At 37.9% G+C, this 288,358-nt stretch overlaps 2 protein-coding genes and 2 long non-coding RNA genes across 9 annotated transcripts in view; 1 reads left to right on the forward strand and 3 right to left on the reverse strand.

The window, feature by feature from the left end:
* The window catches only part of ISCA1 (iron-sulfur cluster assembly 1), a 15,937-nt gene extending 13,334 nt beyond the window's left edge, over nt 1-2,603 (reverse strand). Inside the window, exon 1 of the mRNA XM_020978911.2 lies at nt 2,390-2,603. Coding sequence (XP_020834570.1) covers nt 2,390-2,470 — 81 coding nt within the window. The 5' untranslated portion in view covers nt 2,471-2,603. The remainder of the gene's footprint in view (nt 1-2,389) is intronic.
* A 15,386-nt stretch (nt 2,604-17,989) lies between these two features.
* On the reverse strand, nt 17,990-102,735 carry TUT7 (terminal uridylyl transferase 7). The gene is given in 30 exon segments (XM_078153000.1): nt 17,990-18,990; nt 31,130-31,193; nt 32,302-32,375; nt 37,901-38,226; nt 43,460-43,575; nt 45,099-45,190; nt 45,274-45,321; nt 47,225-47,402; nt 48,058-48,135; nt 49,218-49,331; nt 49,984-50,073; nt 50,490-50,593; nt 58,040-58,097; nt 59,513-59,613; nt 60,283-60,369; nt 61,295-61,445; nt 61,812-62,920; nt 64,232-64,412; nt 67,074-67,208; nt 70,493-70,612; nt 72,980-73,106; nt 73,636-73,705; nt 76,380-76,431; nt 78,368-78,456; nt 84,047-84,224; nt 92,810-92,926; nt 93,238-93,416; nt 99,532-99,837; nt 99,840-100,072; nt 102,600-102,735. Coding segments are annotated over 29 exon segments (4,614 nt in total). The 5' UTR covers nt 100,042-100,072; nt 102,600-102,735; the 3' UTR covers nt 17,990-18,922.
* A 45-nt stretch (nt 102,736-102,780) lies between these two features.
* LOC110202664 (uncharacterized) lies at nt 102,781-151,688 on the forward strand. 5 transcript variants are annotated; one of them, XR_013486080.1, is made up of 4 exons: nt 102,781-103,198; nt 139,437-139,485; nt 148,273-148,440; nt 150,556-151,688. It is a non-coding gene; the product is annotated as an uncharacterized LOC110202664 (long non-coding RNA). The 5 variants fall into 5 exon arrangements; XR_013486079.1 differs by lacking the exons at nt 102,781-103,198; nt 139,437-139,485 and adding exons at nt 115,956-116,074; nt 116,181-116,388; XR_013486078.1 differs by lacking the exon at nt 139,437-139,485 and having other exon boundaries at nt 102,794-103,198.
* Nucleotides 151,689-223,097: 71,409 nt separating this feature from the next.
* On the reverse strand, nt 223,098-261,053 carry LOC110202668 (uncharacterized). 2 transcript variants are annotated; one of them, XR_013485675.1, is made up of 3 exons: nt 260,954-261,053; nt 258,830-259,122; nt 223,098-223,172 (listed from the first exon to the last, which is right to left on the reverse strand). It is a non-coding gene; the product is annotated as an uncharacterized LOC110202668 (long non-coding RNA). The 2 variants fall into 2 exon arrangements; XR_013485674.1 differs by lacking the exon at nt 223,098-223,172 and adding an exon at nt 231,013-232,671.
* Nucleotides 261,054-288,358: the final 27,305 nt, after the last annotated feature.

The following is a 288,358-nucleotide window of genomic DNA, read 5'->3' on the forward strand; positions in this document are numbered from 1 at the left end:
ATTTGATTCTCACAATAACCTTCTGAAATAAGTACTATTATTGTCTCTATTTTATAGATGAGGAAAGTGAAGCTGGAAGAGGTTAAGTAACTTGTCTAGGGTCACACAACTAGTAAGTATCCAAGGAAGGATTTGAACTCAGGTCTTTCTGCATACAAGGCCCCTCACCCTTCTCTATCCGCTATTCCATATAGCTGCCCCTATGCCTTTTAAGGTTTATGGTCTATGGAATGGTCAATCACATCTCCAGAAGACTGATAATGACTCACGTGTTCTACCTCTTAACAGAGAGGTAATGGAGTAGAGATGTAGAATGAGAAATATATTTTCAGACATCTGTGGATTTGTTTTCCATGACTATATTTGTTTGTTAAACGGCAAAGTTTTTATTTGGGCAGGAAGGATGTGTTGTAAGGGAGAACTGGGAAAGGAGTACAGGATATTCATAGTGATACTAAAAAAAGAAAGAAAATGTCAATGAATCATTTTAAAATATGAACAGAAGAGAGCATAAGGAAGTTTAGAAAGGGACAGACACAAGCAGAACACTGTTATATCTACCACTAAATCTGAAATATAAGCAAAAACATCTCTCAAGCTGCGTATAATGGAAATTCGTGGCTTCATCAAATCTTTTCCTGTTCATGGTCAGAGAAATGTTCATGTTTGTTAATATTTGTCATGTTCATGATAAAAGGAAAATTGGCAATAAAATTAAATTAAATTAAAAGCAGGCAGAGCCTCAGTAGAGAGTGGTGGAACACAGACGTAGAATGAAGTATACATTTTTGGATGAGCCACTATGTTGATTTGTTTTGCTAGTATATACTTACTTATTACAAAACAGAAGAGTCTTTAGGATGTACTAATAATGTGGAGGGAAAAGCAAGAATCAATAATACATTAAAAAAAAAAGAAAATTAGGACTGAATTCAGAGAACACTGGACTGAGAGTTGAGAAATCTAAGTTCCTGTCTTGGGGGTCAGACAGGAGCAAGTGCCTTACCTTGTCTATGATGTCTCAAAGGTCCTTTCCAGCTCTAAATTTATGATACTATAATGGGAGGGAGCTGGGAAGGAAATTAGTATTTATATAGTGCCTAGTATGTGCCAAGCCCTGTGTTAGGTTTTTTACAAATATTATCTCATTTGATCTTTAAAATTCCTTTCAATTCTAACATTTTAACAAATTCAGTTCTTTATCTTTCTTTAGAGTCACTTATTTCCAGAGTTAGAAGTATTGGTATCAAAAGAGCAGAGTCTACAGGAAGATCTCTCTTTACCTAAGGGGAAAATGTCAAAAAAGAATGCTTAAAAATAGTAATGTGTTTCCTAGTGAAATCACCATCTCCCAAAGTCACAAATATTGGATGTTTGAGATACCACGTGTTTAGGCGCCTATATTTGATGTTTGTGTGTTTCTGCTGTGTGTCCTCTTACTCATTTTCACGTGTTTTTCAAGACACCAATAAAACACAGGTTTCTTCCCTAAGGGAGCTTACAATCCAGTCCTTTGTTAATTCTCTGTCAGAGTCTACATCCAGTAGGAGGAAGCTAGCTGTAGTTGAATTAATGACGGATGGTCTTGAGGTTAGAAGTCTGGATCTCCAGCTTTCTATCTGTGAGGTCAGTTGCATGGCCCCTTCATCTCCTAGACCTCTTTTCCTTTTCTGTAGGGATCAGGCATTGGGCTAGAAGATGATCTCTACAGTCCCTTACAGCTCCGTGGGATCTGCAAGATGTGGACCCTCCAGGAACCGCAAGGGGAGAGAGGGGTAGGGAATGACCCATGTGATAACATCGGGTCCTTTCTTTGTGCCTTTAACTAGTCTGTACACCTGTTTAATACATTTTTCAGACATGGTCAAAGTAATTTGTTTTAATTGACTATACTTATTATTTATACAAAGAAGTGTTCCATGGGAGTGGGTGGCAATTAACGTCAATGACAATATTTTAAAAGAGCATCAATAAAATACAAAACAACAACAACAAAAACTCTGCTCCACACACTCCTCCCAACAGGGCTCTCTATCTCTCAAGCACAGCTTCGAGGCCCCGCCCCTGCCCGCCTGGGCTCAGGGGGTCTGAGGGTGCGCGGGTTGCTGGGAAATGTAGTTCATCCTCAGAACCGCTTTAACCCTTAAAGATTCAGGACCCGACACTTGTTTATCTAGCTCGTTCGGAGATCCAAGAAATCCCAGTTGCTCCAGGTGGGAAGTTTTTCCCATCCCCAGCCCAGGGTACCCGACTGGCTCCGGAGCTGCTTCCCTCTGCTCTCCTCATCACCCAGACCTCTCGTATCACTAGGAGAAATGGAGGTGAAATCAATGTCAAGGGCCATTCGGAGCCCGAATGGCACCTGGCCACCGCGCACAACGCAACTCACCAGGGTGAGGGCTGCTCGGGTGGGCTGCAGCTTCCTCTTGCTCACCGCCCGGACTGTGGCTCGCACCAATGAAGCAGACATCTTTCCCTCTTTCCCTCCTTCGCCTCCTCCGCCTCCTCCCCCCTCCTTTCCCTTTCCAGGGAGGTCCTGCGGCAGCTCAGCGGCTCTCCATGGACACGGTCGACAGACGTGCTGACGCCACAAGCTGCCGCACGCGGCACGACGTGTCCCCCGCCCCTCCCCTCCTCCCCGCTGCTATTGGACAAAAGTCAGTGACTGACAGGAAAGGAAGGGCCTGTAAGGGGTGCAAGGGCGTGTCGAAAGACTCGGGCCGGCACTCAGTGTTTCCTCTGTGTGACGAAGGGCGTGACCGCGCAACGAAGTTAAGGTACTCTTGCGTCACGACGCTGGAAGGGAAGACGTCAGAGCGAAGCTCGGGGATTTTGGCGCGGGGGGAGGGGCGCCCGGGGTGGGGGTGTGGTGTTCCAGTTTGTGAAACTTTATCGGGGAACATGGTATTTCCCACTTCCTTGGATCCCGGCAGGCAGAATCAGATCTTATTGCTCACAAGTAGGGCAAAACCCCCGAGTTTAGCAATACTTATCAGAGGTATGCTGGTAAATATTTAACAACCGGCTTTCTGAGGGGAAAAATGTGTGCAGGACACACCTTTAAGTTTAATCTGCGTTATTAACATATTCTCTCCATCACTTTAAGGCTAGACAGTCAACAAAATATCAAGCCCTGACAGATTTCCAGTGGTGTAAATATAAGTATTTCTGCTGAAAATATAACAATCCAGTAGATTCAGCTGGCTCCAGCAGGCCCCTGATTATGGCACTACTCTGGGGCCTTATAGTTTATAAAATGCTTTCCCCACCACAATCCTATGTAGATCGTGCAAGTATTATTATGCCCATTTTACTGATCAAGAAGCTGAGGGGGATGGGGAAAGTGGGTAGTTGCCCGTGGTCACATGGTAGTGTGTGGTAGGGGCCATGCAATGAATGCCAGAGCTCTTTCTGTCATGCTGCTGCTGCTGAGCAGGAGGCCACACAATCGGCACTGTCCTAATGGATACCTGGCCGAATTAAATTTGTGTAATCAAAACAGCTCACGTTGATGTAGGGCTTGCTGGCCCAAATACTGCACCAAAGCAATGAGGTTTTGCTGTTGAAGTAAAGAATGGAAAAAGCGTCGTTGCTGCTCAGTGGTGTCTGAGCATGTCGCTGTTGAGTCGTTCAGTCCTGTCCCACCCTTCATTACCCCACAGGCCAGCTATCTATGGGGTTTTCTTGGCAAAGATACTGGAGTGGTTTGCCATTTCCTTCTCCGGCTCATTTTCCAAATGAGCAAACTGAGGCAAACAGGGTTAAGTGAGGTCACACACGTAATGTCTGAGGTCATATTTGAACTTGGGAAGATGAGTCTTCCCTGAGACCAGGCGTGAGTGAGGCCTGTCCACTGGACCACCTAACTGCCCCCAAAGTGTTTGTTAGGCACTTAACATGCAAAGCATCATGCTAAGGGCTGAAGATCCAAATGGAAAAGTGAGACCATCCCTGGTCTCAAAGAGCTCAGAACAATGAGGGACAGGACACATATAGGTTTCAGCTGCAAGTCAAATGGAATTGTCCTAGAGTGCTTAGACTCTAGCAGCAAAGCAAATATTAACGCCTCTTCTTTAATGTCTTTTCCACTAATAACATCATAGCAGTTCTGATGTTGAACCATTTGACAGTGCCAAAGACTTCAGTGATAAGAACTTTATTTTCTGAGTCTCCAGTAAGTGCGGCTGGAGCAGTTGCCAAGCTGCATTTCCTCAGGGCTGCTTCCCAGGGTGATGCCTGAAGGCACTTGGCTGGACGTATTATTATTCCCAAAGCTTTTGGGTTCAGAGTCCTGGGCTCACTCCATCAGGGTCTATGAGGAAATGGTGGTCAAGGCAGTGGTGGTGGCCTGACATTCCTGGCACATTCTGCCTCCTCTCTCTCTCCCAGGTCAATTTGCTGCTTTAGCAACAATTGGCTTGATACGGTAGTTTTTGAGAATGCTTGGCACCTTCACAGGAGTTGCCTGCTCAGATGATGGCTGGTTATACTAGGCTGGAAGCAGGACTGTTTCTCTGGGAGGTGCTGCCACTCCCAGGGATCCTATGCTTATCTGTCTGGGGATGCCAGTTGGCTACCTGTTGCTGGTGGTGATAAGGAAGGTGGGTCCCTTCTCCACAGTGATTTCTCCCCTCATTGTTGGCTGTGGGGCTGGGTTGGGAGCAGGTCTGATGGTTTGAGGGGACATTGCTATTCCCAAGGTTCTTGGGCTCTGGGTCCTGGGCTGTCTCCATCAGGGTCTGAAGGGACATGGAGGTCAGGGTGGTAGTTTGATTTGCAAAGCACACCATACTGCCTCCTCTCTCTCCAGCAGGGTGTCCTGCTGCTTCAACTATCTTGACAGCTACATATATACTAAAGATAGGGGTGGGTGGAGAACAGTGTCCTGGCCTTTTGTCCTGGCTCAAATTAATTTGCATTTTAGCCAGAGATGTTAGTAGAATATGCAAGAGTGATAAAAGGGATTAACAGTAAGCATTTATCTGAAATAGAAGACTCATTTTTTGGCTAAGATGTAGAAAAGGACATATCTAACCTTGGCCCAGGGAGCTGTCTGCCTGGCATTCATTACCTGTGTGGGCTTTTAGATCAAAGAGCTGTCTGTCTTCTGTTACCACTATACCACCAGAGGGGTGAAGGCTCAGAAAGGCAAAAAATCATTCCAGCAGACACCACAATACCCAGTGAGAAGCAGAGGCTGGGGAAAGTGGTGTAGAGATGCTACTGTGCCCGCTGAGCAGGCACAGACAAGATACCACTGTGCCCAGCAAGGAGCAAGCTTAACAAAGGACACCAACAATTTTGGCATGGAGCAGGTCCATTGAGGTCAGTGGAGCTACTGTTTCTTTCTTTCTTTTTTTTTTTTGAATTAGGCAGTGGAGTTAAGTGACTTGCTCAGGGTCACACAGCTAATGTGTGTTATGTGTCTGAGGCCGGATTTGAACTCAGGTATGCCTGAATCCAGGGCCGGTGCTCTATCCACTGCATCACCTAGCTACCCTAGAGCTACCATTTAAATGGAAATGTCATGCTCCGTGGGGAGCAGGCCTACTGTGGACAGTGGAATAACTGTCCCTAACCTAACATCATCCTTCAGTGAGTTGATACTCCACACATATTCCTCACCTGTGGACTTACCTCTCAAATGTGACTCCTATGCAGGAATGTGTGGGAGCCTGCTCTTATCAGTTTATCATATATTTAGTGTGAGCATTTACACCTCAGAAATCAAACACTACAAATCAGGATTTGATGTATTGTTTTATTGATTGTCTGGATTTAAGAAAGTGGTGGAGAAAATGTTAATGATGCAGATTAAACTTAAAATTGTGGGTGCATTTTTTTTCTTTCTGTAAGCCACGGTGTATCAATAATCCTCCCTGTAATGGAATGCTCCTGGCTGCCCTATCCCAAGTGTCCACAGAACTCTGTGTCTTCCTATGCAGACCTAGTCTAGCAAGATGACTCATGGTGACTTTTTCCTTGGATTTCCCTATCAGGCTTCAGTTTGGTGTGTTTTCTAGATCTCTTTGGAGGAATTTTGTTGGAGGGGAACTTGCTGTATTTCTTCCTGCTACTCTTCCATCATAACTCTGCCTCTGATCCAAAAGCATTTTGACTGGCTAGAGCATTGATTGAATCTAATAAGATCAAATTCAATAAGTACAAATGTGAAGCCTTGCACTTGGGTATAAAAAAGCAATTTCACAAGTATAGTGTGGGGGAGACATGATTAAACAGCAGCTGTTCTGAAAAGGATCCAGGGGTCTTAGTGCATTGCAAGGTACAATTGTAATTGCATTATAACATGGCAGCCAAAAAAAGGGAAAGTGATCTTGGACTGCATCAAGAAGTATAGAACTTTTAGGAATAAGAAAGGGATGGTCCCACTGTACTCTACTCCTGTCAAACTTCATCTGGTGTATTGCATTCATTTCAACATGGCAGCCAAAAAAGTGAAAGTGATCTTGGACTGCATCAAGAGGTGCAGAACTTTTAGGAATAAGGAAGGGATGGTCCCACTGTACTCTACTCCTGTCAAACTTCATCTGGTGTAATGCATTCATTTCTGGACACTACTAGGTTAAGGGCATTAATTAGCTGGAGAGTGTCCAAACAGTTTGGTTCCCTGTCTTGGCCCCAGAGAACAAATTGTTCTCATCCACCCATTCTGTCAGGATAAGTCTTCACATGTTTGGGGTAGAAATCCCCCTAAGTCACTGACAGGTTTGAGGTCTGTCAAGTTACCCTCCACCTGGTTTAGCCCATCTGTCAAGATGGCTTTGCTGGGGTGTGGCCGCCGCACAAGGTTATCCACTGCATACCAGGCCATTGCCATCATCTTGACTTTTGTCCTGTCACTGGACTTCAAAGATTCTGCAAGGGAGAGTGAGGCCGAGGACTTTGCTCAACTCTGCCTCAGTTAAATCTATTTCGTGTGCAAGTCAAGACACCCTTGTATTGGCATTGGTTCTCTTCAAAAACGAAGGACAAACAACAACATTTATGTGGCATTTTTGAAGTTTGAAAAATGCTTCACATTTGAACAGGGCAAATACATGTAGAAGGCAATGGGAAAGGAGAAAGCTAGAATAAATGGTACTAAGGAACAAAATAAGTCATTCTGTCAAGTTGAACACGTTACGATGAAGTATGTAACAGCTGGGAGCAAGTTACAAAGAGAGCAAGTTTCACATGGTGCTAGACATGAAGTAGAGCTCTGAAATATTTCTTAAAAGTGCAGTTATTCTCCTGTCCCCTAGGAATGCATTAGAAAGAAGGTTAATAAAGATAGTTGTCATTCTGCCTAAATACTAAGAAAATTACATTTATAATTTTAATTTACTCACTCAACAAACATTAAGTGTGGCCTATTTCCAAAGCATTTAGACGATTAAATGAAGCTTCTTTCCTTATAATCTACATTACCTGTCTGCCTTGCACATAGAAGAGAGAGCCACAAGGATGGTAATTGTCTAAAACTGCCTCATGTCCAGTTTTTTTCCTCCAACTACTGGTTATTATTTAAAAAATGGATACAATTTATTTTAAGTAGAATGTAAAAGTTACTCCCAAATGCTGTCAGAAGCATGTATATGATAAATCATAGTAACTATCTACCCATCCATCTATATTCATCCATATTTCTTTCTATATTTGGTGTGTAAATGAGGGTTCAAGCTTGGATCATTTGCGTAAGACTCTTCTTATCGATGGAGAAAGTGATTCTAAATGCTGCTTGCTTGTGTGAGGAATGGAGTTGTGGAGAAAGCTTGGGAGTAGAGAGATTTTCTTGGTTCTTGCTTCTCTCCAGGGTAAATCCTAAAGGGGAAAGGGAGCTGACTTGGGAAGGAGACATGTAGAAGAGCTGGTATTTCAACATGTCCCTGATTTACAACTTGCCTTTTTAAAGACTTCAGGGAATTTCATATATATCTATCTAGATCTATAAATATAGACATATAAATATCTATATATAGGTATAGAGAGAGAGATGTACATATATATACACACATACATACATACATATATACATACATACATACATATATACACATACACAGACTTGCTCCAGTGGGAAAGCTCATTTATTCTATATATTATACCTGATCTATTGTAATCTGTATAACTTCCCTGATTTCTGTTTGCTATCTTCTTGGATAAATGAGTTTTTTTGCTACTCACCGTGGTGATCTTTTGTATAACTAGCATTTTGTATGGGGTCAATCCTTAGGATATAAGCTTGGAATACTCCTTCCTCTTTAAGGAACAGTGACACAGGAAGGCAGCTTGAACTCAGGAACAAAAAAATTTTCTCCCAGACAATTTGGTTAGGTGAGTTTTCAGAGATATTTTCTCATGACTCCCTGTGAACCACATTTGGACAATTCACTCAAACAACATCACCTACATGAGTACCACATACACATTAAAGGTGCATTTAACATTCAGTGAGCTCTGTTTTGTATAGTAAATAGGTACTATCTAGTGTCAGTAACAAAAAACACTTGAGTGGTCACTTTTCCCCAGAGTTTCCATCATTTCTATTCCAGAAAGCTTGTTCTTCTCTATTAGTAAGAATCACCAGAAGAGAATTTCCACTTATTGGTTCCTCCACTTTCTGAAGGATGAAATTATCACTAAGGCAACCCAAGAAGTTATTAACTGTTCTGCTGTGGACAGAGGGAGGGCTCTGGCATATGTATTTTACCATAATCATACCTCTGTGTAAGGCTTTTGACCTGTTTCCCAAACTCAACTAGTTTCTCTTTCTGTCTAAGTGCCCTGTGTTTTACGCTAGTGACAAAATCACTTCCTGATCTCCCTACTCCACCCCTTTTACCTACCCTGTTTCTTTTGAATCCAGAGCCATGATCCAGTTATGAGTTTCATCCCACCAAGTATCAGTAGTTCCTCTTCTTGCATAAACTTTGGGCATTTGTATATAGACTTTGGAGGACATGGGTTTGATTACTAACTCTATCCTTGAATTTTGTCTCCTGTGAACTTCTGGGTGTCTCAGCTGCTATTCTTCCTTCTTTGTGGCTACGCTTTACAGAATCTAACTAGGAAGGTGTATGTAGGCTGTTCTCTTCATTCCTTTTTAGTTTATATCTGTTTTGGTTTTTGTATGGCATTTGACAAATGCATTTCTACCAGCCTTTGTTAGGTGTATTCCATCTTTGGCCAGGAATGTGTCATTTCTGTGTTGTAAGCCGTGGTCCAGAAATCCATATCCCATTCTCAGATACCACCTTCATAGCCAACTGTTCATTTCCCAAATTAGTTTTTCTTTTCTGCATCCCTTGCCTGCAATAGACAACGATGAGGAAAAAGAATCTATATCCCTAGTAGTTTTCCATTTCCTACTCAAGATTTCACAATTGCTGGCAATATTTTTTAGGTTGCTTGTGAAAATGTTATTTGTACTTACATGAATCACCAGAAGTGAGTAGTCGTCATCCATTTTTATAAGTCTTGGTAGGTTTTCTATTAAAAATCTTTAATACATGCCCAGATAAGACAGCAGACATCTCTTCTACTGTGATCAGACCAACAAATAACTGCCTCATTACCCCAGAGGAGGGAGTGACAGACCACTTCTGCTCTTCCTGTGACCCTTACTGGATGATCTCTACTTGAGAACTTCTTTGCTCCTATATCATTCTTTGGAGATAAGCAGCTTCTTTCTCCGTAGAGCATCCAACCCTTTCCTCTTTAAGAAAAGCGTCAATTCAGCTTTTAAGCTCTAATTGTGTAGCTGTATTTTCCTTTCCCCTTTCCCTCTGTTATACCCTTCATTTCCCTGACATCCTGATGATTCATCTTGGATCTTTATGGTCTAACTGAGCAACTCACAAGTTCAGGTCTTCTCGTGGTAGCTATCTTCTGTGACAAGTTGTCAGAGCAACTTGATGATAATGAAGAGGGGCTGGAGTGGGGAGATCAAGAAGTGATTTTGTCGTTAGAGTAAAATACGGGGCAACTAGACAAAAAGAGAAGCTAGTTGAGTTTGGGAAACAGGTCAAAAGCCTGACACAGAAGTATGATTATGGTAGTAATTGAGACTACAATTATTCATTCAAAGATATGCCAGATCCCTCTATCTGTCAAAAACACAACAGTTAACTTCTTTGGGTTGCCTTAGTGATAATGATAATGAAGAGCAACTAGAATCCAATTCAGTAACTTTCAACATCTTGAACTCATTAGATCGCTAATGGGGGTGGAAACATTTCTCAGGATTGCTATTTGGTGACCCTGAGCCCAGGTAAAGAAACTTAAAACAGAAGAGGTAGCCAGGTACTTGAGGTCCAGTGTCAAGCTCACCAAAGTAAGTATATGTTATGGCTGCCAAGTGCTCTTATCTGTCGTATCTGCTGGGGATGGGAAGAGAAACCTCCCCTACACTCCTTGCTGAAAGGCAGAGATATGTCCCAAACTTGGCAGGGTCCCAGAAGAGAGGGAGGTGGAGCTATTCTATAGCTCTTATAGCTTGCTAAGGAGGTGGCTGTTGCTGATAATTACCTTTGTTACAATCTACAGCCATGGGGAGGTGATTACCAACTAGGAGTCAGTGGTCTGGCCCTTAAGAGACCAAATCATAGGGTTCAGTACGAGGGGCCAGAGGATTTGCCCAATAGCATGGGAAGTGCCTCAGTCAGGCAAATCGGAGAGGGAGAGTATCCCCTGATTTACCCCATTACACAAAGAAAAATGTAAAATTGTCCTCATTCCTAGGAAGCCCCCATGTGCCTCTGAATGATGGTGACAGAATGGTGGGGCAGAGGATACTAAGAAATACAGAGGTTTCAGGCTGTCTAAAGACTTTAACTTGGCTTGTGGTACTCTAAATGTGAGATTCTTGTCCAGTGAATAATGAGAGGGCTTACTTTTGGAGCGCTTAATTATATCAATTTTTATATTCTCACTTTTAACAAAACCAAGAGAAAGGAAGTTGTAGCTAAATGAAAGGATGGCCTCTGGGGACTTTTTGGAGAGGCAAATAATAAAATTTGTGGAGTTGGTTTTATTGTGAATTCAAAGGCAAGAAATAACATCATTTCATGGGATGTTTTGTCATCTCATTTTTCAGTGCTCACCATAAGTATTCACAAAAAGACTACCATGAAATAATTGTAGCTTGTCTATTAACATATGTTGCAGAAGATGAAGTAGAGAAGATCTTTGGAGTTGATAACATCCAAAGTAAATCAATGTACACTTTTAATGCTTGGTGATTTCAATGCAAAAGTGGGAATAGTTCAGCAAGGTGAGAAATATATTAGAAGATATGGTCCAGGAATAAAGAATAGGACAGGCCAAGATCTTGTAGACTATCTAGAAACCTCATATACATCATGAATTCTTTCTTCAAGAAAAGAATTGGAAAGCAGTAGACCTGATGAATACCTAATAACATCACACACACACACACAAATGAAACTGATTTTACTTGAGTAGACAGACTTGTTACTGGGATGGGAGTCATTGCTGAATAGCTGTGTACAGTCATTCCACCAACTTATGGATTTTCACAGATCCAACAGTATAAAGCTGGAAGAAAGATAAATAAAAATGGGAAAGCTCTGGCATTTGATTGAAACAATTCAATCCTGACCTGTCCAAACAAATTATAATTAAAATGGATAATGGATGGAAGAAAGGATATCAATACCAATTATAATAATTTCACATAGACATTTAACTAACCCCTTCACCATCTGGTTCTAATCTTCCAGTCCCATTTACTCTATATGCCAATCACTCATTTATTAAATACCTACTACATATTAGGGATTAGGCACTATCCAAGGTACTATGGATAAAAAGACAAAAAGGAAACAGTCCTTCTCAAGGAGCTTGTATCCTATCAGGAAGACATGTACATATATAGTATGTATCAGAGGCAGGAGTTAAACCCAGGTCTTTCTGGCTCCTGGGTCAGCTTCTATTTGCTATATCACACTGCCATATCTATCTGTCTGTCTGTCTATCTATCTAGAAATAGATATAGATATATAACTAGATTGATATACATGTATACAAAATAAATATATAAATATAAGCTGCTTTTCATTTCACTTTCTCAATTAACAAGTATTTATTTCCTCTTGTTCCTCTCCCCCATCCCCAATGGGAAAACTCCCCACAAAATCATTGTGACAAATAAAACAAATTCCCGTCCTGGCCACGTCCACCAATATGTTTCCCATTCTGCATTTTGAGTCCAACACCCATCAGGATGGACTTGGTCGGTCACTGCATTGAGCCACGGTTCTTAAGTCTTTCAAATTGTTTGTCTTTACAATGTTACATTTGAGGGAAAAGGCACTAGGAGGTTGGGAAACTGGGAAAGGCCTCATGTAGAAGGTAATGTTGGATTTTGAAGGCAACTATGGATGCTAGGAAGTGGAGGTGGAGGAAGGAGTGCCTCCTAGGCATAGGGGAAATCCTTGAAAGGGCGTGGAGATGGGAGACAAAGTATTGTTGGTCAGGATCGGTGAGTCAGGATTTAGCTGGACAGCTGATATGAAGGGAAGTAATGTGTACTAAGGCTGGAAAGATAGGTTGGAACCAACATTAGCCTATTTGCCATTTCCCATTTGGGATATTCCATTTTTGACCTTATACCTTTCTGTACACTGTCCCCATCCACATCTGGAAACTCTTGCTCCTTTACTTTCGTTCCCTATGAGAGGACTTTTCTGATTGCCTCGTTTAAGTGGTCCATCCCCCTTCCCACCCGAAATTACTTTGTATTTTTTCTCTGTATGTAACAGTAACATTCTATATGTGACATTAACATGGATGTATTTTGTATTTCTCTTTAATGTATATGTGTTCCTTCCCTTTGGTAGAATGTAAGCTCTTTAAAGGCTAGTAGGGCCTAGTACAGGACCTGATGTACGTCAGGAGCTTAAATATGTAGTTGAAAAGGCTTTAACTGTGTGCTTGTCGAATGGAACAGCATCAGCTTTCTCTTAGTCTGCTTGGCTCAAAAGTTCAAATTGAAGGGATTTAGGAGTTTATTTAGTCACAGCTTGCTTCCCTGTACTCCTCCCCTAAACACTGCAAGTATTCCTGACAGGCGGTCATCTTGCATAGGTGGAACAATGGAAAGAGGGCTGGGCCTGTCGGTAGGAAGACCTGAGTTCAAATTTGTCCTCGGACACTTACTAGCTGTGTGACCCTGGGCAGGTCACTTAAAATTCTCTTTGCCTTAGTTTTGTCAACTATAAAATGGAAGATACTTATAATACTACTTATCTCCCAAGACTATTATGAGGATCAAATGAAATAATAATTTTAAAGTGCCTAGCACAGCACCTGGCATATAGTAAGCACTATATAAATGTTAGCTATTGTTATTGTTATTATATCTCCATTACTCTGGGACTGGGGTGGTACGTAGTGAAGAACACAGTGGAAAGAATACAACTCTGAAATCAAAGGACCCGAATCCAACCCTTTTTCTGAGATGTGCATGACTTTGGGCAAGTCACAGTCTGCCTGATCCTCAGTTTTCTCATCTATAAAATGATGGGGTTATAAAATGATTAAACTAGATGACTTCCGAGGTCCCTTCAGACTCTACGTCTGTGAATCTGTGACCTGCTCATAGATTCTTTGAAATTTAAAAAAAAATTTAATTTTAATTTTCTTTTAAATTCTTTTCCCTTCAATCCCAAGATCAGCCAGCAATTTATTTAGCCACTGATCAATTCTTTCTTTGAGCCAACTATTTCATCTACTATGTACTTCCTCTTCAGTGCCAAAGCTGTACGTTAGGCCCTGCTTAGTTTACGTTTTGAATGACTGCAGTTATCTAGCTTATTTCAGTTTCTTGCCTTTTGTTCTTGCATCTCATATAATATACTCGCAGCAAATTAATTACCATAAAAGTCTGCGTGCACCATGTCACTAACAAACATTAAACGGTTTGCTGTCATCCAAGAAATAAGATGTAGACATCTTGATCTGTCATTTAATCCCTGCCGTATCTGGCAACCTGTTATCCTCACAACCATATACAGACATGTCAATCGTGATTATTTCAGCTTTCATAATTTTTGCACCATTTGGAATGCCCTCTTGTGCTTTTCTCTTTCTCTTAATCTTACTCAACTTTCAAAGCCCAGTTTAAATTCCATCTTCCCCATCAAGCTTTATACTACCATTCCAGTCTACTTTGATCTCCACCCTTCTCTTTTAAAATTAAGTTTTCTTTTTTTTTAATATGTACTTAACATTTTCACAAACAGAAAAGGAGGATTGTATTGTCTTATAAATAGAAGGATTGTGAATCTTATATGCCTTGTTTAAAAATGTATGTATCATATATATTAACTTTAATATGAAGTACTAACATTATTCAGTTTGTGTCTCTGTCTGAACTTGTTTTGCTTTTGTTTCTTATTTTAAAAAAATGACTATTGCTGTATACCCACTCCCCACAACGCTCCCTTCCAAATAAAAATCCTTCCTTGTAATAATTGTGTATAGTCAAACAAAACAAATTCACATTTTTTTGTCTGAAAATGTGTTCTATTCTGCACCTCTGATGTTATGTGGGAAACACACTTCATCATTAGTCTTCTGAAGCTGGGACTGGTCATAGCAATTGATCAAAGTTGTTTTCCTTTACATTTTTGTACCTCTTTTTTTTTTTTTAAATTTCTTTAAGGTATTACAGCCTTTGCACCTCCCTCCCTTCCTCGCAACTGACATTTTCCTTTTTTTTGGTCATCTTTGCTACTTGTGAGGTAGAACCTCAGGGTCGCTTTAATTTGCCTTATTCTTTTTATTAGTAATTTGTATTTTTTATATGTTAATCATTTGCAAACTTCATTTGAAAATTGTGCACTTGAATCCTTTGGCCATTTATCTATTGGGAATAGCTCTTATTCTTATATGTTAATTTGCTATATATAGGATATTTGAACTATATCAGAGACATTGCTGTAGACTCCCCTCCCCCCCCAGTTAACTATATCTCTTCAAAATGATTGTTTGTGCAAAACCTTTCAATTTAACGTAATTAAAATTGTCCATTAAACTTTTGTGATCATCTGTATCTCTTTTTTTGTTAAATACTCCTATTTCCTTTCCTTCTCCTCTGATTTGTTTATGGTATAACCTTTTATGTCTAGGTCATGTATCTATTTAGGGCTAGTGTTACATGTTGTGAGATTATGATCTAAACCCAACTTCTGCCACATTTCTTCTCCACAAGCTTCCCTGTAGGGAGTTCAACTTGGTGTCCCTGAGTTTATTGAACACTATGGTACTATTTTTGATTGCTTCTGAGTATTATTACCTAATCTGTTCAGTTAATCAATGTTTCTATTTATTAACCACCAGAAAACTTTTGATCATTGCTGCTTTGTATCATAGTTAGAGATCTGGCATTTTTAGCCTGCCTCTTTCTTCCTTTTTTTCTACTATTTCCCTTGAGATGCTAGATCTTTTGTTATTCCAGATAAATTATTTTGTGTAGTTCTATAAAGTTACTCACTGATTGTGTGATTGGTATAGCATTGACTTTTAAATTTTATGAATGAGACCCAACCATGTGCAATTACTCTCCAATTATTCATTTTCATTAAGTACTGTTAAGCATTGCTGTGCAATTGTATTTGTGTAATTACTATAGCAAGTAATTATTGGCAAGTAGATACATACTGTAGGTATTTTCAGTGGAATTAATTTTTCTATTTTTTGAGTGATAAGCAGAAAGGTTGCTGATTTTGTGGGTTTATTTTATATCTTGTTGCTTTACTAGTTATTAAGTGCTTCAGTATACTTTTTAGTTGACTTATTCTTCCCTCTTCCTCATCTCACATCACTCTGATGCCTTCAGCCACTACCTCCTCCTTTACCCTTTTCATATAAAGAGTGGCCTTTTTTCTTGCCAGCATAAACTCTTCTACATGTACCCTGGATCCCCTTCCATCCTGTCCTCTCCAGCAGACTGACCCCTCTATCATCCCAGCTTTCACCTTCAGTCTCCCCCTTTACCAGTTGCTTCCTTTATTCCTACAAACACATACATGTCTTTCCCATCCTCAAAAAACTCTCCCTTGATTGGCCATCCTTGTTAGTTATTCCATCTCTCCTCGCTTTCTTGGCTAAACTCCCTGAGAACACATCTATTGTGTTTTTATTTCCTTTCCTCTTTTAACTTTGTAGTGTCTTCTGACCCTATGCTTCAAATGAAATTGCTCCCTCCAAAGTTACAAATTTGTCTCTTAAATGCCTAATCTATCTTAACCCTTACCTCTTTCTGACCACTTTGTAGACTTTGACACTGTTGGTCACCCTCTTCTTGATAGTCTCGAGGTTTTCTTGATGCTACTTTTTGGATTCTCCTCTTAACTGCTGCTTCTGAGTCTTCTTTGCTGGATCTTCATCCAAATTACATCAACTCACCATGGGTGTCCTCCAAGGCTCTGTCCTGGGCACACTTCTCTCCTCCTATATTTTTTCTGTTTGGTGATCTCATCGGCTCCCATGGATTCAAATACCTTTTTTTATGCAGATTATTTTTAGATTTGTTTAGCATTAACCTCTTTCCTCATCTCTAGCTTCAAATCTCCAACTGCCTATTGGACATCATAAACAATAAGTCCAAAACTGAACTCATTATGTTTCCCTGCCAGCTCTCTCCCTCTAACTTCCATATTACAATCAAGGGGTCCACCATTTTGCAGTCACTCAGGCTCAAAATCTAGGTGTCATCCTTAATTCTTCACTGTTTCTCCCCTCCCACATCCAATCAGTTGCTAAGTTTTATTGTTTCTACCCTTGTAATCTTTCTTAAAAATGCTCCCTTCTCTCTAAACATGGTACCTGGTACATCAAAGTGCTTGCCCACTGATCAATTATATTTAAAAATTTTTTTTATTTTCCTTTTATTTTTCAAGTCACTGGGGTGTATATGTCTTAGTGTGTACATACACACTATCTTGGATTGGAGCATCTTATTGAGTTCTTAGTAGAATGTCTCTTCATTCTTGGCAACAGATATCCATACATAACATACAATTATCTTCATTGTGGTCTTATGTTCATCATGAGAGCTCATGGGATGTGTACACTTTTGAGTTCATGAAGAAAACAAAACAACTCTATCAACTCCTTTATTTGCCTCTCCAAAGAGTACTCAAGAACCATCCTTCCACTTAGTTACAACTTATTGATTTCTAGTTTCATTTCTAGTGAGAATGATATTGCTCTTCTATTTGTATATTGACATGGTAACTGGGATAAAATTTCATTCAGAGTGAAACTCAGAATAAGACATTAATTTAAGTCAATATTTAGAAAATCTAAAAACTTTGATTCTTAGCACCTTTCCTCACTACTTCACTGCCACCATTACAGAAATGGAAAAGAGGACCATTTTTCTTTGTTTCACTGACTGCCGTGGTCTAAGAACTCATGATGTACATACTGTATCATAGGAACTTTACCTGATACTGTGAACCAAGCGTCACCAGTGTGTCATGGTGCAATTAAGGTTTCTGGTAAGTTACAGACTTAAAAATTAGGATCTGAAAAAGTACATTCAAGAATGTAAAAGACACAATTAAAGTGAACTTTGGAAAGTCTCATAGGATCATAAGATACTGAGCCAGAAGGAACCTTAGAGGTCATCTAGCCCAAACTCCCCAGAAGGAACCTTAGAGGTCATCTAGCCCAAACTCCTTATTTTAAACATAAGATTCAAACTTATGTTCATCAACATTTCCTTAGAATTTCCTGGTCCTTCTGTATTTAGTATCATGTATCTCTTCCTAGTATGTTGGAGAAACAACTGGCCATCCTGGGCTGAAGAACAATAAAGCTTAAAAATAACTAGAAAGTTGTATATGTGTTATATATAGTTTTCTTTTAAAAAGGAACCAAAAATATTATGGCTCACTTTTAAATTTATTTTGCCATGCTGTCAAGAAATTTAGAAACATTAGAAAAAATGTTAGAAAACTAAAGATTGAAAATTTGCTTTTTATTTCAAAGTCATAAATAATGGAAGCATAGTTCAGACCATTTACTAGACATATTATTTTTCAGTGACTTCTGATGTTAAAGATTTTATCTCTGAAGGTCTTTAAACAGCCCAAGATGATACTGAGATCTTGACTGGCAGGTATGGCCTCTTCAATTTGTACAGCATTAGAAATCCACAGTGAAAGAACATATTTCTCTGACATGTTTTACAGATAGTAGAAGTATATTTTTAGCAGCATCAAACAGGACAACTTGTTTCACATCTCCATTTTTACATAAATGCAGCAAGTATGTCAACTCATATTTAAAGAGAAGGGGAAAACAAAAGAAAAACCAAAACTCAATGGCACTCCTTGTCCATGGAAATTTTACATAAAAGTTTACTAATGTCCATGTTATCAAATTTTCTACAGATGTCTTTTAAATTATTTTTGAGACACAGTGTATGAAACACTTTTACACAAGGATTCAGTAAACAACAATAAATATCATTTTCCCTTTTCAAAACAAAAACTACATTTTTGGGGGAGGGAGTAGGGCTAATTTCTACACCATATTTTTAGTATGTTTTGAAAGGATTAAAAACCATGGGAAGTGTATTTATTACATACTAGGCCCTAACTACACATTTTTTAAATCTAGTTACCAAAGACAAACAAAATGGATTTCAATTAAATTGCTCAAATTTAGTGAGAGCAGGTGCCTGTGGCAGGTGGACAATATTAAAAGTTTCTTTAAAAAAATTAGCAATTTCATTAAATAAAAACCAAGAAAAACCAACTGCCATTTCTCTTAAATGTTAAGTTGAAGCCTGATATGTGCTGCCATGTCCTGTACACCCAAGCTGCTTTAGCTATAATAGCCTCATTTTCAGAGTGCATGTAAATGCCATTAATGGTGCTCTATTCCCTCATGAGTCTTGTTGGGTCCTCTTCTGTGAGGCTTTTCCCTGAGTCATGTATTTACTGGAAAGGCTGCCTACAGTGGAGAAAAACACAAACAAATCACGAATTATTCACTTTGCAATTAGCAAAATTACTTTCTACTTTTAATCATTTGCATCAGGGAGTTTGGCCTTCATTTCAAATCTTCACATGACTAGAATTATAAATGTTTCAAATATGAAAGGTTAGCTATAATGAAACTTCTTTAAAATGAAGTCTGGTTGTCACTAGCACAATTTTATTAAATTTACAATTAGCTATTATGTTGGTGTGGAGAGAGACATGAGTGAGCTCTAATGGCTAAGTACAAATAGATATGTACAGACTGGTATATAAGGAGAGAGAAAAGAAATCATCTTGTTTGAAATAAATATCCTGTACCAGTACTTTTCAGAAAAAGGTTAGAAGAACAGAGCTATGATGACAACTCACTGGGAAGCAGGTGGGAACAAAAGGAAAGATTTTGTTGCTTCCTCTGAATCTATAATGAGGATTCCTATTCTCATCCTTATAACACCATTGAAAAGGGAAGAGAAGCATAACACAGTAAGAATCTCAGCTGTGATATAAAAATTAAGAATTAATATAATATCCATCTGCAAGAAATCTTCAGTCTTTCTTGAATGAAGGCCTAATCAAATCTTCCTTAAATGGAACACTTACTCATATAGTACTTAGTTTCCCAGGGTATGAAGAAGGGTTGGACAGTACTTGCACATATCAAACACTTAATATATGCTTTTTGATTGATGGTAGATTGTTAGAGGTAGCTTATGGTGGTCAGAGTAAGAGTGGGAATATCTTTATGTTCATCAAACGAAGAGGTGTCCTTTTAATTTACTATTAACCAGCCTGAAAGTGGGAGGAGTCATTAGATGGAGTGGTTAGGTGAAAGCCACCTTCTCCAAGAGTACTGGCTCATAAACATTGGTCTTGGTATAGGAATTCTAAAACTCTTACTGAAACTATGTCTTTTTGTTCACCATTGCTGTACAGTTTCATCTTTTGTTTCACAATTTCTTTGTATGTCTCTCTATGTTTTCAGGTATCAACAGGAGTCTAGTAAGGTTGCCCTCTCTCTTCTACTATTACTTGATTTCTTTTCTTTTTTTTTGGACTGGACCAGCATTTCCTTGACCTGCTCTTTTTTTTTTTAATTTTTAGGCAACTGTGGTTAAGTGACTTGCCCAGGGTCACACAGCTAGTAAGTGTCAAGTGTCTGGTCTGAGACCGGATTTGAACTCAGGTCCTCCTGACTTCAGGGCCGGTACTCTATCCACTGTACCACCTAGCTGCCCCCTTGACTTGCTCTTATGAATGCCCTAAAATGCAGCACCCAAGTTCAGGTATCATCTGACCATGGTAAAGTAGAGTTGGAAATATCACATTCCTGTCAACTGTTAACACCTCTCTTTACACAGCCTAAGACCACATTAACTCTTTGGCCTGCTGTATCACACTGTGATTCTTTCATGAGGAATAAATGCAATATTCTTTTTGGACAGCAGAGAGGCATGGAAAAGGGTACTTTATTCAAAATCTGTTCCTTATGTGGATGAATTAAGTTATCCTTTCCTGGCTCTTTTACCCTTGCAAAAACTTCCTAGGCCCAACAAGAGTTCATGGCTCAAATGTAATTATGAATAAGATGCCCAGAATATTGTATTGCTACTTCAGTAAAACATATGGAGTAAGACTACAAATGATTTACTAATCACTTAAAAATCAATCTGCTCGTCTTATCTTGGTGAATTAGACTTTTAGAAGATGGTAGAATGAAAAGTTGCCAGGAAGCCAGTCTCCTCACATCTTCCTCAAAAACAACAAGCTATAAAAATATAAAACAGATAAACATGAAACAACATTCCAAACCAGAAGGTAGCAGATACAAAAAAGATGGGAAAAAACTCCATCTCACAAGATATCCCAAGAGATATCTTCAAATCAATGAATGATGTGCTTATAAAAATTTAATCAATAATTACCATTAGCAAGAATATCATACCAGGAAATAAAAGGACTTTGCAGAAATCAAAATGTCTCTGGAGGACCTAAAGGTAGAACAAAATGGTGCTAAAAATAATGGGAGTTAGGGAGAGAGAGAGAGAGAGAGAGAGAGAGAGAGAGAGAGAGAGAGAGATGACCAAATGAAGACTATAATAGGATCTGGAAAACATCAGAGAGAATGAAGAGCATGGAATCATAGATTTAGTGATGAAAGGGACATTAGAAGTGAGTCCAAGCACCACATTTTATGGATAAGAAAACTGAAGTCAGATGACTTGACTCAGGATCACACAGCTACTAAGTGTATGAGATGGAATTTGAGCCCAGTTTGTCTTGACTATAAATCCAGCATTCTATCCAGTAGAACAGAGGTGTCAAACATGTGGCCCAACAATCTTCCTAAATGTGGGCTGACCCGGAATAAAATGTAACTGGTAAATATTTAACAAAATAAAGATATAATAAAACATAGATATTATATTTCAAAACTAAATCAATATGCATCCTGCAGGGATTCTTATGTATAGGAGGCCCCTATTTCTAAATGAGGTTAACACCACTGCACTAGACCATAATGCAGGAAGCACATGATGAGTCTGGGAAATAGATGTCTTGGAAGCATGACATAGTACTGATTGAGGACTTAAATTAGCCAGATATCTACTATAGCACTCTTTCTCTCTCCAACTAATAATTTAACTAGCAGAGAAGGCTAATGCTTAACCCATCACCCACCTACCCACACCCACACACTCAGTACCTATTTCTTTGCAGCCACCATGAGCTGGCAGGGCTACATTAGCAGACCCATAGGCTTGCAACAGAACTCAACCTCTGCCCTTCTCAGGGTCTCCAGAAAATGAAAAGGCAGCAGTGCTCTGAGCTATAAGAGTATTCAGCTATAGAACTGAAGAAGAAAGGGAATTGAGACAGGGCACCAGTGTGTGTAGTATGTATGGTGCTCCCCTAAACTTGAGAAAAAGTAGAATGGCATTTAGTTGGGTCTTGTTCTGTCCCCCTAGAAGTTACTTGGAGCAGGCAGTGAGGTCAGTAAAATGCAATTGCCCAATGTGGGAGAAGGCTAAGATAGCTTTGAGGTCTAGCCCCAAGGGAAACTGCAAAAAAAAGGGGAAAGAGTCAGAAAGTGAGCAATAAGGAACTATAAAGAAAAAAAGACTGAAATTACCCAAGACCTGAGGAGGTAGAAACTCAGTTAAAGATGTTCTTCATCCTCCTTGATGTTTTACAGATTCTACTATATTCTTCATATTGCTCATCTCTCTCTCCCCCTCAATCCCATTATTTCCTCATTATTTTTAGCACCATTACATTCTACCTTTAGTTCCTCCAGATATATTTTGAATTCTGCAGGGTTCTTTTATTTCCTGGAATGATTTTCTTGCTAATGACAATTCTTGATTAAATTTTTATAAGCATAGCATTCACTGACTTGAATTCACTGACTCTTACAATATCTTGCAAGATGAAATGCTTTTTCCATCTGAACTTTAAATTTGAGCATAAGCAGATAAACCAACAGGAAAGATATGACAGAAGGTAATATGATTTCCAGATCAGCTAAGCAAATGTAAACATCTCTGAATAAATATTGTAAGACAAAGGAAAATGAATTAACATCTAATAATGAAGTAGAGGCCTCTGTGGATTCCCAAGACAGCATGGAATCACAGCAGGACATTTCCAAGTGGTATAAAAGAAAAATAAGAACTGTGAAAGCAGCAGTATAGGAAAAACCTGAAACCAGAGTGGCAAACTTCACCAAAGAAACAAAAGGAAGACAACTGATTGGGAATGCAAACACACAGCAGTGAAGGACAATCTGGAATTAGAGAAGCAAAAACCAATAACATTAAAAGACTATATGATCTGACTTCATATGTACTGTATTTCTTGCCTTCATACTAGGTAGCGGAGGGTACAGAGGGCGAGAATTTGGAACTGAAAAAATTAAAAGAATATATGATCTCTTTGCAAGCAAAGTATATTGATCTCAAAGATAAAACATACAGAAACAATTTTTTTTATTTTCAGTAATGTAATAAAATTAATTTTAATTAATTATAGGTCTCCCAGAAGAAAACACTGTAAGTTCAAAAACCTGAACATGGCAACATAAGAAATAATAAAACAAATCTATGCAAGATTTCTGAACACAGAAAACCCCACGTACCAATGGAAATAATCCACAGACTATCCACAGAAAAACAACAAGAACAATGCTGCAAACTCCAAGACACAGGATTAGATTTAACAATTCCACTCACAAAAAAGCAAATTCTCCAAGAGACTATGAAAAAACCTTTAAATATAAAGGAAATGAGCTTTTATTAACATAAGACTATTCTGAACCCACTAGAAAACATACAGGGGAATGGAATGCTATACTGGGATCTAAAGAGCAAAGGCGTTGAAGAAGCCACCCAAGGTGGCATACCCTGCAAATCTGAGCCATTGATTTAATTAATTTAAGAGGTGAACATTCCTACAAAGAAAACCACACATGGACAAACTATTTGCTTTTTAAACACCCTAGACAACAGAAATACAAGAAAGGAAAACAAATACAACTAAGGATGAGAAGAACAAAAAAAACCCCAGAGAGATAATCATTAAGCTTCTTTCTAAAATACACAAGGAGAAAAGGGTGAAAACAGAAGTCATATAGAAGATGAGATGGTTAGAGAAACAGACCTGAAACATCCTGGACTAAAATTTACAACAATGGACCTACAGCTGAATCAAAGATTTTTGTGGGACTAAACTGAAGAAAGGAAGAGTATGTAAAAAGGGAGAGGGGAAAAAGGAAAGAGAATTATGTTATGTACCCTAATCAAGTCAAAAGTTAATAATGAAGTGAAAATATATATGTATATATATATGTTCTGTAATCTCTCAGGAAGAAGAAACCCAGTAGAACAGGTGAAGAGATGAAGAGAAAAACTGAAACAGGGAAAAGACAGCAATATTGTTTCAATGGTAGGAGAAGGCCCACTAAAGAACATTCCTGTGGGGGAAGAGAGAGATTCTACAAATGGAGATGGAGACTTTATGTTGGCTATAACTATAGGGATTTGGTGCTTATATGCCTTCCTCATCCTGGGGGCAACTGACACCCACTAGAGTGACAGAGCATGAAGCCAGAGAGGATATTTCATAGTAAATGGGAAAAACACAATGATCACAGGGAGGTCAAAGGGTGGTAGTGAACTACACAATCAGGAAATATGAAAATTTCTATCATGGTGGAGAGTTCCAAATTCTCTATCACTTGTCTGAATTATGCTAAGAGTGAGATACAGTAGAAAGAGAGACTGTGTGGAGAACAAGCTCCATAAAGCAATAACCAAGAAACTGTCTAGAAGAAGGAACCCAAAGCAGATACACTAGAAATGTTAATTCCATGAAGAACAGAGATTAAAGAAGGGTTACAAATTAAGAATAAAAGTCTAGAATAGACAGAAAATGAAGATAAACAATGAAGAGAAAAACAGACATAAATTATTTTTTAGAAAAAGATGCAGAAAATGAAATTTAAAAACTAAATATCAAAACATTCTAAAGGAAAGGAGGGCGGGAGAAGGATGTTACTCAACTACTTAATTGAGAGGGAGAAAACAGAATTTGATAATAAGATATAAGGAAGAAAAGGAAGCTAATCAGGAAAACTCCAAAACTAGGAAGGGATAACAAATGGCCTGTATGTGTGTGTGTGTGTGTGTGTGTGTGTGTGTTTGGTTGAGCAAAAGAGAGCTGTTGGGAATAGGTTTGCCTTAAAGAACATTAAGCTAAAATGACCAAAGTAACAAAATTTACAGAAGGGTAAATAAGTGTAATTTGAAAGGAAAAAAAAAGTTAGAGACAAATGGAGGAAAATATAAGCTTAAGTCTCATCATTTTCAATGTAAAAAGATGAACAGTCCAATATAATGAAAAAGACTGACAGACTGGATTAAAACCCCCCCTTGCAATCTGTTCCTTATAAGAAACACAACTTAAAAACAAAGACATACACAGAATGGAAAAGAGAGACTAGAAAAAAATTTGCTTTGCATCACATGCATCCAAAAAAGCAGGAATAGCAGTCATACTATAGACAAAGCAAAAACAAACACTCAAAATATAAAAAGAGATAAATAAGGAAACTTTATTTTAATGAAAGGAATAAAAGACAACAAACCAACATCGGCATTAAACTTATATGCTTCAAATAACTTAGAATTTAAATCGATAAAAGAAAAATTGAATTACAAGAAGTCACAGATAGTGGCAAGACATTTTAACGTCCCTCTCTCAGTTTTGGACAAATCTAACAGAATGACGAGCAAAGGGGAAATAAAGAACTAAAAAACTGCTGGAGAAACTAGAGCTAAAAGATTTATAGTATCTTCTAAATGGGACAGATTAAACGATTTATATATTTTTCAGCATCACATGGAATTTTTACAAAAAACTGATCATGTATTATGGTACCGAGACATTTCAAATAAATGTAAAAAGGCAGAAATGTTAAATACATCTTTTACAAACCACAAGCCAATAAAAATAGTAATCTGTTTGGGGAGTTAAAACAAAAGACCCAGATATGAACAGAGATTTAACAATGAAATCTTAATTGAGTTGGCCAAAGAACAAATCATAAAAACAATTAACAGCTACGTGAAAGAAAATGATAATGAAGAAACAACGTACCAAAATTTCTAGAATGCAGCTAAAGCAGTCCTCAGGAAAAAAATCATATCCCTACAAAAATACATTAACAGAATAGAAAAGGAAAGGATTAATGAACTGAATATGCACTCTAAAAAAGAGAAAGCCAACAAATTAACCTAAAATAAGCCCAAAAGAAGATATTAGAATTAGAGGACAGACTGATAAAATGGAAATCAAAAAAGCTACAGAAATGATAAAACCTAAAGCTGGTTCTTTGTAAAGGCTAATAAAATTGATAAAACTTTAGCTAATCTGATTAAAAAGAGGGCAGAAAAATCTAAACAACAAAATAGCAAATGAACAAAGAGAAATTACTATGTACAGCAATATTCTAGCAAAACCGAGAACACAGGGGGCAGCTAGGTGGCGTACTGGATAGAGCGCTGGCCCTGAAGTCAGGGGGACCTGAGTTCAAATCTGGCTTCAGACCAAACACTTGACACTTACTAGCTGCGTGACCCTGGGTAAGTCACTTAACTTCAATTGCCTAAACAAAACAAAACACAAACCCCCAAAACAACCTGAGAACACAAAAGAAAACAGAGAAATACTTTCAAAATTATAAAATACCCATAAAGAAGATAAAATAGAATCTTAAATCTCAGAAAAAGAAATAGAACTAGCTGTAAAGGCACTATCAAAGAAAAACACACCCAGTCCTTATGGATTCACAGGAGAATTCTATTAAAGTTTTAAAGAATTAGTAGCAATACCACACAAATATTCTCAAAAGCTGAGAAAGAAACCCTATCCAATTCCTTTTACAAGATAAATAGAAGCCTAATTGTAAACCAGGGAGGGATAAAGCACAGGAGAACTATAGAGCAAAATCATTAATGAACATCTATTAAAAAATTGTCAGCAATAAAATTAACTATATTAAAAAGAAAAAAAATCCCAAACTAAATGATTACCTCAACAGATACATGAAAATCCTCTGAAAATGTACAACACACACTTACGCTAAAAACCCTGCAAAGTATAGGTATAACAGCATCTTGTTTTAATATCATAAAAAGTATCTACCTCAAACTAAAAGCAAGCATCATATACAATTGAGATCAAAGCAATATACTTTATAGAACTCAATAAACTAGCAATAAAAATCATTTGGAAAAATTAAACATATCAAGGGGAATGTTGAAAAGAGGCAGGTATGAAGAGAAAACATCACATCCAGACCTCCAGCTACGTTATAAAGTACCAGTCTTCAAAACTATTTGGTATTGGCTAAAAAGAAAAAAGACAAGTATAACAATGGAACACACAAGGCAGAATCAGAAACAATGGAATTCCATTACCTAGTACTTGATAAATTGGAAAGCATAAATTATTTGGGAAACAACTCCCTATTCGATAAAAGCTGCTGAGAAAATTGGAATGCAGTCTGATAGAAATTAGGCTTAAAAGCAACACTCCAAAAAATATTACACAGTATATTACATGGAGATATAACCTTAACATTAAAAAAATCGCATTACAGAAGAAATTAGAAGAAAAGTACTTCAAATACCTTTCATAACAACTATTGGTAGGAGATGTAGTCTTAACTAAATGAGGAATAGAGGCAATCACAAAAGATAAAACTGATAACTCTGATCACATGAAAATGAAAACCTTCTGCACAAACAGAATTAATGCACCTAGGAAAAGGAAAGTGGCTCAATGGGAAAAAAATCTTTTATCAAATTTCTGTGATAAGGGTTTTTTATACTTTCTCTCTATACACAAACACTCATATATATGTATATATAAATAATTAGTGCACATATATGTATATTACCAAAAGCCATTTTCCAATAGATAAGTAGTCAAAGGATATGAATAAAATTTGCAAAAGAAGAATTTCAAACTACTAGTACTCACATGAAAGAATGATTCAAATCATTAATATAAGAAATGAAAATCAAAACAATCCTGAGATTTTACCTTACACATTGCACACTGGCAAAATGATCAAAAGATAGTAATAGTCAATGTCGGAGGGGTTGTAGGAAAATAGGAACACTAATGCACTGGTGGTGGAACTGTGAATCAGTACGTGAAGAGACACTTTAAGATGAAGTACATCTTGTTACTGTTTCTGACTGTTAATTTTCTGACTGCAGTATAATTTTTACACGAGGGTAGGTTGTGATTACGGGTGTACAAGAACGCAGGCTCATGTATTTCTGCTATGGTTACACGTGAAACTATAAGAAGACTGTGAAGCCGTAGACTCATTATTTGTGTGTATTAGAGGTCAACCACGGATATGTATGAGTGAAGTTTTTTGTTTCTGTGCTGTAGGATAGGAATGAGAATGTGGGTATCGGCTGTGATCACCAGGTATGTTTGTTGTAGAAGAGATTGTTCTGGTATGGCTTGGACATCTAAGGTCCTTTCCAATGCTGAGATTCTGTGAAATTCTTAAAACACATAAAAACTTGTTGAGCTTCTTTCACAACCAGAGAGATAAAAAAAAAATCAAAACAACTTTTAAGATATACCAAACCGAAGTATAAAAAATGGCAAAATTAAAATATGGACGGAGTGGCAGGAATACAGGTGCTCTTATTACACTGCTGTTGGTAGACTAGTGTAAGTGCTTTGGATAAGAACCTGGCAATATAAGGTAAGTGACAAGTCATGAGCTGTACAAAACTATCTAAAACTCCTTTATTTCACTATGAAGCGAAAAACTCTTAACAATGACTGCAGAATGGCTATATGAATTACAGAATATTAATGTACATGAATATTACTGTGCCATAAAAATGATGAATGTAAAAGGAGAAAGAAAGACTTCTATGAAATAATACAATACAAGATCAGAAGAAAAAGAATGCTACACATACAGATTACAACCATATTTTCAAAAAACCCCAAGTTAGTGACCAGAAGTGATACAAATTTTGGAAAGTGGCAGAAGATAAACATTTTGTTACTTTCAGAGAGAATGTGGGTATATTGGAAGAAGTGATGGGAGAGTGGTCTTGGATCCTGATGCAGATACTTCACCACCCTGTGAAAATAGGGTGACTCGTGAGCTCTTAGAAACTCAATTTCTTCTTTAGCAAAATATGGATAACAAGGCCTGCACTGCCTACTATACAGAGTTGTTGGGAAGAAAGCATTCTGCAAATTTTAAGGAGTTATAGAAATGCCAGTTATTATAATTATATCATATTGTTTTAATTTAAACATAGTTTAATTTAACAATTCTATTTGTATTATTCAATGTTTAACAATTAAAAATTTTTTGGCATTTATACTAGTATTCAATTGTTAAATACATAATTAAAATTCTTTTCTCTTTCAGTTTTTACTGATTTAAAACCTAAAAACACAGGGAATTCCAAAATATAAAAGATGACAAATAACTATTTTTAGGTCTACAAACCCATGAAGGCACAATGAAGTATGAAATACAATGACATGCAGAGGGGATGCACTATTTATTTATCATGGAAAGCTTCTTATATTATCTCTACCAGCATCAAAAAGGTTGTATATGTTGATTTTAAGCTCTCCCTTTTAAAACATTCTGGATTTCTTGTACAAATTATCATGCTTCTACTTTTTATTCAAACTAATCTGCTTCTATTTGGCAGCTAGACCTGGTTAACAACGGATGCCTTTGCCCCAAAGTGACCTTAGTCCCCAAATAACAATTGTTACAATCTAAATGTTACAGAATTAGGAGAGTTTTTCTCTTGGTATATGTGGTATATGGTATAAGCATTAGCAATACTTGCTAATAATTAGTTTGGCCTATGACAAACATTTAAAAAACTTTGACAATGGGAATTTTAATTATGCAACTTTTCTGGAAAGTTTTTATATTGGTACATATGTAAAATAATTTATGAAGTAACCTTTTCGCATTTTCAATCCAGTAACAAATATATTCCATTGATCAGGCAGCCACACACAGGTTAAAATGAGATTTAATTTAACAATATCAGAGCAGTAAAGGACCTCAGAGTACATCTAGTTAAACCCAAATCTGAACAGGAATCATTCCTCTATTACATACATATCCCCATCAAATGATTATCTAGCCTGAAGACTTCTAACAAAAGGAAACCTAGTACCTCCCGAGGCAGTTCATTCTACTTCTGCATAGCTCTAATAAAGATATTTTTTACTTTAAACCTAAATTTACCCCTTTTTAAACTTCTATTCACTGCTCCTACTTCTGCATTCTAGGGTCAAGTAAAAAAATCCACTGCCTCTTCCAATGCTAGCCCTTCAAATGGGAAATGTTTATTAGGTGTACCAAAAGTATTCTCTTCTTCAACCTAATATTCCCAGTTCCTTCAACTGATCTTCATCGGGAAAAAACCCAAGACTCTTCCCCATCTTGGTTGCTTTCTTTTGGCCACTTACCAACTTCCTAAAACGTGGTACACAGAACTGAACACAATACTCCACAATGTGGCCAAATGTGGTCTAACTAGGGCAAGGCACAGCAGCATTATTACTTCTTGACTCTCGGACACCATGTGACTCTTAGTAATGTAGCCTAAGACTGCATTAAGTTTTTGGCAAATATTTCACACTACTGATTCATTTTGAGCATGCAGTCCACTAAAAGGCCCAGATGTTTTCAGATAAATTGACATGTACAAAGCTCAGTACCTTTTCAAGGATCCGTTATTCACTTGTAATATAAGTACCAAAATCTCACTGCTTCAAGAAAGTAGACAAATTTTAAGAATTTCTTTAAAAATATGCATTTAGATTTAAGAAATCAAAAGCTAGGCTGTAAATTTTAAATCAGATATTGACCATATGCTCTATTTGCTTGCAAAATTTTCCTCTTCCCTTTCATTTTATGAAGGTAGTGGGAAAGGAGATAATATAAGCACCTGATTTCTGGCTTGCTGCTAGTCTTTGTAATTTTTCTTAATCTTTGAGAGTCTCATCCACTGTTACTAAAAAAATAAAGGACAAAATTAATTGGAATTGATCCTGTGAGAATTCCTTCATTTCTTTTCAAGATCAAGCTTAGCATTTAAATTCAATATTAATATTTGAATAAAGGTTTAAATACCTTTGACTCTAATCAAAGAACTCTCATGGCAGCAGTTCCAGCTCCCAGCTGGCTTCCCCCCATGGTCTGCAGGGCCTAACATTCTTGAAGCTCATTCCAAGAGACTTAGCAGAAAGATAATAAGTAATTGAGCGTTAACTTCTATTTCTCTTTCTTTATAAAAGAAACCTAAAAAGTAAGCAACTACTTATTCCTTTAGGTTAAAATATTTGTCCTGGCAAGTATATATAATGTGGTGATGGCAATGGCAGCTGTTCTTTCAGAAGCAGGAGAAAAAAGTGGAGAAATAGTAGAATAGGAAAAAATGGGAGAGCAGAAGGTTTACTCAAAGAAAAAAAAATATCACGGTGTATGTCAGTATATGTTAAAATGAAATGAATTACAAAAATCCACATACCTGATTGGGGACTCAAAAATATTTTTGCTTTTTGTTTCTTTTTTTCTTCATGTAAATGAATTGCCTAAAAAATACATGCAAGGTGTATTGATCATATGCACAATGAAAGCTCATTGAAAGAACCAACATTTAAACTATATAAAAAAGTGGTCGAAATAGATTATTTGTGTCGAAGTTCTGTAACTTTTACTCACATAACTATTAACTTTAAAGTCCACCCTCCCTTCCCACCTGCCATTGTACAATCCCAGAGAAAATAAAGAAATATAAGCTATAATTTATACTTGGATGGCAAAACATAGGTATGTGAAATAAAAGAACACATTAAAGCAGTGATTTTTAAAGTATGTTCTGTAGAATCCTTTTAGGGGGGTCTGCAAGGTCAAAGGTATTTTCAAATTCTATTAAGATGTTACTTCAAGCAAAACAATATACAGCAACATGTTGCGTTATATAGATTTAGATTAAATGTAGAAACCTATGAGAATCCAGCGTTCTCCTATTAAGCTTGCCATTAAAGAAATCTGTAAAAATATGTAAAGCAATGCTACCCTTCTCACAAAGTATTTTTGTGTTGGAAAATTCAGCTATTTTTTCGTAAAAATATTATGTTAAAGTTTATTGTTGTTATTTTAAAATGAATTGAAAAATATTTGAAAGATTATCAGTTTTAGTTTTAATATGGCAAATATTAATACAGGCCACATAATCAAACACTCTTTGGGGTCGTCAGTATTTTTAAAGCATGTAACAGGATCTTGTGATCAAAACGTTTGAGAATTGCTGCCTTAAAGCATCATACCATCTTCTAAAGCCTCCCTCTCATTCTTCATCATGGCATGGAAGGGAAGCTTGGTCCTTGAGGGCCAGGACAATAGAGAACAAGCACTGCTATGCCCTACACTATACTGAAAAGTGTTTAGCATGAACCCTCTTAACCAGAGGAATAGTCTGGCTACTGTTGGGACCAACTTGTCTGGTAACAGTAACTCTTAGATCATCTCCTCAGTAATAAACGGCTTGTGACCTGCTTTAGGGCAAAAAACACCTACAGGAATGTAATTGTGTGTCCTTGTTTCACTGAAATATAAAGCTCCTGATAAGCAACTACAAAATGAAATGAAGTACTGAGGGGATACAGTGGCTTCTTGGGAATTCCGACCGATGTTTACCTGACTGAGTTTGCCGGTTTGTTTCAAGGGACCAGGGGAAGAAGACCCAAACACACCATCCGATTTAGACATACCTTTAAAACAAAGAGTATTTGATGATTCTACTTTAAATAAAAAGCAGTGTCTCTGTGTTAAAAATTGTACATAAAATTTTCTGTCAAAGCAAAATTATCTTTTTCCTTGGGTACATAAGTGATATTTGTAAAGAGAATATAATTTTTTGAAAAGCTAATTAATTACTTTAAAATCAAAACATTTTATTGATGCATTTTTTGTTACTTCATCACATTAGCTTCTGAATAAATCTTTTCTCCTCCTTCACTCAGTAAGCCCATACATGATAACAAAGACTTAAAAGAGAAAAAAATAAGTGGGTCAGCAAAACCAATTACCAGCCAACCATATCTACCACTATATGCAATATTGCCCATAATCCCTCACTTCTGCAAGGAAGAAAGGGAGGTGTGTTTTTCAACTCTTCTCTGACTTGATCATTATAATTAGTTTTTAGTTTTGTTATTTGTTTGATTTAAAACTAATTTTTAATGGATCCCCATGGAATTCTAATGACTCTCCCATTCTTCAACCCCCCCCCCCACTGCTTAAGTGGCAATTTAGTATTAGAGATGATTAACTGGCTTAATTTAAAATTAAGCAATTCATATGGACTATGTATGTTTTCCACTAGCTTTCATTAAACAAATCAGAAGACCTCTATAACACTGGATAGAGGATTTATGAAAAAACATGCAGAATAAGACTATGCTGAAAGGTTGTGTTCTGAACTGGTGTAGGTAGTATGTACAACAATAAGATAAGAAGCTTGTTTCTGAAAATGAATAGTCTAATCACAGCTTCTACATAGTTTGCATGCTCTTAGCCAATAATAAGGATAGGAAAGACGACAGTAGAAAAGCATCAAATGGATGAAAGATATTCTTTTCCACTTCTAATGTAGTTAAAATAGGAACATGTATTGAAATTGATTATTTCCACCTATACCTGGTTCCAAGAAAATTCAGTAAGTAAAATTGTTAACATACTGTACCAATGAGGTGAGCATTTATTTCTTTTGTATAACATAAAGTACCAGACTTTGGAATGTTTCCCAACTGTGCATTCTACTGATGTATTCTTTATTATTTTAAAAAGACTGTTTAAAATGTATATTACCATTATAAAAGCTGTTTGTCCTAAAAGTTTTTATAATTACTAAACAAACCCCCCCAAAAAAACCCCCACCCCTCTCTCCTCTTCTGTCTCTTAAATCTTTAATCTTCTTCCTTATTTACTGGCTCCTTTCCTGTTGCCTACAAACATGCTCTAGGCTCCATTATTACTTAAAATGAAATAAAAAATAAAAACAAAAAAACCCTCCTACTCTTTACTTGACTCTAATACCCCCTTTCTTAAGCTATTTTCCCATAGTTCTCCTCTCTTTGACAGCCAAATTCCTAATAAAAGTTGTACATCCTAGTTCCCTCTTCTTTTCTCACTCATTTAATATGTAATATCACTCATTTTAATAATGTAATATGATAACTCTATAATATTATTTCCAAACTCATCATTGGCCATAATTTACTTATTTGGCCTAATGGCTCAAGTTAAAGCAAATACCTGAGTTTGAGAATTTCTAGAAAATTTATATTCAGGACAATGATATAATCATGAGCTTTACTACTATGATGTGATGCAGCAAGCAGGCAAAGCATATAAACAAAAAAGAGGTTTGTACTCTCCTGCAGGAAATTTACCCAGCCTGAGGGTGAGGGACACATGCGAGGGGGAAGGAATACACACCCAAAGTTGGGGTTCAGTGGCAAGTTTATATACTCTAAGTAAGAATGGGCTTCGTAGAGGACATGTGATTGGTGCCAAATGTAGAAGGGTGCATTCTTAATTAGACTGAAGTGTGGTAGAAAAGTTCTTGGGAGTTCTTTATCGATATCAGACTTAGCTTAGGGAGGGGGAGGTGATGGAGGGAGAAAATTCAGAACTCAACATTTAAAAAAAAATGAATGTCAAAATTTGTCTTTACATATAACGGGAAAAAATTAATTCTATTAAGAAAATTTTTAAAAATCAGGCTTAGGTGAAGCACCGGTAAAACTGGGAGTTTCTTAACTATGTGGGGCAGCAGAAGGAGAATGACACAAGGCCCCTGCAGCAGGTCAAGAGTACACCCAATCAAAAAGCTGCAAGCCTTACCCGACTGACACAGAATTAACAATGGAAAAATACTGACATTGGTTTTGTCCAAATACTTCTATGGGCATTATGATCACTTAGCATAAGTTACTTCATACTGGGAGTCCTATTTTCATTAATTATAACATCAAACTTTAACTGTAACATCTAACAATAACATCAAATGACATAATGTTTACAATTATCACAGTATGATAATTTTTTTTCAAAACATTTTACACTATATTTCCCTTCTTACATATAAAATTAGAGAGAAGCAGGATATTGGAAAAAAAAATTTTTGGCAACTGAGTCAAATTTGTGAGAATAAAAACCATTTCTCAGTTGATAAATGATCAAATGAATGGGCAGTTTGCAGAGCAAGAAATCCAAGCTATCAATGGCCGTATGTAAAAATGCTCTATATAATTAGAGAAATGCAAATTAAAACAACTCTGGGGTCCATAGCTGTTTTGTTACATCTAAAAGGAGGACAATGGTGATTAGTTTTACTTCATATTAATGTGGCTCATGTAGCCTGTAAGTACAGGAGCACTTATTAAGTATCTACTATATGTCAGGCACTGTGCTAAATGCCTACAGAAAATTTAAGTCAAAATTTTCACATGAGTAAAATCACTTATTTTCATTTGTAGGAAAATCACATTAAGAAATAGGATACTTGTGTATATGTGTATACCCACCCTCCCTTATTTCTTCTTGGGCTGTTCCACAAAGGTCATTTTTCTAATGGCTCTAAGAAGTGTACAGAAAGGTGCAATGGAGAAAAAGGAAAGAAATACTGCATTATTTTTCTTTCCCTAGCATCCACTTTGATTGTGATTCTTTTCTTACTGGTCTTACAAAACAGACTAGAATTTGTCCCTTGAACAAGATGGTCATGATAGAGCTATGGATATCATAGTTACTTTTATTTTTATTTAGTAGTTACTTAAGTATTTTTTTATTTATTTTATAGTGGTTATTTTTATAATAATTGCTTTTATGTTAATGCTTAGGAAAATTCTCATTACCAACAATTTTTTCTGTAGTCCCTAAAAAAGTAGAATTATGACAGCAAGAAAGTGCCTTCTACTTCAGTCCAGAATCTTTATTCAGAAATAAAAAAGAATACTTTCAAGAGAGATGGCTTAGTTTCCTCCTTCTAAGTTTACCAAATGCCTTGGCATTTTTGGTAAAACTGAAAAGAACGATATTAAATACAGAAACTTGAGCCTCTAATGGAAATGATCAACCCACTTCAAATATGTCAGGTGGGAATAATTTGGGCTACTTAATTATCACCAACAACAGCTGTTGCCTGCCTCTCCTCCCCTTCCCCGCTGCATGCCCCCCTCCTTGACCTCCCCATCCCCAAGTAGATTCCAGGCAGCTATTTAAACTGCTGAGGATGTGTTCTAAGCAAGCCAGGTAAGGCCCCTCTAATACCAACGCTGGTCAACAAAACTACATTTCTAGGCATGACAGAATGACTGGGCAACTTGTTACACATGGCATCAAACTGATCTTCATAACACTTCTCCTCCAAAAAACTAAGAGAGATCCAATAGTCATAATAAGAGAAGATTAACTTGACTTTTTAAACCATGATGATTCTACTTTCTTCACTCAATCAACAAATATTCATTGCCTACTATATACCTTGTGCTGGCACGGAAAGACAAAAAACAAAAGACCTCACATACAAAGTGGCATGACAGCTGAGTTCGGAAGGAAACTAAGGCCTTTACAAGGTAGAGAAGAGGAAGGAGTGCATCCCGGGCATGGATGACAGTCTGTGCTAGGCAGCGGAGCAGGGAGTCCAGTTTGGTTAGATCACAGAATGCATGAAGGGGTATAATGAACAGTGAGTCTGAAAAGGTAGGCTGGGGCCAAGTTAGAAAACATTTTAAATGCCAAACAGAGAAATTTGTATTTTGTGTTAGAACTACTAGGCAACCACTGGAGGAGCCAGCTGGTCAGATCCATGCTTTAGGAATGTTACTTTGGCAGTTGTGTGGTAGAACTGGAGAGGAAAAGAGACTTGAGCAAAGCAGATAAAAGAAGCTGCCATAGTCAAAGTGGCGGTCATGAGAGTGGAGAGAATGGCATATGATTAATTATAAAGGGTGAAAAAGGATGAGGAGTTAAGGATGACTCCAAGGTTACAACCTGGGTGACTGAAAAAATAGTGGTGGTGCCCTCAACAGAAAAGATAATGAGCTTTGTTTTAGACATGTGGAGTTTGAGATGTTTCTAGGACATCCAGTTCAAATTAGCCAATAGGCAACTAGAGATGCAAGATTAGATCTCAAGAGACAGGTAGGAGAACCAAGAAAGCACAGTCATAAAACCCAGAGGACACAGTATCCAGGAAGAGAGGGTGGTTAATAGGAGAAACTCCTAACCTTTCTGCTGATATTCCTGTTTCAAGTCTCTCCCCAGTAAAGTCAATCCTCTGCTCAGCTGTCACTTTTAGGAAGTGATTTTTCTAAAGCACAAGTTTGTCTATATTATGTCTCTAGTCAATAAATTTCAGTAGCTCCCTATTACCTCCAGGATCAAACAGAAAATTCTTTATCTTTGGATCCTTACTAAGTCTCCAGTCTTCTTACACTTTACTCCCTTCATGTATTTACTGATTTACTGACACTGGCCCCCTTGCTGTTCCTTCCACAAGATATTTAATCTCTTTGACTCTGCTGTTTCTACTGGCTGTCCCTCATGTCTACAACTATCTTCTTCCTTATCTCCTTTTGGCTTCCTTGAAGTCTCAGCTAAAATTCCACCTTCTGTAAGAAGCCTTTCCCATTCCTTTTTTTTTTTTTGTTCAGTTGTCTGAATGATGTCTCCCCCATGAGAATGTGAACTCATTAAGGGCAGAGGTTTTTGGTTTTTATTGTATTTTAGCATGTACATGGTGCCTGACACTTAATAAATGCTTACTGAAGGATGAGAACTGAGAAAAAGCTTTAGACTTGGCAATTAAGAAGTCATTGAAGAGGATGGTTTTAGCTGGGAGGGATCAGAAGCCATACTGGACTGAAAAATAAGTAAAGAGAGGAGGAGAAGATAGCTCGGTCTAGAGGTTTAGCTTTGAATGAGAGAGCTATAGTTGCTTCAGGACCTGTAAGGATCAACTGAGAGTTTTTTTAAAGATGGCACGGGCATGTTTGTAGATAACAAAGAATAAAAGAATGAAAGAGATATGTGATGATTGTGGAGGCCTTCCACTAGAGGAGATTGGATGGGATAAGGGGTTAGCCTTGATAAGGAGAAGGATCAATTCTTATTTCTGGAACAAACATGTTTGTCCAACTAAGCAAATAAATAAAAATACTGAAGAATTCTTAAAATGGACATTTCCAAAATGTATCCTACAAATATTAAGTTGTTGTTATTACCATACCTGTAGCTCCTTTATACTGTGGGCAATCTTTTTTAATATGTCCTTCTCTTCCACAAATAAAACAACGTTTTTCTCTTAAGTCTTTGTCATCTTGTCGCTTCCATTTTTCTAAAGATTGCCTAGAAATTTTGTCTCTTCCCATTTCCAGTACTACCCCTCTTGCTTGTTTGATTTTCTGAGGTGTACACTGTAACTTTCCCTCTTTTACCAACATCTCTCTTTCTGTGTTCTTATTTTGAATTTCTTTGTCTTCTTTGTTTCTTTTTTCGTTGTTTTCAGGGTATCTTTGGTTTTTAATATCTTCATGATCGTGCCGGCGCCTCACTCTGTATAAAAGTATTACAACAGTATAAATTGTAGTTTGAAAAATCCTGGCATTAATCTAAAAAATACACAAGCTCTTTAGAGAAATAATGGACTTAGAGAAGACAGGGAAGATTAACATGAATGAGGTGGTGTGAACAGAACTAGGAGAACATCTTTATACATAACAATTTATATAATAACTACAACACTGAAAAGAACAGCAACCTTGAAAGACTTTAAGAACCCTGATCAATGTAATGACCAACCATAATTCCAGAGAACTAATGAGGAAGCCTGCTACTTACAAACAGTTTATGTGAATTACCAAAGCTGATATATGCCAGACACTGTTAAGCACTTTACAAATATTATCTTATTTAGGGGCAGCTAGATTGCGCAGCGGATAGAGCTCTGGCCTTGGAGTCAGGAGGACCTAAGTTCAAATTCTGTTTCAGACACAAAACACTTATAAGCTGTGTGACCTTGGGCAAGTCACTTAACCCCAACTGCCTCACCAAAAAGCAAAAAAACCCCCCAAGACCCCAACAAATATCTTATTTAATCTTAATTCTGTGAGGTAGATGTTAGTCCTATCCTCATTTTACCGCTGCGGAAACTGAGGCAGCCAGAGATTAAATGACTTGCTCAGGGTCACACAGTTAATGTCTAAGGCTGGTTTTGAACTCAGGATGTCCTGACTCCAGGTCCATTGCTCTACCTAACCATATCACCTAGCTGCCCACATATAACATATAAAAAAGTACAGGACCAATGGTCTTTCCAATAAGTCATTTCTTACTAGTATTTATATAGAAAACACACAATCACATTGGGCTCACAAATGATCAGCTACTGGGGGGCATTCTGCTGTGTTTCAGGGGAGAAAGACAGATTTCTTCAGTCTGCTCATCTGTCATTGGCCTCAACATCTCTGTATTTTGGTTAGCCAGAAGAAATAGGGTAAAGAAAGGCAAAATTTATGTCAAAAAGGGGAAAATACAGTTTTCAATCCAAATGGGATGACCAGTAATTAACAAATTCTTCTATTTAGTACCTAACAGGCAAGAATCAACCTAATCAAAATTTAATCAGACACTACTTTTCTCTATCCTTATATAATCTAGAAATTTAGCATAAGTGTGGTCAAACAGCACTTAATTTGTTCTTTAGGGAACTAAGAGGTACTATAGTCAGGGAATTAACTTAGCTAACATGAACTTACATTCCAGTTATTTGAAGCCTTTTATGGGCCAGATTACTTTTTAAAACCATTTTTAGGGAAGTTTTTTGAAAACACAATACACAATTTCCTGCCTTTTTAAATAGAGTTGGGGGAGGGGGGAAAAGGAGTTAGAACCCATAATTTGATCAGGGTAGGTTACTACTGGTGAGGGAAACCCATCTACTAATGCAACTGTCCTGTAATTTACAGTCTAAAAAAGAAATGCTTGGGACACATCAACAATGTCAGTATGTATGAGAATGAACACTTAAACCCAAGTCAGATTACGAGTCTGGTATTCAATCCGCTATACCTTTATATATGTAGATAATTTTCTCTTGATATCTCAGGAATGACTCCTGATTTACAGCAATTGACAGACAGGTATATATTCTATTTAGGTATGTCGAGTTCTTCACCCTTACACCAAAAAACCTTTCTAGCTTCTGAATTTGTATGCCTGACTTTTGTTTTCTTATAATCTTTTATAGGAAGACATTAACACTTCTTTTAACTTGCTTACTTGTATCTATTGCAGTCCGAGAAACCAGCTAACTATGATTTTTATGACTATACTACAAGATGTGATGAGAACTCTTTAGGTAAAATATATGAGCCTTACTTAATGCATATACTTTGTGACATCTCTTTTGGCTGCTCTTAAGGGTTTTTCTCCCCACTTGTTTTCTGGATCTTGGTTATATTAGCTATTATGGTTTACAAAGTGCTACTAACATCATTTGGGCTATGCAATGATTAGAAAACGCAAAGAATAAGCTATTTTCCTTGGTTTGAACACAGAAATAGAGGTTGCCAATTATATAGTGCTGTAAACTAATATATGCCAAAATCTTCCACTTAACTTTGAGGCCACCGTGTTACCTGGGTTCAATGTGGCTCAGAAACCAAAGAATCACTATCTGAAGCTGGAAGGAAGTGATCTAATCTAACCTCCTCACTTTAAAGATGAGGAAACTGAGGCTTATGGAAGATAAGGGACTTTAGGAAGCATCCGAGCTGAACCTTGGGGCTCTGGCTCCAGAGGCATTCAGTGCTTTTTCCATTGTACAATAGCAGCCAGTACAGTCAATTTTACATATAAGTCGAGGCAACTGGAAACCAAATAACAAAGCATTTAACTGAAAACACAAGCCGATGGCCTCTTCTGGTATCCTTGCTACTAGGGCAAACTCTTCATCCCCCTTAAAATATAAAGAGTTTTTAAAAAAGCACGGAGTAAATTTACACAGAAAAAGCTGCCTGCAAAACTACAACTTAACACAAATACAACTTAACTGTTCCTGAAAGAAAACTTCCTGTCTCTTATGGCTCAAAGTTACCTCAAACAGTCAGAAAGATCAGTTCTGTGTCTGGCTGCAAATACCCCTGATTTACTAAACCCAAGGTGGTGCCACTGGAATTCAAAACTCATAGAACCCACTGACACTGTGTAAGGAACCTCTTCTTCGTGGGACACCCTTTCTTAAATCACTGACATTCTTTGCCAGACCTGAACAATCTGAATTGTAAAGTACCTTTAGCCACAGATGGGAAGAGGCTATTATGTTAGCAGAAAATCAAAATTATTCTTTGCCCTATGTAATCAGTTAGAACTATTTGAGTCAAGGTTGAATAAATAAACTATCTGTCTTAGAACAGAACACTATGAATTCCAGGTGCTTGTTCCAAATATGTTGACCGGAAATGCAGAGTTTGCATGAAGCAAAAAACTTTGGCTTTAGTTAATATAAAAAATATGAATTATTTAACTTTTGATAATCCAGGTGAACAATGGAAAAGCTTTGGTTCATTTTAGCACAGATAACTAACCAAATGAGCTAAAATAAGGTCCATGAAAACCTGTTTTCTTAATAATACTAAGACATTATTTATACCCACACAAACTACTTCTTGTGGTCCTCAATAATTTTTAAGACTGTAAAACGTCCTGAGACCAAAAAATTTGAGAATTGCAAATATATTTAACCTTTAAAATGGATATTCCTATAAATGATCAAATAATTCCACACCCCCTGTGTAATAGGGTATGACTAAGGCAGCAAGGCTTCTTGGAAAAAGCTCTGTACTTAGGAGTGAGGAGACACGAGTTCAAATCCCACATTCACATTTACTAGTTGGTGACCATGGATAAGTTACTGAACCACCTTTACTCTGTTTCCTCTGCTGCAAAACTGAAACAAGAACACTGGCAATAGTTACTTCATACTGTTAGAACAGGATTAAAAAGGAGGATGTACTTAAAAAGCTTTTTTTGCAAATCTTAAAGTTCTAAATAAATGTCAGTTATTATTAAATATATACCTTGCATATTATAAATAAGAAACATACAAAACAAACTCTTACTCTTCCTATATAAAGAATGTGACATAATAGAAAAAGTGAATACAAGTTAAGTAATGAAGATCTGAATAGGGGTAAATTTGAGTTCTTTTTTTTTTTTCTTCTTCTTTTCTATCTCCCGATAATACTTAATAGAACTATGACTTACAATGGGGAAAGCTTCAGGCAAGGGGGTAAAAATAGGTGGCCTGGACTTTTTTCACCTGAATAATGAGAAATGACTGAATATTTTCAAGGAGTTATAATTTATCTGTTTTAACTAAGAATATAACTTTTAAGTATATCTTACTTTTTCCTAAATGTTAACATAATTTATACAACTAGGGCTTTTTCTAGTTCTCTTTTTTTTTTGGGGGGGAAATACTTATCAAAATATATTTTTTTCAATTAATAAGTATTTATTTCCACCCTCTCTCCCCTCATCTCTACACCTTGTAAAAATATGAATAATCAAAACAAATTCCTACACTGGCCATTTCTAAAAATATATTCCTCTTTTTATATCTTGTTGGAGTTCCTAAGTTTTTCAAGATTGTTTTTCTTTACAATATTGTACTTTACTGTATAAATTGTTCTTCTGGTTTTGCTTATTTCATTCTGTATCAGTTCACAGAAGACTTTCCAGGTTTATCTGAAATTATCCCTTTAACAATTTCTTACAGGGAAATAGTATTCTATTATATGCATATACCACCATTTGTTCACCCATACTCTAACTGATGGGCATCTTCACAGTTTATAGTTCTTTGCTGCTTCAAAAAGCATGTGTATGTACACACATACATATGTACACACGTGTGTATGCATACATATATATCACTACAAAAAGAACTTTTATGTATACACGTATATATACTCACATGTACATATTAATACTAAGACATGCAAAGTTTTGTTCTCATGGACCTTTTTAACTAATTTGGTCAATTATCTGTGCTAATGTGTGTGTGTAAGTTCTTTTTGTTGTGGCTAGCTATATATGTGTATCTATATTTGGACACATGGGTCCTTTTCATCTTTCTTTGATTTCTTTGTAGTATAGACCTAGTAACGTTATCACTGGGTCAAAGGGTATGAACAGTTTAATGACTTTTTGGGAATGGTTCCGTATGGAACTGCTGTGGCTCAATTCACAGCACTGCACACCAATAATGCATTAATATGCCCATTTCCCAGAAGCCCCTCTAACAACTGTCATTTTACCTTTTCTGGTCATCTTCACTAATCTGATAAGTGGAAGGTGGAACCCTGGAATTGTCTCAATTTGCATTTCTTTAATTATTAGTGACTTGTAGCATTTTTTCATGTGGCTATTGATGGGAAGCTAGGTGGTACAGTGGACAGGTCGCTGAGCCTGGAGTGAGGAAGACCTGAGTTCAAATCTAGCCTTAGACACTTACTCGCTGTGTGACCTTGAGCAAGTCACTTAACTGTGTTTACCTCAGTTTCCTCATCTATAAAATGCGCTAGAGAAGGAAATGACAAACCACTCCAGTGCCTTTGCCAAGAAAACCTCAAATGGAGTCATGAAGAGTTGGAAATGACTGAACAATAACAACTGATGGCCTGAATTTCTCATCTTGGGCATCTTAAGCTCATTTTTATAAAACCGAATAAAAGGAAAACAAAATACAAATAACAAAACCCCTCTTTTTAAAGTAATAACTTACTTTCTCCGCATGGGACAGTCTTTCATAAAGTGTCCAATTTTACCACAAATTCTGCAACATCTGTCATTTGGTGCCAATTCTCCTTCTGTTAATACTTCTGGATCAAAAAAATATTCCTAGAAGAATACAACTTAGTGAGATTCTGAATTAGGATCAATTTGGAAACTCAGGGGTCTTGCGTATTAGTCAGCAGCATTAATTTCTATTTTCAGTAGCAATAAGCATTCATTAAATACCTACTTTGTTGTAGGTACTATGCTAAGCACTAGGGATGAAAATACAAAGAAAACAATCTTAACTCTCAATGACCTTATAGTATATTGAGGAAGACACATGCATATGAATGTGATAAATATAAAGAGAACAAATACAAGTAAATATTAAGTATTTAAATATAAGATAGTTTGGGGTGGGGAGGAGATGAAGGGAATAAGCATTTATATAGCACCTACTATGTGCCAGGCATTGTGTGAATTTCTTTACAGATATATCATCTCATTTGATCCTTACAATAACCCTGAGAGGATGTGCTGTTATTCCCATTTTATAGTTGAGGGAACTGAGGCAAACAAAGAAGTGACTTGTCTGGAGTCACGTACCTATATACACATACACATACATACATAAAAATACTAAGACATTATGAAAAGTTTTGTTCTCATGGACCTCTTTAGCTAATTTGGTCAATTATCTGTGCTGTGTGTGTGTGTGTGTGTGTGTGTGTCTGTCTGTCTGTCTGGATTTGAAATGATTATCTACTAAAAGAAACCCCAGAAAAGTCCCAGGAACATCAAAGTCAAAATCCAGAGCTTCTATGTCAAAGAAAAATATTGCAAACATCTAAAAAATAGTAAGTGGTATGGGACAGATTCATGGTTCCATGTATAATTCTCTCTTTCTGTTCACACTGTATTTGGAGATGCAGAGTTAAGATCATAATAAAAAATAAAACAAATTTTTTAAGAATGCATAAGGAGAACATTTTTATTTCCTTTAACCACAAAGGTTATTATTTAGTAGAATTTAACATTAATGCATAGCACCCTTCTAAAGGGCACAGTTCTAAATCTCAAATAGCTGGTGAAAGACTAACAGATCATTTGCTTTGAATGAGTGACATTGCAACAATCATAATAGCGTTAAGAGGCTTAATTCTATCATAACTATGTGGGAAATGAAACTTTACTGGTCTATCCCCGTGCCTAAATAAACCTCTCCTCATCTTCCGGCATCATTTCCCCCATCACTACATGTAAAAAACCTGACATATTGGATCTGGCTAAGCTGAATATGAAAGGAAGAGCTGGAGGTATAGCATTGTGCCCAATCACCAATCTGGAAAAGGCGATACACGGTTAATGACCAACAGACTCAGATGCTGGTGACCATTTATTCACACCCTAAAATTTTGACTCCTGAGAACAAGCAATAATTACAGTTCACCCTCCCATTAATCATAAACAAATGGTACAAAAATAAAATTTCTCTGGGAATAAATTACTACTCTGAGCCTTAACTTGAATATAAAAATTAGATTTTCAGAGTATTCAACTATTATAATCAACACGAATTTAAAGAATATGCTTTTCAGAAACTTCTATTAATAGTTATTGACATTATTTCCAAAACTGATACTTACCATTTTTGAAGGATATTCTTTAGGGAATCCTTTTACTGGGATACCAAACACTCTTCTACCATTGATAAAAGCCTTCATTATAAAATTTGTCACTAAGAAGATGGAATAAGAAAAAAAGGTTAGACATATTAAAAGAAGAACAGAATTTAATACATTTCCAAACAAAATAACTTACTTTTTCTTGATAATCCAGCACCAAGATTATGATTCAAATCAAAGGGATCTAAGTGAAGAAAATTTTAAAAGGGACATATTGTAAAGATTAAGACTTTTACTTTATTAAAAAAAAATCTGTTTTCATTATCAGAGTTTATAATCTAAAAGAAAAAAACAGCTAAACAAATACAGAGAAGGGAAAAGAAGCAGTAGATGAAATATATCTACTCAATTCACAAGAAAACCATTAAGTATTTCCCTCCCTCTTCCTCATTTCATTTGCTACTTATAGTTAGAGAATATGCATAGGATCAATTTGCTTTCACCTTAATAACAAATAAAAGTATTCTCCCTCAGAAAAAAACCTCTCCTATAAAAATGTGTCTCTGCTATACAAATGATTTTAGTTTTGAAGTTCCTATTTTCCATATCAGATCTGTTATCAGAAGATTGAGAGAAATGAGAACTCAAATCTATTGTTCTATGTTATGAAAAACTAGAACATTATTAAAAATATTTATAACCTTTGTGGGCTAAATTCTACATTAAAATTTAACAGAACTGGGGGCTATTGTTATTTTAATTTTGGTACTAATTTTGAGAATACTGTACTATATTATATTAAAGAGAATCAATGATGGAAGGATGTTGTAAAAAACATGTGGGTCATGTGTCATCAATTCTTTTACTTTTTTCTTAAGCATGCTATATCAAACAAATCAAGGTTTCTGAGCAGAAAAATCTGTTCACATTACAAAATCCATGAAAAAAATTACATGTTACAAAATCCATGAACTATACATAAATTTGGGATTGAAGAACTCTCTTATAAATTCTATTTATTCTAATTTTAGACAAAATACTACCAAACTTTTTAAATTAACCTTTGTTTGATGATTCATGGTTATTAATATAAATGTCAATTATTATCAAAATTGGTAAATGAATAATATCCTCAATGTTTTATTTTTAGCATGTCAATTATATCCCTTAAAGATTTGTTTTTAATTTCACAAAAACCTGTTAGCTATCTGCTCTAAGAAATGGTCACTCATTTTAGTAAAAACAGGAAGCAACATACATTTTCCTGTTCCTTTCTGTTGCTAGTATAAAACCAACATATTAGATAATGTTGCTTAATGTTACAGATTCCAACTATGATCATGCCCTGGTTGTCTCAGCACCCTGCATTGTAAAATCAGTCACTATTACTGTTTATACTTCATGTTTAGAGGAATAAACAGCTTTACAATACAGCCTTAAGCCTTATACATAACATATCAACAATAAAACTGAGGTACTCAAAATAAGTCCTAACATAAAAACGTTGAAAGTGAAAAAACATATAGCACCAAGCCCTCTTGCTGTCTGATAACCTGTATTACCTATTACGCACATTACAGAAGAAGACTCTGGCAATCTGGCTAAAGTTCTTGTCAAACAAAAATGGTTTTTAATGCATCTAACTTTATAATTCAGGTCATTCTCTTGCATTTTTCTACATGTTCCCCATCTTTCCTCACATCTTTGCCTAGTAAAACTTGTACAGATCATTACTGTACACTTAAATGAGTTAAGAGTTGTAACATATAAAGCTAAGGACTTAAATGTTCCATTTTAAACAATGTTTGCTACTGACCCATTTCCATAGAATTAATGGAATGTTAGAAAAGGAACAGGCCTTAAAGAGAATCTAATCCAATTCTTAAAATTTTAGAAATGTGATACCAGACACAGGATAACAATGAACCTCTAAATTCTCTAAGTTTAAGGTATGCCATTTTTGAAAGCGAATTTGACACATGCAGCCCTTAAGCTTTCACCAAATATATATGAAAATAGATACTTATTTAGGTAAAATGTGTTAACAATCATCATTAAACCGATTTTTAACAATAATGTCCATAACATAATTTGTATTCTACATGTAGTATTCTGCAGTCAATTCTACACAGAGTTTTGATGTGTACCTTCAATAACAATGTATTTTGAGGTCCACTGCTTCTTGAAAGTTGTAAGCAGACTTTTTCTCCTGATACAAATAACATGTTCTTTAAAATCAAATTCTTCTGTATAGAATCGAAGAAGTCCCAACCATAGCTCCCCAACAGACTCTGTATTTTTTCCATGTTCTGGCCAAAAGGCTGGCTAGAAGTCACCAAGAGAAATATGTCATGTTCTTTCAAGGCATTAAAAACAAATAACTCATAACTTTATTCATATCTACTTAGTCCAAATCAGAAGACTGAATGGCTTTTCTTACATAATTTAATTAAAGCTTTTCTTTCATGTTTTAGAAGATAGTCTTCAATAATTTATTAATTTTTATACTATCCCTTTGAGGTATTAAAGAAAAATCCTCACTTTTAAAGACTATATCCCAGAACACACAGCTTACCAGTGAAAGAACCAGAAATACATTTCAAGAAATTTCATTTTTAGTCTATAAAATAGATCTCTGTGCTTCAAAGTAGGTCTCCTTAAACTCTGGTAAAAAATTATGAGACAACATGTTCATCGAATCTTCAGTCCATACAGAATGGCTTGGCTATAAATAGTTAGTATTAAAACAACTCTCTCTCTCTCTCTCATCTATCTTTAGTGTTCACTGAACCAGAATGAAAGAATTTTTTTTCCATTCCAACTTAAACAATACATTCTGGTAACTTTTAATTGTACGGTTAAGCTATGCTACCCAGTTTTAGATCATTTACCGAAATGATTAATTCATATTTTAAAATATTTACATTGATTTTATTATACTTGCAAATACAAGAAAAAGAATTACCCTGAAAATACCTACCAATTCACTTATTCGATCAAAAAAATAAGTGTTCCAACCATCGACAATTATTTCAGGTCTTTTCTCCTCTTCGTATATCTAAAATTGATTTTGGAAATATTCATTCAATTCAAACATTTATTAAGTACCTAAGGCATAATGCTAGGAGTTTGTAATCTAGGGAAGGGGAGACTATCACATGCACATAAATATAATACAAATTAAAGTATGATATATTCATAGGAGAAGCAAAATGGAGTATCATGAAAGATTAGAAGAACGTGAAATTGCTTTTGGTTAGGGGTAGGGAGAGGGAGATGTATGGTTAGGGAAGGTTCTATGGAGGAGATGCAGCCTGAACTGGGCCTTAAGGGAAGGGGGAAGGAGGGGGGGGGGAGAGAGAGAGAGAGAGAGAGAGAGAGAGAGAGAGAGAGAGAGAGAACGTTTGTGTGTGTTCACTACCAGCATGAAGGAACAGCACACACAAGTACAGTAACAGAGGAGGAGAGATGTAATCACAGAATAGCTAGTACTCCAATGAGGACATAAGAATGTGTGGAAGGGTTCTCAGAAAGGATCCCTCTACCGTCCCATATTACAGAGGGGGGAAGTAAAGCACAGAAGTCAGTAACCACCGAGCACTTTGAGGTTTTCACAGTACCAGGCATGTATGATCTCATTTGACTCTCACAACTATCATGAGAGGGTGGCACTATCATCCTTATTCTGCAGAGTAGGAAACTAAGATTCACAGAATTTCAGTGACTTGCTTATGGTCATGTATCTGCTAAGAGCATGAGGCAGGATTTGAACCTAGGTTTCTCCTGACTCTAATCCATGGCTTTCCACTACTTTCCCAATGGCAGAATGAAGGCAGATTATGGAAGGCTTGATATCCTTTATCTTTTATGCAACGGGGAGGCCCTGAAAATCTTGAACAAGGGGAAGAGACAGCATTAGATATGTACATTTAGAAGATGACTTGGGCAGTGGTGTTAAGGACAGATTACTGTTGTTTGTCCTTCGCTCTCAAAGAGGAAAAACCTCAATGAATTAAGTTCAAAATTTGAACAACGTCTTTCAGGAAAATTATATTAAAAGGCTAACTGAAGAACCATGGAATTTAAGAGTAAAAAGGGGATGCTGTGATTATACTGTTCATCAGTCCTTCCTTCCCCTACCTCTTGAAGAACAGGAATAATTGGTGGATTCCTTTGTTGTAGGAAGTAGAGCACCATAAGAGTATATGCATATGATGACAAGCTTCCTCTTGATGCATCGCCAATATCACACATCTACAGGGAATGGAAGAAGGAAAAATGGAATCAACAGCCTTTTTTTTTTTAAAAATTGAATTGACATGTATTTTTTCTGCATGAGAAGCCTGAGTATGATAGCTTTTATTTGGGGAACAAAATGAAAATAATATATCATTCCCAAAGCACTAGAATATAGAAAAGTTGGACAAAAACACATCTAATACAAAAACATATATTTAAATCATATGAAAATTCTAAAAAATCATAGTAGTTTGGATAGATGATAGACTTTAGATATCTTACTTCTGCACAGCAATTTACAGTTTACAAAATATTTTCACATATAGTATTATCTCATGTGAGTTTTGCAAAGCTATATGAGGTAAAAGGAGGTAAGCAGAGCATTATATTACCTTTATTTTACAAATGAGGGAATAGGCAAGTGATTTGCCCAAGGTTTTATAGCTAGCAAGTAAGTACTCAAGACCAGGTGATCTTAATCTAGTTCGGTTTTTCCCATGCAACCACCCTATAATAAGTTGTAGCTATTTAAAGGAAGGAGATAACACTGGTTCTAGCTTCTACTAAAATTTTTAAACAATTTATAGTGGTCACAGAAGTCATTTGAAAGAATAAGACAATTTTATTTCCTAATAATTCATAATGGACATTCTTTTATATTACTCACCTTTGTAAATACCTTCATAGTATAGCACAAATATTTCACTCTGAGATCAATGGTGGAATAAGCAGCTAAAAGCCTGGTATTATGAAGGGCCTGTTAAAAAGATCAGAAATTACACTGTAGGGCAATCATACATTTGAAGAAAAAGAGCTTCCAATATAGGAGGCAATGATCAATGAAATTTCATTTTAGAATTAAAACTTGTTCAATATACAAGATGAAATGTAAAAGAAAAATGGTCAAGAATTAGGGAAATGCCATAGTATATAGGCCTTAAAAGAGTGATGACTCTTTTATAACAGTTTGTTAATTTATTTTTATTTTAAACATATAATCTAAGATATGGGATGGCAGAATCAAAACACTTTTCCATTTAAACAGCAGAAATGCTTCAAGAAATGGCAATATTTAAATTAATGCTAATATGAACAACAACAAATTCTAAACGCCTGGGGAAATGAATTCTTGCTTCTCTACAAACTAAGGAAAATATTTGGAGAGAATCTTACCAATGTGTTATACAAACTGATATCCACTTCCAGACCACTTCTCACATGGAAGAACTTGACAATTGGTACTTTTGCTGTAGTAATGGGCAAGACATTTCTGAGCCCTAGGATGGAAAATTTAATTTAACACTATCATTTAATATGTTATCATTTAACATAATTTAATATAATAGCAACATTATTTGAACAGCCCACAGATAGAAATTCATCTTAATAAATTAGTATTGTTCTGCAATTAAACTTGACCCCATCCTATATCATTTCATTTACCTTGGTTAAACACAGAAAATGTGGAGCACAATAATTAGGAAAAGTCTTTTGTGTTTATTTTTGTTTATTTCCCCAATACAAAATTTTCTATCATATCAGACAAGTCTATTTTAAACACAGATTTAAGTTTTATTTGCTTATAAAAAAAGGATTAAAGACAGGAAAGAAAAGAAAAAGAAAGCCATTTGAAAACAAACGCAACTAATTATTTGGTGATACCTGGTTTCCCCCACCTAGAAAAGCAAACACAATGGATAAAGCAATTTCCCTGTTTGGGAACATTCATCTGTCTTTGAAGAATGTCAATGAAAATGCCAAATGTGATAATCTGTGGGCAAATTAGGGAACTGATTGAGAGCACCAATTCAATTCACTTGCTCCCACACTTTCCCCTTTCTCTTCTAGTATGTTTAATCCTTTCATTCCACTGACTCCATTTCCTTTTTAAATTTTCTGCCTTTAAATATACACAATTCTCCCCTATTTTGCTGAAAAAACAAACAAACAAACAAACAAACAAACAAACAAACAAAACCCTCCTCTTTGATCCTACTGCCCCTTCTGGCTATTAAAAGATTCTATTTTTTTACCTTCCTTTTATTGCCAAACTTCATGGAGTGGTCTGCGCTAACACCCTCCATTTCTTGACTCTTCTTCCTTAATTTTTCTACTATTTGGCCATCCCTGCCACTTTATAGAATTAACTCTCACAAGTTATTAATGACCTCTATAAGTGTTTTGCTTTTTCTCTGTCCTCACTATTTGTGACCAAAGATATGACATCGTTTCCTCCCTTTACTTTCATGACACTATATAAATCTGGCTCTTATCCACTTCTCTAATGCCTTAGTTTTTCTCCCTAACTGCTCTTCTTTTTCCTATCACAGGGAATGTTACTCCAGGCTCACTAAACATTTTTCTGTTTTGATATTCTTCAAGGCTCAACTATCATTCCTATTTAGATGAATTCTCTATCTTCAGCCCAAATAAATTCTAGTACCATGCCTCCAATTGTCTAGTGGAAATTTCCACATGGATGTTATATTTTCACCATGAACTCTTTCCCAAATTAGAGCCCTATTACAGCTTCCATATTTTGGTCAAAGCACCACCAGTTACACATTTATCACTTTGGGCACACCTTTTCTTTATCTCCTACAACTACAAACAATTTGTAGTCTTTAAGATCTACAACTCTAGTCATTGTACCTGTTAAGTCTTCTAAGGATCCCTGCACAGTCTTCTAACTGGGCTCTGTCAATCATCTGATTCATCCTGACTTCTGCAAGATGAATTTTCTTTAAACACTTACTCTGCTGTGCAAAAACTCTTCAATAACTACTACTCACATTCATACAGGGTTTTATACAACTACCCAGGACCTTAAGGATTAATTAAGTTCAAATTACTTAATCTGATCAGAGAATCTATAGTAATAATCAGAAGGGATCACGGAGGTGATTTAGACCAACTCTTACTTGAAATATATTTTTCCTAAATAACTTCATTCAGTCTCTTCAAAAAAGATCTTCAGTGATTGAGACTATTCTACCAGGTAGCTCATTTCACTTTTGAACAGCTCTAATTGTTATTAAATTCTTCCTTATACTGGGCCAAAATCTACTTCCCTGAAACTTCTATACACTAGTCCAAACATTCCCTCCTGGAGCCACACTGAATAAGTATAATCTCTCTTCCAAATAACAACTCTTCAAGTTATCTTCAAACAGTTAACTATGTCTTTTCAATCTTCTAGTTACCATGTCACTTCCATTTTCTTTAAGCTAAACACTACTACTTCGTTTAACTATTCCTTATATATTATTTTAAGTTTCCTCATTAGTCTGGTCAACCTTCTCAGGACATGCTCCAGTTTGCTAATGTTCCTCTTAAAAAATGTAGTTTTGGGGGCACCTAGGTGGTGCAGTGGACAGAGCACCAGCCCTGGATTCAGGAGGACCTGAGTTCAAATCCGGCCTCAGACACATAAAACTTACTAGCTGTGTGGCCCTGGGCAAGTCACTTAAGCCCACTGCCTAGCAAAAAAAAAAAAAAAGAAAGAAAGAAAAAGAAGGAAAAAAAATGTAATTTTTAAGACCTTTTCTCCCACTATTCTTCCAAATGAATCTTCTGCTACAGCCAGGTCAATCTTTTGGAACGCTCTTCCCTTCCCAATCTTAACCCCTTGGTGAACCAGTTTAGTTCTACATTATCTCCTATTCTTGAACCCCTTGCTCATTTGTCCTGTTACCAATTATGCCTTTCTAAAGCCTAACCCTATAATACTCTACTATCTGTCTCCTTCAACTCTTATTCATATGCTGCTGAATGGAGTAGTAGAAGTTGCTAAACTGCCAACTGAGTCCACTACAAATTTATATTATCTAATCTCAACTGGGCTTTCACTGTAGCAAGGCATTTCTTTACTCTAATTGATTTTCTTTACTGCTCATCACGGTAGCTGTTCCAACCTTCCTCATCTCTCTGTAAGCCTCCTACAGCACTCCAGTCTGCTCATCTTATTAACTATAAACACACATTTTACAAAAAAAAAATATTGAAGCCATTCACTGAGAGATCATTCTTTTCCCCTTTCCCTCATCTCACACCCCCTCTAACATTGTTCTCTCACATTTTTCTTCACTTTGTCTCTGAAGAGGCAGACCTACTCACTACGAAGGCCAACTCCTCTATATGCATCTTTGATCACTTCTCCTCTCATCCACTCAACAGACTGTCTCCACTGTCAACCCCACTCTCTCTCTCTAATCTTCAGTCTCTCCTCTACTGACTTTTTCTCTGCTGCCTAAAAACATGTCCACCTCCTGTTGAAATTTAAAAAACCCTTACTTGATCCTGCTAGCTATTATCTTATCATCTTTCCTCCTATTAGCTAAACTCTTTGAAAAAGCCTATGCTACATGCCTCTACTTCCTTTCCTCTCACTTTCATCTAAAGCTGCAATGTGATTTCCAGCCTAGTTATTCATTTCAAACTTACTCCAAAATTCCCAGGTATCATTTAATTGCAAAATCTAATGGTCTTTTCTTAATTCTCATCCGTTTTGACTTTTGCAGTATCTGACATTGATCACCTTCTCATGTCTGACTACTCTTTTATCCAGTCTCCTTTATGGGTTCTTCATCCATGTTATGCTCACTAACTGTGAGTGTACCCCAAGGCTCTAGGCTGGGTCCTCTTCTTTTTTCTCTTTATGCAATATAGTAATATATTATCATAATATATTATAGTAATATATGGTGGTCGCATAGCTTTCCTGGGTTCTACCATCATCTATATACAGATGAATCTCAGATTTATATATCCTAGATCTAGTTCCTCTTCTGAGCCACAGTCCCAAATGCTTATTGGACATTTTGAACTCAATGTCCTGTAGATATCTCAAACTCAACATTTCCAAAACAGAACTTAATATGTTTCAAACAAAACCACGCTGTTTTCTATTCTTTCCCATTATACTACTATCCAGGGCACAACCATCCTCCCAGTGGCACAGGTTTGCCATTCTAGTGTCATCTTCAACTCATTTGTCTATCTAATTATTTGTCAAATCTTGTCATTTTAACTTTCAACAATGTCTCTGGTATAAGTCCCCTTCTCTCTACTCACCACTCTAGTTCAGGCCCTCATCAACTCCTGCAAAAGCCTTGGTCAACCTGCCTCAAGGTTCTACTCCATCATTCACTCAGTTGCCAAAGTGATTATCTTAAAGCATAAATGTGACCATGTCATTCAACCCTATTCAATATACTTCAATCTATTACCTCCAGGATCAAATATTCTTTGCTTGATATTTAGAACTCTTTACAGCTTTGTTCCTTCTAACTTTCCAGTCTTCTGACACTTTTACTCCCCTTCTACAGACTCTATGATCCAGTTATATCACCCTACTTGCTGTTTCTCAAATATGACACTCCATTTCTTGCCTCCATGTCCCTGCAGTGGTTGTCTTGATGCCCAGAATTTTCTCTCTTCCTCTTAGAATCCCTGGTTTCCTTCAAAACTCACTTCAAATGCTACTTTTTTCCCCTTTTTAGGCAACTGGGGTTAAGTGACTTGCCCAAGGTCATACAGCTAGTAAGTGTCAAGTGTTTGGTTGAGGCTGAATTTGAACTCAGGTTCTCCTAACTTCAGGGCTGGTGCTCTATCCACTGCGCCACCTAGCTGCCCCAAATGCTTTTTATAGGAGACCTTTCCTAGTCCACCCAGTCACTACAACCTTTCCTTCTAAGGTTATGTTCCACCTACTCTGTATATGTCATAGGTACCTATTTATTTACACGTTGTCTCTCCTGTTACAATGTAAGCTCCTTGAAGGCTACAGACTATTTTTGCCTTTCTTCATATTCCCAAGGCCTAGCATATAATATTCAGTGTGTGCTGAGTAATTACTAAGGTTATCATTCTTGTTCCACTCACCCTGGAACACTCTCCTTTAACCTCTTTTCCATTTCAAGTTCTATTACTTTCATGACTATTCCAAGATCATGTGGTTTCATTCCATAACAATCCCCTCTTCTCTGAACACATCGACTGATGCTCATTTTTTTCATGTACCTCACTTCCTCAATGAGACTGTTAAGATGACCAAGGACCACAAGTAGGACCATGCCGCTATTTCTTTTGTAGTCCCCTATCCCTCCAGTGGTTATTATAGGGATTTATGTATAGTAGATGTTCAATAAATATTGCTGAATTGAATAAAAATAAATAGTTTCAAATCTATTTAGTTCCTTTGAGCCCATCCCTTCTTGAATCCTCCAAATCCTTGCTTGAATAACTTCATCTTTTTTTTTTTTGGCTAGGCAATGGGGTTAAGTGACTTGCCCAGGATCACACAGTGAGTGTTTTGTCTCTGAGGCTTGATTTGAACTCGGATCCTCCTGAGTCCGGGGCCAGTGCTCTATCCACTGCGCCACCTAGCTGCCCCCAAATAACTTAATCTTTGATCTCTCCCTTTTTCCAGGCTTCTTTACCTTTGTCTATAAGGACAAGTTTCTTTTCTTAAAGAAAACAAAAACCCATCCACTGTCACTTGATCATGTCAGCCCCATTCACATTAACATCTTATCTCCATTTCTATTACTCTTTCCCCCTAACTCCCCTTATTACTTAATTGCTAGAAAGGATAGTTTATATTCGCTGTCTCTTTTTCTTTACCACTAAATCACTCCTCAAACTCCTGCAATCTAGTTTCTGTTTCTACCACTCTACAATTATTTTTTCCTAAGGTTATCAGTGACCTCTTAATTGCCATATTCAATAACATTCTCAACCTTCATTCTTGATTTTTTTGTTCCATTTGATACTGCTAACCACTCCCTCCTTATTGACGTCTGTTACAATGCTCTGTTCTAGTTCCCTTCCTACCTGTCTGCTCCTTTTCAGTATTATTCACTAAATCATTTTCTTCTTCTTAATGGTTGAATTTGACAATATCATATTTCTGATCAAAAACTTTCAGTGGCTCTTCACTGCCTATATTTTAATATGATAGGAAGAGTCTGATCCTCTACAATCTATCTTTAATCTACCTTTTTCCCCATGGTTCACTCTACTCCACGTAAAAATCTAGCTAAAACAGACTATTAGCTATTCATTGCCCTCACTTGCCTTTTTTCCCTTTTCTCATTGGTACAAGCTGGCCTTCAAACCTGGAAAATCCTCTCTTCATCTGTCTACCTTTTGAAATTCTCTTCCTTCAAGGCCCATATAGCATGTTCTAATAGCATATTCTCCATAAAGCCTACCTTGACCATTGTAGCTAAAATGACTTTTCCTTTTCATATTTCTAGTAGCACCATTTGGATGACTCCTTTGCTCTTATTACACTCTGACTTACACTATATGTAGCTGTGTACATGTTATACCATCACTATTAGAACATAGTTCCTTAAAGAAAATAACTCTCCCATTTCAGATACTGACTAGCTGGGTAAGACTCTGTGCCTTAGTTGCCTTGGCTGTAAAATGAGAGGGCTTTGAGGTTTCTCCTAGCTCTAAATTTGTGATCCTATGATTATGTCTCTTTGCATATATTTCTAAGGCCTTTGCACATAGAAAGTGAATCATAATTATTTGTATTAAGAATGAATCTGTCTAAACTTGATCAATAGTAGGAAAAAATATATTTTTTTTGCCAGAATTCTGTAGCCATCATCATATTCCTGATTTACCCAATACTTTGTATATATCCTTAACTTTTAACATTAAATATTTGCATAAGAAATTCTTGGGTAAAGAAAGACTGATTGTAGGCTATGGTTCACATTAAATATTCAATGCGAAATTTGTTGAGTAATTTGCATACTCTCAGCCAGTTGCCTAGTCTAACTTTACAAATGCCATTCTTCAAGAGCTTTATCAATCTGGAAGAAGAAACTTTCTAGTTTGTTTCTCTGGGAAGGGGAAATTTTTATAATTTCATCAAATGTAGTTTTACTAGAAAGCATAACCCTATAGAATTCATACACACTATCTGGAAGTAAAAATATTCCCCCATTTGAAATAAATTCTCAGTTTCCCAATGATCAGACCTAATTATGTCTGTGTACATATATGAAAAACCAACTGACACTCACGCTAACTTTCAATTCCACTAGAAACATGGGGAGGAAAAGATTTAAGATTTGTCCAGTTACCCCAATGACAGGTAAAGTCTTTATTCAAACTCCTAGAAATAAAGAATACAAAGGAAAAAAAGACTTTAACTCTTATAGCAGTTGTATGCACTATGAATTTAAGCATTACAACCATGCCTGTCTTTAACTAAAAGTATGAAAAATAGTTCAATGTACTTTATGAAGGGAAAATAAGTTTACCAGTGTTGTTTATAACAATAGTGGTAACTTTAAACTGCTGCTAAATATTTAAGGACAAGTAGATGGCACTTTAAACTTATTTGAGATGAATAAATTCTATACTATGTTTAGCCCCAGGTAGGTAAAAGCATAAGCTGTTCCAAACTAACATGCCATGCCTCTCTGGTACCTGTCTTGTAATGAACTGAAACCCAAGTCACTGAAAGATGCACACAAAATATCACAGGCTCCTTGACGGTTTGTTTCCTTTTCTCTCTTAAAACAGGTCTAAACCATTTTTGCTTAATTACACGGAATATTTTTGCAAAAAAGCATCAAGATGGCAAATTTATAGTAATAAAAATATTTTTATTTAATCACAATGCTATGTGGCTGACATTTTAGGTAATTCAGAGGCTTATTAAAGAAAAGGCAAAATTCAATTAGCTTATAGAGTACCTGAATGTTTTTTGAGGACTCTTGATAGTTCTTCAATCATTCTAATGCAATCTAATCCCTGCAACAAAAGTAGCAAATCATTGTATCAAGATTAAAGAGCTTTTCTTAAAATGCCAGCATAAATACAAATTTCCATTACCTTTAGAAATTCCCAAATTCATTCCAGTTCAGAAGCAGTGTGGTTTTGTGGAGATAGGGATTTGGAGTCAGAAGACTAGAGTTTGAATGACAGAACCATGATAAAATATAAGCACCCTAAGGGCAGAGACTGTTTAATTTTTTCTTTGTATCCCCAGTACATAATAGGTGCTTAATACATGTTTTTGATTCAGTAAGATAAACAAAAATGAGGACTAAAAAAGTCAGTCTGAGTATTTTATATTCCTATAACATTGTTGTTGTTCTTTCTTCTTTCTTGAAGAAGATCAATGACATCATGAGGGTGATGTCTTGACTTGTGCATGAATTGTACTGAAGTAAGTCAAGGCTGTCCAAAGTTATCAGCCTCCCTTTCTCCTCCAGAGTCATCAAAGTCCAGTGGCAAGACAAAAGTCAAGATGACTGGCGAAGGCCTGGGACTTATATTTTGTAAGATATTTTGGGGTTTAGGGACTAGATTTTTTATTTTATTTTAATCATCCATCTATCCATTCATCCATCCATTCTCTTTCTTTCTATCTATCATTTAAAAAAAGCTGGGACAATTTGCTTTTTGCTCTGTGCAGTTTCCATTTATGATTTCTTGAAATATAAGCTCTGGAAAAACAGGCTTTTAGAAAGCCCATTGTGTTTCAAATGGAGTTAACTTGTTGTTCAGTCATTTCTGACTCTTTGTGACCCCACATTTGAGGTTTTCTTGGCAAGGATACTGGAGTGGTTTGCCATTTCCTTCTCTAGCACATTTTACATATGAGGAACTGAGGCAAACAGGGTTAAGGTTAAGTGCAGGGTCACACACCTACTAAGTGTCTGAGGCCAGATTTGAACTCAGGAAGGTGAGTTTTCCTGACTCCAGGTGCAGCATTTTATCTACTGCACCATCTAATAACTTGGTGCCTTTAATAATTCAAGGTGATTAAGCACCACCCAATTTTCAATTATCTGGGAAAATACCACACTGAAGTACAGTATTCTGTAGTTTTAAAAAATTTATTCACTCATATTACCAATAACAAATGTAAATTACACATGATCACTTTGGGACATGTAGCATAAGAGAAAAAATACTCAGGAGAGAACTGAATTTGAACCCTGGTTCTGATCATACTAGCTGTGTGAACTTGGGCAAACTTTGCCTCTGAGACTTCGTTTTCTCATCTATAAATTGGGAATGACAATCTTTTTCCTGCCTATCATGAAGGTTATCATGAGGGAAGTGTTCTGTAAGTCAAAAGATACTATATAATTGTGATTCCTTTATCATCATCATCATCATCATCATCATCATCATCATCATCATCATCAACACTCTACCTCAGCAGTTTCAAGTCCATCAATTGTCATACAGATGTCCAAGTCACTCTGTTTGAACCCAAATCCATTTTTGGAAGAACCAAATAAGCTCAATTTGGTGCCTGTCAGAAATATATTATAAACAGTAATTAATTTTTGAGGATGTTTTATTTTCAAACAGGCATTCTCAAGAATGAGCAATTGAGTCAGACACTTCTGGTAACAGAATATTAAATACCTTATTTTGTGTAAAAAAAGGCAAATTTATAGAAGTTAAGCTTTCAAAAGTATAAAATATACAAATTAAGGTCCCAACTCACTAATAATCTCAACGAAGACAAATATTGCTCTCTCAACTTCTGGCTTATTTTAGAATCTCATTTCTTGTTTACCTCAAAGTTTGTTTTTATTAAAGATAAACTATATAAAGCAAGAAAAATAGCCATTTGTGTTATTGTCAAAGTCTTAGCACAGATAAAGTTCAAGATAAAATCTATAACACCTCCTTATATCTACAATTATTAAATTTGCTACTTCTTTGAAAAAATTATTTTTGAAATGTGATTTTAAATTTTGATTAAAACTTCAAATGGAAAACAAAATATATGCGTGGCATTTGTTAACAAAAATAGTATTTCAATATTCAACCTACTGGTGCACTACAATTTTCTATATCAGCTACAACACCAATCATATCATTTATTTTTCTCTAAGTCAGTAAGTTTGGAACAAAATTACTGGTCTTCTAGAAATGTTAAGCTAAGAAAAAAATGTGATATAAATAACCTTACCTGGAAACTCTTGTCTTATGAAATTTTCCAGGTTTTGCCGAATATGTTCACGAGCCTGATCTTCTAAAGCAGTTGCAGAAAAATCCTCTATTTAAAATAAGTGGAAATAATTGTCAAAGAGCTTTCAAAAATTTGCCCCCAAACTAGAAGAACCAAGTTTTCATCAAAAAACAATTATCCCCATGTCCAAATTTCTAAGTATCTCCTATGTGAATAACACTATTGTAGAAGCAATGTGATCACAAAATAAAAACATAGCCCAACCTCAAGAAAGTCACAATAAATTACTAAGAATTACTGAAGCTTTACACACACACACACACGCATATATATATATAATTATTATTAAGAGGAACCACATTTGGTATTGTTAAAAATAAGGTGGCTCTGATAGATCAGCCTGAAGCTTTCCAAACATTATTTTGTTAAAATGGTCTGTTTGAACAGCTTTCCAAAACTTAAGAACTCTGAACAATCTTCTATCATTTCAGGGGATTGATGATGAAGAAGGCTACCCATTTCCTTTCAGAGAGGTGACTGGACTCAAGAGTACAACAGGATGAGACATACTTTTTGGGACATATCCAATGTGGGCATTTGTTTGCCTTGACTATTCATAGTTGTTACAAGGTTTTTGTTTGTTTGTTTCAGGACAGGTGGGGGGGGGAGGGCCAGGTGTGTGGTGGGATGAGAGGGAGGTAAAACAGATTTCTGTTAATTAAAAAATACTGGTAAAACAAAGAGACTGCTTTGACTAGTTGGATATCTACTTTTATTTATAATGTTTAAAGTGAAAATATTATCAAAAGTTTTTCTGTATTTTATTTCTCTCACTTGAAACTTGGAATCTTTATAATGAACACAATACCAGAACAGTTAGAAATTAAAATAAGTAAAGACTGATAAAACATATATTGTTATTTCTCATATCTTAAGCCATCTCCTAGTTTGGCAATTGTTTGAAGCCTACTTTAATGTTCCTAGAAATTAGTAAGAAATGTTGACAACTTACTGTAACACTGGATGCAAACTTGATCTAAGATATTTGAAAATCTGGGTGTTAATGGCGGCAAAGGATCCAGTTCTATTTTTTTGAAGTCTTCAGGGCAATCCTTCTTTAGATGGCCCTCTCGCTTGCACAAACTACATACTACAGTAGGAGGCTACATGAAAGGGAAAAGCATAAAGACTTAAATGCAGTTTCTTATTTGGGAGTTCCTAACTTTTCTAGCAAAACATTCTACTTTTTACTTCCTCAAAGTGACAGTATCATCAGGGGTGGAGTATGGTATGATAGAGCTGGAATATTTAGCAACTTTTAATACTTTTGGGCAGGAAACTGGGGGAGTGCTAAAACTTAGGAAGAAGCCTGGTTAATCAAGCTGGTCTTAAAGAGCAAATGAATAATTAATCACTGCTCATCATTTCAGTAAGCCTGTTCTGCCAAGTGAAAACCAAATTTATACATACAAAATTAAAAAACAAAACAAAACATCCAAGCTGTTTCTTTGGAAGTTAAATATTTTTACCTTGCCCTTGGTGAAGACAGGTTTACTAAATTCATAGAATAAATCCAAATGATCTACAGTTGAATCTTCCTCACATACATTTTCTTCCTTAAGAGGATGCTTTTCATTTAATTGCATTAGCAAGGGTTCATCTAAATTTTTTCTAACTTCTTTTAAATCTTCATATTTAACAGGAACAACTAATCCATCCTCTTCAGAGAGGGCATCCTCATCTCCATATCCAGTGTATGTGTCCAAATCGTTTTGTACAGTAACACTATCTCTTTCATTGATGGTATGCCTGGCTGCTTCTTCATCCTCTTCCTCATCATCTGAATTAGTGATTTCTGATGTCTGGCCCTGTACTGAATGTCCAACCTTGTTTGAGTCTTCTAATTCATCTGTACCTTCTGTGCTTTCCTCATCCATGTCAGCCTTGTCATCTACAGTAACAAAGTCATCCCTTTCAGTTATTGTAATGTTTTGGAAACTCTCTAAATCTGAAATGCTGTCAGTCTCCATATCAAGGTCATTGTTATGGGCAAGTAGTTCTCCATTTTCACTGTCATCATCTAATTCTTGATCCATAGTTGTTAAATTTTTCTCCCAGTCTTGTCTTACGTCAAGTTCTTCCTCCTCCTCCTCATCTTCATCATTTCCACTTTCTGTTTCCTCATAGTGTGGTTTGAAATCCTCGGAATCATCAAAAATTACTTCTTCAATGATACAATCGAAGTCTCCTTGGTTGATTCGAACTTGAACATCTCCTAATTCCTCTGTTGGGCTTTCAAAACCATCAAACATCTTTACAGTATTCCTCTGATGTGCCTGAAAGTTTTCTAATGTATCAGTAGCATCAATACAGTCACCCATAACCATGATTTTGTTATTTATTTCTTGTACCTCAGGGTCATGCTTTACGTCATCTTTTTTTACATCATCTTTTAGGTGTTCGGATGTTTGAAGTGCATCGACATTTATATTCAAAGGCTTTTTGGGGGTGGCCTTTGTTGCTTTTTTGTGTGGGATAGCGAAATACTTATATGTTGCTCTTAAACAATGAAGTATATATTCATAAACCAGTTGACTGTTTAAGGTTCTTGCCACATTCCTCTTAATGGAGTATGGATCTGTAACAACAAAAAATGTAACATCTTTATATTTTACCTTGAAAATAATCAATGTATTTTAGATTAAAAGCAACAATAAACCAGGCAAAATGAAACCTGTTTCTTAAGTGTGGCTATTTTCATTTGGGAGTCAAAATAGAGGGGAAAAAAATGTCATCCCTCATATGAAGAAATCTCTCACATGAAGAAACTCCTAATACCAAAATTCTCTCTCTTATGACCAACCCACTTTGCACAACACCAGTATCCCTTCCTTATCTGGTTATAGTATAGTGGCAGCGGAAAAGAAATTGTCAGTCTGGCTCTTAAGCCTTGAGGGGCTATTTCCTACACTGAAAGGCTCTGCTGAGTGTTCTGCCTCCCCCACTCAGCCAGTCACTTTGTAAAGCTTACCTCCACTCTTCCGCCCTGTGAAGCCCCATCACTGAACTGGCTGGACTGAATTCCAGGGGTGAGAGGGAGGCACGAGGAGGAGACACCACTTCTCACAATCTGCTCTCCTCCCCTAAAACTCCAGGAGGGTAGGCAATTGGCCAGAAGAGCTGAGCCAGAGAAACTGCAGGGGAGGGTTTAAAAATGTGAGATCCCCATGACTGCACACAGAATTTTATGCAAAATGCAAAAAACCCTCTTATGCAACATAAAGCTTGAAAAAAAAATCAAGCAAAAAGAAGGGAATTCCATATTGAAGGTTCCTTTAGCTACAATTATGAGGAAGTTCTTAAAAATGTTTTTAAAGGGGAAAAATTTAGGTTTTCTATATGAGCTTCAACTATGCAACAGCCTAACTTCTAAAAGTTGAAAATGGCTTAAGAGGCCAGCCCACTTTCTAATGCCTACTGAATATATCCGTGTGTTTCACTGCAATATAGATTTGGTTTAATGATCCCTATGCAAAAGAATATATGCATATTTTAAATATTACTGGAGGCTTTATAACACTACATCATGTCTGCAAACTGCTGGAGTCCATGAAATCAATTAATATAAAATGGGGTAAACTGAACCTAGAAGTAAAGATTTATAGTCAGGTTTTTTTTTAAACTTTAAGAAATCAATTACATTTAATGAATGTGTAATTAGAATAATGCCCATGCCACAGGTTTTAAAAATGGAGCTGTAAGCATGAGACTGTATTGAGCTACATGACATATAGAGCTCTAGTACAAGGAGGATCCTGACTGTTTACTTTACTGCTGGGTCCTGGTACACCTTGTATGAAGGTGATGAAAGAACACTGAAATAAAGTACATGCTGTTAGATCTGCATTTTTTTAGTTTTTTTTTTTTAAAACGTGAAAAATCTAGATACCTTCCACAGCAATGCGCTTTTTGGGCCAATCCTTTGCTTCACGAGATATAGCTTCTTTGGCACGTATACTGATGACCAAATCACCCAAATTAAATTCTAAAGCATAGAAACGAAGCAATTCCACCCAAAGCTGCCCAACTGGTACAGAACACTGGTTTTCTAAGTCAAATACCAATGGAACCTATTACCAGCAAAAAGAAGAAATTTCACATTACGTATGTCTAAACAATCAGATAAAACAAAATTATACAGATTCTGTTTTAACAAAATGAAACTTAAGGGAAGGTTATTAATGAAACTTAAGGGAATCCTTTCACAGGAAGCTTAAACTCAGTACAAAAAAATTAAGCTATGTATCAGTAATTGGTTTTTATTATACTTTAGATAGAACTGGGATCTTATCGAGATAGCATGGAGCAGTGGGAAGGTAATCAGAATTGGAGTTAGGAAAGATCTGTCTTGATAATCCTGCCTTTGATATTTACTTGTCTTGTGACCATGGGCAAATTCTCTCAGTCTCAATTTCCTAACTATAAAATGAGAATAATACTAATGATGGTACTCTTGCCTCACATGGTTGTTGTAAGCCAGGATTCAAAGAGAAATGTGAAGTAGGTGTAAAGTTCTTTGTAAACACTAAATTGCTAATATGTCAGCTATTGTGTGGGCTGTCTTTCAACAATACTTCCTCCTGTGTCACTCCTGGCATATTTTCCAAAAAGCAGTCACAGATACATCAGGCATATTTGCTACTTCCAATTTATGAAATGTAGTGAAGACAGCAAGGACTATATAAGAGGTGCTAACACATTCTCACTTCTGCCCCCTACCTAAGCTATCACTACCCCTCAAGTGGATACTGAAAAAAAGGAAAGAGAATAGGATCCTAGACTACTCAGATTTATAAGGATATTTTTTGTGACTGGATATTCAGTTTTGGTGCCAGTTAATTTGTGATATCAAAGGTTTGGATTTTAAAACATACATATATCTGGATGTATTAATTTAAAGAAAATACAAGCATTTTTTGTCATAGAATTTTAAAGTTACAAGGTATATTAGAAACTATTCCAGCTTTAGAGATGAAGAAACCAAGGCACAAAGATATAAAATGTCCAGAGCACAAGAAGCACACCCATTAACTTTCAATCCATTATCTTCATTATGTCAGGCAGTCTCAAGAACACAAAATTCTGTTTGTATATTAAGAAATAAAGCAATAATTCAGCATCCAATTTGTACATCCTCCCCCCATTCAAGTATTTATTGAGGTTTTTATTACTACTGTCTTTTTGCTTTTTTCAAATATTTGAAGGATCGTCCCCTTGGGAAGAACTAGGAACAACGGATGGAAGTTACAGGTAGGCAAATTTTGGTTCAATATAAAGAAAATTTCCTAAGAATCAGAACCACTTAGAAGTGGAATGGACTGCCTTATATAGTGACTTTCCTATCAATGGTGGTCTTCAAGCAGAGACTGAAAGACTACTTGATGCTGTAGGAGGGAATGGATCCTTCTAGTGTGCTTCAGATTAGATGATCTCGGGGTTCCTTTGCACTTAGAAACTCTCAGACTCTTCATGTAACAGTTCTGGGTGCTCTGGGTCAAGGTTTGTAATTTCATCAGTATAGGAATGCCTGACGCAGAAACTCTAACTATATACATCAGTAATTTATCTGTGACTACAGAATTGCCTTTAGCATTGACAAGTTATGTGACTTGGCCGTGTGGTTATACAGACATTATGTATTATCAGATGTGGGACTTGAATCCAAGTTTTTTATGATCCCAAGTTCATAGCCATTATAATTCACAGTATACTTTCTCTTTGTTTCTGTCTCTCCAAAGCTCATTTTGCTATACACTGTAACTTTAAACATGTCAAGAGGAACTATACTTTGATATTCAAAAAATATTACGGAAGACTTATTTCAAAATTGGGAGACCATTTTAGCAGGTGACAAAAGTAGAAGATAGAAAACTATATAAGCCACAAATATCATTCAATTAGGGATCTGAATAACCAGTAACATTTTGCTTGTTATTTTTCATCTCCTTTTGCACAAATCTTTTATTAAAGTTAAACACTAAGGCTGAAAGGAGTGATAAAGGAAGCTCTCAGGAAAGCTTTTTCAGTTGATGTGGGGGATTCTCTCTAAAAGTGAAGACCGGTAGTAGCTGCTCTGCACCTTAGTCTTCGAGCATTTTCTGGGTCACTAAGAGGTTTAAGTGACTTGTCCAGGGTAATATATCTAGTTTATGCCAGAGGCAATTTTTGAACAGAGGTCTTCCTAATTTTGAAATGGGGGGCTCTGTTCATTATGCCTTCTTCCTAAAAGGCTTCTTCAAAGGATGTTTATGCATTTCGTTGTTATTATGTATAGATTTTATTACTTCAGCCTAGAAGTCAAGAGTTGTGCCTTTAGGAACTCTCATTTCACTTCAGGAAAACTAAAGAGATTTAACTGAGTTAAAATTTGTAACCGAGCTGAGCCTGGAACCTGGATTTTCCCTGTGCTCTAGTTACTTGATGATCATCTTAGTCTTGGTTCTAAATCCAAATGACTGTTGGTATGTTAGCCATCACATTATAGGGGAAATGTAAGAAAAATAATCTTGAATTGCCTTGTGACATTTCTCTCATTGCTGTCTTAAGTGCACTGGTTTATTACTTGAATTTTACTTCTGTTTCTCATCCTCTATCAAAAATGCCAAGCAATGAGATAAACAAAAAGTGGGCAATAAAGAATGTTGTAGGAATCTGAAAAATCATCTCTTGGTTAATTAAAAACTGACAGTTTTTCAGTTTAATAATGAAAGTAGATAAAAATGAGTTCAGACCTTTCCTCTTTTAAAAGATGTTTCCTTAGATGATTCATCATCTCTCGTAGAAGTAGTCTGTTCCCAAACCACCAAATCATTTTCAACTTCTTTAAGGGTAAAATTTACTAGTTTGTTCAATGAGAATCCTTCAATCTAGGAAAATAGGACAAATACAATCTTAATCAGTTAAAAACAGTATTTACTGTTATATCAATGCTTATCAATCTTACACAAATAATTGCTGGAGCACATTCAACAGAAAAATCCCATTATAGAATACATTAAAGAGTATCCTAAGGAATCTTGGTGAGTTATCTATAAAGTTTTGTTTAGCACATGTGGAAAAAATAGTAGGTCTCAGTGTTCTGCTTTCTTACTTCAAGTATTTTTTTTAAAATAGGCACCAACTAGAAACATTAGTTATATAGAGGAGCCTCATAAAGACTCATTTTGCACAAACTTTTTATTAAAGTTAAAAACTAAGGCTGAAAGGACTAATAAAGTGAGAGTCATATAGATGTACAACTCTTTTTTTTCCTTCACTATGCCTAATATATGCTAGATGACACTTTTTAGAAAAAACTGAATCTGAAGTATAGAATTCCTTGTAAAAGTAAGAGTGGCATTTAGAAATGTCAAGATATAGTTTTTCTTCCACACTGCGACTTTCCCCACTGTGGTTTTGTTATATCATGGGTCAGTATGAGAAATTAAACAGGAATTATTTTGGAGTTTTGTGGAAGCCGCAGATGACAGTAGAAGGCCAGCAGATGACATAGAGCTTATGACCAAATAGCCCAAATTTACAATAAAGTGCTGTAAACACTTCATAAAAGAAAATGAAAAAATTCAGACTTCTTCTCTGGTATGAAGGGTGGGCCAAAAATTTTACCCAGGCTTTCCAGATGGAGGGGTGCTGCACCCTGAACCCCTGAAATGTTGAAGGGATAACTGTGCTAAACATTATATACTGTCTATTTTATTTCTTGGTAGACTAGTTAATCACTGGGGTACAAAGTGGAAGAACCAATTAGGAATTCATATAGGTTATGAAGATTTTCCCCCTCTTTAATGCAAATAGCTACTAGGATGTTTAAGATTATGAGTTATTCATAATTCACTATGATTTACTTTAATCAGTTAATCAAAATCTTGCTAAGAATAGTACTATTTGGGAAACGGGAGTCGTGACTAGGAAATGAATATTGAAGGAGAGTAGGGAACTTTGGATAGCAAGCAGAAAACAGGAGGGCACTAGAAATTTAGGGAGCAGGAGAAAAGGCAAGTGAAAAGATTTCTTTAAGAAATGCTTTTCTGCTTTGCAATTTATGTAAAACTGATGGGAACCTATGTGTCACTGAATATTATATACTAACCCAGGTATTAGGAATCTACCCTGCATTTTTAAAGCTCAGAGTAGACTGCTAGTACCAAAGATCTGATAAAGTCACAAAAGCTGGAAAAGACCCGAGAAAACTTCCAGTTGATTGCTCACAAGTCCGGTAACATATAGCTGGTGAGTTAACTTGGCATCTGGGATGAAAAAATAGGAATGCCTCTATCAAATCTAGTGTTTTTTACACTTATCCAAACTGAGTTCAAATGAGCAGGACTAGTTCTCAAAGACTGAAAACCTCAGAGCCTTTCCCAATGAAAGCTAATCCAGTCTGCTGCAAACCAACATTTCTAGTTCAGTTCATCTTTTCCTATTTTTCCACAACTCCCCAGTGGGAAGAGGAGATGAGAAAAAAGGAAGAAAAAGCTGGAATATGTGTGCATGTCCTCCTTTCCCTTTATGTGCAGAACAGTAAAGGGTTTTACTATTCCTAAGAGAATTCTACATATCCATAAAATGTGAAGGCACATGATGAAGACAGATAGAAAAAAATATTATTTTGTACAGAAGTAATATAGAAAGTATTTTCAGAATGGACAGAAGAAAGAGCACTGGATGTGGAATCAGAAGACCTGAGTTTGAAACAGGCTCTGTCAAGATAATTTTATCAGTGCCATCTCAGGAAAGTCACTGCACCATTCTGGATCTCAGTTTCCTCATTAATGAATGAATGAATGAATGAAAATGCTTATCACATATACTATGTGATAGTACTGTGAAGTATTGTGCCAAGCCTGGAAGACACAAAGAGAAAATTAGGTGATTACACTAGAATTTTTCTAAGGTCGTTTCCAGGTCTAAAATCATATGATCTTAAGACTTGATAAAGATAAATAACTTGGAAGTTAAGAACAGAAGATTCATGAGGATAATCAAAATACTATTTTCTGTAATTATTTATATTGCTGTATTATTGTTTTAGGATAGTTCAAATGGCAGGACTTAAGAATTTGCAAGTAAATTTAAGTAGTAAATTTGCATACTTATATGTATATTTTCTCTAGATTATGTGTATATGTATATTTAAGGTTGAGTGTACTTTACTCTCAACACACACACCCACACACACCCACCCCCCCCCCCCACTCCTGGCCCCAGTGATTTTATTCGTGCAGAGAACTCTTCCTGGTGAGGAGAAACTCCTTCTCCCAATTCATAAAGGCAACTGTTCGACAACCTACAGTCTTAAAGAGTTTCTGGGTGAGAGGCCAAATGATTGACCAGGCTCACACGGCCAAAATGTATTTGATGCAGGTCTGGACTCACAGGCCTTCTCTCTACCCACTGTGCTTTGCTCCAGTTTTCCATGTCTCATAAAATGAACGCTTTTGAATGCTTACATTTCTTTTCAGGTAAAAAAAGTCAGATACCTCAGAGATATACTACACAGAAAGTAACCAGCCAATCATCAAATGCTTAGTCTCTTAACAATTCTTCCTGCCTCTATTCTCTACCCAACTCCTTTAATCTATCTTTATGCATTCATCTAGTCATGTTACTCCTCTGCTCAAAAATATTTGGTGGCTCCCTATTGCCAACTATGTCAAGTTCAAACTGCTTTCATGGCATTCAAGGCCATTTACAATCTGGCATCTCTCAAACTTTTAAACCATAACTCCTATTACTCTCTAACATGTATGCTATTCTTCAGAAAAATTAGATTATTCTATTTCCTATTTCCTCCACCATGAGCTTACCCATTTCTGTGCTTTTGCTTATGTCATTTCCTATGCTCAGAATATCTTCTCTCCTTCTTTGTCAATTCTTACCCATCCTCTAAAGATCAACTCCAATGGCCTTCTTTTTTCCCCTCTCCCTGAAAGCCCAATCTCTAATGCACTTAGTTATTTTGTAAGGCTGTCTTGTTTAAATTTTGAATGTTCCTCTGTGCCTAAACGCATTTAAATGAATTGAATTAGCCTGGCTAGAAGGGAAATATGAATTCAATGATAAAATTGAGAAAACTACGCTCCAAAGCAAATGTATCTTTTACAAAAATGCAATTTCATAATTTTATAATTTTAAATAAAGTAAAACTTACCCATGATCCTAGATATACGGGCAGAACTGGTTCTTTTCTTTGTTGAAGAAAGAAAATGGCCATTAGGGCAAATACATAGGGTGGTAAGCCCCCTTCTTCAGGATGATCTGTACAGCAAAGCTAAAATAAAAGGAGGAAGAGTGTATGAGTCTATTTCCACTAAAATTTTCATTCTTCAAGATTGGCTATATATAGAAAATAATCTTCATCAATTTGAATCACCTGTTAACAAAAAAAAGTAAAGTATAAGCAACTTAGCACACTGGCTCCTAAAGACATAGTAACTGTTCAGTAAACTTGTTGATTTGATCTGCTTTAAAGTCCAAAGCTCAGGTGGTTACTGCACTAAAAGTCACTGGTTTAGATCCTTATTGTGGGCAAGGTTGGTTTGGCATTGTTATGTTTATGCATATGTTATAGCTAGCATTTATATCATTTTAAGGTTTGCAAATCTCTTCACAGTTATCATATCATTTTATCCTCACAATAACCCTGAGAGGTAGATGCCATTAATTACCTACATTTTCCAGATGAGGCAACTGAGTCAAAGAAATATTATTTGACTTGCCCAAGCTCACACAGCTGGTAAATGTCTGAGGCTAGATTTGAACTTCCTGACTCCAGGTCCAGTGCTCTATCCACTGTGCCACCACCTGCCCTCAGCTGTACATCCAACTTGGCTTTTACAAAAGAAACTAATTGTTGTTGCTGTTTGTCCTTCACTCTTAAAGAGGACCAATGAAATCATAAGGATGATGTTTTGACTTGTGTACGAACTGGATTTAAGAGATGTAGGGCTGCACAAAGTCACCAGCCTCACTCTCTCCTCCAGAGTCATCAAAGTCCAATGGTAAGACAAAGGGGCCTGAGGGCTAGATTTTTTATTTTATTTTAATCATTCATCCATCTATCTATTCTATCATTTTCAAAAAGCTGGGACAATTTATTTTTTGCCCTGTGCAGTTGCCATTTATGATTTCTTGAAATATAGCTCTGGAAAAACAGGCTTTTTAAAAAGCCCACTGTGTTTCAAATGGAGTTAACTTGTTGTTGTATTTCTGACTCTTTGTGACCCAACAATTGGGGTTTTCTTGGCAAAGATACTGTAGTGATTTGCTATTTCCTTCTCTAGCACATTTTACAGATGCGGAACTGAGGCAAACAGGGTTAAGGTTAAGCCCAGGGTCACACACCTACTAAGTGTCTGAGGCCAGATTTGAACTCAGGAAGATGAGTCTTCCTAATTCCAGGTGCAGCAGTCTATGTACTGCACCACCTAGCTGACTATGCCTTCAAACCCAAATTACGCTGCCTTTCAATGAATGGCCAATAATAACTTGATGCCTTTAATAATTCTGAGGATGTGAACAATTCAAGGTGATTTAAGCATCACCCAATTTTCAATTATCTGGGAAAAAAACACACTGAAGTATAGGATTCTGTAATTTAAACAAATTTACTCACTCATATTACCAATAACAAATGTAAATTATATATGACCATCCAGGGACATGTAATATAGGAGTAAAATCCACTGGACCACTACTTAGGAGAGAAATGAATTTGAACCCTGGTTCTGATCAAACTAGCTGTGTGACCTTTGGCAAACTTTTTCCTCTTCTATAAACTGGGGATGACAATCTTCTTCCTGCCTATTTCCTAGGGTTATCATGAAGGAAGTGTTGTAGAAGCCAAAAGATACTATATAATTGTGACTCCTTTATCATCATTATTATCAATCTATCTCAGCAGTTTCAAGTCCACCAACTGTCTTACAGATGTCCAGGTCACTCTGTTTGAACTCAAATCCATTTTCAGAAGAATGAAATGAGCTCAATTTGGTGCCTGAAAACTCTTAGAACACTGGTAGAATCAAGTATATCTATTACCACTACCATGAAAACAATTCAAATTCATGAGCCATTTACTGCTAATCTGATGGCTGGGTACAAAGGGCTTACACATTATTAGTTCTGCTAATTACATGGAAGAAATAACTTTAATGTGTCTGCTATTCAGCCACTGAATGTTTATATGATTATATAATCATCTGTTAAAAGAGAAATTGTTCTACCACCTCAATTTGAGTTTAAAATTTTGCAGCTCTCTTCTGTCACTATTTCAATTACACTAACTTTAAAATCTCAGACGTTCAGAATGCATCCTATCCCTGTTTGGGCCCCAAATCAAGAAACTATAATTAAAACGCAATATTTTCTTTTACTTTTTTTAAGGGAGGCCATTTAATGTTTAAAGTATATTGAAAGATTTTAAGGAAATGAAAATATCAAAATTTCTATTCTTCCTTTGGATTTCCACATTTCTTGCATTTGCCCAGAAAGTACTAATGAATGCCTTACACAGATTCTTATATATATCCAAAATTAAAAAAACAAAAATAAGAGGCTAAAAACTTAAAACATATTGCACATGCAAATGTATCCTCTTATAAGAATACATGACTGTATTTAGAGGACCCATACTTACCTTTGCCCAGTACCTGAATGCAATTACCAAAGGGATCAATTTAGGTTCTAGTTTTCCAAGAGCAGCTAAATGATTTGTGGTCAGACAAGCATTTTCATTTCCTGCACTCACTTTACAAACGAGGCCACTAAAACAATGAAAAAGCAAAACAAAATAAAACTTCAGGATAGAGAACTATTTTTTCTTCCCCTATATTTTTCTTCCCCCATATTAAGATTTAAGAGAATCATAAAAGTTTGAAAACTTCATTTGGTGTCTAAAAAAATTCACATCTACCAAGGAGTCAGTGTTGCTTTTTATGTGACTACAGATGGATATAGTGACAGATGGACATATTCATGCTAATAAATGTCATTACTATGCAACGCATCCAAAATGGAGTAATGGAAAATTTAGTGGCAGATCATTTTAGTCAAACAATTGAAATGGGTGAGAAATGTTTATTCCCCAACACTGTTTTCTTTGATGGAATTGTCTTAAAAAGAATGACTTCTACCTGAATTGCCCAAAATACAGCAAATGTCAATAGTAAATTTGTGAAATACTAATGTATGCATCAACTTATTCTGGCAATTGAATCACTTAGACAATTACATACGTTTGCCTGTTGATCTATGTGACCTTAATGCCTATAAAGAGTAGATACAAACTGAGACCTTTGTTTTTCTCGGCACATCACCACTGGCACCCTAGCATGGAAATCTGCATCAATATCAATGAAAGATTCTGAGGAAAGAAAAAATATTACGCATGTTAATAACAGTTTTTGTAAAAACAGAACTAAATAAAGTGCAAGTTATTAGGAGAGGCTTTTTTGATTCGGTCTTTTAAAAGAGAACTACAGAAAAAAGAAGTACTTCAAACCTATGTGAAAAAATGAGAGATACAAGTAGCAGGGTCCAAGGATTCACAAGGAATTGTACAATTTTCTTTTTGAGACTGGGTCTCCTCATTTCACCCAAACTTATGTGCAGCAGCAACTGAGGGGGTCTAATCCAGCTGCTGACTGGCATGGAAGCTTTGACATGCTCCATTTCTGACCCAGGAAGGCTCTTGTTTTCACAGAGGCAGTCAGTTGAGCCCCTGCTCCTGGGGCGCCCCCTATACTGGTACCAGTCTTAGTACCAACACCGTATCAACTTTAGCCCTACTTCAGCTTGGAATTCCTGAGCTAAGAGACCTAACAAGCCAGACTCCCCACTAGCTGTATTTATTGGAGAGATTTTCTTTTTAACTGATTTTTTAAAAATTCCATGGGAAAAGCTGATGATTAGTTAGGAAAGCAACTAGTACATATTAGATCACACTATTTATGTTTAAAAGGGTAGCAGACGAAGAGATATTGAGGTGACATTTAAGAATGTAGAAATTATAAACATTATCAAAATTTGCTCTACCAAGTTGATTATAAAAATCAACTTTCTTAACCATTCTTAAAAGGAAGCTTTCGGACATCTATGCTAACAGACTCCCTCCCCAATGACTTTGTATTGATTTTGTATATACTTATATATAAGAGGAAGCAAGTCTGGAGTAATGGAGAGAGAATGGGTCCAGGGGCCAGAAGGCCAGGCATCAGGTCCTGCCTCTGTTACATCCGGTCACACATAGGCTATGTGACCCTGAACAGACAGCTCAGCTTTGCACCTCTCAAAACTCTAAGCTGTATAGGCAGAGGGTGTTTCCTCATTGAGGAATTCCCTCTGTAAATGAGTTCCAGTTATTATCCTCATCCTGGTACTTCCATGGGATACATGTCTTTCCCGCATGCTCCTTAAAAGTGGGGACTTTTTCATTTTTTGTCTTTGTATCCGCAGGGCCTGATACAATGGCTGACACAGAATGGCCCCTTAATTGATATTTACTGATTGTTGGATCTTGGGCAAAATCAAAATGAGAAATGGAAAAGACCAACTCCAATGGTAGTGTTATTTTCACATCATTTTTCATGACTCCCACAAAGGTAGTAAAACTAGCAGAGCTGGGATGTGAATCCAGTTCTTCTGACTCCTAAACCAGCGCTCTTTACACTACACCAAGATAACTCAAATATGTCCCCTTCATCAAAATAAACTTTCACATTTATCCCAACTAATACTACCCCTTTTGTACTCTGACTTTAATAAACAGAAAGATGTTTTGCAACTTTCCATCAACAACTGGCAAATTGATAGATGATGCCTGGTTTTACACTTTAGCTGCCATTTTCTCTTCTTTAGGGACTTCTAGTGATCAAAGTAGGATAAACTGCTTGTGTCTACCTTTACTTCCCAGGCTCGATGCTGAAAGCTTTATTTAAAATACCTTTTTGATATGCTATGGGAAGTCAGAAAATTATTATTAACAATGGTTCCTTCACCTGGAACATTGAAGAACATAAAATAAAGTATTCCATTAAGAATATAAGAAACATAAACAGTTACCGATGGACACTGCATTAACCAACTGATAAACTTTAGCTTGATCATAGACCACCTCTCCAAAATTCACTTCAGGCTTGAAGCCAAGATGTGGTTATGTAATATATCTGTATGTATATCAAGGCTAAAGAACAGGTAAAAGGGAATAGACAATAATTTACACATTTTAAAAATTGCAATCTGTCATTTATTTCAACTGAAGCTCCCTTAATTTATTTTTTACTCATTACTATTAGACTTAGGGGCCTTGAAGATGCACGGTACCATGGAAAGAACACTGGTTTGGGAGTTGAGAAGCCTGGGCTGAGTTTGGGTGATCCTAAGCATGTCAGTTAATCTCCTTGGGTCTCAGTCTTCTCTTGTAGAAAATAAATTGGGAAGAGGGTAGAGTACTTGGATTAGATTATTTACAAGGTCTCTAAAATTCTATTACCTTTCATCCTATTCTAACTTCACAAGCATGCATGATTTATAAAAGTCTTAGATATATTAGGTTCCAAACCAATATATTAGGCTCAACCTAATTCAGTTATTTTTAGTGTAGGAATAAGTTTTAACCATACATACGATCACACTTAATCTTACAAACTATTCACAATAGAACTAATAGCAGGACCTGTGGCCTGGCATAGTGGAAAGAACCCTACATTTGGAATGAGCAGATTTACTTTTAAAGCCATTTAACGCTTATGTGACTTGGGAGAATAACTTCATATTTTGGGGTCTCAATTTTCTCACATATAAAAGGAAAGAGTAAGACTATGTGATGTGAATAATCCAAGGTATAGTTCCTTACAGCTCTAAATCCTATCATTTCCTATCAATCAGAAATTCCTATAAATTCAAATTTATCTTTCACACATATATTCAAACAATATACATCTAATGTTCCTTCTTTTCAAAATGTCAGGATTAAATGGACAATTTCAACACAAAAGAATGATTTTAAGAGTACTAGTGAAAAATATGGTACTTCTTACCACTGTTCTTTAAATATTCTTGAATAAGTAAGAGCACATCTGGTTGAGTCATCTGTGAAATAATCCAAGTACATAAAAAAATGAGATAACTCAGTTCACAACTATTTTAATCTTAATTGTGATGATATACAATTCAAAATAGAAATGTACATACTGATGTGGAAATGAAAAGTCTAATAACTACATGGCATATGTGCATTAGGTATTTATGCTTTAGGACATAAAATTTTCCTTTTTAAACTATGATGAAGATAGTCAGAAGAACAACTATTACATAGTTACACTTTCGAAAGCTGGTATCTAGGCAACTGGAATATTAAATAACTTTAGTACCTCACCTGTGGAAGACCTTGGGGAAGAGCTGACACAAAGACACAAGGATCAACTAAGAAGTATTACGATTGGGTAGATAACTGATCAGAATATTCGAAGGTTAAAGGCTTCCAATTTTCAATTTATGATTGGTTGGTGAGTTGCCCAAGTAGCCATAAAAACCAATCCCCATGGGTATGCAGAAAACTAGGGAAGCTGAAGTGAACAGACCATTAGCAGGATAGGGGGAGAGGAGGGAAATCAGTGAAATACAGCAGGCAAGGGGAGGACTACAATACTGACATCAATCTGCATCTCCATTTCTGTTCTCTCGAACAACAAGTTCCTCAACTATGCTGGGTAAACAAAGATAATGTGATTAAAAGGGGGGTTTCCAGTTTTTACTCAAAGAGGCACAACAAAACAAAGAAAAACTTAGCAAAGTTCCTGACTGTATTTATACATTCTAATTACAAAAAAGATTATCTGCTATAGAATACATGTTTAACACATTCTGTGAGGTTGGGACATTTTTTCCATTTATGAGCAATAAAAAGAAGTGGCTATAAAGATCGAGGAAGTATAAAAGAGTTAGATTAGATGATGGGGAAAAGAAGCCCTTTCTAGCTCTTAATCATGACTGCTATGTAGAAAAATCTGCCTGGGTCAGAAGTCCTGGGTACCAGGCACAGCTCTCTTGCTACCTCCAGGCCTGAATGAGTAAATTAACCTCTCTGGGTCTTAGTTTTCTCACCCGTAAATAAGGAGGAAGGGAGGTAGTAAACTAAATAATCTCTAAGGTTCCTTCCATTTCTAAAATTCTATTACCAGAATCTTTACGGACCATATAAATACATAGTAAATAGGAGCCCTTAAAAATTAACTAGATATGTGATCCACAATTACTATCACCAAATGGCACAAAATTAAAAAGAGCAATTGGACTAGAATGGCAGTTTTCTAAGTGTGGCCCATGAATCCCTAGAGGTCTCTTAGGTTAAAACTACTTTTGAAATAATACTAAGACATTAATTGTCTATTAAAATACTTCTCTTTTTTTCCAACTACATCTCTGTGTGACGCTGGATTTTTCTTCATATACCTCAACCAAAACAACATGTAGCAACAAAATGAATACAGAAGCAGAGATAAAATGCAGCTGTCTTCTATTAAGCCAGACATTAAAGTAATTTGCAAAAATATGTAAAATTACATCACTCTTCTAACTAATTATTTTTGTTTTGGTAAATAGTTATTTTTCATATAAATGTTATTTATGTTAACATGTAATGGGTTTATTACTGTTAGTTATAAATGAATAAATAAATTAATCAGTTTTAATTTCTAATATGGTAAAAAAAAATTAATAGATTATAGCCTAACATAAACAAAAGATTTTTGGGGTCCTCAATAATTTTTCAGAGTAAAAAGGGGTCCTGAGACCAAAAAGTTTGAGAACCATTGAACTAGAAAATGAAAGAACATTGGAATGTTTGATATAAAGAAATTCATTGAGAGCAAAACTTACTGATCTTTGTAGTCACAATAATCACCTAATATAATGCTTCACACTTAATAAATGTGTTTTATTGAGGATGGATATTGTGGAAGAAAACAAAAAAAAACAGATTTCATCACAATTTGCTATGGTTTTAGAAAAAAAATGTCATACTTACAGTGGCTGGAAACTGAACATCAATGTTTAAGTCCGAATTTTTGAAACCAAATCTGCTATAAGATGACCCATACAATCTTAAAGAACAATCTAAAAATAAAAATACTCTCATCAGCAAAATTTAATTTATAAAAACTTCCAAAAAAAGGAGACAAGTTTTATTTTTCCTCCCCAGAAGAGGGAACCAAATTAAATAGATTCATATATAAAAACAAAAATATATTAAATTTCAGGACAAATAAGGAAGGAGTGTCCAAGTTCAGTGTAGTTTAATTTCATCACTAAAGTATAACGGTTTTAATAAGCCAAGAAATTGCCTTTTAACTTATATTTCATGCAGAAAATGAGTTTCACAGATTTGCACAATTTTCAGAAATATTAGTTAAATGCGACTAAAGATTCAAACACAATATTTTGAAAAACCAACATTATTTTGAAATGCATAGAAGATAAAATCTAATTTTGATTTAACATACGAAACCTTAATCAAAAGGGTTGGGAAACAAATACAAATATTACTTTTCATTCTAACCCCACATTTATTCACTTCATTCTTTTCTTTCTTTCTTTTTTTTTTAAACGATCCTGTCAACAATTAACCATATAGAGGCATTGTGGTGAAGTGGAAAGAGCAGCAGACTTGGAGTCAGAGGACCTGGGTCTGAATCCTGGCTCTCTTACTAACTAGCTATGTGACTCTGGGCAAGTCACAATTTGTCTGGGCTTCCATTTCCTCAGCTGTAAGGAGACGGCTAACCTAGATGACCTCTAACATTACTTCCAGAGCTAAATTCTATAATACTATTACCTCAGAAGGTTGTTGTGAGGAAGGTAGTTTATCAACTTTCAAGTCTTGTAAAAACGTGAACTATTACTATTTTTGGAAATAAATCATGGAAATTATCTTTTTGTACCATTCTCATAATAAATCCCTCATAAAGTATACAAACATGCCACAAAAATATTTACACAAGATAATCACTTTAGAGACAACAACTCTTTTAAGAATATTTACAATGGCATAGAGTGAATTTAAGACTATATAAGACAGGACACATCCCCGTTTCCAGTAGATCGAGCCTCAAGAAAATGCAGTCTCTGGCAAAATGTTTTAAGTTTATATTCTTTATTTGTAATGTGCAACTTAATTTTGAACATTACTATTTTTTGTCAGAAAATTACTATGTTTCCTTCATGTAATCTTAAAGTATTTTTTTGTTGTTTTCATGTGACTTCTTATTTCTTGGGACCACAGTATTTTTCCATTATAAGCCCATCCCAGTTTAATAATTGGAAAATGATTTATTTTACAGCCAGCTTTTCAGAAAGGCATTTATTGCATAATGTAAGGCACATGGTATATCAAGAAGAAGAAAAAAGTTTCCCTTATTTCTATGATAGTATGCATAAGCCATACAGTGCTGTTAAAGGTACAAAAGAATTAATAGTACTCTTTCAGACATAATGATTCTTTTGATAATGCCGCGACAGCTACACTCATAAATCATTTGCCTAAACTATCACAGGAAAAACAAAACATGCTGAAAAAAATGAAAAATTCAAAACAGGAGGGGTTATGTAATATTGCTGACAACTCAAGAAACCAATGTTTTACAATGAATAAACTCACAAAAAAAATTTTTCTAAACTAATTTCCAATTGTTTCTTTAAAGAATTAGCTCATAAAGTTTAAAGATCATTTCATTCAACCAATTTTACAAATGAGGACCCAATTTACAAACTGAGGCCCAGAGAAGAAAAGTGACTTCCTCTATGTCATATAGCTAATAGTAGCAGAAACAGGATTTGAATCCAGAGCTTGAGATTCCAAATCCAGTGATCTTTCCATTTCACCATAATGCCTCTGTGGCTTAGCTAAACTTATTTTTGCATGTGGAAAAACCCACAGTGATCAAAGATTTACCTTTATTCTATAACTAGCTAAATCTTTAGTTTCACTGATTAGGAATGCTCTTTCCAGCAGTGCAGAACACAACACATCCATGCCTTCTACCCGTGTTCCTAATGTCCATGCCCTCCTATAAGTCAATACTCCACAGCAAATTCTCACAACTTGCTATATTTATTCTAGGCTCTAAGTAGCCTAACATTATGCTGGCACCAATGAAGTATGCAGGCTTATGCCTCTCTCTTGCTATCAACTAATGATGTTCTTTTTCCGGTTATACACCCATTTAATATAATCTTCAACATTGCTTCTTACATATATTTTATCGGTAATTTGTTGCAGCCGATTCATGCCCAATATATATATCTTTCCATTATCCTTTGGTTAACTCACAACTTTAATGCCTTGGAGGAATGTGGTATTCTGTGATTGCAGTCATGACACCAATGGTAGAATGCCAGAGTGAAAAACATAGGTTTTTATTTCAGACAGAAGTTTGGGAATTGTTAACATAAAGTTTCCCAAATGCAATCCAGCTAGCTCTCTTCCTTCTTTTCAATTCTGTGCTCAGTTTACTGTCCATCTGCAGCCCATGTTCAATATAACGACTGCTGGATTAGCTCTATATACTGACCACATTTTTGACAAATCCTAGTTTCTTCCTGTGTGGTTCAATCTTTTGAACGATTTTAGATTTTATTTAGGAGGCTGCAATATTTGGGGCATGATGAAATTGACAAAATATCATTCACAAACAGAAACATCTGGAGGTCCTCACTATCTGAAAGGAAAATTATAGATCTCTTCAATTTGGACTTTATACTGGACATCCTCCATGACAGTTGCAAGCATCTTTAGTTAGTAAACATCTGTTTTGTGCCTTGATATTAATTATAAGTTTTCTGTTTTAAATTCAATAAATACTTTTAGAATAAAAAGTTGCTGAACTCAATTTTACGACTTTAATATATACATAGGAGACATCTTGTTGGAGACGCTTTACAGGAACATTGTGCTTTACTTCATCTTTATTTAAATAGTCAATAAGCACACAGTGGGACTTTTGTATTCTTGAAGATGCATGGCTCTAAGACATGATATGCCATAGAATATCATTTGCAAAATCCTGCTCATTTCTCTCTCAAACCTTCATCAAAGATGCTCTCAATTTTGTGGCTTATTTTCCTATTTTGTAGGGATGGGAAAGCAGATATGGATCAGGAGTTACTATTTTCTCTATTACCTTTTTTTGAGTAGTAATAATGGCCATGACTGTTTCCTCCTTTTAAATATTATTTTATTGATGTTCTTTCCTTTTTGTTACATGATTGTCATTTCCCCAAAATACCTCCCACCTCCAAATAAATTCTCCCCGTACTATACAAATTTATATTGGCTGTGTCTGAAAACGTATCCCATATTCTTAACCTACAGGTTACCATCTGTCTTTGCCAAAAAACAGGAGGTATATATCGTCAGTCTTCTGAAGCCACCAGTAATCAGAGTTCTGAAGTGTTTCAAGATTTTTTTTTTATATTATTATACTCATCATGTAAATTATTCTCCTGGTTATGTTTTTATTTCACTCTGCATCATTTTATGCAAGTCTTCTCAATTTTCTCTGAATTCTTCATATTTGTCATTTCTTCTGGAACAGTAACATTCAACTACATTCCCATACTTGTTTGGTCATTCCCCAATCAATAAGCACCTACTTTTCTTTTAGTTCTTTGCTACTACAAAGTGTTGCTATAAATATTTTTTTGTGTGTAGGATATATAACTTTCACATCCTTGGAGCAAATGCCTAGTAGCAGTTACACTGTGTCAAAGGGTACGTAAAGTTGAGTGTCTTTAGTAAAATTCTAAAACATTTTCCAGAAAAATTCCTAGCTCTACTAGTAATGCATGAATGTATCTGTATTTCCACAAGCCCTATTTATCATCTTATTCATCACCTTTAAAAATTTAGTATCTTTCCATTTTTGAAGTACACTCAAATTTCTGTCACTTCTCATATAGATTTCTTTTGTATATACTTGGTTTGGTCCAACTGTTCTTCTCATCTTTATTTTCTTCAGTACCATTTTTACTTTCTAATACAATACATTGATAACTGTGATTTTAAGAGTCCAAAAACGGTGATTTTACTCGTCATTAAAGGTGAAAACAACTTGTCACAGAAATCTTGATGGATCTTATTCATTCTCTACAATCCTCTCCCCATCTGATGTCCTTGTTTTAATTTCATCTTTAAATGTTTTTAGTTAAATGGGTTTCTTACCAAACGTTATCTAGTTTCCCCCATCATTGTACTTTCCTGTTTAACTTTAGGTCACGTTGGAGCTGTTTTAATTATGTGTCATACTTTCTTAATTTTATTTATTTTTATGATGAGGTATTGTTTTTGATCTTTGCTCTAATAAGTCAGTGGTCTGAATGGGAAGAGACAGTTTATTTGGGAACAGGTTCCAACATGGATAATTAGTTGTTCCCTATTAATATATAACAATTTTTATTTTTTATGTTATTTTGTGCTTACATGCTCAGAGCCTCCCAACTTTCTTCTCAAAGGAGGTATTCATGATATGTAGCAGTGAGGCTTCTGTGTAGTTTGTAAACCATTGGTCCTCTCTCATTTTTTAAATCCTGAGCTGTATTTTCTAATATATTTTTTACTGTTCTCCATAACATTTTTTCATTGAAGCAACTGATAATGTTTATGTTGACTTAACTGGGAGAGTCTTCAAAGAATTTCTTCCTTTGCAACAGATAATACATAAACTAGAATTATCTTCAGGGTGGTCTTTATGTTTATGCTCATTACAAGCTCAACAAAACAAGCTGACCAACTGCCCCATGCTTCTGATGAAAAAGATAAAAGATCAGATAAAACCAATTTTGTCAAATGCTCTATTTGTCTTTCCAAGAAGAACCTGGGAGCCATCCTTTCACTTAGCTATAACTTCATTTTATCTTCTGTTACAGTTTGTTATGGGGATTATCAATAGTGATAGGACTCAGTTACCCTAGTAATATATACATTCACTTGTGCCTAGATGATGATCTCACAGTTTAGAGTACCGACAGCTAAGATAATTTTTATAGATGGTTTAAAAACTGTGATTCCAACATTGCTACTATCACAGGAGAAGGGGGCTACACAGAACTAAGGATCATTTTGTCTTTTAGTTTCATGGATTGCCATGGCCAGAGAATTCATCACTTAGTGGCCAGTCTACTGTTGATGAGTCTCTCAATATTTATCTAGGCTGGTCTAAAAAAAGTAGTTTGTCCCCAGGAACGTAGTCAAAATCTTTCTAGCATGGGAGAAGCTTCCAGAACTTGTACCCCAGTGGCACAAAGCCTTTGAGAACACAGGGTCATCTCTATGTAACAGAGGTATTAGAAAAGTATTTTTGTTCAGTGACAAAAATTTTGGCTTTCATTCAACTCAAAATTATTTTTAATAGGTGAAAAGCAGAAAGGGATATTTTCTAACTATATTATACTTAGGTATAATATAGAGATATAAAATATGAGAACTTTGTGTTGATACCCATATATGGAAAACTGTAGCATGTGTGATTAAAGAAGAAGAACCCTTAACTGCTGCTTGAACAAGTAATTTTACCTTGGATGTGGACAATATGTAGAAAGAGCTTCAGGACAGACCATGTCCATTTCCCTTAATGGTTAAAAATCACCACCAGTGAGTAATGCAAAAGAGCTATTTTTACTATATAAATCAAAAGGCAAGTCTAGAGAATACCTGGTAACTTCTGATGGAACAGTTTTTCCATGGTTTGTTTTATTTCAAGTCTTTGTTCTAAGTCTTCATTATTTAAGCCAAACTCCTCTACCACTTTGTCAATGGCAACACCAATAGCTTTTATCTGGGAGGGTGTTGGTGGAGGCAAGGTAGTAAGCAGCTGTTCTTCATGTTTTTCCTTAAGATAAATTGTTAGATTAAGCACTTAGAAAGAACAATTAAATACATACTAATTCATTCTAATACTTCATTGAGGTAAAGCCCAAGGAAGATTTCTGGAGTTCCCTTTTATATTCCCTCACCCTTTCCCCAGCTGTTTGTTTCAGCCATATTCAATATATGCTTTAACATGTGCTTTATCTGGATAAATGATAGTAGGAAGAAATAAAGAGAAAGATCATGGGAAAACATTAAAAGTGGTCATTATAAAATATCCTTTAATACTGATATAGCCTATGTACATGTATGCAACAGTTTAAATATATATATATGCTTAGTACCTGACTGATGATTTCATATATATCAAGAAATCATTGTGTAGGCTATTGAACTGTACCTTCATACTTACTCTGATGGATTCAATATGTTAACAGTATGGGAATCATCTCTCAATTGATGAGGATAGCAAGATATAAATGCTCTCCCATCCTGAGATTCATATATATATATATATATATATATATATATATATATACATACATACACACACATGTATATATGTATATATATGTATGTATGTATGTGCTTTTTACACTAGCTTTTGCACAAATCATTCATCAGTGGTAATATGTTGCTGTCTACTTTGCCCCACTTTCCATTGTCTTTCCATTGTATTTTCGGTCACCTAATTATGATTATGATTCTTCTGAGATTATGTAAATCCATAATCTGTAGCCATATGGTATGATGGAAAGATTACTCATGGTGAAAAGACAGACTTATATGTAAGAGAGAAGCCTGGGATCACTAAAAGTACTTATTGTTGGTTAGCTTTACAGATCTTTTTTTTCTTTCCTCTTTCAAAATTCTTTATTATAAAGGATGGCTTTCTGGGAGGGAGTGGGGAGACAGGATTAAAAAAAAACATAAGTGATATGAAAACAAGATATATCAATAAAAATTTATATTAAAAGAGTACTATATAATTTCTCAAATGCAATCCTGTCAATTCTTCTATTCAATTGTAGGCTTGGCTCACTGTCTATCTGAAGTATGTGCCCAAGATATATGGACTGACAGACTAGCTCAACAGATTGCCCATCCAATTGTATATCACACTGGATGATAAGTATTATTCATCTAATTTTGGGGTCTTTTTTGGTAGAGATTAATAGGTTTATCTCATTTGAGAAATCATGGATCCCCACTGAGGAGTTGTAGGTAGTATTCTGGGTCTTGCAGAATTTACTTGTAATCAGCAATGATTCCAAAATAGGAGCATTCAGATTCACATCACTCTACTGCTAGCTTCAGTAGGAAAATGGGCAGAAGCCAGATTTAAGCTAAGAAATTCTGAAGGCAATGGAGAATTTTGGTATTGTGATTTTGAACTGGTCGAGGGAAATCTTGGGAAGACCTTTGTCAAAGGAGAAGGAATTGACCTGAAGGATTAGAAGGACCTAAAAAGAAGAACCCAAGAAAACCCAACAGATAGAAAGAATCAGCAGGAAGTTGGTAAAAAGGTAAATTGGTAAAACAGGCAATTGGCAATTGGTAAGATAAAGAAAAAGAAGGTGTGAATGTCAAGGGGCAATCAAGGTGATATAGTTCTAACAAGGTGATAAGAAATGTGACAAACGTGGAGCTAAATGTCCCCACAAACAGAACTCCTCTTTGCCACAGAAGTTATCCAGGATGGCTGATAGCCAGAATGACAGAGTGGCATTTCTTATAATTATGATATGGCCAAATGACTGCTATCTATGCTCAGAGGGTAAGCTAGGGTCCTAGAAGAGAAAGTAATGATTACCTTTTCACATACTCCAGGCTATTAAGAAAATTAAAGTACTGTTAATAAAAAAAAAACAAAACACTAAACCACAAAAGTGAAGAACAGTTTCAATGTGAAAACAAAGAAAAAGGGATAGGAAGATGCAGAGAAAAATTCTGACATGAGTCAGGAAAACTGAAGAGTAGAAAAAAAATGTGATCTAGAAAGCAATGGGAAGAAAGTCCACAGAACCTTTAGGACTATGCTGAACTGGATAATGAGAAAACAGCTACTTATAGTTCTAGGAATGATGATGTTTAACCATAGATATTGCCAGGTGAAAGGTTATCCAATAAAGATCCAAGGAAAAAGAGATGAGAAGGAGGAGGTTGGTAAACACCTGCTGAGAGGTAGTGAGGCAATTATTTGTCAACCTAACAACAGGGACATCAGCTGTTTTCCTAAGGCATGTATCTAGAAAAGAAAAGACACTCTGAAGATTTGTAAAACTAGATGACCATTAATAACCTATGCTGAATTACATGGGAACAAATGATACTGCCAAAAGGAATCTAGAAAGCATTGCTAAAAATTATTCAGCCTTGAGCAGGAAACTAAAATCCTTATGGGCAGAGATGGTGTTTTCATCACCACTAGTGACTGTAGGCAAGAACTTCTGTAACAGATTTTAACAGATTAAAATGCAGAAATGACATCCTCCAGGACAAAAAAGTAAAGTGTATCTTACAAAGGACCAATAAAAACTTATATTCCTGCAGTTTTACAAATCTATTAGAAAAGTACTTAAACAGAAAAAAAGGTGAAGAATTCTGCTTATGTATATCTACCAAGCTAGAAACTATAGATTACAGCTGCAACACTGTAAGGATAGCAGCAGAAGCACTCAAATTTAAAAGAGACTAAATCCAAGAAAGGAGACAAGAGTAAAATCCATAGCTTCAGTGGTCTATGTACAGTTGCATAGCATGTGTGTGTGTGTGCACGTGCGCGCGCGCACACTTGTGTAAAGTAAGGTAAACCAGAGATGCAAGTCCAAGAAAGCAAATTAGACTGCACAGGCATCACTGAGAATTGGCAGGATGAGACCTGTGACTAGAATTTGGCCTGGATGGGTATATCTTACTCAAAAGAGACAGGATAAGAAAATGAGGGACATATTAAAATTGCATATTACAAAGATATGATGTTGAACTAGAGCATGGGAGTATGGTAAAGAACATCTGGGTTAAAGTCAATTAAGGTAGAAACAGAAGTAATATCAGGAAATACTACATTCTAACTGGACAGGAGAAAATAAATAAGTGAATTTGAGAAAAGAGATCATAAGCCTAGCATGGCAGCATAATATAATGGACAACTCCAATTATGTGTTTATCTAATGGAGTTTTCTCTCCGCCAAAAGAACAGCTAATAATTTTTCAAATAATTTTAATGAGAATTTTATCCTTGGAATGGAGGATCCAATCCTTTAACTGATTCTCATAAACACTCCTAGGGGTGGAAATGATGAAAAATTTATAAAGTGACTACTCCATATTAGAAACTGAAATAGAGAAGGGAAAGAAAGTTGAGCATGGTCTGATATGCACCCTAGATTACTGGAGAGATTTCAAAGAAAGTACAAAACACGAGACTCATTGAAAAAGATCAATGTGGATGCCAAAGTAAGAAACAACTCAGTAATTTTTAAAAGTATAGAAGATGGAAGCAAGAGCAGTAACAGGATGAATAAAAAGTGTGGGACAGTCCTATGAGAATAGTATCAGGAGTGCTAAAACTCAGAGTAAGCTGACTTAAGACCTTTGGGTTTTTAATGGAACCCAGAAAAGGCAGAGCTGCTCAATTATTTTACTTCTGTTTTCTCTGCCATGGAGAATGGTCGTTATACTTAGAAAGGGTAGGAAAAATGGTGAAGGAGTTGATCCCCACATACATAGTGAGATAGCAAAAAACCACCCAGGTACCCATAATGAATTTAAATCACCAGGTTCAGATGTTAGCTGATATATAGCAGATGTGATGACTAAGCTATTGATTGTAATCTATACAAGATCATGGAGAACAGAGAAGGCATTACAGGATTGGAGAAGGGCAAATGTTCTGATTTTTGAAAACAGGAAAAGAATTTGTAAACTCTAGGTTAGTGAACTAGATTTCAAATACTGGCAAAAAGTATTACTTAAGACACAGTTGGTGAACATCCAAAAAAGGAGACAACTAATTACAAAGAGCCAGCATTATTTTGTCAAGGCCAGGTTATCCCAGACTAACATTATTTATTTTTGACAGTATTACTAGACAGACAGAATACAATTTAAGTCAATCAATCAACAAGCATGTATCAAGCACCTACTATATGCAAAACACTGTGAAAGGTGCTGAGGAAAGAAAAACAAAAACAATGCCTGGTACTATTCTAGGGGAAAAGATGTGGGCTAGTAAAATTAGGTGGATTCAGAGTTGTTTGAATGGCAAGAGCATAGTCATTAATAATTTGATGTCAATATGGAAAGCTTTCTGTGGAGTGTCTGAGGGATTTGTGAGAGGATGGCTAATATGATGGATTAGTCAAATTTGATGAGTCTCTTGACAGGCTAGAATGCTGTGCCAAATCTAATAAGATGAAGTTCAAAGGGGAAAATGTAAACACACCAATGTTAATATAGACATGTAGGTACATGTGTGTGTGTGTGTATACACACGCACACACATACATATACACACACATACACATATATATTCACAAGTACAAGCTAGAAGTATATAGACAGTTCTTGTTTTATGTAAATTTTCATTATGCATATTCAACTTTATGTAAATCAACACACACAAAAAAACAACCACTCATACTAACTTTACTGTATAGTACTATGCTCTCTCTCTGCTCCTGCCCTTCAGCTTGGCACTCCACAGCCTCCCATCCCCCTATCAAAAAAAACCTTAAAAAACCCAACACAACACCTACAAGTGAAAGCAAAACAGACTCCTAAAGACTGCTACCACTGGATGGGGGCTTGGCTTCAGGCAGAGGGTGGAGAAAGAAGACCTCTACCCTGTGCTGCCCACCCACCTGCAAGTCTGTCCTTGGCTCCTCTGCTCTTCTTGCATCACTTTTCTGTCCCTGGACCCCATGTGTCCTTGAACCATGTGCTGGCACCCTCCCTCCACTGGCCCGTGACCCCCACTCTGTCTCTGTCCTTCTCTCCTTTCCCAACGTTCACTGGCAAATTCGCATTAGCTAAAAATTGCTTCATGTAGAGGTCTGTGGAACAGTCTACTTACATAAAGCAAGAACTGTCTGTATCTAGAAAAGAGTTCATCTGCAAAAGATCTGAGGATTTTAGCTAACAGAATCTTAGACTGCATCAAGAGAGACAAAAGGTGTAGGGCTGAGGAGGCAATAGACCATTGCACTTTGCCCTGGTCAGATCACAACTAGAGTAAACTAAGAAACCAGGAAGCATTCAGAGAGCAGTAATCAAGATCATGGTAATTATTTAATCTAATACTTTTATTTTATACAAGAGGAAACTGAGGACCAGACAGGGAAGTGACTTAAAACAAGGACATGGCAGGATTAATCAATGGCTTTAAATCCAGGACTTCCTGACCATATCAGCTGTAGGGTTTTAAGATCCATGCCTTATGAAGACTGGCTTGAAGGACATGAGGAGATTCAGAAGACTCAGGAATAACATGGCAGTCATCTTCAAATATCAGAAGGGCTGCCATGTGAAAGAAGGATTACACATGCTCTGTTTGGCTCCAAAGGTTAGAATAAGGAGCAGTGATTGTAAGGTACATAAATCTAGGCTTGATATAATGAAAACAACTGGAGCCATCTAAAAGTGAATGCGCTGCCTTGGGACAAAGGGTTCTCCTTTTCACCAGAGATCTTCAATCAAAAGCTAGATGACCACTTGAGGAGATTCTTCTTCAGGTTTAGGCTGGACTAGAAAGCCTGTAAAAGTCCATTCCAACTCAAGAGATTTGATGATCTGTGACATGTCTCCTATAAAGAATTCCTATTTGGACTTTGCACAAGGCAGTCTTTGGCACACTGGTGAATACTTTTGGCAAGCATATGCTCATGAAATTTGACCATCAGCTCATTTAGCAATATCACCTCTGTGGCATATATCAAAGATCTCTGTGTGACACTTATACCTAGGAGACAGTCAGCTTGTTGGAAGACATTCATAAACTATACCGAGTCTGCTACATATAGACTCAAACACCTGTAATCAACAAAGAACAACATATTGTTTTCTGTCTCTATATTGTGTGATTGTGAAGACTGATTTTCTGTAGAGCATATTCTGTGAAATTCTGCCTACTCCCTCTTTATATTTTAATAAACAATAGTCTCTGTAAGTGTATTGCCTATTCTTATCAAGATTTTAAGGAGATAAGGATAGGCATGTGAGTTGGTATTTACCGATAGCTTCTTGCCTTTTATTGGTAATAACACCATTTTTAACCTTTTGGAATCATCTTTTTGGAGATCTTGAAAATGGATCTAAGTGACTTTAAAACTGTTTTGCCATCTGTATGTATTTCCTCTGAATGTATTTGGTCTGTTCAGATGCTCTTCTTGACTTCATTATTTTGAGTACCATTTCTACTTCCTTATCAGCTATTAAAAGGACAAATGTGTTGGTTCTTCTCTCACTATTTTATTTTTATTTTTTTTTAGGCAATTGGGGTTAAGTGACTTGCCCAGGGTCACACAGCTAGTAAGTGTCAAGTGTTTGGTCTGAGGCCGGATTTGAACTCAGGTCCTCCTGACTTCAGGGCCAGTGCTCTATCCACTGTGCCACCTAGCTGTCCCTCTTCTCTCCCTATTAATAGATTAATATAAAATGCTGGCAGATTTTTCTGTAACGTTGATATTCTTGGGATAATCCCACTTAGTTGGGTCTCACAATAAATTTTCTGCAGAATTGTTTCCTCCAACACTTTTCATTTTTTTGTGAAGCAAAACTGCTCATAATCTTTTCATATTCACCTTCATAATATTTAACAAATGAGCTTGTATTCTAAGCTGATGATACGCTTGGCTATCATATCTCTCCACTGAACAAGTGTTTCCTGGCTGAGACAATACTTAAATTCTTTTGGCCTCCTTGTTGTGGTGATCTGAATACTGGTTAAACTCTCCTAAGAAATAGTGATAATCAGAATTAATATCTTTATTATTATCCATTTTCCACAGTTTATTCAAATATGTGAGGTAGGAACTACTGTAATTACATGTAGTGTTATCTTTATCTTTTTTTCTAATTTACTAATTTTTAGTTTTGCTGTATTAACAATAGAATTTATATAGCACTTTGAAATTCACAAAACACTTTTCTCACAACAACCCTGTGAGCTAGGGTGACAGGATTATCCCCTTTTATAGATGGGGAAACTAAAGCTCTGAGAGATTGAATTACTTGCCCATGAACACAGCTAGCAAGTATCTGAGGCAGAATATGAATGTAGGTTTTCTCATCCAAGTCCAACACTATACCACACTACTACCATGAAGTCAATGACCTGAACACCAGCTGACAGATAATGCTGAAATGAATCCCATTTTAGTAACCAGACATTTCTTTTCTATTAAGACACAGTAAATTTCATTAAAAAAACCCTGATATTGTTTAGTGCTTGTCCTGCCCAATGCCTTCTGATGCTTTCTGAAACAAGTATTGATGATACATACGTGAGGCTTCTGAGTAATTTATATGCCTCTGGTCTCTTTAATTTCTTAATCCTGAACCATATTTTCCAACACATTTTTTGGTTGTTTTCCCTGTGCCCACCTTCATACTGAAGTCACTGAGTATCAAGGTATATGTTCACTTGGTTTTGAGGAACTTGTCAAGTTCTTCGTACTTTCTCCTCTGCAAGAAATGTTAGCACATATGCTACAATTATTGTCATGGCAGTCCCCTTTGTCTATTATTTATCAGGAGATTTGGCCAAGATGTGATGATCAGGTATTTCATGAAATGACATTTTTATTTCCCTCTGAATAAAACCAGCCCTGTCAACTCCTTTACTCATTTCTACAAAGAAAACCCGGGCCTAAGCCATCCTTCTGTTTAATTCCAACTTCTGTGTCTTCTGTGTCTTCAATAAAGACATGGTTCAATTTCTCCAATACCATATCAACTACCCGGGTCACTGGACAAAGATCTTAGTGAGATTTAGGAGTAGCAACAAGTAAACAGTCCATAGATGGGCTATACAGATATTTTCTTTCATGCTACTTTGCACCACCGAATACAAGCAGAAGGGAGTTGCACAGGCCTGGGGGCCAATTTTTATCTATTTCATGTCAGGCATGGAATAGTGGATAGAGAACTGGCCTTGAAGCCAATAAGACCTGGATTCAAGTCCTGTCTTTGACACATACTGGCTGTGTGACTCTGGGCAAGTCCCTTACCCTTTTAGTGCTTTGGGCAACTCTCTAAGACTACAAATTGCAGAGAAGGTGCCCATTTGCATTGTTAAAGAGAGTTTCCTCATCTGGGAGAGTTCCCTACATCAATGAAATCACAGATTCAGTCTAACACTAGCCTTTATGTTATTACCATAGCCGAAGACTTTATCACTGAATGGCCAGTGTTCTGGTGATGAACTTCTTCATGCTTAGCTATGTTGGTCATCAGGCGCTAGACGCAGCCTCCTACCATAGCCCTAGTAAAAGTTTCAAAATTGGGGTACTAATATAGAGAAAGATATGAATATCAAAATGACAACTGATGACAAAATATAAATTTCTATACGTATCAATCAAATTATGTTACATATTAACTTACCTTTATGTTTTTCTTGTGCCTCTTCTCTTTGATGTGCTTATGAGCAGATGCAATGGATTCAACTAAGACATCACAGAGCTTGCATATGTATTTTGCTGTGGGGTAGTTTCGTGAGCGCTGAAATTTAGAAAGATATAAATATTGCCACTCATAAGTTAGCCCAAAAGTTAGTTCCTGTCTATTTCCTGAAGTGTAGAAGAGTAAATTAACTTTATTTAACCATTACACATCACTAACTTTAAGTCAATGAATATAATACCAGAAATTTTGTAAAAACAGTTACATTTATATAGAATATATAATTCCACGTAATTTAATTCTATGGAATGTGGTCTAACATGTAGTGTTTGATCCTTAATAATAGAAAAGTAACTTTCAACATTAAAAATACTGCCTATTGTTAATGAAAGTATGTGAGAAAACATTACCTTTCTTAGCCTGTCAATACAATCTCTCTTTAATCGTTCCTCAGCCTGTCGTAAGCCCAGTAGTTCTTTCACTGACAGCACTGACTCATCTATAACAGGGCCATCCATATCTTCCTCTTCATCATGTTCTTCTTTTCTAGTTCTCCTCGATTTTCTGGGTTTCTTTGGCTTCTTGTTTTCTTAAGTTAAAATGAATTTCATTAGCAGTATTCCACTTAAAAAAAGTTAGGTGTGACTAACTATCCATTTTAGCTGAAAAGACTGGACTGTTAAACTGAGCAGTAGAAAAGATGTGGTTTTCCTATAATCAAGTTCACTTGACTTTAAGTACCTCATGGCTATTTCAATCCTTTATAAGGTATACAAAGGATTCTTTCCTGAAATTTTAATTTAAATCTTTTGTTTTTCCATCACAATTTCTAAATTCATCCATTCCCTACTAAGTAAGCAATTCCTCATAACAAAGAATAAGAGGGAGGAAAAAACTCCCAAAGAGTTCAGACAAACAATTATCACAATTCAATATGACATTATATTCAATATTCCATATCCATAGTCTTCTACCTCTGCAAAGACAAGGAGATGTATTTTCTGAACTCTTCTGCAGGGCCAAGTTTCTTGGAAATTATAATCACACAGCATCCAGCTTTTTGTTTTTGTTCATCATGAATTTTTTTTTTTTTGCTTTTTGGTGAGGCAGTCAGGGTTAAGTGACTTGCCCAGGGTCACAACGCTAGTAAGTATCTGAGGCCACATTTGAACTCAGGTCCTCCTGACTCCAAAGCTGGAGCTCTACCCACTGTGCCACCTAGCTGTCCCCCATTATGAATTTTTATGGCATGCTTAGAAAATGGAAAGCCTTAAGCGAGAAAATCTACTTTAGTCATTATTTTTTATACTTTTCTTGCAGTTTAATGGAAAAGAAACTTAAGGGTAAAGAGTATGACTTCTGAATGCATGCCTGCACATACTATTCAGATAAAAGTCAATTTCTACGCCATTATAAGCTCTTTTTCAGGATAGGAATACCACCATTTAAAATATTTGTATTCTTAGCACCCAGCAGTAACCCTCATGTAAGAGGTGCTTTAAAAATTGCTGTTAAATTGAATTTAGACAAGCTTTTATTTTTAACTCAACAGACTAAAAAACAAAACAACAACCACAACCACCAAAAAATCCATATCAGAAACTTATGAATAAAACACATGATAGAAAGGAAACCCAATATTTGGCCATTAAATCTTTCAGCAAAAGGCAATTTATAAAACACCCCAAAGTCCTGAGACCAAAAAATGTCAGAATATGTGAATTCTTACTAACACTTAACAGCATTAAACTATTTCCTATTTTCTTCAAACTTTTACCTTTCCCCATTATCATTACCTAATTAGTTTACATATTTCAAGTAATATGAGGAAGGGGAAGAGTTAATATTACCAAAATAACCTTTTTTTCCAAAAATAAATTTATTTCTTCATGAACTCTGCTAGGTTCTCATCTCCCTCAGGCCAAAGAAATAATCTGCTCCTCTTACAAAATGCAAACATCTGTCTATGGGACTGAAATAAGGATTACGGGGTAAAACTTTGAAAAATTATTTGGTTTTATGCAGCTTTGGATGGGTCCTTGCACAGCTCTAAAAACAAAGCAATTTGAATCTCAAGTTCAAGTTTTGATCCAAATGGTTCAAAGAATAGTTTAAAAAATTATTCTTTGGAAGTGTACACCAACAGAAAAATTATACTTTGGAAGTGTACACCAACAGAAAAATACACTATTTCTAAGTCAAGTATGCAGCATAACTCAGCACATATAGTCCTACCACATGTGTAAGACCAGAAATGAGTCAGTCATTTAAAAGAAAAATTCTGTGGCAGTTGGAGGCCCTGGATCTTCATTCCAAACCAAAACACGCCAACAAAAAAATTGTTGACAAGAGCTGTAAACGCTAAGTAACACTCTGCTTATATCACTATATAAGAAACACAAATTATGTTTTCTGAGAAGCTCCTAAAAATACTATCCCTGGCTGTTGGGAGAAAAAAGTAAAAAAATAACAGTTGGGGAAAGCGCAACTGAAAAGTAGTACAAAGGAAGTCCCCCAAAAAACCTTTAAGACACAGTCCTATAAAGAAATGAAACAGTTTTAGGGAGAGAATTAAGGCAAAAAAATTATTTTAGAAAGTAAAGCATCTTATTTATGAGATTTAAAAATATGCTCATTATCTTGGAATCAGGAAGACCTTAGTTCAAATCCAGCCTCAGTCACTTACTAGCTGTATAACCCTGGGCAAGTCATATAGCCTGCCTCAATTTCTTCAACTGTAAAATGGGGATAATAACAGCACCAACCTCCCAGCACGATCGTTATGAGGATTATAATAATAATAATAATGGCAAAGCCCTTAGCACAGGACTGGTACATAGTAACATAGTAAGTGCTTAATAAGTGTTTGTTTCCTTCCTTCTTTTTCTTTTCTAAGTAGCAATTATCATAAGAAGCATCCTTTAGTGAGATCAGCAAGAAGATATCTCTGCAAGGTTTCTAGATAAAAAGTTGCACCTTCAAGTGGTTTTTCCAACTTCATAAAATCAATCTAAATTATCTCAATAATAGGAAGCAAAAGAAATAAACTAAGTTGAAGCTATGATGCTACAGGGAATTATGAGTAACTTTTTAAAAGTAATCTCTTCATATTTTTGTGCATAATTGTAAGTGGATATACTACCCTTAATGGTATTAATCTAATACAAATCCAACAATTATTATTAACTGTATATTGAACTGAATAACACTTCTTTCATTTCCCCTAAAAATTTAAAAACAATTTGTTCAGGAAATTAAGACAATACTGAAATTTTCTTGCAAATATTCCAAAGGAATTTTTGAAAAACATTTGTCAAAATGTCAAAACTTATTGTTCTGAAAGTAGCTATCCAAGACCAAATTTGCAACATACAATGTTGTCAAAAGCTTCTCAGAACACATCAAGAATGATTTTAATTCAGGTGTGGCTACATTGTCATTTGCCCCACCTTTTAATAATGTAATCTTCCTTCAATGACTGTCTGAATTATACTTTCTCAATCACAGAGAGATTTTTTTTTAAACTTGAGACTAGGCAAGAATATTTACATTAATGTAGTTTCTATAATTATCTGTAATATCTAATACAGGGGAACTGGTTGAGGTGGGGAGGAGTTAACAATGTAATAATGAGGTCTATCTACTGGCTTTGCTTCTTTGGGCTTTATTCGTGGAGGACTTTTATTGTGCAGAAAGAGGTAGCAGAAGACTGAGAACCATTTAATTTTTACACAGAACCAAGTTTTCTTTATACCAATTTTCTTTCTCAGGGTCACTTGGCTTACCAGCATCTTAAAACTATTATCTTCTATAGCTTACTCAACACATCCAAACAATTATCCTTATGTCTGGACAGTAGTGGCTTCTTTCTACAGAGATTGATATTAACACCACATTGTCCACATACAGCAGAGGAGATGTGATTACTGTTGATATTTGGCCAGAATTCAGTTACCAAGGAGGAAGACACTCAAGCACAATCATAAAAAGTAATCAGAAAATCTTTGTATCAAAACAACTAATCAATGCATAGCATGTACGAGTCTCAACTTTTCATAGTTGGGAGGTTTCATCAAGCTTCCTGTTAACATTTTATTCTTAAAATCTAAAGCAGCCTTGCCCAATGCTAGACTGTGTATGAGCCAAGGGCACAAGATAGGAAAAGCAACTGGTAACAGATCCACATGTCACAGAAGAAATTATTACTGTGTTTTCTGCACATGTAGTTTGCTCAATGGAATCACAGACCTCATCCAAAAATGTACTTTTTTTTCCCAGGCAATTGGGGTTAAGTGACTTGCCCAGGGTCACACAGCTACTGTCAAGTGTTTGGTCTGAAGCCAGATTTGAACTCAGGTCCTCCTGACTTCCAGGCTGCTGCTCTATCCACTGTGCCACCTAGCTGCCCCCAAAATGTACTTTCTACATGCAAAAATCTGTTTTTCTACCTTAAACAACAAGATTTATATCTCTCTCATACATTATTTCATCTCTAAGACACGAATCAATTTGGCACAGAGAGAGGCCCTATGATTTCACTGGTATATAAAGTTCCCACTGCCTCTGGCAAGGCAGGGGCAGCACTTCTTTCAAGAGTTACTAAGCACTGAGAAGTTTGGTGCCAGGAGCACATAGCCAGGACATCAGAGATGGGACTTGAACACAAATCTTCCTGGCTTGAGAGAATACATTTGAGTGGATTTATTTCAAGCAATATCACTGACAGAGTTGCCATTCAATTCTTTTTTTTTTCTTTTGGTTAGGCAATGGGGTTAAGTGACTGCCCAGGGTCACACAGCTATTTAGTGTTATGTGTCTGAGGCCGGATTTGAAATTGCCATTCAATTCTTACACAAAACTGAATGTCTGGTAGCCTTTTTTTTAGAGAAAAGATTGAAAAAATGGAAAATTAGCAGGAAAAATACAGCAAATCCCACACTTCAAAAAGGAAAGATTCCTTTTTTTAAAAAAACTGATATCTGATACATGATTACTATGCAATCAGAGCCCATCTATAAAACTGCTTTAAAGTATATGGCATAGAATCATCTCATACGGGTTTTTCTACCTTTAAGAATATCTTGGTAATTCAGTGACTAAACTTCTATTCAATATGTTTTTCAAGTTATTGTGATAATTCTTTCTTTAGCTACTGTGTTACTACTCTCTGCTCTCCGCCCCCAGACCTCCCCAAAATAGGATGGTTTTGGAGCAGCAGCTCTAAGTAGTAGATATAGAGCCTTAAGTATCACCTCTGACATATATTGACTGTGTGATTCTGCACAATCCTAAGTAACTTTCTAAGGCAGCAGAATTGTTTTTCTGCATTGATAGAAGGAGATTTTTCACAGGGGAGTGCCCATCCCAAAGCTGATGAATCAGAGAACCAGGACAAATCCTCATCCACCAAAACAGTTAAAATTACAGAATTTTTTTTTAAGAACAGAGCTAAAGACAGAAGAGTTCTTCAGTTCGAATACTTTTTTCTAGCAATGTCTTTACGTACAAGTATTGTCTCAAATTTGTAAGCTGCTTAAGAACAGACTCTGCAAAAATGAACTGCAACTGGCACTATTCAACTGTAACTTTTAAAAAAGTTCTTTGTTATCTTGTTTCTTTCTTAAAGCCCCAACTACAGAATTCTAATAAACTTTGATGGTGCTCCCTTTTCTGCATAAAATATCATCTACACCCCTTGCCTGAAGGTGGAAGTAACAGAAACGTTAAATTTTTTTAACATGCAAAATGAAAGCCCCCTATTTTAAAAAACAACCTAATTTCAACTTTCTTATAATGTTTTTCATTATGTTATGTATATGATAAATTAACTAATGTACTTTAGTTTTCACCCTAGTTCTACCAATGATTAACTCTGACCTCAGGAACCCTATTTAATTGGACTGTGCTTTCTTTATCTGTAAAATAGGTATTCAAACAAACTCTTAAGTAGTTACTACATATATATTTTTTCTGATGTTCCTGTTAAAAAACCAAAATAACTTAATACAATTTCCCACAATGCAACAGGCATTCTGATAATAAAATCATGGATTTTTTTCTTATGCATTTACCCACTATTCCTTTAACAATTCCTAATGATACCCCAACTAATTTCTTCAAGTAATCACTAGCCTTGTATGACTAAACTTCTTAAATTTAATTCAGGATTTTTCACATACTGTTGATTTATTGATAAAGACATAGCTATAACTACTGTACATCTGATAAAAATTATGATTCAGATGGCTATTTACACAGAAATAGTTAAAACATTCAAAGAAATTACCTGCATTTCACCTTTTGGAAAAACTTATAATTAATTAATGATTTGTTCTGAATAACTGGTATCAACCACATGAGGATCCCTTAAGATAGGTTTCAGTGTTCCCAGAAACTAAACATCAAAACTCTTATCTGTATTTCTGATGTTCTAAGTGGATTAATTTACAGAAACAAAATGATCACCCTGAAATGTTACATGCTAATAAGACCAGGATATGAACTATTCTGCCACTGTCCAAATGTCATGATTATATTTCTTAAAATAATGCTTTAAATAAGTGACTACTTTTTGGAAAGAAGACCTGAAATGGAAAAAATGGAACTCCACTACTGAAAGCAATAAAAATTCATTTAGATAAGAATGCTAGATGAAAAGACATTCTTGCACTGGGGTTTTAACTGCAGAAGTTGGGATATATTACCAGAGCCTCCTGTTTGCATTTCTGAAATTTCTATGTTTGTTAGGTCTTTTTGAAGTTGCCATCTTACACTTCTGCATCCTCTTCCATCTTGCCACCTATGGCCATCTTCACCTTCCTGAAATGCATCTTTTCTTGGTCGATTTATAACAGGAATCCTAGAGCCAGTTTTGAAATCTAACCAGTTATCTGTTTCGTTCAATTCATCAGATAGCCATCTCTTAATATTATCTTTGTGGCTGTCATTTGTTCTTGCTCCTTGACCGTGACCCATGTTTTTAGGTACATTTGGACTGCTTGAAATAGCATGTGTCCTTTCCTGGGGCTGTTCCCATAGCTCCCTGGTGTTCCTTTTTTGGGGGGAAGGCCTTTTTCTGTTTTACTGCCATGTCCATTACCAGAATCATCCATTATTAAATAGTCTGGTTGTGGAGAAGCCCTCCTGAAATCATCTTCTATAATTCCACGTTCCTTATTTCGCTTGAAAAAACAAGGTTTTGCCGCATCTCCCATCGTCTGTGCCTTTCAGTTTTCTTTGAGGTATCTGAAAAATTTTTTAGTAATTTATTTGAACAAATAACATTACACTACTTTAAAAAATCGAACAATTTTTCTACACAAGTACCAGAAAGCATTTATGATTACTAGAATAAATATAACTAACACTTAAGTTCGCAAAGAATTAAGTATAGGGAGGGTGTGAACTCATGCCATCTAGAAACTAAGTCTAGTTTTCTACCCTACATTACTTTGCCTCTCTCACTAAACTAACATCAGAGGTGATGGGGAACAGATTAAACTGGAAGGGTACATCCCAAACAGTGTGGACAACCCTTAAGAAGGTTAACAAAAATGATTCCAAGTCATTGTTCCATTTCTTCTACTGCGCTGAGAGGAATGTGAGGAGGGGGAGGCAAGACAAACAGCTTTGAAACACCTTCACTGTTTATATATTACCACGGAGTTAAAGTAATTTAAACTAAATTTCAAGCAGTCTTTATAAAGAGAACATTTTGTTTTTGTAATGTGACTATGATATCACCTTGAAATGAAATCGTCTCTGAGAGCAGGAATAGTATACTGTTGTGGTACGTATAATGTTCTCTGGTTAAAATAGTATATTTATAACATAATTGATTCAAATACTGGTTAAAATATGTGGGTTACCGTGATACAAATTTTATAATGAAGCAGCTTATTTTACTAAAAATCTTATTTCCTCACAATCTTGAAAAACCATTATTATTCACATATTTATTTAGAAAAACTGATTTTTGTGGCACTAAGATCTCATGATTCTAAGTGTTTTATCAAGTTTCACAAACAGTATTATAAAAATGGTAAATAATACCCAAGCCTTATTTTCATTTATAGCTAACTATTGAAATGTCATGTTTCAGATTTTATTAAACAATGAGAATTTCTTGGTAAAACTTTCTGACTTAAGAGGTTACTTAATTAGAATCCCTTACTTCGTAAAATTATGAAAATCATCAACAAACATGAACATTACCATATATTAAAAGGGACAGAAAAACAGGATTGTATCTAAAACACTAAATCTATTACATATAGCTTTTTAAATATACATTAAAATTTAACATGGTGGTATACTGCACTGATTATTTGAGTCCTTCTGAACTTCCTCCTACACATGTTTTAAAATGTTTCAATGATGCTTTTTATTTTCTTTTGTTTTCTGAATCATCACCAAAAAAACCCCTCCCTTGTAGGGAATAAATGTAGTCAAGAAAAACCAATTTGTGTTGTACTGGTTACGTCTGGAAAAAATGGTATTCTACATCCAACCAACACTTCCTCACCAAGAGGTGGGAGGCCTATCTCATCTACAACAGGGTCTTAACATGGGGTCCAAAAATTCATTTTTCAAAAACATTTGAATAACAGTACTTCAACACAGTTGCCTTTGTAATCCTATTGTATATTATGCATTTAAAAACACTTCTTGGGTTAATAAGGTTTCACTAAAATGCCACCAAAAAAGGCTAAGATCTATAGACTTCTGGAGTCAAGATTGGTCATTTCATTTTTCTAGAATTAAGTTTTTCAAAGCTGTTTTCGTTTACAATATTGTAGTCATTACATATAGCTCTGGCTCTACTCATGTCACTGCTTGAGTTCACATTAAGTCTTCCCAGGATTCTCTAATTATTCCTTTTCAGCATTTCTTATGGCACAATAATATCTCTTACATTCACATATTATAATTTGCTCATCCATTTCCTAACCTGAGGGTACCCTACTTTGTTTCCAGTTCTTTCTCAACAACAAAAAGTGCTACTAGTCTTCAGCACATACAGATCCTTTAGCAGTCTTGAATCTCTCTGAAAGGTAGCTTCCTTAGCAGTGGTAATGCTGGGTCAAGGTATGCACAGTTTGCAGACTTTCTGCCAAACCTCATTTTACAGAGGAGGAAACCAAACCTCAGGAAGTTAAAGAACTCGTCCAAATTCCCACATAAAGTAGCAAAGTGTAAATTCGAACCCAGATCCTCTTGACTTGCAATGCAGCACTCCTCGCACTGCAAACACCAATGTCTCCCTTAGACCCTGGTCCACCTCCGTCTCCACACCGCTAGAAGAAGAGGGGGTAGGAGGGGAAGGAAGCTGCCCGAGCCGCCGTCACTGCCTCCTGGACGTCACAAGGGGGGCAGTGGAATGACCCGGGACCCCCACCCCAAACACCGGGAAAGAGCCCCCGCCCGGGCCCGTTCGGTCCCCCACGAACAAAGCGGAACAAAACAGGCTAGGCCGGGGCCTCCCAACTCGTGCCGGTGCCGCCCCGGGTGGCGCCCCGGCCGGGAGACTGCCCCGGGGGCGCCAGGGGAGGGCGAGGACACGGGCCAACTGTACACCCGGCCCGGCCCGGGGACCGACCCGGCCCTGCGCTGCCTGCCCCGCCGGCGCCCTGGGGCTCCGCGGCCACAGCGCAGACAGACCCCGAGGGGCGAGGCCAAGGACCGAGGGCAGAATGGGGGAGCGGCGGGTAAGACGAGAGAGACCACCTGGACCTCTCGCCCCCACCACTAGCCCCCTCAAGTACACACTCACCGCCTCCGTAGCGAACCCCCACCTCTTCCGGCCTCGGTCCCCGCTCGGGCTTGTTTTCTTTCGGCCCCACTTCCGGCGCTCAAGCCCCGCTTCATTGTGCGTGATTGGAAGCCGCGGGTGTCACAGCCCAAGACATCCGCCGCCCTCGCGGGAAACACGCGCCGTGCAAACAGGAGGCCCGGCGACTTTCTTGAGCTCCAGTCGGGCTTCTTCGCAGTCTCCACCCCCTTTCTCCACGTTCTCTACCAGCCCTACCCCCCAGCCGGGGTCTGCCTGAGCTACCACCAGGGCGGGAATTTCTCTCCGGCCTCGGGCTAAGTGGGAAAGTGTTTGCGACCCCTCCTACTCCTACCCAAAGCGGGGTCTGACCCTGAAATCGGGTCTAGGTCTTCTGTTACTTCATCGTGGGGTGCGGAGCTGCTTGCCAGAAGCCTTGAAGGCCGTCGTCATAATCTATCCATTCTCTTCTTGCATTAGTGCCTGACTTTCAGTGTCTATCCAGCCTATTCGCATTTTGATAGTGGGGGTCCGCAGAATGCTAGACCTTGCCCTCCCATCCCCTGCTGCAGAAGACCTTGCACTTTTGAAGAGTGGAATGGGTAGGTAACTCCTCCACGAGAAATAACCTTAACTCTACAGCAGCACCCCTAAAATTGCAATACCATCTATTAATCTTACATTCTATTTTCTTTAACCTATGAGATGCAGGAGGGTTTTCTTTTTTTGTGCCCAGCACAGTGCTTTGCATCCATCTTTCTTTCTTCCATTTCCTTCCTTCCTTCCTTCCTTCCTTCCTTCCTTCCTTCCTTCCTTCCTTCCTTCCTTCCTTCCTTCCTTCCTTCCTTCCTTCCTTCCTTCCTTCCTTCCTTTCTCTCCTCTCTCTCTCTTTCTTTCTTCCTCCCCTCTTTTCTCCCTCCTGTCCTTCCTTCCTTCCTTCCTTCCTTCCTTCCTTCCTTCCTTCCTTTCTCTCCTCTCTCTCTTTCTTTCTTCCTCCCCTCTTTTCTCCCTCCTGTCCTTCCTTCCTTACTTTTTCCCTCCTTTCTTTCCTTCATTCCTCCGTCTTCCTCCCTTCTTTCCTCCTCCTCCTCATCCTCCTTCTCTCTCTCTTATTTTATTCATGTAAAGAACTCCCTGTTACGAAAAACCCTCTGCCAAAGCAGATCTGCAACTGTAGAGGGGGCAAGGATTCTTTATTTTTCTTTTTGTATCCTCAGCCTTAGTACAGTGCTTGGCACATAATAGGTGCTTAATAAAGCATATTTATTTATTTATTGATTGACTGTATAATTGTACAGCCTGTCACTGGATAGTCTGTAATTTATGATCCTAGAGCAGGCCTGCAAGACATACAGTCAGTGGGCCGCTTGCCCATCAAAAGATTTTGGCAGCCTTCAAAAAACGTAGAGGCTATAAAAGAAAATAAAGATGTAATGAGTGCTTTGTCTGTGCCCCACTTAATTAACCCGCCTTCCACAAGTGATTATTGTGCCCATCCTGTAACTTGGCGGGTGGGTTGCCACCTCAAACTCGCTGTTTGTCACGTGATCCTTAGCAACCAACCATCATGTCTGTCTCTAGTCTGAGAAGAGTGAGAGTTGTATCTTTTAACTGTGTTTTCAGTCATTACTGGTGTTGAACAAGGACAAAGTGAGTGCAGCCACTTGCCAATGCAGCTAATGCCTGCTATGTGACAAGGGGCAACAACTCAAGGGCTTCTTCCCCTCCCTTGCCATGCAAGTGAGGCCGTCCTCCAAGTTACAGGAGTGTCTGACACTCTCTCCAAGGTCAGACAATCAGTTCAGTATTTTTTTGTTTGGGAGCAGTTGCTATTGAATGGGATGTCCCAGTGAAGACTTCTCAGTGTAATTAAGGTAATGAGTTCAGAAGGTAGGATAGGGTTAAGAATAGATTTCTGTGAGTTATTTTTTTTAGTGACATATATCAATAGTTAAAATTTGTCTAATGGTTAAGTCTTAACTTACTTTTTAATCTTATTCAAATGCATCTTTGTCCCTAAAGGAATCTGGCTCCAGAAAACCCTTAAAAGGCTCCTTATCTACTCCCCTTTTCTCCCTTTGACAGGATCTTATTCAGATGCCTTCCAGTTCCCAGCATTGTCTGTTCAATCCCTAAGACCTTCCAAAACAATTGTAAATTATCTTACTAACTGCACACTTTTTAAAATTGCTTCTTTGACATTATCTCAACAAACTAAGAAATATAGAAATGTATACTATGTCCTTTGTCCTATGTTCGAGTCTGGCTTGTGAGATTGTGAGCCAAGTTAGTGGACAGCTGTGAGGGAGGGGGAACTGAGTCTTCAGGGTTATGTAAGCTGATTTCTACCTCTGTGGACCGTCTCCTGTCATCAGAGCTTACTGATGGACTGATGGAGGGACACCCAAATCTCGAGATTTGAAATAATAATAATTATAGCTATAATAAACTAACTTTCTGTTTCTCCTTGTACACCTCTGTGTTTTGTTTTATTTTTAATTTGAGTGGCATCCCACACGCTATGGAGATTTTTGGGGGGGTTCTAAGATTAAAGTTTTTGGTATGACTTTGTAAAATGGGTGATAAAAAGAAACAGAAAGTCGAATCAGAAAATAGAGTGTTTAATCTGGAGCGGACAAATAGATACTTGTTTACTTACATGAGAGACAAAATACTGTGCCTTGTTTGCCGAGAAGTAATAGCTATTCCAAAGGAATACAATCTTCCTCGCCATTTCAAATGAAAGCATCCTGACTTAAGCAAATTGAACACCAATGCGAAACAAATTAAAGCATCCAAATTGTTGAAAAATCTCAGTGGGAAAACAATAGTTTTTCAAGAAAGTAAACTCAGAAAATGAGGTGGCTACTAAGGTTAGTTTTCAGATTTCTAAAGAAATCAATTTCAAATATGATCCTGGAGTAAGATAAACTGTTGACAAGAAGTACAATACATTTCATTTATTAAATGTAAACAATAAGACAACCTGAAAAAATGTAATAAAACTTGTATTGCTTAGCAAAATGATTTTTAAACATTAATATGATTTCATAATAAATAAAAATCTTAAGTAGTAGGTATAATTGATATTAATTAAAATTTCCCCTTTAAAATATGGTTCATTTGCAAAATAGTTTAATCATTAATTATGCCTTTACTTGGAAAGTGAGCCACTAAAAACCTATCTGCAGCCTGAAGAAGTTTATCCTATTTTAATTTTGTCCTCTACCTACTGCCAAGTTGTACAGGTTTCCTAGTACTTAGAGAGTTGCCCAGAGCAATGAAAGTCTCAATTCTATTCATTCAGCCCAATTCAATTCAATTCAGCCACCTTTTTAGTCAATCAGTGCAAAGCTCTGGAGGGATAAAAAAATGAAGCAGTCTCTGTGCTCTAGAAGCTTACATTCTAGGGGATGAGTGTAGCAGGAAAATTAGCATATAATAATAAGGAACTTACTTTACACAGATAAGTATAAACAAAATTATGTGTAAAGTAAGCCAATTTACTTGGGAGAGTGCAGGAGTGGGAGTGAGGTTCAGGGATCAAGTGGTGTGCGAGCAGGAAGTGGTAGAATCTTGAATGAAGCTACAAATTCTAAGAGTTGGATGTGAGGAGTTGGCCGAATTGCTGGTAATGAGGGAAAGTATTTTAAAAAAGTTGAGCTGTGGGTGATAGAGTTTTGTGTGTGAAGATCAATGAGAAAGCAAGTTTGACTGGAGAGTTTAGCATGAATGGGTTGAAAAGTCAACAAGCATTTATTAATTGCTGTGTGTCAGGTACTGTGCTAAAGGTAGGTTAGACACAAACTGACCTATTTACTGTTTCCCATGAATGATATTTCAAATGCATTCTCCTTCCTTGGTACAAAAACCACCTAAATATTTTTCCTCCTGGCTCACTTTAAGCCTCAGCTTAAGTGCCAGAGGCTTCTAAAAGACTCTTCTAATTTCTTTGGTTGTTAGTGTTGCAGCTGTCAGTTACTTTGTATTCCTTGTGCAAGTATCTTTTTTTTTTTTTTACTTATCTTTGTATATGTTGTTTACCTCTAGGATAATGTAAATTCCTTGAGGCCAGGGACTGTTTTACTTTTGTGTCTCCAGCACCTAGTCAACATTGCTGTGTGTGAGTGGGGGATGGGGGTGGAGTGGAACAAAGGGTAATAAACTGTGTTACACTGTTGCCCTACAGAAGTTCCTCCCAGTTTAAATTCACAAGACCTTAAAAATAGCCAAGCTTATAATCAGTTTAACTGACACCCCACCGTGCCCTTTAATAAAGATTCATCAGGGTGTGGTAGATTATATTTTGGTTTCTTACATACCATCATTGCAGCATAGTCACCACACCCAGTTTAGTAATGTTATTGTAAAAAGACTGGTTTAGATAAAATCTGGTTAGAAAGCTCAGGGTTTGGGGAAAAGATCACCTTTAGGATTAAAATTTTAATCTTTTGCAATTTCTATATGTATACATACATATGTATGTATGTATGTATGTATTTAATATTTCTTAAAGTCTTGGGCCAAAGGACTACTTTTGAACTTCTGGTTCTAGGTAAGAGAGGTCCCATTTTAAAAAAGCAATAGTGTTAAAGAAAAGGTCCAAAATGTCCTCTAGATCATACTTGATAGAAATAATAATTAAAAAAAAAAAGAAAAGTTTTGCTGGAGCCTTTTGGCATCTGATGGAAATTTTAAAAAATTCTTCTGAAGTTGAAAAACAACAAATAAATCTTATTGTTTCCATATATACAGTAAAGCTGAAAATTGTATATGAAACTGCAAATCTATTACATAGTTTGTTTTAAAATATATGATAAATGTAGAATATAATTTCCAAAGCTATCATGTTTGTTTCTTTTTTCTTCTATATATTTAAAAAGAATGTTAACAATGACTTTTCTTTTTCCTTTGCTTCCTTCCTTCCTTCCCATTCCCCATGTAAATCACATCTTCCTTATTCCTTTTCTCCCTCTTATTCTCACACCCTTCCCCCAATTAAAAAAAAAAAAGAAAAACAAACCTGGTAGAAATTTTAATGTCATTTATATGGGGACTTTTGTTGAAAAGACAGTTCTTTGTTTGGGCTGCTTAAGAGGCAAAACTCAGGACAAAGAGAATTAAAAGGAATTTATTAGTATATAAAGATAGCAACTTTGGCTGATCACTGGAGATTAGAGATGGCTTCAAGGTGGGGTCATCATTTATTAGTAACTTTCATGATGAGATAAAGACAATTCAGATACATACATATCAATAATTGGGGCAGCTAGGTGGCACAGTGAATAGAACACTGGGCTTGAAGTGAGGAAGACCTGAGTTCAAATTTAACCTCAGACACTTGCTAGTTGTGTGACCCTGGGCAAGTCACTTAACCTTGTTTGCTTCAGCTTCCTCCTCTGTAAGATGGGCTGGAGAAGGAAATGGCAAAACACTCTAGTATCCTTGCCAAGCAAACCCCAAATGGGATCACAAAGAGTCAGATATGACTGAATAACAACAAAAAAATATGTCCTGTGTTTAGCTCGCTTTGTATACACTTGTTTCCATTGGATGGGAAGCTCCTTTTTTGCCTCTTTGTATTCTCGGCACACAGTAGGCACTTAAAGAATGTTGATTGAGTTTGCCTTGTGTGAGGTGAAACCTTGGGGTTGTTTTTATTTGCATTTCTCTTGGTAATTATTTGGAGCATTCTTCATATGGTTTTTAATATTTCTCAATTCATTTGACAACTGTTTGCTTATATCCTTTGACAGGGGACGTTAACACTTTACTGGGCAATGGCTTTTGTGCTTCTCTTTTAATTAAAAAAAATAGCATGATCTTTAATATTGCAGTCTACCTATTAATTTAGAATATGTTGTAGAATATTGTGTAAAAAGTTGTTCTCAGCCTAATTTCTCCAGACTACTTTCCAGGTTTTCTAACAGTTTTTTTTTAAATCAAATGGAGAATTCTTTCCAAAGTGATTTATGTTTTCTGGTTGATCTAATTTCTGTTTATTGAGTTCAATTATTTGTTATTCTCCCTTGTTTAATCTATTCCATTAATCTACCTCTCTATTTTTTTTAAGCCAATACCAAATGTTTTTGATGACTGTTAATTTATAATAAGGTTTTGAGGTCTGGAAGTTCACCTGTACTTCTTTTCATTATTTCTGTAAACATTTTAGACCTTTGATTTTTCCAAGTGAATTTTATTATTATCAAGTTCAGTAAAGCATCCCTTTGATAATTTAATTGGTATAAAATTAAAAATATAAATTAACTTTGGTAGTTTTGTCATTTTTATTGTATTGGCATGATCCTGAGAACTGCATATTCCTCCAAATATTTAAGTTCTTTATTTACTAAGGAGTATTTTGTAATTGAATTGTATTTTGGTACACAAAATATTTATAGCAGCACTTTTCATTATAGTAAAGAATGGGAAACAAAGTAGTATCCCATTGATTTGAGCATAGCTATAGCTAAACAAATTGTGGCACATGAATGTAATGGAATACTAGCGTGCTATAAGAAATGACAAATATGATGAATACAGAGAAGCATGGAAAAATTACATGAACTGATCCAGAGTGAAGGAGTCAGAACAATATACACACTGACTGTAAGAGTATAAATGGAAGGAATGACCACAAAATGATAAAAAATGAATGTTGTAAAATTACAAAGCACAAGCATGGCTCCAAAGAAAAGACAGTAGAAGATATACCATCCTACCCCTTTATAGAAGTGGGTGGTCCATAGGTGTGGTATACTGTACGTATTTCATACTTTTTTGTTGTTATATTGATCAATTTTATTTTTCTTCCGAAATATTATTTGTTATATGGATTAGCTCTCTGGGAAAGGGAAGAGAAGGGATACTGGAGGGAAGTGTTGGTGATGCAAAATATAAAAGCTATCAATAAAACTTATTTAACAAAAGAAATTTTAATGTGATCACAGGAAACTTTAAAATCCAATTATCACATTACATTTGGTTTTCTTTGAATACATTAGTAGAGGGATCATTTAAAAAAATCTCCAACCAAAGCTTTCCTTATAAGAACCTTGTATAATTTCCCCCCTCTTATAAGCATCTTATTTCCAGTTTTGCATGATGGGTATATAATAATAATTACATAGTTATGGTGGTTGTGCATGTCTTGCTTCCCTTCCTCCCTTTTAGATTATAAATTCCAAGATGGCAATGGATTCTATCTTAATTTTCTTTACATCTACCCACTAGATAGTTCAGTGCTCCTTCTTGTGACCTGAGAGTAGAGTTCCTGGGCTTAACTGAAACCGCTATGTAGAGAAAGGGGTTATAAATTTTCTGGGCAGTATGGTGCTAGAATCCAGGATTCCAGTAGGGAAGGGAGATTTCTTGAGCAGGGGTAGCTTTGGTCCTTATCTCAAGAATAAGATAGGATGAGCAGGATGCTTTCAGAAAAACCTGGTAAGACTTACATGAACTGATGCAAAGGGAAGTGAGCAGAATTGGGAGAACATTGTATGTAGTAATAGCAATATTGTACTATAATTAACTGTGAATGCTTTAGTATTCCCAGCAATACAATAAGCTAACATATTTTTGGAGGACTCATGATGAAAAATGCCATCTACCTCCAGAGAAAAAACTGAATGTAGAGTCTGAATGTAGATCAAAGCATACTTCTTTTTTTATTTTTCTGGGTTTTTTGTCTGTGTTTTCTTTACAATATGACTAATATGTAAATATGTTTGCATGACTGCACATGTATAACCATATAACATTGCTTGCCTTCTCAATGAGGGGGGAAGGGAAGGAGGACAAGAATTTGGAACTCAAAATTTAAAAAAAAGAATGTTGATTTCCCCCCCCCCATGTAATTGGAAAAAATATTTTTAAAAAATAGTAATATAGGAACTTAGTAAGTGGCTTTTGAATAAATGAATGAATATAATATATAATCTGGGTTTGCTTTTTTTAAATACCAAGTTGGCTCTGAAGTTTATAGGCAAGCACACAATTTATTGCACACACTTCAGCTGTGATGATTCATCCAAAACAGGTAAAACTTGAAACAACATTAATGCCCTCTTTTCTGTAGAGCCATGGAGTCAGCAATTACTGACAAATCAGATCCAGTGTTTTTTTCTATTAGTCAGATTTCCTGGCATGTTTCCTAAGTACTCCTATAAAGGAAGCATGGTATTTTTGAAAGAGCATTGGACTTGAGGGGTGGGGTGAGAAAGACTTTAGAATCATAGGATTTAGAATAATAAAGGACCTTAGAAATAATCTGGTCCAATTCTTTTAATTTAACAGATGAGGAGACTGGGGCTCAGAAGAGTTATATGATTTGCCCACTGTCACATAAGTAGCTCAGAAATAGTAGCTTCTGGATCTGTCTGCCACTCATTCTGTGACCTTGAAAAGTTCACTCAATTTTTAATTTAAGATATAGTTTAATTTATAAAATAGGGATAATAATACTTGTATTACACCCATATTATAGATTGTGAAAGCTCTTTATGTGTACACAAAGAGTTATATAAATGTGAATTTTTATTGTTATTTTTCAGACATAGTACTTTAAGGGCAGTTTATCAGGGGGAGCTCTCTGATCAATGCCTCTCCTCCCTAAAGCCTTCTCCCTAAAGCATGTCTTTTAGACATGCTCATTGGCACATTTTCAAGAGGACTGATGAGTAACAAGTGTTATCTGGAATGGGGATAAGCTAGAAGCCTTCCCAATAAGATCAGGGATGAAGCAAGGATGTCCATCATTGCAACTATTATTCAATATTGTACTGGAAATGTTAGCTACAGCAATAAGACAAGAAGAAGAACCCAAAGAAATTAGAATAGGCAAGGAGGAAACAAAACTCTCATTCTTCAAGAATGATATGATAGTATACTGGGAGAATCCTAGAGAATCAATTAAAAAACTAGTTGAAATAATTAACAACTTTAACAAAGTTGCAGGATATAAAATAAACCCACACATATCATCAGCATTTGTATATATTACCAACAAAGTCCAATAGCGAGAAAAGGAAAGAGAAATTTCATTTAAAATAACTGTAGACAATATAAAATACTTGGGAGGCTACCTGTCAAGAAAAAACCCAGGAACTATATGAATACAACTACAAAACACTTTTCGCACAAATAAAGTCAAATCTGAACAATTAGAAAAATATTAATTATTCACAGGCAGTCTGAGCCAATATAATAAAAATGACAATTATACCTAAATTAATTTACTTATTCAGTGCCATACCAAACTACCAAAGAATCATTTTATAGAGCTAGAAAAAAATACAAAGTTCATCTGGAATAAAAGGTCAAGAATATTAAGGGAATTAATGAAAAAAACAAGTGTGAAGGAAGTTAGCCTAGCAGTTCCAGACTTCAAACTATATTACAAAGCAGTAATCATCAAAACAATCTGGTGCTAGTTAAGAGATAGAGTGGTGGGTCAGTGGAATAGATTGGGTACATAATACATAGTAGGTAATGACCATAGTGTTTGATAAGTGCAAAGATCCAAGCTTTTGGGACAAGAACTCACTTGACATTTGACATTTGACAAAAATTGCTGGGAAAACTGGAATGTAGTTTAGCAGAAATTAGATATAGACCAACACCTTACGCCATATACCAAGATAAAGTCAAAATGGGTAAATGATTTACAAATAGAGGGTGATTTGGTTTGGTTATTTTTCAGTTAAATCTGAACCTTCTTGACCTCTTTTGGGGTTTTCTTAGCAAAGATACTGAAGTGGTTTGCCATTTCCTTTTCCATCTCATTTTACAGATGAGGAAACTGAGGCAGATGGGGCTAAGTAACTTGTTTAGGATCACACAGCAAGTAAGTGTCTCAGACCAGATTTTTTCTCTAAGATTTTTCTCTAGGCTCAGTACTGTCTCTACCACACCACATAGCTTCCCATCATAAAGGGCAATACCATAAGGAAATTAGGGTAGCATGGAATAGTTCACTTGTCAGAGCTATGGATAAGGTAAGAATTTATGACCAAACAAAAGATAGAGAGCATTGCAGGATGCAAGATAGATAGTTTTGATTATGTTGAATTAAAAATGTTTTGCACAAACAAAACCAATGTAGCCAAGATTAGAAGAAAAGCAGAAAACTGGGAGAAATTTTTTTCAGCAAATTTCTCTGATAAAGGCTCATCTCTCTCTCTCTCTCTCTCTCTCTCTCTCTCTCTCTCTCTCTCTCTCTCTCTCTCTCTCTCTCTCTCAGTTAAATTTATAAGAATAACAGTCCTTTCCCAATTGATAAGTGGTCAAACGATATGAATGGGCAGTTTTCAGAAAAAGAAATCAAAGCCATATGAAAGAATGCTCTAAACTCTCCTGTTAGGCTGAGTGGGAGAGAAAGCTATAGGCAAGCACAGGTAACTCCTAAGTGTTTCTGAAAAAGAAAAAAAAGGTAATGGGACTTTTCCATCTGCTATTATTGTGCGTGATTCAGACTGTTGAGTTAAATAAGAAGGGGTATTGCTCATCTATCAACTCCAAAGTGTCTTTGTCTCTTGGGGAGAATCTAAACCACAGATTGACACTACAAGTCTGGAAAGGACTGTGTAGGCCTTTGTAGGAAAGAAAAATTTTATCCAAATGTCAAAGGAGTTATTCTAATGCCAATCCCTAGTTCAGTTCTTTTCTGAGGGGAGTTTATGGGCTAAAGTGAATACTTATTGTTTTTTATTTTCTGTTTTTAGGTTCCTGTGAATTATTTGTACCTCTTCTATTTCTGTGGAGTAAATAAAATAAAGATTATCTTTTACCTAACATGCATTTGTTATATGAGTGCTCACAGAGGGGATGTGAGTTTTGTTACTCACATTTGTGGAGACTGAGATATGAGCATTTTTGGAGATTTTCCAGAGTAAACTCTGAATTGGAACCTAATGAGTCAAAGGAAAAATGACCTTGAGTTCAGCTCCTGAGATTGAAACTAGTGGATTTTACCCTAGAGCTTGTGGCTACTGCACCACTGGTAACAGTACCAGAGCTCCTCAAGTTCTGATGCTCTCTACACAAGTATGATTCAAGTATTTATGGTATTTAGTTCAAGGTTATAGGTGAGAAATGTGTGTACCACTAACAAAGGTGACTGTGGTTTTGCTGAACAAAGCAGAAGTATTGCTTCACTTGTGAAAAAAGAAAACCAAGGGTACAACAGTAATGGGGAACTAGCCAATAGTGTCAACAAGTCCAAGTTCCAAAATGAGGCAACCACTCCTAGAGAGAGATCACCCTGGTTTGCAGAAGAACAGAAAAACCATGAGTTAAGTACAAAGCTGGACATGGGGTGGCAGAAGGAGGGCGTGCATCAGAACAACTTTGCAGATTCACTAATCTTTTTTAACCATGACCTCCTAGACTGACCCATGGGTCACAATGCAATTGTAAACAGTGCATCAATTAGCACAGTGCCTGGCATGCAGTAAGCCCTTAATAAATGCTCTATCTATCTATCTATCTATCTATCTATCTATCTATCTATCTATCTATCTTCTGTCAAATGTCTGTCTGTCTATTTCTCTCAATGGGGTCTATGGTTAGAAGGAGTAGGAACAAGAGAAAGTATTTTCAGTCACAGTGGGAGAGACCATGTTTATTTATTTAGTTTATTAAAGATCCTACATTTTCTTTTCAAAAAAGTAGCTTGCATGGTGCTATAAATATTCTTTGCTTAGTTGCTAAACTCTTTGAGCAAAAATGTTTGCCTATTAGAATATGGCCAGAGATATATATTTGCACCAGGTGAGGATACTGAGGATGCAAAATTGTTTTCAGGTTGTCACTCACTGCAGGAGTGCCAGGATTATCTGTCCAGCAACTAGGCAGGTGAAGGTGTTACTCACGGAACAAGATGATGTTCTCTAATGGAGTGTGTATGATGTATATAAAATCCTGACACATGTTATATTACTACATATAACTGCTGCTTTTAGTATGCAACTTTGCATATATATGATGCATATATGATGGAATACATATTTGCTTGTAACCTATGTCACAGCTACTTTGATATATGATACATATTATATTTCTGCATGTGACCTATGTGTTTTGGTTTATGGCTTACAGTTTTAATTTGGATATTATGTACTATATACCTGCATATGCCATGTGCATGTGATATAATTGCTAATAGTTATATCTATCTGATGGTGTAGCAAGAAGAGCCCTGGACTTGAAATCAAAAGGACTGAGAGTCCTAGCTTTGCTGCTTACTAGCTATGGGACCTTGGAAAAATCACTGAAATTGTTCACCCTCAGGTTTCCTTGCCTATAAGATGGGAATAATAATACCTTCTCTATTGACTTCATGTATTGTTGTGAGGATCAAATGAGATATTATATGAAAAAGTGCTTTTAGAGTAATACACACTGAATTGAATTCAATACTTCCTGGGCATACAACAAGCAAGAGTGCTTCTCATCTTATCTTTTGTTATGATAGTAGATTTAGAACTGGAATAAACCATAGCAGTCATCCAGCCCGGCCTCCTCATTTTTGTTGCTGTTGTTCAGTTGTTCAGTCATGTCTGACTTTACAGGATCTCATGGACTTTTGTCAATGAGATTTTCTTGGCAATGGTTTGCTATTTCCTTCTCTAGTGTGTCCCCGTTTTATAGATGAGGAACTGAGGCAAATGGATTTAGGTGACTCATCTAGGATCTCACAGCTGGTAAGTGTCAGAGGCTGGATTTAAACTCAGATCTTCCTGCCTCTCAGCCCAGTGCTCGATCCATTATACCACCTAGCTGTCTGCTCATTTTACAGGTGGGGAAACAGAGAGAGTAAGTGATTTGTCCAATATTGTTGTTATTTGTCCTTTGTTCTCAGAGAGGACCCCAACATTAGACAGATTGTAAATACAGAGCAGTAATTCTAATACAGATTCTGTGACTCCAAGTTCAGAGCTCTTTCTACTGCACTACCTTACCTCCTATCATGTATTACTGCCATGAGTAATGTTGTAGCCTCTACAACTTTGGTAGAACATTTACAGTTTCTCAGACGGATATTCTTTTCCATTGATAGGAAGAATCTGCTAACTTGTAAATTCCCCAATCTTACAATGTTTCTTAGAAAAACTTTGTCACCTTGCTGTCATTCTTGATAATGAATTTGAGCATTGTACTTGTAAATTTTTGTCAGAACTATTCTGAGATAAAATATTAGCTAGTGGGTGAACTTTCAACTTCTCCCTCAACCTTGAAATATATTGATTGTGAGTAATTCTATCCTTTTCAGTCTCTGAGATTCCATTGCATAAGTCAACAGGTGCATATAGTTCATGCTCAAAGATTATTGTTGTTGTTAATCCTTTGTTTTTGAAGAGGACCAGTGACATCATGGAGTGATGTCTTGACTTGTGCATGAATTGGATTTAAGCGAAGCAGAGTTGTGGAAAGTTGTCAGCCTCTTCCAGAGTCTCTTCCAGAGTCATCAAAGTCCAGCGGTAAGACAGAAGTCAAGATGACTGGTGATGGCTTGGGATGCAGTGGATGATCTTGGTGTCTTTCATGTCTGATCAAGCTCTAAATGCTCTACAATTCCTATTTCAGGGGCCTCTGTGGCCACTGGAACATATTGTTCTCATCTGCTTATTACATGATGAGGGTGGAAGAATGTCTTCAGATGGAGTAGACATCGCCCTAAGTCACTGATGGGTTTGAGGCCCATTGGTAACCCTCAATCTGGTTTACCCCATCTGCTGAGATGGTTTTACCAGGGTGTGACTACTGTGCATGCTACAGCTTCTTCAAGTCACAGGTGAGAGTTGGGTAAAAAGTGGACACAAAGGTAGATGAGCAGCTCTGAAAAGGTCTTGGCAGGCCCTCACACCAGAGGGCTGGTCCTCCCTGAACACCCCATACACTCCTCAAACATTATTAAATATAGTATAAAGACATCAAATTGATAGAGTTGTACACCTGAACTAGAAATGGTACATGCTGGCTTCTCTGAGATTTTTTGTTCAGGCTTCAATGTTCCCAGCATGTCCATCAGTGTTTGATTGAAGCACTCAAGTTGTGGGTCTGTATTTACATAAATGTTATATATTTAAACCTTGTAGGCTTACATACATACATGTGGTCTCTAGGGATGTAGAATGTAAGTTCATTGAAAGCAAGGATTGTTTTTTTTTAATCTTTGTATCTCAGCATGGCACTTGATATACAGTAGATACTCCATAACTACTTGTTGATTGTTTCAATGAATGGTGAAAGAATCAAGTTCATGCCACATAAAGATCTGTTGAAGAAACTGTAGATATTTGTCCCGGAGGAGAAAAGACTCAGGGGGAATGTGATAGCTGCATTTGAGTGTCTGAAGGACTTTCTTGCCAAAGATCAATTAGAATTGTTTTGTTTGGCTCCAGAGATAGCACCAGAGGCAATGGCCAGAAGTTGCAAAGAAATACTTCCTAAAAATTGGAGGCATCTTAAAGTGGAATGGGTTACCTCAGGAGAGAGTAGATTTTTCCTTATTGGAGGTTTTTTAAAGCAGAAGCTAAATTACCAACTATGGGATATTTTGTAATGGGGATTTGTTTTATTATTATATGTTAGACTAGATGGTTGCTGAAGTCCTATCTGACTGAAATTTTATGGTTTTATGATTAATTGGCCACAAGTTATGCAAAGCAAGAAAAAACCATTTTATGCTATTATTTATTTATTATTAATATTTATATTATTATTATAACCATTTTTTGATTTGGAAAATGCATGTACTGTAAATATGATCAGGATCTGGGGATACTGATACATACCGTCTGAACTCATAAGGTATTGGTTGGGTTAGACTAGATGGGCCCTTCCATCTCTAAACCTATGATCCTGTACTCCTATGATTTATAAAACAATATCAACTTAATTCATTCCAAGTGTGAGCTCTAGCCAGCAAGATATGAAATATCAATCATTTGCACAGGGCACTTCTTCTTCATAGATAAGTCTACAGAGGAGATCATAGAATTATAGATTTTGAGCTGGAAGTGACTATCTAGTCTAATTTCATTTTACAAATGAGAAAACTGAGATCCATAGAGAGGAAGTGAGCTGCCCAAAGTTACAGAGGGTAGTATTTGGCAGAAAAGGGATTTGAACCTAGGTCCCCTAATTCCAGACCTAGAACACCTCGCATTTTATCATAGAAGGTTTCTTGATCCAAAATGTTTCTTAAGAGATGGTTTTATTAAAGTTTGGAGTTTCCTTATCACACTAAAGATATTTCTGTCCAGATAGATTATTGTTGATAGTTATTAGAATCAGAACACCTGCTTCCCCAGACAGTACTGAGGACACCCTGACATTTTCCAACTGTTTTGCTCATCTTTTTTCCAAACTCAGTGTGTAACTCTGCCACCATCCTAACAATGTTATGTTGGGTATACTGTGATAAAATTGAGACCACATATTTTTTAGCTTTAATTTTAAAATGTTGTCTTCTAAAAGGAGTTTCCAGAGATACCCTAATCTCATTAACAACCCATTTAGTCACTATCTGTTGGGAATGGTTTACTTTTGCAACTGGCTAATTTCATGCACTTGATAATGATTTTTCAGTTTGCATTTTCAGAGTGTGAAATGCAAAGTTTTACTTCTGTGCACCTCACCTCCCACATTATGGGACTACCCTTTCTTTGGGGCTTATGAACTCCCAAGACACTAATTACCTTCTTCTGAACAGTACCAAGAATGTTAAATCTAACAGAGGATAAATAATCATAATGGTGTTTGAATCTTTTCATGTAATAACACCATATATCTGATATTACATACCATTCAAAATGTAGGTAACTATCTCATGATCATTTGTAATATTTTCAAGCATTTCTTTACATAAATGTAGCCTGTGAATAGCTCTGGCCCGCTCAGGTTGGCAGTGAAGCTCATGGGTGTGGTGTTTGATGTGGCACCTACATCTTCCTTTTCTTTCTCTGTGGGTTGACTCACTCGTCCTGACCTACCTTCATGCTGACAAGTCTAGGGGTAGGGGTGGGATGGGTTCTCAGAGGAGGCTAGCTACATACACAAACATTCTGCTACAATTGGTAGCTGGGAGTAACTCTGGTGTAGGGGAAATAGAGGTTTATATTCCTGATTATAGCTCCTGAGCCCCACTCATAAGCTTCCTATTTATACAGAACACTCATAATGATACTATCACCTCATAAACTTAAACATGAAACATTTACAAAGCAAGAAGGCAAAACCAATCATAATCATAATATAACATTTACTCAGTAGAAGGCAGAAGCAGGAATAATCAAAACAACATATAACAGTTTACCCATGAACCTGTGTCATGCTCTTTTACCAACGCACAAAGTGTTGTGGGGCAAGGATGAATGAAAGATAGAGGAGAGAGGGTATATACTTACAGAAATCTAAGAGTGAGGCTGCAGGTCTAGGTGTGAGGGATAAATTTATACTATAGATCACCAACAGCACTTCTGAGCATCTCCTTTCTCCTATAGGACAAAACTGCCTCTCAACTACTCTCAGGCCACAAAAGCAATGTTAAGCTCTTTTAATAAAGCAAAGCTGTCCCTCTTAACAGATAAATACTAGGCTAATTTGCGGAATGAGACTTTTGGACACCACCAATTTGTTTTACTTTGTTTCACTTGACTATGTTTATTTGTTATTAGAGTTTTGTCTTTCTTTTTCTTCTTCTTCAGTAGGATGAGGGGAAATGCTAAAGAGAGAAAAAATAAAGCATTAATAAATGAAAAAAATTAATTAAAAAAATTAAGCAAAGTAGCACTGAAAACAGTAGCCCCAAGTCTGGGGTCTATAGCTTTCTGAGTATGTTCTCTTTGCTGAGAGCTAAACAAAATTATTTCAGTCAAAAGCAGCTCCCTTAAGCTGGAGAATTGCAAAGCTCCTCATACCTACTCTCTGGACAATGCAAACAAGCCCAGCCAGCTCTTTATCCAGGAGCATTCTGCTTTCTCCAATGAGCTTTCAGCAACTACAGAGCTCTCTTCTAATGAAAACATTTCCCAGAGCAGCTACGGCACTGTATTTATCTTCTAATACTCAAAACTTTTAAAAATGCTTAAAAATTGTTTTAACATGTAATTGGGGAAAAATAAAATATATTTTAAAATGCTTTGATTTACTAATAATAAGATAAATGCAAATAAAACAAAATTCTGAGGTATCATGTTGAACCTATCCCCACCCCCTCCAAGAAATAGAATTGCTCCCATAAATCTGGAGCATACCAGCACTCAGTTACATACATCATGAGTAGGAAGAGGGGATGTATATAGGGATTATTCAAGAGGAACACACATGGGAAACACATATGGCTAAGCTACATGCAGAGTCAAACACAGGGAATAGGTGTGGCTGGAGCATATGTGTAGAGTGGCAACTCATGACTTCCCAGTATAGCAGAATTGCTGCTACTCTCTGGTGATGTCATCACCCTGCCTTCTGTTACTTGTGCCTGTGCCCATTCTCTAGCTTCGTGATCGCTTCATTAATTGCTGCTGAGCTTGTGGTTGCAGAGCTTCTCCCTGATACCAGTATCTGGGCTTTGTCTCTACATGACTATTTCTGTAGTAACATTTTTATTTAAAGCTTTGAGTTCCAAATTCTATCCCTCCCTCCCTCCCTTCTTCCTTCCCTCTCTCTGTCCCTCCCTTCTCCCCTTCCTGAGATGGTAAGCAATCATATAGCTTATACATATGCAATCATGTAAAACATTTCCGTATTAGTCATTTTGTATAAGAATACTCAAATAAAAAAAAAGACTGAAAGAAAGAAAGTGAAAAATAGTATGCTTCAGTCTGTTTTCAAACAATATCAGTTCTTTCTCTGGAGGTGGATAGTATGCTTCATTATTAATCCTTTGGGATTATGTTGGATCATTGTAATGTCGAGAATAGCTAAGTCATTCACAGTTCTTTATCATACAATATTGCTGTCATTGTGTGCAATGTTCTTCTGTTCACTTAACTTTGCATCAATTCATGCAGCAGTTCAGTTCAAGTAAGTCTTTCCAGGTTTTTCTGAAATCATCCTGCTTGTCTTGTCTTATAGCACAATAATATTCCATCACAATCATATACCACAGCTTGTTTAGCCATTCCCCAATTGATGGCCATCCCTTCAATTTCTAATTTTTAGCCACCATGAAAAGAGCTGTTATAAATATATTTGTACAAATAGGTCCTTTCCCCCTTTTTTGGATGGCTTTGAATCCACAAGCTTTTTTTTTTTTAAAGCTCTTTCTATGTGCCAGGCACTATGCTAAACACTGAAGATACAAAGAAAAACAAAAACAGCCCCTGCCTTCAAGGAGAACATATTCTAATGAGAGAGACAATATGCAAACACTATGTACAAACAGGGTAAATTGGAGAAAACAGCAAGGATCTATTGGAGTGAAGGTAAGGAGGATTGGGAAATGCTTCTTTTTGAAGATGGAATTTTAACTGTGACTTTAAAGAAGTCAAAAAAGCCAGGAGGAGGATAAGAGGAGGGAAAGAGTTACAGGAACAGAGAACAGCCAGTGAAAATGGCCCTGAGTCAGGAAAGGGCCAGTATCATTGGATTACAGAATATATGGAGAGGAGAAAAGTATAAGAAGAGGACTGGAAAGATATGAAGGGGAAAGGTCATAAAAGACTTTAAATGCCAAATGCAGGATTTTTTACTTTATCCTGAAGGTAATAGGGAGCTACTGGAGTTAATAAACCATCCTCCAAAATAGGAGGGTGACATGGTCACACTGGAGCTTTAGGAAAATAAATTTAACAGCTGCATGGAGAATGAGCTGGAGCGAGGTGGGGGATGGAGGGAGGGGGGAGAGGAGGGAGGAAGACCAATCAGAAGGCTATTGCAATAGCACAGAGGACCTAAATCAGAGAGGTGATAGCATCAGAGGAGAAAAAGGGGTATATATGAGAGGTAGAACCAACAGGAATTGGCAACAGATTGGATATAGAACAGTAAGACTGAGGAGTTAAGGATGACACCTAGGTTGTGAGCCTGGGTGACTGGGTAGATGTTGGTGCCCTCAATAGTGATAGGAAAGTTAGGAATAGAGGAAGACTTGGTGGGGGTTGTGGGGAGAGAATGAGTTCAATGTTGAACATATTGAGTTTAAGATGTTTATGAGACATCCAATTCAAGATGCCCAAAAAGCAGTTGGAAATGTGAGACTGGAGTCGGGAGAGAGGTTAGGTCTGGATAAACAGATATGAAAATCATCTACATGGAGACGATAACTGAATCCGTGGGATCTGATGAGACCATCAAGTGAAATAGTATAGAGGAAGAAGAGAAGAGGGACCATACCAGAGCCTTGGAGGATAATCATTGCGAGTAGATGCAACCTGGATGAAGATCCAGAAAAGGGGACTGGGGTGATCAGACAGATGGGAGGAGAGAGCAGTGTCATGAAAACCTAGAGATAAGAGAGTATTAAGGAGAAGAGATCAAAGACAATGTCAGAGACTGCAGAGAGGTCAAGAAGGATGAGGACTGAGAAAAAGCCATTAGATTCTGTGATTAAAATATCCTTGGTAATTTTGGAGAGAGCGGTTTTAACTTAATTATGAAATTGGAAGCCTAGAGTTTGAGTGAAAGGAAAGGATGGGGAGGCTCTCATGGAGTTTAGCCAGGAAAGGTAAGAGAGAGATAGGACAATAGCTAGAAGGGATGTACAGATAAAGTGAGGGCTTTTAAAAGATGGGTGCAGTGTGGTGGCATTTGTAGGAAGTATGGAAACATCCAATAGAAAGGAAGAGATTAAAGATTAGTGAGAGTGGGAATGATAAAGGGCACAATCTACTTGAGAAGATGGGATGGGATATAATCACTTGTACATGTAGAGGAATTTGCCTTTGCTAGGAGAAGAGCCATGTGAAGCCAGAGTTGAAGGTGGAGATAATGATGGAAGGCTTCTAGATGATGTAAAATGAGGAGGAGGGGGTAAAAGAGATCTCTTGGCAAATGACTTTAATTTTTTTCAGTGAAATATGAGTCAAATTTCTCAGCTAAGAAAATGGAATAAGGGAAAATCAGGGGAATTTGAGAAAGGATAAAAAGCTCTGGGAAAGCCATTGTGGTGAATAGGATAATAAATTGATTAGGGAGGCGTAAAAAGATCACCTTGTACATCAAGGACATATTTGAGATTATGGAACATAAATTTTTAGTGGACCCAGTCAACACAATTTCATTTAGTAGCTCATGAAGGTGAGCAAAGGCAGTAGATAGTAGGAGTAATCCAAGACTGGAATTTGGCAGAGTTTGATGAGTGATAGGGAAAGGCGGCAAGAGACTAGAAAGAAGAATGTAGTTGAAATTCAACTCTACACCAAGAGACAAAGATGGGGAAGGGAGTAGAGTGTTGCCATGCAGGAGTGACAGTTTGAGAAAAAATGAAGTGATGGAGTGATTGGAGGTCATAGTGGGAATAAAGAACAGATTTAGTGACAGTAAGGCACAGAGGAAATGGAAAATAGATTGTGATCAGAGAAAAGAATTTCTGGGTTCATGAACATGGGGAGTGGAACACTTCTGGGTGATTGCAAGATCAAAAGTATGACCATATCTGTTTGTGGCTGAAGTGAGGTGAAGAAGTAGATAATGGGAAATGAGAGAATTGAGGAAATAAGAAGTTAGAGTATTTGACAGAGTATCAATATGATTTTTCGAAGACTTCTAATATGAGAACAGGAGTTGGGGAGAAGAGAAAGACTATGAACCAGACACTAACCTCATTGATGGAAGAAGGAAGGGGAGTTTTCAAGTTAGTAGATAAGTTTCCAGAATCTTGGTTGTGATGAATATGGATTGAATGAATCTCAAAACAGGAGAGATTGCTGGGTGATGGTAGTAGAGGGAGAGTTTGGAAGTAGGAGCAAGGAGTATTTCAACTTCTGCACCACAACCAGTCAGTTGGGATTATGAGTGAGAATGCAACATGCCTATAAAATGTCCAACAGTCGGTTGATGCTGTGGGGCAGGAGCTCAGGAAGGAGTCTAGGTCTGGATACATATTAAAAATCAGGTATACAGAAATGATAACTGAATACATGGGAGCTAATGAGATAACCAAGTGAGATAAAATAGAACAGAAAAGAGAAGAAGGCCTGGGGAAGAATCTTGGGGGACACCCACAGTTAGTGGGTGTGACACAAATGAAGATCCAACAAAAGAATCTGAGAAAAAGGAGTCAGGTAGGAGGAGAATTGAGAAGGAGCAGAGTCACAAATACCAAGAGAAGAGATACTATCTGGACGAAAATAATCAGTAGTGTCAAATGTGGCAGAAAAGTCAAAGATGAGGATTGAGAAGAGACTATTAGATTTAACAATTAAGAGATAATTGTTAACTTTGGAGGAAGCAGTTTCTTACAATTGAATAATGAATTGAGAAGCCAAATTGCCAAGGGTTTAGATGAGAGTAAAAAAAAAGATGAAGTGGAGGCTGATCATAGCTTTTTCAAGGAGATTAACTGAGAAAGGGAGGAGAGATATAATTGGTATTATAGGATCAAATGAGGTTTTTTTTTTAGGGATAGGACAAGGCATACTTATGGGTAGCAGGGTAGGAGCTAGTAGTTAGGAAGAGATGGAAGATTAGAGAGTGAGGATCATAATGAGGATAATCTGCTGGAGAAGATAGGATGAGATACATTGAAGGGTATATGTAGAGGGGTTGGCTTTGGTAAGGAAAATTGCTCCCTTATCATCAGAGAAAGTGGGGAACAAATCAGTGACATGAGGAGGAGAGGAGAAAAGGGAGCTCTCAGTAAATGGTGTGTGTATATGTGTGTGTGTGTGTGTGTGTGTGTGTGTGTGTGTGTGTGTGTGTGTGTGTGTAGCAAGGTCCTAAACTGAGAGGGTATGGAGAGGAAGTGGCATGAGAAGATTGAGAGAAGAAAAGGTTTGGAGTAGCTGCTGTGGTGAGTGGGATAGGGAATTAATTAAGGAGGAGGAGGACTGCCTTGCTGTAGTGAGGCCTCAGTTGAGATTATCTAGCATAAATTTGTACCGAATCTAGTCAGCATGCTTTCATGATTTCTTCCTGTTCTGTTCATTAGGAGATGAGTAAGATTGAAGGAGGAAGAGTCTAAAAGTAATCTAGGATTGGGGTTTATTAAGATAACATTGGTGTTAGGACAAGAGATCAAAGAATTCAGGAGTGGAAGATGCAGTTGAGCTGTTCTGTAAAGCAAGATTGAGAAGGGAGGAGAGTGTAGCCAAAGCAAGGGCTATGGCCTGGGACAGTGCTCAGGCATAGAAGGATAGAACATCACAGTGAATATAAAGAGAAGAGTTAGGAGGAGTGAGGCATAATGAGAAATGGAAAGATAAAAGATTATATAAAAGGACTTCCAGGGCCAGAAGCTGGGAAATACCCTTTGACTATGTGAGTTATCTATATACTTACAATTATATTTTAAGTCTGAGTCTACTCTCCCTAGGGACCTTTTGTAAGTATAAGGGGAGAATATACTTCCTGGCTTGAGGAGATTGTTATTATCATCATTATTATTATTTTTGCCTAGGCAATGGGGTTAAGTGACTTGCCTAGGTTCATACAGCTAGTAAGTGTTATGTTTCTGAGGCTGGATTTGAACTCAGGTTCTCCTGAATCCAAGGCCGGTGTTCTATCCACTGGCCACCTAGCTGCCCCGAGGAGATTATTTTGTAACTACTGTTCTTAGTAAATATCCTTTTGTAAAAGTTAATTGATATCTGCTAGTTAATTGATCACTCGACAGAGGCTTGTGAGTGACAGCCATAGAACCAACAACCTGTCAGAGTTACCTCTTGAACCTTGAAAAAAGAAGTAATCATTGTCCTCTGAGAACCTAATTTGCTAGTCCTCTGAGAGTGGAGAGTGAGCCCAGATGGATTGTTACATGTATCTTTTAAATTATTATTCACCTAGTCTCTATAAGCTGGTACTAAGATAAGACTTTGATTAACTTAAGGTATTATTAATCTGCATATTTCACTTGCTTAAGGGAAGTTAAAGGAAAGATTTTGGTGAGCTACACAGATAACAAGAAGGAAACTTTCTAAATAACCAGGGGTTTCCTCTGCTGAGGGCTCAAAATGAATCAAAGAGATTTTTTTTTTTACCAATAATTCCCCCAAAGTAGGTAAAAGGATATGTTGTGTGAATCCAGATAATCATAGATTCCGATGGGCAAAGAATGAGCTAAGACATACTGTAGTGAGAAGACTTGGTAGGTAAAGAGACATAGTCGCTTCCCTGTAACCACAAGCCAATCTCCTTTCCATTATTACATTACTTGTGATGAATTCAAGGGCTCTCATTTTCTCTGTACTTTCTCCTCCCCCCATTCAGGGGCAAAGTAAAAATTAACCAAGGGCAAGTCATCCCCATGGGGTTGCCTGAAGGGAAGAGTTGGGAAAGAGTGACTCTTTCTACACAAAGGTGGAGAGGAGTGATTAGTTCTCCCTTTCAGCCAAATGTCTTGAACTCCCAGCCACTATATATACATATGCATGTATATATGTATATGTATGTGTGTATGTATGTATGTGTGTGTGTGTGTATATATATATATATATATTTATGTCTATCTGTGTGTGTATATCTATATTGTCAGTCATGAGGGCTTTTGGAAAATTATTTAGACATTGCTTAGAGAAATTCATCAATATTGTAATCAATTTCATGACAGCATTCTTGTCTGGATTTTGGGTAATGGATGATGCTCTCACACTTTCTCCCTCACCAATGGAGTGAAGCAAGTCTGGGTGCTTGCTCCCATGTCCTTTGGCATGATGTTTTCAGCAATGTTGTCAGATGTCTTCAACAAAGACAAAAATGGCATCAAGGTGAGTTACCACACTGATGATAAATTATTTGACTTGAAAGGCTACAAATCAAGACTTAAGTGGAGAGTTGGTGCATAATTTTTTATTCATAGATGATTGTGTACTCAATGCAGCCTCTAAAGCTGAGATGCAACAGTATGGATTGATTCTCTGAGACTTGTGCTAATTTTGGCCTGACAATTAATACCAAGAAAACAGAGGTTCTCCACCAGCCAGCACCACATCATGCATACATGGAACCATTAGTTACAGCAAATGGAGAAATTTTGAATACTGTGGATAACTTCGCTTACCTTGGCAGCATGCCTTCCAAGGATGCTCACATAGATGATGATGCATGGTTTGTGTAGCTCAGTGTTTGGGAGACTCTGACGGAAGTGTGGGAGAAAAAGAGTGTTAGACTGCCTACCAAACTGAAAGTCTATGGAACCATTGTGCTGACCGCATTGTTGCATGCCTGTGAAACCTGGACAGGCTACTCATTCCAGGAAACTGAATTGCTTCAATTTGAGTTGTTTTAGGAAGATTCTGAAGATCACCTGGCAAGATAAGGTACTAGAAACTGAGGTCCTTTCTTTTTTTTGGTTTTGTTTTCCACTAGGCAATGAGGTTAAGTGACTTGCCCAGGGTCACACAGCTGGTAAGTGTTATGTGTCTGAGGCCAGATTTGAACTCAGGTCCTCCTGAGTCCAAGGCCAGTGCTCTATCCACTGCGCCACCTACCAGCCCCAACTGAGGTCTTTTCTTTTCTTTTTTTTTTAAATATAAATTTATTTATTTTTAGTTTTCAACATTCACTTCCACAAGTTTTTGAGTTCCAAATTTTCCACCCCATCTCACCCCACTCCCACCCCAAGATGGCATGCATTCTGAATATCCCTTCCCCTAGTCTGTCCTCTCTTCTATCTCTTCCCCCCTCCTTCTCTTATCCCCTTCCCCTTGTATTTTCCTGTAGGGCAGGATAGACTTCTGTACCCCATTTCCTGTATTTCTTATTTCCCAGTAGCATGTGAAAACATTTTTTTAAACATATGTTTTTAAAACTTTAGGTTTCAAATTTTCTCTCTTCCTCCCTCCCCACCCACCCTCATTTAAAAGGCAAGCAACTCAATATAGGTTGTACATGTGCAGTTATGCAAAAGACATCCATAGTAGACATGTTGTGAAAAACTAACTCTATTTCCCTTAATCCTATCCTGCCCTCCCATTTATTCTATTCTTTCTTTTGACCCTGTCCCTCCTCAGAAGTATTTGCTTCTGATTACCCCCTTTCCCAATCTGCCCTCCTCTCTATCATCCCCCTGCTCTCTTGTCCCCTTCTCCCCCTATTTTCCTGTAGGGTAAGACAGATTTCCATACCCAATTGAATGTGTATGTTATTCCTCCTTAAGCCAAATCCTATGAGAATAAGATTCCTCATTCCCTCTCACCTTCCCCATTTCCCCTCCACTGTAAGAGACTTTTCTTTTGTTTTTTTTGTGAGATAATTTACCCCATTCTACCTCTCCTTTCTTCTTCTCCGAGTATAATCCTCTCTCATCCCTTAATTTTATTCTCCAGATATGACCCCTTAATCTTCAACTCACCCTGTGCCCTCTATCTATCTATCTTATCATACATATAATTTTTTTCCTCCAACTACCCTAACACTGACAAAGTCTCATGAGTTATAAATATCATCTTTCCATGCAGGAATGTAAACAGTTCAATCTTAATAAGTCTCTTATGATTTCTCTTTCCTGTTTACCTCTTCATGTTCCACTGAGTCCTGTATTTGAAAGTCAAATTTTCTATTCAGCTCTGGTCTTTTCATCAGGAATGCTTGAAAGTCCTCTATTTCACTGAATGACCATTTTCCCCTGAAGGATTATACTCAGTTTTGCTGGGTAGGTGATTCTTGGTTGTAATCCTATCTCCTTTGCCCTCCAGAATATATATTCCATGCCCTGCGGTCCTTTAATGTAGAAGCTGCTAAATCTTGTGTTATCCTGATTGTGTTTCCACAGTACTTGAATTGTTTCCTTCTGGCAGCTTGTAATATTTTCTCCTTGACCTGGGAACTCTGGAATTTGGCTAAATATTCCTAGGAGTTTTCCTTTGGGGATCTCTTTCAGGAGGAGATCTGTGGATTCTTTCAATTTCTATTTTGCCCTCTGGTTCTACTATATCAGGGCAGTTTTCCTTGATAATTTCTTGAAAGATGATGTCTAGGCTCTTTATTTTTGATCATGGCTTTCAGATAGTCCAATAATTTTTAAATTCTCTCTCCTGGATCTATTTTCCAGGTCAGTTGTTTTTCCAATGAGATATTTCACATTGTTTTCTAATTTTTCATTCTTTTGGATTTGTTTTACAGTGTCTTGATTTCTCAGTCACTAGCTTCCAATTGCTCTATTCTAATTTTTAAGGAAGTATTTTCTTCAGTAAGTTTTGGACTTCCTTTTCCATTTGGCCAATTTTTCTTTTTAGGGCATTTTTCTCCTCATTGGCTTTTTGGACCTCTTTTGCCATTTGGGTTAGGCTATTTTTTAAGGTGTTATTTTCTTCAGTATTTTTTTGGGTCTCCTTTAGCAAGCTGTTGACTTGTTTTTCATGATTTTCTTGCATCACTCTCATTTCTCTTCCCAGTTTTTCCTACTTCCCTTACTTGCTTCTCAAAATCCCTTTTGAGCTCTTCCAAGGCCTGGACTGATTCATATTTTTCTTGGAGGCTTTGGATGTAGGAGCTTTGACTTTGTTGTCTTCTTCTGGTTGTATATTTTGATCTTCTTTGTCACCAAAGTAAGATAATATAGTCTGACTCTTTTTGAGCTGCTTGCTCATGATCCCAGCCAAATACTTGAATTTTAAACTCTTTGTTAAGGTAAGAGTCTGCTTCCAATGTGGAGAATGTACTGTCCCAAGCTTCAGGGGTTTGTATAGCTGTTTTCAGAGATACTTGTAGGGACCTGTAAATTTTCAGTTCTTCCAAGGTGGTATGATAAGGGGCAAAGTGTTTACTCCTTTCCTGGCCTGTGACCACAAGTATTCTTTTCTGTTCTGTAACTGTGAGGAGGGGTTCCTCTCCATAGACACTACAGGCTTCACCACGCCAGTGCTCCTCCTCAGTCCAGCACTGCGGCCCAGAACTGTGACCCAGATCCAACACGGGCAAAGCAAGAGATTCCTGCCTCAGCACTGACAAAGAGATCCCTGCAATCCCTCTCTGATCAGCCACTGGATTCCCCCTCAGTCTTTGGGCCAGAAGCTCAGGAAGCAGCTGCCCCCACCCAGTGCCATGCTCTTGGGGAATGGAGCTGAGACCCTGCCTTTCTCTCTCAGCACGACAGAAACAGACTTTTCCCACTGACCTTCTAAGTTGTCTTTGGCATTTGTGGATTGAGGAGTCTGGAAACCTCCACAGCTGCCTGCGATTCAGTCCTCTGAGGCCTGCTCCAGGTTTGCTGTGGCCTGCGCCCATGGTGCGCTGTGCTCCACTCCCAGCCCTGTGTGATACACCCTTCTGATCGATCATCCAGGTTGTCTTTGGCTGGAAATTTGTTTTACTTTGTCTTTTTGTGGGTTCTGCTGCTTCAGAATGTTTAGAGTAATTTTTTATGAGCATTTGGAGGGGTTTGGGGGTGAGCTCACCTGTCACTGCTTTCACTCCGCCATCTTGGCTCCACCCCTGAGGTCTTTTCTTAAGCTAAACTTCCAACCATTGAAATTCTACTGCAGGGAGTGCAACTCCAATGGGCTAGCCAAGTTGTTCAAATGCCAAATGTATGTTTGCCTAAAAGACTGTTTCATGGAGAACTTAGGTAAGACAGTGACCACATGGTGGTCAGAAGAAGGGATACAAAGACACTCTCAAGGTCTCTCTGAAGAACAATTACATGACATGAGAGACACTGGCAAAGGACCTCCCAGCATGGCATGTCTACATCCAACAAGGCGCTTTGCTTTATGAACAAAGCAGAATCGCAGTACTTCAAAAGAAATGTGAGATGTGCTAATTTAGAAACATCTCCATTCCAAATGCCCATATGGACTACTTGTGCCCGACCTGTAGCAGAGCCTTCCAAGCTCATATTGGTCTGATCAGCTACAGTCAGATGCTGTACCTTGACTCCAACATAGTGATGTCATTTTGGTCCTCTTCGAGTATGAAGGCCCACAACCAACCATAAGCGTGTGTGTGTGTGTGTGTGTGTGTCTGTGTGTGTGTGTACACACACACATATGTATATATATATATATATATATACACACACACATATGTATATATATATGTGTATATTTTGGATGCACCTGGTATAATGTAAACTCTTTAAAGGCAGGGACTATTTTGTTTTTGGTCTTTGTGTCTCTAGACCTAGCAGCAGCAGCCACACTCCAGTAAAACTATTTGGCCGGTGGACTAAACCAGATTGAGGGTAACTGATAGGCTTCCTGCTGGTCAGTTAGGGGAATGTCTCCCCCAAGCAGGTGAAGACTTCTTCTAGCAAATGGGTGGATGACAACAGTTTGTTCCAATGGCTATGAAGGTGGCTGATGAAGGTGCTGTGGTGTGCTTAGAGCTTGGTTAGACATTGAAGATGCCAAGGTTGTCCACTGCATCCTGGGTCATTGCCGGTTATCCTGACTTTTGTGTTGCCGCTTGACTTCAACAACTTTGGAAGGAAGAGTGAGGCTGACGACTTTGCACAGCTTAGCCTCACTTAAATCCAATTCACATGTAAGTCAAGACCTCACCATGATGTCACTGGTCCTCAAAAGTGAAGGATGGACAAAGACAAATTTTAGTGCCCTTTGACAAAGGCTGGTTGCCCTGCCCTAGTTACAAGCAGTACATGAGAAATTTATGAAAACTTCTACAGTCATTTTAGCTCAGTATGTTTGATACTTTTGATAGTTTACCGTTAGCATTCTGTAAAAGTAAGTTAGAATCTAAGTCTTTGCTTTGTATATCCAGGACAGAGTTGGGTAGTGCAGCACATGTTATTTTCTCTGCACTTTAAACCAATAAACCAAACAACACCACACACAATTATAGGTCTGGCAGGGGTCATGAGAGTTCATTTAATCCATCACTCTGTCTCTGGGCAGGACCACACAAATCTGTCAGAGAAATTGAAGCCCACAGAATGGGGGGGATACATTATTTTAGATTTCAAAAGAAGGTGGTTATGGAAAGCAATGCTTGAAAGGGAAGATAAAGGCTTTAAAACTGAGTGGATTTTGGAAAAAGCATGCTTTTTTTTCTCTTGGGAATTTTTCTGTAAACATTTCATTTTCTGTGGGATATGAGTCATGTGTTGGAATCTCCTCATGTAGTTGTGGAAGATTTAGGGCTGATTCTGGTTTTAAAATGCTCCCCTATCCCATCAGTTGTGAGCATGGTTAAAGGAGATTCATGTCTCGAAAAAGAGATCTGTGTTCCAGAATTTCAATAGTCTGGAAACCATGGCTTTGTGTAAGCTCATCTTTTATTTTGTCTGAGCCGTAATGTTATGCCTACTTTAGCCACAGTCATAGATATATATGTGGGTGTCTGTGTGTAAATATCTGTCTCCATCTGGATGCATCTGTATGTTTCTATGTCTATATAGATGTGTGTTTCTGTGAATGTCAGAGTATGTGTGTGTGTATCTGTGTGTGTGTGAATGGAGGTAAGAGAGTTTCTGTGTCAGAGTATGAGCATTTATCTGTGTGTATCTGTGTATATTCAATTGTCTGTCTATGTATCTGTTTGCTTCTTTCTGTGTGTATGAGCATCTTTGACTGTTTCTGTGTGGGTGTCTGTATGTATGAACGCTTATGTGCATGAATGCCCACTTCTTTGCACACCTTCATGTGTGAAAATTTGTGTATGTGTCTGTATGTCTGCAAGTGTACCTACTTATGTGCCTTTACGTGCATAGATGTCTATGTATGTGAGTATTTATATCTGTGTAAGCATGTCTTTGTGTGTCTACATGGGTATGTGAGCATCTTGCTCTGTATGTCCTATTGTGTTAATATATATGAATACCTATGTGTATTTCTATGCGTATATCTACATGTTTATTGTTGTTCTATATGTGAACATGTGTTATCTGTAGACATATGTGAGTCTTAGTCTATGAGTGCTTGTGTGTTTTTTCAAGTGTGTGTGTTTATGTCTGTCTGCATGTAGGTGAAGGTCTATGTACATAAGTTTTTCTATATGTATGTAAGTGCCTATATGGGTGAATGTTGTATGTTTGAATGTTTGTGTGTCTCTGTGTATGAGGGCCTTTCTGAATGCCTGCATATAAGTTTCTCTGTGTGTGTGTGTGTGTGTGTGTGTGTGTGTGTGTGTGTGTGAGAGAGAGAGAGAGACAGACAGACAGACAGACAGACAGAGACAGAGAGAGAGAGAAAGAGAGAGGGAGAGAGACAGAGAGAGAGAGAGAGACAGACAGACAGAGACAGAGAGAGAGAAAGAGAGAGGGAGAGAGAGAGACAGAGAGAGACAGAGACAGAGAGAGACAGAGAGAGAGACAGAGAGAGAGAGAGAGAGAGAGAGAGAGAGAGAGAGAGACAGAGAGAGACAGAGAGAGAGAGAGAGAGAGAGAGAGAGAGAGAGAGAGAGAGAGAGAGAGTTTTAGTATTTGTTTAAACTCATCTTTAATCATAGCTCTTATGTTTCTACCTGCTACAAATGCCTGTGAGTTTGAGTATCTAGGTCTGTGTGTGAGTATGAATGTCTATCTGACTGAGAATATCTGTGTGTGAGAGAGAAAGAGAGGGAAGATCTGCCTTTTGCATATATGTATCTTTGAATGCATGTGTTAGTATCTCTGTGCAGTTCTGCAAGTCAGCTTGTCTCTGTCCTCTATCTGAATATCTGTGTATGAACATATATGTTGTATAGGTTTGTGAATGTCTGGCTGTGTATGTGTGTGTATTTGTCTCCTTGAGTATATTTCTTTGTGTCTTGGTATATGTATAAATCTTTCTCTGTATATTTTTATTTTGGTTTCTGTGCATGTGTTCATGCATATGTCAGTATAGGTATCTGATGTCTATGTAGACATCAATGTCTGCATGTCTTTCTAATTTTTATCTTCCCTTGTTTATGTGTATTGAGACACTTGTATTTTTGTATGTGTCTATCTATGTTTCTGCATCAGTGTATCTGTGTTTCTATGTGTTTGTGCATCTCTCTGTATTTGTGTCTGTGTCTATGTGTACTGGAATGTCTGAGCCTGTTTATGTACGTGGAGGTACCAATACTTATCTCTGAAGGGTATAACTGAGTGACAAGATTACTTTTAGCCGCCAAGGTACACACTTGTTAACTAGATTGTGGGGAACCCTAAACAACTGAGAAACATAATTTCTGTTTAGAGTATAAATGGAATCCAGTCTGGGTGAGCCCTTATCCTGGGGGAAGGAACCCCTGCCCTTGATCCCTTTCATTAGAGTTTAGTGTGACCCAGCTCATGAAGGAAAAAACTAGCCAGAGAGGTCCAGATGGAAATGACTTCCCCTGCCCAGATTGCTGGAGACTGTGGAGTTTCATGATTAAGCTATGTTCTAGGCTGGAGGAGCTGAAGACTTTTAGTCCATTTCCTCATTAAAAGTCCACCAATCAGGATTGAGCTTCACTTGTCAGGGGAGTTATCTGTCAGAAAGTATACACCTGATTTAAGGTGTTTCAGAGTTTCCCTTGGCATCTTCAGTTACCTAATTACCTGGAAACTCTGTCTCTCAGGGGTTTTATTTGCTACAGGAGTCATAGCTCACATTCTCACACTCTGGGTCCCACCATACACCAGGACAACTTGGACATGGTATATAATGTTTTAATATAACCTCTTTACTAATATTTTATTAAATGCTTTTGCATTCATGTTTATTAGGGAAATTTATAGTTTTTTTCTTTGCTTTATTTTTCTCTGGTTTAGGTATTCAGACCATATTTGTCTTGTAGGAGTTTTATTAGATCTCTTTTTTCCCTATTTTGGCAAGTAATTTATGTAACATTAGAATTAGTTATTCTTTGAATGTTTTGTTAAAAGGAAAATTCTTTGTTCAGGTTTTTGCCCTTATTAACAAGACAAAACTCAGGAAAGAGAATTAAAAGGAGTTTGTTAAAGGTACATCAAAGGAGCAACACATTGATCAGCAAAGGATTTAAGATGGAGTTAGATTTTATTGATAACTTTTGTAATGAGATAAAGGCAATTTGGATAGGTCAATGTCAGCAAGATGGGATGGGCCAATACATCTTAGTTCTTCCTGAATTGCCTGTATATGCTATTTAATGGGTAGGAAATGACCTGCTATGTATTGATAGCAGATAATACAAAAGATGCAGATTGGGTGACTCCTCCCCCAGCACCGATTGACAAGCAGAGTTGGGAACAGTAGATCACTGAGTCAGCTTATCTTTCAATAATTTGATAACATTTACTTGTAGATCCATCTGATCTTTTTTTTTCTTTCAGAAGTTCCTTTATAACTTGTTCAAATTCTTTTTCTGAGATTATTCAAATTCTCTCTCTTTCTCTCCCCTATTAATCTGGGTATTTTATTTTTCAGGGAATTTGGTGAATCTTAAATGAACTCTTCTTGATCTGTGTTCAAGGTTAGGAAATTTTGACAATAGATCTTTTATATTTTCTTTAATTTCTTTCATTTGACTTTTTTTTTTCTTTCTTCAGCTCCTTTCAGATGAATGTGGCAGGGTGCTTATCTGCCTGGGGCCCTTTATAGTGCTGCTTCCCTTATTTTTGCTGAGGCACTGCTGCTCCCTGTCTTTTTTCTAGTTCAGTTGTTTCAGGGTTTTTTTCTGGGGTGATATTTTCTGGGTTTTCAGAGGTTGATAGGGGAGAGTGAGAGCAACTACCTTTTTACTCCGCCATCTTGGCTGCCGGAAGCGGAATGACTTTTTTTTTCCTAATATAGGATTTTAAAAAAGACCTTTTTTGTGTGTGTCATGGATCCCTTTGGCAGTTTAGGGAAACTTATGGACTGCTTTTTAGAATAATGTTTTTAAATGTATAAAATAAAATACATATGATTATAAAGGAAATCAATTATATTAAAATAGTTATCAAAATATTAAAAGAACCCCAAATTCATGGATTTCAGGTTAAGGACCTCTCTTCTAATATTTCTTTTCTTGTGGAGTCATTGGTTCTCCTTGCTCTATTCTGTTTTTCAAAGGCTCCACTACTTATGTAACATTTTCTGTCTTCTCTTCTAAGCTGTTTATTCTTTTTTTCCCCAATTTCCCCTTGAACTTTCATGTCATTTATAATTTCATTTAATCTCTGGATTAATTTTTTTTAGGCAATTAAGTGACTTGCCCAGGGTCACACAGCTAGTAAGTGTTATGTGTCTGAGGCCAGATTTGGACTCAGGTCCTCCTGAATCCAGGGCTAGTGCTCTATCCACTGTGCCACCTAGCTGCTCCTCAGGATTAATTTCTTACAGCCATTCTTGTAGTCTTTGTAGTCAGGGCAGTTTCTTGTTTTGTTCTCTGCGTGGTCTTAGACTCTGCTTGAAGTTGCTGTGGAATTTCTCTTTTTTTATGAGGTTCTTTCTTGGGCTTCCTTTCTTGTATTTCTCCATTGTATTTGTGGTTTCTTCCATTATTTCACATTTTCAGCCTGTTATTGGTTTAGGATTTTTCTTTTCTTTTCTTTTTCCAGGCAATTGGGGTTAAATGACTTGCCCAAGGTCACACAGTTAGTAAGTGTCAAGTGTTTGGTCTGAGGCTGGATTTGAACTCAGGTCCTCCTGACTTCAGGGCCAGTGCTGTATCCACTGTGCCACCTAGCTGCCCCTTGGTTTAGGATTTTTTGCTTGGCCCATTACCTTCTGGTCCTTCTGGTCTCCTTGGATGGCCTGGGCAAAACTTATTTGCTTCTGTCTTTATGTAGGCTGGATGTTGTACCATTGCTGATCAAGATGATAAGGTTGGTATCAGATCCCATCCTCTCCCTCAGTCTTCAGCCCCTCTCTAAGTCATCTGTTGATTCAGTCCTGGTTCTTGCCTTGACTGGACTCTCTTCTCCTCCTGGTATTATCTCCTATTGGGATTTGGTTCCATCCTCTGCTATGGTGCTGATGAGCCTCAGTGGAATGTTGGAGATCATACTATGCAGAAGATCTAATTTCATTTATCTATCTATCTATCTATCTATCTATCTATCTATCTATCTATCTATTTATTTTTGCGGGGGGGGGGAGGCAATGGGACTAAATGACTTGCCTGGAGTCACATAGCTAGTAAGTGTCTGAGGCCTGATTTGAGCTCAGGTCCTCCTGATTCCAGAGCCAAGTGCTCTATTTACTGTACCACCTAGCTGCCCCAGAAGGTCCTGTTTAGAACCTCCTATTGCTGGCACCCAGGCCCTAACTTGGCCCTGACTCTTTCCAGGACTACTAATGATTAGAGAAATGCATGACCATGTCTCCGTGCACAGTCACTTATAGAGGTTAGCTCTGTCCTTGCTTCTTTTCTGAAAGACTAGGATTCAGGATCTAGCTCCAGACCCCCCATTTCTGGAGCTCATGATGATTTTCAACACCCCTGCTCAGAAGTACTGGTTGGTTGGCTTCCCTGGCATAGCTCTCATCCTCATCTCTACCTCCCTTTGGCTTATTTACTTGTCCTCCCAGGTGTGGCTTCTCTTCCTGGATCTGTGGATTTGAGGCTGGTTTACCTGGATTCCAGGTGGCTTCATTAGCATGATGCCTCTCCCTGCCTTCCGGCTTCTCCCTCTCCATGCACTCATGCTAGCTTCCATAGGGGGAAGGAAATTGAATCCATACCCAGGCGAAATTTTGCAGGCTTCTGGAAAGCTTCTTCTGCTCTTCTGGACTGTATAGAACAGCTTGTTTCTTTCTTTTTGGTTTTCTTTATCATTGGAATTTCTGGGGTAATTTTCAAATATTTGCTGGGATTTATGTGAGAGAGCTGGGCTTTTCTATGTCCCTTCCTATCGCTTAACTAAAAATCCTAGGCTCATTTCTGAAGGAATTTTTAAGAAGGAAAGGCTTCAAGGGAAAGGAAAGTCCTGGGGTTGGGGGTGAATCATAGGCATTCCTAGGAAGACGCTTGCCTCCAACAGGGGCTTGAAAACAGCCTCCTCTGTTTTGCCTTGCCTGAATTCTCCTCCCTCCTTTTCCTCCTACATTGAGACTGGGTTTCGGGTTATTATTAGATAATTATTATTAGATAATATTAGCAACTACCTCACAGAGTTGTTGTGAGGATCAAATGAGATCTGTCTGACACATAGTAGGTGCTATATAAATTCCCTTCCCACCAATATAAGCAAAAAAGACAGTCCCCATTCTCAAGGAACATACATACTAATAGCAACCTACCTCCCAGAGTTGTTATAAGGATAAAATGAGATATTTATGAAGTGCTTTGCAAATCTTAAAGTGCTACATAATTGCTAGCTCCTTTTTTAAAAAAAATCCTTTGAGAAGGCCCAACAGCTCTTCTCTAGAGCAGAGAGGCTTTTGAGAATTCCTTGGCCTGGGGAAGCATTTCCTCCTTTCTCAGACAGCCTAGCCCTGAGATCCTTTCAATATTCCACCTAGGGACAAATTTTTCATCCTTGGGCAATTGTCCATCTTTGAGCAAATCTACTACCCTGCCCTAGTTTAGCTTTTAGACTAATGAAGCAACAGCTATGTGGACTGCAAAATGGAATATGTTTTATAAAATAGATTCATATATCAAAACAATTCTAGTTTATTAGCTTAGAATGAGACCAAACAAGTATCTGTGTTTGAAAAGAAAGAAAAGAAAGAGCGAGAGAGAAAGATAGCTAGAAAGAAAGAAAACATGTGCTATAAAAACTGGCAATAGTTATACAATGTTACTTAGTAGAGAAAATACTGAGGAAAATTTGGAAAGGAATTCATGTGTCCCTTGGGCTTTCTTGTGGTTAACAGTGTATTGCTATTTATTATAAAACTGGTAATGTGAACTTGAAGGTAATAAACATGCTCCTGCAGAGACAGACCTGAAAGATAAATGATTACTTTTGTTGTTCAGTTGTTTTCAGTTGTGTCTGTCTCTCTATGACCCCATTTGGGGTTTTCTTGGCAAAGATACTGGAATGGTTTGCCATTTCCTTTGCCAGCATGTTTACAGATGAGGAAACTGAGGCAAACAGGGAAGATGAGTCTTCCTGTTTCCAGGCCCAGCTCTCTATCCACTGTGCCACAGTGGCTGCCAAATTGATTAATTACTGAATGTTTTCATACGAGTCAATTAGACATATTTAAATTTTAATGACTTCACTGGTATTTAAATATCAAAAAGAAATTGATTTTCACTGAGATGATATTTTAATGGAATGATTTCTTTGTTCCAATGATTCTTCTTGTATTTAGATGAATGAGTAATTATTTATTGATTACCTCTCCTTAATGTCTTCATTATTTGCTACTAGAGAATTTATTAATATAATGTTTAATTTTATCAGATCAACATAGGATGTTGTTATTATGTAACACTGCATTTATATATGCCTAGTTATACCCTGTCTCAAAAAATTGCATTTTTGTTCCATTTTCAAGTAAAATGTGAATTTTTTAGTTTTAATTTCTTTAGTTTGATGAATGTAAATAAGGGCCTTTATGACTGAGTGTTCAAAAAAAGTTTGTTTAAAAGAAAAATCCTTGGAGGCACATCCAAATGCTTTATGAACACTTATGATTTATTGATTATTCCATGTATCTGTTTTGTGTGTCCTTTTCCTAATAGATTTTAAGCTGTTGAGGCTGGCAGGGATTCAACCTTAGACCTGCATTGTTAGGACAGGAAAGGATCATCAGTTGATTCCAAACTCCTTATTTTATAGCAGAAGAGACTGGGATTCAGAGAAGTGAAGTGACTGGTCCAAAGTAATATAAAGAGTTAATAGAAGAGCTGAGACTTTAAACAAAATCTCCTGACCCTTCAGCCCATTGCTTTTTATTTTCTTTTCAGCCCACTGCTTCTTTATTTTGTATACAGCCTACTCCAGCATGGACATGTGGTAGGTACTCATTAGGTACTGATTGATTTGATAAATTTCATAATGAAAGATGTATAGTTTTCCTATATGGATTTTAGGATTATTGTCAATTTTTTTCTAAGTTACATACATTTACATAACATAAGGCAGATTTTTAAGATCATATTTCTATAGCAACCAAATAAAAGATGTATGGTCTAAGAATGACATACCATCATCCAGATGAGGAGTAAAGACAATGAGGAGGGGAAATACAGGAGGAAAGAGATGTAAATGTGAGACAAAAGCAACAGAGAAATGAGGAAGTGGTAAAGAGGCAGGAGGGAGGGTTAGAGTGAAGAAGCTTCAAAATGCAGAGAGGTTAGGACAAAGTTTTTTTTTGTTTGTTCTGGGTAATTGGGGTTAAGTGACTTTCCCAGGGTCACACAGCTAGCATCAAGTGTTTGGTCTGAGGTCGGATTTGAACTCAGGTCCTCCTGACAAGGTTCTTTTGAAGAGAAGCAGAGATTGGAGATGGAAAGGGGGTGAAGAAAAGAGTAGAAAAATGACACCAAGGGAAGATAAGAAAGGATAGGAAAAAAATAAAAGAATGAATTTGGGAATTTTGGAAGCATATTAAAAACCTCCTTTTTAGTTTCACTGAAAATACTAAGAAATAATATTTTCTCTAGCCTAAAACCCTTTTCAGATGTGTCTCCTTGGATGGCTTAGATAGTGGAGGACAAAAGGCCCTTTTTAAGGAAATGGATTAAAAGTGGTAACCAAACTTTGAACTAAGGGTAACTCTGGTTAAGAGCTTTGCCTTCCTCATTCCCTGAAACAATTGGCTTGATAACTTACCCTTCTTCATCGAAAAGGGATTTAGATATTGATCCCAGAGAAAAGGTCCCTTAGATTGAAAAAGATAGCTAGCATTTTAAGGTTTGCAAAGCACTTTACAAATATTTCATTTCATTCTTATTACAACTCTGGGAGGTAGATGCTATTAGAATGTAAGCTCCTTGAGGGTAGAGACTGTCTTTTTTATTCATTATATTTGTGGGAAGGGAAGGGGATAAGCATTTAAAGAGCCTCTACTGTGTGTCAGGTGCTGGTTATCTCATTTGATCTTCACAACAGCCCTGTTGGATAGGTGCTAATATTATCTGCATTTTATAGATGAGGAATCTGAGATAGAAGATAGAAGTTGACTGACTTGGCCAAGATCTTACAGCTAGTAAATATCCAAGGTGGGATTTGAACCCAGGTCTTCCTAAAACTCTTGATCCAACCTGTAGGGAAATGTCCAAGTTTCTTAACTTAGTAGTAACTTATTTTGGAATGCAAACCCAAAGCTGTATTTAACATATTATGATCTTTTCCTTGTTCAAGATTCTTATAAATGTTACCTCAAATCATCTTGGAGAAGAAGAACATGTCCAAGGGCATGGTAGGGTAGGAGAGACTATGCTGGTTTAGACATCTCTTTCTCTAATCTAGAAAATAGTTGGATAATGGATTAATGTTAAATAAAATGATTTTTGGCAGACCTGTGCCTAAAACTCAGAGTACAGTATAAATATTTTTTTTTCTTAAAAAAAAAAGTGCTGAGATAGAACAAAGACAAAATGTTCTTTTTTGAGACAGGAGAGGGACATGTTGTTTTCACAGAGCAGAGTCAGCCAAAGGGCTCGATTCCAAGAAGAGGTAAGGTAGTTAAATAGTACATCAAATCTCATGGAAATGAATAAACAACCAGCTGGAGCTTTCCAAACACTTGGGAGTGTTCTGGCAATTCTTGCCTACTTCAGAGCTCTGGCCTATTAATTTGAAGGAGCCGATGGATTAACCTAGTAATTATGAATGCCTGTGTACTAGAGACTTGCTGTTCTAGAAATGAAGCTGTACCATGTGCATCCATCTAGAGACCTGGCATGTTGAGACTTCTCATTAAATCAAGGTTGAAAGAGAATAATCCTTGGGCAAAGAGATGGCATATCTAAATGAGAAGGAAAGGAAGGGAACAAGCAATTTTTACGCACCTACTATGTGTTAGGCATTGTACTATGTACTTTAAAAACATTATCTTATTTGATCCTTACAACAATCCCCAGGAGGTAGGTGCTGTTATGATCTCAGTTATTATAGAGTTGTGGAAACTGAGGTATAAGACAGAGGTTAAGTGACTTGACCAGTATTATGAGGTTGGATTTAAACTCAGGTCTTCCTGACTCTAGGCCCAGTGTTTTTATCCTTGAGCCACATAGCTGTCCCTAGTAATACATCTATATTTATATAATATTTGTACATACAAAATTATTAATCTACTGCTTGATTAGGTCCATGTGTAACATTATGTAATTATATATTTAATATTATTTATTGTTATGCTTATATTGATTATATTATTATGCTTATATATTATACATTTGACTTTATATATACATGTGTGTATATATATGTACATGTACACATATTTGTATATATATATTTATATTTATAATAACCTTAACTAACAAACTGACCCTAGTATAGTAACAGAGTAACAGGTGGTATAGTGGATGTAGTGGAGAGAAAGCCAACCTTGGAGTAAGGAGTTTAAGTCTGTTTCTGTCACATATTGCCTGTGTGACCATGGGCAATTCACTTATCTCTCAGTGCCCCAGGCAACTCTCTAGGACCATAAATTGCAGAGCAATTGCTGATCTGCATTGGTGGTAGAGGACAGCTAGGTGGCACAGTGGATAGAGTGACAGAAAGACTCATCTTCCTGAGTTCAAATCTAGCCTCAGATTCTTACTAGCTGTGTGACCCTAGGGCAAGTCACTTCATCCTGTTTGCCTCAGTTTCCTCAGCTGTAAAATGAACTGGAGATGGAAATGGCAAACCAATTCAGTATCTCTGCCAAGAAAACACCAAATGGGGTCATGAAGAGTCAGATATGACTGAAACGACTGAACAAAAACAACATTGGTGGTAGATGTTTCCTCAATGGATGTTCCCTATACCAATGTAGTCATGGGTCTGGTACCAAAAAAAAAAATGACAGTATCTTATAGTAGTACTGTATGATCAGTGTTGGTAGAGGAATATTCCACAATAACTGTTTACTATGGTGAAGAAATCACAGATCCATCATATATTAGCATATGATACTGTTATGAAGGTAGAATCAATTAGGACTTGACAGCTGATTGAATATGAGTGTTGAAAAAATGATGATTCCAATGTTGCAGACCTGGGTGCCTGGATGGGAGGTGCCCTCAAGAGTAACGGGGAAGTTAGGAAGAGGGGAGGCTATGGGGAGAAAGATAATGAATTTAGTTTTGGACGGTTTGAGTGTCTATGGACCTCCAGTTCAAGATATACAATAGACGTTTGGGAATGTGAAACTGGAGGTCATGAGAGAGTTTTTGTTGGATAAGTAGATTTCACAATCATCATCATCATGAAGATGATAATTGAATCAATGGGAGCTGATGAGATCATTAAGTGAAATTGTATAGAAGGAGAAGAAAAGAAGGTCCAGGACATCCACTATGAGCAGAAAAGAAGATCCAGAAAAGCAGACTGAGAAACAGTGATCACATAGGTAAGAGGAGAACCAAGGGAGAGCAGTGTCATGAAAACCAAGGGAGAAGAGAGTATCAAGGTAAAGAAGGTGTCAGTGTTAAAGACTACTGAGATGTCAAGAAGGATCAAGATTGAGAAAAGATCAGAGAGTTGTCAACTAAGATATCATCGTAACTTTGGAGAAAGCAGATTTAATTGAGTGGCGAAGTGAGAAGCCAAGTTTGCACAAAGCCAATGAGAAGAAAGAATACTACTATTTGTAGCATGATCTATTCCTATTTTCTACTCCAGCCTGGTCAGTAGAAGTTGCTATGTCATGTAATTCCCTGCTCCATTGAGTGACAACTACAGATTAACTAAGCAACCAATCAATTAAGTTCTTACTGATTACCCCTAAGGGCCCAGCCTAGATGTTGTGTGAAAGCAAAGAACCAAGTATAACACATCATCTTTGACCTAATGGAGTTTACAGTCTAGATTAGAGGTTAAATCATGAAGTGAAGTACTAAAAAGTAATGTATCAATATGCCAGTGCTCATTTTTTTATCTTTTATCTGACACTTAAGAGCTGTGTGATCACAAGGAAGATACAACCTCTCTTAGCCTGTTTCCTCATCTATAAAATGGGTATTGTAAAATGGAGATGATAATACCTGTCATCTTGGTGGTGGGCAGAAAATTAGGCAACACCCTTCCCCTACCCACAAGGACCCTAAAGCACAGACCTCTAGAGTTGCTTGTGCTGGCTTTTCCCGACATATGATGGGCATAGGTATGGGGTGTTAAAATAAAGCTCTAAGTACTACAGTTGTGTCATGGTATATCTTGGAGTTTTTACCTTATCCAGTGTTCCTGTCTTCTTGTTTTGTGGCTTCAACTTTAGTTACTATATATTTGGCACATAATTCCTTGTTCTGACATTTTTAGGCTGAGTAAGTTTATGGAAAATGACTACTCCACCATCTTGCTGGTCATGTGATTGTAGCTCTCATTGTCATTCTTATTATATCATCACAGATATTTCTTCATCTCATATATGCTATCTCAACCTTTATGATTATTTTTTATGGCTTTCTCTAAATTTCCCACAAATGAGTCATCCAATGTGCTACAGACCCTCTTTCAATATATAATGAATAACAGCACAACACTCAAATTGTCAATCTAATTATTGTTTGTTCTTGCTTCTGCTTCCTTGTTGGAGGAGAACCTTTAAGGTTGGATTATGTTCTACAGTCAGATACTTAAAAAAGATCAACAAGTAATAGAAATAGTCAGTTCTTATTTACTATTGTTGTTCAGTTGTGTCCAACTCTTCATGACCCCATTTGAGGTTTTCTTGGCAAAGATGCTGGAATGGTTTGCCATTTCCTTCTCTAGCTTATTTTACATATGGGGAAACTGAGGCAAACAGGATGAAGTGACTTGCTCAGGGTCACATAGCCAGTAAGTGTCTGAGGTCACATTTGAACTCAGACTCTACCCTGAACTTCCTGACACTGTCTGAAGTTCCTTGACCTTCCAGTTACCTCTATCCTTATCTTTCACTCCTATTGCTTGCTTCCTGATGTATAAATCCTCATCTTCCCCTTTTGCTCTCTGTGAAATTCCATTGTACCTATCCTGCTTATATATTCACCTTTTATATAAGGTTACCAAAACTGATATCACTGGGCTCACTGACAGATTGATAAGTGTTCAATGCAGCCTGTGCTCTGAGTATAATTGTTTCCTATCTCAGCATTTTGATTGGTTAATGGCAGCAGTACCTACTCACTGAACTCTCAGATAGTTGTTGTCACCCTACCTTTCCAGACTTCTTATACCTCATTTCCATCCATGTACTCTGTAATTCAGTGACGTTGGCCTTCTTATTGTTCCTCACACAAGACACTCCTGACTCCCTGTTTTTGCTGGCTGCTCCTGGAATGCTCTCCCTCTTCATCTTCATCTCTTGGCTTCCCTGGTTCCCATCAAATCCCAGCTAAAATTCATCATCTACAAGAAACTTTCTCAATCTTCCTTAATGCCTGTGCCTTCCCTCTGTTGAAATATCCAATTTATCCTGTATATATCTTGTTTGCAAGTATTTTTTACATGGTGTCTTTAGACTGTGAACTCCTTGAGAGCAGGGACTTTTTTTTTTGTATCCTCAGTGATTATTAGCACAGTTCTTGGCACATGGTAGGTACTTAATAAATGCTTGTTGACTTGACAGCTTAATTAAACTGTTTGTGTTCTAAAAATGGCCCTACAGCTATGAATGGGTTTTACATTCTAAAGTATAATAAAACTGTATTAAAAATGTAAAAACCATTCCTACCAGTCTGCTTTACCCTTCCTCCCTCCTCATTTTGATTTAAATACTCTTTGTTCAGTGATCAATGCAAATAAATGGATGAAGAAGATTGGAAACTGAAAGATTTACTGATGGCATTACAGCTGGTGATATCATTATTTTGTGGAGGAGACCAGGAGACTGATCATCTTGATGAGAGTAAAGGCTGAGGCCTTTAATTTCTAACTTTGATATCTGTGTAAGTTCCCCATCACTTTATTTGGGATTTTGGTCACACTAACTTGATGGAAGTGGAGTATATCCTTGGGATGAGAATTTATTGACTCATTCATGCCTCACTGAAGATCAGTGATTATGCCTTGGTGTCAGATTTGCTTAAGTCTGGACATCATAGATCTGAACTGCAACTTGAGGATTCATTTTTAAAAAGGGGAGCAAACTATAGAGATTTCAAAAAGGACTAGACAGAGAAATAAATAGGTGAATATGGTCATATGTCAGGCCTCTCTTCTTTTTCCAACCCTAACCCTAGCCAAACAAGCCCCAGGATGGTATCCATGGAGAGGCAGGGGTTGAATCTCTCAGCAGTTTACAGAGAGGACCCAGGGAATGAGGGAACCATTTGGTTTGAGACATGGTGTAGATGGAGGCAATGAATGATCAGGGAGAACTCCTGGGCTCAGCTATCTAGAGAAGTGGTGAGAGTTCCTAGACCCAGCATCCTGGAGAGAAGCAAAGCTATGGAGCTAGAGGTACTAGTAGCAAGGACAGACATGATGTGGAGGAGCAAATATTTATCTTGGTTTCTAGTACTACCATGAATTACCTGGACAGTAAAGGTAGCAACCTAAAGGTCAAAATATTCTTTTTGGAGAAGCCCCCAACCCTGAGGGTAATACTGTAATTCTGAAGGATTACCCAGTAATGTGCTGGTAAAGGAGCTGGGAGAGGGCTCACTAGAAGGTAAACGGTTTGCCACACCTATCCCAAACCCATTGGTATGAGACTCTTTCCTTACTGGTAGAGATGAAGGCCCTGCCCTATGTGAGAGGCAAGACAGAGCTGGGGGAAGGTGAGAGCTTTGGTTCTCAGCTGTCCTGAAGTAGATTCAGGCACTTCTGGCTTCCAGCTTCTTGTTGATGAAGGAAAAGCCTGGGAGTACATGAGAGGAATAGGCAGTCTTCATCACGTCCCAATTCCCAGCTTGCTCCTCTAGCAACGTCAGGGAGTTTCCTTGGGTGAGAACTCTTTCTTGGTTGAGCTGAATTATCTTGAGAGCTGTTTCACTCTGTATTTCCTGGTTTACATTATCCTATGTATACCATCTCTGATTTCTGTTTTGCTACAATTCAGACAAATGGGCTCTTTGCTATTCTCTATGTATGTTCATTGTGGAACTGGCATTAGTGGGAAAAGGGTCAAGCCTTGGATATAGAACTTGGGGTCCCCCTTCCCTCCAAAATGACAAAGTGGTAAAAAGTTAGCTTGAACTCAGTCATATCCCCTAGGTGAACAATATTTAAGAAAGCACATAGATATACTTCTAGCTCTGTGCCCCTTCTCTCTGAGGAGAGCAGAGTGGTGGCCTCTAGCCCCAACCTCCTGCTTCCTTTCCTGACAGAAATAAAAATCTCCTTTGGAGAAGGGTGGGTAGAGAAAAGGGTAGAGATGTCTATTCTGCCTCCCTTTAAACCACACGCAATGACAGATTTCCCTATACATATGAGCCTCTTTACACATGGAAGGCCCATACGTTTTTTGCTACAGGTTGGTTTTCTGGCATCGACAAATGCATATCAAACATAGAGTGCACATTGTTCCTGTAGGATGATATAGGGCCTGGGGGGTGGTGGTAGTGGTGGTGGAGAGGAAAGTTTGTTTTTATTGTTTATGGGTTCCTGCGATGTAGCATGGTGTAGTATCTAGAAAGTTGGCTTCTAAGCCAGGAAGATCTGGATTCACATCTTATCTCTAATGTACACTGGTTTGGGACACTAGGCAAGTCTTTTGCTTTTTAATGCTCCAGGCCAGAAATGTCAAACTACAACGGAAATCAGATATACATAGGAATGTCTGCTGGTTGCATATTAACTTAGTTTTAAAATGTAACACTATCTATGTTTTATTGTATATTTATTTATTTTGCTAAATATTTATTGACTATATATTTTTTTTATCTGATTTTAGTGGCACTCAGAAGTGTTGTGGGCAGGATGTGGTCTACTCACCCATCTTTGACATCTTTACTCTGGGCAACTCACTAAGATTATAAATTGCAGAACTATTGACCTTCAGTGGTAGAGAGAACTTACTAGGAGGTCCAGTAAAAATGAGACATAGGTGCAGTGCCTTTCCCTAGGGGTTCTTTTTTGTTTTGCATTGTTTGTAGGGTGAAATAAAGGCTTTCCTATATGCAATATGAGGGGCAGCTAGGTGGCACAGTGGATAGAATGTAGGCATGAGAGTCAGGAAGACTCTCTCTTCTTTTTTTTTTTTTTTGCTAGGCAATGGGGTTAAGTGACTTGCCCAGGGTCACACAGCTAGTAAGTGTTATGTGTCTGAGGCCGGATTTGAACTCAGGTCCTCCTGAATCCAGGGCCAGTGCTCCATCCACTGCGCCACCTAGCTGCCCCAGGAAGACTCTCTTGTAAGTTCAAGTCTGACCATAGATACTTACTAGCTGTGTGAACCTGGATAAGTTACTTCACCCTGTTTGCCTCAGTTTCCTCATCTGTAAAATGAGCTGGAGAAGGAAATGGCAAACTACTCCAGTTTCTTTGTGAAGAAAACCCCAAACGGGGTCACAATGAGTCAGACAGGACTGAAAACAAATGAACAATAACAAAATATGAAATATGTATTGTTATCATAGGTACTTTTAAGATTAGTATAAGTACCTTTTAATGTAATCTTTCATTTACATTTATAGATACTTAGACTTTTTTTTTTTTGCATAGAAATTTCCAAGAAAGTGGAACAACAGAGAAGTGTGTGGATATGCATGTGTTCGACTATGGCAGAAGAATAGGTGGCAAGGATATTTGGCAAAGATGATAGAAAGTATAGACAACGGAAAAACAGGGGAAAAGAAAGTGGGAACTCTGAACTTAGAAGATTTAAGACTGGTAATTTTTCTTTCTTTTTCTTTTTCTATTTGTTGATCAATGTAATCAATTGACAAGAAATGTGAATAGTTTGGCTCTACCGAGTATTAAATGAACAGAATTTAATTAAAATATACATAACACCTTTAAGAGATGGTTCTCCAAAGAGTGTGTAAACCATTCATGAAAGGGTTGCTTTGTCTCTTTGAAAGCAATCCCTCATTTCCTTCCCTTGGTTATTTGAAAACTAAATAAATGAATCCAACTGTGTCTCTAGGGTTTCTTACAACTCTATGACTATGAAAATATTGAGAGTAGTAGGTTAAGTTCAAATTTGACTATAGTTGCTAAGCCAGCAGAGGGAGCAGTGTGAACATTCCTAGGTCCAAATAAGTCCTTTAAATTCTGGAATTCCAATGATCTGTACAGCCAAGGCAATACCCATGCACTTTAGATAGTAGGATTTCATTTCTTTGGGATCACATAACTTAGGGCTAGAAGGCAGATCTTGGAGATCATCTGCTAAATGGTCACTCATTTGACAAATGATTTGCCCTAAGTAGCAGGGCTTGGGTTTGAACCTAAAATCCTCTAACTCCAAGTCTATCACCTTTTTTAAACTCAAGATGAAAGTTTGGGACTATAGTTTGGGTTTCTTAAACTGTGATTTCATGTGGTACCATGAGAAGTCATAGGGTCTTAAGGATCTCAAAGATCCTCTAATAATTGAAATATCTCTACTTGTCTTAGGCCAGATGCAGGCTGGCCCCCAGTGAAAATTCTGGACGTGGAGAGATTGAACGAGTGAGGAAATTTTAAATTGGCCAATAGGAGCCATCTCAAGCAGTGTTCACCCAGAACTCCCTTGAAAACCTCTAGGTACATGGTGGTTCAGCATCTGTGCCTCTGCTCCTGGCCACTCAGCCCTGAAAGGATTTGTTCCTTTGGTATAGCAAATCCTTAGAGCTTCCTTGACGCTCTACAATCCTGTGACTGTGGTAGGGGGTGGGGAGCAGTACCGGTTAAGAGGAAAGAGAGCTTCTGTTTGTCCTCTCCAAACTCCAGAGGGCATCGTGGTACTCTGAGTCTTCCAAAGATGGTAGGAGATAGGTTGGCCCTTTCCAATCCCAGCATGATGGCAACTCTTTTCATTTGGCAGCTAGAATAGGGGGACCCTGCTAGGTGAGCTGGCGATTAGGCCTGGCTGTCTTTTTTGTGTTTTTTTTCCCCCCTGAATAAGTCACTGAGCAGCAACCTTGGGTCAAGCCAAGTAAACAAGCATTGATTAATCACTTACCATGTACCAAGCACTGTGCTAAGCACTAGAGATACAAAGAAATGCAAAAACATTTCTTGCCCTCCAGGAGCTCATTTTCTAATGACGGAGACAACAGGCAAATAGCTATACACAAACAGAATATGCCTTTGGAGTCCAAAGATTTTAGACTAGGATACTGTCATAGCATTTTCCCCCTTAATATTTCTTAAAACGAAAAGAGGTCCAAATGGATATGCTTCCATATTCCACCTCTACTTCCCCTTCCACTCTGTGCTGAGCCCAAATGAATCTCAAACATAATCTGTTAATTCTAGAATCTCATTTTGTACTTGGTTTTCTTGTTCTTACAACTTAAATTTTGCTTACCTCTCCTAAGCAGTAAGGACACCCACTTGCTACTCAGGGATCTAAGTTGTGCTACTTAGATAGCTGTCCTCTTGGAAAAATGAGAGTATCTGGAAGCAACAAATTATTAATGAAAGGATCATTTTTTTGTAACTCCTGGCATAGCATTTACAACAATCCATTTTCCTCTTTTCCAGTTTTGATTCTGTAATAATATAGCAATAAGGGTCCCATCCCACTCTGATCACTAGTACCAGGAACTTTATAATGAACAGTATGGCTGTCTGTGGTAACAGTTGTATAGCAATCATTATGAACATTTGATATATACCCGTATGTAAACCTACCTATCAGATTGCTTCTTCAAGAATATATTTGTGACCATAGAGGTAGGGAGGGCTAGGCAAAGGTACATAACGTCAGGTTAAGTCTTTGCCAGTATCCTCCAGCAAATTATCCATCTGAACTAACCACAAGTGATTGATTTACCTTATTTTTTTTTATTTTGGCAGCAGCAGATAGTACCATGAGGCACCAGCTCTTTGCCCTGGAAGCAAACCCTCTTTGGGAAGAGGAGATATTGGTATCACAGTTTCCCTGCCCTTTTCCTTCAAAACACATTGAAACAAAAGTTATTTTGCAGTGGGATACATGATTGAAGACTTTTGACTTTAGTAGAAGTTTTGATGATTGATGGAATGTGGTTGCAAATTCTGCAGGTTTTTTTTTTTTTGTGATTGCTTTGGAATTTTCTTTAGTAGTAGGTTAAACTTGAACCCATTCTGAAAGCATATCTACCCTAACAAGAACATCATTATAATTATAGCATTTGGTCATGTGAATAAAATCAACCTGTATGTTAACAAAAGGACTCATTATATTTGCTGCCATCTTGGTCTTGATGGGTTTCCCAACATTATGTACCTGTCAGATGAGGCAGGTACAACAATTTCGTGGGGTTATTAAAGGAAAATTTAGAACTTACCAAACAGTTTTGGAATGCAGCAACACTAGTTTTCCAGTTGCTCATATGCATTATGCCCTGAAGCACAGAAGCAGTGTAAGGAAGGATAACATTAGATGCAAATGGTCTAGTCTTGTAGAAGAGCCAGGACTTGCAGAGTGGTTGATAGATCTAGCCATCTGCCCTGGCACTGAACCCTTTGGATCCATGAACTTCCAGTCTTATGCCCTGGGGAAATTTTTCCACTCATTTTTGGAACCCCTGACTTGTTGACAAACTATCCTTTATTGGGTCAGTGACTGCAGACTCAAGTAGTCTACTATTATAGCCAGCCCTAAAACAGGTAAAATAAAAAGGCCTTAGTGAATATATTTATAAGAATACACCCTGGTCATCTTTTTTCCAACTGCCAGTACCTAGATCTAAAGGTGAATAGGATCAAATTAGGGGCAGTAGTGCCACTTGGTAGTTAAATATATCAAATCATTATAATGATAGTGGGTTTGCTTGATTTATACCTCTTATTGGGGAAAGCTTCCAGTGTTTCTCCATTACAAATGTTATCTCGGTTTTAGATAAATGTTTTTGACAATATCAGGGATAGGTTCTTTCACCCCTATGCAGTTCCATGTTTTTAATATAGAATATGTGCTACACTTTATTAAAGACCTTTTCTACATCTATTGATTTGTGTATTTTTCTTGATACTGTTTATGTATTTATTTTGATGCTGCTAGGTTTTAAATTGTTTTTCTAAGGTTGAATCAATCATGTGTTCCTGATATAAATTTTACATGACCATGATGAATAATTTTTTGGTGTATTCCTATAATTTCTTTGCAAGGATATTATTTAATATTTTTGCATCAATATTAGTAATGTTGCTATCTACATATGGCATATACATAGTCTTTTAAAAACACAGCATTTTGTTTTGCTTAGTAGTTCAATTTTTAAATTTTCAATTGTTTTCTTTTTTCTTTTTTGTTTAGACTTATGATTTTATTAGGATAGGGAATTGTAGAAATCTCCCCCTACAATATGTATTAGTACTTGGCCTCTTATTTGTATTTTTAAACAGTATTCTGGGGCACTGAAAAAGTTAAGTAGTGAACCTATTTTTACATAGCCAATATGCAGGAGTTGAACCCAGATTTTCCAGACCACAGGTTATACATATAGATCTGTTAAATAATACTGACTTTCTCTTGTACTTAATTTGCATCCTTTACTGAAGAAGATAAGAACATAAACAGATATATAAGAAATAAATAAAAAAGAGAATGTATGTGCATAACAAGTAACTGTTCAGTGAGGGCCCAATCCTAGCAATAAGCACAGGGGACTCACATGGACGTTTTGTGATCCTGCTTCTAGAAATGCATTATATTGTGAAATAGATGAGCTTGGCTCTCTATGGCAGCATATATGTAGATATTCTACAACTGTTTCTTGCCTACTTACTGCATGATAATGAAAAACCTTTTAGGTTGGGTGGCGCAGTGGATAGAGCACTGGCCCTGAAATCAGGAAGACCTGAGTTCAAGTCCAGCTTCAGACCAAACACTTGACACTTACTAGCTGTGTGACCCTGGATAACTCACTCAACCCCAATTGCCTAAAAATTAAAAAAAAAATTAAAAACCTTTTAATTGGCTACTGAACTAGAACTGTTCATTGAAAAGTCAAATACTGAAACTGAAGCGTAAATACTTTGTCCACGTAAAGAGAAGACTGGATTCATTGGAAAAGATCCTGATGCTGGGAAAAATTGAAGGCAAAAGAAAAAGGGGACAGCAGAAGATGAAATGGATATGATAGTGTCATGGAAGCAAGAAACATGAGCTTGGACTGACTTTGGGAGGTAGTGGAGGATCGAAGGACCTGTCCGTGGTCATGAAGAGTCAGACATGACCAAATAAATGACTGAGCAATAACAACAACTAGAACTGAGTGTACATACAAAAGGCATTAGCTACCCAAATGGAGCACTCTTTCTTAGTGGTAATCAAGGGAAAAAATAGCTGAGGAGTGGGGGTGGAGGTGATGTCTGAAGCCTTTATCTTCTCTCCCAGGCTGTGAACACATAGTGCTGTTGGTTTTCTGTTCCTGTTATGTATACTTTTCCCAACTCCTAGTAATAGAGCATTGGGAATGGAACTAGGCTACAACCTTGCGAGATTTCTAAAAGCTGTAGGAGCCACTAGAGTCCAATGAAAGGATTCCATGGCAGAGCTTGCTGGCAGCTGAGCTCACTGTTCCAGTGTAGTTTGGAGGAATGACCTGCTTGATCCAGCCCATAGATGGGTTGAACATGTGTTTTCTAGCCATTGCTTTAAAAATTGGAGCCTACTCTCCACAGCGTTTGGGATAAGTAGAGGGGATAGCGTGACTCATTTTAGGGAGGGGAGTGTTTTTGATCTTTGGTTCTTGCTTATCTTTTCAGCTTTATAAGAGCTACTGGATGTCAATTAGTTAATTAATATGGAGCAGATATCAACTGGAAAGTGTTGTGGTAATCACTGGTATCTGTGATGTTAAGGTGATATTAACTGACACTGGGCAAAATGATATTGGAGAGAACACATCAAAAGGGTGGAGGGTTTGAGCTGATGGTATTAGAAAGACATCCTGATGGGCGGAGCCAAGGTGGTGGAGTGAAAGCAGTGACTTGCTTGAGCTCTCCCCCAAACCCCTCCAAATGCTCATAAAAAATGGCTCTAAACAAATTCTGAAGCAGCAGAACCCACAAAAAGACAAAGTGAAACAAATTTCCAGCCCAAGACAACCTGGAAGATTGATCAGAAAGGTGTATCGTGCTGGGCTGGCAGTGCAGTGCAGCGTGGTGTGGGTGCACAGGCCGCAGCAAACCTGGAGCAGGCCTCAGAGCACTGAATCACAGGCAGCTGTGGAGGTTTCCAGACTCCTCAATCCACAAATGCCAAAGACAACTTAGAAGGTCAGTGGGAAAGGTCTGTTTCTGTGGTGCTCAGAGAGGAAGGCGGGGTTTCAGCTCCATTCCCCAAGAGCGTGGCACTGGGGGGCCAGCTGCTTCTTGAGTTTCCGGCCCATAGACTGAGGGGGAATCCAGTGCCTAATAAGAGAGGGATTGCAGGGATCTCTTTGTCAGTGCTGAGGCAGGAATCTCTTGCTTTGCCCGTGTTTGGATCTGGGTCACAGTTCTGGGCCGCAGTGCTGGACTGAGGAGGAGCACTGGCGTGGTGAAGCCTGTAGTGGCTGTGGAGAGGAGCCCCTCCTCACAGTTACAGAACAGAAAAGAATACTTGTGGTCACAGGCCAGGAAAGGAGTAAACACCTCACCCCTTATCATTCCACCTTGCAAGAACTTAAAATTTACAGGTCCCTACAAGTATCTCTGAAAACAGCTATACAAACCCCTGAAGCTTGGGACAGTACATTCTCCACATTGGAAGCAGACTCTTACCTTAACAAAGAGTTTAAAATTCAAGTAATTGGCTGGGATCATGAGCAAGTAGCTCAAAAAGAGTCAGACTATATTATCTAACTTTGGTGACAAAGAAGATCAAAATATACAACCAGAAGAAGACAACAAAGTCAAAGCTCCTACATCCAAAGCCTCCAAGAAAAATATGAATCAGTCCCAGGCCTTGGAAGAGCTCAAAAGGGATTTTGAGAAGCAAGTAAGGGAAACAGAGGAAAAACTGGGAAGAGAAATGAGAGTGATGCAAGAAAATCATGAAAAACAAGTCAACAGCTTGCTAAAGGAGACCAAAAAAAACTGAAGAAAATAACACCTTAAAAAATAGCCTAACCCAAATGGCAAAAGAGGTCCAAAAAGCCAATGAGGAGAAAAATGCCCTAAAAAGAAAAATTGGCCAAATGGAAAAGGAAGTCCAAAAGATTACTGAAGAAAATACTTCCTTAAAAATTAGAATAGAGCAATTGGAAGCTAGTGACTTTATGAGAAATCAAGACACTGTAAAACAAATCCAAAAGAATGAAAAATTAGAAAACAATGTGAAATATCTCATTGGAAAAACAACTGACCTGGAAAATAGATCCAGGAGAGAGAATTTAAAAATTATTGGACTATCTGAAAGCCATGATCAAAAAAAGAGCCTAGACATCATCTTTCAAGAAATTATCAAGGAAAACTGCCCTGATATAGTGGAACCAGAGGGCAAAATAGAAATTGAAAGAATCCACAGATCTCCTCCTGAAAGAGATCCCCAAAGGAAAACTCCTAGGAATATTCTAGCCAAATTCCAGAGTTCCCAGGTCAAGGAGAAAATATTACAAGCTGCCAGAAGGAAACAATTCAAGTACTGTGGAAACACAATCAGGATAACACAAGATTTAGCAGCTTCTATATTAAAGGACCGCAGGGCATGGAATATAATATTCCAGAGGGCAAAGGAGATAGGATTACAACCAAGAATCACCTACCCAGCAAAACTGAGTATAATCCTTCAGGGGAAAAAATGGTCATTCAGTGAAATAGAGGACTTTCAAGCATTCCTGATGAAAAGACCAGAGCTGAATAGAAAATTTGACTTTCAAATACAGGACTCCAGTGGAACATGAAGAGGTAAACAGGAAAGAGAAATCATAAGAGACTTATTAAGATTGAACTGTTTACATTCCTGCATGGAAAGATGATATTTATAACTCATGAGACCTTTGTCAGTATTAGGGTAGTTGAGGAAAAAAATTATATGTATGTATAAATAGATAGATAGAGGGCACAGGGTGAGTTGAAGATTAAGGGGTCATATCTGGAGAATAAAATTAAGGGATGAGAGAGGATTATACTTGGAGAAGAAGAAAGGGAGAGGTAGAATGGGGTAAATTATCTCACAAAAAAAAAACAAAGAAAGAAAAGTCTCTTACAGTGGAGGGGAAACAGGGGAAGGTGAGAGGGAATGAGGAATCTTATTCTTATAGGATTTGGCTTAAGGAGGGAATAACATACACATTCAATTGGGTATGGAAATCTGTCTTACCCTACAGGAAAATAGGGGGAGAAGGGGACAAGAGAGCAGGGGGATGATAGAGAGGAGGGCAGATTGGGAAAGAGGGTAATCAGAAGCAAATACTTCTGAGGAGGGACAGGGTCAAAAGAAAGAATAGAATAAATGGGAGGGCAGGATAGGATTAAGGGAAATAGAGTTAGTTTTTCACAACATGTCTACTATGGAAGTGTTTTGCATAACTGCACATGTATAACCTATATTGAGTTGCTTGCCTTTTCAATGAGGGTGGGTGGGGAGGGAGGAAGAGAGAAAATTTGAAACCTAAAGTTTTAAAAACATATGTTTAAAAAAATGTTTTCACATGCTACTGGGAAATAAGAAATACAGGAAATGGGGTATAGAAGTCTATCCTGCCCTACATGAAAATGGAAGAGGAAGGGGATAAGAGAAGGGCGGAGAGATAGAAGAGAGGACAGACTAGGGGAAGGGATATTCAGAATGCATGCCATCTTGGTGTGGGGGGAGGGGTGAGATGGGGCAAAAATTTGGAACCAAAAACTTGTGGAAGTGAATGTTGAAAACTAAAAATAAATAAATTTATATTCAAAGAAAAAAAAAGAAAGATATCCTGATCCCTCATGGGTACCCCTAGAATCTGACAGGATGATATAGCCACTCGTTATCTGGTGACCTAACTTGCTAGTGGAGTTGGGATTGGGAGAATGCATCCAGAGTCCTTTATACATACAAATATAATATAAAAAATGCAAGATATTTTAGGAGGGAGAGCATCAACTCTTGGGGTGGGATTAGGAAAGACTTTATGTAGAAACCGTTACTTGAGATGAGTCCCAAAGGAAGAGAGGGATTTGGTCTTTGATGTACTCATTATTTAGGGTTTAATTTTTTTAGTCACCATTTAGGATTGTATCTTTTGTTTGTATTCTATTTATTGATTGAAATTTTATTGCATTATGATCAATAAAGTTGCTTGAGTTTCTGCATTTGTTTTTGTGTTCTTTGTGCCTTTGTATGTAATTGATTTTTTGTGTGTAATTCTCACACAAGCCTATGAAATATATGTATTGTCTAAGATTCCTCTTCAAAAGCCTATTAAATCTAGCTTTCCCAACATTTTGTTCAAGTCTATAATTTCTTTTCTTGTTTATCTTTCTTTTCTATTTCTCAAGGCATGAGAGAAGAACATTAATTTCCTGTACAATTTATGTCTTCCATCTAGGTCTTTGAGAGGAGCAGCTTAGGGAGGCAATGGAAGATTAGTAAGGAAATTGTTTTAGTGTCAGGAGATACATTTGAACAAAGTTCTTGAGTCATGTTAGTCCTGTCTGACTCTTTGTGATCCCATTTGGGGTTTTCTTCACTGAGATACTGGGGTGGTTTGCCATTTCCCTCTCTACCTCATTTTACAGATGAGGAAACTGAAACAAACAGAGATAAGTGACTTGCCCCAGGGTCACACAGCTAATAAGTGTTTGAAGACAGATTTGAACTCAGGCCTGGCACTCTATAGACTATGCCACCTAGCTATCTATATTTGAACAGAATGGATATTTAATTGTCTAAGTATGCATTGTTCTAATTCTTTTCCCTGGACCTCCTTCTCACTAAATAGACCAAGAGCAGAAACAGAGAAAAAGGATTGTGATCATAAGATTGAGAGCTTATTTTACAAGATGGGAAAAAATGAGGCTCAGACTTACCTAAGGTCACACAGCAGATTTGTGATTCAATTTCATGTTCTCTGACTCCAAGTTCAGTACTTTCTGTGACTACTTCTATGTTGATTCTAATGTTGAACCAGGGCTAGATATTGGTGAAAGTTTGTGGAGGGTGGTCTTGGTGAAGGTGGTGTAGAGAAAGGAGAATGGGGAGGATGGGAAAGGTGTCCAAAGCCCTGAAGCAGAATACATTGAAATAGTTGGCTGTGTACTCCAGCTTGGGAGGAAGTCCAGGATGGAATGGACTCCTGACTTTTCAGACACTTTCTCCATCATGTCACAACAGCCTTCTCTCCCTGGAAGTTTACTTTGCCCCTTGCCTTCTCATACCAGAAGTACAATCTGCCTTCCAATTGCTTGGTTCTTCCCAGAACCTCTATTTGATGGAAAGTACTCAAACGAGCTCTGTCTTTATTTCAATCTCCGCTCCAGGACTCTCTGTGAACACTTTCTGCACTGTGCTAGAGAAGCCTTCTCAACCTGAAAAGTCACTCTGCTCCTGGCATCCCCCAATCTCCATTCCTCACCTCTTTTCAGCTTCTCTTTATGTGTTGTCTTCCCCTATAGGTGTTGTAGTGAATAGAATGCTTAGCCAGATTCAGGAAGTCCTGAGTTCAAATCTAGCCTCAGACTAATTGTCTGCAGTAAGTCTAGCCTTACTAACTGTGTGACTCTGGGCAAGTCACTGAACTGTTCATTGTCTCAGTTTCCTTTACTGTAAAATGATGATATTAATAGCACCTACCTCCCAGGGTGGTTGTGAGGATCAAATGAGATATTTGTAAAGCTCTTAGTACAGTGCCTGGAACATAGTAGGCACTTAATAGATGTTTGGTTCCTTCTTTCTTCCTCCCTGTATCCCTCTCTTTTTGCCTTTCATCTTGCTCCCTTCCTTCCTCTCTTCCCTCTTTCCTCCTCCCTTGTCCTCTCTCCTATTTACTTCCTCCCCTCCCCTCCCTTCCCCTCCCCTCCCCTCCCCTCCCCTCCCTTCCCCTCCCCTCCCTCCCTCCCTCCCCTCCCTCCCTCCCTTCCCCCTCCCCTCCCTTCCCCTCCCTTCCCCTCCCTTCCCCTCCCTTTCCTCTTTCTTTCTTCTATTTATATTCTCAGTGCTTAGGAGAATACTCAACACATACTAAATGCTTAAAAAATACTTGTTGGCTTGATTGACAATCACAGATCTGCTCATACTCTTGCAGTTGCCATACTCTCATCCTGAACACTAAGTTTCTTTGTTCTTGTTGAAGTAGTAAACTAGAAATACATTTCTAGGGGTTTAACATCTGAAAGAGATTTACTGATACAAATGAAAATATTATCTAAAGGAGGATGCACACATATAACATTTATACAAAAAGTATTTATAAGAATATTTAAATATATATATATATATATATAAATGTAATATAAATATAAATGGTAGATTTTTTTTGGATCAGATATAATCTCTAAATCTTGTTTGCATTTACTTTTCATTCTAATCATTGAAGTCATATTTCCATTGGCTCTAAACTGCACATGTTAGGCTGTATTCAATTATTTATACCACAAAAATATGCATTAATGCAATCTTATCATTCATCTGTAATATTTAATAGTCTCTGTAACAGCTCCAGCATGCAAATTAAATATCCTTCACTATTTGGAAGTTTATTTCATTTGCCAGGGAATAGTTTTGCCAAATACATTTTGACTATAAGCGAAATGTTGATTTTCATTTTGTTTTTGTTTTAGTGTTTTATTCTTTTGGGATGCTTTATGCACACTTCTGCAATGAATGGAAAATACACATTCCGTCAAGACTTCAGTTTATTCCATGTTTGGCTTCAAATGTAATAATGAAGGAACACTTATGAGAGAAGCAGCATGGCTTAGTGGAAAGAGCATGAGACTTGGAGTCAAGACCTGGGTTCAAGTGCTGACTCTGCTATTTATTAACTGTGTGATCTTAAGAAAGTCAATTAACATCTCTGGGCCTTAGTTTCCTCTTCTATTAAATGAAGCATGTAACTAAATTATCTTCAAGGTCCCTTCTAGCTTTAAAATTCTATAATTCTATGTGAATTGTTGAACTATGAGATGTTTTTTCATGAGAAGAATTTCATTTTTCAAAATGTAGAGGACCCAATGTGGGGGTGGGTGGCCTTTTATTTTAGATCTAATTCTCATCAACAAGGAGGATCTGGTTGCTGAAGTGGAAATGATGGGAATTAGTTAATCCAATTTAGAATTTGTGATGGAAAATTAGAGGAAAGCCAGGCATAATCTGACGTGTACTCTGGATTTTGAGAAAGTAGATTGTAGAGTGTCCAGAGAAAGGATTGGTAGTGGTGCCAAAGATTAAAATCCTATGCAGGCAGCCAAAGAGAGAATGACATTCTAAAGAAGCAAAGGTAAATCATTCTAATGAGGAGGAAGAAAAGGGAGAGTTGTCTAATGAGGCCAATGTGTTCTCTTTGAACAAGTTAGTAAGTGTCTGAGGCCAGGTTTGAACCGGGGTCTTCTTGACTCCAGGACCAACACTCTATCCGCTGCACCACCTAACTGTCCTAACTTCTACTTATTGGTCCTAGTTCTCCCTTACAGAGCCAAGTGTTGTTGTTCAGTTGTATCCTGACCCCATTTGGAGTTTTCTAGGCAGAGATACTTGAGTGGCTTGCCTTTTAGTTCTCCAGCTCATTTTACAGTTGAGCTAACTGAGGTAAACAGGGTGAAATGACTTGTTCAGGGTCACATAGCCAGTAAGTGTCTGAGGTCAGATTTGAACTCAAGGAGATGAGTATTCCTGACTCCAGACCTGGTACTCTACTGTACCTCCTAGCTACCCCATTTTATATGTGCAAATATTATATAAATACACATGTATTATTCGGGAGCAACTAGATGGCTCAGGGATAAAAACACTGGGCCTAGAGTCAAGAAGACCTGAGTTTAAATCTGACCTCATAACCGAGTCAAGTCACTTAACCTCTATCTTCAGCCTCATTTTCCTCAATTGGTGGTCCTAGTAGAGCATAAATTGGTTGATGGCAGGAATTGTCTTGCTTTCTTATCTATATCCCAGCCCCTAACACAATGTCTGGCATATAGTAGGGTCTTTTAAGTGCTTGGTGACTGATTTATTTCTAATCTTCAGGAACAAATGCTTAGGCACCACAGGGGCTGGAGGTATTTCACCTACTCCTTGCTCTGTACCCAAGCACGCAGTTTGGACTGGGTTTAGTCCTGGGGAGTCTGATTTTAAAGAAAATAGGTGGGCTCTCTGTTCTTACATTCTTTGGCTTAAATCTCTCAGTCTGGTGCCTTACAGAAGAACTCAGGTCTCTTCTGACTCCAAATCAGTTGCATTTTTCACTGCACTTAGACTGCATGTACATCAGAGTAATATCAGTCTTTCTTTTTCCACTTTCTGAAATAGTAGAAAATTGGGCCACTTTTCAGTTGAAAAGAAGAAAAAAAATGAATTTCAAGAATACTTGTACTTCCAAAGTCGTGCACTATATGTAACAAATTTTTGGAATGCTTATTTAGCTTTATTACCTAGAATGGTTCCCTCGTCTCTAGCTGCCACCCCCCACAAACAACTCACTTATTCCTCAACTTTTTCCCACTAGCAAAAACACCCAATCCAAGCCAAGCAGAATCAATACAATACCAGAGATATTGGTTACAGAGAGTAATCTACATATGTGGTTCTTTTAAGAGAATTTCTGAATCTTCAAAGCAAAATTAAATTATGATTACTATACTATATAATGAGGCAACAAGGTATAATGGACAGAGGGCTGGTTTTAGATTTTGGAAGATCTAGGTTCAAGTCCTGCCTCTGACACATACTAGCTGTATGACCTTGAGCAAGTCACTTAACTTTTTTTGTACTATCTAGGCTACCATCTAAGTCTATATGTTGTAGAATAGTTGTTGATCTGCATTTGTAGTGGGAGTTTCCTCATGGGGAATCCTCTATGCCAATGAAATTATAGAGGGGATAGAAGGGACCAAAAAAAAAATCCACTCAAACTGTACCTACTGACCTCTCTGCCTTCCCCTAAGTTCTAGTTAAAATCCCATCTCTTCCTGAAAGCCTTTCCCAACACCTCTTAATTCTAGTGCCTTCCCTATGTTAATTATTTTCTATTTATCCTATATAGCTTGTTTGTATACATTTGTTTGCATGTTGTCTCCCCCACTAGATTGTAAGCTCCTTGAGGGCAGGGACTGACTTTTGCCTTTTTTTGTATCCTCAGTGCTTATCAACGTGGTGACTGACACATAGTGAGTGCTTAATAAATGTTTATTGATTTATTGATAGTGAATGACTTTTGTATATTTTTCTTGTGATATATGTAATCTATGCATCTATGTAACTTACATATGTAATATGCACAGTTCATATATGTATATAGTTCTCTTCTAACCAGGATCCCTTTTAAAAAAATTATTTTTATTTTCAGTTTCAAATTCTCTCCTTCTCTTCACTCCTCCCCCAACCATTGAGACAGCAAGAAATATGATGCCCATTATACGTATAAAGTCATGAAAAGCATGTTTTCACATCAGCCATGCTCCAGTAAAAAAAAAAAAAGAAGCAAGAAAAACAAAGGAAAAAATGTTTTAATGTATACTTCTAAACAGGATACTAAAATAAATCAGAACATTTTGTGACAGAGAGGCAACAGAATGTGGAGGAAAGAAGTTGAACTTGAGTTACTACTAACTTGGCTTTGTCACCTTCTAAATATTCAATCTAATTTAACAAGCATTCTTTTAACACCTACTGTGTTCAAGGATCTTTAATAGGCACTGGATACAAAGACAAAGTGACATATTGGTTCCTGCCTCTCAGGAGTTTACATTGTACTCAAGAAATACATTTACATAGGTAAGTAAATATAAGATTATTCGAGGAGGAAAAGAACACTAAGTAATCACTAGGAGCATCAGAAAGGAGTTCTGGTAGAAGGTGACAGTTCAGCTGGTCTTTGAAAGAAGGTAGGGAATTGAAGAGCGGGAGGAGAGTAGAATTCATGCTGTGTAATAGTGGGCTCCATCTCGTACATAGTCATGGAAGTGGAAGATGGGATATCAGGTCTGGGGAATAGCAAGTATAGCAGTTTGTGAATTACTTGAGACAAACAATAAGTTGGATATCATTTCATTTTGTAGTGTCAATGGCTATTCATGTGTACTGTTACTCATAGTAGGTTGACTCAGAACATCTGACCTTTACCAGATAAAACCTGATTGAGCTAGTTTTTCTATTTTCTGTTCTCAGTCCACTGAGGGCTGGATTTCATGTCATACAATATGTTCCCTTGGTCTCTTTTTCTACTTCTTTGGTTTTCAATAATGGCTATCCTTCCAAGGAAACATGCAAAAGTTGTAGAACAAAGACACGTCAATGACTGTCAGAGATACTACAATAGCTGGTGTGGGGAACAACCTTTCACAAGGATTTCAAGGATCTTTCAAGCCCACAGTGAAACAGTATCAGTGACATCAAAGTGCAACCAAAATTAGTTATAAATGAGAGAGAATGCCAAGAACTGACAAACTGTTACAATTAAACAGCCCAATGAATCCGCAGAAAATAAGTAAGGAGCATAAGGCCATTACGCTGGACCATAGAGTGTGACTTTGTGATTTTGTGAAAATCATTTAACTTGTCTGGTCCTCAGCCTCCTCATCTGTAAAATGGATGTAGGCAAACATTCCTCACAGATGATTGTGAGGCTTAATGAGATAATAGATGTGAAAGTGCTTTATAAACTATAAAATGCTCTACAAATGTAAGGGATTATTATGCTTTTAACAGGGAGTTTACTATAATCATCCTCCAGTCCCTTGGCTTCCCTCCACTTCATTCTCTCACAGAAAGGAGGCACTTGATGCCATGAATGACAATCTGACATTAAATATGTTTTCTTTTATCTTCTGCTTTTTTTTTTGGCAACAGTTGAAGCCAACAACATGCACCTTCCATTATTAGTATTTTGAATTGTAGGCAAGAAGAAGAGCAATTCACTAACCACAGTCAGATAATATAAGGAACACTACACACAGCTGCAGCAGCCACCATGTAATTATTTAATTTTTTTTTTGACAGCTTTCATTTGCTGAGGTAAAAGAATAAACCTCATGTGGGCACCTGCCTGTAGAGATTTTACACAGGCCAGGCGATGCTTTGGGTTGAATGTTCACATCCTTTCCTGGGACTGAAGGGGAAGGCTAAACAAAGCATGAGGCAAAGTAGCAGCCTAATCTGAACCCAATCCCTTTGGGGAATGGGAGCAATCTAAGGTGTTTGCTTTGCATGCAGTCCTTACTGGACAAACTCAGCTTGGGCTATTTTTATTGCCAAAGGAGAGAGGAGGCAGTAGATCAGCAATAATTTCTCAGTTTGTGGCTCTGGGGCAGTGAAGTGAGTTGGGAATGTGGGTGTAGTTTTATACCCAGGAAACACCTGGCTCTTTGAGTAAATCGAACATAGCCTTGCTGAGCACATTTCTCCCACAAGAAATTTCCCAGTCTCTTTTTCATGTTATGATGGAGTGTAACCAAAGGTCAAAGAAGCAGGAGCAATTATAAAATAGAATGGGGGCATATTTCTTTCTTTCTCTCTCTTTCTCTTTCTTTCTTTCTTTCTTTCTTTTTCTTTCTTTCTTTCTTTCTTTCTTTCTTTCTTTCTTTCTTTCTTTCTTTCTTTCTTTCTTTCTTTCTTTCTTTCTTTCTTCCTTCCTTCCTTCCTTCCTTCCTTCCTTCCTTTCTTTCTCTCTCTCTCTCTTTCTTTCTCTCTCTCTCTCTCTCTCCTTCCTTCCTTCCTTCCTTCCTTCCTTCCTTCCTTCCTTCCTTTCTTTATCCAATTTCACTTCTCAGGGTCAGCTGTCAAAAGGACACACATTTAGTCTGTGTTAGCAAATAAGCAAGGCTGTAATTAGGAATTTGTGTGTCCAGGACACATTATAGTCCTGGACTAGTGGTAAGGCATCATGTCCTCAGTTTAGAAGAGAGAAGGAGTAAGTATGGTGAGGGAGTCTTCAATGTGATAGTTTCTTAATCTTAACTGATTATTCTTGCTAATTAGGTGTTAAGCCCCGCTATTTCTGTATAGCTGAAGGGTTTTAAATACTTCAGTATCACCTAAATTTGGTTCCGTTTAAGCTCAGCACCCTGGGGCAAAGCTCTGGTCAACTTTTTCTGGTTGCAGTCCTGAAGTACTTACTTCATCAACCCTGAATATCATATGTTTAAATCTCTTGCCATCTATGAAATTTGTACTGCAACATTTTCATTAGGTACAACATGGACTTTATGTACCCTATCTACAGCTATGTATTTAGCTGAATGCTAAACTCAGACACACTAGCTATGTGACCCTGGACAAGTCACTTAACTCTGTCTCAGTTTCCTCATCTGTAAAATGAACTGGAGAAGGAAATGGCAAACCACTCCCTTATCTTTGCTAAGAAAACCCCAAATGGGGTCAGAAAGAGTCGGACATAACTGAAAACAACTGCACTGAAAAACTGGAAGCAGCATGATATATTTAGTGGAAAAGGACACTGGAGATAAGGCTTATAATTCTGTCACTGTCACATTGTGACCTTGAACAAGTCACTACATCTTTTTTGGCCTCAGTTCTATAAAATTGATAAAATGAGGAAATGAGATTAGGTTACCACCAAGGTTTTATCTGACTATAAAATTTTGCGGTTCAACAATAGCTTACATTTCTATAATGCTTCAAGATATGTGAAGCACTCTCCCTCCCAGAGTTTTGTTGTGTTATCTTCTCTATTTCTCAGATTAGGGAAGTGAGACCTGTCCACGGTCATATAGCTAGTAATGGTTTCAAGCAGAAATAAAAACTGGGGGTCTCTTGACCCTAAATGAAGCACTCTTTACAGTACACGGTTCTTTATATTCTTGAGAATAAGAGTATTTGGTAGAAACTTTGACTATTTAGTGAAAGCAATTTGTTAAAAGGCAAGAGTATATAACAACAACAATAATAATAACTAACATTTATATGGCACTTACTGTTCGCCAGGTACTGTGCTAAACACTTTGCAATTATCATCTCCCTTGATCCTCACAACAACCCTGTGGGGTAGGTGTGATTATTACCTTCATTTTATAGGTGAGGAAACCAAGGTTGAGAGGTTAAGTGATTTACCCAGGGTCACATAGTTAATATGTGTCTGAAGTTGGATTTGAACTCAGGTTTTCCTGACTCCAGGCCCATGTGCCACCAGCATGTAGAAATGACATAACTTGGAAATTTGGATACTTTCAAATTCTATCAGCAATGGGAGTGTTATGTCTATTTTTAAAAAATCTACTCTATTTTATATATATTTTTGATCTGGACCTACTATTTTCTTAGTCTAGGGAACTCCCAGTTAGGAAACATCTTTTACTCATGCCATTCAGCAATTTACAGTCTAATAGAGTAAACTGGAACAATAAAAAGCTAACAGGGCAGCTAGGTGGTGCAGTGGATAGAGCACTGAAGTCAGGAGGACCTGAGTTCAAATCTGGTCTTAGACCAAACACTTGACACTTACTAGCTGTGTGACCCTGGGCAAGTCACTTAACCCCAATTGCCTAACAAAACACCAAAACAAAACAATTAAAAGCTGATTGACTTTCTCAGGGTCCCATAGTCAGGATGTGTCACAGACACAGGTTTTTTCTGACGCTGAATTTAGCTCTCTGTCCTCTATGATATACTGCCTTATAGTGTTATAGTTATTGAGTAAAACATTTTGAAAGTGTTTTACTGATGTTTCTTTTTTTCATTTCATTTTGGCTTCCCAATAATGCCATCAGAATTTCCCTCGTGTTGAAATATTGCGATAAAGAGAAAAATCCAACCCATTCATCATATCTGATAGTGTAGGAAATATTCTATGGTAGTGATCCTTCACTAGGAGGGGGATATGTCACCAGTCCTCTGAAATGAAGATGGGTCAGTGCATTGATCTGAGTTCTGACATTTTTAGTGCTGTTTCCCTGTACGTGATTGTAGTCATTGTGCATATTGTTCTTCTGGTTCTGCTAGCTTTGCCCTGCATCAGTTCATATAAGTCTTCTCAAATTTCTCCTATTTACCTTTATCATAATCTAGCCATTCTCCAATTGAGGGACACTTATTTTATTTCCATCTTTTTTTACTACCATAAAAAGCATTGCTATAATTATTTTGGCATGTAGGGGGCCTTTCTCCTTTGTCTTCAGTGTCCTTGTTTAAAATCATAAAAAGCATGGACAGTTTAGTGACTTTTCTTAAAGAGTTCCAAATTGTTTTCTTGAAATGTGGGACTGATTCACAGCTCCATTAGAGATGTACTGCTGTTGTTCAGTCGTCCCTGACTCTTTATGACTCAGTCACACCAATATTGTCCATGAGGGTTTCTTAGGAAGGATACTGCAGTATAGGCAAAACTGGAGGTTTGCCATTTCCTTCTCCACAGGCAAACAGAGGTTAAGTAACTTGCTCAGGGTTACAAAGCTAATAAGCGTCTGAAGCTGGATTTGAACTCAGGTCTTCCTGACTCTAGGCCCAGTGCTCTATCCACTGAGCCATCTTAGCTGCCTCATAGAGATGTATTAGTGTACCAGTTTTCCTACAATTTCTCCAATATTAATTATTTTCATCTTTTAACAACTTTTCCACATTTCAACATATGAGGTAGCACCTCAGAGTTTTTTTTTTTGGCTAGGCAGTGGGGTTAAGTGACTTGCCCAGGGTCACACAGCTAGTAAGTGTTATGTATCTGAGGCTGGATTTGAACTCAGGTCCTCCTGACTCCAGGGTCGGTGGTGCATCCACTGCACCACCTAGCTGCCCCCCTCCGAGTTATTTTACTTTGCATTGCTATTAGTGATTTGGACACTTTTTTTCCATGTGATTGTTTATCAATTATTCATTTCCTTGAGTGGGGAGTGACTTATGTATGTCTTTATATCAATTCCTTGTATATATTTGTGCTAAATTCACTATATGCGTCGTAGAGTTGATGTGAGAAAAGAGCTTTGTATACTATTTCTACTGAGATCATCATTATTAATCTGGTCCAAATCATAATCATTCCATACCTTCTCACCTAATGAAATTCTTGTTCATATCTTTCTGTAAATTATTCATAGAGAATCTACTTAGTGTATTAGAGGTCCCCTGGTTCATTTTATGGTAAAATGTAAAGTACAATATAAACGTGCGTTGTCATTATTGCAGTGGGTCTGCATCTATTCCACATTATTGCTTATGAGCCCCCATTAACGTTTTCACCTGTAGTAGTAAGCTAACTAAAGGATATAAATAGTTCAAAGCAAAGATGTTTAATGAAATAGCATAGTAAGAAAAGTAGAAATAAATCATAATCACCATGAAATTGGGTGAGTTCTCCTCTACAAATCACACATTATCAGTAGGAAGAGTAAAAGCACATGAAGACTATGTATGGCTAAGTTACGTGTAGAGGGAGATACATGTAGGGAATAGATAAGTCAAATATACACGTAAGGAGAATTATGCATAGGGAATACGTATGAAGGGCATGCATGTGGAATCTATATGTAGGGAACATGTGTGGTCAGGGAACATACATGAAGGGGCAATTCATACCTCCATTGCAGCAGGACTTCTAATGTCTTTGTTGATGTCATTATTCTGTTCCAGCTAGGCCTGTTTACTTCTGGTTTTTGCTGAGCATTCCATCTTCATTAGATGCTACTACACTGGATTCATAGTCTCCAACACACTCCAGTGCCCTCTGTATTAACAGACTTTGCCAGATACTCCTAGGCATGACTCAACTGGGCATGTGGCTATGGAACGTTTCTCTTCTGCCAGCTTCTGGCTTCAGCTGAAGTTAATAGTGTGATTTCTTTTTCATAAGAACAGTCTCTGCCCTGCTCTTCTAGTTCAAAACCCTAAGTATTTTTTTTTAAAATAGCTTTTTAGAAGAACAGTAGCCCTTGCCTCAGCTATTGGACTGACATTAGCAATTCCTAAAAACAAGCCACCTTGGCTTTTTTTTTTTTAATTTCTGCTTTATGGAATGGACTTATGTCTAGAGGGCCTTCCATCTCTAGTAGGAGATTCTTTTCCTCAAGCACCAATTTAATTGGGACACATATCAGAATTCTCTGACCTAGCTTATGTCCTTCTTTGAGCTAAACTTCTTGATCCAGGGTCTTGGCACTCTTTGTCAGAGATTTCCTTCAAGTTTATGGTGAATGTTCCCCATTTCTCTTGATTTTAATTTTTGAAATCTAAGCTATACCTCATTATCACCCAAGTAGAAATTGCTCATCCGCTAACTGCCAAGGACCTTGAGGTTCCAGGGTCTCCCAATTTCTCAGTTGTAAGTCCCTTCCATTCTACCCTATAGAGTCCTGGGGTAAGGGCCTAGAGATAAAGCTAGGCCCTGCAAGCCAGGTCATTGTCTTGCCTGTGGGCTTAGCTACATTCTGACCTTTTACACATATATACCTCTAGCAAAGCCTTAAGTATCTTTGCACCCACTCTTATTATTATTAGAAAAGATCATTAGGGCTCCCCCCCCAATTTCACTGTATAGGAAAATGATAGTGTTTGATGAAGGAGTCACAATCCACGAATTGTTTCTTATATTTTTAGTACTTGATACTCATTCATTAAATTGGATCTATGATGTGAGTGTTACCTCCAGTAATGGAAACTGCATTCCATTCATGCCTGACCATCCTGGGTCCTTCTTGCCCATGTCCTCCAGCAAGTTTTGAAAAGGGGTCCAGCCAGGAAGCTAGGAGTCATCTTGACTTTCCTGTGACTTTGAGAAAATACCAGTGGACCACATGGAGGAGGGGAAAAGGTTATCTCATATCCTAGCCACATGGATTGCTCATCTTTAAAAAAAAAATCATACTTTCTTTGGGGTTGAAATCATTTATTCTGCTTTTAAAAATAGTTCCTTGTTTGTTATGTCTTGCAGTCTGCTCTCATGCTGACTATGCATCTCCCTGTTATTACATGAGTCTGGCTCTTTTATTTAAAAAAAAAACTATTTAAAAATTGTAGTGCTCCATGACTTTTAGTTATACAAAAACTCATAGCTTCATCAGCTAGCTGTTGTAGAGAGATGTTACCCTTTCTCCTCTCTATCCCTCCCAATATTTGACTGACTGAGTAGGTCCCTCGAAGGCTATAATCTGTTTGGGAAAATATTCACCTACCCAATTCACTTTAACAAAGCAATTCATTTCAGTAAAAAGTGCTATGCTGGCACGGGCTGTCTAGGTATAGCAGGAGTAGCCCAAGACTGAGTGAAACTGATAACAGAACCAGGGGAGTTATGTCACCACAAAGATATATTAGGAGTCATAAAAGGGCAGCTCAGTGATACAGTGGATAGAGCACTGGGCCTGAAGTTAGGAAGACCTGAGTTCAAACCCAGCCTCAGACACTTAATAGATGTGTGACCCTGGGCAAGTCACTTAATTTCTATTTACCTCTTCTGTAAAAGGGGAATAATAGCAGTAATTACCTCCCATTGTTGTGAGGATTAAGTGAGACAATATTTGTAGAACACTTAGCTCAGTGCCTGCCACAGAGTAGGTACTATATAAATGTTAAATGGATTTATTATTATTATTACTAAATATATTACTATTATTATTATTACTAAAAAGGTGTCTGTAGGATTGAGAGAAAGAGGGATAAGGGTCCAAATATATCAGAAGAACTTACTGAGAATAAGCATCTCTTTTTGTGTCTGATCGTTTTGGGCAGATAATCAGAAGCCCTTTAGTGTAATGTAAAAGTTTTCATGATAAAGCTGCTATTTTGCTTTTATCGTGGCACATATCTTGGCTTTATCTATTGATTCCATGAAAGCACTCACGACCTCTGAGCTATAAAGAATTGGACATCTAGATCAGTAGGTTTTGGCAGTCCTTTGGGACTGCCCCCCTTCTTCCACTTGCCCCACCCCACAACTAGACCAGTTATAATCTCAGTTGGATCAGGTTTCACTGATGGGTCACATGGCTCCTCACTTCTGTCCAAATAAAACTTTCTAAAAGTTGATAAACCTCTGAATCCTCCGAAACAAGAAAGAAGAATTTTTTTTTTTGTCAATTGGGGTTAAGTGACTTGCCCAGAGTCACACAGCTAGTAGGTGTCAAGTGTTTGGTTTGAGGTCAGATTTGAACTCAGGTCCTCCTGACTTCAGGGCTGGTACTCTATCCACTAAGAAAGAAGAATCTTGACAAAGCTGTTTTAGGACATTCCTGAATATGAGAAAAGCCAAATTAGCCTTGGGAAGTCAGGGCAAACTTGAGGCACAATAGCTATCATTGTTCTTAGAGCTGTTTTGCAGGTGAAGGTGGGGAGCTGGAGGGGAGGAGCTGGATTTTGTCCAGGTTTGGATTACAGAGAATTGATTATAGAATGCATTTTAAAAAATATGTGTATACTTTCCCCACCTGTGCAAGGAAAGCTCAGGGAATATAACTCAGCCTTCCATGAGTTAGAGCAGAATAGATTTAGATTTGTTCAAACTGAATGCATTTTAAAAAATTCTCTTAAAAAAACCCAAACAAATAACAAACCCTTTACAATTTAGCCCAAGATTCTTTTGGGGGCAGAGCAAGTATTAGATTACCAAGGACCTGAACAAAAATTACACTGCCCTTTTCCCTGCAAAGGAACCAGAGAACTAAGGGGGAAAAAAAAAGAACTTCTGTTTTTTTCAGTGGGAAATGTGTTCATCTAAGTTGAATTAGTTAAGCTGTTCTAGTATTGGTTTTGGCAGTGCTCTGGGGATAAAATTCCCAGGTTTAGAAGTGCTTGAGGAAAACAAGAAATCTTATTGTTAAACTCTAATTAATCATCAGAGTGGCTGCAGTGCAGTTTTAAGAAAAGTATATTTGCAAGCAGAAAAGGACCCTGAAAACCCAAGAGTGATCTGAAACAGAAGACCGTCATTATAAGTAGCTAAATATAGAGGATGGAAAATGCTGTAGAGGCAAGGGAAATGATGTGAGCAAGGGCACAGAGGTAGAACTAAAAAAAAAAAAGATTTCAGAGAAGATAGAAGAGTTACATACCTTTCCTCCTCACTGTACTTGACTAACCTGCTAGTGGAAGGGTCTCAGGCTTTCCTTACTGAGTCTGGTAATGATGGAATGAACATTAATCAAGGTATGGTCCAGGGTCATATTCTCAGGCTCAATTAGAAGAACAGATCAGGATTTGAAATGAATTAGACATGATAATGTAATATGGGTGTCAGACCCTCATATCTGGCACAATGGATGACAAGCCTAGTTTCTGGGACCTCTCTCTAATAATAATCGTCATGATGGGTTATGCCATCACTCAGGATCTCTCTAGTTAACAGAATCTGGACTCTCAGATCCCATGCAAGCACTTAGGGTAACAAGGACATTAAACATAGAACAAGCTTTTTTTTTTTAAACATTCATGAATGCAGATAGTTTTTTCTGGGTCCTTAGCAAATAAAAAAGCTTTTGTTGAGTTCTATCTCATTCTTCAAGAGGTCCAGCTACTAACCTCTTCAGACTCACCAGAACCATTTCATGAAGTCACTGTACAATCACGGTCCCATTGCAAGTCTAGGTTCTACATTTGTAATGTACCTACAGATTCACCAAATCTTCTCAGCTGCTGGTGAGTTTGCTCATTTCTGGAGAGCTCTAATGATACCCTTAGCATCTCTTAGCACAGTGCCAGCTTTCAGATGCGGCTTGCTAACATCAGTTTATGACTGGCCTCACTTATTACTACATTGTCTTAGTGTGGCACCAATGTAAGTGGTGGTTTCTTTTCCCTCTCCCCTGTGACATCTCCATCCTGCTTGGTTTTGTTAGGCTAGAAGAACCTTCTTAGAGCTTTCTGTATATATATGCTTATGCTCCTTTACCCCAGATGGGGATGTCGTGAGTAATGAGGGCTTCAACCCCTGCTGGCACATGTCTCCTGTAAGAGACATTATTGCTGTTTTGACCCGGCTATCAGGAAGAGTACAAAAAATGCAGAAATTCAGGATCATGGAAGGAACTAGGTATATCTAGATATTTGGACATGTTTGAACTAATTCCCTCACAGGTAAGGGAAAAGTTTTGAAACTTAACTATGAATTTTGAGATTTGCCCACAAGATAGTGTTCTCTCTTTCTTGAGAGACTGGAAATACTGCAGGCTCTGAGTTATGGGTCATGCTGGAAATCTGCTCTAGAGATGCATGCATACCATTCTCCTGCTGGTACCACTACTCTGTTCCTGCTTTGGAAATCCCCACATCTGGCATAACCTGCTTTTGGCAGTCACTTATGCCTTCATTCCTCTCCAGCCTGTACTTGTGATTTTCTGGACTTTCTCTACCAAGCCATAGAAAACTCTTCACACATGAATCTCCTTCTATACTTGAACTTTTCACATCGCAAGTACTTTCTGCCCCTGAGGCTTCTCCTGATTGGCAGATTTCTCCCAGAACCTCCATTTTATTGTATTCTTAGGCTAGTCATGTCCAGCAGAGGTTCCCAAACTTATTTGGCCCACTGCCTCCTTTTAAAAAAAATATTCAGAACATCCTTGGAAATCTACTTTCTTTAACCCTTTAACAGTTTTTTTGAAATTTGTATCATTTCAAAAAGATATAAAACATGTTTTTTGAAAAGACACCTTAAATTTAATAATTTATTATAAATTTGTGGTTTTTTCCTGCATTGAAATTTTGATGACATAATATTGCGTCAACTAACCATATACTATCGTATTGTAAACAAGTCATTACATGTACGTATTCCTGCTGATGCATGCTGGACTTCCAACAATGTGTGCCATGCTTGCTTGCCAACACTTGCTTGTTAAGACCTGTTGGTGGATTTGACCACTGATTGGTTATATTATAACCAATATAACAGTTATAACCATTATGACTTGCATTTTGTGTGTTTATTTAGAAAATAATTTAATCATTATAATTTTAACTCTGTTACACAACTGATGAAGTATGTACAAACGATTTTTCAAAATTCTCTTCTCTTCTTTCCTTATGCTTCTACCACTCCCTTATTTTTATTCAATGCCTCCCCCCCTCCATTACACCTGAGGCTACTGCCCGCCCCTCCCCTCCATAGCCACTTTGAGAACCTATGCCTCTAGGATATACTCCTGGATTCCCTGGGCTTTTTCTGCCATTCCTCTATGCTAGGGACCATCATCTCTGAAATGCATACAACCAAATTAATCCAGGAAACCAAGTCTTTCTGGATGACCTGAAGATGTTAGAGCACTATTGGGTTTTGCACTATATACTATATACTATAAACGTTGGATTGACAAATGGAAGTGGATGCTCCAGCCTGGAGTGAACAAACCTTAGTCTCCTTTGGATACTCCACTTCTGAGCAGGGAAGCTAACTATAAACATAAAGGTTGGTAGAAGTCTTTTGGAGTCAGGGTCATCACTAGTGGATATTCATCTAGCTCTCTATATCTGTATCTCCCTCCTCCTGATCTGATTGAAGGATATGACATTTAAAAGCTTAGAGATATAATTTCTGGGTATTTTATTGATAACATGAGCAGTTGTAATAAAAGGTCAGTGACCCTCTTGAATGTCAAAGACAATTATGGCAGTAGGCTCATGGCTAACATGCCCTTGGAAGAAGGGTATTCCTGAAGGTGGCAACTCTGATTGGTTAATAATTAATGAGAGAATGAATATTACAATGAGGGGCTGGGCCTATTAAAATGAACTTCCCCCCCTACCCCAATCTATTAAAAGAATTTATATCCTCCCCAGAAGCTTGAACTTGTTGGGTGGAATGGCAATATCCAGAATGAGGAGAATGTTAATCCTATTTTCCAACAGCCCTGTTCTTGAGTGATTGGACAAGGAAACAGGACAGGGAAAGAAGCTTGGGTCTCCTCAATTTTAATAATTAGCTATTAATATGAGAGAGAAATAATCATTTCTCTCAAGGGGCTGATCTAATAGGCCTATATCAATAGTGATTTTTAAAAAAAATTTTAGGTTATATTTGTGTTTTAGTATAGTGTCAAAAGTTGGGGAAAGGGGGCAGCTAGGTGGCGCAGTGGATAGAGCACTGGCCCTGAGGTCAGGAGGACCTGAGTTCAAATATGACCTCAGACCACTCAACATTTACTAGCTGTGTGACCCTGGGCAAGTCACTTAACCCCAGTTGCCTAAAACAAACAAAAAAAGTTGGGGAAGAACCCATCGCCCCCAATTAGTTTCAGTAGAGACAGGAGTTAGTCACAGCTGAGTCTTTAATGAGGTATGTTTGCATATGAAGAGGAACTGTTTTTGCCTTTCTTTGTATCACCATTTCCCAGAATGCTAGAATAGAGTGGGTACTTAATGAATGCTTGTTGACTTGACTTGGTAACAAAGTTTTAAAATAAGACATGGTCCACACTCTCAAGGAGCCTACCTGCTGTATTTCTCTTAAGCCCTCAAGTCATCAAACCTTCTAGAAGTCAATAAAATGGTTTCCTTCAGTATTTATTTCTCCTCCCAAAGGTACTCCCTTTCAAAAAAAATAATTTAAGACATTCAGTGTCTCCATTGGGTGTCTGGTTACTGAGAGAAACCATTGACCATCAATTTGTTGAGTATTAGCTAGCCTAATTAATAAGTTGATTATTAATTACCCAGAAACTCTGTTTCTCAGGTTTTTCATTCATCACAGTTGCCAATGCAAAAGTGAAACTGAGGTTACTAAAAACCATGTGAATGCTTTAAGTCCAGAAAGTTAAACATGCAAATATTGAAGATCAACTCTATTATCTAATTTGATCCTCACAATAGCCTGGGATGTAGGTGCTATTATTATCCCTATTTTTTATAGTTGAAGAACTGAGACAAACAGAAGTTAAGTGACTTGCCCAATGTCACACAGTTAATAAATAGCTGAGGCTGGATTTGAACTCAGGTCTTCCTGATTCCAGGTTGAGCATGCCATCTATATGCCTCTGAGACAATTAGATCAGCCACAGCTGTCAATTCATGAAAACAAATGGGTTTGTACACCTGGAGACAGCATTGTCTCAGGCATATCTCCTTCTTGTTGATTTCAAACTCTTCTCAAACATTTATTTCACTTTTAAAAAATGTTGATTTTAAAAATTTATGCTAAATGAAGGACCGTTCTTTCCACAAATTACTTTTGCTTTTTAACTATGAGTTTCAACTGAAGTGAATCCTTCATCTTTTCTACTTATATATTCCTTTGGGTCTGTCAACATAGTGTCTGATGAAGAGTTTTGTGTTATTTTTAAATGTCATGAAGTAGTTCTTCTGTCGACTGACCAAGTGAGAAGTGGAGAATTCTCAGAGAGCAACAAGCACACATTACTTATCTTCATTCCTTGAAAAATAATTGAGTTGAGCCAATCTGACAAGCACTGTGAACTCCCTTAAAGCTTACTGTTTTTCTAATCTAGTACTTTTTAAGAGAGGAAAACTTGCATACTTCCTAAAAAGAGATTTTCTGAAGGCTAATTTCAATGGTGATAGTTTACATTTTAGTTGAAAGTTTATTAAATTTAAAATGTCTTTCTATGAAGACGTCAGAGGATGACTTATGTAACTAATCCTATCTGGGCAGTATATCCATGTAGTTCTATGAAAGGACTACCAGGAAGGAGCCTATATCATGATATGAATCTCATAGGTAGTACAGAGAAGCTGTACTCTGGGCAGACTAATTCAAATAACAATTTTGCATCCCCCAAAAATGTTAATTTCTTTTTTTCCCACATTTACCAATGCAATAAGAATGACTTACTCAGTGGGCCCCAAGCATTAGTAATTTGTAGAAAGACACAGTGGGTTCTACTGCAGAGTCCTGATTAGCAATTTCTGTACCTTGGACAAGTAGAGGTATTGGAATGGGAATGGTAGAGGTACCAGCATACCTCCTTGTAGGGAGGAAGTACAGCAAGGATGCTGCTGAAGCATCCTCTAAACTCCCTTCCCTGAGACAAAACCCCCGTTACCCTATCCTAGTTATGGTCCTGTTCTATTGTTAATTTTTATTTTAAACCATATTCTTAGTCTGATTTTTTTTTGGGGGAAAGAACATCCAGATCATGATTAGACTCTTGCACTATGGAGCATCTCACTGAATTGTAAGCTCTTCAAGGGTCAGGTGCATGGACTATATTAGATAGAGAGCCTGGGAGTGGTTCTGTTATGTTCTGATGATCTTAAAAAAGAATGGAAAGGGAAGGGAAGAGAAATATGCTGCAGGGGGGTGAGGAAGGAAGAGGAAGGCTAGGGAAAATTATCTCACATAATCATAGTGCACAAGTAGACATCTATACATATAAGGAGAAGGGGGTGGAGGAATCAGCTGGCACTTTAACCTCACTCTCATCTGAACTGATCAGTGGAGGGAGGAATGCACACTTCCTCGCCTCTCACCCCCTTTGGGTACAAAAAATACATTTCACTCAACAGGGAAATAAGAGGGAAAGAGGAGAAGGAGGAGGAAGAAATAGAGGGAGGACAGATTGAGGGAGGGATTAGTCCTAAGTAAAACTAACTCTAAGGATGTACAAAAAATATTTATCGTTATTGTTTTTGCAGTGTTAAAGAATTGGAAACTAGATGGGTGGGATGTCCACCAACAGGGGAACAGTTGAACAGGTTATAATATTTAAATGTAACCGAATACTATTGTGTTTTTAAGAAATGATGAAGGGGATTATTTCAGAGAAATCTGGAAATACTCGTATGAATGATGCAGTGAGGTGAGCAGAATGAAGAGAATACTTTTTTTCAGTGACAACAATATCATAAAAACAAACAACTTTGAAAAATTTAGAAACTCTGATACCTGTAGTGATCAACCATGATTCCAGGGTTTTAATGATGAAATATATTACTTATCTCCTGATAGAGAGGTGAGGCCTCAGAGTTCTGACTAAGACTCTTTTTTTGGATGTGGACAATATAGGATTTTTCCCCCCCTTGATCATACATGAATGTAACAGGGTTTTTGTTTTTCGTTCTTTCTAAATTAGGAGAAGAGAATGGGAGGTAGAGAATGCAGACTATTGTTGATTGAAAAAAGGTTAATTAAAAATAAATTGTTAGCAAAGGCATTTACTAAAGATGTACCCTATATAAACCTGGTATATATCTCCCACAAATATATAATGTCCATTAGAAGAGTGGACTCAAATTTAGAATACAATGGTAGTGAGGCACATGTATAGAATACCCTCATGGCAAAAGCAACTCTCAATTCTTCCTCCTCTTGTTTCACAACAAGACAATGATTTTTTCTCTTTTTGTAGAGTCCTAATGCAGTTAGCTCCCTTTTGGGTGCTACATTTCTCAGCTGGGCTCCTACAGTGAATTCCTTTCAACAACTCTTGATTGCCCAAACTAACTCTTAAATGTATAGCTGCCTCACTTCTTTGCTGGGATCCGATTCCTTAAAGCTTCTTCCTTCTTTGAGTGGATGCTTTTCTATATCTGTATCTGAAGTGTGTGTGTCTGTGCTCCATTAATTATGCCTCAAAGTCTCTTGAATTTCTGGACCTTTGAACTATTGGATGGGGCATCTCTCTCTGGGAAAGTCACTGCTAGCCCCATAGCTGATGGGGGAGAGAGGAGAGAACTCTCTTGTTTCCCCTTTTTAGGGGTTTTCTCCACAAAGAGGTCCTGAAACTATACTCTCTGAAACTTCTCATAGCTTAGATAAGAAAAGTTTCCAAATATAGGCCAATTATCTTTGCTTAGCTAATTGTGTTATTTCTTTCTGACTCAATTAGAGATGTGTTCATACTTTGACAAGAGATCACCTGGTCTAGCTACAATTTTACAGTTATTTAGTATCTCCTTGGTATCTTGATATCTTGGTATCTCCTCCCAGCTCTTAGCACAGTGAATTACATAGTAGGTGCTTAGTAAGTGTCTGCTGGATTTTTCCTTTTTGGATTGGACCTGTGATTTCATTGATATAGGGAGCTCCTAATGAGGAAACCATCTCTTTCCATGCAGTTTGGCACTTGCTTTGCAACTTACAGCCTCACAGCGTTATGTGGGACTCTGAAAAGTTAAGTGATTTACCTAGATTCACATAGCCAGTATGTGTCAAAGGTAGCACTCGAATCCTTAACTAAGGTGCTCAACATCATTTGACTTGAGAACTCCTTCCAGCTCTCTCTCCACTATGCTTTGGTGCCTCTCTTGAATGTTATTGAATAATATGGAAAGTATCTCAGGACCTACTCTATTTTCTGGTCTCTGAGGTTACTTTGAAGAAATGGGCAGCTCCTCTAGGATCCTTTAATAGCCTCTTTAGTTGGCTCCTTCCCATGCTGCATTGTCAGAAAAATCTGTGTTATTTCAGTTAAATTCTTCTGTATTTTAACATTATTCTGTATGCCGAAAAGATAGAAAAGTCAGTTACTGTCCTTCATCTCATGCTTTCATGTAAACACCTGCCCAGATTAAGTAAACAGGGAAGCTGTCATTCCCCACGCAAAGTCTTGAAGTTAATAATAATGTTATAAAGTGGATATCCAGGGTGTCATTACAGCACTATTTTTGGGAACTGTTATTTTAAAATAATTCCCTCTTGTTTCAGTATATTCCCTCTTCTATTTACTTTCCAAATGTGGCAAACAAGATTCTTTTACTTTAGACAATAGCACTTAAAATGTGTCTTATTTCATTTTTATAGCTTTGGAAATGACTTTCCTTTTTCTTGAAGTTACAAAGGGAAGTTTTTGGACAATGCTCTTATAACTTAAGCTGAAGCAGAGGTAGGTGACTTCTCTATTTCATCTTGTGGGCACCAGAAAGTGGAATATTATTAGAACAAAAACAAACCCACCAAGTCATAGTAGATATGCAAGGAGAGATATTCGTGATAATCGAGAGAGATAGTCATGATAATTAGCTCGTATTTACATAGTACAGATGTATGTTAAAATTGTGCCTTGTTCTGATCCCTTTGACCTTTCTGATCTTCCTCCCCTTTCTGATAAGTATAGTACAATTATAAGTAGCCAGCATAAAGGAACAAAAGTAAGAAGATCAAAATGCGGAACCTAGAAGTCATCTATAGACCATTCCAAAGATCAAAGGAGAAGATTTTGCAAATTGTATCATAAATAAACCAAAACTCATATCCTGGTAATATGTGCTTAATCAGAGGAAGCTAACTAGGCTTTGCTGTCAGGGTCTTTTGGTCCAATGATATGTAAATCTCAAATCAGTTCTAGACATCTTCAGTAAGACCAGAAAACCAAATGATGCTTATAATTTTGAGATGATGTCGATATATTAACATAAAAGTTTTACTGACAACTTTGAGATGATTTAGATACATTAATAAACTAACCCCAAGGTGGCATGGATAGGAGTTAGTCTGTTTTCCACCATAATCCTATAAAAATGAGACCCTGAACTTTGGCTCCCTCTTACCCCCCTCCCACCACCCTGGACTCTTCCATCTCCACCTTCATCCTGGTCTATGCTGTCAAGTGCTCCCAACTCTAATCCATGGTTACGTGAATGATTTTTGGTGCCTTTTCCCCTCTCCCTCCTCTTCTCTATTGCTGCCTGCATTCCTTCACCATCTTACCCAAATCCCTATGCTGTCTGCTGCTGTACCTCTTTTGGCCACTTGTCTTCGTACTTTTTGTGCCATTTCCCCCTAGACCCTCTGTGCCTTACGAAAGTGTAATTGCAGCCTCACCTCCCATTGCCAGTGTGGTCTTTTCTGGTGAGTACCCAAAGAACCGTGCGTGTCTACCCTGTTTCATATTTTCATAAATTAATTAGTTATTCAAATTGACTCTCTCTATATAAAAACAATATGAAACAAGTAGTGCAAGAATGTTCAAATTTTACAGATGAGAAGCTAAGATGAGATGTCTGGGTATCCATGTAGCTATATGCGCTTCACAAAGAGAAATAACTAGAGATTTCTTCTCTTGTGGTAAATGCTTTTCTTTTGATGAGGAATCGGATGTTGTCACAGAGGACAGTCTAACCACAGGTACACTGGAACAAGGGGTGTTCCTGGGAAAACAGTCACCACAGAGACAGGACGCAGGAGAATGGCAACCTGGGGGTCATGGAAGAGAGTGGAGTTATGCTGTGTAGATTATTTTGAGGCATGAGGATAGTGGCCTCTGTAGCGCCACAGTAAAGAGCTTTGGTTCCCTTATTCTAAAAAGAAACACCCTTCACCTTCCCAAACTAGATGTTAGCACTGGGTCCAAGTTTTGCATGTTCTGATCTAGTTATGGCTCCGCTTTCATGTATAACATAGAGATGTATAGTATTCTATCAAAGTAATTTAAATTGAATATTTTATCATAATGATCCTTAAGTCAAAAAAATACCCCATTTTTATTTAAAGTTTTGAATTCCAAATTCTATCCCTCCCTCCTTCCTCTCTGAGATGGTAAGCAATCAGATATAGATTATAACATGTGCAATTATGTAAAACATTTCCATATTAGTCATTTTTTACAAGAAGACTCAAATAAAAGAGAAAAAAAGAAAGAAAGAAAGTGAAAAATAGCATGCTTCAGTCTGTATTCAATCACTATCAATTCTTTCTCTGGAGGCAGATAATATGCTATTAGCCCTTTGGGAACTCCTTAGACCGTTGTATTTCTGAGAATAGCCAAGTCTTTCACAGCTGATCGTCCTTACAATATTGTTGCTACAAAGTACCGTGTTCTCCTAGTTCTGCTCACTTCACTTTGCATCAATTCACATATGTCTTCACAGGTTTTTCTGAATTCATCCTGCTTATCATTTCTTATAGCATAATAATATTCCATTATAATTATATGCCACAGCTTGTTCAGCCATTCCCCAATTGATGGGCATACCCTCGATTTCCAATTCTTGGCCACCACAAAAAAGCTGCTATAAATATAAATATATAAACAGGTCCTTTTCCCTGTTTTTGGATGTGTTTGGGATATATAGTGGTATACCATAATGATCATCCAAAATGGACTTTATTCTTCAAACCTGGCAAAGAATTCTAATTAGTCACTGTATTTATCTTCATGTTTTCCCTGACTTCATGTGCTCATTTTCTTTACCACTTGTGTAGGGACATAGAAAGTTGTTGATGAGAAATACAGAAGAAAAATAAAAAAATTAAGCCATAAAGGGAACATCATAAAATTTTAACTTAAAAATTTCCTAAGAATGACTTCCTGGGCAAAAGCAAATTATATACATGTAACCTATGTGCTACTCAACTCTGGATTTACAGGAACTACTGGGCTGACTGTATGACACATGGTCTTTATTTGGCTGAAGCCCTACTTTTAGCCCATTAAAGTTATGTGTAATGGGCTAAATATTTAGACCCAAAGCAGAAACATAGTACATGGATAGCTTTACACAGAAAAGTTGCCTATTGTAGAACAAACATTTTGTTGTTGTGTAATCGATTAGTCATGTCTGACTCTTCATGATTCCAAATTTGGGTTTTTCTTGGCAAAGATGCTGGAGTGGTTTGCTATTTCCTTCTCCAGCTCATTTTAAAGATGAGGAAACTGAGGCAAACAGGGTTAAATGAGTTGTCCAGGGTCACAGCTAATAAGTGTCTGAGGCCAGATTTGACTGACCTCCAGGTTGCCTCCTGACTCCAGGACTGGCACTGTATCCACTGTGCCATCTGGCTGTCCTAGAACAAACATATCAGAGTTTATTATAATTATCATAGGCAGCCATCTATTTTGATACTTGTAAGGGTATGAAGTAATACGCTAAATCACTATTGATTAGAGAAATGCAAATTAAAACAACTTTGAGGTACCCCCTCACACCTATCAGATTGACTAACATGACAGAAAAGGAAAACAACAAATGTTGGAGGGGATGTGGAAAAATTAGGATGCTAATGCATTGTTGGTAGAGTTGTGAACTGATTCAGCCATTCTGGAGAGCAATTTGGTACTATAAAACTATAGTTTTATAGACTATGCACTCTTTGACCCAGCATTATCAGTACTAGGTCTGTATCCTTAAAAGATCAAAGAAAAAGGAAAAGCTCCTATATGTACAAAAATATTTATAGCAGCTCTTTTTGTGGTGTCAAAGAATTTGGAATTGAGGGTATGACTATCAATTGGGGAAGGGCTGGATAAGTTGTGGTATATGATTGTGATGGGATACTATTGTGCTATAAGAAATGACAAGCAGGATTGTTTCAGAAAAGCCTGGGAAGACATATATGAACTGATGCAAAGTGAAGTAAGCAGAGCCAGGAGATCATTGTATGGCAATATTGTACGATGAAGAGCTGTGAATGCCTTAGCTATTCTCAGCAATATAATGATCCAAGACAATCCCAAAGGACTTAGGATGAAAAATGCTACTCACCTCTAGAGAAAGAACTGGTGAAGTCTGAATACAGATTGAAACTTATTTTTTCAATTTTCTTTTTCTTTCTTCCTTTCTTTTTTTTTTTTTGGTCTGTGTTCTCTTTTACAACATGGCTAATATGGAAATGTTTTCCATGACTGTACATGTATAATTAAAGTATATATGTTGATATCAAAGTACTTGCCTATTCAAAGAGGGAGGAGAAGAGGGAGGGAGGAAATTTGGAACTCAAGAATTATAAAATATAAATGTTAAAATTAGCTTTATATGTAATTGAGAAAAATAAAATAACATTTTAAAAAATCTATTCCCTCTCAAGGTATCATAATAGTATACATAGTCTCTGTGGGAGATGATATTGAATATGGTGTTTCAACTAACAATAGTAATAGCTAGCATTTATATAGTACTTACAGTGTACCAGGCATTGTGCTAAGTGCTTTACAATTATTATCTCATTTGATCCTCACAACAACCCTGGGAGGTAGCTGCTATTATTATTCCCATTTTACCTGTGAGGATGTAAGGCAGCTAAGTGGCAAAAGTGGATAGAGCACTGGGCTGGGAACCAGGAAGACTCATCTTCCTGAGTTCAAATCCAGTCTCAGACATTTACTAGCTATGTGACCCTGGGCAAGTCACTTAACCTTGTTTGCCTCAGTTTCCTCATCTGTGAAATGGGCTGGACAAGGAAATGGTTAACCACTTCAGTATCTTTGTCAAGAAAACTCCAAATGCGGTCACGGATAATCAGACAAAACTGAAATGTCTTAACAGTGACAACTTACAAGGAAACAGACAAACAGAGGTTAAGTGACTTGCCGAGGGTTTGAGGCCATATTTGAACTCTAGTCATCCTGACTCTAGGCCTGGTGCTCTATCCACTGTGCAAATAGCAAAGAATTCATAAAAGAAAAGGAAAAAAAAAACAATAACAGCTAAGTTTTTCCCTTCAGATGAGAAGTTTAATCTTAGATGAGCTCCCAAGACATACATTTTTTGTTTATATTTTTGAATTCAGCTTCATTCGTGCAGTCTTGAAAGACCGCCAAAAAACTCTAATATGGATGGGATAACAAATCTGATTCTCAGTGAATCACCTCCTGGAAAATATAATAAACTTTTGGTGACTATTGCTTTCCTGTCATAAAACTACTGTTAAGTTTTCTAGGCTGATATCAGTGTATAAAATAAGGAGTTTCTTGAACCTTCAAAAGCAAATCTTGGCACCTATACGAGGCAGTTCATCTAATCCTTAGTGATCTGCTCATACGTCTCCTCGCAATGATCTACAGATCTACAGACAGAGAGGTCAAGGCAGATTGCCCTTTTTGCTCTTCTACATTTGTCCTATCTTAAACACGTCTAGAGGTTTTACAATGGTGGCAAAGTTCATCATAGATTTCTGATCATAGCCACTGAATACTGGCAACATCTGCTCTTGAGGATTCCATGAACCTGGCCAGTAAGAGTACTTCATTTCTTCTCTGGTTTAGTATTTTCTCCCTGGTGAAATACTATGCCATCTGTGTAATTAATTGAAGCACACTCTGCAGAATCAGCACTTGTAGTTTGACACTTTAGACCAGCAACTTCTTTTGCACTAGGGATATAAATGAATGCTTGCCTTTATTTTTGAGGCAAACAATCATTGCTTTCAAGGAGCTTACATTTTTATAGGGAAAGACAACACATAAAGGGGAACTAGATTGATAGGGGTATATGTGCATAGTGACATTGTTAGAGATGTCCAGGAAGTCCTGTGGAAGCCAAGAATCAAGCAAGAGAAGACCAAACCTGACCTCTCCCAAACCCAGGGCAGTTCCAGGAGATGAGTTCAATTTTCCAACAGGGAGCAAGTGGAAATCACAGGATGAGTTGAGTATGGCGCAAGTGAAGATAAGTGGAGACAACATGGCTGGAGACATTTGGGGAGTAACATTCCTCAGGCCTCTAATTTAAAGTCAACACACATCCTGTGTTGGATGCCTGACTTCAGAGTTTGCTGGGATTTTCCATCTTTGAGGGTGTTCATTTCTAAGGTGGCTCTTTAAAATGACTGGGAGCTATTGAGGCGGTTTGTGTGCTTTGCCTTTTGGCCACATTCCAGTAATACATTGGGAACACTAACTCACGTATTGTATTTCTTCCTTAGAGAATCCTTCCTTTTTCTCAGGTGCTAAAGAGTCTCTGAATCTGAATTTCTCTGGATTCACTCTTGATCTGGGGGTGGTGGAGTGGTGGGGATGGTGCATCATGTCAGTGCTTCCCTGATGCACTGTTCTGGCACCAGCTTCTACATTCTCCTAAGCTCCCACATTAGAGACAGCGATCATCCAGGTGTTTAGGGTCTGAGCTCCAGACCAATGCCTACAGAATTGTGTTCAGGCTTTGAATAGGCTATAGTTGATTTGAATCAATGGTAAAACCCTAGACTGGCTTGCTTGGGTGATGCAGGTCAGTTAGACCATGCCCTTTTTTGCTCAAAAGGCAGCAGAATAGATTCCAGCTAGAGTGACAGATGAATAAGTACAGTCCCAGACTCCAGAGGAATTGTACCAACCTTGTATTAGCCTTTATTTGCTTATCATTAAGATTGGTGCCTGTATGAGATTCCAGATGTCTTTGGCTAAGAGGTCAAGCATCAAATTTTGCCAACCTGGCTTCCTCTTTCAAGTTTTCTTATACTTTACTTCTCTCCATACATTCAACTTTTGAGACACTGGTCTATTTGCTCTTCTTTGGACGCAACACTCCACCTTCTGACTGTACCTTTTCATGGGCTATCCCTCATGTTTAGAATTCACTCCTTCCCTCCTCTACTTCCTGGTTTCCATTCAGGACTCATCTTGAATCCCATCTCCTGCAGGAGCTCTTCCCTGGCCACCCTTACTGCTAGTGCCTTATCCTGTAAGACTAATCTTCCCTTTGTACTGGATATATCTGGACAACATACTAAAAAGCAGAAATGTTGCCTTGCTGACAAAGGTCTATATAGTCAAAGCTATGGTTTGTCTTTCTTTCTTTCTTTCTTTCTTTCTTTCTTTCTTTCTTTCTTTCTTTCTTTCTTTCTTTCTTTCTTTCTTTCTTTCTATTTATTTATTTATTTATTTTTTTAGCTAGGCAATGGGGTTAAGTGACTTGCCCACAGTCACACAGCTAGTGAGTGTTATGTGTCTGAGGCCGGATTTGAACTCAGGTCCTCCTGACTCCAGGGCCAGCACTCTATCCACTGTACCACCTAGCTGCCCCAGCTACGGTTTTTCTAATAGCAATGTATGGCTGTGAGGAAAGCTGAGTGATGTAGAATCGATGCTTTCGAATTGGTGTGCTGGAGAAGATTTTTGAAAGTTTTTTGCTTGAACAGCAAGGACATAAATTAGTACTTAAAATAAATATTTAAAGAAATTAATTCAGGCTATTCACTGGAAGGTCAAATACTGAAGCTGAAGCTTAAATACTTTGGACACATAATGAGAAGACAGGACTCATTGGAAAAGACCCTGATGTTGGTAAAGATTGAAGGCAAAAGGAAAAGGGGATGGCAGAAAATGAGATCATTAGTGTCATGGAAACAATAAGCGTGAACTTGGACAGGGTATTGTTGGTGATAGTGGATTGTCATTGGTAGTAGGTTGTGGTGGTGGTTGTTGGTTGTTGGTGGTAGTGATGGGTAGTTATTGGTGGTAAATGGTAGTGATGACAGTGGAAGTAGTGGTGATTATTAGTTATGGTGATGGTAGTGGTGGTTGATGGTGATGATGGTGGTGGTAGTGGTGGAGCAGCAGTAGAAATAGGAATAGTGGCTACACTATCATGAATCTACTAAGTTTTAGTTAAATGTGTCCTGGATAGAGTTAGAAAATGTGGGGTTAAACTCTGACACTTTTTTTTTTTACCACTTTGGCTTTCAGCAAATCATGTGATCATTCTCATTTTCCTTATCTCCAAAATGAGAAGGCTGGTCCAGGTGAGATGAAACTAAGTTCTCAATCTTATAATCCTTTGGAATATTATGGAGAGGTTAACTCAGAATAAGATAATTTCATTGGACTGATCAGTGTTGGGTGAAATATATATTCAGCCCAATATAGGGTGGTATGTGTATTCACAAAGGACTTGGGATTTTACTGCTGTGGGGAACTCCAGTTATGGTAACTCCCTCCATCAAAACAGAATACAATCTAAGTCCTAAAGAGTTGTTTCAGTAACATACATGTGAAACAACTTGCTCGAGGTTATGTAGCTGAGAGGCATAAGAAATGGGATTTGAACCCAGGTCTTCCAGACCTCAAGCCCAGGATTCTAGTTGTTATACTATGTTGCCTCAGTTAAAGTATAAATTTGATCAATGATCAAATTTTTGCTATTCCAGGCATTGCAATAAATTTTTTAAAAAAGTTCTATTAATGGAAATTGTTCCTGTTCAGACAGCATCAATTTGATTCCTTCAATTTAATATGTTATTTGAGATCTGGATGGTGTTTAGCCAGGAAAGTATGAATAAAGGACTTGGTGTCAGGAGTTGTCATCAGTGAGTAATTGGTTGGCTAGATACTTATTTTTCTAACAAAAACCACATAGAACAACCTGGTGAGGTGATTATAGTTCAAGATGCAGTGAAGCTCAGTAAAAGCTTTGTGGATCACTGTGGTGCATGCCACACTTGAAATGCATTTGCTTCACATTCCAGTTGAGATATGTTCATTTCTAAAGCATGCTGTCTGCATCTCCTCTTTCAGAGTGATCTTTTGCAGCCATAATAATGGTTTTGGATTTAAATCCTTTAATAAAACATATGATGGGGAAAAAGAAAAGATTTAGAGCAGAGCTAATTTCCTGCACCAGGGGTGCAGAGGGAAGAGATCAGTTATGAATGACTTCTCTAAAGAAATGCAAATCTTCTGACCATATGGATTTTTGCAAAACTGAGAGGAATATATGCTAGTGAATATATTCATGTATATTTGTGTTCCTTATACTTTGAGAATGAGTGACAAGGAGTACTAAATCATATACATTTACTCTGAATTCCTTTAAAAATAAACATGTCAAATGAATACATTGTTAGTAAAGCTGTGAATTGGTCCAACAATTCAAGACAAAGGTTGGAAATCATATGAGAAAAGCTATTAAACTAATCATACCCTTTGACTTAGGAGTTCATAATTTGGGTAGAAAAAACCCCATTTCTACCAAAATATTTATAATAGCATTTTTATGATAGCAAAAGACTGGAAACTACCTAGTTTATCAGCTTACCAGTTGAACAGTTGAACAAATTGTAGTCTGTAAATATAATGGAATATTGTTAGGCCATAAGAAAAAAATGACTATGAGGAATTCAGAGAAACAAAAACATCTGGATATTTAACCTTTCTGGGCTGAATTATCTTCACCTGTAAAATGAGGAAGTTGGATCAGAATCCTTTTAGCTCTGCAATCCTATTATTGACTTTGGGATAACATTGAGGAAAAATCAGAAGTGTTCTTTGGGGAGGGAACCTACTTCCCAAGGTCACTCTTAGACAAGTCACTAATTTCTAGCTCATATTTATATGGTGCTTTGCATATGTCATTTCACTTGATCTTCCAAACAATCATGTGGCATAGGTGGTACAAGTATTGTTCTTTTCTTTGTACAGATGGAGAAATCTGTATGGACTGATATAGGATGAAATTAACAGAACCAGAAGAACTATATACACAATAACTACAATTATTTGTATGAAAAGAACATTTGAAAAAGCTGATCCCTAAATCGTTAGAATGACTAATCTTGGTATGGAAGAATTGTACTGGGGCCAACAAAACTTTTCTGAATACACTAGATAATGACTGATAGCATCAGCCATTAAAATAGAAATTCCCCTGACTCTAATGTATATATGGACATATTTGCTGTTTAATATTTTCTTAAGTGTAAGTTTCATTCTTCAGTTTCTACCGATTGTTTTTTCTTCTTAGTAGTTTGTTGCAATTTCACTGTTTTGTCTTATACCGTCGTATTACTTAGAAGATCCACCTCTGTTTCCAAAATTGTGGTAATGCTCATCTCAGCTCAGATGAAGCTTTTTTTTTTAATAGCATTATAGTTCCAAGGAAGATCAGGTTTCCCATCCTAAACTTGCATTAACACCACCTGTAGGCTCACTCTCCCTACTTGCACTGACACTGATATATTGGGTCCCCAGGAGGGTGGCTACTATTACTTTCACAGTATTAGAGGCATAATCTTGTAGATGGCTTTGTTCCTAATGCTATTGATTAAGAGCCCTCACTGGTGTTGTTCCCCTTAATAATCAGCCAGGAGACTCAGTTCCTTAGCCAAGGCATTTATTCAAATGATATAGAAAGAACAATACATTTAAAGCACTTCTCTCAAAACCTGGGGCCTGCTCTCCCACAAATAAAAAGCATGTCCTATAGATGGGGAAGAGTTGGCATAAACCCAAGGTACAATGGTGGTGAGGCACACAGGTAGGTAATACTCATGTCTAAGACAATTCACAACCTTGGAACTGCAGGACTTGATGTCTTTCTCTAAAGGGTCTTAAAGTTCATTGTGGGGCACATGAAGAATAGATGAGTCACTGCGTAGTTCAACTGTAGTGACTCCTCACAGGAAATGACATTTCTGTTGGATAGACAGCTCAACTAAGTTTGCTCCTCAAAGGAAGGGTCAGTCTGCCAGCAAGTCATTTGACTGAAGAGCTAAGACCGGCTGCTTCTGGGCTAGAAAGAGTAGATTTTTAAGCTAAGAGTCATGGCTGCTGCTGGGATGTATTGGGAGGCTGCTTTACCACTGGGCAGTTTGCCACCTTATTAGTCAGAGCAGGTCATTCTGCTGTTGGGCCACTGTTGTTGAGTTGGGTCTAGAAGTTTGTCTGGGACTATTGGATTCTTTTCAGAATGTGGCATCTCTGCTAGGTGGGTCAATCTACATAGCTCCTTAGGCTTACTTTTTGATGGATAGCTGAAGTTTTTCTTTTCTTTTCTCTTTTTCTTTCTTTCATTTTTCTTCCTTCCTTTTTTTTTTTTAAAGCCACATTCAGCTACCTGGCTTGGCTGGGTGGTTCTATACTTTCTTCATCCGGAGTATTACAATGGTCATTTCATTTGGAGTGTTACTATGCTTTTTCAGCTTGGGCAGTGACCCTTAAACTAGTATTAGCAGAAGCCTCTCTTCTTTGATTCTCTGAGAGCCTTAGTTCTGAGGTTCATTACTGCCAAGCAGGAGGAGGAGAGGCTGAGGGATTTGGCCCCTCTTTCAGGACCAGTTCCTTCAGCCAAGGACTTTACCTTCACTCATGGTGATTAGTACTGATTCAGTCAATTATACTTCCCAAATTCATTTTGAGGTCCCATACAAATGAGTGACTAGGGACAAGTATATGGATCGAGTCTGTATTTTTATGGTAAATTTGTTATTTTTGCTGGCCTTTTCATATATACTTGAGCTATTCAAGCCTCAAACCCCTTCCACAATGTGGAATATACTTCTTTTGTACCTGACAGGACTTTTATATTTCAATGTCTTTATCTTTTTTTCTCTCCTGATTTCAGCTTTGCTGAAAGTCTCACTGGGGCAACATTTTTACCATCCCATTCATTTGATCACTGCACTAGTATCTGGGGAAACCAAAAAACTGAAACATTATGCATGTATAAAAGAGGTGGAAAATTTTTTGTATAAAAAGGAAAACCTGATGAACCCTCTTTGGGGTTATACTGCAATACTTTTACTACCTACCCCCTCACTGGCTGATCTGGGACTGCAGGTCTCTGCATTGTCTAGATAACTGGTGGAGGACCATCTTTGGTGTGCGAACCCTCCTGAGATGCTTGGGTGTTGCCACCCAATCTCCCACTTATTGATCTGGGACTGGAGCCTCTGTATTATCCAGACAGTGGTTGGAGAAATATCCATTGCTGCTGCCACCCAGTTTGAGTTGTGGCAACATTTTCAGTGGTGAATTGAGGACTGTCATTTTTACTGCATCACTCCACCCCACCCCATTCATTTCCCTGCTAGTTCATCTGAGACCACAGTCCTCTGCAGTGTTCTGATTGTGGGGTAGAGATCCAACTCTTAAGACCTTTACTGCCTACAAAAAAAGTCCTTTATTAAACTTTAGAATGCAGAGTTCAGTGCATGTGACCTGTTTCTTCCCTGTATGTGGCAGTTAACTTATCACAAAATCATATTAGAGGGTAATTTCCACTAAATTTAAGAGAGAAATGAACAGGAATATCAAACCAAGTTTTAAAATTTCAGTTTTTTGTGAACCCCCAAAGTAACCCCAATAAAGGAGTGAGGAACTAAAACCAGAACATATAATAACATACACTTCCTTCCTTTTGGCTTTGAAGCTTTAAAAGGTTACATGGGAACTCTAAACAGTACGACCACAATTTCTGTGTTTTTAAGCAAATTATGCCCATAGTTGAGGCTATGCAACAAAAATGAAGCAAAGACTGGGCTACTTTCCAGGTAATTTGAAAAATGTAGATAACCAAACCACACAATTCATTCCAGATAATGATGTGTGTGTGTGTGTGTGTGTGTGTGTGTGTGTGTGTGTGTGTGTGTGTGTGTGAATTTTGGCTGTTGATCACATTAACTGGGTAGTGATTAAATCTTCATTCCACTTTTGCTTTGTGGATACAGCTTCAGGGCAGTATTTAGAACAAAACAGGCACAACTAATATTCTAGAGGGAAATTTGAGAGAACTGTAATCCAAGGCAACAGAGTCAATTTCATACTTCAGGTGAAACTTCCAAAGATCTGGGCTTTAGTACTCCAAACACTAAGCTTTACATGAAAGCATGGGCATGATTTGAGATCTACATGATCAATAGCTTTTTAAAAATAAGTCCAATCTAAGCTGTAGATACTTATATAATGATGGAATCCTATCAAATTATTTGTGAGGCTGTGTGGAATAAAACAGAATACTAAATCAAGCCCTAATTCATAATAGCATTTGCTGATTCTGAGGCGCTTATACTAAAATGACATCATTATGTCTGGGTCATTGTTGGACACACTGTACATTCACCCTGACATAGTGACAACCACTACCACCACCACTGCTAGAGCAGCCAATTGTTAAATTTTTGGTTAAATTGAACTGCTTCCATTTGAATTGTCTTAAGAAGATTCTGAAGATCACCTGACAAGATAAAGTATTGGACACTGAGGTCCTTTTCTTAAGCTGAACTGCCCAACATTCAAATTCTATTGCAGAGAGTGCAACTCTGATGAGCTAACGATCTTGTTCTAATGCCAAATATAAATTTGCCTAAAAGATTATTTTATGGAGAATTTGCAAAAGGTAAGCACTCACACAGAGGTCAGAATAAGAAATAGAAGGACTCAAGGTCCCTCTGAAGAACTTTGGTATCTATTGTGAGACATGAGAGACACTGGCATAGGACCACTAGCATGGCACACCTGCATCAAAGAAGGCACTGTGCCCTTTGAGCAAAGCAGAATTGCAATAGCTCAAAAGAAATTTGAGACGTGTAAACTTAGAGACAACTCTACCCCAAATGTTCATATGGGGTATTAGTGCCCAACATGTGACAAAACTAATCATAAAATGTTGACTTACGTCATAAAGTATTGACTTAAAAGAGGAAGAGGAAAAAATCTTTTTAGAAAAAGCAATAATGTCTTCCAGGAGTGTTTATCCAATAAAGTGGAAGACTTGGTATTTTCTCTGATCCTCATGACCTCTTAAACTTTTCCAAAAGAGGAATTATGCACAAGAGGTAAAGAAGCTATCTCCAAAGTTTAGGACACAAATAATCCAAATGAGGTAGCAGTTTAATGAACTAATAGAAAAGGTGAACAATTTCTGGCCCCTGACATACTGAGTAAGCTTTCCCTCCATTGTCCATCATGCTATAGTAGCAGGTCTGTGCAAGCTGACCCATGGAGTTTCAGTGGAACTCAATTCTAGCCACTTCTCCTCCTTCCAGTGCTGCACAATTCCAAAAGGCTGAAGTTTGCTCAGGCTGTGATAGCAGTATAACAGAATTCTGTTCTGTGGCAGTTTTTAGTCACAGAACTAAGAAAGAGAGGAAATTGGGGCAGGACATGTGTATGAATTTGTGGCACTCCACTGAATCTGAGGGAAAGAGACCAGCATCCAGCTAGGGCCATTTCTGTGCCCCCAGAAGTCACTTAAAGCAGACACTGAGGCCAGTGAACTATGACTTGCCCAGTATGGGAGGAAGTTCAGGAAGCTCTGAGATCCAGCCCTCAGAGAAACCACACTCAAAAAGGAAAGGAGCAATAAAGTGAGTGATAGGAGACCATAAAAGAAGATAAAGACTGAAATTACCAAAGATATCAGGAGTAAGAAAACTCAATTAAAGACCCTAAACATAAGCAAATAAATCAATAGTGAAGAAACTAATAACAGAAGAGAATATATCCTCCAGATCTGGCAAAAGAGCCCAGAAATCTGTAAATAAATATTGCAAGACAAAGGAAAATTACTTAATACCTGATGAGATAGAGGACCCTGTAGATTCCCAAGAGAGCAAGGAAACACAGTAGGGTATTCCTGAGTGGTTTAAAACAGAAATAGGAGTTGTGAAAGAAGAATTTATGTCCTGCACAGCAGAAATAATTGGCAGATTAGAAAAACTAGAATCCACTGTGTCAAGTCTCACCAAAGAAACAAAAGAGAGAACAACTGATTGGGAACAAGAATACACAGAGTGAAAGATAATCTGGAAGAAGAGAAGCAAAAAGCCATGACACTAAAAGAAAACATTATTTCCATATAAGCAAAACATAGTGATCTGAAAGATCATAGTTGCATAGAGACATCTTAAGGATTATAGTATTCCCAGAAGAACATGACAAGTCAAAAAACCTGAACACCATAATGCAAATTTAGAAAACAAAGTGTCAATCAAAAGTTCACAGATTGCTCTGTAAACTACAAGACACAATGGTTACATTTAATAATTCCGCTGATAAATAACAAATTCTGTAAGTGATCAGGAGAAAGACTGGCAAATATAAAAGAAAGGAAATTAAAATAACACAGACCCTTTTTGTACACACCAGATATTATAGCAGGTAATGGAATAATGTGGTCTGAAAAACAAAGGAGCTGGAGATGCAACCCAAAGTGACCTAGTCTGAAAATCTGAGAATTATTGTTAATGAAAAAAAGATGGACATTCAACAAAAAATTCTCAGAAAGAAAACCAGACCTGAAGTGATTGTTTGCTTCTCAAACACCTCAGACCACAGAAATACAAGAACGATAAACAAATACAGCAACCAAGGGCAACAATAACAACAGAAAGACCATTAAGAGATTTCTTTCTAAATGCACAAGACAAGGGTGAAAGCAGAAGTCAAGTAGAAGTAATGATGGAGAAACAGACCTGAAATATCATGGAATAATACTCACAACATGCCACTGACAGGTGAATCAATTTTTTTTTGGAACCAAGTTACAAAATAAGAGAGTGCACAGAAAGGAGAAGAGGAAGAATATAAATGGGAATATGTCATGTATCCTAATCAAATCAAATGATAGCAATGAAAGGAAAATAGATTCTGTAGTCTTTCCTGGAAAGAAGAGAGCCCAAAGGAGAATGGGCAAAAAGGCAAAGGGAAGAATTAAAAAAGGGGGAAAGAAAAAAAGAGAAATCGTGTTTCGTTGTTGAGAGGAGGGATACCACTGATGAATGCTCCCATGGGAAAGGAAAGATATTCTATAAAGACTGAAGGGGACTTTATAATGGGTATAGTTTGCAGGTATTTGATGCTTAGAGAGACCACTCATCCCACCTAAGGAAAAGGGGAATCAGAGCTCCTGGGGGCAACTAATGCCCAGAAGAGTGCGAAAGCATGGACCCAGAGAAGAGCTTTCACGGCAAATGGGAAAAAAATGACCATGGAGAGGGAAAAAAATCAGTAATGAACTGCAAAATTAGAGATGAAGGAAAATTCCTACTATGGGGCAACATCTTTTCTGTCATTTACAGGAATTGCTATGTCTATATGTGAAGCACAACAGAAGGAAGGGGGCCAGGGGGCAAGCTCTATAAAGTAATAACCTAGAAACTATTTAGAAAAAGGGACCCAGAATAAGTACCTTAAAACCATATATTACAAAAATAGAAAAAGAGAGGATGATCTGAACATGCATATTAAAAATAAGAAAGTGAACAAATAAACCAAAAATAAGCATGAAAGAGAAGATATTTAAAAATTAGGGTAGAAATAAGTTAACTGGAAATTAAAAAAACCTAGAAATGATAAATTAAACTAAAAGCTGATTCTTTGAAAAGACTAATAAAATTGATAAACCTTTAGTCAATCTGATTAAAAAGAAGAGGATGGAAAAAATCAAATCAACAAAATAACAAACAAACAAAATGAAATTTCAGTGAAAAAATGGAAAGGCTAGATGGTGCATGAATGTAATTCCAACTACAGGGAGAGGTTGATCTCTTGAGTTCCTGAGTTCTGAACTTTATTAGGTTGAGCCAATCAGAAGTCTGCACTAATTTTGGAATCAATATGGTGAGCCTATGGGAATGAGGGGTGAAGTGGGGCAGGGACCAGACTGCCTGGTAAATGGAGAATGGGCCCAGGTCATAAATGGAGTAGGTTAAAACTCCTATGCCAATAAATGGTAGAATCTAGTTTGTGAAGATCACCTACATTTCCAGCCTGGGTGAGATGAACAGATCCTGTCCTATTTTTTTCTTAATTAAAAAGAAGCAACACTAGATATATAAATTAAGGAAAACATAAACCTAATTCTAATATCTTTAAATATAAATGGATTAAATAATCTGATAAAACTAAAGAGAGTTGCTAAGATAATAAAACCTCAAAATCTGGTGCTTACAACCAAATATCTAAAGAGCAAAGAGTTAAAATTAGAGGCTAGAACAAAATTTTGCCATGCTTCATGTAAATCCAAAAAAGCAGGAGTTGCATGCTATTAGATAAAGCAAATATTAAAATTCATAATATCAATGAGAAAAAAGGAAAATAATCATTCACCATTAAACAACAGAGCAATATCAATATGAAATTTATATGGACCAAATAACATAGCATTTAAATTCATAAAATAAAAATTAACTTACTTGCAAAAAGACAGTTACAAAAAGACAAAGATATATTAATGATAGGAGAATTTAATGTCCCTCTGTCAGAGTTTGAAAATTTTAACAAAAGATAAACAAAAGTAAAAACTTAAAAAACAACTGTGGGAGAATTTAAGGTTAAAATATTTGTAGTGCTTTCTGAATGAGACCATTTAAAATTATACATATTTCTCAGTACTACATGGTACTTTTCTGAAAAAAAAAAGGCCATATATTAGGGCAGAAAGATATTGCAAATAAATATAAAACAGCTGAAATTCTAGATGTAGCCTTTATAGACCATAACAATAATAGTAACTAATTCAGGAGTCACAACTAGCTGCATCCATATAGATGCATAGCTAAATATATGTAAGTACATTTAAATAGGCTGTTATGTAGACATATCTAAGTATATACATAATATTCTGGAGATCCGTAGACCACTTCATGTTATGCATGTCCTTATGTTCATGTTGTCTTCTCCACTATATAATATAATATAAACTCCTTGAGGGCAGGGACTGTCTAACTTTTGTCTTTGTATCCCAGCACATCATCATCATCATCACAATGCTAATATTAAGCATTAAATAGAGCATTAAGATTTTAAAAAGTATTTTATAAATATTATTTCATTTTATCCTCACAACTACCCTGAGAAGTAGGCACTATCATTATACCCATTTTACAGATGAGGAAACTGCAGTAGTCATAGATTTAGTGACTTCCTGGGGCCACACAGTTAGCCAAAGTTGAATTTAACCCTTAATGACTTCATATCCAGTGCTCTATTCACTGCACCATCTAGCTATCTGTAGTATAATTCCTGGCACATATTAGGTGCTTAATCAATACCTGTTGTTGCTGTGGTTGTTGTTTTAACCTTATTCCTCCCTCTTCCCCTCCCCTACTTAGCAAGAAGATTTTCTCTGTCAGATGGTCTTCCTTTTGTCTCCTTGGGGTGGAGGAGAGGGGGCAAAGAGTCCAGTCCCTATGAGCATGCACAGGCTGCTATTGGTATGATTCCCAATGTGGAATAAGTTGGGGAGCCTGCTGAGGGAGATTTGTGATGACGTGTAGTTGAAGTGCTTTGGAGAGACCTTGGGATGTCTAGAGAGAGCCTTTAACTGATTCTGATCTGCCTCTTTGGCTGCAGTTGGGGAGTGCGGATTCTTCCTCTTTTCCCTTCCTGCTTTCTTCTTGTCCTGTCTCCTCTAAAACCTGGCATCTTTGCTATATTTTCTTCCCTTCTTCCTCCCTCCGCATTCTCTGTCAGTTTGATTTGGAACTTACCAGACTTCTGGCATTCACTAAGAAAAACTGGTTCTGGGTTCCGTTCCTTTTCTGATTTTGCTTTACATTACAGTCCTCCCACATAGCTAAACATCTACACAAAAATTGATGTCAAGCATATTCTCGAGAGAGGGCCTACAAGTATTCCCTTCCCTTCCCTGCCTTCCCTTTCCCCCCTCTCTCTTCCTTCTCTTTCCTTTCCCTTTCTTTTTCTTTTCTTTCCTCCTTAAACTTAGTACCTTTGCATCTTTATGTCTTTGTGTTTTTGTTTTTTTAAAAAAGGTTTAGATTGTGAAGAAAGCCCCAGGGGCTTTTTACTGGGAAATTTTCAATTCTGCCAAGAGTCACTTTCTGCTACTGGCAAAATTATTCAATAAAAGGAGTAGCTTTAAGAAGTTACCAAGTGGATACCATTCCAAATACTTCATATTGTGTGTATATGTGTGTGTATAAAATTCAGAGTGAATGTCTATTTCATACAGTTTCAATTGATTCTAGTAAAGGTTTTGTTCTAAGAGTTATAATAACTAGCAATAACTAGGAATATTTTCACCTGGGGCAGAAAGAGTTGGAAAGGTGGCAGTAGGAAATGGCCATGCAGAGGACAGTTGTGCTGGGAGAAAGAATGGTTGTACTTTTGTTGCTAATGGAGTTGAAGGTGGGGGCAAATGGACCTGTGAGAAGGATGCTGTGATTACACCATACAGTGGTGTGGGCTGGCAGAGGATCATGATAAGGCAAATAACAAGGATGGCAGTCACTAATGGGAAAGTTCAAGGGTATTTGGAAGCTCAAATGAGATAATGGATTGTAAACATTTTGCAAACCTTAAACCACTTATATAAATGATAGTAGTATTATTATTGTTGTTGTTTAGTCATTTTCAGTCATGTCTGATTCTTCATGACCCTATTTTGAGTTTTCTTGGCAAAGATACTGAGTGGTTTGCCATTTCCTTCTCCAGCTCATTTTCCAGATGAGGAAACTGAGGCAAACAAGGTTAAGTGACTTGCCCAGGGTTACACAGCTAGTAAAAGTCTGAGGACAAATTTGAACTAAAGAAGATGAGTTTTCTTGACTCTAGGCTCCACACTCCATCCACTGTGCCACCTACCGCCCTTATTGTTATTTTTATTATTAGTCTATAGGCAAGAGGCCTCCAACCTAGTGATAACTTAATTCCCTGAACATTCTACTGCACTCCTGCTGACCTTAAGTAATGTTTATAGAACAATACAAGTTTAGCAAATGGACTCTCCAGAAAAAAAGTGTGTGTACACATATTTAAGTTTAATCGGCATTATTAATACTTTCTTAAGTCTAGACAATCAACAAAATAATTAATCAAGCTCTGATTTAAAGTGATTGATTTCTAGGGTATAAATTAAATAACCAGCTCTCACAAGCTGGTTAGAGCCAGATCCAACATACCCTTGGTGGGTTCCTATCTTGGGAAAAAATGGTCTTTTCTCTACTCTTTCCCCAGACAAAACTTACCCCCAAAATGTCAGTTCCTAGGGCCAAGACCCATCACCATAAGGTAATTAGAGCTCTGTGAGTGGGTTATTCACTTGGACATTAGAGAGAAAAGAAAAAAACAAAATCACCAGCTAGTGAATTCTCTTCCCAGCACAGTGCCTTCAAGTAGAAGGTGCTTAGTAGGTGTGTATTCAAATATGGGTATAGGGACTGGACCTGTGATTTCATTGCAATAGAAAACTCCAAGGTGAGAAAGCTCTCTACAAATGCAGGTTGGCACCTTCTCTGCAATTTATAGCCTTAAATTGCCTGGAGCCTTGAGAGAATTTGAGTGTCTTATTCAGAGATACACAACGTCAGAGGTAGGATTTGACTGTAGGTCTGACTGGGTGAACTATCTTCTCCCTGCTATATTTTTTTGCATAGGAAAACACAAAGATAAATACACATAAGCTGGAATAAAATCTTTTTTTTTTTTAGTGTGCTTATAGAGCACATAGATGTGAAGATAGATATATTTGAGTATAAAAACAGAAAAAATGGATATCCAATGAAAGGGTAAAAATTAGACATATTTTCAGGGAGATTTTTTTTTTCTTGAGCACACATGTACAGATACACAGAATTATTTCTTGGAGAGGTTATGGGCAGGCCATTTCTTGTAAATGCAATTATCTGGGATTATGCTTTCATTCCTGGAACTGTCAGTGAGGTTTTGAAACTTTCTAGGGACTGGAAATTTTTGATCTCTGTGTATTTTAGAGTTTTGGATTTTAGACCAGGAAATCAACCTTAGAAATCCTCCAGTTGACCTCCGTATTTTACAAATGGGAAAACAGAGACCCAGAAAGGATAAGTGACTTGTCTGAGGTTACAAAGATAGTTATTGGTGAAGTTATTGGTGGGCTTCTTTCTCCAAATCCAGCATTCTTCAAAACAAACTTAGAGTTACCAGGCTCAAGTTCGACACAGCATGACAAGGAGAGTCATATTTCTTACTACCAAACTTGAGGTTCTCCTATGGTCACAGTGGACTCAGTTTACTTGAAAGAAAAGTAAACAACGATTAGGTTTGAGAAGAGGCCAAGTGGGAAGGAAATTGGCAAAGGTGTGTGCCTGTGGTTTCTAGTAGCAGCCATCAAATCTGACTTCCGTCCGCAAGGTGGCAGTCAATGCCTTTCTAAGGAACCATTTCTCTCCCTGAAAGACCCCAGTTTGATTTCATCCCTGTGTTGTAGGGACCAATGCTATAGAAATCAGTGCAAACAAATTTAAAGTCTGGGCCAACGCTGCTCATTAGCATCTTCCTCCCACAAAGCTCTTCTTTAATCCATAAGTGGTGCAATGCAAACACAGTACAGAAGTACCAACTTCCTCACTGACAACTTGAAGTCACTTGGCTTCTCTGAAGTCCTGCTGTCCACCAGCAAAGAGACCCTTGAGCCCAAAACCGCAGGACTTATTTTCTCTACACCACAGGTTTGTGGTTTTATTGATGGGAGCCAATCCACAAGCCATCCTGTTGGCGTTTAGCCTTGGAAACTAGCACTTCATGATTTAAGAGCTTAATGGACAAGGAGAAATCTAGAAGGGCTAGGCTAGAAGTATATTTTTGCAGGATGACACTGTGGCTATCACATCCAGAGGATTTTCATGTTTGATTAAAAATAAGATTTGCTTGTCCAAAGGTAAGAAGCAGGATGTAACATTTGCCTCCTTGCTTTTGGTAGGATCATTGATTTAGAGCTGGCAGGGATCATTGTTGTTCAGTCCTTTCTCAGCTGTGTCTGACTCTTTGTGACCCCATTTGGGGTTTTCTTGGCAAAGATACTAAAGTGGTTTGCCATTTCTTTCTCTAGCTCATTTTACAGAGGAGGAAACTGAGGCAAACAGGGTTAAGTGATTTGTCCAGGGTCATATAACTAAGAAGTATCTAAAGCCAGATTTGAACTCAGGTCCTCCTGAATCCAGTCATGGTGCTCTATCCACTGCGCCACCTAACTGCCTGGAAGGGACCACAGAGGCCATCTAATCTAAGGTCCTCATTTTATAGATAAGGATTTGAGACTGAGAGTTCACATAGCTGGGAAGTAGCAGAGGTGAGATTTGAACTCTAAATTTAGCTATCTTTTCATGGTACCACATTGCTTTGCCTTAAAATCCAACTTAGGTAAACTTGGGGGAAAAAGTAAGCTGAGCGAAGATAGCCATCTTGGAATCATAAAAATGATTGTGTTACTGTAGAAGGAAGCAGCCACTTGCTTTCCATTTCTCCTATTGTCAACAGCTCTCAGATCTGTCTTCTCTCACCCACACTGCCTTCATCCTCATTACTCCTTCCCAGGTATTACAATTTCCTAATTATTCTCTTTGCCTCCATTTTCTTCCCTTTTTGACCCATTCTCCACATTGAGCTGCCAAATTACTTGCATGTAAGAGCACAAATTTGATGCTTCTGGGTTCAAAAATCTTTAGTATCTACTTATTGCTTACATTTAAAGTTAAATGTCCACCTATTTCCTGGCATTTTAAGGTCCTCCACAATTTGACACTAACCTACCATCCCAGCCTGAGTTTATACTACTGCTCCTCTCCCGCTGTGTGTTCCAGCCAAACTAGGCTAGTAGCTTTCACCTGAATTCAGCATGCTCTTTTCTGTCTCTGTGCAACGACACAGTTTATCTGTCCCCCCCATGCCTAGAATGTACCCCTTCTTCACCTCTGCCTCTCAGAATCCTCATTTCAAAATCACAGACTTGATCAGAATGGAGGCTAGCTTTTAGGGTAAGAAGGTTCTAGAAAGGAAGCTTTGCTTTCAAAGTACAAAGTCCTAGAATCATCCTAAGTGATATTTTCTGAAATCTTTACTTTTCTTTGGAAACCTTTAGTTTACTTTGGGTTCTTTTTATTCATAAGTCTAATATCATTCTAGAAAGATGTGTTCTAACAGATAGAATTGGCTTGTTTTGAAGGACAACAGGTGGGAGGGGCACCAGTTCTGGAATAATGAAAAGATTCTGTGTAGTAAGAAACCCAACCCCAGGGATTGGTCCGGAACATGACCCGCTCTGCTCTGGCTTCTGAATTCTGACACACAGGATTTTTATTGCACAGATGGTTTACATGGTAATGCTGGTCAATAGACTCCTGCTGCCATAAAAATTTAATGACTGTCTCTTGGCAATAAGTCTCTGAGTGACCCTGAAGGAAAGCCTGAGCTCGTGAAGGATTTCTCCAGATGTGGAGAAATTTGCCCCTGAGTGGTAGCCATAAGGGAAATGGGAGAAAATAAGCAAGGAGTGAGGAGATTGCTGGTGTCCTTAGTTACACAGCTTTGCCTTCAACACTTCAACCATAAGAGAAACCTTTAGTTGTGACAAATCAGTCAATGGTCAATGTTGATGTAATAAGTCTTTATTTGTCTCTTTTCTGTATCTCCATCCCCTACCCCCCAATCTAGTTTTAAAACTTTTCTTGGGCATTATAGGAACTAATTCTGAAGAGTGCTCTTCTCAAAGTCGGGGACCTGGGTTTGTTCCCTCTCCATAGCTCTTTTCTCAGTTACCAAGACTAGCTCCCTTGGGTGACTGGCTGCCTCTTGTGTCTGTGTTTCTCTTCTCTCTGGATAAGGTGTCTCCTAATGGTTCAGAAGATCTTCTCTGAAACTTCATAGCTGATTGGGAAAAGGAGGATAGAGAATTTCTCTTCTTTTCCCCATGCAGGAGTTTCACTCCATGATTCTTCTGAGCCTTCACTTCTTTGAGTTCCTTTGGGCTGAGCTCTTTTTTTTTTTAATATAAATTTATTTATTTTTAGTTTTCAACATTCACTTCCACAAGTTTTTGAGTTCCAAATTTTCACCCCATCTCACCCCTCCCCCCATCCCAAGATGGCATGCATTCTGAATACTCCTTCCCCTAGTCTGTCCTCTCTTCTATCTCTTCCCCCCTCCTTCTCTTATCTCCTTCCCCTTCTATTTTCCTGTAGGGCAGGATAGACTTCTGTACCCCATTTCCTATATTTCTTATTTCCCAGTAGCATGTGAAAACATTTTTTTAAACATATGTTTTTAAAACTTTAGGTTTCAGATTTTCTCTCTTCCTCCTTCCCCACCCACCCTCATTTAAAAAGCAAGCAACTCCATATAGGTTGTATGTGTGCAGTTATGCAAAACATGTCCATAGTGGACATGTTGCAAAAAACTAACTCTATTTCCCTTAATCCTATCTTGCCCTCCCATTTATTCCATTCTTTCTTTTGACCCTGTTCCTCCTCAGAAGTATTTACTTCTGACTACACCCTTTCCCAATCTGCCCTCCTCTCTATCATCCCCCTACTCTCTTGTCCCCTTCTCTCCCTATTTTCCTGTAGGGGTAGACAGATTTCCATACCCAATTGAATGTGTATGTTATTCCCTCCTTAAGCCAAATCCTATGAGAATAAGATTCCCTCATTCCCCCTTACCTTCCCCCATTTCTCCTCCACTGTAAGAGCCTTTTCTTTTGTTTTTTTTTTGTGAGATAATTTACCCCATTCTACCTCTCTCTTTCTTCTTCTCCGAGTATAATCCTCTCTCATCCCTTAATTTTATTCTCCAGATATGACCCCTTAATCTTCAACCCACCCTGTGCCCTCTATCAATCTATCTATATATACATACATATAATTTTTTCCCTCCAACTACCCTACTACAGACAAAGATCTCATGAGTTATAAATATCATCTTTTCATGCAGGAATGTAAACAGTTCAATCTTAATAAGTCTCTTATGATTTCTCTTTCCTGTTTACCTCTTCATGTTCCACTGGAGTCCTGTATTTGAAAGTCAAATTTTCTATTCAGCTCTGGTCTTTCATCAGGAATGCTTGAAAGTCCTCTATTTCACTGAATGACCATTTTTTCCCCTGAAGGATTATACTCAGTTTTGCTGGGTAGGTGATTCTTGGTTGTAATCCTATCTCCTTTGCCCTCCAGAATATTATATTCCATGCCCTGCAGTCCTTTAATGTAGAAGCTGCTAAATCTTGTGTTATCCTGATTGTGTTTCCACAGTACTTGAATTGTTTCCTTCTGGCAGCTTGTAATATTTTCTCCTTGACCTGGGAACTCTGGAATTTGGCTAGAATATTCCTAGGAGTATTCCTTTGGGGATCTCTTTCAGGAGGAGATGTGTGGATTCTTTCAATTTCTATTTTGCCCTCTGGTTCTACTATATCAGTGCAGTTTTCCTTGAAAATTTCTTGAAAGATGATGTCTAGGCTCTTTTTGATCATGGCTTTCAGATAGTCCAATAATTTTTAAATTCTCTCTCCTGGATCTATTTTCCAGGTCAGTTGTTTTTCCAATGAGATATTTCACATTGTTTTCTAATTTTTCATTCTTTTGGATTTGTTTTACAGTGTCTTGATTTCTCATAAAGTCACTAGCTTCCAATTGCTCTATTCTAATTTTTAAGGAAGTATTTTCTTCAGTAAGCTTTTGGACTTCCTTTTCCATTTGGCCAATTTTTCTTTTTAGGGCATTTTTCTCCTCATTGGCTTTTTGGACCTCTTTTGCCATTTGGGTTAGGCTATTTTTTAAGGTGTTATTTTCTTCAGTTTTTTTTGGGTCTCCTTTAGCAAGCTGTTGACTTGTTTTTCATGATTTTCTTGCATCACTCTCATTTCTCTTCCCAGTTTTTCCTCTGTTTCCCTTACTTGCTTCTCAAAATCCCTTTTGAGCTCTTCCAAGGCCTGGGACTGATTCATATTTTTCTTGGAGGCTTTGGATGTAGGAGCTTTGACTTTGTTGTCTTCTTCTGGTTGTATATTTTGATCTTCTTTGTCACCAAAGTAAGATAATATAGTCTGACTCTTTTTGAGCTACTTGCTCATGATCCCGGCCAATTACTTGAATTTTAAACTCTTTGTTAAGGTAAGAGTCTGCTTCCAATGTGGAGAATGTACTGTCCCAAGCTTCAGGGGTTTGTATAGCTGTTTTCAGAGATACTTGTAGGGACCTGTAAATTTTCAGTTCTTCCAAGGTGGTATGATAAGGGGTGAGGTGTTTACTCCTTTCCTGGCCTGTGACCACAAGTATTCCTTTCTGTCCTATAACTGTGAGAAAGGTTTTCTCTCCATAGATACTACAAGCTCCACCATGCCAGCATTCCTCCTCACCCCAGCACCGCCATCCAGAACTGTGACCCAGATCCAAACATGGGCAAAGCAAGAGATTCCTGCCTGAGCACTGACAAAGAGATCCCTGCAATCCCTTTGTGATCAGCCACTAGATTCCCCCTCAGTCTTGGGCCAGAAGCTCAGGAAGCAGCTGCCCCCCCCCCCCCAGGGCCACGCTCTTGGGGAATGGAGCTGAGAACCCCGCCTTCCTCTCTCAGCACCGACAGAAACAGACTTTTCCCACTGACCTTCTAAGTTGTCTTTGGCATTTGTGGATTGAGGAGTCTGGAAACCTCCACAGCTGCCTGCGATTCAGTCCTCTGAGGCCTGCTCCAGGTTTGCTGCGGCCTGTGCACCCACGCTGTGCTGCGCTGCGCTCCCAGGCCGGCACGATACACTTTATGGATCAATCATCCAGGTTGTCTTGGGCTGCAATTTTGTTTCACTCTGTCTTTTTGTGGGTTCTGCTGCTTCAGAATTTGTTTAGAGCCATTTTTTATGAGTATTTGGAGGGGTTTGGGGGAGAGCTCAATCAAGTCACTGCTTTTACTCTGCCATCTTGGCTCCGCCCCTCTGGGCTGAGCTCTTTAAAACCCCCAGAGGCATGGCTATTTTATGTTCTCAGTCAATCATTTTATTCCCTTCTTGACTCAATAGGAGAGGTGTTGTACTTTCATAAAGGAACAAGGTTGTAGATGTATCTTGTTTACATATTACAACTCCATCATATATGACTACATTCTGTGACTGCCTCAGTTAAGGGGCTGAGGAAGAGACTCACATCTCCCCTCCCTTACACTAGAAAAGACAGAACACTTATTATAGATCTGACTGTTGTTAACCCTTATATTAGAATACTATGTCAGGGATTCTTAACCTGAAACTCACTCACTTCCAAAGGACACATTGATGTATTTCAGAGAGACCATGAACTTGGATGGTAAAAAATAACATTTTGTTTTTATTCATCTTTAACTGAAATTTAGCATTGCTTCAAATCATTTAATTATTAAATGTTTAAATATTAATAATTTAATTTATTTAAAAAATATTCTGACGTGTCCATAGGCTTAACCAATCTGAAAAAGGGCAGATACAAAAAAGGCTAAGAATCTGTGTCTTACATAAACAACACTGGTGTTTCTTAAGTCTTTCTCTTTACATTGGCAGTCTCTAAGATCAGAGTGAAAGTTATTTTAGATGCTGCAATTAACTCAACACAGTGACATATTGTTCTCATGCTTGCTTCCTTCCACAAAACCAATTCCCAAATGCTGCCTAGTTGTATACTTAGAGACTTACTTGAATTCTTTTCTGTCTGGAATCTAGAAACCTTTTCTGAAGAACAGGCCACACCTATTTTTTACTCTGGAAATCTTGCAGTGATTTAAATTTAATAACATCCTGACCTGAACCAAGTGGTCAGAAAGTCATCTCAGCCTGTCCAAAGACAATGTGTTTTTTTCCCTTGTAATGTTAATTTTTTTTTAAACACTCATCACAGGCGGGAGATGGATGGGTGCTCAACACCAGTTTTGTTGACTTCAAAATTCTGCTTAGAGTTGGCTCTCATAGAAAATAAAACCCATGACATCATTGAATGCTATTGCTAAGAAAAAGGCACAGATTCTTTAAATTTATGTTGTTAGGTTAAAAAATAAGAGAAAATAAAAATGGAATAATGTTACTGAAAAGCACAGAAATAAAGAAATGAAGAGCTAGACATTCTTACATGTGTCAAGAGTGAACTTCTATGATGGAGAAAACTATTTCTTGGAAAAAATGCCACCAAAATACTTGCAGTGAAAAAACACTTAATTCATACTTTAAAGTTTATTTTTGCCAACCTAAGGCTAAATGGGGGCTAAATTTTCTTTCAAATATGTGGACCTAGGGCCTAATGTTCCCACCTCGGGGAACATTCAAGGGTATGACTGTAGGGTCCTATTGATATCACTACGAGAGAAGAAAGCCAGATGAGACGTAGTTCAGAAGCCAAATCAATTTGGCACCTTATACTAAGTGCCTAATATCTTTAGAGTACTCTGTTGTTTTCCTTCAGGCATGGTCACTAGGACTTTTACTTCTGGAGTGGGCTAAATGGTGAGGACTAGGAGTCAGTCATACCTAGGGGATGGAGGAAAGGAAACAGGGAAGGAGAGAGGGCTGGAAAAAGCTATAGATCCACTCCAAACTTGGGGGCTGATAGAGGTAATAACAAGTTTTTTCTAACATCAATACCTCCAAACCTAGACTCTGCTACACCTGAAACTACTATTAATACTATTCTGAATCACCTTTGAATCTTTCCTTTTTTTCACCTTATACCACTGCCAGAAGTTGTCTACCTTATAAATAATTTTGTTTGTGCCACTTTCTCTGCCCCAGAGACTCTACCACTGACTGCTGAATAAAATCCAAATTCCATAGCCTCGCATTCAAAGGTCTCCACGATCTTCTTCCAACTTACTTTTACAACCTTATTTAGCATGACGATCTGTCATAAACTCTATAGTCTTATTGAATTTTGTATTTGCTATGGTTTATATTTCTCAGAGTTTTAGGGAACTGGCACATCTTTTCCCATAGGTTTTGATAATTTAGGTTATATTTTCTCCCTTAAAAATGATTATGGTCTTTTACTATTGCTTCATTATGGAGTGTATATTAATCTTGTAGTTATGTTTGTATCTTTTATAGATCCCTTGTGTTAGATTTTCATCTGATACACAACCTACAAATGTTTTTCCCCAATCTCTTTCTTTTCTCTTCTTTTTGCTATTGTATAAACTCAGTATATATCAAAACATTGATTTAATTTTTAATAATTCCTTCCAATTATATTTATTAAAATGTTTTTCCTCTCCATAGTTGGTAGAATATATCCTTTATGTTTTCTAAATTAAAAAAAAGCAATTTTAGGCCATTTACATCTAGCTTTACAATCATAACATTTGACTTTTTATCAATAATTTCATTGGAAGCCAATATTTTCTTATTCTCATTATGTTATTAATTCAAACAATAAAACCATTGTAAACAGTTTCACTAGATTCTTATATCAATAACTAACTTTAATTAGATAATGATGATGATGATGATAATTATAATTAAGAATTTTTGTGGGTTTGAATTTTACTTTCTTTCAGTTGGTGAGCTTCCTCCCCTTTTTGCAAACAGTAAGAAGCTATGTCTCTAGAATAATCACTTTACCTCTAACAGCTTTCTTTTTGTTACAGATTAAAGGCATATTATACTTTCATTTTATGTTTTGAGGTACATATTTCATCAGCTCTTGTGGGTAATTTAAATGTAATGTGACATTAGATCATTGTTTGTTAATAATAGTTTGGCATTTACATATATTTACATCTATTCCTTTAATATTGTATTTGTAAGCAATTATTTTTAAAGAAGTCATTATAATAGAGATAGATAACCCACGTCTTTCCATAGTTATATTTAGTATTTAAACATTTTCTTTTCTAAGGTACACATTAATGAAGAAATCTAAAGAAATGGAGTAGCTTATGTAAGAAATTAATAGAAATAAATAACTAATAACTAAATTTAAAAGAAGTAGACTTCCCTCTTTATCAGAGATTAGAACTTAATTTTATTAGCTTGCTGCTGCCATCCCCTTTTGCATTTTCTATTCTCTTCCCACCTTCCTTTGTGTTCTGTTTTTCTCTGAAAAGTCTTCTGAAACATTTAATAATTTAGCCAATATGATATTCTGATGGTTAATACATTGTTAACAACTGGTTTATCTTGATTTTAAAAGTGCAGTTGTTTTAAATACTTACCTTTTCCTTTGAGAAAATCGACTATTGCACTAATTCCCTAAAGTGTTTTTGTTTTCCCCTAGTAGATTTTAAGCTCCCTATAGCACTTTCCTCATAACAACTCTATGAAATAAATATGTATTATTATTCTTACTTTAAAGATGAGGAGACTGAGTCTTTGTGAGATGATTTGATTTGCCCCCAAGGTCACAAGGCTGGCCAAGTGTCAGAGCCTGAATCTCAGATTATGATGAGAACCAGGCAACTGGGCAGAGGGAGGTATTGTTTCACTCTGGTCTTGGCAAATGGTAGGGTTGAATAGTAGGTAAATAGTAGGCTTAATAAATACTTGCTGATTGGTTGATAGATGTAGGGCTTTAGAGAACCTGGAAGTCATCTAATCTATTTAGGGATATGAAGATGAGGAAACGGAGGTGTAAGGAGGTTAGTCGTATGACTTACCCAAGGTCACATAGGTTGCAAGTAGCAGAGTTGGGATCTGTTTCACTATGGTGAAAAGATCTACCCTGCTTGGCATTTCGTATCCCAGGGTCCCAGTATTCTTTCCACTGTGCCCAGTTGCCTCTTCAGATACAAGAAATTCATTGAAACAGCCATGTTAATGAAGGAAGCCTCATATCCATTAGCATTCTCCATGTCAATTGCTAACTTTGGGTCTGTGCCTGTAAGGCAGATATCCTGCTCCCTACCTGTTGTTCTCACATCTTTGTGGGTACAGGTGTTTTGCTAAGCCCCTTTCTCTGATGCCAGCTCCACTGTTCCATATAAATTTGGCAAATAGAGAAGGAATAAGTATCACATGTTCATGTTGATTATGAAAAAGTATTCATTAAGTAGGAAGAAAGCATAATGTTTTCTTTGCATTAAAAAAATGTTTCTTTCAGTGACAAGTTTAGTGAGATTTGAGGCAACATAGAGCAGTGGTATCAAACTACAATAGAAATGGATGCCTATGGGAGGCATACTGACTTAGAAAACCACAAATGAACATTATCTGTGTCATATTGTATTTTTATTTCTTCCATTAAACCTTTCTCACTTACATTTTAATCTAGTTCAGCTGCCCTGGGGAGTTTTTGTGGGATGGTGTGGGCCTCAAATTTGATGCTTCTGATGTTGACTTCTGTTTATGTCCTTAAAGACATAGCCAAAGAAATAATTGTAGAAAGGATGATTTAAAGAAACAGATAGGCCAGGTACCCAGATCCAAATCTGATAACAGACTTAGAGCAAATGTTTGGGCCAGAATTTTCATGTAAATGGCTTCAAAATGAATCTAGGGAGGATGAGTGAATCCACATAGCACAAACATGTCCCAGAATCTCTAGGCTAACACTGTTATCTCCTATTTCATATCTCCCAATGAAATACCTTGGGACTCCTGGCTCCCAATGTTTTCACAAATGGTGCTTTGTTTAGGTCAAATGATCACCCTTCCTACGGTAGCTTTATTACAAGTATTAGGAAGCCATTTTTATTCTACTTTCCTGTGAGTTGCCATTGAGAAAGTTCTGGAGCCATATCTAATTCCATTTTCTCTGCTGATACTTTAGTACATGCTGACTGTACATATCTAGGTCACCTGTCAAAAACATTGTGTGGAAAAGATTGTTAAAAGGAAGCTAAATTGCAGGTAATTGAAAAACTAATTTAGATGGTGCTGTAAAATAGATAATGAAACATTCTTCCCATCAGCAGAGAGGCAGGGGATTATTAGGACATAAAGTCATATAAATATGCATCTTTAGATGTAGTTACTGTTTTGGGTATTTATGCTTAATCATTTTCCCCTTTATCATAGGGGAAGGTTCAATTTCTTTTTTTAAAATTATTTATATTTAACATCTATTTAAAAATTTCTGAGTTTCAAATTTTCTCTCCCTTCAGCCCCTCCCCCACCCACTGAAAAGGCAAGCAATATGATATCAGTTATATATGTGAAGCCATGCAAAATATATTTCCATATTAGGCTATTGTTTAAAAAAAACCTAAAACAAAAAAAGCAAGAAAAATAAAGAAAGTGAAAAAAGTATGCTTCAATCTGTACTCAGAGTTCATCAGTTCTCTCTCTGAAGACAAATAGCATTTTTCATCATGGGTTTTTTGGAATTGTCCAGGATCACTGTATTGCTCAGAGTAGTCAAGTCTTTCACAGTTAGTCATTGTTACAACACTGCTGTTAATATTGAGTACAGTGTTCTGGTTCTGCCTACTTCACTTTGCATCAGTTCATGTAAGTCTTCCCCAAGTTTTTCTGAAACAATCTGATTTGTCATTTCTTGTAGCACAATAGTATTTCATCACAACTATATACTACAATTTGTTCAGCCATTCCCCAATTGATGGGCATTCTCTCAATTTCAAATTCTTAGCCACCACAAAAGAGCTGCTAGAAGCATTTTTGTACAAATAGATCCTTTTCCCTTTTCTTTGATCTCTTTGGGATACAGACTTAGTAGTGGTATTGCTGGGTCAAAGTTATGCACAGTTTTGTAGCCCATTGGGCATAGTTCCAATTTGCTCTTCAGAATGATTGGACCAGTTCACAACCCCACCAGTTGTGTATTAATGTCCCTAATTTTCGACATCTCCCCTAGCACTCGTTGTTTTCCTTTTCTGTCATGTTAGCCAATCTGATAGGTGTAAGATGGTACCTCAGAGTTGTTTTAATTAGCATTTCTCTAAAATCAATAGTAATTTAGAGCATTTTTTCATGTGACTATTGATAGCTTTGATGTCTTCTTCTGAAAACTGTTCATATCCTTTGATCAATTGGGGATTGGCTCTTAATTTAATAAATGTTGGCTTAATTCCCTATATATTTAGGAAATGAGGCCTTTATCAAAGAAACTTGCTGTAAAATGTTTTCCCCTAGTTTCCTGCCTTCCTTTTAATTTTGGCTGCATTGGTTTTGTTTGTGCAAACCCTTTTGATTTCATGTAATCAAAATGATCCATTTTATTTCCCGTGATCCTTTCTATCTTTTGCTTGGTTATGACTTGAGAAGATTCTGTTTCAATGGACATTTGGGAGGAGAGATATTTCCAGAGATGACTGTGATACAAAAACAAAAGACAGCAATAAAACTCATCTTACAACAATAATAAAATAAACATTGTGTAGGAAATTCTCTTTTGAAAAAGTAAGGTTTTAACTAGAACTGTGAATCCATTTCATTAGGAGCCCCTCTAAATTTTTACCTGTCTAATCTCTCTCTCTCTCGCTTTCTCTTTTTCATTTTCAAGATAGAAATAATTAAAACAACAACAACAACAACAAAGTCTGGTCCTGTGACATTATCAGCGTAGGAAGTTCCTGTTGAGGAAATTCCCTCTACCTATGCAGATTGGCAACTGTTTTGTAATTTAAAGAGCTTCCTGGGACATTGTGCACGGTTACATAGCCAGTAAGTACCAGATTAGAACCTAGAATCCTGAATCTGAGAGACTGGTACTCTATCCACTACTCCATGCTGCCTCTCTTATCATTAACATCTTTAACAATAATAATGATTCACATTTCTATAAGGTTTTTAAGTTTTAAAAAGCACTTTCCTCATGATAATGCTTGGAATAGGTAGTGCAAGTTTGATTATCCCCATTTTATAGATTAGGAAATTGAGACTCAGAGAGGTTGAGACTTGCCTATAGTCACACAGTTAACAGGGATAGATCTGGCAGAGTAATTCTGTCACTTCTTTTTGAATACCTAAAATGATTCTTTTTGGGGAATTTGCAGTTGAAAATGCTATCTAGTCATTTGGTATTTTATATGTCAGCTTACATATGAAAAAAAAAAAGACATGTGCTATTATGTCCATTAAGCACTTCCCCTGCTCCTCTTTTTTCTTTCATTTTTATGTGGAAATACATGTTCGCTATTCAGAAGGCCAACACTTACATTTTTTATTTGTCACCTGATTTCCAACTTGTAATCATAGACTTATGTAGTAGGATTGGAAAAAAAGGATCTGAGGGGAAACTTCATACTCTCTCCCTCCCCTACTTTTTTTATTTTATAATTTTTTTTAACCACAAAATATCAGTAAGGTAGTTCTTCCTGTCAAACCTGTAAATGCCTTTTCATTCAAATGCTTCATATGTGGTGGTCCCCAGTCTCTTTGGCTGACATGGCCTGCCTCCTATTTGATATGCCCACTAGGTATGCAGAAAGTTGAGAGGAATTAACGCCAAGCTTAACATAGCTTGAAAAAGAAGTCCCGGGCCTCTTAGACAGCATGGCCCATCTTCCCACTGTGTTAATTCCAAACACCATGACAAAAGAAAGAGCCACAGTCTCTTCTCCTTTCTGAAATCTTATAGGAGGGGTCTGTGGATAGTAGATTAATGTCTAAATCTCTTAGCTAATTAATGTGAAGCACAATCACCCTTATATAACAAGGCTTGACAATAAAAGATGAAGCCAAAGCAAATGTCATAAGTGAATTTCACTCTCCTTCCCCCCTTCACCTCCCCCCTTGTCCCCACCCCCACTCCCACCCCCATTAGAAACCTTTGACAAGGCCTGAGAAGGTTTGTTGTATTCGATGGTGCAGAGCCTGTTAACTTCCGCTTTGCAAGTTATTTGCATTCTGCAAAACGAATTAATCTCACATCAAAATCCATTGGTGGTTTTGTACATTCAGTCTGCTCCCCAGAGATCTTGAAGTGGAAAATAAAGATAGAACAGCTAGATGACAATTCTCAGTGAGTCTTTAGGGGACTTCAGTGATTGCAAATCCATTCTGATTAGTAAAGAGACAGGTATTGGCCAAGCTGCAAACGCAGATGAAAACCAAACCAACAAGTGGCACAGTGGGTAGAGTTCCAGACTTGGGGTCAAGAAGACCCAAGGTTAAATCTGGCCTCAGACACTTAACTAGTTGGGTGACCCTGGGCAATTCACTTAACTTCTATCTGGCTCAGTTTCCTCAAATTGTGAAGTGGGGATAGTAATAAGAGCACCTATTTTGCAATGTGGTCGTAAGATCAAATGAGATAATAGCTAGTATTTATATAGTGCTCACAATGTGCCTAGCACATAGTAGGTACTTAATAAATGTTTATTTCCTTCCTATTTTTCTAGAAGACCTGGCTGGAGGTCTCACGTCTGACACGTGCTGTGACCCTTAATCTCGGAGTTCTAGGCAGGTCTCTAAGACTATAAGCTGTACAGAGGTGATGAACTACCTTGGTAGAAGGAGTTGCCTCACCTAGCAGTTCCAATGATATCACAGGGCCGGTTCCTATCCTATCTCCTCTTTTTTTTTTGTATGTATTTTGTATTTATTTATCTGTGTATGTGTTATTTATAGTTTATTTTTTAAAAAATTCAATTGCCTAAGTAGAACTAAATCTATCCTCAAAAAGCCTTTTTCAATAATGTGTCTTTTATACATATGTTAGATTCATACAAGATTTATGGAGAAACCTTGGTCAATGGTCTTTTGGGAACCCATGTCAAGCAGATACAAAACATAGAGACTATGTGCCCCCTAGAAGTGTTCTTCAGCATCATAGAAGGTTTCCTGTTGCAAAGTCCAAGTGGAAGGTGGATTCCCAAGAGAAGAATAAGTCACCCAAATGCTCCCATTTGTAGATGACATTGTGGGACATGACTGCATTAATTCCCCTGATTCCTATGGGGACTTAGAAAAATAAAGTTAATTTTTTAAATAAAAAAATTAAGTTAATTTTAAAAATACAACACAATTAAGTTATTTTTAAATACAAAAAATTATGTTAATTTTTTAAATACAAAAAATTAAGGTTTTTTAAAAAATTAAGTTTTTAAATAAAAAAAAAATCTCCCCTGTGCCCCCAATGAAAAGGAAAAAAAACCCACCAAAATTCTTGGAACAAAAGTATAGTAAAAGAAAACAAATTCCTGAATTGGCCACGTCCAAAGTGTACATGTCTCATTTCATTGTGAGGAGGTGGGTAAAATGTTTTATCATGAATCCTATGGAATTATGGCTGATCATTGCATTGATCAGCATTTTAAGTCTTTCAAAGTTTTTTTTATTGTTATTATTTTATATCTTTTTCTCCTTTTTCTGCTTAATTCGCTCCGTATCATTTCTTACAAGACTACTTAGGTTTCATGGAAACCATCCATTATGGGTATTTCTTAATGAGGTATGTGGGATTCCAAAGAGATTGGAATAACAATTCACACAGCAAAAAAGATGGATAAAGGATTTCCCAGTTTATGATATAATGTTAGATGAATAGACTGTTCAGTAAGCATATCAGTAGGTACTGATTGTGGCTGGTCCTAGAAATAAATAGGAGGAGGAAAACAGGCTGGATTCTATCTATAAAATTGTGCTTTTGGTGATCCTAAGATATTCCCTAATATGAAAGCTTAACTTCTAAACACAGAATTTTCACAGTGAAGCTGCATGGTGGTGAATCATAGAATGCTATGTTCTCAGAATAATCAGTATTGATTATGATTGAAGATGATCCAAAGGGTAATGGAGAGATTCGTGGTAGGTGTAAGTAGGTTGCAGCATAACACTAATGACTACTTGTATACAAGTAGTGATATAAAATATACCATTAACAATATGTAAGATGGGCATAGGAGGGGGGCTGGTCATATAGTCATGAATGAGGAATAGCAAACGAACAGAGTGTTGCACTGGTATCTGAAAAATCTTATACCATCTGCAATACATTGGGAGATGTTTTATGGAGGTAAGGAACAAGGATTGCACTAGATAAGAAGACATGGATGAGTTACCTACAAGACTGGAGAAGAGAAAATATTGTCTTTTTTTTGGGGGGGGAAGAAAAGTCTGCAAGCTCAGTGAGCTTGCCTTTGATTCTTGGGAATATCCTAGAATGGATCAATAAAAAGATGTTGGTGAACCATTATTAAGAGCCAGCATGGCTTCATCAAGAAGAGGACAGGTTAACCTCATTTCATTCCCTATTAAGCTAGTAGATGAGGAAAATGTGCATAGAGTTTGCATAGATTTTAACAAAGCTTTTGATAAAATATCTCCTAATATTCTTGTGGAGATGTAGAGAAATAGATTAGATGATAACACAATCAAATGGATTCGGAACTACTTGGATGGCTGGACTTCAAGAGATTTTAAAATTAAATTTTTTAAAATTACATTTAAATGAAAAATTAATCCAATTTAATTTATTTTCAGATCTGCATTTTTCTCACTCTCACCTATTTTTGCCACTATTGAAAAGGCAGGAAAAACAAAGCCTGTTAAAAATATGTATAGTCAAGCAAAACAAATTCCCACATTGGCCATGTACCAAAAAAATATGCCTCAGTCTATACTCTGGGTCTCTTTGGAGGTGGGCAGCATGCTTCATCATGACTTCTCTGGAATTATGGTTGGTCGATCAGAGTTTTTACATCCTTGTAAGTTGTTCTTCTCTATGATATTGTTGTTATTATATAAATTGTCCTTCTGGTTCTGATTTCTCTGAAATCATTCCCTTTCTTATTTTTTTTGTATAATAGCATTTCATCATATTTACATATCATAATTTGTTTAACCTTTCCCCAACTGATGGACGCCTTCAGTTTCTAATTTTTCGCTAACACAAAAAGAGCTGCTATAAAAATTTTTGTATATGTTGAGTCCCTCAAAGAGTGGTTGTTAACTGATCAATGTAAACATGGCAAATTTCCATTGGTATAGCCCAGGTATTTGTGCTTGGCCCTGTGCTGCTTAACATTTTTATCAGTGACACATTAGATACTCATCAAATTTGTAGTTGACCCAAAGTTGGGAGAGACTGTTAACACATTGGATAATATTAAAGTCAGGATCTGAAAGGGATATATAGACTGTTCTATTTTATGTAAATTTTATGCAACCTCAACTTTGCAATAAAGAATTCTGAAAGAAATACACATTCCAAAAAAAATACTCATGTTAACTTTACTATACAGTGCTGTCTGTCTGCACCTGCACCTTGGCTTGCCACTCATTGGTTTCTCACTCCTCCCACCACAAAAAAATTCCTAAAAAAACCTAAAGTGAAAACAGAAGAATAGATGTGCTGGGAGACTACCAGTGGCACCTGATGGGGGCTTGGCTTGAGACCTCCAACACCAGAGAGAGGAGACCTTTGCCCCTCTCTGCCTATCTACCCCTCACGTCTAGTGCCTGACCTGAATATCTTTCTTCTGTTCATCCATGCCTTATTCTAAATGTTGCCTCTGCTGTCCTGTCTGTGTTCATGTCTGACCCCTTACGTGTCTCTCCCCACTCTCTACCTCTTATTCCTCTCAGTTCTAGCCAGGCCTCCTTGGGGCTGGCCTAGGCCTGCTTGTTCCTCTTCCTGCTCTTGCTTCTCTGACCTGACCCTTGGCCCCCCAGTGCCCTTGAACCACATGTGGGGAAGCCCCTTCCCTCCACAGCAAAGGACCCCCTTTCTGCTTCCCTCTCTCCCTTTCCCATACCTGTAGGCAAATTCGCATTTCTTAAAAATTGCTTTAAGTAGAAAGGTCCATTTACATAAAATAAGAATGGTCTGCACTAGAGCCAGCTCACGTGGGCTTGTGAGAACTGATCCTTAAATTTTCAGTGTAAGCGTTTACACCTCAGAAATCTCTCACTACAGATCAGTGCTTGATTTATTGTTTTGTTGATTAAGAGTGTTGGAGAAAATGTAAATAAAGCAGATTGACCACAAAAGTATGTGTAGATGCATTCCCTTCCCCGCCTGCAGGGTGCCCTCTCCCTACCCCCAAGCTGGGTTGTTAAAATTTACCAGCACATCCATACATTGGTCTATAAACATTGCTTGGGCTCATTAAGAGTACAGTAGAAGGCTCAGGGAATGAAGTCATCATCGTACCGTAGGTGACTCTAGGTTAATGAAAAAAACCCAATAATGATAATAATCTTACTATATTAATGATTATCAATTATTATCATGTATAAATTATAATACATAATTTATAATCATTATTTTGAATAACAATACTGGCATTTATATACTGTTTTAAGGTCCGCAAAGTACTTTATATATTTTATTTGAATTCCTGACTACTCCTCACATTGGAAGTACCTCCTCACCCCTGTGACCTATCCCCCTCTGATTGGCTGACTCCTCCCAGAACCTCCATTTTAAGGGGGAAATCGAGGGAGGCCAACCAAGTTTTCATTCCTCTCCATGCTGTATTGTTGACTCAGTACCATGCCTTGACCCAGTATAATCTCCCTTCCTCTCTCTGTGTTGTTTATCTCACCCCTCCATTAACATACAAGCTCTTCGAAGGTAGGAGCTATTTTCCTTTCTGCTTTTATTTGTATTCCTAGCAGTTAGCACAGTCTCTGGCACATAGTGAGCTCTTAATAAATTATTCTTTTTGTTGACTCAGCAAGTATTTAGCACATATTCTTCAATGATCAGAAGGTCCCCATACATGTTCCCAGTGGCAGTGTGCATAGGGGTGATAGTCTAATTCTGCAACATCTCACTTCCATCTCCTTCTCTCTGCAAACATAGTGATAACATGTCCCTATTGCCTTTTTCACCTGGACTATGCAAAAAGGCTCTTAATTCAGTTTTGCTCCTCTCCAATCCATCTTTTAAGTGTTAAAAAAAACCCCCTCCTAACTCACAAGCCTGACCGTATCTTTTCCCATTCAACAACCTTGGGTGATTTCTTATTCTTCTAGGACAAGGGTTCTCATAGTGGGCCCAATGAATAGATATCAGGGGTGTCTGTGGGGCCATCTCCAGTTGTTCTGATCTATATCTGGCCACTGGATCCAGATGGCTTTGGAGGAGAAAGTGAGGCTGGTGACCTTGCACAGCCCTCCCTCACATCCAATTCACTTGCAAGTCATGGAATCATCTTCCCGACATCATGGTCCTCTTTGAGAATGAAGGACAAACAACAACAACAAAAATAACCAGGGGTGTCTATGAATTTGTTTTTTAAAATGTTTTGATTGTCATATGTCAATATCATTAGTTTCCTTTGTAATCCTGTGTATTTTGTTTTATGTAGTTAAAAATGTTATTCTGAGAAGGGCTCTATTGACTTCACCAGATTTTCAACGGAGTCTATGACACAAAAATGATTAAGAGACCCTGCTCTAGGCTAAGGACAAACTCCTCATCTTGGTATTTAAAGTCCTCCACATTCTGTCTTCAGCCTATCTTTCTAGTATCATTTCACATAATTCCCATTAATATACTCTATGTTTGAACTGAATTAATCATGAACTTGACATACCATCTCTTGCCACTGTGTCTTTACAAACGCCTGGGATACACATCCTCCAATTAACACCTCTTAGAATTCTTGACTTTCTTCAAGAGCTCACATGCCACCTCTGAAGGGAAACCCTCCCCACCTCCTCTACCTCCTAGTTGCCTGCTTTCTTCTAAAATTATTATGTATATTATATGTATAATTATTATGTATATAATGTATATGTGTACAATCATATACATAATAAGACTATGTAAATAGTCTTCTCTCCAGGAGAATGGAGGAACTTTGAGTCATTTGGACTATTTGTCATCTTGTCTCTGCAACTCCAGTACCTAGCACAGTGCTTTGTAATTTGTTGGTACTTAATAAATGCATGCATTGCATTGCATTATAATGAGACGCTAGAGATGGGGAGTCTAAGAGGTATAATGAGTCCCCCAAGATACTAAAAGAAAGGAAGGAAGATTGAATAGATCCTTTATGAAGCACATGTGGGAAAATGCATAAGGATCTTATTGGATAAAAAGGTTAACCTTCATGGGTAGATGAAATTCTTGCAATGAGGAATTCACAGATCTTTCACAGTATCAAAATATCATGACAAAAATGTGGAGGTTTATTTTTTGCCTCAAATATTCACAAAACTGTCCAATTTGTTCATTTTTCTTTGCCAGTAGAAATGTGACTTTACAGTGATTAAATGTAGTGTGATGATTGGAAAGAATGCTAGTTTAAAGTTAGAGGACTTGGATTCAAATACTTTTTCTATCACTTTACTAGTTCTATGATTTGGGGCAAGTTACTCAATCTCTCAAGGGCCCCCTCTTTATCTGTAAAATGTGGGAGTTAGACTAGATAAGCTCTAAGGATCTTTCGAACTCTAAACTTATTGTCCTATGATCTGGACATCAACTTTAAAAACAGATTATTTCTCATCACTCTAGCTTCCAAATCTTTCCTAGAAAACTTGTTTTAAGTTTAAAAAGTGAAATGGAATTTAGCAAATTATATGACTAATTTACCCAATGTATAGATAGCTGATCTTGATTTTTCTCAAAGAAAACTTTCCCCCCAGAATCAGGTTTTTAAAGTCCCGATTATTCTAACAATTATTGCCTTAGTTCTAGCATGTATGTTGTGATAAGATAATTTTTCTGTCTTGGTTTTATGAATATTCTTTCCTTAAAACAGCAAGTCACATAATTAACTGGAGCTTGCAGAATTTAGATGACATAAAATTTTAGCTCTGGTGATTAATTGGTTAGTGATAAGAGAATTTCTGGTTCAGCTTTATTACTACTGTTTACTTAAGATGAGTATGCCAAGTAACTAAGTATAGCTCCAGTGTCAATGGTTAGTCTGCAATTTTCAGCTTTATCCTTAGTATTTATTGACTAGTTTATAATTTTACCTGATGTAGATCTGTTCTTTTTGTTATCTATTCTTTGATGTGTAAATCTTTACCTTCCCCTTCTGACCTCTATAAAATTCTATTGTATCTATCCTTCCTGATGTAACTAAGACCTATAGAAAGTTGCTGAAACTTATGGTTGGGGCCCACTGCTTTTTGTATTCTGTGGGCCTATGCTGAGAATATAATAAACTGTTTCTTAAAATATCTTTGCATGTTGTTAAGTATGACAGGCTACTAGTAGTACCGACCCACGAATCCTTGGACAATTTTTATGACAAAAATGGCAACCATGAAGGGATAGGAATAGGTCAGCTCAAGATAGATTTTTCAAGCCCAGAAACCCTCCAGTGAACACAAAGTAAAATTTATCTAGGAAGAATTCTAGGCAGGAAAAATCAACTAACTGGTAAAGATGCTCTTCCTTCTAGAAAATTACAGAAATCAAGGCCAGATTTGAACTCAGGAACACGAGTTTTCTTGACTCTAGCCCCAGTGCTGTATCCACTGTGTCACCTAACTGCCACAACAACAATTCATATCATATCATATCATATCATATCATATCATATCATATCATATCATATCATATATCATATCATATCATATCAATAACTGTATCTGTATCTGTACCTGTACCTGTATCTGTATCTATATCTATATCTTTTTATGTTTACTTTAATATCTATCTAGATATCAATATCTATAGATAGATATCTATATAGATATATTCTATGTTATAGATAGATATCTATAGATATAGATATATTCTATGCAATAGAACATATCTATTAAACATACATACATGTATATACACATACACATGAGCATACATATATACATAAATATATTATATATGTAATGTGTATATATATGTGCATGTGCATATATGTGTATATGTATGCAATTATGTATATATGTGTATGCATGCGTGTGTATACACACACATACACACACACATGCACACATATTTGGCAGATAAATGCCACAATGGATAGAGTACTGGGTCTGGAGTCAAGAAGACCTGAAGCCAAATCTGGCCTTAGAAACTTATTAGCTGTATAACTCTGGGCAAGTCACTTAATCCTGTTTGTCTCAGTTTCCTCATCTATAAAATGAATTGGAGAAGGAAATGCAAACCACTCCAGAATCTTTACCAAGAAAACCCCAAATGATGTCATAAAGAGTCAGACGTGACTAAAATGACAATATTCTATAACTGGGTATATCTATTATATAGAATATATCTCATATCTATTATATATGTATGTACACACATACATATATGTATATGTATACATATGTGTGTGTGTGTGTGTGTGTGCGTGTGTGTGTGTATGTGTGTGTGTGTGTGTGTGTATTTCTCCAGATTATATGTGTCTCTTTAAGGACTTCAGGGTGTGACTCAGTTCTACCTTCTGGCTTGAGGATCCTGACTCTCTGAAATCACTCCTCAGGGCTGAGAACAGAATACTTGTCCTTGACAACTATGAATCTCAAGGTGTTAGTTCTGAAACTCCTAGAAATACAAAGTCGTTTGAGAGGGAGGGCTAGTAGTTGAGGGGATCATAAAAGGCTTCATGTAGAAGGTGGTGGTTGAGCTACATCCTGAAGGAAGAGAGAGAATTCTATGAAGTGGCGGTGAAGAGAGACTATATGGCAGGCATGGAGGAGAGCAGGGATGGGAGAGGGAGTCCCCTATGTGAAGGACAGAAGAAGGTCAGGGTTAAGGATTGCAGGGTTCTGGAGGAGGAGGAATGCACGACAAAGGTGGAAAAATAGGTTGGGGCCAGGTTGTGAAGGGCTTTAAAAGCTACACAAGAAGTTCATACGAGATCCAACAGTTATTACTGTTAACATACACATACTGTGACTGCCGCTCAATTTTTTTTAACTGATAAGGTGTGAGATAAGTCTTTCACAGTTGGTTGATTATCTTTATAATATTGCTGTTACTTTGTATGTTGTTCTCCTGGTTCTGCTAATCACTATGCAAATATAATCTCATCAAATATGATCTCATTTGCAAAGTGTTTAGCACAGTGCTATATAAATAGTAAGTGCTATATAAATGCTTATTTCCTTCCTTTCCCTTCCCCTTTGTGGGAAGATAATTCCATTTGTTTCATTTTTGTGGAGTCATTTTGGTCATGTCTGACTGATCCCATTTGGGGTTTTCTTGGCAAAGATAGTGGAGTGGTTTACCATATCCTTCTCCAGCTCATTTTACAAGTCAGGAAACTGAGGCAAACAGAGTTAAGTGATTTGCCCAGGGTCACACAGGTAGTAAGTATCTGAGGCTGTATTTGAATGCAGGAAGATGAATTTTCTTGATTCTCAGCTCAGTGCTCTATCCACTTCACCACCTAGCTGCCTATGTGTTTCACAGATTAGAGTTGGAAGGGACCTTAAAGTTCATCGAATTAAAGTCCCTCATTTGAGGTAAGTATTTGACTCTGTAGTGAAACCACACTCCTACCTGTGTTTGATGTGGGGACAATATTTGTCTTGTGCACCCATCCGATGCATTTTCTAGCAATGGACCAAGCAGGAACTGTAAATCAAATGAAGTAAATATTGGGATAGGATATCAAAATGACCAGCAGGGAGAAACCAAGCAACATTCTTCTCACTCTCTCCAGCCTCCCATACACAAATGGGTACCATCTCCCACTGGCTCACGTGCCAAGGAGGAAGGAAATACAGCCTTGAAAAATTCACACAGGATGTGGAAAGGTTTTTCAGCCTCAAAGGTTTTTGGCCATCAGCCTTGTGCTATGACTAGAAACTTTTTCATGCTCCAGTCTGCCACTTGTCTCTTCTAAGGTTAGAGAATTTCTCCTGATTAAGTGTGTACCCTTGACGTAATCCATATCTCAGCTCCTTCCAGCATCTATCACCACTAAGACTGGGAAGTTCCCTGATCTGCTGCTGGGTTCCACTGCTATGGTTGTCAGCTGTTGGAACCGTTTTCTGTGACTGCTTACCTTTGGGTCTCCTATTTTTGGTAAGGAGTCCACTCTAGCTCACTCTCCCAAAGCCAGCCTACCACCTGCCCTTTCTGGATTCTAGGGTATGCTGACAGGCTTATGAGATTTCTTTTTCTCTATTGGCATTGGCTTGAACTCCCACCAGCTATGGTTTCTTACTCTCCCCCTAGTGTTAGGGATCAGTAAATAGTGCCCCAGTTCTGTTTAATTTAGTAATTTTTATTATTATTATTTCTTTTTTTGGTGAGGCAATTGTGGTTAAGTGACTTGCCTAGGGTCACACAGCTAGTAATTGTCAAGTGTCTGAGGCCAGATTTGAACTCAGGTCCTCCTGACTCCAAGGCCAGAGCTCTATCTACTGTGCCACCTAGCTTTAATTTCTTAAGATCAATTAGCTTTTACAAAGCTACATTTACTTCAGTTAAAGCAAGAACAAACACACAGACATCTCCTCCAGTATCTTTGGGTCATGCTCTTCTCTATACCACCTCAGTCTCAATTCAGTTCAATAAACTTTGTTAAGTGCCTACTACGTGCCAGGCCCTATAAGTACTAAATGCTGGGAATACAAAGAAGAAAAACAGACAGTTCCTATCCTCAGGGAGCTTACAATCTAACGGGGGAAGATGATACAAAACAGGAAGCCAAAAAGCAAGGGAAGGGGAGGGGGCTATATATTATAATATGTACACATTATAATAGTTACTATAGTCCATGGAGTAGAAAATGAGAAAAGCTGCTGATGGACAATGATTACTTGCCTTGAAGTCCTGAGGTCAGGGTGGGGGAGCGGGAAAGTAGGTTCAACTTAGCTCCTTTCTTACACAGCACTGGTCCTACTAAATTCATGGTCAAAGGTGGTATCATTACTGGATGAATCATTGTCTCAGCTATAGAAGATCCTTCCAAAGAGCAGCCCTTGCTCCTTGGAGCACCAATGCTACGTTGGTTCTGAACCGAGACCTTGTAATGTTGGGATGTCAAGTATTCTTCTGACCTTTCTGAACTCCCAAGGTCAAAGGCTCCATTCCCTTTAGCCTTCATAAAATGCTTTCAGCTTTATAAAGAGCTTTATATGTCACTGGATCTTCACTACAACCATCTGAGGTAGGGGCTATTATTATCCCTGTTTTAAAGATGAGGAAACTGAGCCTGAGACATGCCCAGAGTCACAAGCTGGTAATTGTCTGAGGCAGCATTTAAACTAAGGTCTTCCTTGCAAAAACAAAACAAAAAACAACTAAGGTCTTCCTGACCCCAAGTTCAGTACTCTAGCCATCATACCACCTTGCTATATTCAGAGGTCAAAAACTGGGTCCTATTTCTCAGGGCCATGTGGTCATGATGGGGAGAAGGCCCTAAGGCCTCTCCTCTTATAGCATTGTCCTTCACCAGATGTGGTGGGTGATAGAGTCAATGGATCTCCCATGAGGGCAGCTAAAGAGAGAATAGGATTAAGGACCCAGGAAGAGGTAGACAATCTTTTAAAAGGCTTAGACAGTGCCTGACTCAGAGTAGACATTTGCTAAGTGTGTTGTTGATTTCTTCACTTGAATGTCTTTGCAGTCCATCAAAGAGTCCTCTCTTCACTATGTGGTCAGCTCGAACCAGTTATAGTTAGCATGCTCTTAGCCCTGTCTGCTGAGATACCTTGCATGTGCTGAACACCCATTATATTACCATTTTCTGAGGCTTTCTCCTTGTTCCTTCTTCACTCTGTTCCTTTTTCTGCTCCTGCCTCAGTGGAGTTTTTTCATTCATTGATAGCAAAACTTCCTGGAGATATGTGCCTTTGGCTAATGAACACATCTTCAACACTTGTCAAATAACCGCCTCCATGTTGACCCACAAATAGGCTATTCAGGCAAATGTGAGACTTCCTGAATCACTCTTCCTAAGGAAAGGTTCTCAGATCTTAGTGTTAGCTGATTTGTTGTTGTCCAGTTGTTCCAGTCATGTCTGACTCATTGTGACCCATTTTGGGGTTGTCTTGGTAAAGATACTGGAGTGGTTTGCTATTTTCTTCTCCAGCTCATTTTACGTATGAGAAACTGAGGCAAACAGCGTTAAGTGAGTTGGTCAGGGTCACATAGCTAGTGTCTGAGACTGAATTTGAACTCAAGTCTACCTGACTCCAGGCCTTGAGCTCTATCCACTGTGCCACCTAGCTGCCCCTTAGCTGAGTTAGGGTGAGTGAATTCCTTTCCCTGCTATACATCAGGGTGCAGGTAGAGTGCTGTTCACACATAGTCCATGCCTTCCATTGAATCTCTCTGAGGCTGGTGATGAATACTTGTTCACTTTTCTCTTTTTCATTTGTCCCATCATGTTCTCAAGCCAAATAAATGTTCCTACAATAACCACCCAGAAAGTATTAGGAACTCAGGAGGGGCAGACAAATGCATGTGCTTGACACCAAGGCATAGCACTTACTCAGGTAAATTCACCTTGTCCTTCACATTGTTCTGGTTTCTGTGCACTGGAATGGGTGGAAGTACTCAGAAAAATTAAAGCAATGATACTCTCCTGCAATTTCCACTATGAATAAGACATTAAACATTCCGGAACCGGGCTGCTTGGTACCACCAGTCAGCCAGTAAGTCACTAAACATTGATTAAGTACCTACTATGTGCCAGGTGGGCAGGTGGGTGGCATAGTAAATAGAGCACTGGCCCTGGAGTCAGGAAGACCTGAGTTCAAGTTTGGCTTTAGACATTTACTAGCAGTGTCACCCTGCACATATCACTTAATCCTGTTTGCCTCAGTTTCCTCATCTATAAAATGAGCTGGAGAAGGAAATTCAAACTATTCCAGTATCTTTGGCAAGAAAACCCCAAATGGGCTCATGAAGAGTTAGAGATGACTAAAATGACTGAACAACAAATGTGCCAAGCACCTTGCTAAGCACTGGTTATATAATCCCCCTCCCAAAAAAAAAACCCCAACAAAAGACCACACTAGTTCTCAAGGATCTCAGTTTAATGATGGTCTTCCCAAGCAATCATCTATGTACAAATAAACTATCTACAGGATAAATTGGAAATAATCATGAGTGACCACTGCATCAGAAAGGCATGCCCAGGCACCAAACTGGAGAGGTATGCCAGAGAGGCATTGCATGACAGTGAACCAGCTTGTGAAGGTATAGTTTGGGGCGGTAGCATTGGGATCTTCAGGAAGAGGCCGCTGATACATGGAATACACTGCCCTAGATGGAGTGTGGATGGTGAACTCCAGACATACTAGAAGCGATGGGTTGCCAGCCTCGTGGGATTTCTTATACTGTGTCCTTTAAATTCTGACTTTATGTAGTAAGTAAATGTTAACCTATAATCTGAGTGTCTCTTTTTTTTGGATCATGCGAAGTTGGGATCTTCATGGGAAATTTTGTGAAGTGGGAATAATCTGTAAATGTATGTATTGTAAAAGGAAAACACATAATTAAAACTTAAAATTATAAAAAAAAATAAATCAAAGGTCCCCTGCTTTTATAAGCTGTTAAAGAATCTGAGAATCAGTACAGTGTAATAGCTTGCCCTTAATGCTACTACCTCCTGCCTGAGAGTTCAAATCCAGCCTCAGACACTTACTAGCTTTGTGACCCAGGGCAAGTCATTAACCCTGTTTGTCTCGGTTTCCTCAGCTACAAAATGATCTGGAGAAGTAGATGGCAAATCACTCTAGTGCCTTTGCCGAGAAAACCCCAAATGGGGTCATGCAGAATTGGACTCAACAACCACTCCTGTGAGATTACCTCCAATTCGTCCTGTATATATCTAGTGTGGACACGGATGTTTGCATGATGTTTTTCCCATCAGACTGAGTTCCTTGGGAGCATGGAATGTTTTGCTTGTTTTGGGTGCTTAATAAATGCTTGTTGATTTGACTTGACTTGTCCTATGCTACCACTCTGGTAAATGATGAGACGAAATATGAGCACAGGCTCTCTGGCTCTAAACTGCATTCTTTCCCTAGCATCTTATCCCTTTACCTGGTTTATCTGATTTCCTACAGAACAATAAATGCTAGATGAATGAGCTAATTCAATCTTTTAAGTTCAAATTAAAAAAATAAGATTACAGTTTTTAAACCAATAAACTTCATTTTGTTGTTATTCAGTTATTTTTCAGTCATGTCCGACTCTTTGTGACCCCATTTGGGGTTTTCTTGGCAAAGATACTAGAGTGGTTTGCCATTTCCTTCTGCAGCTCATTTTACAGGGGAGGAAACTGAGGCAAACTGGGTGAAGTGACTTGCCTGGGGTCACACAGCTAAGAAGTATCCGAGGCCAGATTTGAACTCAGAAAGAGTTCAAATGACTTCAGGCCCAGCACTATTTCACCTAGCTGAACTAAATCTCATTTGGGGGTTAACAAACTTGAAAGAAGATAATGTTTATAGACTATACCTCCTCCGTGGTGTCTTACTTGTATGGAAATAATCATATCTAAGGTATCAGCTGCAGCATCAGGTAAAGAGGAAGGGGGAGGATTTAGTGAGGTGAACCCAGGGAATGCTGACCACTTGAACTTGACCATTCCATTTACAATATTGCCTTTATTATCCCATCATTGTTTCAATCTTTACCTCTGATAATCTTGTTTTCTCCATCACTGAACTGCAGTGTTAATCAAAACTTAAATTTTCCAGGAGATGAGGGGAAGAGAATACATGAGTTCATAACTTTTGCAATGACTTGAATTATTTGCAGCAGTGTGCTACTAAATGTTTAACAATTGGCTCTCTGGAAAAAAAAGTAGACTATACATAATTTTAAGTTTAATGTCCATTACTAAAGTTTTCTCCATCCCTTTCTTAAGTCTAAACAATCAGCAAAACAATAAATAAAATCCTGTTTTGTAACATTTGCTGATTTCCAAGGTATAAATGATCACGCTGAAAATTTAACAATTTGCTTTCCTGAACCACTTCAAGCTGGCTCCAGCATGCCCTTTAGTTATTTGTCATTTCAGTTCTTCAGAGGTATTAGTGTTCTTTTCAGCCATAAGATCATGGGCTGGGCCTAAATGAAGTCAAACCTGCAGTAGTTTAAGCCTGAAAATGGAATAAAATAAGACACTTGGTAATCCATTTGAGCAGCTAGGTGGCTAAGTGGACAGAGGGCCACGCCTAGAGTCAGGAGGACCTGAGTTCAAATCCAGCCTCAAATACCAGCTGTGTGACCCTGGGCAAGTCACTTAACCCAGCTGACCTCAGTTTCCTCTTGTAAAATGAGCTGGAGAAGGAAGTAGCAAACTACTCCAGTATCTTTGCCAAGAAAACCCCAAATGGGGTCATGAAGAGTCAGATATGATTGAAACAACTCACCACTACCACCAACAAATCCATCTAACCTTTCATCAAAGGAAGTTTACTTAGTCATAGCAGGGCAAGGCAGTTCAGAGCAGGGAAGGGATATTTAATTAAAATAAAGCACCATGCAAAGCTTCCCACTGTTCATGCTGCTGGTCTGGGGTCACAAACTGGAAGGAGGAGCTCCAGCCCCTTATGTCCTTGCTATTTTGTGCCCAGGTAACCAAGAAGCTATCTTGAAGGCCTGAACTGTATTGCCCTGAGCTCATTAATTCTTGAGAACAGTTTCAATGCTTTTCAAGGAAAAACAACTGAAATTTGCATTGGAGTTGGAAGTTTGGATATTGTGGCCACTGTGGCAACACCAGGAGAACATTAGTTTTAAAGAGAGGGACTTTTGCAGTGGCAAGCAGTGGAAATAAGGAAATTTGCTATGTGGGATCCAACCTGACATTCTAGGGCCAGCTCATTACTCACAAGTAGTATTTAGAGGCAGCTAGGTGGACACTTACTAGCTGTGTGACCCTGGGCAAGTCACTTAACCCCAGTTGCTTAAAAAAATGAAAAAAATTTAAAAAAAAGTAGTATTTGTCCAAGATCTACGTAGTGATGATGGACCAATTATAGCCAGCTTTATATGGTGCCTTAAGGTTTTCAAAGTACTTTACAAAAATATTAACTCACTTCATCCTTATAGCAACCCTGGGAGGTATTATTATTATTTTCATTTTACAGATGAGGGAGCTGAGGCACAGAGCGGTTACATGACTTACCCAGGGTCATAGCTCGTAAGTCTCTGAGGCCAGATTTGAACACAGATTTTCTTGACTACAGTTCCAGTGTTCTGCCTCTGTGCCATCTAGCTACCTCTAACTTGATAAACTGTGTATATAGATCTTTGATGGTCTGGGCAACATTTATTTTAAATTAATTATTATTATTATTTTTTGCTTTCAGTTTGGTTAAATAAATTTATGGGTTGCACTACAGTGGATTTTGGTAAGTAGGTTTTGTAAAAGTGACAAGCTTGATCCAATTAACATGGTGCCATTTGCCAGTCAGAGCATTTGGAGAACCTTAATATCAAGTTACTTAGTTGAGAATGACTTTTATTATGAACTAGACAGGAGTGGGGAACCTGCAACCTCGAGGCCACACGTGGCCCTCTAGGTCCTCAAGTGGCCCTTTGAATCCAAACTTGACAGAACAAATCCCCTTAACAGACAAACCCCACTAATAAAAGGATTTGTTCTGTGAAGTTTGGATTCAGTCAAAGGGCTGCACTTGAGGACCTAGAGGGCCATCTGTGGCCTCAAGACCATAGGTTCCCCACTTCTGACAGAAGGTTAGGGATAGAGAGCCGGACTTGGCGTCAGGAAGACCTGAATTTGAATCATACCTTTCATACTTAATAGAAGTGTGACCTTGGAAATAGCCTCTCTGAATTTCACTTTCCTTTTCTGTATGTGAAGTGAGGGGGATCCTTCCCTCCCACACCCCTCTTTAGTTCATGTTGTCACAGAAAGCCCAGAATATAATCTGGGGAACTGACCTGTGAAGATACAGCCTGGTAATTGCTGTATATACTGCAACCACAGCCACTGAAGACACAGAAGAAAAAGCTCTTGTCTCTAAGGACACTCCCTTAAATGGTTCACTCCCTTAAATGGTTCAACTCCCTTAAAAGGTTCAACATCAGAAACTGACCATTTTATCAGTGGAAATGACAACGAAGAAGAATTAACATCTGTTTTGTTTCTGTGCTCTAAGAACCATGGGATCTTTCCATTCGGCTTTCAGCTGAAACCTTCCATATGTTCTTTCTCTCCCATTGGAGCGTGAGCTCTTGGAAGAAGGGACTGATGTATTTTTAAAAATGATATCCTCAATGGTAAGCACAGTGCTTTGCACACAGTGAGTGTTTAATAAATGCTTTCTTCATTCATTTTTTCACTCATTCCTATCTTGTGTTTAGGTATTATACTGGTGTTTAATAACTCTCTCTCCAGAAAAAAATGCATGACATACTTTTAAGTTGAATACGCATTATTAACATTTTCTGGTTTATTTTCTTAAGTCCAGACAATCAACAAAATAATAAATCAAGTCGTGATTTGTAGTGTTTGCCCATTTTTGAGGTATAAATGCAAATTCTGAAAATTTAGCAATTGCCTATCATGTTATAAGCCAGGGGTAGGGAACCCGTGGCCTCCAGGCCCTCAAGTGCAGACCTTTGAATGACTCCAAATTTCACAGAACAAATGCCTTTAATAAAAGGATTTTTGTAAAATTTTGTAAAACTTAGACTCAGTCAAAAGGCTGCACCTGAGGACCTAGAAGGCCACATGTGGCTTCAAGGCCACAGGTTCCCTACCCTTGCATAAGCTGACTCCAGCACACTCCTGGAAAACTACCATGTTATAAATGAGTTTTTAAAACACGGTCCCCAAAACCTGAACATCTTTTTTTTTTTCTTGCTACAAAGGAAAACTTGTGGAGGAACAAGGAATCTCCTGTCAGCCTTTATAATTCAGTCTCTTGTCTTCCTTGTAGAAAGCTGCGAATTTGCCTCATTTTTAAGGGTAGAAAAACCAGGTGGCAGTTACCTGGATGAAGCTTAACACTTCTAAAACCCACTTGTTTAAATGATAGTTAAAGCCTTCAAGTATTGCACAAAGTGCTAAGTAATGTCTCCTCCCATTATGAAATATGCGCCTGACACCTCTGATGGATTGTTCTCTGTATGATTGTGTGTGATGGGGCTGCTGCTGATTAAATCACAGGTTTCCCCTAACAGATTTATTAGCTCTGTGGTGCAGTTCCATGACATGACAGCTGTACAATGGGGCCTCATGAACTTTTCCTGTTCTCATGCCAGGAAACTTATCATTTAACTCTTTAGCACCCCTCCCTCAACCTCTAATGCAACCGAAAAAGAAAGAAAAGACTCTTTTGAAAGAAATTCTAAGATCTGTCAGCTAAAAGCTTTTTATGACGTGCATTCCTGTCTTCCCTCCCCGGCAGCTCGGCCTGTATGTTTGGTGCAAAGGCACCATGGGAGATTCTGAAGGAGAATCTGTATAGTACACGCGTGCTTTGAAGTAAGGAATGATTTGAAATTTATTGAGTACTTCTAAAAAAAGCAAGGAAGTATTTGACTTACTGTGGGTGAAATGGCGCAAGAATGCTTGATAGGCAGGTAGGTTTGATGCCTACATTTTGTGACTAGATAAAATGGCCTCAGCTGTGACTAGACAGAACAAAGCATCATGGGGGTAATGGAAAGAACATTGGACTGTTTAGGAGTTAGGAGACCAGGGGTTGCGTCCCAGCCCAGCTAACAACTTGTTGTATGTGATCATGAACTTGTCACTTCTCCCTCTCATGGTTGCTTCGTCCTTTTTTATATATATATATAGCATTTGGGGGCACCCTCTCAATTCATATATGTGTCCCCCAGACAAGGCTATCTCAAGTTCAGAATATTTTGTGGGCCCATGTCTATTTAAGATCACAGTTTATGAGACCCCAAACCATATGTTTACCTTTGCTAGTGTAACCTGGGCTCAAACCTAGGCATTTGAATAAGACTCTCTTCATTGGTCGAGAGAATGCTAATTTACTCAGTTTTCTGGGCCTGAGTGAGAGGGGTGGAGTTGGTCAGAGCTTGGGAGAAGAGAGTGCTTCTTTTGGCTTTCAGCTTTGAGAGAGGACACTCACAGTTCCAGGTTCAGTTCAGGAAGAGGTCCCTGGAAGAAGAGGAGGTCTTCAGGAAGAAGCCTAATGTAGAGAAGTTTGAGCCCTGAATATGTCCTTGTTCCCATCTTGCAATACTAGAGACTCGGGGAATTTTCCCTTAGATGAGACTGGGGATAATTGAGCTGAGATATCTTGCTCCTTGTGGAAGAGTTTAATTCACTCTGTTGATTGTCTAGTCACTATGATTGGCAGAGGTTTATCATACCTACTTTTTCTAAAATTCTATTCAAGACCTTAATTTCTTTCCTTTTTTTTTTTTGAGTTACCTGGGACTGGAGTGGGAAACCTGTGGCCTTGAGGCCATGTGTGGCCCTCCAGGTCTTCAAGTGTAGCCCTTTGACTGAATCCAAACTTCACGGAACAAATCCCCATAATAAAAGGGTTTGCTCTGTAAAACTTGAACTAAGACAAAAGGCCACACTCGAGGACCTAGAATGCCACATGTGGTTGAGTTTATTCACTATTTAATATATGTGATGGTCTTTGGGCAGCTGTCATTTGTTGGGAGTTAAGCCTTAGGATAGATATAGCTTGTAGTGCTCTTCCCTGACAGATAGTGACTAAGAAAAGTAGTCACTGGTATCCTGTGACTGAGGAGAATGGAGTTCACTAACCTCATGCTTTCAATCTCTTGTTCCCCTCCTGGAAGGAATCAAAGTCTCCTTTGGAGAGGGGTGAGTGAGATTCCAGAGATGTCTATCTCTTCCCCATCTCCTAATTCAGCCACGTTTAGACAAACTCATGTGAACATGCACCTAATCCCACATGGACAGCACACGTACTTTGTTCTAGTCAGCTAGAAGTTTCAATTAATTTAAATAAAAGGTATTTAATAAGGCAAGAAGAGTTTTAAAAACACAGTAAGAAAAATGGTAATAAACATCTCTTCTATAAATTTGGTGAATTTGTTCAGTCATTTTAGTCATGTCCAACTCTTCATGACCCCATTTTAGAGTTTTCTTGGCAAAGATAATGGAGTGGTTTGCCACTTCCTTCTCCAGCTCATTTTACAAATGAGGAAACTGAGGCAAACAGGGTGAAGTGACTTGGCCAGGGTCACACAGCTAGGAAGTGTCTGAGGCCAAATTTGAACTCAGGAAAGTGAATCTTCCTGATTCTAAGCCCAGGACTCTATTAATTGCCCTGATGAATCTCTCCCACAAATACACATACTATCCATGGAAAGTGTGGACACATATAGGAAACATAGACAGAGAACTGCATATTAAGGGAATACAGGTGGCCAGGCAATTTACATGCCTGGGGAATATGCATTGCTAAGATGAACATGACTCTGGATCTCAGGAAATCTCAATTTCGGTATTACCAGGAGTTAGCCATCGAGGCTAGAAGCATATCTTCTCAAAATTTGTGATAACTGATCTCTGCTCAGAAAAGGAATGTATCTCACCGGGTATGCTTTTGCCATAAGTCACCATTGTTACGGGGTAGCAGAGAAGGAAAAAAAGTCCCTTGCCCCACTTGCTGTACTCCAGGCTAGTAGTGTGAGCAAGAGAAAAGGTTCTGAAGGGCTGAGCTGCTTTCACAGTTTATAAACCAAAGAGGCGGAAGTGCCTCTGATAAGAGTCCATCCCCCTTGATTCCCAGTTGCCAAACATCTTCCATTCAACCCCACTCACTGGGAACCAATAAAGAGTGTTTTGCTAGAAAGGATCTAGTGTGTATGTTTCTCATCAAGGGACCTGAAAACATGTCCTGCTTCCTGGGAGGAGCATGACAATGACCCATGCCATATACTGTCATCAAGGAGTTGAGGGAATGCAATAGATTTGTCACAGGTTTTCCTAATTGACTCTCCGTACTCTCTAAAACATCAATTAGTATTACTAGGTGGTGGAAATTAGGGAGTATAGAAAACATACAAACAATAATTATTAATTACTGTGTATAAAGAAAGCACCAGGTGCTGGAAGGGAGATACAAAGTTTAGATAAGATATAATCTTTGCTTTCAAGGAACTTACAGTCCAGTAGGGAGATAAGACACCTGACTTATAACTATAATATGTGAGAAGTATATCAGGCAATTACAAAATGAACTGCTTTGCCCAGCTAGTAAGAGGCACAGCCTGGTTCTTTCCACAACCTCAAGTTAGCTTAGAAATTATCATTTGTAAGAGTACCTTCAGATTCATAGGATTATAGACTTAGAGCTTAAAAGAGCCTTAGAAGTCAGAGTCCGATCCTCTAATTTTACAGATGAGGAAACTGAGGCTTTGAGAAGTTGTGATATACCCAAGGTCACAGTAAGGGTCAGAGGCAGGATTTGAAATGAGGTCTTCCTCTCACTAAGGTTAGTACAGTATCCACTATGCCCTACCACCAGGTCTACAATTTAGAAATTCTCTGAAGGATTTACCGATTTGCCAAAAAAAATACTCAGAGAATTAACTGTCAAACAAGGAAATCATTTGTTTCTAGACAACTTGAAAAAGATTGTTTTACCCTTGAAAAATTGCCCCATCTATTCTTTTAGAAAAAGTTCCATTGATACCCTTTTTATAAACACCCCAATCATTTCCCGATGAATTGTCTTCCTCATCCTCTCCAATAAGACCTTTGCTTATAACAAAATACATCAGTCATGCCAAACCAGGGACAACTTCTAACAGCACATACAACAAAGTGTATTTTTAGTTTACCACCTTCCTACTGATGGGAGGGAGGTTTGCTTCATTATGTGTGCTATGGAAGCAATGTTGGTCAGTACATTTAATCTGAGTGTCTTAGTAGTGTTTCAATATTATTCTTTTAGTCATTATCTAGTTTTTTCTCCTTGTTCTGCTTTCACCATTCATTTCTGTCGAGGTGTATGGATACAACTCAATACAGACAAATTGTTCAAATAGTTGCTTATCTTCAGCCAAAGTCAGAGGAGACCCAGGGCATAGTAGAAGAAGTAGAAGAAATCGATTGTATAGGGTTGAAATTGCTCAACTAGATGACATTTCCCTACGTGTTGAATTCACCCCCCAAACAGGACACTGGACTCTTTGGTTTATTAGAAAGTAGTTTTTGTCATTGTTATTCAGTTATATCTGACTCTTTATGACCCCATTTGGGATTTTTTTTTGGCAGAGATACTGGAGTGTTTTGACAATTTTATTCTCCAGATCATTTTACAGATGAGGAAACTGATCCAAAAGGGTTAAGTGCCTTGCCCAGGGTCACATAGCTGGTAAGTATCTGAGGCTGGATTTGAACTCATGTCTTCCTGATTCCAGATCCACTCTAGTAGAGTGTAAAGAACAGTGGATTTGGACTCAGAAATCCTGAGTTCTAATTCTGCCTCTGCTACTTACTAGGGACATGAACCTAGGTGGTAATTAACAACAACAACTGGCACTTATACAGTGCTTTAAGGAATACAAAGTATCTTACATGCATTATTTCAGCTCTTTCTGGACTTCATTTGTAAAATCAGTGCTTTGGACTCAATGCTTTCTAAGTTGTGTTACAACTCTTGAACCTATGATTCTTTCACAAAGGAGGCATTAATTCCACAGACCTTTGAGGATATGATAACTTAGTGATATGTAGAGACTTCATTTGTAATTCCTATTCATTTTAATTCCCAAATACCCCTTTGAAAATGTGCCTTTAGTATCTATGACAGCAGTGGCTGCTCAATACTGAAAGCCCTATTCAGTAGTCTTTGTGCTCAGATACTCTGGCAGGAAACTGGTATTAGTGTGGATGATGGTTGGTGATTAGTCTTATATAGTGCTTTCTTTCTTAAAAGGATTATGGTTTCCACTTTCTACTATTTTTTTAAAAGAAGGGAATTTTTCTGTCATGCTCAAATTCCTTGAGCTGAGATTTATCAACAGGCTTCTGTGATAGCAAAGTACTTTTCATCAGAGAGAAAGTTGTTTGACAGACAAACATAGTATGTAATTAAAAGATTAACAACATTTCCCCTGAAATTGATTTAGGAGGAGACAACTTTTGTGCTAACTTGTTTATGATTAGATTATTTGTCATAATTTCTGAAGGACCGAAAATCAGCCTATGATGGATTTTGTCAGTCTTAGTATTTATTAAGCTCATGGACCATTTATTCCACAGGGCCAGTGGCACATACCTGAAAAATTTCCAGCATGTCAAATACAAGTCCTTTCCATTTAATGAGTAGATGCAAATGCCTCCCTGCACTCCACCCCACACTTATTTTTCTTTTCTTTCTTTTTTTTAAGGGTAAAAACCAATATTTTAATTTTAAAAGGTCTTCTGTAAGCAGGAACAACCTTAAGAAGCAGGCAAAGAAGGCCAGGCTGTATATTTACAATCATCTGAAGGACATTAGGAAGGTCCTCTTACCCTGGAATATCTCTGAGCCATGGAGAGCTATGCCGTGGTGGAAATGGGATGGAGGTCATGAAGTATGAAGAGGGCTGATGAAAAGAGGGGGAGAAGACTGAGAAAGGGGAAATGCGGGTACTTGAAACTCATTTTCCATCTTTTGCAATCTTGTCAAGAGCTAGCCTCACCTGTAAATTTTCCCATATATAGCCTTCAATGAACTTGGAAGGGGTGAGGTTTCCGTATCCCAATTCTCACTTTCACTGCTAACTTGGGACCCCTGAGGACAACTAGCTACATCTTTTCCTGAGAGTTCTAGTGGTACATCTGAGGATGCAGGCCACCGTGTAGGATTATAAGTGAGGGATAATAAGGTGACTATTCCCTTAGCATCTTCAAAATATTAAGAGACCTAGGGGGGTGGAGCCAAGATGGCGGATTAAAAGCAGTGACTTGCTTGAGCTCTCCCCCAAACCCCTCCAAATACCCATAAAAAATGGCTCTAAACAAATTCTAAAGCAGCAGAACCCACAAAAAGACAGAGTAAAACAAATTTCTAGCCCAAGACAGCCTGGATGGTTGATCGGAAAGGCTTATTGCCCGTGCAGGTAGAGGAGCGCAGTTCGGGCGTGGGTGCACAGGACACAGCGAACCTGGAGCAGGCCTCAGAGGAATGAATCAAAGGCAGCTGTGGCAATTTCCAGACTCCTCAATCCATGAACGCCAAAGACAACTTAGAGGGTCAGTGGGAAAAGTCTGTTTTTTCGGTGATAGAAGAGCTAGGTCAGAGCCAGCTCCAGAGCGCAGAGCACAGAGCACGGGCACCAGGGCGGTGGCTGCTTCCCGAGCTTCTGGCCCACTGACTGAGGGGGAATAAAGTGGCTGATCAGAGGGGGACTGCTGGGATCTTTTTGCCAGTGTTGAGGCAGGAATCTCTTGCTTTGCCCATGCTTGGATCTGGGTCACAGTTCTGGATGGCGGTGCTGGGGTGAGGAGGAATGCTGGCATGGTGGAGCTTGGAGTGGCTGTGGAGAGGAACCCCTCTTCACAGTTACAGGACAGAAAGGAATACTTGTGGTCACACGCCAGGAAAGGAGTAAACACCTCACCCCGTATCATACCACCTTGCAAGAACTTAAAATATACAGGTCCCTACAAGTATCTCTGAAAACAGCCGTACAAACCCCTGAAGCTTAGATCAGTACATTCTCCACATTGTAAGTAGACTCTTACCTTAACAAAGAGTTTAAAACTCAAGTAATTAGCTGGGATCATGAGCAAGCAGCTCAAAAAGAGTCACACTATATTATCTTACTTTGGTGACAAAGAAGATCAAAATATACAACCAGAAGAAGACAACAAAGTCAAAGCTCCTATGTCCAAAGCCTCCAAGAAAAATATGAATCAGTCCCAGGCCTTGGAAGAGCTCAAAAGGGATTTTGAGAAGCAAGTAAGAGAAGTAGAGGAAAAGCTGGGAAGAGAAATGAGAGTGATGCAAGAAAATCATGAAAAACAAGTCAACAGCTTGCTAAAGGAGACCCAAAAAAATACTGAAGAAAATAACACCTTAAAAAATAGCCTAACCCAAATGGCAAAAGAGGTTCAAAAAGCCAAGGAGGAGAAAAATGCCCGAAAAAGCAAAATTGGCCAAATGGAAAAGGAAGTCCAAAAACTTACTGAAGAAAATACTTCCTTAAAAATTAGAATAGAGCAATTGAAAGCTAGTGACTTTATGAGAAATCAAGACACTGTAAAACAAATCCAAAAGAATGAAAAATTAGAAAACAATGTGAAATATCTCATTGGAAAAACAACTGACCTGGAAAATAGATCCAGGAGAGAGAATTTAAAAATTATTGGACTATCTGAAAGCCATGATCAAAAAAAGAGCCTAGACATCATCTTTCAAGAAATTATCAAGGAAAACTGCCCTGATACATTAGAACCAGAGGGCAAAATAGAAATTGAAAGAATCCACCCATCTCCCCCTGAAAGAGATCCCCAAAGGAGAACTCCTGGGAATATTGTAGCCAAAGTCCAGAGTTCCCAGGTCAAGGAGAAAATATTGCAAGCAGCCAGAAAGAAACAATTCAAGTATGGTGGAAATACAATCAGGGTAACACAAGATTTAGCAGCTTCTACATTAAAGGACCGCAGGGCATGGAATATAATATTCTGGAGGGCAAAGGAGATAGGATTACAACCAAGAATCACCTACCCAGCAAAACTGAGTATAATCCTTCAGGGGAAAAAATGGTCATTCAGTGAAATAGAGGACTCTGAAGCATTCTTGATGAAAACACCAGAGCTGAATAGAAAATTTGACTTTCAAATACAAGACTCATGAAGAGGTAAACAGAAAAGAGAAATCATAAGAGACTTATTAAGACTGAACTGTTTACATTCCTGCATGGAAAGATGATATTTGTAACTCATGAGACCTTTCTCAGTATTAAGGTAGCGGGAGGGGAAAAATTATATGTATGTATAGACAGATAGATAGATAGATAGATAGATAGATAGATAGATAGATAGATAGACAGATAGATAGATAGATGGCACAGGGTGAGTTGAAGATGAAGGGGTGATATCTGGAGAATAAAATTAAGGGGTGAGAGAAGATTGTACTAGGAGAAGGAGAAAGGGAGAGGTGGAATTGGGTACATTATCTCGCACAAAAAAGACAAGGAAAAGAGGGGAAACAGGGGAAGGTGAGAGGAAATGAGGGAATCTTATTCTCATAGGATTTGGCTTCAGGAGGGAATAACATACACACTCAATTGGGTATGGAAATCTGTCTTACTCTACAGGAAAATAGGGGAGGAAGGGGACAAGAGAACAAGGGGATGATAGAGAGAAGGGCAGATTGGGAAAGGGGTAATCAGAAGGAAGCACTTCTGAGGAGGGACAGGGTCAAAAGAAAGAATAGAATACACGGGGGGGGCAGGATAGGATTAAGGGAAATAGAGTCAGTTTTTCACAACATATCTACTATGGAAGTGTTGTGCATAACTGCACATGTATGGCTTGCATTGAGTTGCTTGCCTTTTCAATGAGGGTGGCTGGGGTGGGAGGAAGGGAGCAAATTTGGAACTCAAAGTTTTAAAAACATATGTTTAAAAAAATGTTTCCACATGCAACTGGAAAATAAGAAATGCAGGAAATGAGGTATAGAAATCTATCCTGCCCTACAGGAAAATAGAAGGCAAAGGGGATAAGAGAAGGGGGGGGAAGAGATAGAAGGGAGGGCAGACCAGGGGAAGGGGTATTCAGAATGCATGCCATCTTGGGGTGGGGGGAGGGGCAAGATGGGGTGAAAATTTGGAATTCAAAATCTTGTGGAAGTAAATGTTGAAAACTAAAAATAAATAAATTTGTATTAAAAAAAGAAATATATATAAAATGCCAGAAAAAAAATATTAAGATACCTAGAGGAAGACCTGAATCACATTATGTGGATCTTCTGTAGAACATTTTTGGGAGAAGTCCAGACCTGTGGTTTCCTCCATATTGAGAATGATTATGCCTATCCACCGGTGTTCTACACCTTGTAATCTAAAAGTGATGCTTGGGGGTACTGAAAGGTTATTGTCCATAACCCACACAGTCAATATTTTTTTTTCTTTCTTAATGTAAATTTATTTGTAGTTTTCAACATTCATTTCCACAAGTTTTTGAGTTTCAAATTTTCACCCCGTCTCACCCTCCCTCCACCCCAAGATGGCATGCATTCTGAATATCCCTTCTCCTAGTCTGCCCTCTTTTCTTTCTCTCCCCCCTTCTCTTATCCCCTTCCCCTTCTATTTTCCTGTAGGGCAGGATAGACTTCTGTACTCCATTTCCTGTATTTCTTATTTTTTTTTTGCTTTTAGGCAATTGGGGTTAAGTGACTTGCCCAGGGTCACACGGCTAGGAAGTGTCAAGTGTTTGGTCTGAGGCCGGATTTGAACTCAGGTCCTCCTGACTTCAGGGCCGGTGCTCTATCCACTGTGCCACCTAGCTGCCCCCTCCTGTATTTCTTATTTCCGGATAGCATGTGAAAACTTTTTTTTTGAACATATGTTTTTAAAACTTTAGGTTTCAAATTTTCTCTCTTCCTCCCTCCCCACCCACCCTCATTGAAAAGGCAAGCAACTCAATATAGGTTGTACATGTGCAGTTATGCAAAACACTTCCATAGTAGACATGTTGTGAAAAACTAACTCTATTTCCCTTAATCCTATCCTGCCCTCCCATTTATTCTATTCTTTCTTTTGACCCTGTTCCTCCTCAGAGGTATTTACTTCTGATTACCCCCTTTCCCAATCTGCCCTCCTCTCTATCATCCCCCTGCTCTCTTGTCCCCTTCTCCCCCTATTTTCTTGTAGGGTAAGACAAGCTTCCATACCCAATTGAATGTGTATGTTATTCCCTCCTTAAGCCAAATCCTATGAGAATAAGATTTACTCATTCCCTCTCACTTTCTCCTGCTTCCCCTCCACTGTAAGAGACTTTTCTTTTCTGTTTTTTCTTTGTGAGATAATTTACCCCATTCTACCTCTCCCTTTCTTCTTCTCTGAGTATGATCCTCCCTCATCCCTTAATTTTATTCTCCAGATATGACCCCTTAATCTTCAACTCACTCTGCTCTATCTATCTATCTATCTATCTATCTATCTATCTATGTACATACATATAATTTTTTTCCTCCAACTACCCTAATACTGACAAAGGTCTCATGAGTTATAAATATCATCTGTCCATGCAGGAATGTAAACAGTTCAATCTTAATAAGTCTCTTATGATTTCTCTTTCCTGTTTACCTCTTCATGTTCACTGAGTCCTGTATTTGAAAGTCAAATTTTCTATTCAGCTCTGGTCTTTTTCATCAAGAATGCTTGAAAGTCCTCTATTTCACTGAATGACCATTTTTTCCCCTGAAGGATTATACTCAGTTTTGCTGGGTAGGTGATTCTTGGTTGTAATCCTATCTCCTTTGCCCTCCAGAATATTATATTCCATGCCCTGCGGTCCTTTAATGTAGAAGCTGCTAAATCTTGTGTTATCCTGATTGTGTTTCCACAATACTTGAATTGTTTCCTTCTGGCAGCTTGTAATATTTTCTCCTTGACCTGGGAACTCTGGAATTTGGCTATTATATTCCTAGGAGTTTTCCTTTGGGGATCTCTTTCAGGAAGAGATCTGTGGATTCTTTCAATTTCTATTTTGCCCTCTGGTTCTACTATATCAGGGCAGTTTTCCTTGATAATTTCTTGAAAGATGATGTCTAGGCTCTTTTTTTGATCATGGCTTTCAGATAGTCCAATAATTTTTAAATTCTCTCTCCTGGATCTGTTTTGCAGTTGTTTTTCCAATGAGATATTTCACATTGTTTTCTAATTTTTCATTCTTTTGGATTTGTTTTACAGTGTCTTGATTTCTCATAAAGTCACTAGCTTCCAATTGCTCTATTCTAATTTTTAAGGAAGTATTTTCTTCAGTAAGTTTTTGGACTTCCTTTTCCATTTGGCCAATTTTGCTTTTTCAGGCATTTTTCTCCTCCTTGGCTTTTTGAACCTCTTTTGCCATTTGGGTTAGGCTATTTTTTAAGGTGTTATTTTCTTCAGTATTTTTTTGGGTCTCCTTTAGCAAGCTGTTGACTTGTTTTTCATGATTTTCTTGCATCACTCTCATTTCTCTTCCCAGTTTTTCCTCTACTTCTCTTACTTGCTTCTCAAAATCCCTTTTGAGCTCTTCCAAGGCCTGGGACTGATTCATATTTTTCTTGGAGGCTTTGGACATAGGAGCTTTGACTTTGTTGTCTTCTTCTGGTTGTATATTTTGATCTTCTTTGTCACCAAAGTAAAATAATATAGTGTGACTCTTTTTGAGCTGCTTGCTCATGATCCCAGCTAATTACTTGAGTTTTAAACTCTTTGTTAAGGTAAGAGTCTTCCAATGTGGAGAATGTACTGTCAAGCTTCAGGGGTTTGTAGCTGTTTTCAGAGATACTTGTAGGGACCTGTATATTTTCAGTTCTTGCAAGGTGGTATGATACGGGGTGAGGTGTTTACTCCTTTCCTGGCGTGTGACCACAAGTATTCCTTTCTGTCCTGTAACTGTGAAGAGGGGTTCCTCTCCACAGCCACTCCAAGCTCCACCATGCCAGCATTCCTCCTCACCCCAGCACCGCCATCCAGAACTGTGACCCAGATCCAAATACGGGCAAAGCAAGAGATTCCTGCCTTATAGTCAATATTTTTCAAAGGTGGGCCTTGAGTACAGCTCTTTCCTGGCTCTCTATCTATGCCATGAATATGTATTTATCTATGCCATGCTGCCTCTCAGAGGTCATTTGTGGAAAGGCAAAGACAAGAATTACCCAGGATCTGAAAGTGTGGCTAAGTGGTAATCTACCTGGATGGAGGGAGCACACTGATGGTTCTGCATGCACTGTTCATTCACAGAGGTACTGAAGTATGGAAGGATCATTTTTGCGACATGCATTTTGAAAATGTAAGCAGTTTAACATACAATCACCTTTTTTTTCATTCTATTATGTTCATCAACCTCCCCAGCTCCCATGACTTATATGTGTGAATTCTCCAAATCCATTCTTTATCTTCTAACAATCAAATTTCTTATCCCAATACTCTATGGAAACTTCTCATTCTAGCAATCTCTTTCTAGCTAACTTTAATGGCCTCTCAGTCCAAATCATTCTTAACATCCTTGCAACTTATGATGCCACTGAACTCCTCATTCTCTTTAATACTCTCTTTATTTCTCTCAACCGGACCTTTAGTCCTTCCATTCTTCTTTGTTCTACCAATTTATCACCCCTCTTCTAATCTCTGTTTTCTTCAAGGTCTTGACCCTATAGTTGATTAGTTTCAATTGTACAGCTAGGTCCCAACTAATATAAGAAGTGAATCCTATTAAGTGACTGCAAATATTCAAATTTGTATTATTTGAAATTATAATTATGTAAAACATGATAATTGGTTCTAGCTCCATGGAAATATGCAGTGTAAATTTGAATAACATGACCCTTCAACGTGATTCATTGTTTGCACTAATTAGGACTTAGCTGTATACTTTCCTCTCTCCTTGAATTTTGTGTCTTGATGTTCTTCATGCACTGCCAATCTTCAACTCGGAGTCACTCCAACTATCTGTCTTCTCTGCTCTTACTCCTATGCTGCTGAATGAAGTTACAGGAAATTATGCATTTGTGTCGGCTGGCTTCACTACAAATTGATGTTTATCTAATCTCACCTGGGCTCTCATTTCTACACAGCTGCTTAGTTTAATATCGACTAGCACACTCCCTGAAGCAGCTGTTTCAGGTTTCCCTCTTTACTCAAGCTGCCTATGCCTGCCCCACCAGCTGATGGATTTACAGTCTATTTTACTGAGAAAATTAAGGTCATCTGTCCTGAGTTCCTCCAACTTTCCTACTCCATACATCAAAATTCTGTGACATCTTCACCTGTTCTCTCTTGCTTTACTGTATTTTCCAAGGACTTGTGCTCATGGGTCCCATAGAGATCATTCCCTTCTCTCTTCTCTTCTATCTCTATTTTTCTATTGGCTCCTTTCCTGTGGTCAGGTGCCCTCTATACCTAAAATACCTTCCCTGACCCTGCCACTCCCTCATGTTATAATCCTACATTTCTCTTTTCTTTCACTGCCAAACTCCTATAAGGATTCATCTACTCTTGTTCCTCCCTACTTCCTTACCATCCAATCACTTCTTGACTTCTTACAATCAGATTTCTGATCCCAGTACTCTACTGAAATTTCCCGTTTCAGTGATCTTTTAACAGCTAATTCTGATGGTGTTCTCTCAGTCCAAATCATTTTTGACCTCACCTGCAACTTGTGATTCTCTCTCTCTCTCTCTCTCTCTCTCTCTCTCTCCTCTCTCTCTCTCTCTCTCTCTCTCCCTCTCTCCCTCTCTCCTTCTCTCCTTCTCTCCTTCCTCAACCTCGACTTCCAAAAATAGTTTTGTTGTTGTTCAGTCATTTTAAGTCATGTCCAACTCTTAATGATCCCATTTGGGGTTTTCTTGGCAAAGATACTGGAGTGGTTTGCCATTTCCTCCTCTAACTCATTTTACAGATGAGGAAACTGAGGCCAACAGGGTTAAGTGACTTGTTGAGGGTCACACAGCTAGTAAGTGTCTGAGGACAGATTTGAATTTGTGAAGATGAGTCTTCCTGACTCTAGGCTAGGTACTCTATCCACTTCATCGTCTAGATGCCACTGTTCCAAAAACAGCTTCTTCCTTATTATATCCCACATATCTGGGTAATTCTTTCAGTCTTGTTTTTTGTATCATCATGATTTTTTTTTTTTGCTTTTTGGTGAGGCAGTCATGGTTAAGTGACTTGTCCAGGGTCACACAGCTAGTAAGTGTCAGGTGTTTGGTGTGAGGTCAAATTTGAACTCAGGTCCTCCTGACTTCAGTACCAGTGCTCTAGCCACTGTGCCATCTAGCTGCCCCTTCATTATCTTCTTTCCTAAATACACCCCTCCTCATATTTCCATATTCTGTTTAAGGCACCACTATTCTCCCTTTAACCTAGGCTTATAATTTCAGTCATCCATGACTTTCTTTTCTTTCACCCCATACATTTAATTATTTTCAAGTCTTATTTATTTTAGCTTTGTAAGATACTTCATATGCATTCCCTTCTGTCTATTCACAAAGCTATCATCCTAATTCAGTTCCTGGTTACCTTTAGTCCATTTTGATAATCTAGTGTAAGTGATCTCCCAGCTTCCAGTCTCTCCATTATCCAATCCACCATCTACACAGTCAGCAAAATAATTTGCCTAAGGCATTCATTGCTGGAAAGCTTTCGGAGCCTCTAAGATAAAATACTGCTTAACTTGCTGTTTACAATCTAACACCAAATTACCTTTTTGTTTTATTTTACTTTCTTCTGTTTCATGAATTCCATGTTACATTTTATAATAAGAACATTCATATATCACTTTGGAGTTTGTAAAGCACTTTTAAAACATTGTCTCATTTGATCCTCCCAATAGCTCTGGGAGGTAGGTGGTATTACTATCCTCATTTTACAGATGAGTGCACTGAGGCAGACAAAAAGTTAAGTGATTTGCCCAGTGTCACAGAGCTAGTAAGTGTCTCAGGCTGGATTTGAACTCAGGTCTTTTGGACTCCAGTAAAAAAAAAAGACAAAAGTCATCATTAGAACATACAAAGAAAATTACAGTGATTCGAAAACTGAATAAAATGCCACAGAAGGTAGTTGGTTTCTTCTTGCTGGAGGCCTGGAAGCAAAGCCTCAATAACTACTTTTGGGGTACATTATACAAGAGAGTCTTCTTACTGTGTGGGTTGGACTGGATGGTCTATTCTAACGCTGAGATTTGATCACTCTGTGATACTGATTTGGGTGTCATAAGTTTTGTAAAGCCTTTCTTTATGTTCCCAGTTGTTAGTGCCTTCTTCCTCAACAAGATACCTTGTATTCCCTCATCTGTGTATGTATGTTGTATCCTCCTGGTAGAATGCAGTCTTGTTGAGGGCAGGAATAGTTTAACTTTTGTCTCTGTATCCCCAGCATCTAGTACTGTGTCCTACTCACAAGAGAAGCTTAATAAATGTTTATTGTATTGAAATGAACAAAAGAGCCTGTTTGGGTCAAAATGGAAATTAAATCAGTTCATCTTTATAAGATGTCTAGGATCTATGTTCATTTTATCCAGTGACCACTCACTTTAAGCTTAGTTTTTGAGTCAGTGAGTGACATTAGATTGTCTCAAAGTGTGAAAAAAATTTGGAATGTAGACACAAAAAAGAAAGTAAAAGAAAAAAAAAGTCAGATCCACTAATCCTTTGGTCCCACTTATCAGAAGGAGGCTGGTGACTTTGCATAGCTCTGCCTCACTTAAATCCAATTCATTTGCAGGTCAAGACATCACCCTTGCGATGTCATTGGTCCTCTTTGAGAACAAAGGAGGCACAACATCAGAGGGAACTTTTTCCTACCAAAGAAATTTCAATTGAGGTTTTAAATTATGTTCCCTTGGTGCCAAATCTGGTATTAAAATGCCCTGTAGATAACAGAATCACAAGAACTTAGAGCTCTGAGTGACTTTAGAGATTTCTAGTCCAATCCCTTCATATTACATAACAGGAAATCGATGGCCAAAAGACTGAAGTGACTTGGTGGGTGATGGTATAATAGAAAGCGTATTGGATTAGGAGCATAGCCTGAGGAAACTAAAGGATCATCTATAAATTATCAAGCTAGTTTAGAGCCAGAGGTTGGAGCAAGCTGGCATTAGAGTGAAAACATTTGGGGAAGAATTGCCTGGGGTAGGATGGAGAGAAACCTCAGCTTTCACCTTGGCCTAGGACTCTGCCTTCACTAACTCTCTCCTCCAGCACCTTGTAGCCAGGGGAGGGCCATGAGAGCTTCTGGAGGGTCTGGGGGATTTTGGACTTCTGTCTTACCTTCCGTGTTCTAGAAATCAGCTGACAATAGTGTCTGCATTGGAAGCCAAGAACAGATTGGCTGTAGATTCATGGCTTCACAAGGAATCAGGCAAAGAAACTGCACCATGTTTAAAGGGAAATGTTTGAGTACCCCAGGACCTTTCAATACTCCTTTGCCGTATGCAGTCTCAAAGCATGAACCCCTGAACTTTCCGTTGGACTCTGTATGTACTTGTGAGAGAGTGTGGCACAGATTTTGGGGGGGACTATTTTTCATTCCGTACAATACCCCTTTCTAAAAGCTACTAAAGACTGGCTGATTAAGATGATTCTCTACTGATAATCTTGTAGGGAAGGGAAAGGTGAAGAAAAGAAGCATTTATCAAGTACCTACTACATGTCACGCCCTGTACTAAGCACTATACAAATATTATTTCATTCGATTCTCACAACAACCCTGGGAGGTAATTGCCATTATTATCTCCATTTACAATTAAGAAAACTGAGGCAGACTGAGGTTAGGTGACCTGCCCAGGGTCACACAGCTTGTCTGAGGTCAAATTTGAACTCAAGTCTTCCTGTCTCCAGCACTCTATCTACCATTCCACCTAGCTGTGGGGAAGCACACTGCTACAGGCCATAGAGAATCACTCTCAACTCCTCATGGGCACCACCTCTTAAGGGGGACATGTATAGCCTTATTCCAGCACCTGAGATTCATCTGTGAGAGTGATGATTTCGATAAAGATGTGCAGAGATGATCTAGGTATATAGGTACCCTAAATTCATTTTCTGATCTTTTGGGGTAACAAATAAAGACACGGAAAGGCCATGGGCTGAGAGCAAACAGCTGCTTTTTATCTTCCAGGCTTTGGTTGGATTTATCTCCTCACCGGCTTCGGGTGGGCACTTCAAAAGAAATGTAACCTTAGAAGGGGGAGGAGGAGCAAGCACTTCTGCCCACAGGCTAGTAACTGAGCTGGAGGGTTTTAACTCTGTGTGTGCTTTTGGCATAGCCACTGGCTGATGAGCTGCTATTAGGTTATTAGCTTTACATTGCAATTACCTCAGGAACCCTGAAAGACTCTCTTCTAAGGGTTAGAGCTCCATTCACCTGGCCTTTCCTGTGAATTGACTTGGGAAGAAGAGTAATACTAAGATGTGAAACTACCACTGGATTAAAACAAACAACAACAACTTTGTTTTTAGCAAGTATTATAGCTGTCTTCTCCAGCCAGAAAGACAGTTATAGATGTAGGAAGGTCAGTCTCTCCACACTAGATCCAGAGAAAGAAAGGAGATTAAAAGGAATTTAAGATAATTTAGTCTGCTCCCTTCTTAGAAAGACAGAAGAGTCAAGTGAACTTTTCTCTGAAGTTATGGGCAAATACTTTGACTACTCTGGGAGTATAGGCCCATTCTTGCGTGCTCTGTTCAATCTTCTCTCCAACTTTGAACAGGGTTCTATTGGTTACCACCGGACAAACTTGGGCAAGAGGTGGATTATAGTAACAACTATGAGGAAGGTCAAAGGAGTCTGGATTTTAGGGAGGGGGACTAGGCTTTTATTGCAAAAGGGAACCAGAGACTGGAGTCTTGAGGTACAAATTAGACAACTCCTCCATAGAGATAACTGATTTCTAAGTGTACGAGTCCCAGGATCTGCTTGTCAGACCTGGAAATCTAGTGAGGCCATTGTGCCAATGATATTGCAATTCAGCATGGTGTACTGCCAATTTTTAGACTGAAGTTTGTTTTCTCCATAGGAGAAATGGGGGCAGAAAGTTAGAATTTCAATTCCACCCTCTAAAACCGACCTTCACCTTGTCCTCTATGCCTGTCACAGTACCTAAAGGCCTCTTCTTTCATTTTCAGATCTTCTAAAGGCCATGACTCTCACCATCTAAATGGTCAAAAAAGGTCTCTTAAGCAATTAGGCTGATACAGACTCAATTTCATTTTCCTTTCCACTTTATGATGTGTGAGAGAGAGAGAGACAGAGAGAGAGACAGAGAGACAGAGACAGAGATAGAAAGACAGAGACAGACAGACAGAGATAGAGAGATAGAGACAGAGACAGAGAGACAGAGACAGTAACAGAGAGATAGAGACAAAAAAAAGTAGAGAGGTGGAGAGAGAATAAAGAGGTGCAAAGAGGGAGGATCATCTGTTTGTGGGATAAAGAATGAAGTAGAAAGGACATGGGATGCAACTACCTTTGAAGAATTAAAGAGGTAACAGAGGGTATGTGGTGGATGTAAGCAGGCTACAACATAAAAGCACTGAGGAATACTGAGGACCAGGAATAAAAGATGATGTCAAGAAATTGTAAGACAAGGAGAGAAGATGAGCTGGCAAGGATGAGGGATGACAGATACACAGCCAGGGTTCTCCATTGGTATTCTTGGAATGTTAGGTGAGAGGAAGGTTTCCAGTGTGCTGGGTGGATTTCCTGAAGTAAACTTCTGGGAGGATCTGGATGACATATTGCCATGTTATGAGCAGTAGTATATAGGATGGGATGTTCATCATTAGGGAAAACTCCTGAATTGATGAGATCATACATCAATTAGAGTATTTGTATATTACCCTGTCTCTAGAAAAGAATTATTTCCCAGTAATTTCAACCATTTGGGGAATTGAGAGATTTTACCAAAGGGATGGTGTGTTTTCTTGTTGTTGTTGTTGTTAATTTTGATGCATTTGAACTCTCATAAAGGAAGGTTTAAGTAGACAGCTAAGGAAGGAACTGGAGATGAGGCATGACAATTCTTCCAAATCAGGGTATTGTCTAACAACTCCTCATCAGCGCCGTGTCTGATTGGTTTCACGTCCTTGAGGTCACAGGCAGGGAGATGCTGAGGATTGACTGTGAAGACAATTTCCAGAAAAAGGAGGGGAGGAGGAGGGGAAAGATGGTAAAGAGGTACTAGACAGGAGGAGAAAATGTGTCTAGAGCAGAGATAGCTAATAAAAGCTCGTCATCTGCCTGCCTGACCTAAAATTGGAGAGGTCTTTTATTTTTTATTATCACAGATTGTATCATCAATTTATGACTTGTAGTATATTGCCATATTGCTCTTCAGAAAGTCTGTAGCAACCAATAACAGTGTGTCTCTTTCTCTATATCCTTGCCAAAATGAATTCTATACTTTTTTTCCTATTTTTTCATCCTAGTTTTGTTTTTATAAAGTTTTATTGATGTTTTGTTCTTATATTACAAACATTTGTACATTGTTCTCACTCCCTAAGAGATCTGTTGTAACAAAATAAAACCCTTAAACAAAACATCAAAAAAAATAGAGTAACTTCATCTGACCATGAATGTAACATTCCATGTCTGTAGTACTTCCCCTCCACCTCTCTATTTTTAAAATTTGCTTTTTTATAAACAGAAATTGATTTTCTCTTCCTCCCACCCCCACCTCATTAAAAAAAGAGAAAAGAAACAAATTCCTTGGAACAAATATGCATAGTCAAGTAAAACAAATTTCCTTATTGTCTATATACAAATATATATATGTCTTGTTCTGCATTCTAAATCTATTAAATCTCTTTTAGGAGGTTGAGAGTATGTTTTGGCATTAGTCTTATGGAATCATGAATAGTCATTATGTTGATCATAGTTTCTACAACTTTTAAAGTTGTTTGTCTTTATAGTGTTTTTTTTATGATTTTTCCTCCTGGTGCTACTCGTTTCAGTCTTCAACAGTTTATGAAAGTCTTCAAAATCATTCATTTTGAAAATATTGATATTATGGTATAAATTGATCTTCTGCATCTGCTTCACTGTGTATCAGTTCATCTAAGTCTTTCCATGTCTCTTTGAAATCATCTATTTCCTCATTTCTTACAGCACAATAATACAATAATTACATGCATATTCCGTAACTTAAATTTAGCAACTTTTCAATTGATGGGCTTCCCTTTAGTTTCCAATTCTTTGCTACTTCAAGAAAAGCTGCTATAAATATTTTTGTGCATATAAGGCTTTTCCTCTTTCTTTGATCTTTTTTAGGCATAGACCTATAGATACTGAGAGAGAGAGAGAGAAAGAGAGAGAGATACCACATATATACGTGATATAGCTATGTAGATACATATATATATATATATATATATATATATATATATACATATACATACATATATACATGCTATAGCTGGGTCAAAGAGCATGCATTGTTTAGTAAGTCTTAGTATATAATTCCAAGCTGCTTTCCAGAATAGTTGTACCAATACATAGGTCCACAACATTTCTTGTTTTACCATAGCTCCTTTTTTGGTCATCTTTGCCACTCTGATGGATGTGAGGTTGAATCTCAAAATCACTTCAATTTGTATCTCTCTAATTAGTAGTAATTTGGAACAATTTTTCAAAATGCTATTGATAGCCTGGGTTTCTTCTTGAGAACTGCTTGCTTATATCCTTTGACCACTTATCAGTTGGGGAATGGTTCGACCTCTTGTATGTTTGAGTCAGTTCTTTACGTATCTTGGAAATGAGACCTTTATCAGAGAAACTTAACAGCAATGATTTTCCCTATTTGTTTCCTTTTAAATCTTTGCTTTATTGTATTTGTTTGTGCAAAGCATTTTTAATTTTATGTAATAGAAATCATCCATTTTAGTGCTAGAAATGCTGGGTATAGCAATAAAACAAGATAAAGAAATTGAGAGAATAAGCACAGGTTAGAAGAAACAAATCATCACTTTTTGAAGATGGTGTAGTTAAAAGAATATTACAGTCAACTAAAATTAATTAAAAGAGTTCCTAACTTGAGAAAACTTGCAAGATATAAACTAAATACACACAAATATCAGCCTTTCTATGTAATACCAACAAAAGCCAGCAGGAAGAGGTAGAAAGAGAAATTCCATTTAAAAGTACCACAGAATGTATAAAATATTTTGAAGTCTACCTGTCAATATGGGCAGCTAGATGGCACAGTGGATAGAGCGCCATCCTTGGAGTCAGGAAGATCTGAGTTCAAATCCAGCCTCAGATACTTCCTAGCTGTGTGACCCTGGGCAAGTAACTTAACCCTGTTTGCCTCAGTTTCCTCATCTGTAAAATGGGCTGGAGAAAGAAATGGCAAACCACTCCAGTATCTTTGCCAAGAAAACTTCAAATGAGATCGTGAAGGGTTGGATATGACCTCAAATGACTGAACAACAACATCTATCAACTTAATGCACAAGAATCATACAAATAACAACTACAATCTACTGTTTGCAGAAATAAAGTTAGAACTTTTGGAAATATTAATTATTTATGGATAAGATGAGTCAGTATAATAAAAATGACAGTATTAATTAAATTAACTAGCTTATTTAATGCCATCCCAAACTACCGAAGGATTACTTTATAGAACTAGAAAACAGAACAACAAATTCATATGTAGGTAAAAATGTCCTAGAATCTCAAGGGAAAATAATGAAAAGAAGAAATGAAAGGGGCTAAGTATGGCCATATCTGAAATTCTACTATAAAGTAGTAATTCTGAAATAACAAAACTGTCTAAAAAATAGAGACAGTGTTCAGTGGAACAGACTAGCTATACAAAATACAGAAGAAAATATATCTAGTACTCTAGTATTTGATGAACATGAAGACCTTAGCTACTGGGATAAGGATTTACTATTTGACAAAAACTTCTGGGAAAACTGCATAGCAGTATGGAAGAAATTAGATCTAGAACAAACATTTTACGCTAAGATAAGCTCAAATGGATACACGAGTGCTAAATAAAAATGTCGCATCATAAACGAATAAGAGAAACATGGAAAAAAATTACCTCTCAGATCTATAGATAAAACATCATGACCCAACAGGGATAGAAAAGTTCTCAGAATATAAAATGGTTTATTTTGTCTATATAATCTTAAAAAGTTTTCGTACAAACAATCTGACAAAGTCAAGATAAAAAGGAAACAACTAGAAAAAAAATTACTCTATTAGATGTAAGGTGGCATTCTAAAATTATATCGATTTATATTTCTCAGGGTTGTAGGAGCCTAGATTTAAAGTTAGAAGGCACCTTAGAAGTCTAGAACAACCCCCTAATTTTATATATGAGGAAACTGAGGCCCAGAAGGTTTATGTGACTTTGTCTAAAGTGACACAGTCGAATTGTGTCAAAGAAAAAAAAATTCTAAAACTGTACATTGTAGGCCCAAGCCTGCCAGAAATAATTTTTATTATTTATTATCCTAATGCCAGTATTATTCCACTTGGAGAAAGAAATGCCCAAAGTGACAGAGTCCCCTCATGCTCTTAAGACATGTCTCTTTAACACAAGACATTTTTGAAGTAACTTACAAGAATCTTGAACGGGGAAAATTTCAAAAATTTCAAAAAATACAGCTCAGGGTAAGGTAAAAGTTAACATTTTGCAGCAAACAACACAATAATCCCTTAATCTTTTTGGGCATACCCTAGGAGAATCATTTCCCTAAAACCATGCAATCTATCTGTGACTACTACCCTCAAGGATTCTTCCTCTCAGCTGGTCACAGGTGCCAGCCAAGTAATCAAAGAGAACTCTTGCTTCTCTTACAGGCTTTTTATCCTAATCCCTCCAGGGCACTGGGAAAGAGGCCACCATTTTTTAGGTGGATCAATCAAGAGGCCCAAGCCCTAGTACTGGATGGGTCACCACTACAATTACTTTACAGGAGAAGTCCTTCTTGGGCTAACAGGAGAGAGAGATGAGCAAGACATTATTTTAGAACTGACAGAGAAAGATTGTTGAAGGTTTCCCTTTTCGCTTAGTCCAGGGATGGGAACCTTTTGGCATCAAGGCCGCATGTGGCCCTCTAAGCCCTCAAGTGCAGCCCTTTGACTGAATCCACACTTCACAAAACAAATCCCCTTAATAAAAGGCCACACCCAAGGACATGTGGCCTCGAGGCCTTAGGTTCCCCACCCCTGGCTTAGTCCAGAGCTTTAACTAGGTAAATCACAGTGGCTAGCATGGGACTGGGAATGAGAAATACCTGCATCTGAATCAAGCCTCAGACACTTCTTAGCTCAGTTAAATGAGCAAGTCATTTAACTTCAGTTTCTCATCTGTAAAATGGAGAGGAGATAGCGTGGATCTCACAGTGTTGCTGTGAGGGGTGTATGAGAAAACAAATGTAAAGTACTTTTAAACCTTAATGTGATATAAGTTCTATCTATGCAGATGGGGATAATTGTAAATGTTTTCTTAATATTTCTAAAAGAGGGAGTGGAGATAAGTGAGGTTTTAGTCTGCTTTGACTCAGGCCCTCCAACTCAGGACTCCAAATTCAGCACTTTTCCTATTCTACCAATCTCTCCTCCTCATTAATGGTGAATTTGAGCATTGTTTCATGTGGTTACTAAAAGTTCATATTTTATCCTTCAAAAACTGTTCATGCTCTTTGAACATTGCTCGATTAAAGAGTGTGTATTACTCTTAAGGTAATTAGTCAACTCTCTATGGATCCTGGGTATCGGACTTTATCAAATCTATTTACTATATATATTTCCTCTTCCCCCATTGGTTTTGTTTCTTTTAATGTTAGAAGCATTTTTTCTTTATTGTGCAAAAACCCTTTCATCTTTGAAAAATCAAACCTGTCAAGTTTAACTCTAGCAATTTCTCCCCAAATTAACAAAACTTTTTCTCTTCTTTATGGTTTATCTTATTTCCTTTTCTTTCAGTTTTTAATTGCTTTAAACCTACCTAGATATTTAGTCTGTTTGGTGTGAGGTATAACAATAATAATAATAACTGACATTTTATAGCACTTTAATGTTGTCAGAGTGCTTTATATATGTAACCCAAGCTTAACCTACGTTTTAAGTTTGTTACCATGGAAACTTGGTGGGCTAAGAGTTTGCCTGCTTGGTAGACACAAGCCATCTTCCCCCAACTTTACTTTCTTCTTGGGAGTTCACTTAAAGTCATAAATAAAACCAAAGGAAGTTGGGGATGAAGGAGAGAGTACCTATATAATGTATTGGAAGACGCATTAACTCATCAAGTTTACATGGTAATGACTCTGAGGAGCTGGGCAAGACTACATTACGCATACAATCATTTCCTAGCTGGTGCAGTGGATAGAGTACTAGGCCTGAAGTCAGGAATACTTATCTCCCTGAGTTCAAATCTGGCCTCACATACTTACTGGGCAAGTCACTTAACTCTGTTTGCTTCAGTTTCCTCCTCTGTGAAATGATCTGGAGGAGAAAATGGCAAATCAGTCCAGTATCTTTGTCAAGAAAACCCCAAATGGGATCATGAAGAGTTGGACATGACTAAAAAGTGACTGAACAACAACAAAATAATTTCATCTGATCCTCCAAAAAATCTTGTGAGATAGGAAACACAGGTATTATTTTCTCCTTTATAGAAGTGAAGAATGTGAGAGTTAAGGAGGTCAAATGTTAGCTAACCGTCATAAAAAGTTGAAGGTGTCAGAGGTAGTATTTGAATCAGTCTTCCTGAAATCAAGTCCAGTACTCTATTCTCTATGACATGATGCCTCTCATTTTTTGGTCATACAGCTGTCCAGTTTTAACAATAGTTTTAAAAATTGAATACTTATTCCATTCCCCAGTATGTTTAAAGCATATGCTAATAAAAACCAAATGCTTAAATACATTGAGTTTTATTTCTCTCCTTTTTAAAATTCTATTCCATTGATCTCTGTCTCTCTGTCTGCAAGCCATAGTTTGCAATCGGTTCAAAGCATTTAATGGAAAGGCAAAGCAAGAAAAGTAGAAACAAAACATTTCCCCTGTAAACCTGAAGCACACTCTCCACTGTCAGGGGCAAGAGTGAGCATACGTAGGAAACCCACGTAGAGAAAAACAAACTAGGGAGGTCAAATGCAGCCTCCGAAATTTACTACTAGCTGTGTGAACCTGTGCAAATCACCTACCCTCTGTATACCCCAGTTTCTTCATCTGTAAAATGGGGATAATAATAGCTCTTGCCTATCAAGGTTGTAAGGATTAGAGTTAATTGTAAAGTGCTTAGCACAGTGCCTAGCACATAGTAGAAACCATATAAATGTTAGCTATTATTGTATGTGTCCAGGGCATAAGCTGGTGGGGGTATGTGTGGGGAAAACTCACTTCTCTCATACTGCAGGGTTGCTTATATCTGCTGGTGAGCTCACCATACTCCTTCTGCTGGGTCTGCTCCCTAGCGGTCTTCACCGGTTATGTTACTCAAGCATCCTTGTCTAAACTGATACATTTCTCCTAGATGCTTTTCCTCTGCACTTTGCTCTGTCCGCCAGTCTTTGATGCTTCATTGGGTGCTCCTCTGCTTGTTACTCTTCTACCCAATATATAATTTTTGCCAGATGCTACTCTGCTGGCCATATGGTCGCTGCAGCATGCTACATGGAATGGTCCTGCTGTAAGAAATGGACCTCTTGTGGTGATGGTGGGGCTGGAGAGTTTCTTTGTTTCCAGCTTTCACCTTCAGCTGTATGTTGTACCTGACTATGGTGCTATTTCATCATCAAGAGAAAAGTAGGCTCTATGGTGCTCTTTTATATCAAAAGCCAGATAATTTTAAAAACACTTTCAGAAAAGCAGCTATCACAGCCATTGACTAGCTAGCATCCTATAGGAAAAGCCTCAGCTTCTTTCCATCTTGGCTTTGATTGATGAGAGGCCTCTATCTGTGTTGTTTAGAACAAAGAACAGAGACATTTCTAGCTAAGTTGTGAATGTCTTCAGGTTCAAGTCTGCTTCTTTTTTTTTCTTCATTTTTTCCCAAATCTGTTTCTTCTTTGGACTAGACTTCCCTACCATTGGGCTTGGAGTGTTGGTGAGCAGCCTCACTCTAGCTCATGGTGAGCGTTTCATAGATATACTAATTTTAATCTCTAAAGTCTAGACTATACCTGGTAATTATCCTTGTAAAGACTATTCTAATAATTTCCAAACAGCTCTGGGGTTTGGGTGCCACAGTTTTTTTCTATTCCAAATCTTTTGTGTTCTCCCTAATAGATGAATGTGAGGAGGTGGGGGTGAGAGGGAGGCTCAGAAACAAAACTTAGCCCTGGGGGCAAGATAATTGTCTCCCCCTACCTGCCTAGCCACATTCCTGTCTTTTCATATGTAGATATGGCCAGCAAAGCACCCAAGGGCTTTGAGCTCACCCTAACAATCCTATAGACAAGGAAGTTCTTATTAAATGCTATGAGACACGCGGATGACATGGTCAGACCTGTTGTTTAGAAAGAGCATTTAGCAGCTATTTGAAGGATAGATTGAACAGGAAGTAGAAGCAGGGAGATCTGATTTGTCACCTGGACTAAATCTAGGCTTCAGAATTGGCTTTCTTAATTATTTCAGCATCTGGATTTAGTTGCTAGAAAGGGAATAAACATTTATGTAGCTAGCGCCTACCCTGTGCTCTTATAACTATTATCTCATTTGATTTTCACAATAATCCTGGGAGGTAAGTGCTAATATGATCCCCATTTTACCATACAGGAAACTGAGGCAGACAGAGGTCAAGTGATTTGCACAGAGTCACACATCTATTAAGTTTCTGAGGCTGGATTTGAATTCAAGTCTTTCTGATTCCAGGGAATGGAATGGAAGGGGAGAGGAATGGAAGGATTTATTGTGCCAAAAGATCTGGTCCTGCCTTAACTTGCTTTTAGGCTTTTGCTTGTCTTGTTTCCTGCTCAGACCTTCTCCTGGCTCTGGTGTTTGCCTAATCATGGGCACGTAGCAGAATTTCCTTAGGCTGAATATGTTGTCTACCTATACCTCTGAAATCCAAATCAGCCTACATATCAAAGCAGTGTTATAGCTAATAGCTAGTGTTAACATACATTTCGACCTCTGCCTCTCAGGTCCCGTATTTCAAATAAAAGCTAACATTTATATAGCTCCTTAAGGTTTGCGAAACAATTTACATATGTTATTCCATCCTTACAACAACTTTGGGAGGTAGGTGTGATTACTGTCCCCATTTTACAGATGAAACTGAGGCTGAGAAGGGTCAAGGTGACTTGCCTAATATCACACTGCTATTAAGTGTCTGAGGAGGGATTCTGACTCAGGACTTTTAAAGTCTAATTCTATCTGTCATACCAAATGGCCTCTCAAATAAACCAACTGATAAATTTCTGGAATTTTTAGTGGGACTGATCTCTAATACTGTTTTTTCCCTCTAGAAAAAAAATTATTTTTAATTAAAGGCATATATATCTAACAGTCTTTACCCTGGCCTCCCTCTGCAGAGTTCTCTGGTATCCTTAAAGGAGGTTTGGAGGCATATAGGCTCTGCCACTGGCTTAAGCCCTCACTGATTGTGCTCCTCCAATTTTAGAGGGTCCCCATAATCCAAATTCTGTTAGGCCACTTACCAGTCAGATCAGCTTTTGCAAAGGACTATTTACATCAAAGATTGTTGTTGTTTGCCTTTGTTTTTGAAGAGGACCAACGACACCGACAGGTGATGTCTTGACTTGCATGTGAATTGGATTTAAATGGGGCAGAGTTGCACAGAGTTGTCAGCCTCACTCTCTTTTCCAGAGTCAGCAAAGTCCAGGGACAAGACAAAAGTCGAGATGACTGGCAATGGCTTGGGATGCAGTGGATGACCTTGGCTTCTTCCATGTGTGATCAGGTTCAGTGTTCACTTCAGCTGCCTTCATAGCTGTTGAAATAAATTGTTCTCATCCACCCATTCTGATGAAGGAAGTCTTACCAGGTGTGGGTAGGACATCCCCCTAACTCACCCGAAGGATTTGAGGCCCGTTGGTTACATAGAACATAGAACATAGAAACCCAGCCTCCCTTCCCCCACCCCAGGTCAGAATTCCCCCCCCTAAAGCACTTTAGTCTCTGGGGAGCGGAGAGGGATTAGTTCACAGTTTAGTTCAGTCCCTATACATCATAATCCCACCAAGTTCCATGTCCAAAGGCCCCTTGAACTTACAATTCAGAACTGTGAATTCTCAGGGCTTCCCTGCTTGGGGTGGCAGTAATATCTGGCCTGTAATATCTGACTCTAAGGTCACTGTGGCTTGAGCTCCTGGGTTCATGGACTCCACTGTCTGTATCTAGAACTGAAACGTACGAATGAATCAGACCCAAAGCTTCTTTCTTAGGGCCTAAAGGGGAGGGGGAATTTTGCCCCTACTCCTTGTTCAATTCATGGTGCCCGTGCTTGGGGTGAACAGGACCTTTATACTTTAGGTGCTGATGGGAAGAGAAAGCAAGATTGTCCCACTTCTAAAGATGCAACCAGTTCCAGATCTGAAGTCAATGGAAAGAGACCAATCCCACTTGCTTGCTGGGAAACATAGAATGTCTTCTCCTGGCTTATTTTAGATTTTTAAATTTTAGATTGCTAATTTTAAAATGCTTATTCAGTTTATTAATTATTTCTCTTTCTATTTTGTTAATTTATGTTTGGGTTTTGTTTTCTTATCTAATCTGTCACTTCAAGCTGAAAGTGATTGTGTTTGCTGAACGGCGTGGAAACAGTTGCAGAAAGAGTTTTCAGTTGGTGAAAAGTTGGTGCAAGATTGGTGGAAACTAAAAGACAAGTAATAACAAGCACAATTTTTTAAAAGCTTCACATAATGGTTGTACCCCACTTTTTTTGTAAAAAAATTGGCATAAAATCTGTGACAATTATGTATGCTGCACTCAGAAGAGAACTTGGTAGGGATTTGTGAAGGGAGAAAAGGGCTTCTTGTAGAGTCAAGTATCCCCAGTGACAGAGTGGGTATGTAGAGAGGAGAGTACAGTTACCCTTTATCTAGAGGAGGGGGTGTTATACTTTAGTCTTTGCTGTATCTTCTCTTTGTAAAAGCTAATTGATAATAATTAGTTAAGTGATGTTGAGGATATATTAACTGGTTAAATGATGTTGGTGGCACATACTAGATGAGGGAATATCAGCAGCTATTTTAACCTCCCCCCCCCCCCACTGAGTCCCACAAGAACTGCATACATAACCTTCAGGGGTTGACCTTAGAATTCAGAGGGGAGAGATAGTAGCTACTGTTAAGGGAGAAATATCTCCTCTCTGAGTTCGTGTGATAGATAACTGCTACCAAAATATTCCACAATGTAGAAATTATAGAAGCAAAAGCCTAGGTTTTATTATTATGCTCAAGCATTGCTTAAGGCCTTAGGGGGAAAAAATCCCTTAATAATCATTAACTTTTTTTTTCCTTTTAACTCTTTAGGTTTCTAACAATCCTTCTTATAGGCAAAATTATGTCAGTGACAGAGAAATAATTCTTCTACATATTGCAATATTATGTATTTTTCTTCTGTCATAAAAGTTAAAGATAGATCCATACTGCCTTCAATGTCATAAAAGTTAAATAAACTCAGTAAAATAGAGACATAATCTCATACATCCCTTAAGGAAATAAACCTTGTCAAACAAACTCTAGGTAAACTAAGTCAGATTACAGATTAAATGACATTTTGAGGGGTCACAAATAGGTTAATAGAGGAGGAAGACTTACCTGTTGCCAAGGAGTCATGAATACTTGAGATTCTTTCTCTGGCTTCTTAGCTAAGGAATATTTAAGGCTTTAAGTAAATTTTTACATCCCATGGGACAGGTTTTGGTCAGGTGAAGTTAATATTAACAGAAGACAGGCTTTCAGTTAACTAAAAGTTATAGGAGGAATAAAGGGAAATAGAAAATAACAAATTCCTATTAGACTACATTCTGGGGACCCAATCTGCTCTTCTCAGTGTGGATTAGAAGAGTAAACCCAGAGCTTACATTATATAAACTTTCCTGCATTTTTCCCTGGGATTCTGGGGAGGGAAACTTAATGAACCAATGTGTGTTAGAAAAGGTAGTTCTTCTCTTTAGAAGCAGGATCCCCAGGATGAGCTCAGTCCAAAGGCTGGATACAGGATAGGGAGGCATTAAGTGCCACAGCTCCTTTGAGCCCAACAGCAGTGCTTCAAATGCTAGATCAGGAAAAATAAATTTTAGATTACTGGCTTTCTGTACAGGAAAAATGTCTTAGTCTGCATTTTACACTGCTATTAATATACTGAATATTTGATTGTAACTACATGAAAAAAAGATGGTCTTACTATTCTTTGTATCTCAGATATTTCCTTATACATATCATATATTTAATAAATTTTTTGAATAAACATCACCAGTTTTCAAAAAAGTTAATATTAAATCAAATATTTAATTCTTATAAATGAACATATAGTAATGAATTTTCTTTTTCAATATAAGATGAATTTAATTACCATGAAAATGGGAAATCTTCATTCACTAATTTTGTAAGATTATAGCTTGAATTTTCAAAAGAATCATAAAAATATTTGCAGCAACTTGGTTGTCAACATACATAAATAAATCCTTGATGTATTATTTCAAGCATAATGGATTTGTGATCTTATCAATGTGGGTTCTTTCTTCATCTATATCTTCTCATCCTGTGTGATTCTCATCCATGCAACTCTTTCCATAAATTCTCCTCTAAGGACCCACCCAATGCAATAGAGGGATTTGGAGTCTTTTAAAATCTTATAGATAGACACTGGGGTACCATTTGGGTTGTCCATTAGCCCTCACTCTTATTTTTTTTCCTTTTTTTATTATGAACTTGAAAACATCAGCAAACTTGAACATTTCCACATATATGCAATGTACAGGAAAAGAAGATTCTATATGAAACCATGAATTTCTATTAGGTATAGAATGTTTTTTAAAGTATGCACTCAATTGAACACTTTAATACCAACCCAACTCTACTTGTCTTTGTACCCTTCTAAATTTCCTTCTGCTTGTTTTTAAAGTGGCCCTGTGAGAACAGGCTGGGTTCAACCCCTCTCTCACCTGCTCATAGTGCCTGCTGGCTTCAAACCCTGTGACATCAGGCTAGGTTACATTCCCCTTATCACTACTCAAAGTGTTTACATATTCCAGCCCATTCAGTCTGGTTTCTGGATCCCCTCTCAGTATCCTGAAGGCTTCTGATCATCATCTTGTGGACAGAGAAGCCTTCCACTGTTTTCTCTTTGGTCTTCTTAAAAACTGATTTTTCTGGTGCCTTTTTAGGGCATTTTATGGAGTATATGTGGAAGATGTGGGCTTCTTATGAACTTTTTCTTTTCACATTACCATCTTAACCAGTAATCTTTGTTTCTTATGTTGTCATTTAACTCCTTAGGTATGCATGTTTTTTTCCCCCAACTAGATTGAAGCAGATAGATGGTGCAGGATAAGATAGAGCAATGAACTTGAGTTCAAATCTGGTTTCAGACACTGGCTGTGTAACCCTGGTTAGGTCACTTAACCTTGCTTGTATTGTTATTGTGAGGAACAAATAAGATAGTATTTATGAAGTCTTTTGCAAATCTTAAGGAGCTATATAAATGCTAGCTATTATTAGAATGGAAATTCCTTCAGGTCAGGGCCTTTGCCTTAAATTTCTTTGCATCTCCCTCAGTGCCTAGCATAATCCCTCACATATAGGCATATGATAAATGTTTGTTAATGTATTGATATTTTTAAAAGCAAAATCTGGCAACTACCTGTTCATGCTGCCTGCCAAAATGAATATCCATGAAGAAAATATCCTGTTTTTTTTTTCATCTACCTTGGAGCAGAATTGAAATATCAGGGAAGGGAGGGAGAGTGAGAGAAAGGGTGTTATGAAGAATGATTTTCCTGTAACTAATTTATCTCTTACCTAAGATTAATTTGGGTGCCCAAATATCTTCATGTGAGCAAGTTCCATCTGAGTCACAAAATACCAAGAAGAAAACTCCCTCCAATTTTTGAAATAACTGACTCATTGTTGGTTTTTGTATTTTCCTAACTGCCTAACCACGCTGAGAAATCATTCTGCTAGTTATTCATTATAAGAAACATTTACAAAGTGCAAAGAATCTGTGGAACAGATTCAGCTACATCACTCCTCCTAAACCTATTATTCATCCATGAACCTGTTGTTTATTTTCATGTTTTCCAATTCCTTCATCCCTCAGTGGTTCTCTATCACTTCTAAGATCAAATATAAAATTACTGTTTGGCATTCAAATCCCTTCTTAAACTGCCCTTCCCTCCTTTCCAGTACCATATAACTCCTCCTGCCTCCACTTTTGTCTGTGATCCAGTGGTGCTGAACTCATTGCTATTCTTCTTACAGGACACTTCATCTCTTGCCTGACTCCAGGGCATTTTCATTGGCTGTCCTCCATGCTTGGAATGTTCTCCTTCCTCATCTCCACCTCCTTGCTTCCCTGGCTTCCTTCAAGCCCCAGCTAAAATCTTACCTTCTGGAGGAAGTCTTTCCCAATAACTCTTAATTCTGTTCATTATTTCTAATTTATTTTGTATATAGCTTGTTTTGTACCTAGTTTGCCTTTTATCTCTCTAATTAGATTGAGTTAATTGAGAGCAGGAATTGTCTTTTGCATTTCTCTGTATCTCCAGAGCTTAGCATAGTTCCTGTCACTTAGTAAGTTCTTCATAAATGTTTATTGGCTTACTGGTGTCCCAAATCATCACTCTTTCTCTGCTCTTATTTTCTTCCTTTCCCAATCTTGACTCTATAGTTAACCACATCATCTTGTCCTCCATTCTAGAATCTCTTGACCTTTCATCCCATCCCTGCTCATTCTTTGCTTATCCCCATCCTTTGATGACTTTAACCATATACCCTCTCCACAGATACTCATATGCTGTTACATTGGCTGGAGAAAATGGTAGAGCCACATGGATTTGATTCACTGTATTTCATGTCACTAAATATCAGTGCCTTCATTGTCAAAAGGTAATCCTTTTACTCTTCCCTAATTGATCATCTTTGGGCAGCTAGGTGGCACAGTGGATAGAGCACCAGCCCTGGAATCAGGAGAACCTGAGTTCAAATCCAGCCTCAGACTCTTACTTAGCTGTGTGACCTTGAGCAAGTCACTTAACTCTGTTTGCCTCAGTTCCTCATTTGTCAAATGAGCAGCAGAATAAAGTGGCAAAGCACTCCAGTGTCTTTTCCAAGAAGCCTCCAAATGGGGTCACAGAGAGTCCGACATGCCTGAAATGATTCAACATCTATTGATTATTTGTTCTTTCCATATTCTTCATAGTAGTTATTCTCTGCTTTTCTTCTCTTCTCAAGCCTTTCCCATCACTGACTCTCTCTTAGCAGAGGACCCCTCTTCTTACTTTACTGATAAAATAGAAACCATTTCATTGAACAACCTCATCTCACCTACTTTGTCATAATACTCCTTGAAATTATCCACATTATTTAATTTTTCCTCCAATTTCTGATGAAAGGGTAGCCTTCCAACTCACGAAGGCCTTCTACTTCTACTCTTGATCCTGTTTCCTCCTGTCTCCTCTGGCCTCGTGTCTATACAATTATCCCCAATTTTTGACTAATCTTCAGTGTCTCCCTCACTATTGGCACTTTCAATGCTGGCTGCAAATGTGCTTAGGTCTCCTTTATCCTTATCTCTTCCCACACCCCAATGAATGAAAAAACTCTAGTAAACCTCTCAAGCTATCATTATATATATATATACATACTTACATATGTATATATTTCCCTTTCATAACCAAACTCCTACTTGTTGCCTCTATTTTCTCTCCTCCCACTCACTTTTCAACCTCTTTCCATCCACCTTCTTGCCTCAGGACTTAACTGAAGTGCCTGAATGGAAAAACAAGCTTCTTTTTCCTGAATTACCAATGGTTTCTTAATTGTCCAGTCCATAGGTCTTTTCTTAGTCTTTATCCCTCTTGAACTTTCTGCAGCATTTGACAAGGTAGAACACCTTTTTTTCTATTGGGTCTATCTCCTCTCTGGGTTTTTGGGAATGTCTGTAGTGGATTTTCTCCTACTTGTTTGGTGCTGCAGTATGCTTTGCTGGATCGTCATCCATATTATGCATCCAACTAGAGGTTTGCTCCAAGGTTTTGGATTCTCTCTTCTTTCTTCTGTCTGTCTCTGTCTCTTTGTCTGTCTCCCTTACACACACACACACACACACACACCCCAAAGGGAATATTTAAATATGAAAAACCAATAAATCTATGGGGGAGGCACAATACAAAATCGTACTGTTGCCTTGAAGATTCTGTGCTATGTTCAGGGGATGAAACTCCTATTTGTCTGAGAGAATGTCAAGTCACAGTTCTGTAAGTGGGAAGAAGGACTGACTTTTTAGTTATTTGGAAATACACTCCAAGAGAGGACTTTTGGAAAAATCAGGGGGTATGGGTATGGAGAGAGAGAGAGAGAGAGAGAGAGAGAGAGAGAGAGAGAGAGAGAGAGAGAGAGAGAAACAGAGTGAGAGAAAGAATGATTAATCAACTTTTGAAAAGCTAATTTGAGTTCTGGAGTGGCAGAACAGAGAAGAGTTAACCACCCCCCCCCCTCTCGCCATGTCTATTGACTGCCAGTGTCAGTAACCATAAGAGTGGCCTCTTGTTGGTGAGGTGTTTCTCTCTCTGCTCAATTGAGCTGAGATCTTACTTGATTTCTAGTTAAAAAGCTCTTCAGTATATTCCAATCTGTATAACCTCTCTGATTTCTGTTTTTTGCTTTCTTTGGTAAAGACATTTACTATCCGGTGATGATGGTGTTTCATGTGATGAGCATTTTGTGGGAAGGGGCTAAGCTGGCAAGTGTAAACTAAAAGTTACACTCATCCCACTTAAGAGCAATCTGGGAAGTAAGTGGCTTACATTCTGAATCTAGACCTGTACCCCTACCAGGGGTAGGGAACCTGTGACCTTGAGGCTACATGTGGCCTTCTAGGTCCTTGGGTGTGGCCTTTTGACTGAGTCCAAGTTTTACAAAATAAATCCTTTTATTAAGGGGATTTGCTCTGTGAAGTTTGGATTCAGTCAAAGGGCCACACTTAGGCAGCTAGAGGGCCATATGTGGCCTACAGGCCACAGGTTCCCAACCCCTGTGCCTAGACTATAGATATTCAAGGGAAGGAAAGTAGACATAACACTAGCTTGATACCCTTCTTGGAGACAGGAAAGATTTCCCAACGTCAGACGTCTTGTATCCTGACAGCCTCTCCCCAACCCCCAAGTAAGCTGCTGGTATTACAGGTAAAGCTCACCTCCTCCTATTCACAAAGGTGAGCTAGATTCCAGATAATCTCTACCTATGCAACCTGTGAGCCATATCTTTATATAAATGGCAACCACTTACATGTATCATGTACACACATATATAAAACGGGTATAAATGCAATGTTTTAACTTCTTTGCTACTTGGGGCAGAGCCAAGAAAGTGGAGTAAAAGTAGTGACTTGCTTGAGCTTTCCCCCAAACCCGTCCAAATACCTGTAAAAAATGACTCTAAACAAATTCTAGAACAGCAGAACTCACAAAAAGACAGAGAGAAACAAATTTCCAGTCCAAGACAACCTGGATGGTTGATGGGAAAGGTCTGTTGTGCCAGGTTGGGAGAAGAGTTCAGTTCAGTGTGGGCCGCCCAGGCAAAGATGGGGCCCAGTGAACCTGGAGCAGGCCTCAGGAGACTGAATCATGGGCAGCTGTGGTGGTTTCCAGACGTCTGAACCCACAAACACCAAAGACAACTTAGAAAGTCAGTGGGATAGGTCTGTCGGACCTGGGTAAGAGAGGAGCATGGTCTAGTCCTGGCCATAGTGCGGGGTGAAGGTCAAAGTGGTAGCTGCTGCTTCTGGAGTTCTCAGCCCACAGACAGTGGGAGTGTCAAGTGGCTGATCAGAGGGGGATTGCAGGGATCTCTTTGCTGGCACTGAGGCAGGATTCACTTGCTTTGTCTGTGCTTGGATCTGGGTTGCAGTCTTGGGTAGCATTCTGGGGGTGAGGAGGAACACTGGTGAAGCAGAACTTATGGTGAAGGTGGAGAAGGAATCCTCCTCCCAGTTCCAAGGCAGAAAAGTATGCTTGTGGTCTCACAGAGACCAGAGCACAGGCCAGAAAAGGAGGAAACACCTCTCCTTAAATTATGCCACCTTGGAAGAACTGAAAATTTACAGGTTCCTAGAAGTATCTCTGAAAGCAGCTACACAAAACCCCTGAAGCTTGGGACAGTACACCTTCCACATTGGAAGCAGAGCTGTACCTTAACAAAGAGTTAAAAGTCAAGTAATTGGCTGGGAACATAAACAGGCAGTGGAAAAAAACTCAGACTATAGAATCTTACTTTGGTGACAAAGAAGATCAAAACATACAACCAGAAGAAGAAAAAAGGTCAAAGTTCCTACATCCAAAGCCTCCAAGAAAAATATGAATTGGAATTAGGCCATGGAAGAGCTCAAAAAGGATTTTGAAAAGCAAATAAGAGAAGTAGAGGAAAAATTGGAAAGAGAAATGAGAGTAATGCAAGAAAATCATGAAAAAAGAGTCAACAGCTTGCAAAGGAGACCCAAAAAAATACCGAAGAAAATAACAACTTAAAAAATAGCCTAACCCAAATGGCAAAAGAGATCCAAAAAGCAAATGAGGAGAAGAATGTCTTAAAAAGCAGAATTGGCTGACTGCAAAGTACAGAATGTCCTGAAAGTTACTTAGTGCAGTGAACTGTACTAAATGACTTTTGGGACACCTTGTATATACAAAATAAACATGAAGTAATTTCAAGGTACAGGATGTCAGCAGGTAAGAGAGATCAGGAGGTCCAAAAACTCATTGAAGAAAAAAATTCCTCAGAAATTAGAATGGAGCAAATGGAAGCTAATGACTCTTTGAGAAATCAAGAAATTATAAAACTTCTTTGCTACTTTAGAAAGTGTGACAGAAACTTCACACAAGCTCTGGAGTCATTCAATAGAAAGAGGAGCTTTATCAGCCAAGCTGAGAAGAGAGACAATTTTGGAGGGAGAATCCCACTCTGAGAGGGAATCCTTCTTCACTTTTTCCCTTATACCTGTTCCAAAACCCCAAAGTGTGTGTGTGTGTGTGTGTGTGCACACGCGCATGAACATACATGCATTTCTCTCCCTTTCCTGCTACCACCATTGCCAATGGCATCTTGAGATGGAGTAGTTTTCCAACTGGAAAACTATTATTATAATGCTGACAGATAATAGGTCCATAGAATCCAGATGCAGAAACAAGTTGAACTCTTGAGAGAAATAGTCCTAGGGAGCTCATTGGAGCAGCCATCCTACTAGGCATGCTGCATGCAAGGGAGCAGTGTGATGGTACCATGAGAAAAAGGAAGCCATTGTGATCTTGCAGGGCTGGAAGTAGGAGTTACTTTGGTCATATGTGTTCCTCATTGTGTGCTTCTTTACCTGTGTACTCTGTGTGCTTTCCTGTTCTTCACACTGATGATGTAATTGTGGGGGCATATACGTTAGATTTATGGAGGACATTGCTGTTTGTGTTATGCCATTTAAGTAAACTCTTTGTTTTTTGCTAATTGTGTCCTCTGGCTAATTACTGAAGGTATACATATCAGGGGGAGGGGACCTTATAAGTTCAATAACTTTAGGAGGGCAGACCCAGAGAGGACGTTGAATTTGATATAGCTATCCTTTGGGGGATAGAATCTATCAATGGGAGTTGGAAGAGTGCCTCAGAGGGGGTGCTACTTGTACCCTTTCACATACACATACCCATACCACAGTCTAGCTCATACCTATTTCCTGAGCCTTAGTTCCACATTACCAACTACTTACTGGACTTTGCCAACTGGACGTCCTATAGGCATCTCAAAGCAACATGAGCTTGAACAGAACTCATTATCTTTCCCCTCATATTCATCCTTTTTCTTAACTTCCCAATTTCTGGCAAGTGCACTACAGTTCAAGATTTGCAATCTTGCAGCAACCCTAGATACTTTGTTCTCCTTCACCCCTCCCCCCATCATCCTATCAATTGTCAAGTCTTGTTGATTAGGATTCCATGATATCTTTCACATCTGTCCCCTTCTCTCTACTAACAAGGCCACCAGTCTAAGTTGGACCTTCATCACCTCTTACCTATTGCAACAACTTTTTTTTGGCAATTGGGGTTAAGTGACTTGCCTAGGGTCACATAGCCAGTAAACGTCAAGTGTTTGGGCTGAGGAGGATTTTGAACTCAGGTCCTCCGGACTTCAGGGCCGGCGCTGTATCCACTGCGCCACCTAGCTGCCCCTGCAACAACCTCTTAATTGGGCTTCCTGCCTCTGGTCTTTCCCCTCTCAAATTCATTCTCCTGCTAAAGTGATATTCCTAGCACACTGTTTTAGCTATGTCATTCCCCCTTTCAAAAAGCTTTGGGGGTTGCCTACTGCCTCTAGAATAAAACATAAACCCCTCTGTTTGGCCACACAATGTGTCTTCAACCTACCTTCCAGACATCAAACATTACCACCCTTTGCACATTCTACATTTCAGCCAAAATGGACTCCTGTTTCTCACACATTACATTACATTTCTATCTCTGAATTTGCAGAAGCTATGGACCTTCCATTTCCAACTTCATTTCTTAGAATCCCTAAGCTTCCTCCAAAACTCAGTTCAAATACCATCTCCTAGGAAGGTTTTCTTGATCTTTCTTAGCTGCTGGTATCTTGTACCTTGAAATTACTTCATATTTGTTTAGTATATACAAAGTGTCCCAAAAGTCACTTAGTGCAATGAACTGTGCTAAGTGACTTTGGAGACATTTTGTACTTTGTAATCAGAGGGGCAGTGGATAGAGGGCCAACCTCAGAGCTAGGAAAACCTAAGTTCAAGTCTCACTTCTGGCATGTGCTGGCTATGTGACCCTGGATAAGTCACTTAATATCTCAGGCCTCCAGGAAGCTGTTTAAGACTGTAATTTGTAGGAAAGAATTTGGCCTGCACTGGTAGAAGTAGGTGTCTCACCAGGGAGTTCCTTATACTGGTAAAATTGTAGGTCAAGTCCCTATCCCTATCCCTGCGTGTATGCGTGTTTTCCCCGACAGAATGTAAATTCCTTGACATCAGTGACACACTTATTTTCTTTGTATCTCCAGCAGCTAGACCTATGCCTAGAGCAAAGGAGATGCTGAATAAATGTTTATTTAATTCGTTGACTGATTGACTGAAGTAAGGAGAATATGCCTGTATTAGGGTGATTGCCATCCTTCTTCAAATCCAGCCGGCCTGGAGGCTCATGGCTTAGCCAGCAGTCCTTCTTGACTGTGTCCAGACAGATGAAGACAGGAAGGATTACTTTTGTTTATGCCCCTTAGCTGTGTCATTAACACATTGCCAAAGTGATAATTATTTTTTGACATTTGACAGTTTGAAGAGAAAACCTTTGGCAGCTCAGAAGTATTGGGGCTAGGTTGGCAGCACATTCATTTAAAAATAAGTTTTATTCATGCTTTTTGTTTTATGTCAGTTACCAAAGAACAAAATAAAGAACAATAATTGTGAATGCACCACTCCCTGAAATTAGACCCTTATTTGTGACACAGAAAAATGGTAAGGCTAAGAACAAGTGATCCAATAACCGTATCTGAAAATATAAGCAACATATTGGTCTTATAGCCCACTGCCAAGAGGAGGGATACATTATTTTCTGAGATCAGCAATGGTTATTGCTGATAATCAGGGTTCAGTTTCCTTTTCCCATTCTTTTCATGTACCAGCACATTCATTTTGAAAGTAACCAGCCTTTCAGGTAGGTGCAGGATACCTAGCTCTCAAAATAATACTATTAATGATGCTTTCAGAGACTGATATTTTCAATGGAAGGAAATTTCTGGGGTAATGGGAGCCTTGAGATGTTTCAGGTGAAGTCTAACAGTGCTTATTTTAGTCTTGATTTTTATACATGGAGGATGTCATACCTGCTTCCTTTTTGGTAGGTAAAATTAATTTTAACCTGTGTGTACAGTCTCAAGCTTATAAATTGACAGAGTAGGCGAGTGCCCAAGTGGCATTATTTTAGGGGTGCTGGGGTGAACTTTATCTCCTCAAATATCTCCCTCACTGAGTGTGAGCACAATGTAACACATAACAAACAGCTTAGAAAATGAACCAGAATAGATGAAGATGGGCTAGTTATGTGGTGGGAATGAGGGGCAGCCGTCAGAATACCTGAGCACTCCACTCATAATTTGTCTTCAAAGTGAAGATGGCCACCGGACTGTTGAGTGTCTCAACTGTAGTGAACCTATGTGAACACTTGGATAAAAGTCATTCAGTATGGGCAAGCTTGGAGGGACTGCAGTCTGTATTACTGAAGGGAATGTTCTCATACAGGAGATCATAGTTCCATTTGAGTATTTCAACTAATTAACAAGCTCATTTAAAAAAAATTTAAAAAAAGTTTTAATTGATATTTTCTGTTTCTTACATCACCCATTATACCATAATATCCCAAGGGTCTCCTTCCCAGACATCTATCTCATATGACTAATAATATTTTTTAGAGAGAGGAAAAAAAGTCAATACAACTGATCGATATATTGAAAATGTCTAAAAATAAATGCAATGTGTAACACCTATGAACCCCTCACCCCCACAAAGGGGTATATTAGAGGTGTCTTTTCCTATCTCTTCATTTGAGTCCCACTTGATCTTTATAATTTTGTTATATTTACTTTTGATTTTTTGGTATCTTCTTATTCTTTCTATTTACATTGTTGTAGTTATTGTGTATCATTGTTTTCTCGGCTTTGCTTACTTCACTCTGCATCAGTTCATAGAGGTTTTCCCGTACTTCTTTGTATTCATCACGCACATAATTGCTGAGAGCATAGTATTCCATTACATCCTTGTACCACAATTTGTTTCACCCTTCCTCAAATTGATGGGCATCTACTTTGTTGCCAATTTTCTTTATATATTCTCCCATGTTGTCATGAAGCCCTGCAAAAGAAGCATTCATCTGCAGGCAGAACGTCACCAGGTTCTGTCCATAATGCCCCATGTCTGCCTTTTCACTATTGTGTCTATCAGATTTCTGCATTTACCCCTCTCTCCTTCTGCATATTTTAAAAGGAGTCTCTTATTGGTCTCTGTGCTGTCTTTCTCTCGATGCTGCTCTCCTTGCTTGCCACATTTATTTACTCCTCTTGCGTTTCTACTGTTTGGGGTGTTAGAGAGGCAAGCACTCTCATAAGTTCTGGATTTCTTTCTAAAAACATTTCAATCTCTTTTTTTATTGTTGAATTGTTTATCTTTTGTCCTGCATAGTTAAGCTCAGATTTGTAGAACAGGTCATGCTGGACTGTACCCTGAGCTCCGTTGTTCTTCAGAACACATTATTCCACTTCATTTTTTTTCCCACTACTGCAGGAGTGGGGAACCTGTGGCCTCCAGGCCACATGTGGCCCTCTAGATCCTCAAGTGCGGCCCTTTAACTGAATCCAAACTTCATAGAACAAATCCTTTTAAAAGGATTTGTTTTGTAAAACTTGGACTCAGTCAAAAGGCAGCACCCAAGGAATTAGAAGGTCGCATGTGGCTTCGAGGCTGAAGTTGCAGGTTCCCCACCCCTGCAGTAGATATGGAATGGTTTTGCACTATAAGAACTGATGCATAGTGAAGTAAGCAAAGCCCAGAAAATAATTGTCCATCATGTCTGCGAATTTGCATTCACAATTATTGTTCTTTATTTTGTTCTTTGCCATTACAGATGTCAGTTTTTCTATCTTGCCCATTATTTTTGCTTTGTGGGACATAAATTCTGTTTTCATAATCCTCATTTCTCTTTTAGATCACTAAGGAACAGTGTGTTATGATTCCATGTTCTCCTCAAATTCACTTTTCAAAAAAATTTTGCAGTATTTATTCATAGATATCTGAGCTCATTTACTAGATCGGAGGGCAATATTTTCTTCCATTGTTACTGTTTTCCTAGTTGATTTGTCTGTTTATGTTCCCGGTCTTTGAGTTTTCTTCTTCATGAAATCTTTAATACTTTCATCCTGCCCCTGCCCCTTTTTCTTAGGAGCTGGATCTCAAAGCATTTCAGCCTCCTCCCAAATTGGACAATTCATGGTTCACCAACCTATGTCTCTGGCCAAATTTACTTTCGAGTTGTCAGGTGAAGGATTAACCTATTAAGGAGGATTCTGGCAAGAATCCTGCCAGCAATGACTGAAAGAGAGAGATCCTCCTGTGATTGTCACAGGACAGTTTATTTCCTTTGCCTTTATAGAGATTCACAATGGAGGCATCCTTGAACTCCTGGGGGATGACCTCCTCTTGCTATATAGCCTGAAAAATTTCGGTCAGCTTTTGAATGAGCAATGGACACCCCCAGTCTGGAAATTTCAGCTAGAATAGAGTCAGCACCAGGTGCTTTGCCACATGAAAGGAGCCCAACAGCCTTCCAAACCTCTTCTGCAGTTGGAATTTCAGCCAGGGAGGGATTGACTTCAACCTGAGATAAACGGTCAGTGTCTTTGGCACTGATTCATGATAGTCTACTGAGAACACTATGGAAGTGTTCAGCCCGTCTCTCTAGGATCACATCCTTATCACTGATCAGTGTGGCTCCATCAGCACTGAGTAGTTGAGAGGCACCAGAGGTCTTTGGCCCATAAATAGCCCTAAGGGCATCTTCAAAGTGCTCTGGAGTGTTACTATCAGCTAAAACTGAATTTTGTCTACCTTCTTACTGAGCCAAGCATCCTGCATCTCTCTGAGCTTTACTTTTACTTCACTTTTGATGGAATTAAATGCCGCCTTCTTAGAGATGAATGAACTATCCTGCTGGTAAACCCTGTGGAGTTCTCCTTTTTCATTTAGCAGCATCTGAATTTCCCCATCATTTTTTGTCAAACCAGTCTTGATGTCTACAAGTGTTCTGACCAAAATGAGCAAATGCAGTGCTATACACCAAACCTCTCAAAGCTGCCCACTCCTTCTCTGTTACACTGTTGCCGACTGTGTATTGGCTCAATTTTCCCTCCAAGTTACCAACAAACTTTTTCCTTCTCAGAGAAGTGCTCTAATCTGTTGGCATTAATTCTTCTGGCAGTCATTTTGTTTTGGGCCTTTTGCTTTTGTTGAATGCGAATATTTAGCTTGGAGAGGATAAATCTATGATCAGTCTAGCACTCTGAGATTGCACATTGCCTTCATTACTCTCACATCCCATCTGTCTCTTCTCCTTATAATCACATAATCTATTTTTTTTAGGCAGTTGGGGTTAAGTGACTTGCCCAGGGTCACACAGAGAGTTAGTGTTAAGTGTTTGGTCTGAGGCTGGATTTGAACTCAGGTCCTCCTGACTTCAGGGTCGGTGCTCTATCCACTGCGCCACCTAGCTGCCCCTACACATAGTCTATTAAATGCCAGTGTTTGCTGCGGGTGCATTCATGAAGTTTTATTGCATTTAGTTAAACAGAAGACAATGTTGGTGATGAGGTCATAAGAAGCACAAGTCTTCAGTAGTAAGTGACCATTGACGTTGCTGTTTCCAACACCATGCCTGCCTAGGACTCCTTGCCATGGGTGATAGTCTGAGACTACTCTAGCATTAAAGTCTCCCAGAATTAAAAGCTTGTCCTCTTTTGGCACACTGGTGATAAGGGTCTCCAGGTCTTCATAAACATTTTTCTTTCACTTCATTAGGGTTCGTCATGATGGGAGCATAGGCACTGATGATGGCAGTGTGGCACTTTCCTGCAAGTGGCAATCACATTATCATGAGCCTATTCACTCCTTCTGGTAGGCATACAAGCTTGTTGACTAGATAAGTTTTGATTGTGAAACCTACACCAGCTTCACAGAACTCCCCTTCAATGTGGCCAGAAAAATGTGTATTCAGTTCTCACTTCGGTAAGCTGGCCTTCATTTGCCGACCATATTTCACCCAGGGCTGCTATTTGAATGCAATACCTGCTGAGGTCTCTTGCAACAAGAGCTTTTTCTTTTTCAGGTTTACTGGATTTTGTATCGTCTATAAGTGTATACACATTCCATGTAGTGATGGTGAGTGGAATCATCTTTGTAGAAGTTTTTGTACATTTTTTTTTTCGACCGCAGTGTAGGATCCCTGTCTGCCACAGTAATCACATCAGGGTTGGGTAAGCAGACAATTTTTAGGGCCCCTTTTCTAGCCCCTTTCTCATACCAGGAGGTAAGCAGTGAGATCCTTAAAAGGCTGCCCAGGCATCTAGGGGCTGTGGAATTCCACTGCTGCTTCCAGTGAGAAGATGACCCCATGGCCTGGGCTGCGTGTGTGCAGACTGTGAATATAGCTCCCTGCTTCTTCATCATTTGCCTGTCACCCCAGGACTTCGAGATAAGTAAAATGGTAAAATGGTATGGGTGAAGTCTTTTGATTCATGTGTGAATTGGATTTAAGTGAGGCAGACTTGCATGAAGTCCAGCTGGCCTCACTCTGTCTTCCAGAGTGATCATAGTTCACTGGCAGGACAGAGTCAAGATCGATGGTGATGGCTCAAGATACAGTGGACGACCTTGGACTCTTCGACTTCTAATCAAGCTCTAAGTGCTCCACAGTGCCTGCTTCAGCTGTCTTCATGGCTGTTGGAATAATTGTTCTCATCTGCCCATTCCACCACGGGGAGTCTTCTCATGCTTGGGGTAACTCACCTATGTTTCCTTCAATTTAGTTTAGCCTGTCTGTAGAAATGGTTTACCAGAGTGTGGCCGCTGTGCATGCTATGGCTTCGTGGAGACACTGGTGAGCGTTAGGTGGATCAAGTGGACACCAAAGGTGGAGAACAGCCCTAAAAAGTGCTTGGTATCCCTCACATCAGAGGTATAAGTCTTCCCTGAACACACTTGAACTGATGGTAGCCTGGTTAGGGACTTATCACTCATTTAGTATTTTCCTACATGTAGAATTGGCTAGTAAAGGTCACTGGCACAGATATTGGAGTCTCCTCTACTTTCAAGAGTTTCTGGCCCTTGTTTACTATGAAGGAGTGTACTCAAAATTCTTATAACATCTGCAAAAATACCATCAAAAAAGAATAAATTCACTGCACTTGGGGTATACAGATGAAGTTTACCCCTGCCCACCAAAAATAACCAAAAACAAAGAAACAAAATTTTTTTTAGTGCTCTGCAAAGTATAATAACTAAGTTTTTTTTTTTAAACAAAATATGGGACAGAATGTGAGAAATCTCCAGGTATGGGCTCTGTATTAGTTGTGTAAGTATTGAAGCTTTATCTAAAACAAAACAGATTTGCTGGCACTCAGACCTTCAAGAAATCAGATATTTATGCTATGGTTATGAAACACGTGGCATAGTGGAAACCTGGGAAAATTTCAATTAAAAAAAAGCAACAGAGATTCATAGTTAAATCAGATCCAGATGGGGATGACTGATCCTACAGGAACAGAATTGCCAATAGGAACAGTATCTCCCTGACCTCCCTATCAGGAGTCAGTCAACAAGCATTTATTAGGCACTTACTGTCTGCCAGGTACTGTGCTGAACAGTAGAAATATAAAGAGAGGCAAAAACATAATCCTCTCTCTCAAAGAACTCACATTCTAAAAAAGGAAACAAACACAAATAATTATGCACATATAAAATATAGGCAGAGTAGTTGGAAGATAAGACAAGTGGCACAGTGATTAGAGGTCCTGGCCTGGAGTCAGGAAAACTAATTTCCTGAGTTCAAATCTGGCCTCAGACACTTACTAGCTGCATGACCCTGGGCACAGGTAGCCCTGTTTGCCTCAGTTTCCTCATTTGTGAAATGAGCTAGAGAAGGAAATGGCAAACCATTCCAACAGCTTTGCTAAAAAAACCCCCTCAAAATGGGGTCACAAAGAGTCAGACACGACTCAAACTACTGAACAGCCATGACAACAACAAGAGTTGGGAGATTTCTTGAAGGAAATGTGGAAAGCCAGTAGACAGAGATGAGGAGACAGAGAATTTCAGGCATAGGAAACTGTCAGTGAAAAGGCATGAAACCAGAAGATGGAGTGTCATGGTAAGAAATCTGGTATTATTGGATCATAGAATAGGATAGGGCATGGGAGAGTGAAATGTGTAAGAAGACTGAAAAGAAAGGAAGGAGCCAAGTTAGGAAGAGTTTTACATCCCTAGTAAAGGATTTTGTATTTAATTCTGGAGTCTCCTGGTGGCAAATTAGTAGAGAGAGCACTGGTCCTGGAAACAGGAACACCCGAGTTCAAATCTTGCCTCAGACATTTACTAGTGCTGTGACCCTGGGCACAAAGTCAGTTAAAGCCTTAGGTTCCTTAGCTGTAAAATGGGGATAATAGCACTCCTCTCACAGGGTGGTTGTGAAGATCAAATGAGACAATATTTGCAAATTTGTAATATTTCTTAGCATAGTGCCTGATATATAAAAGAAGCTTAATAAATGTTGCCTTCCTTCCTTCCTTTTTCTCATCTGTACGATTGCCAAAGGCCAGAAGTTGAATTAGTCTGTAACATGGATAGTCAACAGAGCACAGTTAGTATCAGTCAATAGAGAATTTCCTGCAGGGAGATATTCTAGGGCCCGAATAGAGCCCTTAGGGTAAACCATTATCTGATAGGAGGGGCCTCTTGAAAAGTATGGAAAGGTCATCCTATATAGCTTCTCAGACCTAAAGGAACCCCTAGGTATCATCAAATTTTCTCAGGGAAGACCAGGAAAGCTGTACCCACCATGCATCTTTGTACCATTGCTGACAACAGTTTTTGGCTAGGCAATAGAGTTAAGTAACTTGCCCAGGGTCACAGAGCTAGTAAGTGTTATGTGTCTGGATTTGAATTCAGGTCCTCCTAAATCCAGGCTGCTGTATCCACTGTGCCACCTAGCTGCCCAACTGTATCTTTTGTATCTCAGTAAAGCAACCACGATTGATTGATTGATTTCATATGAGACAACAAATGTTTCATTGCAATAGATTTTGCTTAAAACAGTTGTTGTGGTCAGGCAGGATCAGTAATATGGCCTCGTGCCATGTTGGTTCCATAGGAACTGTTGGTATCTGGCTACAAAAGAACTATGGCCTTTATGGGACAAACCCCATTTACGTACCAGGAAGGATGACCTTTGGAACCTGGAGACATGGCCCCATGGAGACATGAGAAGAAAGGCTGGAAGAGATGAGGTATTATAAGGATATCTGTCCCCTGGTAATAGAGAAACGAGGGAAGGAAATAGTCCAATTTCTCTAGAAATTAAAGATGGAGAAGGGAAGGGGACTATACCCCAGGTGTATGCAGACTGGGAAGATCTATCCATAACTATTCACGAAGTTAGTGCTTTAGATATTTGGGAAACATCAGGATTAAATGATGGGTTGTACAGACAGACAGTATGTAGTAGATGGGCAGTTGGATAGTGGGGCACTCTGGAATTCCCTCCTCCAAAGGTGCCTGGTTAGGAGAACTGAGTGACCCAAGTTACTCAGTTTGGGTAAGGCTAATGGCAATTCCCCATCTACTCGGGGAATGGAAAGAAGTCCACCCAATTATCATTACTTTAACCAAACTCCAGGGGCTCCCAAATACCTCCCAGGTCACCAAACTAATTTGTAAGGTAGAGAGGTCACTAATACAGGCAACAGAGGCAGTACAATATGCCACCAAGGAATTCAGTCACTTACAGACCAAATATTGATATCAGTCAAAGAGAGGCTTCTCCACTGGCATTTCAGTCATGGGATGATGGCAAAAGTCGAGTTAACGTGGAAGAGAACAGAGTCAAGTGCCTCAAAGAAGTAACTTTGTTGTAGTTACCAAAGTTAATGGACCCCATCAGAGGTGCCCAACCCTATTCTAGTGAGTAGAGGGGTGAATGCTGCTAACCTATGGGCACTGCAAAGCATTTTTTTAGTACTTTACAGCATACCCACAGATCGGCACAAAAATATCTTCAAGTAAAATTTACCCACTTCTTAAGGGAAGACAAAATTCTATTTTGGAAACTTCCATGTACAAATGAAAACAATGAAGCCACTTAGAAAATGAGCAACTTTGCAAAGAAATGTTCAGACACACTAAAATGTTGTGAAAATGAGATTGAAAAAAATAATTGAAGAAATATGTTGCAGAACAACTTAATATAAACTAAGAAAGGATAAGAAAAACTTGTTGAAAACTAAACTGCACATTTCTGACCTCTCTTTTCTGGACACTTTTCCCCCATAAGCAATGGCCACATGACACCAGGACCATTGCCCATGATGACTGTCCTCTCCCTTTTCAACAGTTCCCTAATGAGGGTCTTGATTTTGAGGAGATTGGAAGAAGGACTCAATATTATACAACTCAACCCAACCCTTCCCCACACCTGGACCAGTTACCATTAGTCCTCTTTAGAAGCATCATCAATGCCTTGCTAAATCCATGGGTCAGTTTTCTTTCCTGGTGGTTTGAAGAGACTGTTTTGCTCCATGCTAACCTTGCAAAGTAGTGGTGACAACAAAAGGAGTGAAAGTTATTTCATTGGGGAAGTGGTGATGTTATCACATAACCAAGGCAGGAGGTGAATTCAGATAGGAGTTTGGGGTAAGGATAGTTTGATTGCTTTTAAGCCTCCCGGGTCCAAGTGATGGTAGGAGGGCCCCCAAGCAAAGTATTCAAGGGGAGACTTTGGGAACACTGAGTCTGGGTGAAGGGCCATCAGAAAGGTAGGCAGGAAACAAGCATTTATTGAATGTCTTCTATGTGCTAGGCAGTGTGCTAAGTGCTTTACAAATATTTTCTCATTTTATCCTCACAACAACCCTGGGAAGTACGTGATATTACTATCTTCATTTTACAGTTGAGGAAATTGAGGAAGATAGATTAAATGCTTTGTCCAGTGTTATACAAGTAGTAAGCGATTGAGGTTGAATTTGAATTCAAGTCTTTCTGGCCTCAGGCAGAACTATTTGATAGTTGTGAGTAGTATTAACAAGGAACATGGGAAGATTACCAGGGTACACATGAAATGATCAACTAGTCCCCCTAGAACAGCCGCAGGAAAGAGACATTTGGTTGGTTAAAGACAGATGTCTTGACCACATGAACCCATGGCTAATATTCTTGGCAGTTACCATTGTCCTATTGACATATTCACCCAATTCCAGGCTAAAAAATGCCTATCAAAGAGGAGGGAGAACTGCATTAACTGCTAGGCATGAGTGTAACACTGCCAAGAATCAAGAATGGCTTTTTTGTGAATGAGGCTACTGATCAGCAGCAATACCCATGTGACTTGTCAGGTTTGGGAAGGACTTTACAAGTGGGGTGATGCAAAAACACTCTTGGCTCAGGGACTTCAGGCTGACACCTGGTTTAATAGGATTGGAGGAGGGAGTTAACCAGGCATGGAATTCTACTCATTTGGGTCTAATATTTCCATCCTGAACACAGCACCAATGACTGGATCCTCCTAACCATTTGTGGCAGTCAGTGACCCTGGCTGCTCAGGCTATGGGGGGTCAGGGTTCAAGGTATGGATGGTGCTAGGCTAGGAGTTGAATCAGACTATAGCATGGTGAAACAAACATGGTACACCTAGCAATAGCTAATAAGGAATTTCTCCCATGGAGATGCCCTGAGGTGGAAACCTGGGACTACAATCATCTGGTAGGGCGTACAGAAGGGCTACCTTTTCTCCTCACTTTCTCAGACCTGACAGAACTCTGAGCTCCATGCAGGTTATTTTCCTCTGAAGTCACTGACTATATCTTCACAGGGTGATGGGAAGATCACAGGAAGCTGTGTTCACCATGTACCATTACATCAAAGTTTGAAAACAATATCTTTTGTAACCCAGGACCATAACTAATCACTTGTTTACATACCCAGATTCTGGTGCTATGATCATGGCCTGAAACAATCACCAAGATAGAAATGATAGCTACAATGCTTTGGGGGAAACCTGCTAGACTGTATATCTCCCGTGGAGCAAGGCACATTCTCTGGTCCCTTTCTGTGTAACATGTGCTCCGGTCCAATGGTAAAGGATATACATGACACAGCACCCAAAGGTGGTCCCTTTGTAAGGTTGTTTTGAAGATTATATACTAGAGAATCAGGTGGAACCTCCTAGCTTGGAATGCTCTAAGAGCTGTAGAAAACTTCATCCTTTTTAAAAAGAGCATCACTTTGGTCCTCAATGAAGTCTTCCTTGGATTTTCAGGACAGGGGAGAGGGGGCTTCTCTCCTTTTACTTCCTGAATGACAATTGCACCAATGAGCACATGGGATTGAGAACACGTGTTTGTGTGGGTTAGCCTTAGCCTATTCTGCTTTATGGTTTTTTCTGCCCTGTGCATAGGTTTTGAACAGCAATCCTGAGAAATGCACATTTTCAGGTTTGGTGGCTTCCATGTGAGTTTGAATTTCTAGGCTCCTGGCACTGATACTGGCTGCCCATAGGAGGCGCTCCTTGCAACTTACCACTTCTTAGAGGAGTGAATGACTACCAAACAGGATCATACTGAATCTGAAAGGATTGGAGAGCTATGCCTAGCTGACCAGGAGATCTGGACTAGTAAGTTACTTGTATAGTACAGATTTAAAGTGAATATGAAATATTGGTTCAGTGGTTCCACCAAATATCTTTAAGTCCTGGAAGAGTATAATAAGTATAATATATCATTTTTTCATGTTTTGAGAATTTATTAATGTGACTTTATATGTCTTGTATTCTGAGTATTTCTAACATGGGGGAGGAAATGAATACTTGTATCTATATGTGATATCTACTTTGTGCAAATACCCTTTCAAGCAGGTACCCTCTCGATTCGTTTTAGGGAGCTTGCAGGTATGAAGCATACCTAAGCTTTGCTTTGGAGATTTTCCCTGGATTTCTGTTTTGGGATGGGAATATAATAAGCCACTGACTATAAGAAAAGTCTGCTTTTCCTTTTTGGGGGCTCTTTAAATGAATCTGGGCACTGGGAGAGCCCAAAGCTAGAGCCTCTTTCCTGGGAGGATGCTTCCTTGGCCACGTGTCATAATTGCAAAAGGATGCTGTTGGAAATTCCTTCAATAACATTGGCATTTCACCTTCAGAAAAAATTTACTGCATTTAGGATATTTGCATAATATTTCACCCCATCCCTTCCAACCCCACCCAAAAGCAAAAAACAACAGCAACAACAAAACAAAACAAAAAACCCCAACAACTTTTCTGCTCTGGAAAATGTAATCACAAGTTTTCTCTGTACAAAATATGTGACAGAATGTGAGGAGGTCCCAGGTTCATGTACCATATTACTGTCTTATGAGCTTTGGTGCCTTATCTAAAACAAAACAGATTTGCTGGCACATCAGCCTTTTCAAGAAACCAGATATTTAAGCTACAGTTATGAAATATGTGACACAATGGAAACATGTAGGAAAATTTTAGGGAAAAAAAGTAGAAGCAGCAAAGATCCATCATTAAATCAGATCCAGATGGGATTGAGTGGTCCTACAGGAAAGAATGGACAGCAAGAACAGCCGCTCCCCCATCTCCTGAAAGATGCTGCGTGCACAACTGTAGTACTGAATTGAAAAAGAGCATTGCAATGTTTCCTTTGGTTTTCCAGGCAGGTATTATCTTTTTGGAATTAGGGAATTTGTTTCTCTTTCAGAAAAATATTCAATATATCAGTGAATAAAATAGAAATTATAAACAAGATTCTAGATTCACATGTTACAAGCAAAATGCTAACTGGCTCTGTTTTTCCCCAGTGTCTGAGGTTGCATGATATCTACATGATGCATCATGAACTGTGAACCCATCATTTTGAGGTTGAGGGTGCCAGAATTCTGTTTCTATATCTCTGTCTCTGTTAGTGTCTGTCTCTCATCCTGCCCACCAAATTAATAATTTCCCTTACTTTTCAATGAATAGATATATTTTATTTATCACTTTTTAAATCATTAGCTTCCCAATCTTTATAGGACCCTGTAACAAAGTATATTTAAACACAATAAAACTGACAGTTTCTGATAAAGGATGTCTCATTCCACACCTATTATCTACCACATATCTGTTGAAAAGAGTGAGCTCTGTTTAACTTCATTCCTATGGAGTTGAGATGGGTCGTTAGACTGGTAAGAACTCTGAAGTCTTTATTTGTTGTTTTCTTTTGACATTGTTTTACATTGTTCCTGTCCTTTTAGTCTCTTCCTAAGTCTCTCTGAATGTTTTAATTCATTTGAATTCTCTCTGAATTTGTAATTAATCGTTTCTTAAGGCACAGTGCTATCCCATTACATTCATATGCCATAATTTGTTTGGTTATTCTTTTCCCCAAATATCTTCTCTTGAAACATAATTCAGCTACATACAGACAACTAAAATGGTTTGACCAGTCCTGCCATCTTCCCTCTAGCCTATGCTGCTACAGTTGCTAATTCATCTGTAGGGGCTGGTCTTGCTGACAGCTGTGGTAAACCGGATGGGTTACATCTTCCAAAGGGAGCTAATGGTTTTATAAATGCAAAACTTGTATTTAGAAACTAAGTACTTAAGCATAAGCACCCTCCAATTGTTTCCACACAGCTGGAATCACTGAATCAAATGGTGGTAATCCCCAAAGCCATTTTCTTGCTTTTAAACGTGGTTTGGATGCTCCCAAGAGGACCAGTATTCATAGAAATATGTTTACATAAACAAAATCGAAACCCTTTGTTGTTAGTAATTTGGACTTATGGATATGTCATTACTCTTTTAGTTATCTCCTTATTAAGCACCAGAGAGTGAACCAGATGCTGAGGGAATCTCTCCCAGATTCTAAAAATTTCAATATCACATTCATTTTTCTTTAATATTGACCCTACATCTGACAAACAGGTGGTATTGGGAATACATTTAAAAATGAACTACCTTTCCTAAATTAAGTCACTTAAAGAAATGCTATGCTAAACTCTTACACAAGTTATCTACTCTTTTGGAATTTGTGAGAGTGTTCGCATGCATGCACATGCACTCACAAGTGTGTGTTAGTTAAACTTTTGGTCAAGGAAAGTCTATCATGTTTTGAAAGGATTATATTGGATTTAGAAATATCCCCCAACATCTATGAGATCACTAGAAGAAAGAGCAGGATGGAGCTTGGAACTAGCAAATACTAATGTGAAGGAGTTTAATTTTGAAAGTAACTAGTGTTTAAAGCGCAGAATGAAATATTTTGGATGTTTTGATGGGCTGTTCATATTTATTATGGGTTATTTCTATTTTTTAATGGGGGAGGAAGAAAGATGGATAATAAAAGCATGTAAAAATAAATAAAATGCTTCCCTCACCCCAATCTTAAAGGAACATAACCAGTAAGTTAAAAGAGGATTGTTTGAAGCTATAAAATCTGGCTAACAAGTAGAATCTAGCTGAAGGGTGGCCTATGTCATGGGGGTGGGGGAGTGGGTGATCAGACAGAGAAGTCGAGATTAGTTAAATTTAACCCCAAAACAAGATAATGAAATTGACTTGGGAAGCCCAGTGTCATGGTGTTTAATGAGTAATATATTACATATCACTTGGAAAAGATAGGAATGAGAAGCAGCATGGTGCATTAGGAAAGGGGCTGACCTTGGAGTTGGGGAAGGCTTGGGTTCAAGACCTGCCTCTGTCAGACTAGCTGTGTGACCATAACCAAATCAATCAGTAAGCATTTATTAAGTGAATAAATATGCCAGGCACCGTGTTAGAACTAGAGATAGAAAGGTGAAACGGTTTCTGGCCTCAAAGGGAGACAACATGTACACAAAATAAATACCAGGTAGTTTCTAGGGGGAGGCCCTGGCAGTTAGGGGGAATCAGGAAACTGAGCTGAACTTAGAAGGAAACTAGGGATTTTGAAAGTTACAAGTGAGGAGAGAGTGTAATCCAGACATGGAAGACAGCTTGTACAAAGGCTCCTGAGAGAAGGTGGAATGTTGTGGGGGAGGAACAGGGAGTTTATTGAATAAGGGGGTGACATGTCAAGACTTATGCTTTAGGAAAATCACTTTGGCAACAGAGTGTAGGATAGATTGGAGCTACAAGAGAGTTGAAGCAAGGAAATTAACCAGAAGGTCTTGCATTAGTCTGGGCGTGATGTGATGATGTCCTGTACCAGGGTGGTAGCTGTATGAGTGGAGAGAAAGGGACATACAGGAGAGATATTGCAGTATTAGAAACAAATCTTGGCAATAAACTAGATAAATAGAGTGAGTACAAGGGACGAGTTAAGATGACACTCAGCTTGTGAGCCTTGATTACTTTGTTGTAAGTATTGTATGGGTGTGATTTGTCCTTCGCTCTAGAAGAGGACCATGACATCAGGGAAATGATGCCATGACTTGCAAATGAATTGGATTTAAGTGAGGGAGGACTGTGTAAAGCCACCAGCCTCACTTTCTCCTCTGGAGCCATCTGGGTCCAGTGGTTAGATATAGATCAGGATGACTGGACATGGGCCCGATGCAGGGGTAGACCTTGGCCTTTTCAAGCTAAGGTCTTTCAGAGTTCTCACTTTGACTGAGGCAATGACCATTCAGTGATTAGGGCTGTTTAAGAAGTGAGTCAAAGGATAGTCCCTTTAACAAAAAACAAAAAAACAAACAAACAAACCAAAAAAACCACAATCAAATTGGGAGAGGAAGACTGTCAGGGTTTCTGGCCAAAAGGGAAACAATTACTATTTACATTCACTCTGAGCCATAAGGGTCCAAAAAATAACCATTAAGTGGTGTTTGGGCAGGGACCTACAGGAAAGTTAGAAAAAGAGGAGGGTGTAGCACTGGGGAGGAGATAACTGTATTCTATTCTAGACATGGGCAGTGGTGCACTAGACAGAGTGCTGGGCCTGGAGTCAGGAAGACTTTTCTTGAGTTCAAATCTGGCCTCAAACACTTACTAGCTGTGTGACCCTAGATAAGTCACTTAACCTTGTTTGCCTCAGTTTCCTCATGTGGAAAATGAACTGGAGAAGGAAATGGCAAACCACTCCAGTATCTTTGCCAAGAAAACTCCAAATAGGGTCATGAAGAGTTATACATGATTTAACAATAAAAATTTTAGATATGCTAAGTTTGAGATATCTAAGGGATATTCAGTCTGAGATGTTTAAAAGGCAGTTCTCTCTCTCTCTCTCATATCTATCAGTTTATCATCTGTATCTGTCACTTCTGTCTCTGTCTATATCAATATATTTTTTTCCTTTTCCGGCTTCTATGGTCCAAACAAATTGACCTTCTCTCATGATAACATAACACTTAATCCCAGGACTGTTCCCCTGGTTGTTTACCATGCTTAGAATACATTCTTCCCTTACCTCTACCTCATAGAATTCCTTATTGCCATCAAGACTCAGCTCAGGTATCATCTCCTATATGAAGCCTACCTCCTAGCTGTTAGTGTATCTCTCCCTAATTACCTTGTATTTATTCATATATCTATATAGTATGAAGTTTATGTTGTAATATATATTTGATATATATGAGATGTATAATGTATAGTCTATGCCACATAATATAATTTATTATATAATATATTATACAATTATATATCAAATATATAATATAGTTTATATATAGTTTCAGCTATAAAACATCATATATGTGCATGTGTATTAAACATATCCATATATACACATGTTATATCTGATCATAGAGCACCTAACTATAAAAATATTCATGCTACATATACAATGTTGATAATGAATATGTTGGATATGATCATATATGTATATATGATTCATTATATCTGATATATCAATTATATTATATATTATAAAATAATATTCATAATGTGTTGCCTCCCCTGAAAGAATAAAAGTTCTTTGAGAAATGCTTCTCCCCAACTTGAAATTACTTACTTTGCATTTTCTTTGTATTTTTTTTTGTCTTGAATTATGTGTGTATGTGTTGTGTTTCTTTCCCCTCCCCAGTCCCCCAGAGTAAAAGCTTTACCATTACTTGAACTTAAGGCTTTCTGATTGCCTTCACCTTGTAACTGCTACCTATGTAATATTGTAACTCAGAGTGTAGGGTAAGGGTCCTTTCATTATTCTTGTAGCCTTAGTTGAACATTTTTATAATTTTTAAATGGACATCAAGGGGAAAATACACTTGACATGACCATGGGGAAGCCATTTGTCTTCTCTGGCCCTCAGTTTACTCATCTATAAAATGGGAGAGTGGTTGGATTAGCTGGTCTCTAAATCCTATGCTCTTATGAGCCCAGAAGCTTCTCTCTAGTGCATTAAGTTAATGCTTGCCCTTAATTGAATACAACTGTTGTTGTAGTTCCTGATTTTTGCTGCCATTTCTCCAACCATTTGCTGTTTTTTATTACTGGCAGTAATGCTAAAAATGTTGCCCACCCTCAAATGTTATTACACAGCTTTTGAAATCCCTTCATCTTGATCCAGTGACTCTCTCCATGAAAAGAAACAATGCAGGGAAGGAAAAAAAATTGAGTAGAAACACACATTTATTTTTCTTGACTAGTTTGGAAACAAAATGTCTGTATGTCATGGGGAACATTGTGTTGCCTGAAAAGAAAAGGGTTAAAATAAAGGGGTTAGGGAAGTTTCCAGAGTAGTCCGTCTCCATGTGAAAAAGCTCCCACTGTGTCCTGCAAAGTGAGGATATTTCTTCACATTTTAGGCTGCTATTTCAAAAATCTCCCCGTTATCCAAGTGATGTTAGTGATCTAAAGGTAAACCTTCATCGAGGAAGGAGCTAGAGAAACGTGGCAAGAAAGGCCTCCTTCCAGAGGACCGTTCTCCAGCCTCCAGAAAACACCCCCATAGATCTGACCCTTGAGGGAATAACCTCTTCTATGACTTCAAAATGTCCTGTCCTATGATCCAATCCAGCCCTCAGACTCTTCCTTAGTAGACAGACTATGTTCTTTGTTTTTCCCCAGGCTCCCCCTCATTGCTTTATCCTGCCCCACCCTTCAATGTTCAGGAGAGGATGTTCCAGCTGGAGCAAAGAGGAAATTTGATCTAGGAACTCCTGCCAGCATTTTGCCTCCTTGTCTCTGTGACCCTTCTTTTTTTCTCTGCTGGCAACAAAGACAGAGACTTGGGAGC

The sequence above is a fragment of the Phascolarctos cinereus genome, unplaced genomic scaffold, assembly GCF_003287225.1.
Source record: "Phascolarctos cinereus isolate Bilbo 61053 unplaced genomic scaffold, phaCin_HiC Scaffold_4;HRSCAF=312, whole genome shotgun sequence".
Classification (NCBI taxonomy): Eukaryota; Metazoa; Chordata; class Mammalia; order Diprotodontia; family Phascolarctidae; genus Phascolarctos; species Phascolarctos cinereus.